The sequence below is a fragment of the Eleutherodactylus coqui genome, chromosome 5, assembly GCF_035609145.1.
Source record: "Eleutherodactylus coqui strain aEleCoq1 chromosome 5, aEleCoq1.hap1, whole genome shotgun sequence".
Classification (NCBI taxonomy): domain Eukaryota; kingdom Metazoa; phylum Chordata; class Amphibia; order Anura; family Eleutherodactylidae; genus Eleutherodactylus; species Eleutherodactylus coqui.
The window spans coordinates 242888522-243176879 of NC_089841.1; the positions used below are offsets into that span (position 1 = coordinate 242888522).

General features: G+C 47.0%; 1 protein-coding gene across 2 annotated transcripts; it reads left to right on the plus strand.

Moving 5' to 3' along the window:
• Positions 1-92329: 92329 nt before the first annotated feature.
• SHB (SH2 domain containing adaptor protein B) lies at positions 92330-211297 on the plus strand. Of its 2 annotated transcripts, none has more exons than XM_066604391.1 (6): positions 92330-93299; positions 129819-129939; positions 153166-153378; positions 164681-164852; positions 167636-167755; positions 209625-211297. In XM_066604391.1, exons 1-6 carry the CDS (start codon positions 92682-92684, stop codon positions 209806-209808), a joined length of 1428 nt encoding a protein of 475 aa, XP_066460488.1. In that variant the 5' UTR covers positions 92330-92681; the 3' UTR covers positions 209809-211297. The 2 variants fall into 2 exon arrangements, with proteins under 2 accessions (XP_066460488.1, XP_066460489.1); XM_066604392.1 differs by lacking the exon at positions 209625-211297 and adding an exon at positions 189958-191754.
• The last annotated feature ends 77061 nt before the right edge of the window (positions 211298-288358 follow it).

Consider the following 288358-nt stretch of genomic DNA (forward strand, 5'->3'; position numbering starts at 1 on the left):
GGCACATAGTACTGTACTTTTTGCGCATGCAACGCCAGTTCACATGCGCACATGACACACCCTTGCCGTGGATTTCCAGGCTATGTAAAGCGTGTTCTTTCCCCTGTGTTTTGCGCAGTGTCATAACTTTCCCCTTGTGTATTTTTGCACCTCTCATAGACTTATTCCATGGACTAGCCAGCAATACCTAACCGATGGACCGTTCCCTGGAGACCATCTGGGGCCACTGGGTGGGGCAAGTTTTTCAGGTGCCAACCAGCTGTTCTGACTATTAGCGCAATCTGCCCCACTATCCCTGACATCTCATATCAGTAATGAGCGCACACCGTGATGGCGCAGAGTTCTAAGGCAGCAGAATTGCAGTACTAAGCTCTCACTTATGACCTTAGAGTTGGTGAGTTCAATCCCACATGGTAGCCGAATCAAGGTTGATTCCATCCTTTAAGTTCGGTAAAATGAGTACCCAGCTTGGTGGGTAATAAATAAATTACCTGAAAGCGCTGCGGAATAAGTTGGCGCTACACAAATAAGATTTACAGTGGTGCCTTGGGTTAAGAGTTTAATTCGTTCTATGACGAAGCACTTAACCCAAAACACTCGTAAGTCAATCAATTTTCCCCATTGAAATGAATTGAAACAAGTTCCGGACCTCCCCAAAACCCTAACTACACTACATGTAAAAAAACAAACATCAATACTCACCTACCACTGACGTTCCAGTCCTCACATGGGTCTCCGTCGCTGCTGCAGCTTGCCGTGTCCTTCTTCACACCAACAGATCATTTCTTCCTGGAAGTGGGGCTTGAATTCCCAGCCTCCAGCAAGCTAATGCTCTGATTGGTTAATCCAGAGCCGCGTCAGCCAATGAAAGCCGGCACTGGGTTAACCAATTACAGCCATTCGATAACATCACTGAACGGCTGTGATTCGTTAATCCAGCGCCAACTTTCGTTGGCTGACATGGCTCTGGATTAACCAATCAGAGCATTAGCTTGCTGCAGGCTGGGTATTCAAGTATTCAAGCCTCGCTTCCAGGAAGAAATGCTCTGTTGGCGTGGAGGAGAACGGGGCAGCCTGCAGCAGCGCCAGAGGCCATCGCGAGGACCGGAGTGCCAGTGGTAGGTAAGTATTAGACACCCCCCCCCCCCCTTGAGCCAGCCCCCTATGTATAAGCTTGCAAGCTTCTTAACTTGTACGCAGGCTCGTAACCCAAGTTTTTGCTCTTAAATCAGAGCAAAAGTTCAGGAGAGAGCCTGCTCGCAAGTCAAGAAGCTTACAAGCTGAGTCACTCGCAAGACAAGGCACCGCTGTATTTATTTTATTTATTTCCTATCATTCTCTTTCTGGCCTGGTGCTGTTAGGTTGTGCTGGCTGGGATCTGTTGTTCTACTGGGTTCCAGGAGCACACCTGCACAGGTTGGGGTTAGTTGAGCTGGCTGGGTGTGGTATTCTCCAGCAGCCAATCTCCTTTAGTCTGCAGCACATAAAAACCTGCATCTCTCAGTAGTTGATGCTGGTCTTTGTACTGTTTGAATATATCTGTTTTGTGCCCACTAAGAGCTGTGTTTGTGTGCAGGTCTGTTGTGTCTCTCTGCTTCCCAAAGATGGTTTGAACACTTGTAGTCCTTGTCTGTATCATATGCAGACTTCCTCTTCCCTTCCCCTGACAGGTGCGGCCTCCAAAACGTCTTATGTCTCGTCTGTGTGTCAGATGGTGGCTCCCTGACACAGTTCACTATTTTGGCTCGGTGGCTGACTGTCTATTCCCTTGGTGTGAGGACACTGGTAGACTTGCTGTGGTGTTTCATATGTGTGCATGTGAGCTCTGGGTGGAGTCCGTGTTGTATGCTCTACCTGCTGTAGTCTGGTGTGGAAAGTCCTGTTCTGTGCTCATTCTGTCTCTGTTTGTGGTGTGAACAGGTTCTATGTGTGGTGGCTGCAAGTAAGGTTGCGTTGCAGCTTGCGGTGTGACTTGTGTGCTGTTGTCTGTCCTGTACAGCTTGCTGTGTGAACTGTATCTGATGCATCTGGACTCCTGATTAGTGTAGGGACTAGCGGTATAGCCAAAAGCCATGAAGTGGCCCGCTAACTTCAATGTTTTGATCAAAATGTCAACTAATACCTGGTTTTTATATTTAGATTATCACCTGTTACTAGTGGTTGCATTTTGGCTGTTGTATGCTGTGTTTTCTGGCTCTGTGTGTCCTGTTATTCTGTCCCTGTCATGTGGCATGTGTATGTGTCCTGTTCTGGTGGCGTGGTTCCTAGGAGCAGCTAGGGCCCAGTTCCGAAGACCGCTGGGCCGCCTTTTATCAGGGCGATGTCCCTGCTCAGGTAGGGCCTTGTCATCCTCCCTGTAGTTCAGGGCCAGTTGTCAGAAAACCCACATGCATTCCTTTGGTCACGATCATGTGGGCCCCGTGCTTTGTTGCCCACATCAATCAGGCCTTGAAACACAAGGATTGAATTCCGCAGCTGTTCCACAAGTGAAAATACAGCCAAATCTGCACTATTTTAGTACGGATTTGACCACCACGGAAATCTTGTGGAATTGCTGCGGGTAGTCCGTTGTGGAATGCTCACAGCAATGCCGCACATGAGAAGGCGGCCTTAGACTGCGCTTATGTGTTGCTTTTATTCCTTGTCTTTGCATAAAGAGACATTTCTATGGAAAGAACATTGAATGTAAAAAGAATGGTGCTTTGCCTTTAGAGGTAGTAGAATATTTTCACCAGGTTCAAGATTAAATTGTCCTTTGACTACAGAGAAGCAAATTTAGTGTTGACATATCTTGGATTTTTACCCTCACAAGTGTTCTATGGCAATCCGATAATTCATAATGTCTGATAATCTGGAACCTGTCTAGACATCAAGCCTAACTTGTAATTCTATTCTATTGCACGATGTTGTGAAAGCCGCAAGGAAGACAAGCCACTTCTTGTCTTCTATGATAAAGGATGCCTACGACCCAGTTCCAGATTTTGGTCCATAGTCCATTAAGTCGAAAAAAATCAAATGGCTCCAGGAATGATGTCCAGATGTTGAGGTTTTGGAGGCTCCAGTCATGTGTGATCTCCAGATGTGCTGATAATACTGCATGCCTGCTGATATAAATTGCCCCTTGGGGATGTCACTCAGACCATCACGGCCCACGCAAACGCTGATTAGCCCCACTTAGCCATCAATGATGTTGCTTTGTCCTGTTAGCTTTGTGTCATTTCACTGCAATATTTAACCCATTTGAGTCATTACACAATTACATCAGCTAAATGAGCAAAGGAAGAAGCACCGGAGACCTGATGGTAACAGGTAATTAGGATTTCTGCATTCATGTGAAAATGTATCTTGTTTTTAATTGTCCCCGAGTCTGAGAGAGGCCGTCAGGATAATAATTCTTTTATTTCACTTTTTTTAATGTAAATGAGGTTGGTGATGATGCGTCTGGTTCTACTTTGTAGTAAGTCACTGGTATGTTTGTGTGAGATGAATAGCTTTTCTTATCTCAATTACCAGTACTGCGCATTTCAGAAAAGAATCTTTTATATTCTATCAACCAGGACATTGAACATTGAAAGGCCGTTCCGACATGTTTAGATTTCACAGCTTTAACCCCTTAAGGGCACAGCCTGTTTCCTTGTTTTCGCTGATCCATAATGTTTTTTTACTTTTCCCCATCAATGCAGTTGTGTGAGGACTTGTATTGTGCAGAACACGTTGTATTTTTTAATAGTTCTATTGTAATTCCACAATGTTTTGGGTTTTTTTCGGGGTTTTTTTTGGGGGGGGGGTTATATTGTGAAGTGGTACAACTGAATGAATTGAATGCTACTGTTGCGGCGGTTCTGGGACTGCTTCCTTTCTAGATAGTCTGGTGCAGGTCTTGTGTGTGTTTCTCTATCTTCTGGCTCTGTTGGGAGTAGTATTATGTGAGACATGCTTGGCTTCACCTGTGGGTAATTTGTCAGGACTATTCAGCCTGGCCTGGTGCTTGGCTTGGGTGCAGTTTATTTTCAGTCTTCCACTCGCTGTGGAGAAAGTTAGAGCTTGGAGCTGGTTCCCCAAAGTACAGCGGTTTATATCTGTTACATCTTGTTTGCTGTGGTATCCTCCTAGGTACGTGGTCAGGTTCGCCCTTCTCAGGGCGAGTTACCTACATATAGGCAGGTCCCTTCACTGGGTAGGTTCTTTAAAGATAGCATTTCCCTCATTGTGGGTATCTTTTTTGTTTACCATTGTTGGGTGTGCATTTGCAGTAATATTTCAGGTTATGGATCCAGCGCGTCCGGATTATACGCGATAGCTAGATTTACTCCCTTGGGTCAATATGATTTCAGCAAGATGCGTCAATGTTTTCATTGCTACTATTCTGGGGTACATGCAACTTTTTGATCACCTTTTGTCTTTTTTGGAAAAAAGGACTAAAAAAAAATAGCAATTTTGCAATTGCTTCATTTTTTTTATTTCACGGCAATTACAGTGCAATAATTTTATAATTTATTACTTAGGTAGGTTTTCTGCTGCATTTTTATTTTATCTTCTTACACGATAAAGCAACCTGTAAAGGGAAAAAGACAAAAAAAAATTGGGGTGGTTAGTTTTTATAAATTTGTAACTTTTTATTCAACAATTAAGGATTTTATAAGGGAATATTGAATACTTGTATAAGTCTATTATACCAGTCAGTTTTGCACTGACAGGCAGCTTGTTATACCATGCCTTTGCAGGGCCTAGAAGGCTTCCATAGATGGCCCCTGGCTGCCATAACAATCCAAAGTCAAACTACAACCGCATAGTGGGAGAGCGCTGACAGAGGGAGCTCCTTCATTCTAAGGACTTATTCACATGAATGATATTCTCACACCAGATTTATGTGATGCGCACAAAATTCGCACGAATATGAAACTGTTCCTTTGAATGGATCCATTCACATGAGTGATTTTTTTTTTCTATCAACTCGGAATGCCTCACCCATTATTTTCAATGGGACCTTAAAAGACATCCCACAGACTCACATGCCGTGCAATGTGCATGTGAGTGCATTATGACGTTTTTAATTGAAGCCAATGGGAAACACTTGCGATCCTATTACATGCATAAGGATGCAATGAGATTTTTTTAAAATCAAAAACTCTTCACATTGACATGAAAATTGCACTTAGGCAAGTGCGATATGGGGCCGAGTTTCTTAACCAGATATCACTCTTGCCCATGTGAATGAAGCCTAACTGTGAGATGCCTAGATTTAAAATGCTGCAACTGGAGTTATCTTTTTATCAGAGTTGTGTTTTACCAGTCACTGAGAGTTGCAGGGGGTGGACAAAGATATGGAAACACCATACGAAATGCATGGGATTTTAACCATTAGCACTGAGCTACCCTTTTGACCCCTGCTTGACTGAGAGCTTTCCCAACAAATTTGTGTTTACTTCACCTCTTGCCCTGCTCCTGGTGGTTTTATGAGCCAGCTGGTAACAGAAGCTAAGTGGCTCATACCCCGGACCAATGGAACCTCATTGCTCGAGCAGATGTGAACATCTGCCCGGCAGCATCTGTGTCATATTACCTCCACTGAAGTTACATGGAATATTAAATCATATTTCAATAAGGGCTTATGCCCACGGCCGTGATGGACTCCGCCAGCGGAATATCGCAGATATAAATTTCAATAGAACCTAATAGCTGCGGTGTTAGGCCGAGGATTTCTGCCAAAATCCGGCTGTTGGCATTAGCCCTAAGACATGTAGAGACAGATTTTAAGGCATGCATTTCATGCGGTGTTTCCATATTTTTGTCCACCCCCTGTATCTACACTTTACCAAAATCAAGACCCTCTTTCATTTAATGTCTAACTGATTTACCATATCCAAGATGCACAGTGTTCAACACTGCTCTACTTTAGCCCTGTACCATCGGTTTTGAACCTGACCAAACTACAGACTGCATGGATTTTGTAGGTCCACTTAATGTTTTTATGGATTTTGTCTTGTTCTAACAATATACTTTGTGAAAAGTTACATTTATATGTTAAAACTCCTTAATGTGTTACAGCCCTGTGTTATGCCATTGCTATGCAGAGAAAAGCTGTAGAATAAAGTATAAGACTTGCATAATCAGCCCCCTGCTTACTTTTCTATGGAAACAAGTTAGTATTTCCATCAGATGAACATATTTGGTGAATAACATATTCAACTTTGCATTTTATTGCTATGAAAAAGGTTTCCCATGAGAAAAGAAGAAAGAAGAAACATCCCAAACGCATCTCGAAAGTATCTCTACATCTCTGGTCTCCACCAGCCTCTCCCCCAGAGTTTCAAAGCAATACCCCAGACAGGACGCATCTAGATTTCTGTTTGTCAGATTCTTCCACTACTCTTCCCTACGACAGCACTAGGTGACAGGATTTCTAAAGGGAGTTGGATCGCAATGTTGATGCGCTGTATCTCAGAAGAAAGCCGACACAATCTTAATCTTTTAAGATATTGCGCTTTGTTCTTTCATACACAAACCAGATCTTCCCCTGTCGATTCCATTCTGGTTCTATAATTAGTTGTTACATATAAGCTACATACAAGCCTCCAACAACTAAATTCACAGTTAGTTCTGCTATTGGGCCTGACATTCTGGAAGGGATGCGGGAATGTCTCGCGAGGCGGAGGTGATGCCAGACGTTGCTAAAATCAAACAGATTTTTTTCATTAAATGGGTTTTATTCAACATTTTACCAACACAAACAAGTAAGAGGAGGTGTATAGGGAGGTAGGATGGAGTGGGAGCGCTGTCAGGCAGCTCATGTAGCACTACGAATGGGATCTATTTAGAAATGGACCAAAGGATCAGAACATGCATAGAAAAACTAGGGTATGTGCTCCCCTATCAATGGTGAATAGTCCAATTATATATATGTCTTAGAATTAAGGAAGGAGTGTACACTCCAAAACACAGCTTCTGCGCCACTAGATGTAGTGTGGCGCACTGTGGTGATACAGGGCAATCCAGTGCTTTGCCAGTAGGGGCTGTAATCCTGAATGGTGTGTTGCACTTATCTACGGCTGTCATCCTTGGTATCAGTTCACACGTGCAGACTATGTTTGTTAGCAGTCACCTCTCCCCCAAACTGGGCTGGGTTGAGCTGGGTGGCTATATACTAGTCAGCAGGGGCATACCTAAAGGCTCAGGGGCCTGGGTGCAAAAGTTCAGCTCGGGCCCCCCCCCCCCCCCCAGGTCCTCTTTCCCCCTCGCCCCGTATCTATGCCTGAGGGCCAATGTCCACGTGCAGATTTTATTTATAAAATCCGCACGGGAGATCCGTGCATCTTACTGCCCATAGGGATGCATTGGCATCGGTAGGGCAGCTAAAAGCATGCAGATGGGATTCCTTCCCAGCGAGCAGGTCACACGCACAGGAAGAAATCACAGCATGCTCCATTTTCGTGCAGATCTGCCACACGGACGGCTCCCGCGGCTTCCATTGAGACCTATGGAAGACGTTCATATCCGTGGCACAGCCGCAGCTGTTTTTGTACTGTGCCACGGATACGCGGGAGAACAGGAAATTTTTTTAAATATTGCTGCGCATGCACGTGGCACGCTGCTGGCGTGCCAAGCACGTCCGCCGACCGGAAGAAGGAAGATCTGGCCTGCACAAAGGGGAGCCCCGCAGCATTCGGAGAGATGAGTATAATGTATTTTCTCTCTCCATGTCCACGGGCATGTACGGATTTCACTGCGGGATTCAGCAAGTGGGCATGAGGCCTAAGAGAGAGAGATAGATACATAGATGGATAGATACATAGATATGAGAGAGATTCAGAGATTCAGAGATAGATATGGAGATAGATTAGATAGATATGGAGATAGATATAAGACTAGGCAAGATAGTTAGACAGACACATAGAAAGACAGACAGATAGATAGATACATACCCTGGTGCCCAGACTACTACTCTGCTCAGGAGAGCAGGTGTATGCAGTGTCAGCAGGAAGGAAGCAGCAGGGAGATGACATCATCCCTGGGCCACTCGATGCCTTGCTGTGCTGTGCCGGTAAGTCCTCTCTGCTCCTTCCCCCACCCCCTCCTCTTTCCCTGTCCTCTCTCCAAGGCCCACCCCTTCCGGCTTGTGCTGTCGGCTGGACCGCACTAACTTAGCAAGCGGCCGCCGACAGTGCAAAGTGAAAGTAACCTGTATATGCTGGAGGGCGGCCTCTGGGCCCCCTAAAGCACAAGGGCCGGGTCGCCGTTGCGACCCCGGCACCCCCTACCGGTACGCCTATGCTAGTCAGCATAGGGGGTTGCTATTACTATTGGGACTACTATAGGGGTAACTATTACTACTAGGGCCAATATGGGGGTCACTATTACTACTAGGGCCAATATGGGGGTCACTATTACTAGTTGGGGCCAATATAGAGGACACTTTTTATTCTGGAGCCACTATGGGGTCACTATTACTACTGGGGCTACTATGGGGGTTACTTACCACTGGGGCCACTATGGGGGTCATTATTAGGGCTCGTTTACATAGGCATAAGCACAGTTCAGTCGTGAAAATACACCCGTGTTTTTCAGCCACTGGAATTTGTTGCATATTTGCACACGATCGTGTGAACGAGCCCTTATTATACAATTAGAATCGGCCCTTTGAAGGCTACAATAAGGCTGATGTGGCCCCCCGGTGAAAATGAGTTTGACGACCCTCTTCTAGATGTTTGCAATAAAAAGGAACACATTATGTTGATATGACTGGGAAGCTCATACCATAGAGGTTTCCATGCACAGTCTGGAGTTGTCAGCAATGGTTTCCTAGCTAGTGCATCAGACCCATGGACTTTGTGATTTAGGCCTTTGACTTCTTGTACCTCCACGATATGCTGAGCATTCACTTTGTGCGCATTTCTTTGCTTGCCAAGAAATACTATCCAAGGAAGCGATGTCTTTTTCCATCTTGAGCTCAAGGGGCTGAGAATCCAATTTGTTCTTCTTTATAAGCAGTGTCAGAAAGAAGCCTACTAAGTTAAAGACAGACCGGAGTTCAGTTAGGTTAAAGCTAGTGAGTAAATTGCATGGACATGGCAATCAGTCAGCTGTGGATGAAAGTTCTTGAAGTTTTGTGAAGAATCTATAAAATCTACTCTACATTTTATTGTTATAGAGACTTACAGTAAAGGAAGGAGGAATGAGGAGGGGATTTACAGAGCAAGACCACCCTGGATGATAGACTCTCCAAGTATCTGGTTACGGAACTGTTAAGGCGCAGAGGTCACATGGAATGTCTGTTCGCTATGGTTTATACAAGGTACCATGTAGCGGTATGAGACATTCATAAATTCCGGATTTGATACGGACAGGAAATATTTGGATTATGAGTTTCCAGGTTTGGAAAAAGTGCTTAACTCTTAAATTCTTTTTGTAGGCTTTGACCCAGTCAGTTCTTAATAGGAATGTTAATTTCTCCAGAAATAGACCAATGTGTCAGCCAGTCCAAGTTTAGCTATACTTGCAAGAACCTTTTACGTGCCGCTGCAGATATACCCCCCCAAAATTAGGTGTGTTTCCAATGGGGGAATATGGTTTTCAGTTGGTGGAAAATGCCCAAAGTTGACCCAACCAAGGTGTGGGAGATCTAGTCTGATTTGTGTGTCCAGAGACAAAGAGTAAAATCCTCTGTCTAAGAGTTCCTTCACAGGGGCATTGGTAGGGTTGCTGTAACACACTAGTAAGAGCCAGGGGCGAACAGAGGAAGCTCTATATTGTAGTGGGGGAATAAGTAGAGAGGCTGTTGAGCCCGGAGAGTTGCAGTGTTTAATCTATGGGTGGATGACGTGCTAACTATGTTACTACCTGCATCATGAAGCAGCTGTATATCCATCCTCCAGCACTCAATGGAGTGACAACGCTGCTCATAACTTCTAAGGGGTGAGCTCCTCCACCTCCTTAAAATAGGAATCTCCAAAACTTGGTTACAAATTGTATAGCCTTCTATGGCCATAGTAATCTGGGGATTTGATGAGCGAGGGAAGAAAGTCAGTATGCAGCGGTGGAGCCATATTGCACCAGGCCATCTTTTTGTGCCCTAAATCAGTGTTCCCCAACTCCAGTCCTCAGGGACCACAAACAGGTCATGTTTTCAGGATTTCCTCAGTATTGCACAGGTGATGTAATTAATGTTGGTGCCTCAGACATTGCCACAGGTGTTCTTGCTATAGGATATCCTGAAAACCTGACCTGTTGGTGGTCCCTGAGGACTAGAGTTGGGGACCCCTGCCCTAAATAACAGTTCGGGCTTATACGTTCCAACCAGCAGCCGGTGTTCTGGCCAGCGCATATGACAGTTGTGTGGTCATGCAGCAATATGTTCCTTTTAACATATTTGGCTCTGCAGTCTACGACTCCAATCTTGAAGGTGCCATTCAGACAGCGCCTGCCGGGATATACACGGTCGAAGCAGAAGTTCTGCTCCAATCTCTGTGTAGCGGCCAGCACTTGTAATTGCAAGTGCAGCTTCCACTGAAATCAATGGGAGCTGCGCTTGTGATTGCAGGCTGGAGTCCAATTGAGTACAATGAGACCTGCGCCAGCCACTACACAGGGGTCAGAGCAGTGCTTACGCTTCAATCTGGTATATCCCGGTGGGCGCTGCCTGGGTAACCCCTTTAATGCCTCTTTCACACTGGTGACAGCAATATTGCTGCAAGAAAATTGCAGCGATATAGCAGGTGTATTCTGTGCGATATCGCTGCGTTTTCTCTGGGCGATATCACGATTTTGTGTTGCTACAAAGTTGTGAAACTTTGTAGCTCTCTTTAGCTGGGATTTTCGGGGTGTGGGGGGGTTAAGAAATAAGCCCTACCTCAAAAATAAGCCCCAACTGCCTTAAAAAATAAACAAAAAACAATACGTCACCTAACAGACGCTGTCCGCAGCGGCTCACTTCTTCTCTGCGGCTCTGGCAGACTTGCTTGTAGTTTTCAGCCAACCAATTCACCAATTGATTGGTTTTCAAGTGCGGCGGCTCAGCCAATCAGAGCCAGAGCTTCCTGGAGGCGGGGTTTTTGAACCTCTGACCAGGAAGTGCTGGCTCAAAACTACAAGCAAGTGTGCGAAGGACATGCGGAAGAGAATTGCGGCAGAGCGGACAGCGCCTGTTAGGGGATGTATTGTTTTATTAAAGGCAGATAGGGGAAACAGTAGGACTTCCTAATGTAAAAGTTGCACCACATGAAAACCGTGTTTTCGTGCAATGTGAGGGAACACAAAGGAAGGCTCCATAGGGAAATGTGGACTACAAAACATTGCAAATCGTTGCGATATTCAGCATGCTGCGTTTTGTTTTTGCCAAAATATATATTTTTTTGATTTTCAAAACATACATAAATGTCGCACATTTGATATCCATCATTACAACTGCAGCGAAGCTATACAGCTCACACTGTTGTCTCACATATATAAATACATTACATCCATCGAGGTAAACATCTTACGAGAAACGTGTTTGAAATGCAACACCCCAGAGGGATGACCCTGGGCACCCGGCTAACGTGAAGAGCTGGGAGAGATAAGTGCTGATGTGTCATGGTGCCACTTACCAGGCTCTGGTCCCTGAGGGATGACACGCAGCCAAGGCCAGAGCAGGATCGCAGGCCAGCTTCCACACTCCTTTGGCAGGGAGTGCCAATAAAGGGGATGGGGGGGGGGGGGAGTAGTAGTATATATCACTCATGACGCCACTGTTCCCACACACAAATATTCCATGCGGCGGAGTAATAAACATGGAGACTTGTGTGTAGTACCTCAGGTCCCTAGGAATGGTTAGGGCCCGATATACAAGTTTATTACCAAGTAAAAGTTATAACAGATAATGCAGGTACAATTCACTTAAAGTATTTACAGGCTAAAGCGCAAAGGTAGGCAGATTACACAGGATAAGTATGGCCCTACAGTCCACGTTATCTGTATGTCACTGGTCCTGGATTGGGAGCACTCCAGAGGAGGAAGGAGGGTTAGGGGTCACTCCGCATACATGCTGGCTAACAATAATTCAGGAAGGCTTAGCCAATATACACCCCACACAGCAGATGCGTCGGTGTCTCTATAGAGTACCTCTGTGCGGTGATCCTAATGACGGACAGCCGCACAGGAAAAGCCTGTGGTGTGAACGGGTACTTGTTGTAGACAACTGGGGTAGTATGCTCTCTTTGTTGCAGGAACTCACTCCTCTCACATCCCCACTCCAAACGCTACGGGATGTCGCTCTTCTTCCTCCATCTTCACCTACATGGAAGCTGAAGTGCAGCTCTGTGTTAGCACCCTGTAGCAGGCAAGATGGAAGACCTCTTCCTGCTCTCAATCTCTCCCATTTATAACCTCACTTGTACCACAGGACAAGACAAACTGATACATTTACAGGCATGCAATGATTTTATTAATGTTAACCCTTCAGACGCTGCAGCTGAGCAACACATATACAGAAAATGACATGACAAGCTTTGCACAATGCATCCACATAGGACAAAACATGTATGACATTTATGGAGGGGACCAGGATGATGTTCTGGGCCACTACAGAAATATCTTGTATTCTTATGTTAGTTTATGTTGGATAATCTCTAGCTTATATTTGCAATTGCATATGTTATTAAACAAATTTATAACAAGATTTAACCCTGTCAAACTGATAGCATATACTGTCGCCAAGGTTTCCATGTGGAATTAAAGCAATTCAGGTTATTATTAGATTTAGCATAAATTTTCTCGTAGGCATGATGGTCTGCTGACGTATCCAATAACTCTTTAATATTTGGAGGAGAGCTTGTTCTCCACTTTCCAGCAATTATAAGTTTTGCTGTCAACAAAAAATGGCATATCCACCTCGGACATAGTCTAGGTATATGGTCACACGCTAGCAGCAACAGCAAAAGCAGCCGCTTTTCACATATGTGCCTGTTATTTATGGGATGAAACCAAACACCTCCCCTCAAAAAATCTGGACCACCGGACATTCCCAGAAAATGTGCAACAGTGTTCCCTCTTGACCACAGCCTCTCTAGCACTCTGTACTCTGAAGGGGGAAGCTTCTAGCTAGTTTGGCAGGGGTGTTAGTATCTTGTAGTGAGTCTGCAATAAGCTTGCCGAAAGGGTGGATTTATCGGCCCACTCAAAGGATTTCAACCATTGAGGTTGAGAAAACCCCTGCCTCAAATCTGTTTCACAGTTCACCAGATGAACTCTCTTCGAGACACCCATATTCCCTAAAAAAAAAAAACAATATAAAATGCCCTTGTTTTAAACCCTTGGGTAATGTTATGAAGCTGTGAGGACAGATCCCAAACCATCTGGAAGGCTGAGAGACCACATCTGATTCTTTTTTTAAAAAGATTGAATTTGATAGTATGAATAGTGGTCATCAGCACCCAGTTCAAACCTTTCTCGAAGCTTTTTTAAATATAAGTTGTTCCTCACCCTTCAGGATGTCCAAAATGAGTTTAATCCCCTGTCCCGTCCCCCCATCTACTAACGTTCAAATCTTGGATAAAACGAAAAAATGGTTTGGTACAGTGTTAGCCAGTAGAGCAAAGTGTGATTGTTCTCAGTGGGAACCTACCTGAGGAAGAACCCTGAGTAGGTTGGAAAGCTTGCTATAACATCATGTATTTTTGTTAGCCATTAAAAGGTATCATATCTACAAGATTACTTGGTTTTTCTTGCTGGGAACAATCAATCTTGGATAAAGTATGTAAGAATCTCTGGTGGGAGTTGAAGGGATTGTTTTCTCGCAGAATTTTTAAATGAGTATACATAAGTATTCCGTGCCTGTAGTGTTGCGAGCGTAGGTGGAGACATGTCTTGGACATTTAACAAAGGTGAAATCTCCAGATGTAGAGTTCCGATCATGCATGCCCCAAGGAGGGAGTGTAATGACCTATTTTTGTTCAACTGCTTTTCCATAAGACTGGATGTCAGAGCTAGGGTCGCCACCTTTGAAACAAAAGAATACCGGCCATGGTTTTAAAAGGGGCGTGGCTTATTACAGCATATTATTTGACCTCCGGGCACCCGGTGGCCTCTAGTGATCGCAGCCTTGACACAGTGGTGCCAGTTGAAATGGCAATCCCCATAGTGGCCCCAGTAGAAACAGCACCCCCCCCACAGTGGCCCCAATAGAAATAGCAACCCCCACAATAATATTAACCCCCCTCAGTAATATTATTAACCCCCCCAGCAATACTAGTAACCCCCCCAGCAATACTAGTAACCCCCCTCAGCAATAGTAGTAACCCCCTCAGTAGTAATAGTTCCTCCCAAAACATATACCGTCGTCATTGAATGGCTATGATTGTTTAACCCAGCGCCGGCTTCTAATTGGTTGACGCAGGCACTGGCTAGCCAATCAGAGCATTATATTCGCTGGAGGCGGGTAATTCAAGCCCCGCTTCCAGAAAGAAAATGCTCTGCCGGCACAAAGGACATTGCGGCAGCCTGCAGGAGCGACGGTGACCCGCAAGTGCACCAGAATGCCAGCTATAGGTGGATATTAGACTCCCCCAGTGTGATTACCAGCAGGGAACTGCGGCACCCTGGTTGAGAATCACTGAGAATACCAGCCTCGGTGTCAGATGGGCAGTCGGGGCTGGTATTCAAAAATAACGGCCTGTAATAGGGCCAGTAAAAAAAAAAATACCGGCACCGGCCTAGCGGGCAAAATACTGGCCAGGCCGGTGAATTACTGGCCGGGTGGCAACCCTAGTTGGAACCCCGTTTGATTCAAAATAGTCGCTTGATAATATGAATGTAAGTTTGGCACTCCCATCCCACCTACGGTGTTGGTATAGGATCTGAGCTGCCACTCAAGGCCTCCTATTATTCCAGATATATCTCATTAGTTATTTTTGGAACCCTGCTATAGCCACTTGTGGAATGCGTATTTTTTCACACAATGTAGCTGCCTACAAAAGATCGCTGATGTGAAGGAAACCATTGGAAAGCATGAACTTTACATACATGCGAATTGTAGCGCTGTCGCATCGCGAGAAAATCATGCGATTTTGATGCCCCTGTGAAACCGGCCTTAATCTGCTATGTGATTATATCCAGTAGTTGCAGTTTAGTAGAAGTTCTGAGCTCAAGAGTCATGCAGTGTTGCTAAATACACAATCTAGCCAGCCTATATAACTCAGCTTTCCCCGGATTCAGTTGCCATTTATTCTCTTTTCTTTGTGCAACTCTGGTGCAATTTATGCGGCTTGTTTTCTGGATAATTGACCTCATTTATCCTTGACCCTTCTTCAGGATTAACCCTCACTTAGTGTCTGACCCTAGACTGCCTGACCTTGCTAGATCCTGACCTGCTTAGACCTTTACTTACTGTCCAGTGCTCTGATTCAGCTCACTCCGGATGGGGCTTTAGTCTTCTGATTTGTTTGTATATATATTCTATATACCCCCAGCTTCCCACGGTTTACGCTTCCCCCATTTGCACAGTTGGTCGATGATCACTCATGGACATAACCAGGAAGCTCCTTCTAACCAACTGGATATATAGATGATACATGGCTAATGTAGATTACTGGCAATAATGGTTCTAGGAACAGTTCAAATAAGGGAGATGGAATAATACCTCCACAGTGCCACCTATTGGAAGGCACCTATTCTTTCACACAACCGTATGTGTTTTTAACCTTGATTGATTGTGTCGCAACTCCCTCCCCCGCCCTTTTATTAGCTCCCATAGAAGTCTATGGGAGCTTCCAGTGTATCTCAGTAAAAGGTAGGGCAAGACCAATTTTTTTTTACATGCCTAAAAATCGCTCATGTGAATTGGCATCCCATGCTTCAGATGGTGGTGATTTTGTGACGTGGCTACATGAGCTGCGGGTATACGGTCGTGTGAATAAGGCTCTTAGACTGTTAAGGGAAGATTGTTAATGTGTTAGTGTGAAGAAAAGTGCAAGTCTTGTAAGATGCTTTGACATCTCGCTGTACTGAAGGCTAAACAGACATGTTTTTGCTTTTATTCCCGGCCCTGATGATGGACAGAGTCGTGTCAGGCGCATTCTGGAAGCATCCGGAAAGCATTTTAAAAGAAACTGAACAGCAGGATTTTCAGCGAAAGAACCGTCAGCCTTTACACCAGAGACAAACCTGATCTGGGAATATTGTTACTGCGTCTCCATTACCGAGGCGAGTGGGACTGTGGAAGTTTGAGATAAAACTCTCCCGAAGATGTTGGCCATTAATGAAGATGCTGTATCACAGGACTCAACCTAAAACGTAACCTTTACTTGCGAATTTCTAAAAACGGAGAGAATATATATATATTACTGAAACCTGAACGAACTATAGTGAAGATAAGTATCTCTGCTTGCTGTAATACCCCAACCTAACTAAGCAGCATAAATGATAATATTCAGACCGCAGAGCTAAATTGGTTAGGTAATACTGGCTATACCCATACTGAGCCAACTACAGCAAAGGTTAGTATCTCTGCTTGCGGTAATACTCTGCACATTTCCACACCATAATGGTATATGTTTTTATTAGGAGCTTTTTAAATCAGCAGGAAACCTATTTCATTCTATAGGATAATCAGCAGCCATACAGCCCTGATGGTGGACTGACAGCAGAGTGAGTAAGACCGCCCCCAGTGCAGCTATATATGCTCCAAGCCCCGCCCCCGTTCACTGGGGGAGCGTCACTCTCCCCCAATCAAGAGTAACTCAGTAGATTGGTTGTTAACACCTCCTAACAGCATCATAGATCACATGATCAACCTCATGTCATGTGATCAACATGCATCACATGTCATACCAGCACCTGCCATCTTGGAAAATCCAGAAATCAGCATTTATGGTTTGCAGTGCACAGGAGGAGCTGATGGTACATGCCATAAATGTTAATATCATATAACCTATCAGCTCCTTCTGTGCATTGCAGAGCATAAGTGCTGATTTCTGGATTTTCCAAGATGGCGGGTGCTGGTATGACATGTGATGTATGTTGATCACATGACATGAGGTTGATCATGTGATCTAGACACTGTCAGGAGATGTGAGCAACCAATCTACTGAGTTACTCTTGATTGGAGGAGAGTGACACTCCCCCAGTGAACAGGGGCGGGGCTTGAGGTATATATAGCTGCACTGGGCCAGTCTCACTCACTCTGCTGTCAGTCCACCATCAGGGCTGTATGGCTGATGATCATCTGATAAGCCGATAAACCTATAAAATGAAATCTTTTTCCTGCTGATTTAAAAAGCTCCTGATGAAACATCTATCATTATGGTGTGGAAATGTGCAGAGCGTTACAGCCAGCAGAAATACTAACCTTTGCTGTAGCTGGCTCGGTATGGGATAACCAGTATTATCTAACCAATTTAGCAGTGCGGTGTGGTTATCATCATCTATGCCGCTTAGTTAGGTTGGGGTATTTACAGCAAGCAGAGATACTTACCTCCAGGGGAAGTAGTTTGTGATGGACGGCTTCCATTGACTACAATGAAAGCCAGCTGACCTTGAATTGACATTCCAGTTTACCCTAAAGATGTGTGATGGGGTTGAAGTCAGGAATTTTAGCAAAGGGCAGAATAATATCCCTTACAGTCCACCCGGCCAGATCTGGTGGCATTCTATGATAGAGCCGCATTTAAAGTCACGGAGCTTTTCAGTAGCCATACTACTACTACAGTTTGTCTACGGAGAGTCCATCGATGTTTTTTTATTTTCAGCACCTGTTTGCATTGGGTGTAGGTAAGATGTTAATAATTAAGAGGGGTATTCACATACTTCTGGTCATATAGAGTATTTAGTCTCTATTATGATCACAGGTAAAATCATTTTCTCTAGGTATCTCTTGAGATCAGTAGATGAGTGGTCAGACACCTAAGACCGCTGTCAGCAGAAGGGCCCGCTCCTTCACAAGCAGAGTCGTAAGTTGAAGCTCCTGGGCCCCAATGCAAAACCTGTAACAGGGCCCTTAACTATAATGCTTTACTCATAGTACTGCCCTCCCTGTATGGAGAAGAGAGGCCTTATGGGTCCCCTAAGGCTCCTGGACCCGGGTGCAACCGCATCCCCTGCATCCTCTACAGTTGCTCCCCTGCTCACAAGTGTTGGGTGCCAGGGGTGATGCCAACAAGCCATTTTGCATTGGTCAGCGCTTTCTCTTTGAGTTCTAAGAAATTACCAAATGAAAATTAAAGGGGTTGTCTCGCGGCAGCAAGTGGGGTTAAGCACTTCTGTATGGCCATATTAATGCACTTTGTAATATACATCGTGCATTAAATATGAGCCATACAGAAGTTATTCACTTACCTGCTCCGTTGCTGGCGTCCCCGTTGCCATGGTTCCGTCTAACTTCGGTGTCTTCTTGCTTTTTTAGACGCGCTTGCGCAGATGCATCTTCTTCCTTCGGCTGGTCTTGGAAGCATCGGCGTTTTGGCTCCGCCCCCTTGTACGCATCATCGCGTAGCTCCGCCCCGTGACGTGTGCCGGTTCCAGCCTCCTGATTGGCTGGAATCGGCACATGACGGGGGCGGAGCTACGCGATGATGCATACAAGGGGGCGGAGCCAAAACGCCGATGCTTCCAAGACCAGCCGAAGGAAGAAGATGCATCTGCGCAAGCGCGTCTAAAAAAGCAAGAAGACACCGAAGTTAGACGGAACCATGGCAACGGGGACGCCAGCAACGGAGCAGGTAAGTGAATAACTTCTGTATGGCTCATATTTAATGCACGATGTATATTACAAAGTGCATTAATATGGCCATACAGAAGTGTATAACCCCACTTGCTGCCGCGAGACAACCCCTTTAAGCACATTTTTCATAAAACGGACAAATGGAAACTTAACTGCTTAGTGACTGTCCTATTTTTTGCCTTAAGTACCAAGCAATTAGTATTGTCACATTGCAAGAGCCATAACTATTGACCCAGCTGTATGAGGGCTTGTTTTGGTCGGGTCAAGTTGTATTTTTTAATGGCAGCCCTCTGAGGTACATATAATGTGTTGTAGAAGGTTTATTACATTTTATTTTCATTGTGACATCACTAGCATCATGTGACAATGATGATAAAATGAAAAAAGTTTGGTAGCGTGTCAGACAGTGTGGGCGGGCGAGTGACGTCACTGCTAACTCGTTCGCTCTCATTAAGCCTGCGTAGACAGGCAGACGCATTGTTGGCTCATTCAAGCTAGAATCAGTCTGTCTTTCACATTTGCTGTATAAGGCCTCTTTCACACGAGCGTTTTACTGCGACTATTTTGCTGCGATACAACGCTGGCTGAAAATCGCAACCATCTGAAGCATTGGGATCCAATGCAGCCGTTCAGATGGGGGATTTTCCAGCACAGAAAGATGGCACATAGTAGAGCCTATGAGAGCCGTCAGAAAAGGGGAGGGGGAGGGAGGGCTTATAGCAGTGACTCGCGTTGCTAAAGTCTCTTGCCCTCCCCTAGCCTGCAGCTCCCATAGGCTAGGGAGAGAGGGGAGGGAAATTAGCATGGCAAGCGCTGCTAAAGTCCCTTCCTTTGCCGGCAGCTCCCATAGACTTCTATAGGAGCTTCTATCAGCCGGAAAAGAAAGTGGGAAGGAGGGGAAGTGAGTGGGAGAGACCTTAGCAGCGCTAAAGTCTCTCCCCTCAGCCAACAGAATTCCGGGCTGCGGCATATCTACGACGCAGCCCTGCCGTCTGAATGGGCAAGAAAATGGGGGATCTTTGTGGCTTTCTCTCGTTCACACAGCTGAAAATCGCAACGCCGTGTGAAAGAACCCTAAGTGAATGAGAGGGACTGAATGAACGCTGTTTAAACGGAAGGGTAAGTGAGCGAAAATGTTTATGCCTGCATAATATAAATGCCGACCGAAAAGTGAACCATTCTTGTTCGTCATTCGGGCGTTGGCTCGCGTTTCGGCTGAACGGCTACCGTTCACTTTCTCTTTTCGAACGATTTTCAGAACAATAATCGTTCCATCCAAAAGCCCCTTTTAGTCCATTAAAACCTGTTCTAAATAGAAAGGTTCATGAGGAGGTTAACCGATGTTACACATAGTATCACAATGACATACGGGCGCTCGCTGACATCACTTGTGAGTGTTAATCCAGACGCTGTCAGTCAACATGTCCGAGAGCGTTTCATTCCTCACCGCAAACACTCACCCCTTGTAGGAGAAGATCCCGTCTTACCTTCTATCTCGGTAACCACAAAGATTAATTGTCCTGTGAATTGGCTGAAAAGTGATTTTTAAGGTAATTCCAGCGTAATATTAGAGCGTTCTCATGTACTGGGGAAATAATTATGACATTAAGATGGAATGCGCTCCTTGCAGGATCATCGGGGAGATTTTATTGTCTTCTTCCTCACATTACTTTCAGATCCAGCGTCTCTTCATGTTTCAGATATGACTTTACTAACATATCCGCTATGCAAAGGAAACCCCGAGGGAGCGTGATGAAAAATTAAACAAATTCTAAGTAGCGCTGAGAACAGAGGGTGAACGGTAAAAGAGGAGAGAAGAAATAACTGTAAATCCTCCTATAATGCAGCATGTGCCGAGAGAAGCGGCGCTGCCAGGGGAGCAGCAGTCATCGCTGGATGATCAGCGCTACATTTACTGATTGTGATCTCAGTCTACCTTATTAGAAAATGCTATAATTAAATTGCTTTTCAATACCGTTGTCAGATCATTTCAAAGCGGCAAGAGCTAAATAAATGGAGACGTGTGCAGATCAGCAATACAGACCGTTCTCTATAGTATGCTACAGACAAAAGTTTTCTTAACCCGTTAAGGACCAAGCACCGTAAATTTACAGCACTTGGTCCTGGGCTTTAGTTCCAACTGATAGTAAAAAAAAAAAAAAAAATACGGCATGCAAATAAAGCTCCTGCAATATAACAGGAGTTGTCAAGTCCTCAGCTTTTAGTCACAGCCAACGATCCGGTGGAGAAAGCAGAAGCAGTTTTTAACCACTTCTGCCTTCTCTCTTGCAGGCTACAGAACGCTCTAAGATTGCTATGTAGTGAATGGAGAAAGGGAAAGGGTCACTTCTGCTATTCGACCCAGCAATCACATGACTGCCAGGTGCCCCCTGCCACAGCAATGCTGCAGGGTCTTAACAGACCCAGATCAGCGCTGTTAGTGACTAGTGTGCTTACAGGGGGATGTTTTCCTAAATAGGGAGGCTTCAGTTAGAGTGGAAAAATGTGAAATTAATAAGACAATGTGAATGAGCCCCAGAGGTTTTATATGACCTAATGGGGGATATAGACGTTTAAAAAAAATAATAAGGAACCCATTCCTGTACTTTATTTTAGAGTAAATGTACTCATTTCAAAAAGAAAAAAACTATAAATTATTAGCTTTTTATCCTTAATAAAATCCAACACTTTGGTCCTTAAGGGGTTAATCACCATTTTCACCTACTTCCCAATCTGAGTAGCCTGCATTGTATACAAATAGTTCCATGAGGCAACATTTATATTATACATGCATGCTCGTTTCTACCATTAGGCTGAGGAGGCAATTACCCGGGGTGCAAAGAAACAAAGAGTGTAACTCGGGGGCCGGACTGAAGAAATAGATTCCCAGTGGGCCGCGCCATCTGCTCCTAGAAGTTTTATAACTAAGCATACAGTACAGCTACAGTATAGCCAGCTCCGGGGCGGCCCACCTCACTTCGGACATATAGTTCTAATGTCTCATCAGGACCTTATGTGCAGCGGCCACAGTGCATGCCTAATGTCTGAGCAGCGATCAAGGCTTATGCTGCTTTACACTGGACGATTCTTGTTTGCATGAGCTGGTGATGTCATGGCTAGCTCATTCACGCTCGTGTGGCCTGTTTAGACATACAGATTGATCATTGACAAGAATCATTCAGTTCTCATTCAGTGTTTCACATTCCTATCTGTAACACTGAATAAGGGCTCTTTAAACGCAATGACAAGTGAATGAGTCAACGGTGGTTTTTATACCTGTAGAAACTGAATGATGAACTGAATGAAGAAGCGAATAATTCTCGTTTGTAGTTCAGTCGTTGGCTCGCATTTCATCTGATTTTTGAATAATTTTAGTTTTCCCTAAACATAACTTTACTTGGCATCTGGAACCCGGCTCTGCCTCCCCTTTTATTTGCGTCGCACTGGGTATCTCATACTTGCTGCTCTAGCAGCCGGCTCTCGTGGACTACTAGCCCGCAGCAATCTGGGAAGTCCAGCTAGTTGCTGTCAGTGTGAATTTACTCAATGTTTGCCCACTAGAGGGGAAGAGTTGTATGGGGCCCATACTGTGTACTATGGGGCTGACATAACTTGTATACAGGTGGAGCTGACATATGATAACCATATAGACCTCAGCCTTTTCAAAGGTCATATCATCCCCTACAAAGCTCGTATCTTCTGTATGTGCTCACGATAAACCGGTCATCTGCCCTATTGGCCAGATTCATAATTGCCCACCTGCTATATGGGGAGGGGGCTCAGCATGGGAGCAATATTCTTAATTGGCAGCTATTTTATCGAATAGATAATGGCCAATAATACTTAGACTGCCGTAAGCGTTAATGGCTACCACTGGCATTCGTGTTTTTACACAATTGTTTGGCTAAACCTGCAAGCGCAGATGCAGCCTATAAATTAGCGCTATTACATGAACGTTAAAGGTGCTTGTAGAATAGCACCACTAAGGTGGTGTCCCATAGAGAGTTTATTCTGCAGATGAGTGGCGGCTAAGATGATTAAGATGGTAATTCCATGTTCATTGTATAGCTACGTGGTTTGCCATGAACAGGGGTGCATTTTTGATGTTGTTTTCCCTATTGGCCAAAATTTCCAAGAAACTGCCTTGTATACACGCAGTGAAGGAATTGTTGGAATCGAGTGAAACATTAAATGTGTAAATGTAATGATGGTATATGGAAGTGATTACAATATTAGAGCAAAAGGATAAGTTTAATGGGGAAAACTGTACAATACAAGGGAGGCTCTAGTATCCTGTTGGGCCACCTCTAGCATCCTGTTGGGCCGCCTCTAGCCTGGATACATGATGTGATACAGTTGGGCTTGGGGGCATAAAGGCTCCGTATATTATGCTGTGGCACATTTGCCCACAGATGTTGCTACTTGGCCTCTAGATCCTACATATTCATAGGCTGCTGAAGCTGGCATCCCAGATGGTCCCATGACTGATCGAATGGTGATAAGTCTGCTGACTGGGCAGGCCAAGGAAGTGTGGCAACCTGGCAGAGGCATTCCTGGGAAACCCTAGCTGTCTGGGTGAGCATTATCCTGCTGCCTCTTGGAAGCCATGAGAGGAACACATCTGCAGGAAGTCCTGAACATATCGCTGAGCGCCATTGTCCCTCGTACCTCTACTAGGGGTGACCAACTGTCATATGTGATGCCCCCCTTTCCAGACCATCACACCAGCAAAGGTAGGATTGAAGCATTCACCATGAAGCCTCTAAAGAGTATTGGGTTGTTAGTGGCAGGACTCGTACAGGGCACTGTGACACAAAATTTCCTTTTTGCTAAGTACCTGGGAATGGTCCAGGCAGAGGCAGTGTTCTTTAACCCTTTCCTACCACCGGATGTAAGGTTACTTCATGGCAGGCTGGTACTTAAGGCAACATGACGTAATTTTACTTCATGTGGATCTCGTCGGATCTGAAGAGATTGCGCACCATCTGGCAGCAGAAGTCGGCTGTTACTGATAGCCAGCTTCCTGCTGCAACTACAGGGGTGCATCGGGACAGCAACCCCAGCTGTTAACCCCTTACACGCCACAATCTAGGTAGAACGCAGAATGTCAAAAGTTCACAGAGGGAGGGCGCTCCCTCTGTGACGTCATTGGACCCCCGTGATGGGTCGACGACTTGTCATGGTAACAAGATGCCAGATACAGGTGTCCTGCTTTGCCAGTGCCTATGATAGCTATACCAGCGATAAGGCATTACAGGACATAGGTCCTGCAATGCCTTACCATATTAATCATAGATGTTATACGAGGACATAAATTGCATTAAAAAAAACTAAAGAAATAGTGTAAAAAAATTTTGAAAAAAATCTTTTTTTGCATATTTTCCCCTATTAAAAAATTTAAGAAAAACCCCACATATGTGGTATCATTGCGCCTGTAACAACCTGTACTATAATTTGAGCACACTAGTTGTCGTGCGCAGCAAAGACCAAAATTGTAGAAATAAAAACTACAGATCGTGATGCCAAAAACGAGCCCTCACAAAGCGCCGTCCATGGAAAAATTAAAAAGTTATGTGACTTTAAATGCAGCGATGCAAAAATAATTATTTCCAAAAAAAATGGGTTTTTATTGTGCAAAAGTGGAAAGACCTAAAAAAATGATATTTTTGGTATATTTGTAACTGCACCGACCCGCAGAAAAAAATGTATTGTGTCATTTAGGCTGTTTGATTGGCTCTGTAAAAAATAAAAAACAATGGCTGAATTGATGTTTTCTCTTCCTGCTCTCAAAATAAAAAACAATAAAAGTTTTACAATACATTAAAAGTGGTACCAATAAAACTATACTTTGCCACGCAAAAAACAAGCCCTTAAAGGGGTTGTCCCGCGAAAGCAAGTGGGGTTATACACTTCTGTATGGCCATATTAATGCACTTTGTAATATACATCGTGCATTAAATATGAGCCAAACAGAAGTTATTCACTTACCTGCTCCGTTGCTAGCGTCCTCGTCTCCATGGTGCCGTCTAATTTCAGCGTCTAATCTCCCGATTAGACGCGCTTGCGCAGTCCGGTCTTCTCCCTTCTGAATGGGGCCGCTCGGGCCGGAGAGCTGCTCCTCGTAGCTCCGCCCCGTCACGTGTGCCGATTCCAGCCAATCAGGAGGCTGGAATCGGCAATGGAATGCACAGAGCCCACGGTGCACCATGGGAGAAGACCTGCGGTCCACCGTGGGTGAAGATTCCGGAGGCCATCTTAGCAAGGTAAGTAAGAAGTCGCCGCAGCGTGGGAATTCGGGTAAGTACTATCCGTTTTTTTTTTTTTACCCCTGCATCGGGTTTGTCTCACGCCGAATGGGGGGCCTATTGAAAAAAAAAAAACCGTTTCGGCGCGGGACAACCCCTTTAAATGGCCGTGTCGACGGAAAAATTAAAATGTTATGGATCTTGAAAAGTGGAAATGAAAATCCCCCCCAAAAATTGATGCGTCCTTAATAGAGATGAGCGAACACCAAAATGTTCGGGTGTTCGTTATTCGGAACGAACTTCCCGTGATGCTCGAGGGTTCGTTTCGAACAACGAACCCCATTGAAGTCAATGGGCGACCAGAACATTTTTGTATTTCGCCGATGCTCGCTAAGGTTTTCATGTGTGAAAATCTGGGCAATTCAAGAAAGTGATGGGAATGACACAGAAACGGATAGGGCAGGCGAGGGGCTACGTGTTGGGCTGCATCTCAAGTTCACAGGTCCCACTATTAAGCCACAATACCGGCAAGAGTGGCCCCCCCCCCCCCTCCCAACAACTTTTACTTCTGAAAAGCCCTCATTAGCATGGCATACCTTTGCTAAGCACCACACTACCTCCAACAAAGCACAATCACTGCCTGCATGACACTCCACTGACACTTCTCCTGGGTTACATGCTGCCCAACCGCCCCCCCTCCCCCCCCACAGCGCACACCAAAGTGTCCCTGGGCAGCCTTCAGCTGCCCTCATGCCACACCACCCTCATGTCTATTTAGAATTGCGTCTGCCATGACGAGGGACCGCAGGCACACACTGCAGAGGTTGGCATGGCTAGGCAGCGACCCTCTTTAAAAGTGGCGGAGCGATAGCCCACAATGCTGTACAGAAGCAATGAGAAATAGAATCCTGTGCCACCGCCATCAGGAGCTGCACACGTGGGCATAGCAATGGGGAACCTATGTGCCACACACTATTCATTCTGTCAAGGTGTCTGCATGCCCCAGTTAGACCGGGCTTTTTAATTCATAGACACAGGCAGGTACAACTCACTATTGTGAAGTCCCTGTCGACCCACAGCATGGGTGGCTCCCTGGAACCCACCGGCGGTACACAGAAATATCCCATTGCATTGCCCAACACAGCTGAGGTAGTAATGTCGTGCTTAATGCAGGTGGGCTTCGGCCCAAACTGCATGCCCCAGTCTGACTGGGGTTCTTTATAAGTGTACAGATGTAGTAAAAACTCCGTGTGCACCTACAGCATGGGTGGGTGCCAGGAAGCCACCGGCGGTACATAGAAATATCCCATTGCATTGCCCAACACAGCTGAGGTAGTAATGTTGTGCTTAACCCTTTCCAATCCAATTTGTATATGGTTTTCCTAGGGGGCTTACTCTTTTTCTGCTGTTATACAACGGCGCTATATGCTGGCTAAAGCCAGTACTGCATGAGCTGACACGTAGGATAGGCTCCGACAGCAGAGAGGCTGGCAATATACAGTAAGAGAACCCCGACGGACGTCTACCAACAACGGAGCTGTACAGCCTTAAACCCTAATGTCTTCACAGGTCACACAGTGGACTGGAAAGGGTTAATGCAGGTGGGTTTCGGCCCACACTGCATGCCCCAGTCAGACTGGGGTTCTTTACAAGTGGACACATGTAGGTTAAACTCCCTGTGGACCCACTGCCTGGGTGGGTGCCAGGAAGCCACCGGCGGTACATAGAAATATCCCATTGCATTGCCCAACACAGCTGAGGTAGTAATGTCGTGCGTAATACAGGTGGGCTTCGGCCCACACTGCATGCCCCAGTCAGACTGGGGTTCTTTAGAAGTGGACACATGTATTAAAAACTCCGTGTGCACCTACAGCATGGGTGGCTCCCTGGAACCCACCGGCGGTACACAAAAATATCCCATTGCATTGCCCAACACAGCTGAGGTAACGTCAGCTGGAATGCAGGTGGGCTAAAAATTAATTTGATTACACTGTAGGCGAGGGCCCACAAAAATTGCTGTATCAACAGTACTAATGTACATCCCAAAAATTGGCCATGGCCAGCCAAGAGGGCAGGTGAAACCCATTAATCGCTTTGGTTAATGTGGCTTAAGTGGTAACTAGGCCTGGAGGCAGCCCAGTGTAACGAAAAATTGGTTCAAGTTAAAGTTCCAATGCTTTTAAGCGCATTGAAACTTATAAAAATTGTTCTGAAAAATTATTTGAGTGAGCCTTGTGGCCCTAAGAAAAATTGCCCGTTCAGCGTGATTACGTGAGGTTTCAGGAGGAGGAGCAGGAGGAGGAGGAGGAGGAATATTAGACACAGATTGATGAAGCAGAAATGTCCCCGTTTTGGATGGTGAGAGAGAACGTAGCTTCCATCCGCGGGTGCAGCCTACGTATTGCTTACGTATCGCTGCTGTCCGCTGGTGGAGAACAGAAGTCTGGGGAAATCCAGCCTTTGTTCATCTTGATGAGTGTTAGCCTGTCGGCACTGTCGGTTGACAAGCGGCTACGCTTATCTGTGATGATTCCCCCAGCCGCACTAAATACCCTCTCCGACAAGACGCTAGCCGCAGGACAAGCAAGCACCTCCAGGGCATACAGCGCTAGTTCAGGCCACATGTCCAGCTTCGACACCCAGTAGTTGTAGGGGGCAGAGGCGTCACCAAGGATGGTCGTGCGATCCGCTACGTACTCCCTCACCATCCTTTTACAGTGCTCCCGCCGACTCAGCCGTGACTGGGGAGCGGTGACACAGTCTTGGTGGGGAGCCATAAAGCTGGCCAGGCCCTTAAAGACTGTTGCATTACCTGGGATGTACATGCTGCTCGATCTACGCACATCCCCTGCTACCTTGCCCTCGGTACTGCGCCTTCTGCCACTAGCGCTGTCGGCTGGGAATTTTACCATCAGCTTGTCCGCAAGGGTCCTGTGGTATAGCAACACACTCGAACCCCTTTCCTCTTCGGGAATCAGAGTGGGCAGGTTCTCCTTATACCGTGGATCGAGCAGTGTGTACACCCAGTAATCCGTCGTGGCCAGAATGCGTGCAACGCGAGGGTCACGAGAAAGGCATCCTAACATGAAGTCAGCCATGTGTGCCAGGGTACCAGTACGCAACACATGGCTGTCCTCACTAGGAAGATCACTTTCAGGATCCTCCTCCTCCTCCTCCTCAGGCCATACACGCTGAAAGGATGACAGGCAATCAGCCGGTGTACCGTCAGCAGCGGCCCAAGCTGTCTCTTCCCCCTCCTCCTCATCCTCCTCATGCTCCTCCTCCTCCTCCTGTGTGCGCTGAGAAATAGACAGGAGGGTGCCCTGACTATCCAGCGGCATACTGTCTTCCCCCGCCCCCGTTTCCGAGCGCAAAGCAGCTGCCTTTATGGTTTGCAGGGAATTTCTCAAGATGCATAGCAGAGGAATGGTGACGCTAATGATTGTAGCATCGCCGCTCACCACCTGGGTAGACTCCTCAAAATTACCAAGGACATGGCAGATGTCTGCCAACCAGGCCCACTCTTCTGAAAGGAATTGAGGAGGCTGACTCCCACTGCGCCGCCCATGTTGGAGTTGGTATTCGACTATAGCTCTACGTTGTTCATAGAGCCTGGCCAACATGTGGAGCGTAGAGTTCCACCGTGTGGGCACGTCGCACAGCAGTCGGTGCACTGGCAGCTTAAAGTGATGTTGCAGGGTGCGCAGGGTGGCAGCGTCCGTGTGGGACTTGCGGAAATGTGCGCAGAGCCGGCGCGCCTTTACGAGCAGGTCTGACAAGCGTGGGTAGCTTTTCAGAAAGCGCTGAACCACCAAATTAAAGACGTGGGCCAGGCATGGCACGTGCGTGAGGCTGCCAAGCTGCAGAGCCGCCACCAGGTTACGCCCGTTGTCACACACGACCATGCCCGGTTGGAGGCTCAGCGGCGCAAGCCAGCGGTCGGTCTGCTGTGTCAGACCCTGCAGCAGTTCGTGGGCCGTGTGCCTCTTATCGCCTAAGCTGAGTAGTTTCAGCACGGCCTGCTGACGCTTGCCCACCGCTGTGCTGCCACACCGCGCGACACCGACTGCTGGCGACATGCTGCTGCTAACACATCTTGATTGCGAGACAGAGGAGGAGGAGGAGGAGGAGGGTGCTTTAGTGGAGGAAGCATACACCTTCGCAGATACCAGCACCGAGCTGGGGCCCGCAATTCTGGGGGTGGGTAGGACGTGAGCGGTCCCAGGCTCTGACTCTGTCCCAGCCTCCACTAAATTCACCCAATGTGCCGTCAGGGAGATGTAGTGGCCCTGCCCGCCTGTGCTTGTCCACGTGTCCGTAGTTAAGTGGACCGTGGCAGTAACCGCGTTGGTGAGGGCACGCACAATGTTGCGGGAGACGTGGTCGTGCAGGGCTGGGACGGCACATCGGGAAAAGTAGTGGCGACTGGGAACTGAGTAGCGCGGGGCCGCCGCCTCCATGATACTTTTGAAGGACTCAGTTTCCACAACCCTATACGGCAGCATCTCAAGGCTGATGAATTTTGCTATGCGGACGGTTAACGTTTGAGCGTGCGGGTGCGTGGCGGCGTACTTGCGCTTGCGCTCGAACACTTGCGCAAGCGACGGCTGAACGGTGCGCTGAACTACACTGCTGGATGGGGCCGAGGACAGCGGAGATGAGGGTGTGGGTGCAGGCCATGAGGCGGTAGTGCCTGTGTCCTGAGAGCGGGGTTGCATCTCAGTGGCAGGTTGGGGCACAGGGGGAGAGGCAGGGGTGCAAACCGGAGGCGGTGAACGGCCTTCGTCCCACCTTGTGGGGTGCTTGGCCATCATATGTCTGCGCATGGTGGTGGTGGTGAGGCTGTTGGTGTTGGCTCCCCGGCTGAGCTTTGCGCAACAAAGGTTGCACACCACTGTTCGTCGGTCGTCAGGCGTCTCTGTGAAAAACTGCCAGACCTTAGAGCACCTCGGCCTCTGCAGGGTGGCATGGCGCGAGGGGGCGCTTTGGGAAACACTTGGTGGATTATTCGGTCTGGCCCTGCCTCTACCCCTGGCCCTGGCCACCGCACTGCCTCTTGCAACCTGCCCTGCTGATGCCCTTGACTCCCCCTCTGAAGACCTGTCCTCCTGAGTAAGCGTTGCACACCAGGTGGGGTCAGTCACCTCATCGTCCTGCTGCTCTTCCTCCGAATCCTCTGTGCGCTGCTCCCTTGGACTTACTGCCCTTACTACTACCTCACTGCAAGACAACTGTGTCTGATCGTCATCATCCTCCTCACCCACAGAAAGTTGTTGAGACAGTTGGCGGAAGTCCCCAGCCTCTTCCCTCGGACCCCGGGAACTTTCGAATGGTTGGGCATCAGTGACGATAAACTCCTCTGGTGGGAGAGGAACCGCTGCTGCCCAATCTAAGCAGGGGCCCGAGAACAGTTCCTGGGAGTGTTCCCGCTCCTGAGCAGGTGTCATTGTAGTGGAGTGAGGAGGCTGGGAGGAAGGAGGAGCAGCAGACAGAGGATTCGGATTTGCAGCAGTGGACGGCGCAGAACTGCGTGTTGACGATAGGTTGCTCGAAGCACTTTCTGCCATCCAGGACAGGACCTGCTCACACTGCTCATTTTCTAATAACCGTCTCCCGCGTGGACCCATTAATTGGGCGATGAATGTGGGGACGCCAGAAACGTGCCTCTCTCCTAATCGCGCAGCAGTCGGCTGCGACACACCGGGATCAGGAGCTCGGCCTGTGCCCACACCCTGACTTGGCCCTCCGCGTCCTCGGCCGCGTCCACGTCCTCTAGGCCTACCCCTACCCCTCAGCATGCTGTATTACCAGTGATTTGATTTCACAGGCAGGAAATAAATTGGCGCAAGACTGCAGGCCAAATATAATTTTTTCCCTTTTTGGAAAACGAAAGGCCCCACTGCCTCTAGTGAATGAATAATCTAAGTTTAATAACTGTGCTGTGTCCCTGCTTATGTGTCACAGAACGTGAGGGTAGCAGAGTTATTATAACTCTTGGAGAGCAGGTATTTTTTTCCCAATTAAGGAAAGCAAATGGCGAAGCCAGCAGTAAAGCGTAGCTGGGTGCGTCTGATTTAGCAATGTTGTTCAAGCAGCTCACACGTGTCCACCGCCCGTTAGGACGGACAGAGGCTGGACAAATAGATTTGTTTTCAGTTTTTTTCCACCAAAAGGCAGCACTGCGTATATTCAATGAACATGAGAAGTTTAATAACTGTGCTGTGTCCCTGCTTATGTGTCACAGAACGTGAGGGTAGCAGAGTTATTATAACTCTGGCAGAGCAGGTATTTTTTTCCCAATTAAGGAAAGCAAATGGCGAAGCCAGCAGTAAAGCGTAGCTGGGTGCGTCTGATTTAGCAATGTTGTTCAAGCAGCTCACACGTGTCCACAGCCCTTAGGACGGACAGAGGCTGGACAAATAGATTTGTTTTCAGTTTTTTTCCACCAAAAGGCAGCACTGCGTATATTCAATGAATAATAACTGTGTTGTGGCCCTGCCTATACAATTCTTTCCCTGCAGTATCAATGCAGGGTGCAATGGTCTGCAGAGGCGATTTTGAGAAGCAAAAAAAAATGCAGCACAGCTAACAGCAGCCTGGACAGTACTGCACACGGATAAATATGGCCCTAGAAAGGACCGTTGAGGTTCTTGAAGGCTACACTCACTCCTAACACTCTCCCTGCCTATGCAGCACTTCTGTCCCTAATGCCGGGTGCAACGCTCTGCAGAGCCGATTTTGAGAAAAAAAAATTTGCCACTGCTAACAGCAGCCAACACACAGCTATCAGTGGCCCTAATAAGGACCTTTGGGGGGTCTTGAAGCCTACACTAACTACCAATTCTTTCCCTACAGCAGCTCCGGTACAAACAGCACTGTCCCTCATCTAACTCACACCGCATCTGAGGCGAACCGCGGGAGGGGCCGACTTTTATGTTCGGGTGACACCTGATCTCCCCAGCCACTCACAGCAGGGGGGTGGTATAGGGCTTGAACGTCACAGGGGGAAGTTGTAATGCCTTCCCTGTCTTTCAATTGGCCAGAAAAGCGCGCTAACGTCTCAGGGAAGGAAGTGAAAGTAACCAGAACACCGCATGGTGTTCGTTACGAATAACGAACATCCCGAACACCCTAATATTCGCACGAATATCAAGCTCGGACGAACGCGTTCGCTCATCTCTAGTCCTTAACCCCAAAATAGACCATGTCCTTAAGGGGTTAATGAAGGCGCCAACACCATTGTTGAATCTGCTCATGTTTGTTGGTGGATCACACAATCCTCTATACTGGTGGTCTGCCATCAGCTAACCACTGGTTCCAACACCATCTAAGACATCATCTTCTCTTCTTTCTTTTTCTCACAATTGTTGGATAAATGTGCGTCGACGGTCACATGGCAATACCAAAACATTCCTTTCACTATTTGACTGGTTTGGGCAGTACATTTAGACTTGCTAACCCTCTAAATAAGGTTATCTATCCCATAGGAGCATCTCATGGACCTGCCATAGGGCCCTCAAGACAGGGTCCTATTTCAGTCCAGTCTAGTCCTCCATCTAAAAACGTTTATTGTTGCCCTCATCCACTCCCGGCTCGATTATTGCAACTCGTTGCTGATCGGCCTCCCCTGCTCCAGACTCTACCCTCTCCAATCCATCCTAAATGCGGCAGCCAGGCTCCTATTCCTGTCCAGCTTCTACTCGGACGCCTCTGCCCTGTGCCGGTCACTGCACTGGCTGCCCGTTAAATACAGAATTCAATTTAAACTCACTACCTTCATCCATAAAGCCCTCCATAGCACCACGCCGCCCTACATTGCTTCCATCATCTCGATCCATCACTCAGCCCGCACCCTCTGCTCCACTAACGAAATCAGACTGAGCGCCCCTTTAATTCGAACTTCTCATTCCCACATCCAAGGCTTCTCCAGAGCAGCACCAGTCCTCTGGAATGCGCCACCCAAAACTATCCAGGCAATTTATGACACACTTCAGGCGTGCTCTAAAAATGCACCTCTTCAGGGAGGCATACCATATACCTTAAACCAAATTCCTCTGTACTTCACCTGATAACATGCTCCCTGTCCTGCCGACTGCAATTCCTACTAGTCTACCTCGCCTCACCTTGCACATCTCGAGCCCCTTTACCTTCTGTATCACCCCATTATTTGTAGTATGTAAGGGTGTTGGAGCCCCTCCCCTTACTGTCTCTAGATGTAACTGTGGTTTTTGTATCTGTTTCTTGTATCTGCTCTCTCCAGTTTTGTAAGCGCTGCAGAATATGTTGGTGTAGTGGCCCAGTACAGCGGGGCCCCTCCTGAATGGTGTGCATGCTCAGTATTGTGTTGTCAGTGTCTTTCATGTTGCAAGAATGATATGTATTTCCCAACCTGCAGCACTAAATGAGTATTGTCTGGTATGTGAGATGACTGTCTGGGTTTTGTATCTTTTCGTCTGTCACGTGACCTTGTGAGATATATGTGTTTGCAAGGTGTGTACAAGGGTCTTCTGTTCTGGTCCAGAGAGAGGAGCATTGGGAGGTCTTCAGGAAGTCCACACAGGTACCTTCAACCTGTGTGGTACAGAATGGAGGAGGTCGAGAGGATGGCCTAGTGAATGTTGGGGACTACTACTCCAAGAAGTTCTGCAACAGGTTTCTGTCCTTAAATGTGAAGCGGTAGAGGCTGAGAGAGAGAAGAGAGTGTGTTACCGGGCCAGGACCTACAGATAACTGTCCCTGTGGTTCTTCCTGATGTCCCATGAGTCCTCCCTGTCATCACTTGTCAAGAAGCTGCTGAACTGTTCTGTGCTTGAAGTTTAATAAAACAACCAGTCGCCAATCCATTTCCAGAGGTTGTGTCTTAACCAGTAACCATGTGTGGGGGGATTTACTCCGTCACCCAGGGATTCCCCCACGGAAGCTGCACGGGAGAGGATTTACTCCGTCATCCCGGAATCCCCCGCTATGGAAGAAACGGTGGCGTCACGAGACAAAACAGGACTGAAGGTAATTTATTATTTGGGATCCCCTTTATTAACCTGTCCTTGGCCCTTGGGCGTGTCATCAGTTACCCTCCGGGTGGGAGACGGTGGAGCCATGTGACAAGGCCCAAACTCTACCCCGCTGTCTCCTAGGCCATGGCCCGCTCCTCGGTCACTGCATGGCGCTATATAAATAAAGATTATTATCTTAAAGGATGGTGAGAACACGCACTATGATGCGGTCGCCGCAGACACTTCAAAATGTACTAGAATCATGAAAGGTAGACGGGGCACCAGGTCAGGAGTATTGTGGTGTCAAGCAGCAATTGAAAGGGTCTTAATTTGTATCCCCCCCCCAGTGTCTATACATGCCATACAAAGAATAGTAACACCTGGTTAGAAGTATTCAAGCTCTGTAACAAAAATCTGGGGACAGAACAGTAGTACATGTGTCCTTCCTAATTATCAAATGCCTATTAAGTTTTTGTTCAAACCCTATATTAAAGCAATGGTCCAGTGAGCAAAGGCCCTCGTACAGGACGCGCCCGACAGGTCGTCCCAGCAATAGTCTCTGGTTTTACACAGGAATGATCATCGCTAGTGAAGGAAGGCAGAGCGGGCCGGGGAACATTCTGGCCCACCTGCCTACATTCACAGTGAGACCTGAAACAGACGAACGTGTTTGCGCACATTTTTGCACGCATGGAACTCGCGCCCATAAAACGTGATGAATAGAGCCCATTGAAATACTATTGAGCATGATTTAGGCACACAATTCGTGTGCGCAAGAAAAGATAGGAACTGCCCTACCTTTCTGCGATTTACTCAGAAAGCTGCCATAAAAGTCTATGGCAGGTAAAAAAAAAAACAAGCAGAAGGGTGTGACAACCAGCCCTTATCAGCCTTTACATAGCCATTCCATTCCATTGAATAGGGTATCACGCGTGTGTGAACTGGCATTGCAAGCACAAAAATGACAGTACTATGGACTGATGCGCGTATCAGCCTGAATATAGCCATCTCCAAACCTTGTTCATACGTAAATGCGCTCCATTGCGGCGAGCATATTTGCGCATACTCTCATCTGTTGAAGCTCTAGAAAGGCATTCATAGATGTACGGCTGCTTGTTGACATGGGCAGATCCGTCGGTCAGTGTTCCGCATGCGCAAACTGAACAATGAATAAGAAGCAAACACATTCTCTTTGGTCGTTCCGTTGGGGCGTGCATTTACACATTCACGCTGGATGCAGGAATTTGAGGGCTCTTTTAAACGGGCACTGCGATTTTCGGCCGCCCGAATCGTATGAACGAGAGGCAGCCACGACCAAGTCTCTGCTAAACTCCCTCGCACCCTCTGCCACTTCCCGGCAAGGGGAGAGGGCAGGACGGGGCAGTAGCTTAGCTAGTCGTGTTAAGCTCCATCCCTAGCCTCTGGGCAAGGGGAGAGAGAGGGACTTCAGCAACGTGAGCCACTGCTAAATTCCCTCCCATTCCCTTTCATGATGGCTCTCATAAGCTCCCATAGGAGTCTTTGGGAACGGCCACCGTATTCCAACAAAAGATAGGACAAGACCTATCTTTTCTGACCGGCCGATTTTTACGCGCTGGAGAATCGTCTATGTGAACAAATGCATTGGAATCCAATGCTTCAGATGGTCGAGATTTTCTTGTGAAACTAGCCTGAACCATTTAACGGCACGTGTAAAATGACCCTAATTGTGGGCCCCAATATACAATAATAAACTAATTGGTAAGTGTAAAAAATACTCACTTTCTCTGCATATCCCGGTCCTACTCATCCGACTTTTCATTGTAGATCGGATGGGTTCCTGGAGGTACAGTGATGCGTAAGCAGGTGTGAAAACTGCACAGAACGTGTGTAATAACATTTATGTAAAGTGACTGCTAAAAGAGTTATAAAACCTGTGAGTTTCAAAGATTCCTATAAATATCAATAACAGAACATCACTAAGGAAAAAGTCCTGATGTATTTGGGGTTATTGCATCCCACTTTCCATTCTGGTGTCGTATATACTTTAAGCCATTCCTGAAAAACTCATTACCGCGCTTTATAAGTCACTTACTCCCCATAATATCCATAGATCGCTGTTATGACTTAAAGTTTACTGTTTCTCCGGTCCTTGGTTCATACAATTGGCTGAGGATGAAGTTTTTCTTTTTGTGCTTCTATTCCTAAAACATCAGAATTAGTTCTACACCTTGTAAGCCCGTGGCGCAGCCAGGGGGGATCAGGACTTTATTTTTGGTGTGTAATACAGTTATTTATGCCGCTTTCTATTGTAGATTGACAATCTTTTATTACTCCCTTCACTGCAGGAAGTTAAAAATACTCATCTTATAGTCGGTAACGAAAGTGCAGAAGAAACAACAATTCAACCTTTCGTGAAGGAAAGACTTTGATGAATGGAGTACAAATCAATAGAAAAAGAAACCTGCGTAGCCAATTTCCAGCCGAGCAGTTAAGTGAGATATTTCACAGGAGAAAAGGAAAACATTTGCCAGGAAAACTATTATTTATTTAACAAATATCCCAAGATTTATTCCGCTTTATAAAATATATTCAATGAAAATTACTATTATTTTTAGCTGATGCTTTATACCAGTAATAGCCATTAAAATTTCGAGAGCAAATGTGGGAACTTTGCCCATCTTACGTAACCTCATATATTCTAATGTGTAAGGTTTCTCGTATCAGGAAATCAGTTTTGATTAGAGATGAGCGACCATACTCGCTAAGGACAATTACTCGATCGAGCATTGCCCTTAGCGAGTACCTGCCCGCTCGGAAGAAAAGGTTCGGCTGCCGGCGCGGGTCAGCGGTGAGTTGCGGCCATGAGCAGGGGGAAGCGGGGGGAGAGAGAGATCTCCCCTCCGTTCCTCCCAGTTCTCCCCCGCCGCTCCCCGCCCGCCGCCGGCAGCCAAATCTTTGCTCTCAAGCAGGCAGGTACTCGCTAAGGGCAATGCTCACTCGAGCAATTGCCCTTAGCGAGTATGCTCGCTCATCTATCCATTTTGATATATAGCGGGATTTTCCTAAATGGTATTTTATTTTAGCTGGATACTACAGTCATAGACGGAATCTAACTGTTGAATGTAGAATCAGCTTTGTTTGGCTAATATTCCAATTTATGCAGCTAAGACCACCTGGTGAATTTCTAGTTGAGCGCTAGACAGAATTAAACTGCTGAACTGAGCCTGAATCAGCTCTGTCAAGCTGGAATTCTGTTCCAGTAAACTATCATTGTAGTACCCCAGAGTTGGGGTCCCGCAGCATTACCATCTGCTACCTCATGTAAATGTATCTGTAAATATGGAAAATGTGTGTTATTATGTGTTTATGACTTTAAATGGACAAGAAAGTGTTAATCAGATGTGTTTATGCTACCTAACATAACTGTGCATAGTACCTGCTCTTACGCTTGTCAGTCACCCCTAGCTAGCCTGGGATTGGGTAGTCAGATTTTCCCTAGCTCAGGATTGGTTAGCAGGGAGATTATAACAGAGAGTGGGCGGGTTAGGCAGTCTAGTCCAGGCCTGGAGAGTGTCTAGTCCAGAGGAACCTGAGATTGAGACCACGGAGAACCAAGGAGACCATCTTTATTAATAGCCAGTGCGGTGGGAAGCCAGAATATCTAAGTGTGAGTACACAAACACTTAGAACTGTTTAGAGGAGAGAGAAGAGGAGAAAGAAGAGAAGAGTAAAGTAAGGAAAAGACAGTCATCAGTTAACGCTTATTCAGTACAAGTCAGCTAACGGAATCCATAGTGAATGATGCACGTGGACTTCATGATCCCAGTAATGTCTCTGTAATGTAAATTGTGTCACTGCTGTGGAGCTGTAGTACTTCTCTAATAAAGTGGCAATTGTTTTCCATCAAAAGTCTGCTTCCTGAAGTGCTTCCCATCACCTACAACAACTGCGCTGAGGTATCGTGCGCCACTATAGGAGGGCAAGAATTACTACCCCCATTATTGTTTGTTTCTCCAAATTTTTATAGTTAGACTCCACGGGTAGCAGGCCATAACAGCTGTCTATTTTTATTATTTTATTTATTATTTTTACCACTGGACCTTCACTGCCAGGAGGAGCAGCAGAGCCACCGTGACACCTATCTCATTTCCCCTCGCTGCTTAATATCTCCTATGTCTGGGTCGTTGCATCATCACCTGAAAAATGTATTTTGTTAGGGAAACTGCACCCTTTTCGGTATAGTCTAGATCAAATAATAGGTGGAAACTGACACATGCACTAAACCTGTTATCGTATCCAGTATAATTGTTCATTGATTTTGAGCCAAAAACGTTTCCCACGTTAGATGCTATAACTGTACACCTGAAACAATTGGTCTCTTTTTGAGGATGCATGTTGGAACTCCATGTGTGTAGCCACTTACATTGAGAGTGGCTGACTCATAAGAGGACGGAGAGATATAAGGCTTCCTAAAAAAAAAAAAAAGTGCTTCTGGACGTTACAATAACCCGCACGCCAGAAAATAGTCTACAAATATCCTACAATTGGTGTATATGGCTCATATGCATCTTTATGGAAACACCAAAAATAAACTTTCTATAGTCCTATGCCCTTCCACTTGCTTGCTCATTACTACTAATGGACATTTGTCAGTACGCCCCCGGAAATGCATTACATTTCCTGTATTGTATCTATTGTCCTATTGCTAATGCAATAAACCCTGTAAGAGTACCTACTCCCCAAAAAGAAACCTGGCTCAACATGTGATATTTTAGAGGCTAATCTAGATTCTTGAGGAGGTTCGCCAATGTTCGCAAACCCCTCATTCACATAAGTAAAACCTTTTACATAATCTCTATCGATCACCTACCCACACACTTTGGAGCGCGGGGTTTTTGTAACCTGTCTTCTTCCTGATTTGTGTCCGAGGTACCAGCCTACCCTGGACTTCATCAGATGATCTGCCGGTGTGTGCAGACTCTGCCGGGGATATAGAGGTGGGATGGAAAAGTGCTACACTATTAAGAAAGGCAAGCTAGGACCAGCGGTGTGGTGGCCTGTCTGTTGACGAGCTGCCCATACAAGGTGAGTCCTACTTCTTTACAGTTCTATTGTTTTTATTAACCTTCTTGGGCGCTGTCCTATACTAATATGAGAAATAAGAAGAAAGCATATGAAAAAGAGTATGTTAAAAAAGAAACTATTTTCTTACAGCACAAAGAGATGTAACCTAGTATGTAAGGCTGAAAAAACACATGTCCATCCAGTTCAGCCTTTTAACCCCCCAATGCTGAACCAGAGGAAGGCAGGAAAAAAACAATGAGATAGAAGCCAATTTTCCCCATTTAAGGAAAAAATTCCTTCCTGACTCCAATTTGGGAATAGGAAATCTGAGGTGGGGCATTCACAGACTTCTTTTTCCATCATTTCCCACAGATGCCAAGCATAGCCTTAAACTTTTTGGCATGTTCATTAACCCGTTTCTGAACAATTTTTTCAGTGTGACTGCATTATCCTGCTGAAAAAAAGCTACTGTTCTTTGCGATACCGTTGCCATAAAGGAACGTACTTGGTTCATGACAATACTTACGAAACTGGTACATGACAGAGAAACATCCATATGAATGGCAGGATTCAAGATTTCCAACAGAACATTGCCCAGAGCATCGCACCTTCTTCACAGTCCGGTGCCATCTCTTTTCCAGGTAAGGGACGCATACGCACCTAGCTGTCCACATGATGTTAAAGATGTGATCAGACCAGGTCATTTCTTCCATAACTCCACGGTCCAGTTATCAAGCTCATGTGCCATTGTAGGCACTTTCTGATGGATTGAACCATATGGGCTAGTCTTCGTTCCACATGCTTATCTATGAGCCTTCACCACCCATGACACTATTGCCAGCTCACCAGTTGTACTTCTTTAGACCACTTTGACAGGTACTAACCACTGCATACCAGTCTTCGTTCCGCATGCTCTTCTATGAGCCTTCACCACCCATGACACAAGACCTGCCATTTTAAGGAGCTGCTATACTTTACCCCCTGTCTCTCAGATCCTTGCATTTGCCTATTTTTTCTGTTTCCAAAACATCAACTTCAAGAACTATTAACTTGCTACATAATATATCCCAGCCCTTCACAAGATAGCTTGATGTTATAGCTGGTCAGTGAATGTTTTTGACATCCCATCAATATATGAAAATTTTGGTCCAATCCATAATTTTCTCTACGCTGTGCATTATTGCTACATCCAGAGCTGACGAAGCAAAACCGTTCATCTGAGCTTGTACGGAAGATGAGTGACCAGGCTTGACATGTGGCAGCTGCTCTCTGAGATGTAGATCTGCTCAGAACTCTTGTCACTTCCCAAACTCCTCTTGGCAGGTCATACAAAATGCATCACTCAAACCCGAGGAAGATCTTCTAGGCAACAAAGAAATCACATGACTACAGGGAAACAGAGATGGAAAAAATAATCAATTGAACTATTTGCTATTTTCACTAGATTGTAAAATATTGACATTAAACCCTGTTTTCTCATCAATGTTTTTCTGTATTTAAATAGATACAAAGTTCAGTAAATTAAATAAAAACAGAATTACAAAAAAATAAATAGATAATTCCAGCCTTTAAGAATGTATCGAAATAGGCTTTCGCCCTTTAGTTCCTCCATCTATACCTTAATGTGTGTCATTTTTCAAAAGATAGATCCACTAAAGGAATGGGGGAGGAAACCTGCTGAAACGTTCAGAGACTGGAGATTGGAGACAAACCTTTTATCTGACACATAAAGCACTTAAATATACTTTACATGTGGAGACATAACTGAAAATCACATTGAGTCGGGAGGGTATCGTTACTCCTTAAGGAGACGCCTAGAAGGTGAGCGAGGAGACTTAAGGCCATGCATGCTCCTCTGGGAAATATATGCAAATAAGGAAGATGGAACAACACCTCTGCAGCACCACCTGCTGGATGGCAGCATTCCTGTAAATCAATGTCTGTCCCTTTATACAGGGCTTTGGGACAATGATTGGGAATTGATTGTTCCAAACACCTGTATAAAGGGTTGGACATTGATTTGCAGCAATGCTGCCATCCAATAGGTGGCGCTGCAGAGGTATTGTTCCATCTTCCTTATGTGAAAGTCACAGTGTGATGTTATTATACGCCAGTCCAATTAGCTCAAACTGTACAGCCAACTGTTGGAGAAATTGTACCAATATGGGTTCATTCTTGCATGTCTTGTGGAGCTGACCTTTTCTCTAGAAAGAATGGGACTCTGTATTACAAATGTTCTCCTCTTTGGTGGGTTGCATAATAATTAAGGCCCCTTCTCTAGATTCGATTCACACACAATCCCACCAAAGTTATGGATACTACGATGCCAAGCACCAGCCTTATTCAACCTTATTATACTGAGATGCTAGAAAAGCATGGATGTCCCCAGTATAGGAGGAACTGCAGCCTCAATAGACCAAATGTGTGTGTGTGTGTGTGTGTGTGTGTGTGTGTGTGTGTATATATATATATATATATATATATATATATATCACACAAGAGAATGCTATCATGTAACACCCTTCTGCTTCCCAATTCACCACATATAGAGAGTATGGTCATCTAGCACTTACTGTGTAGCGGGTGGCCTCCGACCCCGTCCCCAGGATAAGCCTGCAAGCCATAAGTGCGAGATGACAAATGTGTGGAACGCTGATCACATCACCTGGTAATTAATCTTATATCTATATGCCTTTTTTACTGCTCTCTTCTTTTTAATTATATGTTTTTTATTGATTTCAGTGTATTCGTTGACTGCTGTGTGATGGATTCTGTATGCTGCATACATGCCGTGTATATAGATCCCTGTGCATGGAGGATGATGATCTCATTTCTTATACTCTATTTTACCATTTAAAAATCTAATTAAAATCATCAAAACAAAAAATGTGTTGAAATCATCTGAGCGCACAAAACATTGTAACTCATGCTCCATGCTGTAAAACTGTCTGTAAGTCTGCCATCACATCTGCCTCGGGGGTTCTGTTCTCTTGCTCCATTCGGGGAGCAGGAAAAGGGAATCCCCTGGCCGGCCAAATCGGTTGTATGTCAGAACCAAACAGCGTTGAATGAAACCCATTGACTATAGTGGGGTACGTTCGGTTTCCACTCAGCTGCCGGCAGCGCTTTTTCTTCCGGGATTCTGTGCCATATCTGGGGCGGAGCCTCCGAAAGCCGCCTAAGCATCCAGGATCAAGGCCTGCGCTCGCCCTCTTTACTATAAATTATAACTAAAAACATGCTGATATGAGAAGCATGAGGACAAGAATGAAGGAAAACTGTGATTGTGAATATTTAATTCGATCCTATTTTATCATTTTTTTAAATTCTAAACTAGCATCACATATAGCAGTGCATTTGTTTCAACATATTATGCATACACTAATTTGAAAGAACTACAGAGCTCAGCATATCTCTTGCATTGCACTGCGCGGGTGTCATCAATTCTTTTGTCTGGTACTGATGGGGCAGAATTATAATGCTGACCTAAATAACATAGTAACCTAGTATGTAAGGCCAAAAAAAGACGTATGTCCATCCAGTTCCGTCTATTACCCCCCACTGTTGATCCAGAGGAAGGCAAAACAAACTAGAATGAGGTAGAAACCAATATTCTTCATTTAAAGGGGTTGTCCCGCGAAACAAAGTTGGGGTATACACTTCTGTATGGCCATATTAATGCACTTTGTAATGTACATTGTGCATTAATTATGAGCCATACAGAAGTTATTCACTTACCTGTTCCATTGCTGGCGTCCCCGTCTCCATGGTGCCGTCTAATTTTCAGCGTCTAATCGCCCGATTAGACGCGCTTGCGCAGTCCGGTCTTCCCCGTGTTGAATGGGGCTGCTCGTGCTGGAGAGCTGCTCCTCGTAGCTCCGCCCCGTCACTTGTGCCGATTCCAGCCAATCAGGAGGCTGGAATCGGCAATGGACCGCACAGAAGACCTGCGGTCCACCGAGGGTGAAGATCCCGGCGGCCATCTTCGGAAGGTAAGTAAGAAGTCACCGGAGCGCGGGGATTCGGGTAAGTACTATCCGTTTTTTTTTTTCAACACATGCATCGGGTTTGTCTCGCGCCGAACGGGGGGTCTATTGAAAAAAAAAAAAAAACCGTTTCGGCGCGGGACAACCCCTTTAAGGAAAGAAATTCCTTCCCAACTCCAATCTAACAATCAGAATAGTCCCCGGATCCCGACCCTTCTGACTATAACATGTAATATTGACTATAACATGTAATATTGTATCACTCAAGAAAGGCGTCCAGCACCTCTTGTATGCTTATCAAATTTGCCATCAGCACGTTCTCAGACAGAGAGTTCCATAGTCTCACTGCTCTTACAGTAAAGAACCCCCTTCTATATCGGTGTAGAAACCTTCTTTCCTCTAGATGTAGAGGGTGCCCTCTCGTTACATGCACAGTCCTGGGTATAAACAGTAGATAGGACAGATCTCTGTATTGTCCCCTGATATATTTATACGTAGTTATTAGCGCGCCCCCTTATTACAGTCCTGATACATTCATACATACTGTGTTTCCCTGAAACTAAGACCTACCATGATAATAAGCCATACCCTGATTTTTAGGGGGGCTTGAAATATAAGCCCTCCCCCCAAAATAGACCCTAGCTACACTGTTTTACTTTACCCCACCATCCACCCCACGACTGGTATCTGGGGAGACCTTCATAGTGTTTTTTTTTTGCTGGTCTATATCACTTGTGATGGTGTATATTGGAGATGTAATCTCAGTATAAGTTTCTCTATATTCCTACATGTTTATATACTGGCATTTCTTGTAAGGTATCTTTTGCTTACTAAGGCTACTACACAGGGATGAGCACAATATTGGGCAAAGAAACTGTCAAGAATGCCTCCCATCACTTCGGTAAAGCAGCGATCCCAAGGTGCGGCTTAAAGCGGCACCAAAGGATCGGCAAGTGTTTCCTATTCTTTTCGGTGGACAATCTCGCATTGCACAGCGTGCGCTGAGCCTTACTGTCCTATTGAAAACAATGGCTGATGTGTTCTGAGGAACGCGGTAGGGTCGGACCAGCTGCGTTTCGCAACACAAATCTCGCGCAAGTTTCTTGGCTGTGTCAAAGCGCCCTAAGGCCTATAGAAGTAGCTAATGGAGCCGCATCTAAAATTCCCGCCCCTCTGAAGCATTGGACTCCCGTGTATTCATTCAGATGAGCGATTTTTAGGCACGTAAAAAAATCATGCCAGCAAAAATAGCCCATCGGTGCCCGAAAACAGCGACCGATTTGATACGACCCGTGAAAAGATAGGTCTTGCTCTATCTTTTGCCAAGACACGCTGGAGGCTCCTATAGGCTGCAATAGAAGGGAGTTTAGCTGCGTCCAACGCTGGGAAAACAAGACAGACGGCTCTATTTAAAGGGGTTGTCCCGCGCCGAAACGTTTTTTTTTTTATTCAATAGCCCCCCCGTTCGGCGCGAGACAAACCCAATGCATGTGTAAAAAAAAAAAACGTTTAGTACTTACCCGAATCCCCGCGCTGCGGCGACTTCTTCCTTACCTTAGCAAGATGGCCACCGGGATCTTCACCCACGATGCACCGCGGCTCTTCTCCCATGGTGCACCGTGGGCTCTGTGCGGTCCATTGCCGATTACAGCCTCCTGATTGGCTGGAATCGGCACGTGACAGGGCGGAGCAACGAGGACCAGCTCTCCGGCACGAGCGGCCCCATTCACCAGGGAGAAGACCGGACTGCGCAAGCGCGTCTAATCGGGCGATTAGACGCTAAAATTAGACGGAACCATGGAGACGGGGACGCTAGCAACGGAGCAGGTAAGTGAATAACTTCTGTATGGCTCATATTTAATGCACGATGTACATTACAAAGTGCATTAATATGGCCTTACAGAAGTGTATAACCCCACTGGCTGCCGCGGGACAACCCCTTTAAGTATTAACAGTCATTCCGAGGACTTCTGCCCAACCTGCAAGTCCTATCTTTTCTCGCAGCGCACAATTAACAGGCAAGAATCACGATAGTGGAAACAAAACCATTGAAATCCGTGGTTTTGTTTCATCCTGTTATGCGTCCATGATGATCACGGCCACATAATGGGGCTAGATCACGCCCATCTGAAAAAGCCCTAAGACTGTCTACTCTAAGTTTGCACTATTAGCGGCTTTACATGAGCATAAGTGTATTTAGGTGTACATTTGCGTTGCATATTTGCGCGATTGGTGCTGCGTTTTTGCGCGCACATCTGTGTATTTTAGGCTGGTCTCACACTGGCGTAAGCGCATTTGTGCATGCCTGAGTGCTGCATTTTTGAAGAATGAACTATGCTTTTTTGTGCATGCATCCGCCTACTTTACTGTACTATTTGCGTCCGTCAGAATTTTTGCACCAGAAACAAACCTAATTTGAAATAGCCATTGAGGTCCGGATGTGCTCTTTTTCCAGTGGAATTATGTAGCATATCACACATCCCCTTGCATGCGCATTTGCATTTGATTTCTATGGGTACCTTTGGTGCACAAATATGCAGAAAAATAGAACATGTTCTATTTAGCTGGGTTTTTTGCATGACCGAAGTGCGCATGCAAAATATGGAAATGGGGAAAAATCAATTCTCTGCGCTCAAATTCTGCACAGGCAAATACGCCCGTGTGAAGCCAGTCTTACATTATTTTGTCCATGCTCGAAAGAACACACACAAGCATGCACCCAGTGATTTCAGTGGTTAATTAAGTTGAATTAATTTAACCCCTTCCCGCTCCATGACGTATAGGTACGTCATGGAGCTGCGGGGTATGTATGCAGAGAGGTCATGGGACGACCTCTCTCCATACAGAGCGGGCGTCAGCTGTTTAATATAGCATTACGTCATACTGCAGGAGCAAACAAAGCATCGCTGGTTGTAATCCCCCAGAGGAACTTTAAAGTAAAGTAAAAAAAAAATCAATAATGTTTTTTAAATTGTAAAAAAAAAAAGTTATAAAAGTTTAAATCACCCCCCTTTTGCCATATCTATTATTAAAAAATCTAAATAATAAATTAAAAATATGTATTTGGTATCGCCGCGTCCATAAAAGTCCGATCTATCAAACTAGTGCATTATTTTTCCCGCATGGTGAATGTTGTCCGAAAAAAAAAAAAAGAACGCCAGAAATACACTTTTTTAGTTACCTTGTATCCCAGAAAAAACGCAATAAAAAGCAATCAAAAAGTCGAATGTATTCCAAATAGGTACTATCAGAAACTACAGGACATCCTGCAAAAAATGAGCCCTTGCTGAACTACGTCGACGGAAAAATAAAAAAGTTATTGCGCGCACAAAATGACCGCAGAAAATAATTGAAAAAAATTAAATATCTTTGAAAAAAAAGAGGAGTATAGTAAAAAAAAAAAAAAAAACTATACAAGTTTGGTATTGTAGTAATCGTACCGACCCATAGAATAAAGTTATCATGTCGCTTTTGTTGCCATTTGTGCGCCGTAGAAACAACAGGCACTAAAAATGGCGAAAAGTCACTTTTTTTTTCAATTTACTCCACTCAGAATTTTGTAAAGGTTTTTCAGTACATTATATGGTACATTAAATAGCACCATTGAAAAATACAACTCGTCCCGCAAAAAACAAGCCCTCATACAGCGACATCGATGAATAAATGAAGGAGTTATGATTTTTTTGAAGGGGGGAGGAAAAAACGAAAATGGAAAAATGAAAAAGGCCCCTGTCATGAAGGGGTTAATATGCGCTATTTTCATGCACAATATTGCTGCAGATTTTCTGCACTAACTAAATGCGTGCGCAAAAACTGCTGATGTGAACCAATGGGTTCTCTGCACTCTGTATTGTGCGTGCAAATGTTGGGTGCGCAGATGCATTTGTGTGAATAAGCCCTTGGACTGTACTAGTAAATCTGCCCCAATGCTTCTTTTAAGTGTAGTACTTCTACAAGAACAAAGGGAACGCTTGTCTACAAATTGCCTTCATTGCTAAACCACGTCCATCCGAGGACTTCCCTCGCTCGCCTCGATTCTCCGCATAATGGGAAATAAAAATTATTGAAACCAAAAGAACAATAAATAAAATAAGAGAATTCCGTCTTGCAGGAGCGAACGCATCAATCGTCTTGTGACCCGAGGGCTTGTGAAGGAGGGTTTAATACAGTAGATGACACTAAAGGATTCTCCAGCACTCAATAGGCTCTCTAGGTAACTCCTGGGGGGAATGGCTGGCGGGCTGCGCTGACTACTATGGACAGCTCCAGCAGGAGGTACCTGAAGGGAAGACGCCTGATTGAGTTCTCACCGCGAAAAAGATGCTCTGCGACATAATGGGTTTTATAGATCCTCCAGCCAATATAGCTGGGGGCATATTAGAGAGAAGAGGATACATGAGCCAATCTGCCTGGTTATTGTCTTCTCATACGCTGGAAATGGGGATCATCTAATAAACATGAAAAGAAGAAAGATTCCCTTAATTAGGAGTCAGAACGTCCCTCTAATTGTCCGCACACCTTTACATTGTTTCTGCTCTGAGAGGGATGGAAAGCCCGGACACATCTGTATAAAATTGTATCAATTCACAGCCTCTGGAAATCATCTTCTCTACCGTACAGAAGCAGTGGGATCTTCGTTTACATAGTAGTTTTGGGGTTTTTTTGCAACATTTATTGTTTTGTTTTTTTATAAAAGATGAATTTATAACCGCCGTATAATATATATTGCATAGTGTTCCTATTCTGCTACAATATAGCCCTTGTATAAGAAAATAATTCCCTTTTCATGTGAACTGACCAAAAACAAATGCCATACAAATAGCAAGATTAATTGTTCTCCCCATATTGCATTGGTGTTCCATTTTATTCTGAAATACCAAAAGCCTTGCTGATAGATTCAGGGCTTTTTTATGGCTGGCCAATATATGCTACCATCTGGTGCATTGGATTCCAATGCATCATATCACACAGGCGTATTTCCGCGGCATAAGAAAAAACAGGGAGGGCGCTTTTTCACCTGGCAGGAAGCTATCTTCCTGGCCGGACTGCTTCCATTGACTCCTATTAAAGCCAATGACAGCGCCTGGAGAAGGGAGGTGGGGGGGAGTTTAGCAGCGTGACTGCTAAACTCCCTCACCCTTCTCCTCTCCACCCCTTGCTGCTGTGTGCAATGGCGGGGAGCTAAGCTCCCATTACTGGCTGCAGACAAGAGGCGGGGAGGGGGTAGGAGGTTAGTTCCACCCCGCCCACTCTAATTGCAAAAGGCCAGGGAGGAGGAGAGAGGAGGTGAGCCGGCAAGGGGGAGGGAAGGGGAAATGTCTCCCCAGGCCCCATGGCATTGCGGCCTCAGCGGATATGCGCCGGACCCTTTGCTATTCAGGCCTTTTTACGGCACCAGCGGGCGCACATAAAACACCTACAGCTGTGTATATGGGCCTAACTATGTATAGAAAAAAATATATATATCACATCCCCCACACAATCCCCCATTCCGCCCCTCCCATTGCAAATAGCAGCAAGGGGCAGAGAGGAAGAGGGAAGGGGGAGGGAGTTTAGCAGTCATGCTGCTGAACTCCCTCTCACCTCCCTTCTCTGGAAGCTAGCATAGGCCCCATAGGAATCTATGCAGCTGCTGCTGCCAGCGTGACAGGAGCTTTTACGCTGCGGAAATACGCCCCTGTGCACTGATGCACTGTAAACCAATGCATCAGAGGGGCAGCGTATATTGGCCGGGCGGGAAAACCTGACCAATATACGCCCGTGTGAATAAGCCCTAGAGGGGTAAAGGTGATGTTTTGATGCATTCATTTTTATCTTTTTAGGGGTTTTTTTACACTTTTGTTACTATTTATTTTTGTCCCACTAAGGGACTTGATTATCAGCATATTTTATCACTCTTCTATATTTCAGTATAGTAGTGCATTAGAAAGTCTATGAGGTTAGCCAGAGGCCTTATAGGCCACCAAGCCTCCAGATGCCATAGCGACCCATCAGAATCTTACAATCAATCATGTGGGTCCGATAGGTGACAGAAGGAGCACCCTCCCTCTGCCACCCTTTTACATGCCATAGTCGCTCTGACTGCGGCATGTGAAGGGTTAAACACCAGGGATGTGAAGTTTCACCGGTCTCCGATGTTGGATGACAGCCAGGCACTTGCTCTGACAGCTGAGCACCAGCTGCCCCAGGCATGGGAGATCCACATCAGACTTCCAATGCAGGGCTGTCTTTTGACGGGGCTGCAGAGTAAAGCCCCTTAACAGCCACTGTCAAAAGACATATAGGCTGTCGTTAAGAGATTAAGTAGTGGGAAAACCATTTTAACCGATCCACAAACAGTAGTTGGGGGAGGGGGGTGTAGATGGACTACTATGCAACATAGGTTAGTGATGAAGAATTTGAGTAACTTTTCTATAAGTGATACGGCTTGAATACCAAAACTTGCATTCCGTAGAGCAGTGGTTCCCAACTCCAGTCCTCAGGGACCCCAAACAGGTCATGTTTTCAGGATATTCTATAGTAAGAACCCCTGTGGCAATGTCTGAGGCACTGACAATAATTACATCACCTGTGCAATACTGAGAAAATCCTGAAAATGTGACCTTTTGGGGGGGGGGGAGCGTGAGGACTGGAGCTGGGAAAAGCTGTTGGGCCAGCTTCACAGGGGCATATTTGCACACACAATACGAAGTGAATGGAACCCATTCACTACAATAGATTTGTTCACATGCACGTATTTACCAACACAGTACGGCCAGCCAAATGCTCTATTTTCCTGCGCATTTTTGCACCAAAAGTCACTATAGAGGTCAGTGGGGATGCACGCGTAATATGCTAGGAGATGCGTGATACGCTGCAAAGACATCTTGAACTAATTAGACTAACGAAACATTTCAATGTCGGGGAGCATCGGAGCATTTTTATTTTGCACGGTCAAATACCAGCAAAATATATGCCGAGGAATAATTATAGTTTAAGAAAATGTAAAGTTTGGATAACTGAAGAATATGATGGCAAATTTACAACAATTTTACAAAAACGGACGCATTCAAAACAAACAGTAGCCAAACTATTGTGGGAAGCGGTCGGATAAAGAAGAGAACAATAATAATCCACAGCTTATTGTTTGCCGCATATAGTTTATCTGGGACCTATGGAACATTGCCCCACTAAAACCCGAGAAGTCTAGCCGAGACTGGTAAACATTCCTACACATTTACTAGATTTTAGGTTCAGTTGTAAAGAATATATGTTTATAAAATCGAAAATGATTCAAAAGACTTCACACGGGCGCATAGTGTGCGCAATACACGGAGAATAGAACCCACTGATTTTAAATGGCTTCTTTCACATTTGGTGTTTTGAGCACGCATTTCGGTTGTGCAAGAAAAAATAAAACATGCTCTATTTTTCCGTGTTTTCTCACACCAAAGGTCCCCATAGAAGTCAATGGAGGTGCGCAAAAGCACTGCGATAAACAAGGAGATGCATGAAACACTGTGTAAGGGCTCTTTCACACAAGCGTAGGCGTTTTTATGTTTTCTTGTCCACGCCAGATGGCGCTGTCCTAAATGAGTCCTGCATCCATAGTCTACGGGATGGCGCTGTCCTAAATGAGTTCTGCATCCGTAGTCTACGGGATGGCGCTGTCCTAAATGAGTTCTGCATCTATAGTCTACGGGATGGCGCTGTCCTAAATGAGTTCTGCATCTATAGTCTACGGGATGGCGCTGTCCTAAATGAATTCTGTATCTATAGTCTACGGGATGGCGCTGTCCTAAATGAGTTCTGCACCCATAGTCTACGGGATGGCGCTGTCCTAAATGAGTTCTGCACCCATAGTCTACGGGATGGCGAGGTCCTAAATGAGTTCTGCACCCATAGTCTACGGGATGGCGCTGTCCTAAATGAGTTCTGCATCTATAGTCTACGGGATGGCGCTGTCCTAAATGAGTTCTGCACCCATAGTCTACGGGATGGTGCTGTCCTAAATGAGTTCTGCATCTATAGTCTACGGGATGGCGCTGTCCTAAATGAGTTCTGCATCTATAGTCTACGGGATGGCGCTGTCCTAAATGAGTTCTGCATCTATAGTCTACGGGATGGCGCTGTCCTAAATGAGTTCTGCATCCATAGTCTACGGGATGGCGCTGTCCTAAATGAGTTCTGCATCTATAGTCTACGGGATGGCGCTGTCCTAAATGAGTTCTGCACCCATAGTCTACGGGATGGCGCTGTCCTAAATGAGTTCTGCATCTATAGTCTACGGGATGGCGCTGTCCTAAATGAGTTCTGCATCCATAGTCTACGGGATGGCGCTGTCCTAAATCAGTTCTGCATCCGTAGTTTACGGTATGGCGAGGTGCCAAATGAGTTCTGCATCCATAGTCTACGGGATGGCGTTGTCCTAAATGAGTTCTGCATCTATAGTCTACGGGATGGCGCTGTCCTAAATGAGTTCTGCATCTATAGTCTACGGGATGGCGCTGTCCTAAATGAGTTCTGCATCTATAGTCTACGGGATGGCGCTGTCCTAAATGAGTTCTGCACCCATAGTCTACGGGATGGCGCTGTCCTAAATGAGTTCTGCATCTATAGTCTACGGGATGGCGCTGTCCTAAATGAGTTCTGCATCCATAGTCTACGGGATGGCGCTGTCCTAAATGAGTTCTGCATCTATAGTCTACGGGATGGCGCTGTCCTAAATGAGTTCTGCATCTATAGTCTACGGGATGGCGCTGTCCTAAATGAGTTCTGCATCCATAGTCTATGGGATGGCGCTGTCCTAAATGAGTTCTGCATCTATAGTCTACGGGATGGCGCTGCCCTAAATGAGTTCTGCATCTATAGTCTACGGGATGGCGCTGTCCTAAATGAGTTCTGCATCTATAGTCTACGGGATGGCGCTGTCCTAAATGAGTTCTGCATCCGTAGTCTACGGGATGGCGCTGCCCTAAATGAGTTATGCATCCGTAGTCTACGGGATGGCGCTGCCCTAAATGAGTTCTGCATCCGTAGTCTACGGGATGGCGCTGCCCTAAATGAGTTCTGCATCCGTAGTTTACGGGATGGCGCTGTCCTAAATGAGTTCTGCATCTATAGTCTACGGGATGGCGCTGCCCTAAATGAGTTCTGCATCTATAGTCTACGGGATGGCGCTGTCCTAAATGAGTTCTGCATCTATAGTCTACGGGATGGCGCTGTCCTAAATGAGTTCTGCATCTATAGTCTACGGGATGGCGCTGCCCTAAATGAGTTCTGCATCTATAGTCTACGGGATGGCGCTGTCCTAAATGAGTTCTGCATCCGTAGTCTACAGGATGGCGCTGTCCTAAATGAGTTTTGCATCTATAGTCTACGGGATGGCGCTGTCCTAAATGAGTTCTGCATCTATAGTCTACGGGATGGCGAGGTCCTAAAGGAGTTCTGCATCCGTAGCCTACGGGATGGCGCTGCCCTAAATGAGTTCTGTATCTATAGTCTACGGGATGGCGCTGTCCTAAATGAGTTCTGCATCCATAGTCTATGGGATGGCACTGTCCTAAATGAGTTCTGCATCTATAGTCTACTGGATGGCGCTGCCCTAAATGAGTTATGCATCCGTAGTCTACGTGATGGCGCTGCCCTAAATGAGTTCTGCATCCGTAGTCTACGGGATGGCGCTGCCCTAAATGAGTTCTGCATCCGTAGTTTACGGGATGGCGCTGTCCTAAATATGTTTATTAAACGCTTCTGGTTTTAAAATGACCTGATTATTTATTAATAATACTTCCACATGAAAATTACCATCAAGAAGAGGAAAAACTGCGATCCTCTTACAGCCTAGTAACACCGGGGATATTTGTCACATGCTCCTCCATAGCGTGATCTAGTGTCATATAGCATGAATTAATAATTACGCCAACTTCTATTTCCCAGACTGATATGGCAGTGTGACATATGGGTTATTAGGCGACCAGGGATCTGATGAGAAGCCGATCCTCGAATGATACGTTTGTTGTACCACAGGATCTACAGGATTATCAGGCCAGTTGTGCGTCCCGTCTTATTCATCAGACAGTTGTCTCTCGTATTGTGCTCCCAGTAACTTTACACTATTTCCTACTGCTCTGCAGATCATGGGAATGATTTTCACATTTCTGTTTTATCACAAAACCATCTGGTCAGTCGATGACAACATATCTATTACAACTCGTTTCCTTGGAAGGTTTGCTGAAGTTCATCCATCTTAGTCATTCCGCTAGTCTTACTCTGTGCATAGCCATAGCCATGGCCAGCAATGCCATGTGTAATCTGAACTAGTTAGCATGACTAATGCTCCTGTCACCAGATGCCTCATGTATCATTCCATTGTTGTAAAGGCATCCACTCAACAGTATGTAGACTCACAGCCTACATCAGGGTTTCTCAACCTCTCCAAGCAAATTATGCTCTACCAACATGAAGACCCAACCAAGTAACCCCAAGGAAGCGGGGTTCTAAATATACAATATAGTGGTAGAGCAGGAAGCCGGATCATATATTTCCCCATAAACAGTAAACACAGTGGTAGATGGACACGTTTGGGTGGTTTCCCTTCTGCGTTGGAACCTCCTGTCAGAGGCTCCATCACAGATCAGAGAGAGAATCCCAGGAAAAAGCATTGCTTGCATGCAGGACTCACTCTTCCATCTAAAAGCCGGGCAGCTGAGTCAATACTATTGGTTCCTGCTAGAAGCACGTTATGTGCGCTGCTAACAGCGCTAAAACAGCGCCCGTCTGAATGAGGCCTTTATTTGGGAAAATAGTTGTTTTTTTTTAAGTTTAATTTTTCTACTTTTTCAATCAATAAAAGTTTTTTTTAACCCTTTGTTACATTATTTTTTTTACTCCCCACAAGATACTTGAACTTGCGATTATTTGATAGCTCTTGCAGTATGATGTGATACCATAGTATATTGTTATACCGCAAACTGATAGGCAGTCTATTAAGCCCTGCCACAAGCAGGGCTTAATAGACAATCAGCAATGGCAGTGCTGCAGTTGCCACGGCAACTGAACGGCACCTCGCGATTGCAGGGAAAAAAGAGATAGATCGGAACAGCTGATCATAGATGTTGTTGGCAGGTGTCAGCTATAAGAAACAGACGGCACCCGCAACATATGGCGAGGGATCCGCTCCCGATCCCCCTCCATACAAAGCCTGAACGCACAGAACGTAACTGTTCATCCAGCGTAGTTTAGGATTTCCACCTTCACTTTCTTGAACTATGTGCAGAACTATTTAGTAACCAGAACTCCATACATGAAATGTGTTCAGACCGAAGACCCCACACACTGATGAGGCCCCCATAAATGTTTTTTAAGACCCCACACTAAAACCCCAAATACTGGAGAGACCCCCGCTCCTTGCACACAAGTAGTATTAAATGCAGGCTGCCAATCCTCCATACAGATGAATTATGAAACTGGGGCCCTCGACTCTTACACTTCCGTCACAGCAAGTTTTCCTTGTGAGGGTTACAGTATTAGGCCTTTAACAGACCGCCGTGTTTGCGGAGGACCTTGCGGGCGTGAAAATCGTGCCTGCAAAATGCGATAAAGAGAAGCCATTGATTAGAATGGCTTCGTTCTCACGGACATGTTTCTCACATACAATTCCTACGTGAGAGAAAGCACAGGCCTTGCCCTATCTCTCTACTTTTTTTTCAGCGCGCAGTAGCGCAGAGTTTGAACTGCAAGAAGAAAAAAAGACTTTTGACTTCTTCGTGTACAAATATGCTCTATAGCAGCCAGGGTATTTGCGCATGTGTCCATCTGTTTAAGCCCTTCATGTATATTACCGTACCAAATATGCTGGTCCGTAAGTGAGGTGGGTCCTCAGTAAAAACCCAATGTGTGCACATACTGTAGGTCAACACTTTTATGCAGGTCTGCCAGTTACAAAATGTGAGCTCAAGCAAATACTAAAACTACACCCCTGTTTACTTCGGGCAATAGTTTGTGGTGAAAGAGGTGGCAACCCTAATGATAACCCTTGCGGGCGCTTCCATGGAGGCCCTAATATTGTCATCAAGCTGCAAGAAAACAACTGAAGAAGGTGTTTAACAACTTTACAGAACTTATTGCTGGCATCGTCATTATGGTGATTTCTTTATTAGCATTTGTACTACTTGACATGTTCGTCAAGAAGGAACAACATTACCTGTAAGAAAGACTTCTCCGCACGTTGAATCACCTTACAGTTTGTAAAGCCAATAAAGGCTAACCTATAAAAGTGCTTCATCAATGTCTGCCATTGAAAATGATTAATGTGTTTAATAGCGGTATAATAACCCAGTTAAAAAAAGTGCTTTTGTCTGAAATAAGTAATTAAGTCGAATGTCCTTCTCTATTACATTTCTAATTAGATTTCAGTGTGGCTTTCATTTTCAAGTAACATTACAAATAAAAATCCATTTCCTTTGGGTTTTTCATCAAGTGGTTGATATCATGATTACCTCCTCACTGGTTATACGTACATGTAACAAATGGTGAGAAAATTATGTGACCGGTAATCAATAGGAAGAATGGTCTCTAAGTTAATTTTAAAGGGGTAGTACCAGAATTTGAAGTTATACCCTATCCACAAGATAGGGCATAACTTGCCTATCAGTGGGGGTCTCATTGCTGAGACCCATGCCAATCTCAAGACCATGGGTCCCATGTTCCCTGTTCTCCTAACTGCACCCACTTTCAATGGGACTGCCAAGATACCCAAGTGCAATCCGTATTTCAGTCAGCCACATTAAAATGAATGGAGCGCTGAACACGCATTTATGGTCAGCACTCCAGTCAGAGTGACAATCCGTTCTCCTCTCGCAGTGTCAGAAGAACGGTACACAGAAGTCCCATTCTTGTAACCCTCACCGATCAGCAAGTTATCCGCTATTTTGTGGATAGGGGATAACTTGAAATTTTGGTACAACCCATTTATATAACTGGTCATAGAATTAAAACACAACAACAGCAGCTAACTGTGGCTACAGTTACATTAATAAGTATAGGTTCACAATCAAGAATTAGTAAGATAAGCACAATATTTTTTTAGTAAGGCCTCCGGCACAGTAGAGTATCTGTGTCCATGTGCTGCCTGTGTTAAATCACGGACAGCACACTTACCCATTATTGCCTATGGGGCTACACACGCTGCCATTATTTACATTTACCAGGGATGAGAATTAGGACATGTTAATGCATGTCAACGTGCGGGCCTTCCACATATGTCCATGTGGTGTCCGATGCGAGTTGCACCCAAGTCTTTCGGACACAAGGCACGTATGTCGGAGGCCTAGGCCTTTGCACCCCCTTTAGTCTGCCCTAACCTTCACTACAATGTAAAAGCCTTAGAAAATAAAATCTTCTAAGTGTGAAAAACCATTTGCTTGTCTCTTTTGGATCAAATCCATGAACCCGTCAGTACATCTTTAGGAAGCGCCGACAGTTACCAAAGGGTTTGTATGCTCATTTGTGGCCAAAGTACAACTCTCAGCATATCCTGACTGCAGAAGAACGTTTTTTCTGCCATTTTAGCACAGATTTCTCTATAGGACAAAAAAGGTGCCGGAAAAAAAAGCACGATAGAAGTACACTGTGAAACACAATCCCTTGCCTAGAAGTTGTCAGAATCACATGAAACTTTATATGTATGATTGTAGCATTGATATAAGTAAATGATTACATTATTAGAGCAAAATCATCATTTATTCTGGAGAACTGACTCCTTGAATGAAGTCTCTAGTACCCTGTTGTACCACTCCTAGCTTGGATACAAGATGTGGTACGGAAAGGCATGGAGGCTCTAGTACCCTGTTGTACCACCTCTAGCTTGGATACAAGATGTGACATGGGCAAACATGGAGGCTCTAGTACCCTGTTGTACCACCTCTAGCTTGAATACAAGATGTGATACGGGCGGGCATGGAGGCTCTAGTACCTGTTAGATTGCCTGTAGCTTAGATATAAAATGTGATATGAGAGACATGGAAGTTCTACTACCCTGTTGTATCACCTCTAGCTTGGATACAAGATGTGATACAGGTGGGCATGGAGGCTCTAGTACCGTGTTGTACTGCCTCTAGTTTGGATATAAGATGTGATACGGGGGGCATGGAGGCTCTAGTACCCTGTTGTACCACCTCTAGCTTGGATATAGGTTGTGATACTGAGGGCATGGAGGCTCTAGTACCCTGTTGTCTCGCCTCTAGCTTGGATACAAGATGTGATACGGGCGGCATGGAGGCTCTAGTACCCTGTACCGCCTATAGTTTGGATACAAGATGTGATAGGGGTGAGCGTGGAGGCTGTAGCACCCAGTTGTACCGCTTCTTGCTTTGACACCAGATGTGATACAGGGGCCATGGATGCTCTAGTACTCTGTTGTACCACCTCTAGCTTGGATACGAGATGCAATACGGGTGGGCTTGGAGGCTGTAGCACCCTGTTGTACCGCTTCGAGCTTTGACACAAGATGTGATACAGGGGGCATTGATGCTCTAGTACCCTGTTGTACCGCTTCTAGCTTTGATACAAGGTGTGATACAGGCGTGCATTGAGGCTCTAGAACTCTGTTGTACCACCTCTAGCTTGTATACAAGATGCTGTACAGGCGGGCATCAAGGCTCTAGTACCCTGTTGTACCACCTGTAGCTTGGATATATGATCTGATACAGACAGGCATAGAGGCTCTATTACCCTGATGTACCACCTCTCGCTTGGATATAAGATGTGATACGGGTGGGCATGGAGGGTCTAGTACCCTGTCCGGCCGCCTTCTAGCTTGGATGCAAGATATGATAGGGTGAGCATGGAGGCTCTACTGTGTTTCCCCAAAAATAAGACACTGTTTTATATTAATTCTTGCCCCAAAAGAGGCACAGTGTCTTATTTTCAGGGGGTGGGGGCTTATACTTACCTGGTCTGTGGGGTCCACATGCCTCCCGATGGTCTTCGGCAGCTCTGTGCAAACTGCGTCCTCCCCGTCTGACATCTAAGCTTCTTCCTGCTAATGGGGCTTGGAATACCCCACCTCCAGCAAAGCGAGTGCTGTGATTGGCTAATCAAGCCCCTGCCAATCACAGCCCGCGCTCGATGAGTCAATCACAGCCACTCAGTGAAGGACGAAGTTTGCTGCAGCGCCGCCGGAGACAATCGGGATGCCGCGGGCCAGGTGAGTATAGATTTTTTTAATGCAGGTTAGCTAGGTCTTATTATTGGGGTAGGTCCTATTTTCGGGGGAACACAGTAGTACCCTGTTGTACTGCCTCTAGCTTGGATATAAGATGTGATATGAGGGGCATGGAGGCTCTAGTACCCTGTTGTACCGCCTGTAGCTTGGATACAAGATGTGATACAAGGGGCATGAAGGCTCTAGTACCCTGCTGTACTGCCTCTAGCTTGGATGCAAGATGTGATACGAGCGAGAATGGAGGCTCTAGCTCCCCGTTAGACCGCCTCTAGCTTGGATACAACATGTGATACAGGCGACCATGGTGGCTCAAGTTCCCTGTTTTACTGCCTCTAGTTCGGATATAACATTTGATACAGGCATGGAGGCTCTAGTACCCTGTTGGGCCACCTCTAGTTCGGATAAAAGATGTAATATAGGCAGGCATGGAGGCTCTAGTACCCTGTTGTACCGCCTCTAGCTTGAATACAAGATGTGATACAAACGGGCATGGAGGCTCTAGTTCCCTGTTGGGCTGTCTCTAGTACCCTGTTGGGCTGTCTCTAGCTTGGATGCAAGATGTGATATGGGCGGGCATGGAGGCTCTAGTTTTCTGTTAGACTCCCTCTAGCTTGGATACAAGATGTGACACAGGTGAGCATGGAGGCTCTAGTACCCTTTTGTACTACCTCTAGCTTGGATATAAGATTTGATACGGGTGTCATGGAGGCTCTAGCACACTGTTGGACCACCCCTAGCTTAGATACAAGATGTGATACAGACAAGCATGGAGGCTCTAGTACCCTATTGGGCCACCTCTAGCTTGGATACAAGATGTGATACGGGCGGGCATGGAGGCTCTAGTATCCTGTTGGGCCACCTCTAGCTCGAATGCAAGATGTGATACGGGTGAGCATGGTGGCATACAGGTTCCATATGGTATCCTGCGGCATATCAGTCCACATTTTCTGTAGCTGAGCCTCTAGATTGTGCAAACTTGTTGGTGACCAAAGTTGGTGTTCCAGTTGGTTCTGTACATATTGTATTGACAATAAATCTGGCGACTAGGCAGCCACGAAATTGTGACAATGTTGTGGAGACATTCCTGTGACCCCCTTGTGTGTGCGGCCGAGCATTATCCTGCTGCCTCTTAGAAGCCGCCATGAGAGGAACACATGTGGCTGCAGGATGTCCTGAACATATTGCTGAGCTGTCATTGTCTTTCGTACCACTAATAGGGGGGACTGACTGTTATATACAATAGCCCTCAGCCCATCACATCAGCAGTGAGGGCAGTGTGCTGCTCCACTGCAAAAGCAGAATTTAAGGCGCTCACCCCTAGGTCTCCAAGCATGGACCTAGTCATTGTCAGTGCCCAAACTAAACCTGAATTTGTCACTGAAGATAACCCAGTTCCACTCTGTAGCATCCAGTTTCATTGTTCATGACATCACTGCAAATGGAGGAGATAGTGGGTGTCTTAGGCAGAACATGTAATGGGTGCAGTAAGACCAAATATCCTTCAGCCAAGCACCTCCAAATGGTTCTGACAGACACAAGAGTGTGATGATGGCACCACCAGTCTCTGGATGCCGGTCAACGAAACAGAGCTGCTCCAGCTTGTAGGACGATCAGACAATCCTCTCTACTGGTGGTCTGTCGAGCGTCCTGAGCCCGTTGGCATAGCATGCATACTGTTACGCATCCACTGGTCCCACCTGGTACATCAACAGCTACTGAGCAGCGATCATGTGATCCCACTTTTGCATCACGGTGGTGCTCTGTAACAGTTGCCGGTGTGTGCTATGCTCTGGGTACAGCCACGTGCAGTATTGGGAGATCAGAGAAGCGCTGCGCAGACTGAAATCATCTGCAGATATGCAGCTGATTTGGAGTCAATATCCACACCAACGCTGTGGATTTTGCCGTAGAATTTTTTTTCACAGTGGAAAATCGGCACATTTCTCCATGCATTTCTTCTTATGTACTTTTATTCTTCATCCCACCCCCAGCAATAGGTCCACACAATAACTTACTTCTCTGATACATTCATTTGCAATTCACTTAACACTTTTGTTCAAAACCCAGTCCCTAGAAACCGCCGGTGGCGAAACTTTGTAGCGAAAAGCCATAAAAATGTGTTACCTACATCAAAGCCGTGCCCTATTTTTTTTTTATTAACCTGTGCCTACATTAAATGCGATTCTAGCACAAAACTAGCCTGCTTGCTTCAGTAATTTTGCTGCATTTCATAACAAGCCATCATTTTCCAATTGCACTTATAAAAATGGAAATGACATTCTAACAACATAATCCTCATATTTCTACATATGGAAATAAGTGCATGGCTGTACCCCGGCGCCGCAGCGGCCGCACACCGCCGTCACGTCATCACTAATCATTGTATTTCTGTGTACATTTCCTCATTTTTGTTACCTGCATGCTGGTTAATATGTTGTCTGAGTCTTCGGATAACATGGTGTTTTTATTTCCCTTGACACTGTATTGCACAAACAGCCCTAAATGAATGAACCGCCTGGAAAAGCACAGCCATAAATTATTTATAAAGATGTGATGTTCTACTTTATACTCACTAAGTTGTTTTTTTGTAACTTTTTTACATTTGCAGTAGACGGTGTTAGAAGACGTTTGGTTGAAAACTACAGTTAATCAAGAAGAAGTAAAACTGGCAATTACATATATATAAAATATGGAGTGAGAATTATATCTTATGTCAAGGGAAATGTTTCATTGACATCCGTAAATAATTTTCGTATATTTATCACATTTTGATGGCAGAACCGGACGATTATATGGAGATGATTGACTCTTCAAAGATGCTACATAGGATGATGACTAGAGATGAGCGAGTATACTTGCTAAGGCTAACTACTCGAGCGAGTAGTGCCTTAGCTGAGTATCTCCCTGCTCGTCTCTAAAAATTCGGGGGCCGGCGCCAGTGACAGGTGAGTTGTGGCGGGGAGCAGGGGAGAGAGAGATCTCCCCTCCGTTTCTCCCTGCTCTCCCCCGCCGGCCCCCGAATCTTTAGAGACGAGCGGGGAGATACTCGGCTAAGGCACTACTCGCTCGAGTAATGTGCCTTAGCGAGTATATAATGATGATGCATTATCCGGCACCGCAAATGACCAAGATGCTGCCCTTTCATAGTGACCAATGGCCCACCGTCAAGCAATACGTTTTAGTGCTTTTTGCATGAAAGCATATATGCTTGACAGATGGCTAAAACCTGATCTGAACAGCCAGAGTAACCTACATCTGATGCGTCTTTAGACACTTCCATCTAACTTTCTACCACCTGTTAAGTGGCTGCGTTTTCCCCAGGTTTTGCACCTATATTTTGGTGCAATTTTTGACACATGATGTTGCATTTAGGCCACACCCCCTTTCATGTGAGGCCACATCCCTTTACAAGAAGCCACACCCTTTTTTTTATTTTGAAAAAGGGTGTAAAACACATCATAAATATGGTGCAAAGCATGTAAAACAGGTTTCTGGTACTATTTAAGCACATTTTCAATAGTAATTCTGACTCCATATTTTTAATTTTAATCAATCCAGTACAGTAAAAGCTTGTGACCGCTATCCCATTATCCTAGAAGTACAGTATGCCAGGCTGAAAGCGGTACAGCAACTGTTCTACTTGAAAAACAAATATATAAAGCCCCAAATATTGTAATACTATCTGATGAGAACACGTATTTAAAACTGTATTTAGATCCAACCCTGGGCACCAGTGACCAGAAAGTGGGTCTGCATCGGTTGAGGGTCTACATTTTTTTCGGACCATGACCAAACCACCAGGCAATATGTATGAGACAATTAGGGACAGAGAGAGGCCACCAAACAATCACCAAGAGATTGGGAAGATTTGGGATGGAAAGAAGTATATGGGGAATCTAAGCTGATGCCACCCTTAGAATCAATGCGTTCTTGAGTCTGTTAGAAGACAAGTCCGGAGCCTCTCATACCGGAGAAGACCGATATTCTGTTGCACTGAATATTGTTGAATTTAAAAACTGTCTCTAAGTGACTGAATAAGGCGACCGACTCCTTCCAAGTGTTGACCGTTTTTTCTTAGCGAAAGTCTCTCCCATTTCGTGTGCCTCATTTTCTGTGACTCTCTGGTAGACCGCTGTTCCCCCCATTCACCTGAACTTCATACACCCATAAATTGCATACAGAAACTTTTCGGTTTTCCAGTTAAAGCTGAAAGGCAATTGTAGGCATTGTATAGATGGACAAGGGAGCTTTTTTCTCTGACAGGTATATCACTGCAGAAGGCCCCTGAGGTCTTGTCTGTCAATGGCTCCATGGATAATGTGCCTTGCTGCATATCTCTGCTACGACATCCTCTGGTTTAAGGACTGATTGTCTGACAAGAAGTTGTTTCCCTTAGCCAACCAATTAGCCATAATGGAAGTGTATTTATTCTGGGCCCGCCTCTACATGGGCGCTGGTTATTATCCCGTCCGAGGTGTTTGGTGAGGCAGCGGACCTTTGTCTTCTAGTATTCACCAAATACTTTGTTATATCCATAACTCTATCCTTCTACATTTAACATCTTCCCTATCCTCCATCTAGAGACAGACTATGCCCCCAAGGTTCCTAGCATAAGGCAACCCCTATTGGGGCAATTGCCCTGCTTTTGGGCAAGGTCAGCCCCACCAAAGTTAGTTAGGGATAGCGCTCTCATCCCCGTAACCCTACAACCATTTGTCCTACTTTGTATTCCTTCTGTTTTGGTGCTTTAATAGATATCTATATTGGTCCATTGTGGACATTAATTATGTCTTGATCTAACAAGTTGGTGACATCCTTGAGGGGCGCTATATTCGCGCCCTCCATGAAAGTAACAGCCAGCATCCTCAGATTGATGGTTTGTGTATGAAACAGTCGACTGGCTTAAATTAAGCAGCAAAAATAATCTTCAAAACAAGTCTCTTACAAATTCAGAGTCGTGAAGGTTTCTCCTTTATACCCTTTTCTCCCAATTATCGAAGTGTCCCAGAACGCTGGTAATAAAACGCCTCATTTCACACAAATTGTGAATCAAATTTCAACACATTGTTCATCTTTTTTGTCTAAATAAATTTACAAACTATTCATCACGCAGGTTAGAAAATATGATCTCATTAAGAGGAGGAATTCATCGGAATACATTTTAATGAAAATGTCTATATACTGGATCGTCTCCCATGAACAGGCGACCTTTCTGACAATTACCCAGGAGACATTAGAATACAAATTATAAGCAAGCAGATCTAATAAATAAGAAGCATGAAAATGAGGATGAAGCATCCTGCAAAACAAAGTAAAATGGTCAAGGCTTTAGATGCAGAACGTATCATGATGGGATTTAACTTCCTAGGGACACGGCCTATTTTTGCCATAAGGACGCAATAATTTTTGGGGATTTTCACCTCTACGGTGTTTTCACAGCCAGCCGATATATGCTTCCATCTGAACACCCCCCCCCCCTTCTCTCCCCGTCACCAGCTCTCTGCATCTCTCCTCCCCTCTGAGCAATTTGCAATCGGAGAGGATGGGACGGGTGCGGAGCTAAGCCCCTCCCCTTGTCCACAGCCAGCAATGAGAGTGGGCGGGACAGAGCGGAATTTCGCTCCGCCCCTCACGTTGCAAACGCCAGTGAGGGGGAGGGAAAGGGAGGACTGCTCAGATGGTAGAGTATATTGGCCGGCCGTGAAAACGCCGGCGTATATACGCTCATGTAAATAAGCCCTAAATAAAATGATACATTTTTGCTGCAGGATGGTATAATTACCCTGATACCAAAATTTTTATTTTTGGGGGGGGGGGGAAGGGGGAGGGCTTAAGTAGGTCAGTTTACCCCAGTTTTTGCACCTATACTTTGGTGCAATTTTTGGCACATGATGTTGCATTCAAAGTCCCATAACTTTTATTTTCCATGGACGGAGCTCTGTGACGGCTTGTTTTTTGCATGACGAGCTGCAGTTTTTATTGGTACCATATTGGTTTAAATACTGCTTTTTTGATGAGTTTTATTGCGTTTTTTGGGAGGCAAAATGAACAAAAAAGTGGGTGTTTTATGCTTTTTGCCGTGCAGGATAAATAGTGTGTGCAATTTATTATACAGGTCGTTATGGATACAATGATACCAAATATGTTGGTTTTTGATATAGATTTTTTTATAAACAATCACAGAAAATGGCCGTTACTTACTGACTGAGGAGTGCATATAGATGCATCCTCCTCTCACCATGCAGGTAGCTGTCTACCAAATGGAGGAGCCAATAACACCTGTGCAGGACACCGATAAAACACCCACTCACACTGCCTCCTGATAATGAGGGGGGTGGATGCTTGGTGTATACTCCCACACATAGTGGATACAGGGTGCCAGACCATTCTGATATATGTAGTTCACCATGCAGACCAGCAACCTATTAATGACGCCATGATAATTCGGCGGGTTGCCCTGCATTTCCATCAGTGAACCACATTGGTACTGCCACCCTGGGCTCCCCCTGGGGTCTTAATGCCACGCTGCATGTGAATGATAGATAATAAATGCAAGGCATTGGTTGGATGTTGGCCAAGATACATGAGCCCACTAACCACTTCACGGTTCCTTGCGTTATAGTGGGTCCCTACACTAATATAAATGCATCACAGAAGGGGAAATCAAGAATTAAAAACAATCACAGAAAATGGCCGTTACTTACTGACTGAGGAGTGCATATAGATGCATCCTCCTCTCACCATGCAGGTTTTTTTATAAATCCAGGAAACTGCGCAAAAAAGGAGTTTTTGGTTTTATTACACTATTTTATTTTTTTCAACGTTTTTGATGTCCCTTGTATGGAACTTGAATCATAAAAGCGTCTATACTTCAATGTATTATCGCCATCAGGCCCGGACATCACTGAGTTCTGATGACATCATAGAGGGAGTGTGCTCCCTCTGCAAGCCCTTTACATGCCGCGATATACATTGATCGCAGCATATAAGGGGTGAAGAGCAGGGATCGGTGGTCTCATCTATCCCTGCTGTTGCGTCCTTTTGTGTTAAGTAAACGTACATCCTGTGGCATTAAGGGGTTAATATTTGACTTTTTAAATTCATTTTTCTCAAGACATAGTAGATCAGCTGTTGATCATTACTTGTATCTAAAGAGTCTAAGCAATAAATCAAGTACCAATCCAGTATATAAGGGTTGTAGCGTTTTATGCGTTCATTGACCACATTCCTCTAATAGTCACTGCTATAAAATAAATATCAGACTTTGCATTCAGTAACTGGTAGCACTTCATTTAGCAATATTGACTAAACCAGAAGATTCTATTAAAGGAAGGCTCGTAGGTAGAGCTTTATCGGCTCCTATTTTTTTATAGAATGGCTTCTAATCAAAGTTACTTTCAAATACCTTGGGTGAGCTTTTTATTTCAGGTCAAGCTATAGCCTACCAGGTTAAGTCTAAACCTGAACCTGGCAATTTCAAAATGTAAAATCTCTTCTGCCTCAGTAAATCTGTTATAGATTTACTTCTTCGTCCAGAATTGCTTTCATGGTACATGAGCAACATTAAGTTATGCTTGGTCTTATGGATGGGTAGTCTGACATTTCCCTGTAGAGTTGGCTGGTGAAATACAACAGTAACTCTTTCTCAAACCACGTGAGACCTCAAAAAATATCGGGGACTTCGGATGCCTGGATTGGAATCTGTGACACTATCGTGGATCTGTGTATAAAGTGTTTCTAAAATAACACAGGTGTTTTCAGGTAGTTTCACACAGTTTTTTAAGGAAAAAAAACTAAAGTTTTTTAGCCAAAGATTCAAAAGAAATGGGACATATAGTGCAAGAACTTTAATTTTCCTTGCTGCTGGAACAACAGTTTAGTATTTATTCATGTATAAGCGTAGTTGATGATAAAGGTGCCCTGGTGCAAGCACCGAGTCATATTGACTCCTAGGGTGACAGACTTGGCAGACTGTGGGTGGTTTGCCATTGCCTTCCCCAGTCATCTTTTATCCCCCCAGCCACCTGGGTACTCATTTTACTGACCTTGAAAGGATGGAAGGCTGAGTCAACCTTGAACCGGATACCTGAACCACATAGGGATTTAACCCGCAACCTTCAGGTCGTGAGCGAGAGCTTGTGCATTTTTGCTGCCCTAGCACTCTGCGCCACACGAGGCTCATATGATAGCAGGGGTTTAAATATTATAACTATATGAAATGATAGGAACAATAAACATCTAGTAAATGACTAACAAATTGAGCCAGCAGAAGAGAGGGCCCTGCCACAATGGTTTACAGACTATGAGGGAGGGGGCAGGAGACAGTAAGTGAGGGTAGAAGGTGCTCATGTTGTGGCAGCAGGGCTACTGTAGATTGTCGGCTTTTCTGAATGGCTTGGTTTTCAGGTTCTTTTAAGCTTTCCAAGGTGGTGAACAGTCTGAGGTGTTAGGTAGTGAGTTCCAGCATATGGGGAATGCAGAGGAGAAATCTTGGAGATGGTTGTGTGAGGATCAGCCCGGAGGAGAGCAGAAAAGGAGGTCTTGTGAGGATTGGAGATTACATGTTGAGAAGTATAGGGCTGTTAGATCAGAGATGTATGCATCGGACAGGATGTGAACAACCTTGTATTTCATTGATAATATCTTGAATTTGCATGTATTTAGAGAACAGTGGGTGGTCTGTTCTCTAAATACATCACTATTGTTCTCCTGTGGGACAGCTGTTGAAAGAATGTTATCAGTGCTGCCAGCGCAGTGTGCACTGCATCTTATCAGTCCAGATGGAGTTTAAGCTAAGCTGAACTCAGCAATGGATGAAAAGTGCACGATGGGCACACATTTACACACAACGATTATTGCTCAAAGGATGGCTTTTGAGCGAACTTTGAGCGATCCTTGATGTGTGTACATGTAGTTAGTTATTACCTTCTGGTCACTTCTGGGTCAATTCTGGTATAATTCTAATGAGCACGTAAAGAACAGCATTTAATGGGGCTGCACATTCTACATTCATTGGTCATCTCACACACATACGGCAGAACAAATCACAAGGTCACTGGATTAAATTGGCCTACATGTGTATCCACCCCTAATGTGGCACAATTGAACTGTAGGTGAAAAAATGTATCACCTTTACTAATACTGTTACAATGACTACAGTCCAAACAAGAACAGCAACCCATGCTTATTTGAGGCTAGTACGGCTGCTTTCACACCTGCATTAGTACTCAGTTCAGGGTTTCTGTCTCTCTGCTCCATTTTTGTGGGAGAGAAACTGAAATAAAACTGAAAAAAATGGATCCGTTTTTTTCCCCATTGATTTCAATGGGGTTTCAAAAAACAGAAAGCAAATGGAAAGGCTTTTGTTTGCTACCATTCCATCAGGTTTCCATTTTTTTGGATGGGAAAATAGCGCAGTCTGCAGCATTATTTTTCCATTTACTATGGTCGGAATTAGAGGAACAGCTCTCCTAGAAATCAATGGGAGCTGCACCTGTAATTGCAGGCTGGGGTCCCATTGATTTCAATGATAGCTACACCTGAAATTACAAGCGCTGGCCACTACACAGTGGGAGTAGCGCCTTCTGCTCCAACCCCACTGTAGTCCGGCAATGTCACATTTTAAGCGCTAGCTCTCAGTATTTTGAACATCGCATGGCAAATCTCATGAGAGGTGGACTATGCCTTAAGGACCGGCATTTCAGTATTCACACCATTAAAAACTGTAAAACAGACATCTGAATTGGTCACTGGTTTCAGCACATGAAATACTTGTTAATTCTGCGTGAAGTGATGGAGATTCTCCAAGAGGTTTCTGCGGAGGTCATTGTACTCCCATGGAGCGGAACTGTATTTGTTATGTTCATTAGCTCTTTTCAGGTACCATTTAGCATCATGGCCTTAAGCTGTTACAGAAACCCAACAAAGCTTTTGGGCACACCGCATGTGACTTTACATGTGAATGCTGACATCTCCTGTATTTGTTCTACCCTCCAGGGATGAGAAACTGAATTTTCTTTAAATGTATCGACCAATTCCTTTACGAGGAATAGCTTGAAAAGTTTAGCGTGAAAATTTGCCAATTAAAGATTATGTCTGTATTAGGAATTAAAGGATATTTTACGTAGACGTCTGGCTTAATCATATGAAGTAACCGCATGCAAAATGTATATTGCATCAGGGGCAGATTGGGAACACATAGTGGCCCTGGAAAATTTACAAAGTGGCCCCATGATATAGATAAACCCCAAACCAGCAGCAAGTGGGGCAAACACAAGTAGGCGGAGGTCAGCAAATCGCTAGCCGCAGCCATGCAGGTGCTAGCGGGGGATAAGCCTATGAGCGTGTTTAGCTTGCTGTCGCAAATTGTCTATAAAGCGCAGAACATGAGTTCCCTGGCTGCTGCAATCAGCACTGTCGCCTCCCTTTTGACTTCTGCGTTGCAATCATGTGACACACTTGATGACTGCAGACATTCCCCAGTCCCACTAACATAAGACCAGGGATTCACATCATCGCAACCCATACGTTAGAGGGAGATGGTGGCACATACTGCAGCAGTTGGGTGGCATTAGTGCGGGTGAAGTGAGTATAGCTTGTTCTTTATTTTATTAAATACATTAAAAATAGGAAAATTAAACTGGGAGGGCTGCGAATGCTTTGCTGACCCAGCAGCCCGGGACCCTGCAACCAGCCAGAAGACCCCACCAGCTCCCCGGGTTTTTCCCAATAGAGTGAATAGCCAGTCCACTTCTGGATATTGCTAGAGGGCAAAATCACCCAACAGCGGCTCTCTTACTTTGGACATATCCAGTGAGCCAATACTCCGGAAACATCCTCGATGCTCGGCACAGTTAGTGGGTTGTGAAGAAGAGGACATCAAAAACCACGCCGGCTGGATGCAATCAAGGTGGATATAAACATTTACATGGAAGAACAGAAAGAAGCAGTCAAGGATAGGAAAGAATGGAGAATGATGAAATCGTAAAGTGACCAAGAGTTGGCGTCAACTCAACGGATAATCATCATCATTATCCTCAATCATAAGCTAAGCTGGTAGCGGGGAGATGTATACCCCATCCAGCAGGGAGATGTATACCCCATCCAGCAGGGAGATGTATACCCCATCCAGCAGGGAGATGTATACCCCATCCAGCAGGGAGATGTATACCCCATCTAGCAGGGAGATGTATACCCCATCTAGCAGGGAGATGTATACCCCATCTAGCAGGGAGATGTATACCCCATCCAGGAAGGTGCATGTAGAATGATCTCACTTAATACTTGTGTTACCAATACAGCAGTTTGCAGCTCTTATGATCGTTGCTCCTCAGCATTCCTCTTTGGTGGGCCAGCCGGTGACGAGGACATTGCTCCAGGGACTTCAAGTCTTGAATCTATAAAGTGATTTAGTCCTCCTTGAAAGCAACAGTTTCTTGTTCTAGCTTCCAGGCACATTTCAATCACTCAGATAAGTGGGCTGTAAGTGACTCTCGGAATTAACACTTATGTAATTGGCCTCTAATCTTGTACAAATACCTTGTGTTTACTTTCATTGTACGTGCATGCTATCTGCCAGGTTTACTTCCAACTCAACCAATTCAGTTGGCCACATATGAGTTAAGCCAGATGTTACTGAGATCAGTCCTGTTGAACAACGGTTAAGCTATTTTGCAACATTTAAGGACAACACAGCAGTAACGTTGTGGCATATGAGCAGTTTGTTGCCATTATTTTTTGCAACTTTTTGGCTATTGTGGTAAAACAGTACCAGATATCACCTCTAGGGGTCTCTATAATGTCCCCATTTAGACACAATCTGAACTTCACGCTTGGCGTTTGTCTGAGCGAATGAGCTGGTGACATCATCACCAGCTCATTCGCACTTGGTAATTCCTATGTCAAACACTGAATGATCAGTGTTTAAACTGCACAATAAGTAGATAAGTCGGAGATGATGTTTATGCCAGCTGAAACTGAACAATGATCAAGAAACTCACACTTCCTGTTCGTCGTTCTGTCGTTAGCTCACATTCAAACTGACCGATCCAGCGCCAAAATACTGGAAGAAATAGCGCTGCATGCAGTGATTATTCTTCCAGTGAAATGCCGAGTAGCTGAGCAAAACCGAAGAGCCCCCATTATATAATGGTCGCATGATGGGACAAAGCTGAGCCATTGATTGGAAAAATAGGGCAGGAACTCTCTTCCCACTGTTTTTTTAAAACTATGGCGCGGAGTTTGAACAGCATGAGAAGAAAACGAAACAAAACCCATTTGTGCCCAACTGCGCTCCGTAGCGGCGAGCGTAGTTGTACATACGGAACAGGAGATACAGAGCGAATGGAAATGTTCCGATGTTCGGCAAAACGTATTCTGGCTGCAATAAGAATATGGAGAAAAGCGTGTAGGGTGTTGGGGAAGTAACGAGGCGAACCATTGATTGCAATGGTTTTGTTTATACGGCCTATCTTTCTTGAATTTAGCTTTTCTACATATGAGAAAAAATAGGGCAGGATCTGTTTTTCTGCTTTTTTTTTTTTTTGCTTATGCGCATTGGCGAGAACTTTGAACTTAAAAAAAAAAGAATTCTGACAGGTTCATGCATTAATACACTCCGTAGCAGTGAGCGTATTTGCACATGCGCTCGTCTGAAGAAGCCCTTATAGACAAGAGAGAGCTATTACTTTTTCCTAAAGGCTTATTCAAACAGGTGTATTTGCGCTGTTTATTGCGCTTGCAAATTGCGCACGTAATACGCGAAGCATTCAGCCTATTGATTTCAATGAGTTGGTTCACATGAGCGTATATTGTGCATTCATTTTGTTTGCACAAAGAATACGCAGCACGTTCTATGTTTGCTCCCGAAATAGCACATATTAAACTAATTAAACTTATTTGCGCACATGTGCAGTACAGATAATGCCGCGCCGTCGGTAGGCGATGACGCGGATTCCACGACCTTTCCGCAATGTCATTGCGGAAGGGCTGTGGGTTGGACAGCTTCCATTGACTTCAATGGAAGCCTTCCACGTGTAATCCACCCAAAAATAGCGCATATTGCAATCTTTCCCCTGCAAGTGGAAAACCACAATTGTTTTCCACTTGTGGGCAGGAAAAAGCAGTTTTACACGTTATGCAGGTATTTGGAGGTGGACGCCCGCTTCGGATTCCACAATGCAAATCCGTCCATGTGCAGGCGGCCTTACTCTTGCTCCGTATTTTTACCATCAGCTGGGATAAAAGCCCAGGACCAAGAGCTGTATATTTACAGTGCGTGGTCCTTAAAGGGGTTGTCCCGCGCCGAAACGGGTTTTTTTTTTTTCAACCCCCCCCCCCCCCCCCGTTCGGCGCGAGACAACCCCGATGCAGGGACCTAAGGAAAGCTTACCGGAGCGCTTACCTTAATCCCCGCGCTCCGGTGACTTCTATACTTACCGGTGAAGATGGCCGCCGGGATCCTCTACCTCCGTGGACCGCAGCTCTTCTGTGCGGTCCATTGCCGATTCCAGCCTCCTGATTGGCTGGAATCGGCACGTGACGGGGCGGAGCTACACGGAGCCCCATAGAGAACAGGAGAAGACCTGGACTGCGCAAGCGCGGCTAATTTGGCCATCGGAGGCCGAAAATTAGTCGGCACCATGGAGATGAGGACGCCAGCAACGGAGCAGGTAAGTATAAAACTTTTTATAACTTCTGTATGGCTCATAATTAATGCACAATGTGCATTACAAAGTGCATTAATATGGCCATACAGAAGTGTATAACCCCACTTGCTGCCGCGGGACAACCCCTTTAAGGACACAGCCCCATTTATTAACCCATTAAGTATAAAACTAGCTCTGACAATAAAGGGTTAATACACTTATATGCATTGCTGGTGGAATTATTGGACATCGGACATTTTATCTCAGCATGTGAACATGGCCTAAATTTACTTGAGAGAAATATGTCCTGCTGGGAAATCATATCCAGCTCAGGAAATGGTTACTTTTAGTTTTGCAACAGTTTTTCTACATTCTTACAAGCCATGAAGAAAATTGGTTTCTTTCACAGGTTTAACGGCTTTTGCTATCTCCTTCCAGAACCGCAGATAACAGGCGATGTGGTCCGATGCCACTAAAGTGCTCCTCCAGCTTAATCTTGTTGTTTAACCTTTCCATAATAGTTACTATTTGACATGACTAACGGCTGCCAAGAGAATGATTTGACGCGCCGCATCGCCACTCCCTACCCCAAGAAGAAGTCCGGTTATTTATAAGCAGTAGCTCCTCGTGCTCCTTGGCTGCATCTGGTGGTGCTGAAATAGTCGGCATTATCACAGCTGAGCGCCGTATAACGGCTTGCACACAGTTGTCACTATGGATTAGCAGGAAGGCTTAGTTATTTTTCACCGGCTGTGATTGGATTGTGTTATTTATATACCGAATGCACAAAATCAGCTCCGCTCAATAATCACTTTGTATGTTTTCCAAAAAATTGTGAGAAATGGCTTTAGTCCATCAGTCATGGAATTAAGGCTTACCCCCTATGATTACAGGAATAAGAAAAAGAAAAACACTCCTTGTGCAGCTTTAGATGGAGTGCAGATAGAATTGTATGTAACCTGAATATTTGGGGAGATTTTCATCCTTTCTGTTGTTTTTCATAAATGCACATTTATCTCTCTCGATGCTTGCTAAGCAGGGAGTGCTACCGCGCCGCTAAACACAGGAGCACATTTTAAATGTCCTGCTCTTAGTCCCCACAGGGGTTAGGGGACTCTCCGGGGGTTCCCTTCATCAACCCTGGCCTTCCCCCCCTTCTCAGCGCAGAACTAACAGGAGTTTACAGTGGGACATTTTAAACCAACTGTTCAACTGTCCTTGAACTTTGAACAAGGAATTCCCCGTAGCAGGAAGAGAAGGAATTCCCCTGCAGGGGAGAAGGAAATTCCCAGAGCAGGTAAAGAGAGGGGACAGGGCTATCCCCATGAGCGGGGGGAGGCTAGAGGGAATCACTCTCTAAGCCTGCCCCTCTAGTCCCAGCCTTTCTCTTTTTGCTATGGGCGAATCCCTGGGAGAACCCCTCTAGCCCCACCCTCTCTCTCCTGTTGCTATAGGGGAATCCCTCTAGCCCCGCCCCCTATCTTGGCTACAGAATAATCACTATGAGTACCCCCTCTAGCCCCACCCCCTTTCAACTCTCTTGAGGAAGCCCTTGGAGAGCCTCCCTATAGCCCTGGCCCCTATCTCTCCAAATATGGGGAGATCTCTAGAAGATCCTCTGTAGCTCCGCCTCCCTCTCGCTGCCTCGCATCCAGGGCTTTTCAGAAGCATTGCGAGGGCAATATCGGGCCCTGTATCACGGCCCAATATCGCTCTCGCCAGTGTGCAGGAGCTCTAAGGTATATGGACATTAAAAACATTGGCCAAATGTGGACTAAAGGGAATAAGGAGCATTCCCACAGTCACCACTGTACTGATTGTTGGATTCTCCTTCGGCCTCTTTCACACAAGTGTTTTATCGTGGCTATTTTGCCTCGAAGCATTGGATTCCAACGCATCCGTTCAGATTGGCGATTTTCTGCTGCTTGGCCAGAAAAGATAGTTTTGTCTTATCTTTTGCCGGAACACTTAGCCTATTCCCATAGACTCGTATGGGAGCCTATGAGAGCTCTCAGAAAAGGGAGGGAGAGGGAGGGAGTTTAACAGCTGCTTGTATTGCTAAAGTCCCTCCCCCTCCTCTTGCTGGCAGCTCCCATAGGCTTCTACAGGAGCTTTGATTGCCGCGATCAGATGGCAAGAAGGGGGAGTGATGGGAAGAGACTTTAGTAGCGTGATGTGGGCATCTGAAAATCACAACGCCCGTGTGAAAGAGCCCTTGTGATATAAAAATCCAATGTGAAAGGGTTCTTAATGCCCCAGATGTACTAAGAATAAAAATAACACGAAGACTTGTTTTAATAAGAGCGAACCGCTGTATATTTTAATAAGCTTTTAAAGAAATCTATTGACAAATATTGCCACCTACTAGATTTCACCAAGTGCTTTTTCATACTAATTAGGAATGTGAACAGCTGCAGTCCTTGATCCTACCTACATAAGTTCTCCTAATTAATGCTACATATACAAATGACTTGCAAACTCATCATGATTGTCAAGCTGCTTATGATGAGAGATGGTGCCTCTCTGACTATTAGCACCTTGAATGCCATGGAATGGCGCTCCGTGCCCTCATTATCCCACTCACATATCCTATAGAAAGAAGAATAGATGTTTACCTGCTGCGAACAAGACATGCAACGAGTCATTGGACACTAGAAGCCATGACTTCCCAAATGCTCATCCAACTGTAGTGCGCCACAATCACATCGGGCAGCCGAATGGGGAGGTCCACTAATAGGTGGTCAGGAACGGAGGGCCAGATTTTCCCATCACGGCCATGAAGAGCTGAGACAGGAATACCCCATAGGGTATGTTTACACGTACTGGAAATTCCGCATCCAAAAGAGAGTCAAAATGCGGATTTTGACTTGAAATCAGCTGCATAGCCAAAGCTGATTTCAGAAGATATGGCGCTCCCCTCCTACATACAATGCGGGTGCCAGGAGCCTATGGGAGCCACAAGGGTATAGGCCGAAAGAGAGAGCAAGACCTAACGTTTCCGACCGCGTTTAAAATTGGATTCCAGTGCATCCGTTCAGATGGGCGATTTTACAGCACGTAAAGTCAGCCGGCTGAAAAAGAATGCACATAAGGACTTGTCCTACTTTTTTGACGGAATACATAGCCGCTTCTCATAGACTCCAATGGGACCCTATCAGAGCCATCAGAAAAGGGGAGGGTGAGGGAGGTGGGAAGGACTTTAGTAGCAGCTCGCGTTGCTAAAGTCCCTCCCCTTGCAAACAGCTCCCATAGGCTGGGGAGAGAGGGGAGGGGGAGGGATCGCTTATAGCAGTGACTTGCATTGCTAAAGTCTCTTGCCCTCCCCTTGCCAACAGCTCCCATAGGCTGGGGAGAGAGGGGAGGGGGAGGGATGGCTTATAGCAGTAACTTGCATTGCTAAAGTCTCTTGCCCTCCCCTAGCCTACAGCTCCCATAGGCTGGGGAGAGAGGGGAGGGAAATTAGCAAGGCAAGTGCTGCTAAAGTCCCTCCCCCTTCCATGTTGGCAGCTCCCATAGGCTTCTATGGGATCCTATGAGAGCCGTCAAAGAAGGGGAAAGAGAGGCAGGTGGGAGGGAGTTTAGTAGTAGCTCACGTTGCTTAAGTCCTTTCCCCTCCCCTTTCTGGCATTCCCATAGTCTGGGGAGAGAGGGGAGGGAAATTAGCATGGCAAGCGCTGCTAAAGCCCCTCTCCCTTCCTTGCCGGTAGCTCCCATAGGCTTCTATTGCCGCGATCAGCGCAAAAGTCTCTTCCCTGGCCGACGGAATTCCAGGCTGTGGCGTATATACGCTGCAACCCTGGCTGTCTGAATGGGCGAGAAAGCGGGAGATTTAAATGCAATTCTGTCCCTCATTCATGTGATTTTCGCCTGTGGTGTGGGCGGACGAAAATCGCAATGCCCGTGTAAAAGAGCCCTGAGTTTATTTCTGACTGAATGAGCTTCAGGGCTCTTTCACATAAGCACATAAACGTCAAGGTTTTTACACCCGGCCAATATACGTGACCATCTGAGGAATTGGTGTCCAATTTTGAGTGAATTGGTTCACATGGGAGAATATGGGAGAAAATGTGCGTAAAAACGCTGAACTGGGAAAAATGGAACATACGCGACCGAAATACCTGCCAACGCATATACATTGGGCAAAAAGATAGTTCTGCAACTATCTTTTGGCAAATATACATCGGTGGATGCTATAGACTTCTATGGCAGCAGGGAAAAAGGGAGGGGGAGGAATTTTAGTAGTGGCCAATGTTGCGAAAAAACGTACAGGCGCCTCTATGTAGGTATTAGAAGTCAATCAGAGGATTTAAGCCAAGAGAGGGTTTCCGGGGTGCGACGTATTTTTTCACTAAAAACGCCTACGCTCGTGTGAAAGAGCCCTCCAAATGAGATTCAGGTCTTAATCAACCTATATTTAATATATAAATAAATAAATGGGCTAATCCAATTAAGGGGGATGAGTCACAATGTAAGCGGACGGCGACGGAGGACAGCGCATGCAGAAATGATGAATCTCAATGTGTCTTCTCACTCCTGAATGTTTAATAGGCATTATGCTGCTCGGAGGGGTAATGGCATGCATTAGCTCCGCAAAGTGAAGTCAAATGACATTAATCGCTGCTTTATGCATCTTATTATTCTTGACGAGATTTTTCATATTTGAGGAATATATTTATTTGCATTATTTCAGTGTTGCCAAAAATATTAAATTACTGCTGTTCATTTAATTCAGGTAAACACGGTGGAAATAGTTCTGCTTTGGACAATTTGCATAATTACTTTTCTTAACACCTTAGCTGCCGGAATTTGCGGAAATCTGCCACCTAGCAGGTCATTCTGTAAATAGGGGGAATGTATTGTAATAATGGGAACAAGGCCCCATGAAAACCGACTGTATTGCAGGTTCGTAGACCCCGAGTTGTATAGAGCTGCAGTATGGCACCTATAGCAGTATACTGGGCCCCAGCAGACCTAGCTCCATTGGATTCGGTATTACTGCTCCCATAGGGGGCTGCAGGGACTCTGTAGCCCACCATACAGACTCTGGACACATCATTATGCCAAAGACCGGATTCACATGGGTGAGCGCGATATTTGGTGGAGAAACTGGGCCCAATATCGCGCTTGCCAATGTTTGTTTTACATTTAAAAATGCCTTGCATCACTTCGGCGAAATTGCGCGCCTCAGGTGCTTGCTTGACGCGCATCAGAGGATCGCAAGGGTTTCCCATTGATTTCCCATTGATTCTGCAAACCTGTAGACTGTGGAAGTTGGCATCCCAGATGGTCCCATATATGTTGTATTGGTGATATATCTGGTGACCGGGTGGCCATGTTAGGTTGACAATGTTGTGGGGGCTCCTGTGACCCCCTTGTGTGTGCGGCCGAGCATTATTCTGCTGGAAGCCGCCATGAGAGGAACACGTGTGGCTGCAGGATGTCCTGAACATATTGCTGGGCTGTCATTGTCCAACGTACCACTACTAGGGGGGACCGACTGTCGTATGCGATGACCTCCCCAGACCATCACACCAGCAGGGGGCAGTGTGCCACTCCACGGCAAAGGCAGGATTGAGGTGCTCACCCTAAGGTCTCCAAACACGGACATCGTCAGCAGCCAAACTAAACCTGTGTTCATTACTGTAGACAGTTCCCCTCCGTAGCGTCCAGTTTATTTGTTCATGACACCACTGCAACACCCCCTAACAGTCTGTTCAGAACGTACGGTGGGGGACAATTCATCGATACGACCATCCAGCTTCTCACATCCCAATAATGTTCCCCTCTCTGACTCTGGTAACGGGGTAAAATCTCTTCTCTGCGTCATAGAGGTGTCTAGTGGCCAACAAGCTCTACACAAGCGGAAGAAGAGGTCACTACACACAAGAAGCCTCCGAGAGCCTCTTTAGGCCAAGGGGGGAAACCACTTATAGGGCCTCAGGTGGACCATCCATCTAATCACCACAACTCAGATGTAACCGCAGGACGAGATTTGCAGCAAAATGATAATTTCTTCTAGGACTACATTATTTTTGACAAAAAGTGTAAATTAAACATAATACTAATAATCTTTATTTGTATAGCGCCAACATTTATTTGTACAGAGCATACAAGAACAGGGGCATACAGAAAGACAAAAGGACAAAAATACAAAAACCACAGAAACATAGTAATCAATTGATGGAAACAATAGGGGTGCGGGTCCTGCTCCAACGAGCTTACATACTACAAGTAATGGGGGGATACAGAAGGTAAAGGGGCTGGAGATGTGCACGGTATGGCGAGGTGGAGAGTGAGGGGTGATATACACACAGACAATGGTCAGACATTTACCCGTGTGGTGGCTGAATCGGTGTGACTATGAGGTGTAAAGCCTACAGAAGTAATTGAAGCTAAGACACATTTAGGACCATGAGAACACACACTTATCTGGTAGCTTTATGGTAATTGTGTGTAATGTTGAGGGCATACAAATCTTCCATGGGGTTCTATGAATAGTTCACAAACCTATGCATAGTAGGGAGAAGGAAGTAGAAGAAAGTGTGAAAGGGTTAATGTAATGTATATGTGTACAAAGAAAGGCATTCATGTTTATTACTACAACATCCTATTTGACTACAACATGCAAATACTTGCTGCACCAAAGGAGAAGAGTGGAGGGTGGAGCGCTGGACAGGAGAGACTCCCGCTAGACAAGGATCTGTGCACGTCACACAGGAGGTCGGTGCCCGGCTTTACCCGAATTACCTCTGGCTGGCACCACATTGTGAATAAGACCGAAGGTCTCCGTAACTATTATTGCTCTGTCCACCACTTGGGCTGTTGGTGCAACAAGGATCACCAGGACCAGATGGTATACATGAAGGTGCGCCCATTGCTGCTGTTACACGTAACATTCTGGTGGTAGGACAACTGCTATGGAGCATGGGTGGGTCTTTCATTCTTCACTGCTTAAGGCTGAGCTCGCACGGCCGTAAGCGGAGGCCTGCAGCGGATTACAGCTATGAGCCCGGCCGTCTCTCTGCGTACGGCAGTGTAATTGTATTGCGCATGACTGCGTACTCACGCAGGCAGCCGTGCGCAGTACACATTTGTTTTGCTCAGATTTCCTACGTCATCGCTTAGCAATGATGCAGATACCCAATGCCCATACACAATGTAATTGAGTATGGGCGGCAGGCATATTCGCGACCATATAGAACAATAGACTATTGAAGCATTGAACCGTGGGACATTGCTGTTGAGACCCCTACTGATCACTAGAATGAGGGGGCCGCAGCGCTCACCAGATCGTTGTGCACCCTTGGCAATATTCGCTCGTTTTCAGCTGTTTCCAGCAGCTGAAGATGGTCTTATAGAGGTGTGTAGAAGCTTCCTATACACCTGCACGAGGCTTCCTATACACCTCTATGAGGCTTCCTATACACCTGCACGAGGCTTCCTATACACCTCTACGAGGCTTCCTATACAGCTCTACGAGGCTTCCTACACAGCTCTACGAGGCTTCCTATACACCTCTACGAGGCTTCCTATACAGCTCTACGAGGCTTCCTATACACCTCTACGAGGCTTCCTATACACCTCTACGAGGCTTCCTATACAGCTCTACGAGGCTTCCTATACACCTCTACGAGGCTTCCTATACACCTCTACGAGGCTTCTTATACAGCTCTACGAGGCTTCCTATACAGCTCTACGAGGCTTCCTATACAGCTCTACGAGGCTTCCTACACAGCTCTACGAGGCTTCCTATACAGCTCTACGAGGCTTCCTATACACCTCTACGAGGCTTCCTATACAGCTCTACGAGGCTTCCTACACAGCTCTACGAGGCTTCCTATACAGCTCTACGAGGCTTCCTATACAGCTCTACGAGGCTTCTTATACAGCTCTACGAGGCTTCCTATACAGCTCTACGAGGCTTCCTATACAGGTCTACGAGGCTTCCTATACAGCTCTACGAGGCTTCCTATACACCTCTACGAGGCTTCCTATACAGCTCTACGAGGCTTCCTATACAGCTCTACGAGGCTTCCTATACAGCTCTACGAGGCTTCCTATACACCTGTACGAGGCTTCCTATACAACTCTACGAGGCTTTCTATACAGCTCTACGAGGCTTCCTATACACCTCAATGAGGCTTCCTATACACCTCAATGAGGCTTCCTATACACCTCAATGAGGCTTCCTATACACCTCTATGAGGCTGCCTATACACCTCAATGAGGCTTCCTATACAGCTCTACGAGGCTTCCTATACACCTCCACGAGGCTTCCTATACACCTCTACGAGGCTTCCTATACACCTCTACGAGGCGTCCTATACAACTCCATGAGGCTTCCTATACACCTCTACGAGGCTTCCTATACACCTCTACGAGGCGTCCTATACAACTCCATGAGGCCATATTCGGCTGTCAGAAGCAGCTGAAAATGAACGAACATAGCCATGGGTGCACAGTGATCTGGCGATCGCTGCAGCCCCCTCATTCTAGCAATCAGTAGGGGTCACAGTAGTGGGACCCCCACTGATCAATACTTTTGCCATATCTCTATGACATGTCAACAGGTTCCTGAAACTGCAGTCACTCTTTAACAGTACTTTTCTAACTACACTAATGTACAATGTAAGCAATTATCTCCTTTAAAGCGTACCTAACTATTCAGATGACTTCAAGAATAAGCTACCAACCATGTGTGTACATGAGTATAAACCTATATTTAGCCATTCTATGACTTGCATTCTGTATTCTTCCCATTTATCCCCACCGAAGCATGTATATCTGATTCTAAATCCTCTCAGATCTGGTGGGAGACGTCTGCTGTTGTGTTATTTGTGCTGTGTTCTATAGACTCTACACAGACAACTGCAAATCCTGCTCTATAAATACCTGTAACACACACAGACATAAAATCATGTTGTATTACAGTATGCAGCAAGCAGGAGCAGTGGAGCTGTGATTTATGCAGCTAAAATACAGTAAACAATGACTTTAGGCTTGTCTCAAACCAGCATATGGTCACTGCATATTATGTGCATAATACATAGTACTAATTTCCCATAGGCTTTAACTGTGCCTCTCAAAATATGCACACATACACGCCAAGATCGTGTATTGGGATTAGCAGCACGCAGTAAGTACGCATGTCTTTGCGTACTTGCTGTGTGCTCACGTGAGAAATACGCACGCGGCGTGCAGCTTATTACGTCTATCTAGTAGATGCCTCACTATTAACTTGCAAGCCATGTTTGTGTGAGCCTCTTTTTCCCTCCTCCCCCCTCCCCTCTGCTTTTTATACATTTCAATAAGCATGATAATGCATCCCCACCACCACCCTGTTATCCTCATGCCCTGTTAATCAGTGGACAGCAAGCTAATAGCTTTAGGGTGGCTTCACAGGAACAGATTTCAATTGTGGAATCCCTGAGTGTCACCCGAGCTGACAATATGCGGTAATCCGCACCTGTTGAAAAGATGGAATGTGTGCATGTTCACTCAGAAGAGCGGATAGTAATTGCGATTTCTCCAAGCAGTTTTAAAATCGCAGCGTGTTCTATCTTTGTATAGAATCCGCGCCGACGGCCTCTATTGAAGTCAATGAAGGAAGTCCGACCCGCAATTAACATTGCGGACCGCGATTCTGTACAGAAATGACAGGTACGCGGGATCGCCAGCCGGGGAATCCGACTAGACAGCACTTTAGGGTAATTTTTCAGCACAAAAACGTAACCTTAGGTAAATAAAGTAAATAGCCGTTTTGCTAGTTATCACGCTGGCTATCATATACATACAAGTTAGTGTCCATTTAATATTAAGCACGGGTTAGTTACACAACATAAACACAACCAGCAGAAAGAAATATTACTTAAAGACAAACCTGCCATCAAAGTGCGACACACTGTGACAGGGAATCGGAGAATAGAAGATCCTACGGAGAATGTAAATGGCAGCCTCCGGCAATGAAGATATTTGAAAGACATATTTCCTACAGCAAGACGGCATTTGCATAATAGAACACATCCTCGTGCGAAAACCAGTCCTGGAAAATGAGCGGTTGGAGTTCTACGCTGTGCATACTAAATAAGTACATTCTAGAAGAGTCAGAGCTGGCTCTCATAGCAGGTCTACCCTGGAGCCATGCAATTAACATACACCGGCTTCCTGCGTTCCCCTCCTATGAGTTCACCGGCGATTCGGCGCACTCCATGAGCGTTTGAACTTTTTTCATTAAATAATTGCGGTTCCTGTAAAGTGACGGTTAGCTTTCAGTTAATCTTCAACATTCTTCTTCACATTAATTACTCGATTCACTATATTTTGGAGCCAAAGGTGCGCCACAAATTATGATAGATACACTTAAAAGTGTATGTTCTACAGCCGGTATCTGGGAAGAATAAGAACTCATTACTACCTGGTTACAGTTTATAAGCCTGGTTGTGTTGGAGGGTGCCAACATTGGAGGTATGCTAGGTAATGCCGGGTTCACATCTGCTGGGCCGGCGGAATCTGAACGGATCCCCTTATAGTCAATGGGATCCATTCTGCGCTGTTCGTTGCGTCATAGGACGGATCTGGCCGGCCAGGGGAATGGAGCAGGAAAACGAAACCCCCACCGCGAATGTGAAAGCAGCCTTAATCCTTTTAATACCTTCCATTAGAACTGTACAAAATTGGTTAACCCTATGTTTGCTAACAGTAGACATAAGCTTTGATCCTCCCTACCTTAATGTTATCACCTTTTATTGGCTTGATTGAATTGGAAACAAGATTTTTCATGGGGAAACCCCAATAATAGTAGGAACTCTGCTGGTAAAATGATGGGAGGCCAAGACATTGCTCGGAGGTCTAGAGAGATGAAGAATTAGAATTTTGAGAATGGTATGAATAAAAAAAGCTAAAGGATAAAGAAAAATGAACCAACTGGAAAAAGGGAAGATGCCCAAAAGTTATTAGAAGTATTAGACCATTTATGCACGTATTTGCATCACAATTTGTAAGACGAAGCCGAGAATGGTTCCAAAATATGGAGGTGGTGCAAACCTTTCCATTATACTTTTTCCCTTTGTCTCTTCAAGCAATGGCTGCCGTCTATAAGGTTGCATAGAACTCGGTGGACCCCTTTGGACAGCAACTGTAGTGTGATAGTTAAAATACATCAATCAGGCTATAAAGGCTCAGTAGCCTTAGCTTCTGGACCTCAATGCAAAACCTGTAACGGGGCCCCCAACTATAATGCTTTATCGGCTCCCTATATGAAGAGGAGAGGCCTTATGAGCCCCCTAAGGATCCTGGGCCCGGGTGCAACCGCATCCCCTGTAGTTATGCTTAAAAGAGCCATGCTTCTGCAATAGCTGTGTTTACCCAACAGCTATTTTGATCTGCGCATATACATGCATGTTGGGTTCTTCCAAGCATGCATGTGTTCTCACCACGTAGAGGAGAGGAGCTGCTGCCTGACACTCCAGGAAGCTCCTTGTGTCACTTGAGATCAAAAGTAGCGGGTACATTAGATTCAACAATCCTTTGAACGGACATCTCTACATATTAGACAATGGTCATCCGTTCGCATAAAGTGTATAGCTACCTTATGTTAAAGGGCTTGTACCAAGTTTTAAAGTTTTCCAGGACAGGGGATAACTTTATGATTGGTAGGGGTCTCAGCATGGGTACAGTGATCCCTCGTCTATCGTGGGGGTTACGTTCCAGAGACCCCCGCGATACATGAAAATCCGCAAAGTAGCAGCGTTATATTTACACAAATCAATCTGTCGGGTGAACTGCAAACGATAGCAGTTTACACGCAACGAACAGTATGCTACGATCAGAACACGTTCCATCAGTCAATAGTGTGCCGTGTACAATCTCGCATTGGCAAGCACTAGTGGCGTACTGTATTTCCTGTATTACCGCAAAATTTCGCGAAATAGTGCAAAACTCAGCAAAAACAGAATTATATATGGTCTATCTAAAATGCGCAGTGCACTGAAGCCGCGATATAGCTATGGATCACTGTACTGGTGTATCTTGTCTCCACCAAAGTTATGGGTGAAGACATGGGCTGGCCTGGCGGAGTTAGAGGGAACGACCACAGCTCCGGATTGGCTGCCGTATACACACCTGCACCGAGCTGAGCTGCCTCCCGCTCTGCTAAACTGCGGCAACTATGCTCGCAGCTCTACCATCATCCTTTCCGGCTGTCACTGTCGCAGCCGCTGTCCCTTCTCCCCTCCCAGCTCCTGCGCTGACAGTCACCCCCACGGACTGCCATTGGCTCCATGCTGCAGCAGCAGGGACACCAGCGATCGCAGTGCCATTGAAGTTGTCGGCGGCTGCGCCAGCAGTCAAAAGTAGCGGACCACAGCCAGGACACTCACAGCGGAGACAGCTAATCTGGGGGACGGGAGTAGAGAGTGACATAGTTGGAAGGCCACAGGGAGGAGACTCACTATGGGGCCAGCTGATAGGGGGGATGGGAGCGGCGCAGAGCAAGGAGACAGACGCGGGTTGGCTGATCAGGCAGACATGAGCAAACATGGCAGTCCGGCCATGTGTGAGCTTGTCGGAGGGAGGGTGTAGGAGACTGTCAGCGGGTCGGGAGTGCACATGCTAGTGTTAGCTTGTCAGGGGGATGGGCGCTAATAAGTGTGCAGCAACCAATCCGCACATCTAGGGGCGTGACCTGTCACTAAGCCCTGCCAACCAATGACACCACCCATTCATCCGGTGTAGACAAGATACACCAGTACCCTCAGCATGAATGGAGTGGAGTGTGCACAAGGTTGCCATTCCTGCATTCACTCCATTTACATTGCTGGAGATTGCCGAGGCGTGGATTGGAGAAAACTTGGTCCCTTTAAGTAAAAACGTGCACATTTGGTTTTGAGACTACGCAGATAATATGACCGGTAGGGCCATATCCCCCCGCTACTGAATCCTATCACTAATAAAATAGCTGGTTCAGTAAGCTTTCATTTTGAACATCCTCTATCACCAAAATGTTCTTTTTTTATACAAATCATATAAAACTCTGCTTTCTGCACCAGGATGAGGTTAGTCTTTTCGTATAACCTGTGACCCCCCCGGAATTTCATCTGTGTAGCTTAAAAATGGCTGCTCACAGATATGTATTGAACAATTTCCTTTTTCACTGAAATCACAATTTCTCTCGCCCAAGTGCTACTAAAAATGTGCAGAATGCCACCCGAAGAAAGGGCATAAGGATGTCACCCATCACAAGCGCCTCCAAAGGGATATGGCCTCCCATAAACCTATTCTGCAACCTTCTAGACCAGAAGTCTGTGCAAGGGTCAGTAACTGATTGCCTGGTCTAAGAGCATCCACCAGGAGATGTAAGTCGTAGGTTTGGGTCCCCAGAATGGGCAACCAGTGATGCAGATGGACAAGGAAGCTGTAGGCTACCTCACGCCTCGGAGGAACAGCCATGAGGGCACCACTGATGGACACAAAAACATGGACACACCAGTGATCAACAACCTAAAATAAGGATGAGCACCATGCTTCTTCTACAAGGTCAGAGCCGATTGGCCTATCATGTGGGCAACAAAAACTAGGACTGCTGAAAAGTCCTAATTAATGGGGTTTTCTGGGAAAAATACTATGATGACCTATCAGCAGGATAGGTTATAGTTGATCCTCCGGGGTTGGCCAATCAGATAATTGTGCGCCCGCTGACAGCACCGCAAATGCAGGAGCAGCTGAAGATAGGTCATCAACAGCATTTTCCCTGAAAGAACCCTATAAAGCTCTAGCCTTGAGACTCGCTGAAGGACAAGCAACCTCTTCTGGCTCAATCACCGCTAAGTAAAATTTCCTGAAAACTGTCTTAAAAGGGTTTTCTCATCAGAGACGGCCCTTCTCACAATGCCAGTGCCATCAATCAGCTGATTTGGAATGAGGAGCCCTGGCCAGACATTTACCGAACAGAAGTCAAGACTGTCGTATTGCATGGCAGCCATTCAGATGAGCGGCTCATACGTTCTGACTCCTAGACGGGGGTCAGAGACAGGCAGTGCTGCCAACCTCAATTTTTCTTTTCTCGGACAGCCAACATTTTTTACGGATTTATTGGAAAATCATAATGAATTCTAAAGATGATGGATGTCTACACCCGGAGTAGTGATATGAACACATTACCAGCATTTACTGGGAGCCGGTAATTACCGTCATAATGAGCTGCTCAGCACCAGCAGGCTCAAAAAGATCATGGACGCATCTAGTTTTTTTTACGGACACTGGAAACAGTGCCTTATTTTTAGGGACTATTCAGGACTTTCTGGACAGTTGGCAACCCTGGAGACATTTGTCTGAGCGTTTGGACAGAAGTGGGAAAGGGATCTGTCACCTTGACCTGTTCAGCTGGGGCACAAGAGTGACACGGCCAGTGATCGCCCCCTCGCACTTCTTGTGGTTGCTAGAACACATGAGTTTCAATCTGTTTCTTCACATGAACCCTTTTTCTCTTGAGCCTACGGTCCCAGATAGAGGAATCACAGCATGTGATTATGGAGAACAAAGCAATGGCATCGCACTTTATGTTTATGCAGTTTTCATGCATTTTTTCTATTTTTATTGTGATTTCCATGTGCATGATAAATAGCGATGTGATGTTTTTATGAAAAGTATTGCAATTGCGTGGATTATTACCGGTTTACGATTGCGATATCTGTCCCGTTATCTCTGACCAATGTTGCAATTGCCTATGTGAATATAGCCTAAGGGCTTATTCACACATCCGTATATCGGCCGCTGTTGTCACAGCCGGCCGATATATGGTGTCCCTTTCTGCAGCGAGAGGAGACAGGCCGGGCTGGGAGCAGTTTGCAATGGGAGGGGTGGGACAGGGGCGGAGCTAAGTGAAAACCCGGCTGATATACGGACGTGTGAATAAGCCCTTAGGGTTTATTCACAGGAGCGTATATAGGCTGCCGTTTTCACGGCCGATTGATATACGCTACCATCTGAGCTGTCTTCCCACTTCCCTCTCCCTCCCTGGCTCTTTGCCATTCTCCTCCCCTCTGGCTGTTTGCAATGGGAGGGGGTGGAGATAAGCTCAGATGGTAGGGTATATCAGCCGGCCATGAAAACGGCGGCCGACATACGCTCCTGTAAATAAGCCCTTAAAGTGATTCTCTACTTTTGTGGACAAAATTCTGGACAGGAGGGATAAGTGGGTACATTACCTGCGGTTGCTTTTCTCTGTCACCCCTTCAATCCACCGGTTTTGGGCCCTGTTTTCAGACTTCAGCAATTTTCTAACTAGCTAAAACACATTGTGCATTGCTCTCTGATTGGCCGCTGCTGATCACATGAGCAGCTTTGGCAAATCAGAGAGTAGCTATAGTGCATCCGTAGTCTAACACTACCAAGGCATTATGGGAATTAGGTAGTCTGAGGATTGCATCAGTCATCTTGAATGGCCAAAAACAATACTCATAACCGGAGGCCCAGCAGAGAAGACCAACTGCGGATAACATACTCTCCTCCGGTCCCAAGACAGAATTTTGTCTCAATACCAGAGAGTAACTTCAATTAAACAACTTTAAGAACAATGTTGCATTAATTGTTTTAGAATTAGACATTTTTTGCTAATAAAACATCTTTCTCTCACTTTCCAGATCAGCCCGGTATATCTGAGTGGAGTTATAGGAATGACTGACGACGACCATGTGTACCATTCAAGAGGGGAGTTTGCTTGAGAGTCGCTCATTCTGCACGTATCGCTGAACAGTTGTTCTCTTTGCTATTTCAGTCCCTAATTGATAAAGTACTGCAGAACTCAAAGTAGCATCTGCCTCAGCGCCCGGCTGGAAGGGAAGACAAGTCCTGGCATTTGACAGCACACAGGCCCATTCGTGCCATCACCATGCCATAAATGTACTGCAATTTGCTCTCACCGGTGCCAGAAGTGTAGGTCACAGGGCAGGAAGAGGTTAAGTGTGTGTCATTTTTGGATATATGACTGGACAGCCCTCTTAATTACCTGAGGCGCTGCAGAGAGGTGAACCTGTGGTTGTTAAAGGGCCATTCCCCAGCTTAGGTATTTATGGCATATACTGACAAATGTTGGTACGGTATTAGCCGCTACAAGAAAACAGTTTGTGGCAGTGTTTACCAACATTTACTTTAGTCGGTCATTAGAAGGTGTCGCATCTACAGAATTGTTTAGATTCTCTTACTGAGAGCCACAATATTTTGGCATATACTGTGAATACTCTGTGGGGAAACCCCCAGCAGGTCCTGAAGGCAGGGGCGTAACTAAAGGCTCAGGGGCCCTGATGCAAAAGGTGAGCTGCCCCCCCCCCCCCTCTATCTGTACCCATACCCATACCTAAACCATGCTGCACAGAGACATAACTTGAAGCTTCTGAGCCCCGATGCAAAACCTGTAACAGGGCCCCCAACTATAATGCTATATTCATAGTACTGGGCTCCCTATATGGAGAAGAGAGGTCTTATGGGCCCCCTAAGGCTCCTGGGTCGGGTGCAACTGCATCCCCTGCACCCTCTATAGTTACGCCCCTGCCTGAAGGTCTGTGGGGGGGTGCTGATAAGTCTTTGGCCACAAAAAATGACATAGAACAGTGATTATTTGAGTTATTCTACATCGTCCCCCGGATATCAGTGCACTTATGACTGCGGTATTCTTCAACAATACAATTTTTTGGGTTTGGCAGCACACCAGGCGTCAGTCGCTGCAATTGCTTCAGAAACTGAGGCAAATTTTGCTCCCTTAAATGGGTTTTGTCATTAAAAAAAAAAAAAAATCAATGCTTACCTATTCCTTCCCAGGCAGCCTAATAGCGACCTTCTCCCTGCCGATCTTCTCCTGGCTCCTGCACTCCCCCCATGGTCACGTCCCTGCAGCCGGCCGGATCCTCTTCTTCCGGTGACGTTACGTACATTGCCGGTATTCTCCTTCCTCCAGGTCAGTGTAGGCTGTATCACTAGTGTTGTAGCGTTCACTGCCTAGCAGGGAGCGCCATTGCTATGCCGAGCTAATGCCGAGACTGCGCATGCGCGCTATCTCATTGTGAGAGTTCCTATACTAACGCCGCGAGACAGCGTGCATGCGCAGTCTCAGCATTAGCTCCTGCTGGGCAGTGAACGCTATGTCACTAGTGATGTAGCCTACACTGACCTGCAGGAAGGAGACTGCAGCTGCATAACAGAAGAAGAATCCAGTCGGCTTACAGTGATGTGACCTGGGGAACGGAGGAGCAAGAAGATCGGCGGGGAGAAGGTGAGGTAAGTAGACTGCCTGGGGAGGAATAGGTAAGTATAAAATTTTTTGTTTTTCAATGACAGAACCCCTTTAAGGGGCTTCTTCAAACTAGAAAACAGATGATAGTCCGAGGGTGAATAAGGAGGATGATCCAGCACCTCAAAGCCCAGGTTCGCCAGTTTGCTCTGGGTGATGGCCCCTATGTAGGACCAGGCATTGGCATGCAAGAACACGACATCTTGGGTCAACTTCATGCACTTTTTTAAAATTCCGATGCCTCCATCAATTTATCCAGAAGCGTTACACAATACACAGCTGTGATAGTAGACCCGTTCTAAAAGTAGTCCACAACCAATATACCATCTTTACCCCAAAAGACAGATGCCATCACCTTGGATGACAACTTCTGCACACTGAATTTCTCTTGATGCAGAGAACCACTATGTTTCCATTCTTTTGACCCAGGGTCATTCATAAAAATCTACATCTGATCCATCATCAAAGGGTGAGACAGGAAAGCATCAGCATGCCGAAGATGCTGTAGAGTTCCCCGGGAGGCTTGCACTCGGACACGCTCTTACTTTGCTGACAAACATTTCAGGACCCACTTGGCAAACAGCTTCCTCATATCCAGAAGTGGCTGAAATATGCTGCAGCCTCCACCACGGACTTCTCAGCTCTCCCTCATACAGCTGTCAGGGCATGCTGGGAGGTGTAGTTCCCCATGGAAGGGGTGTAATTGCACGTACTAGTCTACAACCTGATCTTGCAGGCTTATTTCTCCGTGAGCCATGCGGCTCGGGCTACACAGTAACTTTGGCTGCACCACAGCTCACATGGCCAAAGTCTCAATGTAGCCCTGCGGTTTGCAAAGTAATGGGAATTAATGTGGCCGCGCCGCAGCCACAACCCAACGCCCTCCAGAAAGCCAAACTCTTGGGACAATCGGACAAAGTAACATAGCCATGAGGATGATGTTTGACACGTGGATGCAAATCCTTAGCAGTCAATGACTGCAGGAAGTCTGGATCGCACAGACATCATTAAATGCTGAGCCCCCCCCCCCCAATTATGCTTTGCCGGGGCGTTACTGCAGGAGTCTTCAGTTTCTGCTTCTTTGTGGGTCTTTCTGCCTTCAGCTTTGTATTCAGTAGGTGAACAGATGCTCAATCGGGAGGTCCGCTGACTCGGTTGGCCATTTCTTTGCCCTAAGAAGTTCTTGGCTTGTTGCCGTCTGTTTTGGGTCATTATCTGTCCATGTGTGGTGGACCATCTCTTTTGACTAAATCGGAGCAGATGGTCCTGCTCTGTACCTATGACATCCACCCACAGTCACATCATCCATTGGCATCAAGCATGCCCGTATTATAACACTGCCTCCACCAAATATGACAGATGAGGATCTGCTTGAGATCCACAGCTCTTCCTTCCCTTCTCCACACCGTTCTCATCATTCTCATACAAGTTCATCTTGATTTCATCTGGCCGAAGATTCCGATTTTTTTTTTTTTCATATAGTTTTGGGCGCCCCATGCCTAAAGCTATATGGAATCTATAGCCTCACCTGGGTGTTGGACCGCCGTTTTGGTGATCCGGCGCCATGACATCTGACATCACCAGGCCAGAAGACCTGCTGATGGCCCATAAACCCATCACACTTCTAACAGAGAAAAAATATATATTACTGATGCTGCGCCAGCATTCTGGAAGAAGTCGCGCCACTTTTGATGCAAATCAATTTAGACAAATTTACTAGCGATTTGTGCTAAAAAAGAACAGATGTTACACCTCTGTGTAGATAAGGGGGCGGAGCTTGAGTGCAGTGAGGTTATTAGATTTAACAATTTGGCGCAGTCTCGCTCCAGTAGCTGGGTGGTGTACAAAGTGACGTCGCATTTATGCCGACCGACTTTGCGTTTAAAAAGAATTCACGGACCAAAATCGCCCATGAAAGTCTGTGGGAGCGTAAAAAGAAGACACGGCGAACACGGATGTTATATACATGTGCTGCGCTTTTTACACATTTGTTTTTGTGCGCATGAAAAATGGACGACCCACGGACGTAAGAAAACACACATGCAACAAAAACTCGTGCAACACGCAGTGAAGTCGGTCAGCTTTTCACGGACCACAATTTCTTACGCCCGTGTGAATAAGCCCCATAGGTGACAAAGTCCAGGGCGGAGGCGAAAGAATAATTGTGAATTGGAAAAAAAAAATTGTGTCTCCACCGCCATCCATTACATCATCAGAGGCGGAGCTACTTGGACTGCGTCCGGCGGCGGCGCTAGAACAATTCAGGCTGTAGCAGGTCGGGTAAGGGCCCGGTCACACGGGCGTACCACACTGCAGAGACTGGCATCGCATCGTAGCCCATACTCTGCTGGCATAGCTCACGTACGGGCTGCGATGGGCGCTGTGCATGCCGGGAATATGACGTCACGGACGTGCGCAGTGAGACGTGCAGAGTGGCGCTCCGTACGATATGCTGAGAAACAGAGCGAGCTGCGAGATATCTCTGCCGCGTTTTATACGGACGGCCCCTCGCAGTCCATAGACTTTCACTGCCCCAATTCACCGCGTCACACACGGGAAATACGCGCCAGTAGTGCGCGGTGACAATACGCCCGCCGGCCTCCTTCACACGCCCGTATGCGTATATACATTCGCCGTATAAGCGCAGGAATGAAGTCTTGACCCGATCTTTATTGGCGTATGTATAATCATTTCCCCGGGCGTATGGAAGAAACACGCGATGGACGCCGGCAATCGCTCGGAAGGACAAGCGGCGCTGAGGGCGGAGTTTATGGGCAGGTATTCTGGCGCATTAAAAAAACACACGTAAAACGCACCGTACGAAACACTGGATTTCAATGGCCTCATTCAGACGCTGCGAGAAAAAATAGCGCATACGCGACCGTTTTCGCTCATCTTTTTTATCCGGACCGTGAAAAGATGGGTTTGACCCTTTTTTGATGAGCTGCACATAGACTTCTATGGGAATACGCGGCTGTGACGGAGCCCTGAGCACCAGTGAGGTTACCGCAGGACACGGCGGGGGATATACACACCGCTGCGGCTGACGGCCGCTGATACACAGCCGCCGCGGTCACCGAACGGCCGCCGGGACTTCCGCACGACACGCCCGGGCTCGCAGAGGTGAGAGTACCCGAGCGAGCAGGGGGCGGGCGGCCGTGCGCCGGGGGGAGTGGCGTGACACGAGAAGGGCGGGGTTATCGCGCTGGCTCCGCCCCCTACCGAAGCAAGAGGTGAGCCGTAGTAGAGCGGCCGCACAAGCCGGAGGAGCTGTCAGCAGCGGAGCGCCCCGTCCTGCGCTGTCCGCCGGGTGTAACGCGCTGCTGCCGGCTGTGTCCCGCGGCTGTTCCGTGCCGACACCATTCAACAAGTGGCGGCGCCGGCCAGCCTCCTATGTCCCCGCGGTGTGACAGGTGCCGCTGCCCGGGACAGTGAATGGGAAGCGGCGGTGACCTGCGCAGGTGACGCCGTCCATGGCCGAGCCCCAGCCGCTGCTGTGATCCCCGCCAGCCCGCCCGGGAGAGTTGGCCAGAACTTGCATGCCCGGGGGAGTGTCCGCCGCCGGGAGCCCGCAGTGAGCCGCCGCCGACCATGGCCAAGTGGCTGAACAAGTACTTCAGCCTGGGCAACAACAACCCCAAGAGCAAGAGCCCCCCGCAGCCCCCCAGACCGGACTACAAGAGGAACGGGGCTCCCGAGCGCCCCCTGCAGGCCCAGTACCACCACCACACCTCCCCGCTGCCCGGCCGGGAGGAGAGCGACCTCATCCGAGCCTACCGGGCGCAGAAGGAGCGCGACTTCGAGGACCCGTACAACGGCCCCGGCTCGTCCCTCCGCAAGCTGCGGGCCATGTGCGGGGAGGAGCGGCTGGCGGACGGCAGGAGGGGCCGGGCGCCGGCGTGCAGCAGCAGCACCAGCCTCTTCCAGGAGCCGTACCCCGGCTCCAGCACCAACACCACGTCCTCGTCATCCTCGTCCTCCTCCTCCCCGCACCTGTACCGCAGCAACAGCGAGCGGCGGCCGCCCGGAGCCCGGCAGCAGCAGGCGGGGGGCGGCGAGCTCAAGTACATCATCTCCCCCAAGCACCGGCTCATCAAGATAGACAGCTGCGGCTGGGGAGAGCCCACCGGCGGCGGCGGCGGCATCTCGTGGAGCCCGGCCGTCACCGGGGGAGGAGGCAAGGAGGAGCAGCCGGCCAAGAAGGACAAGGTAAGAGGCGTGCTGGGGCCTGCCGGGGCCGGTACTACCGGGGGGATGCAGGGGCGCCATACCGGGGATGTAGCTGCTGCTCGCCGGGCACCTCCAGCTCACCAGCCAGTCACCTCACCGGCCGCCGGGCACCTCCAGCTCACCAGCCAGTCACCTCACCGGCCGCCGGGCACCTCCAGCTCACCAGCCAGTCACCTCACCGGCCGCCGGGCACACTGGTGTTACTGAGGGTATGTAATATGTACAATATCTAATGTACATATCAGCCTACAGGGTCCACTACATACATGTAACTAAGTCCATACAAGCTGTAACCTGTACCCAAAATATACAGTCATGTACATATTACTACACCGACCATACAGGGTCCACTGCATGTATATAACGGGGTATACACTAATGTACATATTACTACACTGACCATACAGGGTCCACTGCATGTATATAACGGGGTATACACTAATGTACATATTACTACACCGACCATACAGGGTCCACTGCATGTATATAACGGGGTATACACTAATGTACATATTACTACACCGACCATACAGGGTCCACTGCATGTATATAACGGGGTATACACCAATGTATATATTACTACACCGACCATACAGGGTCCACGGCATGTATATAACGGGGTATACACCAATGAACATATTGCTACACTGACCATACAGGGTCCACTGCATGTATATAACGGGGTATACACTAATGTACATATTACTACACCCACCATACAGAGTCCACTGCATGTATATAACGGGGTATACACTAATGTACATATTACTACACTGACCATACAGGGTCCACTGCATGTATATAACGGGGTATACACCAATGTATATATTACTACACTGACCATACAGGGTCCACTGCATGTATATAACGGGGTATACACCAATGAACATATTGCTACACTGACCATACAGGGTCCACTGCATGTATATAACGGGGTATACACTAATGTACATATTACTACACCGACCATACAGGGTCCACTGCATGTATATAATGGGGTATACACTAATGTATATATTACTACACCGACCATACAGGGTCCACTGCATGTATATAACGGGGTATACACTAATGTATATAGTACTACACCGACCATACAGGGTCCACTGCATGTATATAACGGGGTATACACTAATGTACATATTACTACACCGACCATACAGGGTCCACTGCATGTATATAACGGGGTATACACTAATGTACATATTACTACACCCGCCATACAGGGTCCACTGCATGTATATAACGGGGTATACACTAATGTACATATTACTACACCGACCATACAGGGTCCACTGCATGTATATAATGGGGTATACACTAATGTACATATTACTACACCCGCCATACAGGGTCCACTGCATGTATATAATGGGCTATACACTAATGTACATATTACTACACCCGCCATACAGGGTCCACTGCATGTATATAACGGGGTATACACTAATGTACATATTACTACACCCGCCATACAGGGTCCACTGCATGTATATAACGGGGTATACACTAATGTACATATTACTACACCCACCATACAGGGTCCACTGCATGTATATAACGGGGTATACACTAATGTACATATTACTACACCCACCATACAGGGTCCACTGCATGTATATAACGGGGTATACACTAATGTATATATTACTACACCCACCATACAGGGTCCACTGCATGTATATAATGGGCTATACACTAATGTATATATTACTACACCCACCATACAGGGTCCACTGCATGTATATAATGGGCTATACACTAATGTACATATTACTACACCCACCATACAGGGTCCACTGCATGTATATAAAGGGGGATACACTAATGTACATATTACTACACCGACCATACAGGGTCCACTGCATGTATATAACGGGGTATACACTAATGTACATATTACTACACCCACCATACAGGGTCCACTGTATGTATATAATGGGGGTATACACCAATGAACATATTGCTACACTGACCATACAGGGTCCACTGCATGTATATAACGGGGTATACACTAATGTACATATTACTACACCGACCATACAGGGTCCACTGCATGTATATAACGGGGTATACACTAATGTACATATTACTACACCGACCATACAGGGTCCACTGCATGTATATAACGGGGTATACACTAATGTACATATTACTACACTGACCATACAGGGTCCACTGCATGTATATAACGGGGTATACACCAATGTATATATTACTACACTGACCATACAGGGTCCACTGCATGTATATAACGGGGTATACACTAATGTACATATTACTACACCGACCATACAGGGTCCACTGCATGTATATAACGGGGTATACACTAATGTATATATTACTACACCGACCATACAGGGTCCACTGCATGTATATAACGGGGTATACACTAATGTACATATTACTACACCTACCATACAGGGTCCACTGTGTGTGTGTGTGTGTGTGTGTGTGTGTATATATATACATATCAATGTACAGTCCATACAAGCTGTAACCTGTACCCAAAATATGCACTAATGTACATATTACTACACCGACCATACAACGTCCACTCCATACAGTGTCCACTACATGTATACAATATAATAGGGTATACAATAATGTACATATTACTACACTGCCCATACAGGGTATACTGTGTGTATGTATATAATATATATTTTAATGCTATAGTATCTGCTATATGTAATATTGTGCAGACCATAGTGTCCACATGTAATATATAACCAAGGTAAACACAATAGTGTACAGTCCACACAATATGCACATGCATGTAATATGTAACCAGGATATACACTACTGTACATATCACTTTGTGTATACTACATGTGTGTAATATGTATCTGAAGCAGTTTGGTACGGTGTTGGCCAGTAGAGCTAACATCTCAGTGAGAGAAACTAAGTCATCTTGTAGATATGACACCTTCTAATGGCTAACGAACATACATGATGTTACAGCCAGCTTTCCAACCCCACAGGGTTCTTCCTCAGGTAACTTCCTGTGTAGGTCTAAAAGCTTGCTGTAACATCATGTATTATTATTGTTAGCCAATGAAGGTCTCATATCTACAAGATTACTGTGTTTCTCTTGCTGGGAACAATCACACTTTATTATGTATACTACTTTACTTCCTGATTATATCCATCACACTGCAGACCATATATGTATCCAGAATGTTACTGTACGTACAATGTGTCCACTACATGTAATATGTGCCAAGCATATACATATCACTGTGTGCGCTACATGTATGTAACCTGTACTCACTGGATTAGTATATATTCTGGATACAGGTGTATCTGCTCTCTGTGGTATATCACTACATGGATATATACTGCATATCACCATGTGCCATCCAGACTTTAAATGCAAGCTACATGTATGCAGGATACACACTAGACATATCACTGTATACAGTCCATACTACCAGCTACATGTTTATTACTGTGTGTAAGGTACAGTGACCACCACATGTGTGTAGAATATACAGCGATCTACAGATGTGTGTACTGGACATGTATGCAGGATATCCATCTCACTGGGAAGATATACCAGCAGTGCCCTCCACGCGTGTTATATGGAAGTATCTCTGGCTGTCGGTGTGGCATCCACCTCCTTGTCTTGGCTGTCCGCTACATGTATGGTCATTGTCACCGTCCTAGGGATCCGTGTGACACTAATGACATAAGGAGTAGCTGCGTGTTGCATACAGAGGTGCTGATTGGTTGGTTCGAGGACCCTGGAGGGGTGGTTGATATGTGTAGGCTTGCTCTGGATCCACACAGTTGTACATTTCAGTCAGTGACTATTATATTGTACTGCTTTTGACTTCTATATAAATTATTACATGAGTCCCGACCGTTGTCCCTGCGCCTCCGCCAGCAGCTGGATGGTATATAGCATCCGTACACTCGGTATGGCGGGTGGCTGACATCAGTGCCCAGCGATGGTATAGGAAGGGGAGGGCGCCCCCTGGCACATGCGGTGGGGCTGGGGTGACCTGGAGGAGCAGTTTAAATAGAAGTTGAGAACTTTTCATTGAAGTACGCTAAAAGAACAATTCCTGGAGCGTTGGTATGTAGGAGGCCGCCGCCACGTGACGCCAACCCCCCGCAACCTGAAAATCCAGATTCCTGTCTGTTGCATAAGAGTAAAACGTGGGTGGAATGCATCGCGTTCTACTACAACCCGGGCGCTGCGTGCGTGCCGTGGCTCTAGGCCTGCGGTATGACAGCTGCTGTGTCCTGTGGCAGTCAGTACTCTGCATGTCACCCCGTGACCGCCCCCTTACACACCCTGCCGCATGCTACTCCGTGGTTGCACACATGAGCCTGTCTAAACGCTCTGCACGAGCGTAAACCACCATAGCGGTGACGTCACCCGCCCCTTAAATGGCGCATTAGGCCCAATGTCCACGGCCGGATAGGATTTGCGGAATCTGCGCAGGAGATCCGTAAATCAAGCCGCTCATGGGGAAGCATAGGCGTCCCCAATTTAATTAAAGCATGCAGGTTTGTTTTGTGGACCTTTTTGTCCGGCTTCCGTTGAAGTCAGTGCGTTACGAACACGTGAGTGCCGTCCATATGACTATCACACAGAACACTGGCGACCATCGGTTTGCGCCTGACGGGCTCGAGCGCATCTGGAATCACACGGACCTCCCATCTGTCCGGGCGAGCTTTTGTGGATTTGACTTAAATATCCTACCCAGTGTGACCGTGGCACGTGGTTGGGCTTACTAGCAGATCCACGGTCGGGCCTCCTTGCTGTTGCGTGCGGCCGTGCGGGGATCGGTTGGTGTTGATGTGTTTTCGGCTGCTAAGGTTCATCACATCTGTACTTAGTAACCGCTTGGCTTTACTGTCTGACAATCGAATGGTTTCACAATCCAGTAACTGCAGCAGCCAAGGTATTCGGGATGAGTCATGCCCACCTATCTGCTGCTTCCCGGGTTAACCCTATACTCCCCCCTTGCACTTGTGGATCAGCTTACCAATGAAGAAGGGGTAGTCCATAGCAAACAAGACCACAAATACCAGAAGACGACTGTCAGACAGCTATCTAGCCCAACACCCACGTGTATTTTTGGCTGACGTCCCTCTTAACACCCCCCCCCCCCCCCCCCCCCAAATACCCAAGTGACCGAGTGTGTATGTATTCTGAGAGGGGAGAGCTGCCAGGGCGGTTAATCTCCCTGAAATCCAACCGCTGGATCCTTATCTCCTGCCCCTTCCCCCACATACCTGCTCTTTGGGAGTGTTGGGCCGTCATGCACATCACATGATTGGTGGGTAATGCCAGGATCGGCTGATCAAAATGTAATCTGTAAGGCCGGTCTAAGACTGGAGAAGCGCCTGCTATAATCCTGGAGCTTCAGTCGGAGCAGTCTGCTGGATCAGTTCCTCCACAGCGGTGCAGCTTGTATGGATTGGGGAACCATATGCTTGGTTAGAAAGTAAAGATTCAGTATACTTGTATTCTGTTCTGCACCCCTGCTCCAGGAGCGCTGAGGAGTCCAGTGGGCGGTCCTGTTGGTGGCTCGTCCTACAGGGAAGGCTGATAGGACCGCCCACTGGACTCCTGAGTAAGGATTTGTATGAGTACAGGCTATACGGAGTCTATTTTCCAACACTGGATATGGTTTCTCATCCTAAAACCTGCAAAAGACACTTAGAATTCCAAACTGGGAGCTTTATAGGCTGAAAAAAGCTGGACTGCAGTAAAAAAAAACTGCAAATACGGGTTTTCTCCCTTTTTTTTAATATATACTGTTGACAGTATAGACATTCAGTGCTATTAATTTTTCGCGCGACGTGTGAATTATCTCTCCCTCGGCCTGTTTCTGGTTAGGTTGACCATATAACGCATCTGATACGCGCCCCAGGATCTTAGCGCTGTCTTGACCAAGTAGATGCCCAGCAATGTGAAGCTCTGCATGGGCTCCGCTCTGGTACTGGCGTATCTTCTCTGCTCTCATGTTGTTGGGTCTTGGTCAGACCCCTCTCTAGTGTTTCAGCTCACCTTGGCAGACTTTTTATTTCTTGTGGCACACCTGCAAAACAAAAAAAAAACCCTCCTCCCCTCCAGCTAATCATGATGCTTCACGGTTGGGAATTGCTGACCTACTCAGGTGACCATTGAAGGTGACCCGTGCTGCCGTTGAGGGAGCCGACCTACAGCGTTGTATCATACACAGTGGCTGCATCAAGTCTCCCCTGTCAGTCCCCGGCGGCCTGGGTACATGGCTCCTCGTCCCTCCCCTACTGCGATTCAATATTCCATGGAAGTAGCTCTACAGAACTTCCAACGTTACTTGTACTGTTATCTCGGTCTTGGATGTTGCACAGGGTTAAACTACTTAACCCTTTCCAATCCACTGTCTGACGTCTAAAGACATTATGATTTAAGGCTGTACAGCTCCGATGTTGGAAGACGTCCGTCTGGGTTCTCTTACTGTATATTGCCAGCCTCTCTGCTGTCGGAGCCTATCCAACGTGTCATATTATGCAGTACTGGCTTTAGCCAGCAGATAGCGCCGTTGTATAACGGCAGAAAAAGAGTAAGCCCCCTAGGAAAACCAGGATACAAATTGGATTGGAAAGGGTTAAAGGGGTTTCCCACAACTTAAAAACTTTCTCCACAATCACTTTGTACTTCCTGTCTGCTGCTGACCAGGACATGTGACTGCTGCAGCCAATCATTGGCTATAAAATGTCACCAGTGATTGGCTGCAGCAGTCCCATGTCCTGGTCAGCAGAAGTACAAAGTGATTGTGGAGGAAGTTTTTTAAGTTGTGGGAAACCCCTTAAGTGTCTTAGATGTTGCACAGCATTGGAGTACAAGTAGTGTTGTGAAGTGGCCTGTGCCCCCCGGCTTCCCATTCACTTCTGTGGAAGAAGCAGCAGCTCCTGACCCCAGCTATCACATTTAGCCGGACCTAGATGGAGATCTTGGTCCCACCTTGTGGGTGGATATAACCTACCAATCTCAGATGGGGTACTCTGCATTCGGTGGCGTAGGGAGACTGTGTTGCTGTTAAAGCCCCGTACTGCGGCATCCAGTGGAGCATACTACGGTTTTTGTGGATTTGCGCAGAACAAGACTTCTAATGACTGTAAATGAATTTGGAGCCATAAAGCAGCGCGGGTCTGTTGGCTCCCGGTTACGGCTCCTATAGATATAGTTCCCGAGCCGCTTGTGTCGGGATCCCCTGCCGATCCTTGGTGTGCTACATCCGAAGCCATTCTGATGGATCTGACAATGTTCCTACTTGTACATTGCTGATATCTTCCTGCCGGATAACGGATTAGTCTACAGTCTTCACTGCCCTATGGGTGGGCTTGGTCATCCACAACGGGTCTTGTCGTCTTGCTAGTGGAAAGGCCATTCCATAGCTTGGACTCTGCAACGTGTTGGATGTTTGGTGACTTTCGGATGTAGTCGTTGGCAGCGCTTGGCGGTCAGGTAGGTGATTGGAGATGGAGACCCGGCTGCTGAAGTCAGACGGCTTCACTACTTGATTAGCAGGGACTTTCAGCAGGCAGAAGCTGCGGTTATTAGCGGTGGACCATCCAGCGTGGCCTGATCGGTGGGTTCACAGCGCAAAAATGGGACTCCATTCTCTTCTGGCTCCGTGTATTAGATGAGCGCAGCTCTGTGCACACTGTGACGGCACCGCTGCTGGGAGAAGGTTCTAGTTCCTCACCTGCTTGTCTGCTGCAAATATATCAGGGGCTTCCTGCTCCCCTCCCGCTCTGGGGATGTACTGGGCAGCGCACATGTTGATGCTTGTTGTTCTGTGTCCTAGAAAGGTGCTTTCCCACAGCATTTTTTTTTTTTTTTGCAAAAAAAAGGAAAACCAAAACTTTTTTTTTTTTTTTGAGCCAAAGCCAAAAAATGGGTCCAGCAAGAAAAATGGGTTCCCCCCCCCCCCCAAGACCGCATCTATAGTTCTATGGACTTTGGGCTTGAATGTAACAACTCTAAGCCCAGGAAGAAACCCATCCGGACCTGTCTATCAGAAATGGGAATCCAGGGCTTACGGGTGGCATCGGGTCAAGGGACAGATCCTAAAATTAACTTGGCAGCAATGAGGGTTCAGCATGGATGGAGCTGGAGGTCTTCACACTGGTGAGAAAATCTCCCGATGTAAGGGGGGTTGGCATCAGCATTGGAGCCTCTGGTCGGAGGTTCCGCAGCAGAACCGGCTCGAAATACCGGAAGAGAAGGCGCTGCATTCGTGCTCCGCTTTTCCTTCCGTCTAAAAGCCGTGCGGCTGAGGGGAGACCGAGCGGGCCCGTCGCCTCTGCGCTCCGCAAATCTATTCCTTTGGTTCGCCAACAAAGGCGTCGCCCCGGTCTCGTCTAAAAATGCCAATCTGATATTGTGTGATGCGGCGCCGCGCTGTTCTTGTACTGCAGGAGGGAAGCCCCTCCTCCGCCTCGGCGGTCGCTTTATTAGAACGCTTTATTTTTACTGTTTTTATTCAGACATATTGATCAGAAAGTTGATTTATTGGAAACAACTTTTCCCTCCGGCTGCCAGGAATTGATGCTCTTCTCTCGCTGCCCCTGGCAGACCGCAGCCCTTCGAGCCCACCATGTGATTTATCACTTGTGTCAACAGTTGCGTGACGTCGGCTCGTTGGGTTTTCTTTCCTGACGCAGCATGACTGTGATGGGAGCCAAAATAGACCTCGTGGCTTAATGACCGGCCATCGATTACATGTTGTAGCTTTCAGTTTCTGCTCCGACTCATTGGAGTCGCCATTCAGGGTCAGCCGGACGGCAGAAGTGACATCAGGTGACGGGGCTGTCGGCGGCATGTTGCCAGGAATGGGTTAGAAAGGAAGAAACCGGCCGAAGGTTCTAGGTAGCATCAAAGCGCGCTTCCTGTAAGCCTTGTCCCCTCCGACCTCCGCTGGCCTGCAGGCTATTATGAACGCAGCGATAACCACTGTGGGGGGTTTTAAACTTGAGACTGCTTGTGCAATACTCTGCAATACTTCAGTATCGCAGTATATTGTCCCTTTACATCTTGCTCTAATGCCATGTATTGGTTAATAGACTGCACTATCTGGTAGCCCTTTAATAGGTCCCAGGCTGGAAAGTGAACTTGCCAGCACCCCGCAATTGTCGTTGGCCACTTTGACAGCAGTATGTAAACAGTTAATGCGGTGATGAGAGTTGGCTCCGATCAGCCATGGCAGGCCAGGCGGGTATTGGCTGTCAGAAAAGGCTGACATCTGCCGGGTAGGAAGTGAGCTCGGCTCCTCAACCAGCTTCCATACACCGTCCGTGACAGCCTACTGTAGACTTAGGTCCTTAAGGGGTTAAATAAACATTTTTTTCCCCCTCCTCTGCTTACCATTCCAAGATCTCTGCTTTCGGTGTATGTGTGAACATTTGTTTTTTCCCAGCTCCTTAAAGGGACAATCTCATCTCGGTCGTCTACAGCATACCCACAGAGCGCCACCTCTGGGACGAGGTGGCTAGAGCGTACCCGGATTACCGAACCATCCGACTGGAACTTGCTGCGCTGTTTCCAAAATTGCTGTAGAAGTCAATGTGGGCGACACCAATAGTGTGGTAGAGCAAGCTACACTGTTTTGGTGACTGTTGGGCTGCGGGGTTCCATGAGATTTCTGAAGATGGTGTTAACTGAGCAGTAACCCTCCCGTCATGGCTGAGATAGGACGCCCCCCCCCCCCCTTTACGTTTAATATAGTAATTAAGATCTCTGATTTGTAGTTGTTGAATGGAAACCTTCAGTGCCGAGGACTCCAGCTTGTCACGCAGTGCGACCTTGTGATTGCAGAACAGACTGATCCCCCAAGTGTGCTGAAGGTTCCATTCAGAGACTGCAAGCGGAGATGTAGCTTAAAAACCACAGTGTAACAATGCGTCTTGTTTTGCTGTGCAGCAGTTTTCCATCTTGCAGGAAGCGTGCTTGATGCTACATAGAACCTTCGGCCGGGTTTCTTCCATTCTAAACTATGCCTGGCATCAACGTCTCGTCACCTGATGTCACTTCTGCTGTCCAGCTGACCCTGAATGACAACTCAAATGAGTCGCGGAGCAGAAATTGAAAGCTACAACACTTTAATTGGTTGCCGGTCATTAAGCCACGAGGTCTATTTTGGCTGAGACAAACTTGTGAAGGCAGCTTGACTCGAGTGCAGATTTATTTTCTCTTTGCCCTGGTTACCTGCTGCAGGGGGAATATCCGCACGGTGTGTTTGGTGCTGTGGGAGGAGGGTGTGATAGACGTCCTCACTCAAAACATCCGCTCCTGTGGAGTTTCTCCCTCCCTGCTGGTGACCCGAGTAGTTTCCTGCTGATACATTGGGTGGAATTGTATCTTGACGCCACCGGAAGTACTGGTGGAGCCAAGATACAAGGCGTTTGACGGGGTTGAAGCCCCCTGATTGGCTTCAGGCCATTGTCCCCTCGGGCTCACAGGTGCTGCTTTTTCCCTGCGGTGACTGTAGCCGGCGCCCCAGAAGCCCCGCTGTCACTGTCCCTGGCGCCCCTTTTTCGCCATTACAGCTTTCGCTGCTGACTCTGCTGTCACCTCTGCTGCCTTGGAGCGGACTGCTGTGACTCTCCCTGGCGACCCTTCCTCCACCCTTCCACGCTGTGAGTGTAGGGAAGCCGAGGGAGCACTGTCGCCCCCCCCCCCCCCCCCCATGCTGCAGCACTCACCGATCTGTGCGTCTGAAGTGACAACCGCTGCAACTTGCATATTAACCTTTTACTCCGTACTTAGGCCCTAACAACCAATGAGGTTGAATCAGCGAACCCAAACAACCAATCGGGTTGCTCGAATCGTAAATCAGAACCCCCGCTTAGCGCTGCGGGCCACAGCAGCGCCGTAAACTGCACAGCGACGCTCACTGCTCGCATATTAGCCTCTTACTCCCAACTTTTACACGAGCCAACCTAAAGAACCAATCATTGGGAATGAGTAAATCCAAACAACCAATCCGGTTGCGAATGGTGTGGATTTGGGGAGTAATATAGATATATGCTCACCGCTCCGGCCCACAGCACAGCTTTGTGAACTTCGCCGGTCACCGATCCCTCGCACAGCAGCGCTGCAGAGTGCACACCGGCCGCTCTGCCCTTCCTCCACGGCCTCGTCCGCTGACCAGCACCGTTCATCGCCGCCTCTCGCCTTCCTCCACGGCGGCCGGTGGTGGTTACAGGACCTGTGGGAACGGGGAGAATGCAGGACAGCCAATCAGTAACAGGGCATCAACCCCCTGTCAAACTCCTTGTATCTTGACTCCACCTGTACTTCTGGTGGCGTCAAGATACAATAATACCGATACATTGTATTCCCCCCCCTCCACACGCACTGTGATAGTATTTGGTTACTTCTATAGCACCTGTAACAATGACCCCCGGTGCGTCGGCTTATGGTCACAGTTCTTTCGCCGGATGAGAGGAAGAGGGGGAATGTTTTAGAACTTCGCCTTTCTTTTTTTGAACCATTCATGGTTTTGATCCGTGTGAAGTGTAAGCTGCCCGCGGTGGCGTAGATCTGCACTCCTCTGCATACACATGGCACGTAGTTTCCTCAGAGTTGTTGTATGTGGCTGCAGCCTGGCCTGCGGATGGCGCCGGAGCCCATTGTATCAAGGTATCGCTCAATTCTCCCTTCCAAATCCCCTGCGGCGCAGTCCTCGTGTAGAAAATCCGGATTCGCATCCCTAAAGGGGTCCCCAATAGCCACTGCTGACGGTCTGCAGATGGTATGATGGAGCGCAGTCATACGAGTCCAAGGTCGGGACTGGCAGAGGTCCTTAACGGGACAGCAGACGGCCAAGTCAGGCCATGTTTTGGATTGCCCCATGTTGGTCTATTACACCTTCAACATATCCTGCGGCAGAAATCCAACGCTTGATCCCATTGAAATCACTGAACCCGTTCTGCTTATTGTGCCTGTGCCGTGTGAGGGAGCCCCTAATATTAAACTTAATTATCTCCCCAATTGGCGCTATATAAAGAGTAAACTATTGGTGGGCATGTGTCTGCAGGGATGCCCGGCTGGGTAAGTGGACCACTTCCTACTGGACTGATGGAAGCTTTTAATTCATCAGCACAGTACCTACAATAACTGGAGCATGTAAGGATTATAGGAGGCCCTCTGATGACTTTTTGGAAAGCCGGGTGCCCATTGACTATCTGACACATGGGCCGCCTTCTGCATGTACCTCTGGATATACATCAGTTGGATGGTACCATTAGTCTAGTTTTGCCGCCTTGTACGGCTTTCTGTAACACGCCTGGCCTTGAGCTTTCCCTCCTGTCCTCCGGGAAGTGTTTTGCAACCCCTTCAGAACTACGGAGGAATGACGCGTCACGCTTTCTGCTTTTACGTGTTGAATCTTGACACGTCCATGAAGTTTCTGCAATGTGCGTTGGAATGTCTGTCTGCCCGGGGCGGCGGGCTGCAGGCGGTATCAGCACATAGAAACCCGCGCCGGCAGCGGATACAAGCAGATGTATCCGTAAACCCAGCTGTCAGCCCGTCAGATGAACGCCCTCGTCCCGCGCCACCGTGTCATAACCTCAGACCGAGTGTAATGGGAATAGTCAGTATAATATACGCTATATACTGCGCTCTGTAGAGGGCTGCTCTAATCCTTAATGCACCCTGCCGATGAGGTGAATGCCGCTATTGGCCGCTCTAACAGACGGGTTTTCACCTTTTTTTTATTTTTAACGCACCACATTGCAACAATGGGGTGCGTTGAAAATGCTGCATTTTTTACGGATGCCAGTGAGATGCGTCTAAGGCCAGATTCACGGGACTAGCGGGTTTTTTTGCATACATTGATTGAGTTCCAGATGTGCTTTCCAGTGGAGATGCGCAGCGTTTTACGCATTTCCCTGAATTATGAAACCAATGATTTTCAATGGTTTCTTTCACGTTTGTGATGTTTTCACTTATGCAGTGTTGCGTGAGAAAAAAAAGCGCCCTATCCTTCTGCATTTTTGTGCTTTTTTTTCGGAGCCTTTGTTTTATTGCATCGCTCGAACTTGGGGTTTTTGTGCGATGTGTTTAACGTTAGAAAGTCCTGTGGTTTTTCTCGCACATTGCCGCAAGCGGCCGCAATGGTTTTGCAAGAAAAAGCAGCGCTGACTCTGAAATCTCATGAGCAAAATTGCAATTTTTGCCATGTTTTTCCATCGGTGATATCTCAATCGCCCGCGTGTAACCGCCCTCAGTGTCATGTTCCTCCCCCCTTTTAATTCCCCTACAGAAACCCAATCTTTGCCATGTGGACCACAATGCAAACCCCACTGGGAATAACGGGCCGCAGGTTTCGGCAGACTCTGCTCCAGACCGCAGGCACTCGCGCAGATGGGGGGATTGTAATGGGTTAATAAACAGGGAAATCTGTAAAAGGCGCCATAAAGCTGCGAGACTCCAGGGCGCGCTGCGGACGGCATAAACCCCATTGATCTGCTCTGGGGTATTCGCAGTAGAACGCTTCAGAGCCGCTGATACAGGTTATTTAGCATTTTGAGACATCACTACTATGTGTGTGCTCCGTGTAACAGGAGGTGGCTGGAGGGTCCTAGACCGGTTGTACCTCTGCGTCAGACGGTCGGAAAATGCACCAGTTCAACAGCTGTGTGGGAACCAGGCGGACCCAGTTTATAGTCAGTGGGGTCCGTCCGGTGCTGGTCTATCCTGACGGAATAGTTCAGCCCTGGGGATTCCCCCGCTGACGTGACGGAGGTGGGTAAGGGGTGTGTACTACAAATCCTCTTGCCCACTGATGCCATCCGGCTGTGTCTGCTTTTGAAGTTGGGGGGGGGGGGGGGGGGGAATCGGCGGCATGCAGCACAATGCTTTGCGGTTCTTCGAATGGATGGAAACAGGAAAAATTTTCGTTGCACGCTTATCAGAAAAGACCTAAACCGAACATAATTGTCACCATTCCCCAAGTGGGTGGAGAACATTACTTAACTGTTTTAATAACCAGTATTCTCCAAGGGTATGTTCATCATTGCACTCGGAGCATGCTCTGAGCATGGAAAACACAAAAAGACTGTAGTACTGGATGGTGACTGTTGTCAGCGCTCTCCCTCCCACTCCTGGACGGCTGTACTCAGCCACTCCCCTGACATCACTCTCCCTGTCAGTGTGCTTATTTAACCCTTGAAAGGGCACACGTGCTGAGAGCATTTATACAGTTCCCAGAACTCCAAAGGTGTATGTGCCTTCAGAGGGTTAATCAACACAAGTCTAGTGAGCACACTTGTCAGGGGAAGGCGTATTGGCAGTGATGTCAGGGGTGCGGCTGAGTACAGCCGGCCAGGAGTAGGAGGGGTTGAGCTGGCAGCAGTCATTGCCTAGTCTTATAGTCCTGGTTGCTGTGTCTTCCACGCTTCAAGCATGCTTGGAGTACAGTGATGAACACACCCATGAGAAGAACCATCTGGAGGAGCCATTCTGTGTTGTGCCGTTCCTCCCGGACATGTAGGACCAAAACTGTTGGTGCGGTTCCTTGTCAGTAGGATGCATCCCTGATCTGTCACGAGCGGTGCAGATAGGGCAATGTTGGGCTGTTGGGACTTGGTTGTCAGTTTAGTCACACATTTGAGATGAGAAGACTCTGCAGCATCATGGGATCTGCATATTTACTGACCGTCCGTGTCGGGGGAGCGGACTGATCCCCTGAAGTAGGCACAGGCTGGGGACCCTCTTACACAGGATGCTCTTCAGCCCCCGAGGAGGGAGGATCACTCAGTGAATGGAGGCGGAGTGTGCAGGAGATGACTTCCTCCATTCACAGTAAACAGGCAGTCCTTCATAGATGAACATCTGCCTGTTCACACGGACCAATTGTCATTTGATTTTTATGCCTGCAGAAACTGAACAACAAACGAATGATCGTCTACCGTCTGAATGACTAGGATGTGTAACGGCGCCGCCGGGCGGCGTTCCTGCGTGCCATGCATCTCTGCCCGGCTCCCCCTTTTCTGTTTGGTTTTTTTCTTTCATTTTTCTATTCACACACAAAAAAAACTAACATTTCTGCTGTGGATCTCATTGATGTCGGTGGGATTTTTAATCTGTAATCCCTTCCATTGTTTGTTTATTTTTAACTAGAAAAATAGCAGCACGGCGGGCGCTTTATTTTTTTTCTGATTTAAAAAAAAAAAAAAAAGCCATTGAAGCGGAAAGTCTAAATCCCTTTTGAAATCAATGATCCGTCGCAGAAATGTCTTTTTTTTTCCCTTTTTTTTTTAATTTGCAGAACAAAAAAGTGGAAAATGGTCAGAGGTGTGAACGCAGCCTTAGGAGGGCGGGAAGGTTCTCTGTCAGAGCCTTAGTAGGTGTATATAGGAACCTGATGCAAAGGAGAAGCATTAACCCTTTCCAATCCAATTTGTATCCTGGTTATCCTAGGGGGCTTACTCTTTTTCTGCCGTTATACAACGGCGCTATCTGCTGGCTAAAGCCAGTACTGCATGAGGTGACGCATTGGATAGGCTCCGACAGCAGAGAGGTCGGCAATATACAGTAAGAGAACCCCGACGGACGTCTTCCAACATCAGAGCTGTACAGCCTTAAATCATAATGTCTTTACACGTCAGACAGTGGATTGAAAAGGGTTAAGGGCCCATTCACATTCAACATTTTTTTTTCTCCCCATTGACTTCAATGGGTTTTTTAAAAAAAATGTATGCACTTTGATTTACTTCTGTTCATTAGGTTTCCGTTTTTTTTTTTTTTTTTTTAATTTAGCGGAGCAAATAGCACAGTTAGCTCCATTAGGTTTTTTTCGTGTGTTTAACACAAAAAGCAAACTGGAAAGCATTCTTCTACTCCAAAAACAGAACAGAGAAACGCAGGTGTTAATGGGCCCTGACGACTAGGGCTGTAACCTGGAGTATTGGCATTAGTACACGCAGACGTGCCGTAGTCTGACTATGCATACAATTTCTAGAAGACTTTAAGGCTCAGGTGCCATCAGATCTCTGGTGAGTATTACATATACACACACTGTGTCAAAAACACTCCGGCCCGCAGGAGAAGCTTTTGCTGCAAAACCTGGCATGCAGTTCCAGCTCGGGCAGATCTGTAAATACTGAGAGTTGTGAAGAATAGATGGACGGTCTTGTCAGCGGAGGCCCTAGAAGTGCCCCACCACCACCCTCCTTGGTATACAGAATGGCTCTCGGAGCCCCTTGTGTGTAGTGACCTCTCCGTTGGGTTATGATGCTGGTTGTCCCACCAAAGCCACTTGGCAATGCTTCCCCAACGAGCTGCTCTTCAGGCCGTATTATTCTCCGTATGGCTTCTGGTGGAGAGAACGCCTCTTACAGCCACTAGCCTGGATTAAATACATATCAGCACCTCTGTGTCACTTCCCAGATGCCCCAACCCGAAGCCCTTTAATTACATGCCGGCTTGTGAATGGATCTAGGTTCCGAGAAGCTACCAATGTGGGATAACGCCGTCCTCTAGAAGTGCGTCCGCTCCAGAATGTTTAACCGGAGAAGAGGACTTGAGTTCTCCAGGTCACATTGGATAAGTGGTTTGTTGGGCGGTGATTGACTTACTGGCCAGAACTTCCCACCTCCCACTTGTATAAACTCTAGTTGCCGTGTTCCAGGATGGTGCAATCCCTCTTCTCCCGCTTCACCGCTTGTGCTGATGCTTATTGCCAGTTAGGTGAACTGTAGCGATGGGTAAGTGCTGCTTCCACATGTACGTACGGAGATCCATCCCATGACAGAGTGGCCTACATTTATTAATAGTTCTGCCAAGTACAGTACGTCTGCTGAAAATGAGGATTCAACAAGAACGGCGCAAAAATAATTGGTTGCCATGGGTAACAGTGCTTTTCAGTCTTCAGAAACAATCATAGTATAGCTTTCATTGTATGTGCTGCTCTTGAAAATGAAAGCTATGCTGTGATTGGTTGCTCTGGGCAACGGACCGTTTTTTTCTTAGACTGTTTTCATAAACCTACCCCAATGTCTTAAAGGCTTTTTTTTTTTTTTTTCTCTAAATGGTGGTCAACTCCCAGCATCTCTGCTGATCGGGAATGAGGACCATAGGTGAAGCAGATTGTGGTGGTCATAGTGCAGCGGCGAGGTGACATTCCACCTCTACGGGAATGCTAGTCACCATAACATCAGGAGCTCCTCCGTGTTTCCATCGTGATGTTCATCGGTGCCTGAATAGCGCCCTACTGGAATGTTGGCTCTTCCTTGCTGGAAATGATAAAACGCCACAAAAGCTGTGGGGTGTCATGAAGGATGCCTTGTATCTGGCCCAGTGCCTAGATGACCTAATACAACACATCTCCGCCGGAATGCAGCTGCGTAGAACTGGACTACCTACTTGACGAGCGCCGTGTCTCCAACGCTGTATATATCAAGCTTCTGTAAGGGGCATTAAGTTTGAGGAGTTCTATCTGTTGTTGTCCTTCCGGCTGCTCTGTCAGATCATATAGGAATAAATCTATATTTGCACCATTCTTCTTGAGTCCTCCTGTATTTCCCACCAGACGTGGCACATGCGGCTCCAAAGCGTTGGTATACCTCCATCTTCTGCCAACGTTACAGAAGCGATGGCATTGGATGACTAGTGCTTCACCAGCGATGCCTCCCAACTGGAGCCACAATGCTGGCAATTTGGCAACCTTAACTGACTGTAGCCTATGACCACATTGGAAGATCAAACCCCCACGTACGCCCGTGTGAGCGAGCCCTTAATCTGCAGAACATGTCCATGGGGGTAAATGAGGAGGACCGTCATTCAGCAAGATCAGGCATGCAATTTAATAGCCTAGTTTCACTCTAGTGGAAAATGACCCTTTTAACCCTATAAAACACGCCACTTAACCCCCCTGAGCAGCTGCTTCTGAAGGGTCTGGTGGGACCGCGGCAGGAATTCATCAGACTAACATGATATCCATGCTTGGGCTTTGCCAGTCTTATTCACATTGTGCTGTTTGCGTCTGTCTCTGGCATGCTGGGCGCAGGTCACTGCGGTTTGCTTTTAATGGCACAGATTATATTAATTTCCAGGCAATCTGTTTAAAGTGGTGAAAAACTGCAGGTTTTCCTGGTTTGAGACGTCACAATTTTGTTCTAAAACTGTATGTATGTGTCCATCTATCTCACACTAACTGGCAATGTCACTTTTGGTACAATTTGGCTACGTGTGCATACAGACTAAGGTATAGGTGCCAGGGGTCTATATAGGGGGGCAGAGGCACTGAAGTTTGGGAAAATTGAGGTGTAGTGCATTACATACAGCTATTGATATTTTATTTTTTTGGGGGGGCAGGGGGGGGGGGGGTCCTGTTGAGGTTTAAACGGCTGCCATTTTCATTAATATCCATTAAGGGAATTAGTTGACCGTACTTTCTAAACTCCGGGAAAGTAGAGCAATGAGATTTCCTAATGAGATATTCATGTGGTAAAGCTAACCCTCAGTTAGCCTGCCTTCCAGGTGACTTCTAGGAATCAGCCGTTGTGTGTACATGTGTAATATCGTTGTTTCTGGCCATTGGATGACTTGTACACTATATGGCATTTATCGACAGTTTTCCTTTCTGCAGGATCTATCTCCTATTTCTCAGTTGTCCTTGAGCTGATGGGTGTAGACTAGCTGCTAGGATGGCTCTGCAGTACTATACACAGAAGAGGTGAGATTCTAGACACAAACCAGTATGTAACCGCTTTGTATTAATGTTGAAGTGTGCCAGGAGCAGTAGTGCTGCCCCTGTACTCCATAGCGGTATTCATCTATACAGGTGAAGATCTATTCCTTAAGCAGGGCATATTGTCATTGTGCATCGCTCATGCAACTTTCCCGCACACAACGTGCTATTCCAATAGCCCAGATCTGTATTGGGCCCCTCACATGCAGCTTTTTTTCGTGCACTTACTACTCGCACAGAAAATTACGGCATGCGCTATCTTGCCGCGCATTATGCATGTATACACCCCAATATAGTGTATGGGGATTGTCATTGCATGCTTGCTGTGGGCTCGCTCACAAGACATGCGCACGCGGCACGTCAGCAGACGTTCTTGTGAGCCCCGTCTTTACCAGAGCTTCCTTTTTAAGAGCCTTTTCTATTAAACATCTGGGATCAGTTAACAGGCGATATTGTACCTTTATGTAATTATATACATGGGGGGGGGGGGGGGGGACAGCTACGCTCTGTGACTACCAGAAACTGAAATGACAAGTAGCTTTTGATAACTGCAGTATTTTTTTCCTCCTTGGTGCCGCTCTCCGGTTTACGCCATTCATGAGATCGGCCATAGCTAATGAAGGTCTGATCCGTTGTTGATTCCATTCATGAGATCGCCCATAGTTTCATTCTGATTCTAATCCCTCTGATTTCTGCTTCCCCAGAACAGACAAATGTGTCTTTTATACCGCTGTTACAAAACATTTGGCGTCTGATTAAAGATCTAGCTGGCTGTATTTGAGGGCTTAGCCGTGAATTAGCCGCACGTACAGAGCGCCCAGTGTCAGCCGGGGCTTTATTCTGCCTCGCACATGGCCGCCCTTCTTGGGGATTATAAACGGTCCAACAAAAAGCCTTTCAGTAGAGCCTCCTGGGTAATGTAGTCCCCAGCTACCTGCCGACTGACTAAATTATATATAACTCCAGGTATTTAGTATGTAGGGAGCCGCCCAAACTGGTGCATCGGATAAAGCATGGCAAGCGGGAAGTGGTTTATACTCATCAATGGTAATGCCGATGGATATGTTGTCTTTTGGGGTGTCCTGCTATTGGGGCGTTGGTTACACTTTAGATTTCCTAACTAAGCATAGTGCAGAACTTGTATAAACCGAGAGTGGGGAACTGCAAAATTGATGATGCGGCCCTTTTGCCAGCAATGGTTTCAGCCGTGTTGTTCGCTGCCGCAGGATTCTGGCCTTGGCGAGGTGTCACAGACTCTGGTATGCATGGATTATCAATGACATTAAATCGCTGATGGGCAAAGTAAATATTGCTGAATGACGATGGCACCAGTGGAGGATATGTTGGACAGCAAGTTACTACTTGAAGTAGATGTGTTAGATGCTGGAGAAATGGGCAAGGTCAAGGGTCTGAATGACAAGGGTCAAATTGTGACGTCCAGAAACCTGGTTCGGAGCATCTCCTAAACCGAAGGCCTTGTGGAGAGTTTTTCAGGAGGCTATGGTTTGGTGGCTACTAAAGTGGCCCAAGGAAGGACCACTGGGGAACTGATCAGGAGTGACCAAGGCCCACCGGTGTGCCTGGGACTGAAGCGTATCCTCCGATCCATAGAAGAACTATTGTAGCACAGGCTTCTGAACAAGGTAATGTCTGATAGATGATTTAGACCTTTGCCGATATCCAGAACTCCTAGACTGACCTGTTTGGCACTGACCAGTGACTTGTCACCGTGAGCAGAAGAGTATTTTCAATCAATGGGAGTGTGCTTGGAAAGGCCTGCTAGTCTTACAGAAGTCTCTGAATGAAGCTGGGCACATCCTTGGAATCCAAGTACAGACAACTTGGTGCCAGGACCCTGAAATAATATATTTGGCCCCTGGATTGGCTTTACAGGTTGTTCTGTGGCTGGCACACTGAGGTCCTGGCTCATAGTACAAAAATCTGTATGGTTTCTGTGGGTTTCCTTCCCGGTACGGTTGTATTGTATGCACTGACCTCAAATCTGTGGCAAACGCTACATTTTGATACACATTTGAACCCATTGCTATGCTGATCCACAATGCATCTGGCTGTGGGCTTTAATATCTGCACCATACCCTCTGATTCACCAACTGTAACCGGGTGCCAGGATAGATGGCAGCCATAGACATGGCGCTGTAAACTGCAGTACTCCCATGTCCAGCAGGGGGCTTATAGTGCTGTTTATTCTGGTATATACAATATGCATCTTCCCGGTGAATCAGGCACCTACTTCTATCTTGTGTGGTGACTTGTAGACTTCCAGTGTCTGATCACTTAGATACGAGATCCCAGACCTATTGATTAGTTGGCACGTGATTACCTCGGGAATTTTAGGAACTGCCTTGGTGTCGTTGGGTAGCGGAGGACAAAACCTTCCGTTCTAGTGGTCATGCGATCTAGAGTCTTGGCAGGATTGCGTTACGGTCTCCCTTCATGCCTCTAACATTGGTGCTGTAAGGGGAGCATTATCCCGAAATGTATTCCGACGGTAACATGGGATTCTGCAGCTTCACTTAGACAGGAAAAATGCAGGTAGAAATCGGCTGGCAGTTTGGGGATGTCTGAGCGTAATTATACTCATTTGTTCTCACGGTAATGTCTGGTTGTCGAGAAGAGGAGTGTATCTAATGAAGAGAGGCCTATTGTGTGTAGGGTTTTTTTCTTTAAACATTGTAGATGTTTAAGCTACTTCGTTTTTGTGCTTTTATAGTTTGATCACAATTTGATGTTTGCAGTTTTTTGGGTGTTTTTTTTTTTCTCTTTTTTTTTTTCTCCTGCCTTCAAAGAAACGCTTTCTGCCTTTATATAGAAGGACTTGCTTTGTCTATTGGCTAGCTGCCTCATTTTCTTTAACCCCTTAACGCTCCATGTCATACTTTTGTTATGGCCTTCGGAGGGTGGTATGGGGGGGGAGGAGATCGGGAACGGTTAATCTTTTAAATACCACAATCTGAGTTTGGGAAAGGAGAAAAAGGTCTGCGTTCTTAAGGTGTTAAAGGGGTTTCCCTTTAAAACTGCTCCACTACCCCACTCTACTTCCTGGTTGCTGCTGACCAGTTCCTGTGACTGCTGCAGCCAATCACTGGCCACAACAGTGCCCACCTAGAGCAGTGATTGGTTGCAGCATTTACTGCCTGTAGATGTTAGCAGGAAGTTTATATTGGTTGTGATGCAATTTTAAGTTGTGGGAAACTCCTTAATCTTTGTTACTTTTTTGGTTGACCTTCTTGCGAGTTCATACCCATCTACCAGATTCCCATAGTTATGGTTTCAACATAAAATATTTCCAACTTGCATTGGCCGTCCAGGAACCAGCTTAATATTGTATGTTGAGGGACCACAGTACAATTTTTGGACCTCATGCACACCGTTGTATTGCTGTTCTATACAATCTGGGGTTGTAGGGCTCTGTAATAAGCTGCTCATAGACTTGTTGCAGTTCTGCATACTGAAAAGTACGGCGCACATAGTATGAAATAAACACCAATTTGGTGCTTGCTTTCTATGGTTGTGCAACTGACTGACTCCTTCCTCCACGCGCCCGGCTGGCCGATGTCACCCAGTGCACATAGCAGTCTTTAAAGGGGCTTTTCCAAGAAGGAAAAAGCCCTTTAAGCTAGCTGGCAATGCAAAAGAACCAATTAAATGTATTCTAGCACCGTCCTGAACCCTGCAGCTGCAGCGCCACATCTGCTGTTCTCCCTGCCGGGTCAGTCAATATAATATATAGGATTGCAGATTTCCCTTCTGCTTACTCACAATGTAATCCTTTTCATCTGAAGTTCCCTGGGAGTCGGGGGGCTTATAGTAGGACAAGCAGGAGCCTGGGATGAGCAAGTGATTTCTTCTAATCTTCAGCATGGCCAGCTGATCTAGAGAGAAAATTCTTAAGAAAATCATTTTTAAACCCTGAGTACCTAGATGCGACTGTCTGGCTTTGCTTTAAATTCCCAGTCATTGTTACAAGGCTTGTATAAAGAGTAACTTTGGCTTGAAGGTATGCTGCCTTCCAATAGGTGGCGCTGGGGAGGTATTATCCCATCTCCCTTATTTGCATATTACCCAGAGGAGCATGAAGGGCCTTTTGAGCCTCCTCACTCACTGTCTCACTCACTGTCTAGGTGCTCTCCCTAAGGAGACCCCAGAACTTGCACCCTGTTATTTTAGATTAAAAAAAAAAAAAAAAAGTGTCACGAAATTCATGTAGTAAAGTACTAATATTACGCACTTTGATCAATAGTTTCATCCTCTGTTGCAATGACTTTCCCGCCATTTCTTGGTTACTCTGTTAGCTTTACGGCCCCCAGTACTGGCTACTTTGGTGTCTCCTCCTGGCTTCCCTACTTGTCTTGGCAGCTCCGGTCTCTGATGATCCAAATACTTTCCCTTTTTTGTGCGCTGAATCTTCTAGATTTTAAATATTGGCTCCTAACCTGATTTTTTATTTGCTTTTTCTCCGAACTTCCTGCTGTTGAACTTGAGTCTCCTATTTGAACGGTGCGCACACGAATATCATGTGCCAACCTTATGGCAGATACTCATATGTACACGGCAATATATACCTTTTTTTTTTTGTTGTTGTTTTTTCCCCCTCACCCAATGCCTTTTGTTTTTGTATGGATATGAATCTGTATTGATTGTGTCCTATGGCTGGATCTGATGAAGGGGACAACTTGTTGCTGAAACGTGTTGTCCGATGAGGTTTACCTTGGCCTCCATTCCTCTTTTTGTTCATGTGAATCCCATCCTATACAGGGGCGGGTGGAGGTTTAGTGTGAATCATTGTCAGTGATACATTCGGGGGCTGTTCTTCCTGTGTGGTCCTGCTCAGTATGGCGCCCACTACGGTGGCAGCGCGGTGTCCGTGGCTCTGTAGTGTAGAGCCGCGGGGACAATGTCTATGCGCACACGTTCTCCCTGCCGTTGGGCTCTTGTGTTTAACAACTTGCATTGTTGTAAAGTTTCCATAAAAGTTGTTTGTTGCAGATCTGCCTTCATAGCATAAATTCCCTGTTATATCCTAAATAATTGGTCTCTATAGGAAACCTCCAGTAATTGAAGTTTTGAACCAAGCCCTACGGAGACACGGCAGCTGCTGCGGCGCGGCACAAGTTATCTCAGTCGTCAGCTTATACTTTGTAAACACTTATTCTCCGCCTAAGTGCAGCACAATTATATATAGAATAAGGTCCAGCAAAAACACCAAAAGGCCGTCCAGTCCGAGCTGTTGTTGTAAATGTGCCAAATGAAGAGAAGCAATCGCTTTGTTATAGAATATCCTGAATGATCACAACTCTCTGCATAAAATGTTGTCTTTCTGTTGGGACTCCCATGATGATGATACAATATGCCCATCTGTCCTGTGGGAGCATGCGCTGGGCACCACCAATGTTGTGATAGGTGGGGGTTGTAGTAGATCTATATAGGACTGCCTTTAACACACCAGGAAATAGTTACTGGGGATGCAGGGTGTATAGAGGGGGATTGGAAGCTGTTCCCTCCCCATACAATGCGGGTGCCGGCTGTTTATCACAGCTGACACCCGCCGGCAACAACCGTGATCAGCGTGAGCGCTGATTGTAGCTGTTAACCCTTTAAATCTGGCCATCAATTCCAACAGTGGCAGTTAAATGCCCCGATCAGAGGTTTGGGAGGGGGAGGAAAGGTCCTGAATGTTGTGATCACAGGGTGCCATTTGGTTGCCATGGCAGCCTGGGGGCCTTCTGAGAGCTCCCGGGGCTGCCATTCAGGATTACCTATGAAGCTATGGCTTGATGTACTGCGATCTGACTGGCATAGTAAGGCCCGCCTCGCACAAACTGATTTGAGTTGATACGTGGTAATTCGTGGGCGTTTGAAGTGCGTGGGCCTTCGCCGGTTCGCTCACGGTTGCGGGTAGGATTTGCAGATTGTCGCTGTCCTTTACTATTCCAGGAATGGCACTGTCTTTTTGGGGAGAAGAGTCCAGGGTTTATAAGAAGCCGTCCCTGCGAGGAGGTGGGGGTATAGAACTCCCACATAGTGTGTGATGGGCAGGGACGGGCATGTGTTCGGGATGCTACTGAAATAACTGTCCTGGAAATAAAACTTGTGGTTTCCCACTTATCTAAAGACTGCTAAAAAAGTCAAATTCCAAAACCTCCCACATTAAAAATCCCTTCCAGGAGCTCCATCCTGCGTGCCCGTCTATTAATATGCTGGCTGGCAGCTGGACGCGGCAGTAACTGCGGGCAGCTGCTGGGGAGAAATAACCCAGCGGAGGTCCTTCCTATCGGGCGGGCAGCGGCCGTCACTAATGTCTCACTGATAACCTTAAGAAACCCTTCGGCCTGTCTTGGGGGGATCACTAATCCTCCGATGCCATCCAGGGATTTCACTGCAGCATATCAGCTCGCATGCGAATAACCATTAGTCACTAAGAGAGGGCATTCATGGAGGCGCAGCTAGAACGGAGCTGGCCAGACGCCTTGGCATTTGTTCTCCAAGATCAGCAGTTTATATGGAGAAGACAAACACATTGCAACGTGCTGATTGTGTGCATGACAGCCGGCCGCCAACCTTCAGCACGCCATGTAGTATGCCCAGCATTAACTCTTACATGGTAGCTGGCCGCCAACCTTCAGAAGGCCATGTAGTATGCCTGACATTAACGCTTACATGGTAGCCGGCCGCCAACCTTCAGAAGGCCATGTAGTATGCCTGACATTAACGCTTACATGGTAGCCGGCCGCCAACCTTCAGGAGGCCATGTAGTATGCCCAGCATTAACTCTTACATGGTAGCCAGCCACCAACCTTCAGAAGGCCATGTAGTATGCCCAGCATTAACTCTTACATGGTAGCTGGTCGCCAGCCTTTAGGAGGCCATGTAGTATGCCCGGCATTACCTGTTACATGACAGCCGGCCGCCAACCTTCAGAAGGCCATGTAGTATGCTTGGCATTACCTGCAACATGACAGCCGGTCACAAACCTTCAGGAGGCCGTGTAGTATGCCTGACATTAACGCTTACATGGTAGCCGGCCGCCAACCTTCAGGAGGCTATGTAGTATGCCCGGCATTACCTGTTACATGGCAGCCGGTCACCAACCTTCAGGAGGCCGTGTAGTGTGCCCAACATTAAGTGTTACATGGAAGCCAGTCGCCAAACTTCAACACGCCATGTAGTATGTCTGGCATTACCTGTTATATGGCAGCCGCCCGCCAAACTTCAGCACGCCATGTAGTATGCTCGGGATTACATGTTACATGGCAGCCGGTCGCCAACCTTCAGCACGCCATGTAGTATGCCCAGCATTAACTCTTACATGGTAGCTGGTCGCCAGCCTTTAGAAGGCCATGTAGTATGCCTGGCATAACCTGTTACATGGCAGCCGGTCACCAACCTTCAGGAGGCCATGTAGTATGCACGGCATTAACTCTTACATGGCAGCCGGTCGCCAAACTTCAGCATGCCATGTAGTATGCCCGGCATTACTGGTTACATGGCAGCCGGCTGCCAACCTTTAGAAGGCCATGTAGTGTGCCCGGCATTACCGGTTACATGGAAGCCGGTCGCCAAACTTCAGCACGCCATGTAGTATGCCTGGCATTAACTCTTACATGGCAGCCGGTCGCCAGCCTTCAGAAGGCCATGTAGTATGCCCGGCACAAACTGTTCCATGGCCGCCTGAATTACAGCAGACGTTCATTTGTTAGAAAGGTCTGGATGCCGCTACGCAAATCCTGGAAGTAGAAGAGATATGCAAAAGGAGCTAGTGGGCCCTTGTTGCGTGTAAACGCAAGTCATTTTTTGTTCACTATTCGTTTTGCGACCCACTAGCAATGACTTAACGCGCTCGTTCAAACGAGAATCCTCCCGTGTAAAAGGGACATGAGTCACGTGACCTTCTGTGCAGCTCCGTCATCTTCACATGAATGGGAGCGAGCCGCAGTACCGCGCAGCGGTGTTCTGGTAGCCAGTGAAGAGGTCGGACCCTCACGGATCTGATATTGATGATTTTATCCGAAGGGTGCCTTTTTACACGGGGTGATTTAGCCCCCCCATTCTCACTGCAGATTTGGGCGTCGGTCACCCCATTACATGCTGCCGCCAACAGGGCGCTGAGCAAGAAATCCTTCTGTCAGTCGTTGGCTATAAGCAAAAACCAAGTGAGGTATCAGTCCGTGTAAACAGGAGTTGCTCAATGTTATAGGGTCTCCTGTTTACGGAGAAGGGAGGTGGGTGGCAGATGGACCCCCGCCTCCGTTCACTTCAATGACTATCGCTCCTGCGCAAAGCACTTGGGTGTCAGTTGGGCGGTCGCCTGAGGGACAGCTGTTGGGCTCTTATGTGCTTGACAGTCGTTCCGTGTAAAGGAACCTTAAGGATAGATCATTGACTGGAGTCTTGGGAAGCCCATTTAACCCTTCACATCGGGTGCTGCTGCCAAGGCTTGCCTTGTGAATGCCATGTTGGCAGTCCCTGTGCTGTATGTCTGCCACGGTGCGTGAACCGGCTGGGGTCCACTAGCGGGACTCTGGAAGCCTCACCTGTTAAAGGCGTTCTCCAAAGATTTGCGGTAGCCGTTTTGTAGCTCCATGCCATTCCTGCCATGTAAAGCCCCCGCTATACATGTATGTAGGAGTGTAGATGTGCATTGCTGAATGGGGCTCCTATGGTCATGTCCGCTGTATGGCTAGTGAGAGGGACTCTGCTAATAATGCGGACCATCTGCATTCTATGGAGTAAGACACGCGGGGATCCTTGTGTCATACAGCCATATTTTTTTCTTTATGGACACTGTATTTTTATGTCAGTTACTGACTGACTTAACTTGCAACAAAACTTTGGCAACCAAGCCACGCCCCTTTCTGATAAGCCACACCCCTCGAGTAATTTATTCTTCTTGGCACTATCGCTATATAAAAGTATAAAACTTGCACCATATTTTGTCACACGCTTTATGTTGAGGCGCGAGCACCTTAGTAAATATGCCCCGTTATCTTTCATTGAGGTCTCGAACCGGCCGCGCTCTTGAAAGGCAAAAAGTAGGGCCTTGTGTGAAAAGTTTTCAAAAGTGTCAAGAAATGAGATCACTTAAATTTGCAGCCCTTCTTGGGGAATCGATGACAGCTGGCCGTTTATACCTTATCTCTTTGGGTACGTTTACGCTGCTTTTGCGTTATACATTTGGCACACGCGTCGGGAAAGCTGCCGGTGTATACAGCACCTATCCATGGGAGGCCATCATATAGTTCCTCTAAACACTTGAAGCCCGGGGTGATTGCCCACTGCTTTCCTTTAGAATGTGTTTATCCCTGTTTGCGTACAAGTGTTTCAGGTTTACATCCTGGATCTTTCATTCCTCTAGGAATCGGAGTGGATTTGGTTAAACCGCTCTGGTCTTGGATGAGTCTAAAGCCTTGCGTAACGTCCGTAAATACAGCCGAGATCAGCCTAGATGCCCCGAGGACAGGAGCGGCAGCGCTGCGTCTAGACGTGATCCAGGAGATGTGCTGACAACGGTGGTCCTTTGTAACACACCTGAGAAACCCAGACCTCTCGGCATGTCTCCAGCTGCGCGCAACAGCCTCAAGGAGTCAACGGCGGCGGATGTAGATCTCCACTTACATTTCTATTGTCGGGTTTTTTGTTTTCATTTTGTATTTTAATCTTTTTTTAAAAATTGCCCCCAGATACCCCGGGCCATTAATAAATATAATAAAAAAAAAATTGTTTTTATTTAACTTGTGCCTTTTTGTTCCACTATGGGGAGCACATTTGACCTGCTTGTTAGTATAAAATGATTTGGTCCTTGGCAGTTGGTGACAAATGTGGAGTAGTCTTACAAGCAGCTGCAGAATCGGTGATTGGGCAATGATGACACGAGTTCTCGAGAGGGACTGTCCAACCCCCATAATGTCTAGTGCAGGGATACATGCTGATATAATACTATGTTACTATGTCCATCCAGTTCAGTCTGTTACCCCCACACCCTACCCTAATGTTGATCCAGAAAAAGACTGTGACGTAAAAGCCAATTTTCTACATTTCAAAGAAAAAAAAATCCTTCCGGGGTCCAATCTGGCAATCGTAATAATCACCAACCCTTCTGAAGTGGCTGCAACATGTAATATTGTAAGGCGCCCAGGCCCCTCTAAAATATATATTACAGCAGTATATAAGGTCAGGTCTCCAGGACAAGATTGACATCTGATAGTACTGAATTGGTCTTGTCTTGTCTGTAAAGAATATGTCCTCTGTGGCACACGCAGCCAAAGAACCGTGTTTGGTCTTGGTGGTTTATAACTTCCTGTTGTGTTTTTTATAATTTTTTTTTTTAAAGGGAATGTTTTAGCAGAAAAACCTATACTAGAAATCAATGATGAGCCTATTTAAAAAGAGAAAAAAAAAGTTTTTGGTCTCCTCTATATATAATTTTTAACTGTTAAAATCCTGCAATTTTTTTACACTGAACACCAAGCCTAATAGTCTGACACTTCCTGTTCTGAAGAGAGAACTTTTCAGCAGTCCCCTCATCACAGGAAGGATTACAATGAAAGCTAACGCCTCTGATCACTATTAGGAACGGCTGGCAGGTGACTGGTTCAGTCATGCAGTACCAGGTGATGGCCCCGCCACGGTCTGCACTCAATGTGGTGGCTCTTCTGCTAAGCAGAAGGCAACATTTGGCAGTCATGGGTAAACTTGGTGATGGTGCCCAGAGGGGTGGTGCCAGTATTTCTGAAACAGTTGTACCTTGCCTCAGCTGGGGTTCAATAAGCCCCTGATGACCCTGCACTATTGCCAGCCCCTGCATGGATACACTCCCCACTGGGTGGCACAATCCATGGCAGTAGTAACAAAACTCCACAGAAGTGACTGAGTCTTGTTTCTGTTGCCAGCAGCACCTCGAATGGTGAACGCTGCAGGGACCTGTTACTTGCCAATCTGCAGCCATATTTTCAGGGAATCCTCCCCGACTGCAGTAACGTCTGCCAACAGGACAGTGCTCTGCCATCAGCTCTGATCAGTAGGGAGTGGATGGAGAGACAATGAATTCTCTACACTGCCTGGACTGGTAACCCCCGTCAACATGTTCGGGATATGCTGGGAAGGGCTGTGAGACCCGCTCTCACTTACCCACAGAACTGTGCACCAATTGACCGAGCTGCCACAGTGGGCATGAGTGATTTGAGTGTGGCCTCTGGTCTCCCGCCCCCGGGTGGTCTCTCCCATTATTGAGTAGGTGTTCATAATGCAATGATTTTGTTCAGTGTGTAGAGAGACTAGGATTCACCATTTACTATAAGTGAGCGTCACAGATCACCTCCTCCCCCTCTCTGCACAGGTCACAAGACATACCTAGAATGGTCTCCCATAGAAGTCAACGGGTTGGCTTCTGTCCATTGTACGAATGGCCCATGACACTATTGTAAATCAGTTCTAAGCTGAAGTTAAACAGATCTGATTAGGAAAATGGAGTATTTTTACTATTTGATTTTTAGTGAGTTAAAACAAAATATACATGTTAACTCTTAAAATACCAAAGGTTCCAAACCCCAGTTGCAGTAGGTGCCGCACTGTCAGTTCTGAAATGCTACGTATTGTCTCTTCACTTGGCGCGAGCGTCTTGTTTGTGTGCTGGGAAATGGACCATCGCCACAAATCCTGTATTGAGGATATGTAACGCGGTGTGAAGCCCTCTGTGGCCACCTGGTTACTGATGATGTCTACTAGCCGTAGTATCCCGGTCACTGAAGGACGGAGGCTGCCTGCCAGAATAGGCATGAAGGCTCTACTGCCGGCTTCTTGCTTGTCAGTCCTTAGTCTGATTTCTTGATACTGGACCCAGTATGGCGGGTAATTGTTTGCTAGTGTATGTCCTCCCCAGGTAGGCCCTGGCGTCACGGCCACGGTGTCCCCTTATTGAGGCCATTCACCTCAATGTACTTCTGGGCATTTTTTTTTCTGTCTCTTCTCGCCCACTCCCAAAAAAAAAGAAAATACATAAAACCACATGTGTACCCCGGAGTGCTGCCATTAAAAATACAACTTGTCCTGAAAAATAAAAAAAAAAACAAGTCTTGCTCCGACAGTCACAAGAGTTATGGCTCTTGTAATGCCATGCTCAGAATCGCTGGGTCCTTAGGGCGGATTTTATTGAATCCGCACCGGTGATCCGCAGCTCTAGGGGCCCATAGAGTCCGAACCTTATTTCAGTCCTGTGGATTTGATTTTAAGTGATTTGTGGATGCCGCGTGCAGATAATCGCAGCATGCTCTATTTTACTGCAGATATGGCTCCATTCATCTGTATGGAAGCTTAGGATCTGCAGTGCATCCGCAAATACATCTAAATGCTTCTGTGGATCCGCTGTGGATTTGAAGGTTAAAAGCAATTTGGGAGGTTGGGTTGTGTGTGTTTTTTTTTGTTTTTTTTAACGCGCGGATGAACCGCAGTGCATCCGGACTGAAAAAAATCGCAATCCACGATCTCCTGCAAGGGGGGGGGGGGTGGATTTTAAGATGACCTGCAGTGCATTCGCTTAAAGTATCCTCGCATGCCATGGACATAGGGCCTGAGGCATAAAATAGTTGCGCTTCTCTTCCCCCCCCCCCCCCCCCTCCCCCATAAATTTCCAGCATGCGGCTTGTTTTGCCCGTGCGCTGCGACCCTTGGAGAGGTGACTGCGGAATGTTCATGGTTAATACCTATCCTGCACGAACGCTTGTTGAGCTTTTAACCTCCTTTTTGTGTTGGCAAATATTTTCCCTCTGGTTTATAGGAGCGGTCCCTTTATTTTAACCCATTATCTCCCTGCTTACAAGCGTGGCTAATTGGGAATGGGGTGCTTGTATGCAAGTGGAGTGTTCAGAGTCAGCAGGGTCTCGGAGACGCCATCCATCTGCTCCTGACAAGCCGGCATCACGAGAGAAGGGATGGAGGCTGAGCTCAGGGGGATCACTGGTGCCGGCGCCTCACATTACACATCTACTGTCACCGCACGGCTCCGTCATCTACTAATGCTACGTTCCACTGGGATCTCTTTTTGGTGTGTTTCTCCCCCCCATGGTTTCTACTATAAGATCTGTACATTTTAGCCATTTTTACTAAATATATCTCTAAATTAGAAATGACTTTGTGCATGTAGCTGGTGTGCCGTAAGATACTCATTAAACACAAAACAATCCCTCCCCTAGAAGTTTGGATGGAATGATTGTAATGATGGTAACAATATCCGAGCAAAAGGAGAATGTATTGTAGAGAACTGACCCCTTGTAGGAAGGCTCTAGTACCCTGTTGTACCGCCTCTAGCTTAGATACAAGATGTGATACGGCAGGCATGGAGGCTCTAGTACCCTGTTGTACCGCCTCTAGCTTGGATACAAGATGTAATACAGGTGGGCATCGATGCTCTAGTACCCTGTTGTACCACCTATAGCTTGGATACAAGATGTAATACAGGTGGGCATCGATGCTCTAGTACCTTGTTGTACTGCCTCTAGCTTGGAAACAAGATGTGATACAGGTGGCATTGAGGCTCTAGTGCCCTGTTGTACTGCCTCTAGCTTGGATACAAGATGTGATACAGACAGCCATGGAGGCTCTAGTACCCTGTTGTACCGCCTCTAGCTTGGATACAAGATGTGATACAGGTGGCATTGAGGCTCTAGTACCCTGTTGTACTGCCTCTAGTTTGGATACAAGATGTGATACAGGCAGGCATGGAGGCTCTAGTACCCTGTTGTGCTGCCTCTAGCTTGGATACAAGATGTGATACGGGTGGGCATTGAGGCTCTAGTACCCTGTTGTACCACCTCTAGCTTGGATACAAGATGTGATACGGGCGGGCATGGAGGCTCTAGTACCCTGTTGTACTGCCTCTAGCTTGGATACAAGATGTGATACATGTGAGCATGGAGGCTCTAGTACCCTGTTGGGCCGCCTCTAGCTTGGATACAAGATGTGATACAGGCGGGCATGGAGGCTCTAGTACCCTGTTGGGCCGCCTCTAGCTTGGATACAAGATGTGATACAGGCGGGCATGGAGGCTCTAGTACCCTGTTGGGCCGCCTCTAGCTTGGATACAAGATGTGATGCGGGGCATGGAGGCTCTAGTACCCTGTTGTACTGCCTCTAGCTTGGATACAAGATGTGATGCGGGTGGGCATGGTTCCTTATGATATCCTGCGGCATATCACGCTACGTTTACACGATCTAGAGGCTCAGTTACAGCTAACTCATAGACTGTGGAAGTTGGCATCACATCATCCTGTACGTGTTCTATTGGCAATAAATCTGGCGACCGGGCGGCCATGTTAGGTTGGCAATGTGGGGGCTTCCTGAGACCCCCTTGTGTGTGCAGCTGAGTATTATCCTGCTGCCTCTTGGAAGCCGCCATGAGAGGAACACATGGCTGCAGGATGTCCTAAACATATTGCTGAGCTGTCATTGTCCCTCATACCACAACTAGGGGGGACCGACTGTTGTATGCGATGCCCGCCCCCCCCCCCCCCCCCCTATCCACTCCATAGTGTCTAGTTTCGTTATTCATGACAAGAATGCAAAGTGACAGTGGGTGTCAAATGCCGTAGAAGTAATGGGCACCTTGTGACCAAATGTCCTTCAGCCAAGTGCCTGGAAATGGTTGACAGACAGCTGGGTGTAACGATGGCGTCACAGGTCTCTGGATGGCGGATAACAATACCGTTAGAGCTTCTGGTGCTTGTCGGACAATCAGATGCTCCTCTCTACTGGTGGTCTGTCGGGGCGTCCTGAGCCCGGTCACCTTGTGTGCCCTCACACATCCCCTGGTCCCAACACCTAACAGTCTGGTCAGATGCTCCTCTCTACTGGTGGTCTGTCGGGAATCCTGAGCCTGGTCACCTTGTGTGCCCTCACACATCCACTGGTGCCAACACCTCCTAACAGTCTGGTCAGACGCTCCTCTCTACTGGTGGTCAGAATGGCCGCTGGGGGACAATTCATGGATACGACCATCCAGCTTCTCGCATCCCAATAATGCGCCCCCCCTCTGGTAACGGGGTGAAATCTCTTCTCTGTGTCTTAGAGGTGTCTAGTGGCCAACAAGCTCTACACAAGCGGAAGAAGAGGTCCCTACAAACAAGGAGGCTCCGAGCCTTTTATAGGCCAAGGGGGAACCACTTTTAGGGCCTCAGGTGACAAGACCGTCCATCTAATCACCACAACTCCCATCTATTTGTATATCTGCCTGAGATGGAACCGTAGGACAAGTTTTACAGCAAAACTATAATCTTATATTGTCAACAAAAAAAGTTAACTAAGTAGTTCCACTCTAAGTTCTGTTTAAGATCAAACCAGCTGTTGACAGGACATCCTATACGAATAGCCTATAATAACTCCATGATCTCATCGCACAAACATTTTTGGGGTTTGTTTTAACCTGAAGCTCCTGACATTGTAGCAGGACATATGGACACAAGATATACCCTTTAGAAGAAATTAGGAAGTATTGTGACAATTTGGCAGAAAAATACTCCAAATGGCAATGAAGGAAAGTTTGCAGCAGAGCAGATATAAAATGATTGCTACAGAAAACGCTGACTTTTGCTTCATTGCCATTTGGAGTATTTTCTGTCATTGTCACAATACTTCCTAATTTCTTCTAAAGGGTATATCTTGTGTCCATATGTCCTGCTACAATGTCAGGAGCTTCAGGTTAAAACAAACCCCAAAAATGTTTGTGCGATGAGATCATGGAGTTATTATAGGCTATTCGTATAGGATGTCCTGTCAACATATATTACTGCTCCACTCATCCCAATGATGGCACCCAACATTGCAGAGCATAAGTGTTGGCAGTATTTCCATTGGAATTAATCTGGACCCTTTTCTCAATCGGTGGAGATCCTGGTAGTCAGAATCCCAGCAATTAGTTATAGGGGATAACTTAAGGGTCTGTGCCAAGATATGAAGTCTTATGAGGAGTCAGGCAGTCTTTTACCTTACAGAAAAGGTCCAATCTCCATGGTAAAATGCTGCCAGATAGTGGTAGAAGTGGTCATGGTGACAAGCAGAAGAGCTCTTCTCAAAGGCTGATTGTAGCTCTACACCTCCACTTTCTAAATGGTTCTTATTAAAAATGGCTGCTGTAGTCTGTCAGACACGGTACTTGGCTAGTTATCCTGCTTACAGGTACAGGGAGGCAGTAACAGGAATATCTGGATGAAATTGCATTTTTATGCAGTTGGGGTAAAAAGTTGTACAACATTCTTGGCGCCTGTTTTCATCAAAACATGAGGGCCCATCCGCCACATCCAGGTGAACCTTGCTAGGAATACATCCAGATTCTTAAGACCCCTCTCTGGGCAGTAGAACTCCTACCTTATAACGCTGAGGAAAATACAGCGGGACAGGCAACTCCTTCCAGATAGCCTGTGCAGAAGGGAGTGGACCATCTAGCAAGTATGACTTGTGTGTAGGTAAAGAAATTCTCCTTGCGTAACGATGCTGGTGGCAAATGGCGACAAGACTGAAGTTTTGTCGCCATTTGCAATATTTTCGGTGCATTGGCAATCATTTTGTCCTGTGAATGTAGTTTGCAATGCGACAAACCTTGATAGATTTTGGTTACTGTTTTTTCTTTTTCGGTTGAATGCTTCCTGGGCCAACAAGGAGTGAATGGCAGCGGGCACATGGAGTAGAGTGTTGGGCTGCTGAATGCCTTGCAAGGTGCTCCATAATGAGTTTGAGCCTTTTAGAAAACATTTATTTAAGTGAGTAAGGAACATTCGGTCCCATTCTGGCTTTTACATTTTTTTTATATTTTTCTTTATTTTGTTTATATGGGTTTTAACGTGTTCAAATGCTTGTCAATGGCTTCTGTGAATTCTTTGTGTAGGTGTGTATTGTTTGCTGAGCATCACATGAAGCCTTTTGTCAGTCGTCATCCCTCCATTGCTCTAAGACGCAGCTACTTGTGTGTTGGCAAGTCTTCACACTGGGCAGGCTTGGTAAAACAAGGGAGAATGGAAAACGGTGTGACAGTTGCCCCAAGTGTATTTCTTCCCATTAACAGATAATAATCCAAACAGAATGTTTAGATATATTTTCATTAAAAAATGCTGCCCCTACAATAACCCTTCAAGGTGAATGTTAGAAAAATCCCTTTAAGACACCAGAAATGAGGCCCATTTAGACAACTATTATCTCTCAGAAGCCATCTTTTGCATCTAACCGCGTGGCCATCGTGCACTGTTTGTGCCCTATTCGTTCATCACTCACTTCTAATTTTCTAGAAATGAGCGATGACTTTTCAGCGGCACAGGCTGAAATCTCAGCCGGCAGTGCTGATAAGATTCTCTCAGCTGGTATCCCACTGGCAGTTCTTGGCAGGACACCAGTTGAAAGCGCGGAGAAGAAAGGAGTGGTATACAGAAGACAGCGCTTCAGCTGTCTTCTGCATACCTCGCTTGGAGCAGCAGTATACAGAAGACAGCGGGAGCCACGGATGTGCCACTACACATGGGACGGTTGCAGAAGACTGGTGGGTTTGCCACGAATGTGCCACCACACATGGGACGGTTCTCGGTTCTGTATCTGAGCAGAACTCATGCGGTTCATGGCTGAATCCTTTGCCTTGCCGTGTAGAGGACTTGGTTTGGTCGCTAGTATATTCGGCTGTCGTCCAGTTGGCGCTGTGCAATATCAGGTTTTTGGTTTAGCCCCGTTATCATGTAGAGACAATGCCTCCAATAATAATTACTTTGTCAGCGTATAACAGGTGATCTTTCTCTCCTCCCAGGTTGTAATGGCTGACGACTACTCTGACCCCTTCGATGCCAAGAATGAACAGAAGAACAAAGGAGTGATAACGGAGAACAATGGCTACATGGAACCCTATGAAGCTCAGAGACTGATGACTGGTAATGACTCTAGGTGTCCTATGTGGTCGCTGACTGTTGCAGTGATGTCATTTTCTGGGTTATTTTGTGTACCATTCATAGTTGCAGGTTGAATTTTACTCGCTTTAATCTCACACTTGTTGCATATTTAAACCTTTTCAATCCACTGTCTGACGTTTTCCTACATTCTGATTTGCAGCTTGTACAGCTCCAATGTCAGAAGACGTCCGACAAGGTGGTATTACCGTCTATTGCCAGCCACTCTGCTGTCGGTGCCTCTGGCGCGCACACACTGGCTTCAGCCAGCAGATGGCACCGTTGTATAACAGCAAAAGGAAAGAGCCTTTTAGGAAACCCTAAATCCAAAACTGGATTGGAAAGGGTTAAACCTAAAAATGAATGAAAAATGTTTCTTGTATTGGGATCCTTTCTGGGTTTTGCTTGGGAAAACATGGAAGGTCCAGAGGTCCTTGGAGGTCCTAGAGCCTTTATTTGCAAGGGTTGGGGCCGGCGGGCTCCTTGCAGCGGTGTAACCAGGGATCACAATGGTGAGAAGGAACCGATTAACCGGCTGCAGGGTGCAGACGTATCTCCAATGGTTTGTACTTGCTTGCAGGTTGGTCAGATTCGTGGCTGGACCAGTGCAGGAGCTTCATCTAGTCATGTATTGTTGAGCCTCATACAGGCGGGTTTATTATACTGGCGGTCCAGCAGCTTAATTGGTTTAAACTACCTTTAGCGGTGACATCGGCGCTCGCGCAGTCATTTAGCTGACCGCCATCCGGTGTGAAAGGGCCATCAGATGCTGCAGCATCCAAGTCGTCTCCAACCATGGCCATTGTAAATAGCACCTACGTATAGGTAACGCCATCGACAACATGGTTACAGCTCGCTTCCCTTCCCTACACAATGATTTCTGTAGCTGCGATGGGGCAGGCCTCCCGCGTTGCTGCGTCATGTTGTATAAACTCTGTTCCGGTCATCGCAGGGGGCTGGCGGTTCTGCTTATTTCCGTAACTAAGCCAGGCCCCTTCTGTCACAGATTGATAAATGGGGTGGCTTCAAGGGCCACTCTAGTGAAAACCCATTTTTCCCATCCCTGCCCCCCTCACCTGATTGTCTGTCACACTCTGGAGGTCTTCGTGTATTGCAGCTACTTCCATGCAGTGCCGCACCCTGTCTGATGCTTATCAGGCACAATCTTGATGGAGAGATTTGGTTTTTTGTTTTACTTTCACAATAATCCCATGATGCATTAGCTAAAGGCTATACCATTTCTTCCTGCTCAGGGGACAGTTTACTTCTGATCTGTAACTTCAAGAATATAGAAGGTAATAAACAGGAGAATGAACAGTGATCTCCTCTATTATAGCTGTGTGACCATAATTGGAAACACTGTGACGGGAATGGCAGTGTCCCCTTCTAGTGAGGGTAAAAGTAAAATGATTTCTCTATGCTCATACGGGACTGATAACCTTCAGATGTCACTTACATTAAAAATGAAAGGAAATGGGTGTTTACAACTCCCTTTTGAGGAATCCCCTTCTTAAAACCAGAGGATCCATTTAGAATCCAGTTGGAGATCACACTTTTATTGAGACAATGGAGAGGTATGCCGGACGGTGATGTGACAGGCAGAGAGAAACATGTCTGTCACATGTCACCAAAACGCCGAGCGTTGTCATGGTGGCGATCGGCGACCGTAGCACCGCTCGCATACGGTTGTCCTGGTGAGCTTACGGATTTCCTTGGAAGCAGGCTGGAAATGGAGGTTCTGACACCGCAGGTCCGGGTTAGCATTTCGCCTCCCTGGACAATACCTTTTAAGTAACAAACCGCTTCAGCAAGATGGCCGCTCCAATAATCCTGTAAAAAAGGGAATAAAAAGAAATCTACAGTCAGAAAACCTTTTATAAGAACACGACTGCTTCAGTATCTGGTTTTAATACGTACAAAAAGGTATCGGTGACCTCAGTCGGTGTCCGTAGAGTTTTGCCCATGGCTTTTTAAAACTGGTGGTAATGTGAGACTTGGGCCTCTTTCACACAGGCGACAGCGATATAGTCGCTATAAAATTTCAGCCTTGTTCCTGTGATTTTTTTTTTTTGTAGCACCAGCGATGGATTTTCTCATGGAGAATCGCGCATCGCTGCTGCCTGCCATAAACTTGCGAGAAGGTTAAGCCCTAGCTGCACTCCAAAAAAAAGTAAGTAAAAAGGATGGCATCAGAGAAAACTGCGCTAACGTGAAGGAACCCATTGGGTTTCACATAGTGCAAGAAAACGCATGTATCACATCATGGCAAAATCGCACAATTTTGTCGCCTGTGTGAAAGCGGCCCTAAAGGGCTTCTGTCATTAAAAAAAAATAATAATTCTATACCTGCCTATTCTTTCCCCGTCAGTCTGCTTACCAGATCTTCACCTCACCTGTCTTCTCCTGGCTCCTGCATTCTGTGGGGGTCACCTCACCTCCAGCTGGCTGATTCCTCTCCTTCCTGTGAGGTTACATTGCCGGAAGTAGTCTTCCTGCCAGCCAATGTACGTTACTTCACAGGCCAGCAGGGGGAGTGCCGATCTACTGCAGAGGCTGCTCATGTGAGCCATCTCTGCAATAGATCAGTACAGGGATGGGACCTTCACTGACCCGTCCGGAAGAGAATGTGAGGAACGCAGCCTTCATAACAAGCCGCCGGCGTACAGTGAGGTGACCCTGGGGCACTAGAGAAGCTTGTGAACTACATGTGATGGCCAAAGAAGGTCCAAAAATACAAGAACCCCAACCAGACCAAAAATGGAACTTCATGATCACTACCTTTAGTACTTAGCAGGAGGTGATGGAGGCCGTATGGGAGAACAGCCAATGCTCCCCATGTCACACTAAACCTTGGGGCTTCCAGGCACTACAGAGCTTCTACTACACAATGGCCTTCATGGTTTATTCTAATGTAAATCCGCCGACTGCTGATGGAATTGCAATAAAAAAAATCCTCCAATTTTGTATTTTCAAAAAGTCTAGAGCTTCTGAAAAGCGGAGATCAATGCAGAGAGCTGGAGGGCTTCGCACGCTCCTGTCCTCACTAGTTCACACAGGGGGAAGCATTGCATAATTAGACTTGGAACAGTTGTAGGAGAAAATGAGATGTCACTTTCCAAGGCCATCTTGTGGATTTAAGCTAGTGACAAGGCCGTCCATCCCGGCGTAAGCAGCCGGCTCTGTCACTGCGGAGCGCCATAAATTACCGCGCTCTCCAGATTGTGTTTGTCCTTGGCCCAAAGATACTGCCAGACAGATCCTCCGGCTGCACAAAGACCAACCTGCCAGCTTGTTTCTCCTTGGAAATACAAGTCTACATATGGGGGCGAGTGAAGACTTATTAATACCCGCTTCTACGTGCGTTACCTCTCGTTACCCGCGCAAATGTAACGTCGGGGAAACCCCTTCATATCTCCTACCTTCTTAATGCACAGAACAGCATCAGAACAGACATGTCTTCCAGGACATTCCATTAATCTTGTCTGACCCCTTCTGGTCTGTTTCTCATTAAAGTCTCTAGTTCCAGCCAGGGTTTTACCTTAATGCAGTTTTTGGCCGTACAGACGGAAGCCGCCGGCGGACGCAGTGTACCGAGAACTGCTGTGACGAGCCCACCTTGCTGTATAATGTGTATAGCAGAGTTAATTGGTTTTTAACATTCATTTAGCTAAAGGGTTAAAGCAATTCTCCAGTCCTGGACTCGCGGATGGTCAAACCACTTCTCTGATAGACTACCAATGCACAGTGTTCATCGGGCAGGGAGAGAAGCTGCTCAACCGTCTTTGTTGGTCCAGGACCAGAGGGGCCCTTTAACTAGTTTTTAGTACTCCAATAAGAACATTGCTCACATTTCTTAAAAATGATATATTTGGCCATGCCCAGAGCCTTACCAAATGAGTGAGTGGCTGTATAATGGCTTATTGGATGATGGACCATTATGTAGCGCCATCTGTGGGTTGGTTTGCTTCACACAAGGGCAGATTCCAGTATGGAATAGTGTTGAAGTCTACTCTCGACCTCTGGGGTTGATGGAAATCAACACCCCTTCCCTGCCCAAATTGACTTGCCACATAGCATGGATACTAAGGCCGAGACAAATCCCGCATGCAGGATTCCACTGTGGAGACGGGCTGTGAGCCTGGCCGGCGACCACCCGTTCCTGCAAAATCGGTAATGCTGATAGGATCTTCCTGCACCCGTCGCTAGACAATGGCGCTGGTACCTATGGCTGATATGCAATGTCATTAGGTCTTGAGTTGTAACTTCTTCCATTCTCATGGAGACTATTTGGTCTCTTGATGCAGACAAGTGGGTGAGAATAGGCGATCTGTGGGACACCCACTGGATATGGGGGGTCTGGGTCATTTTGGATTCTGCTAGTAGATGGAAGATCAATTTTTGAAACCTAGTGGGCTTTAATAATGACCCAGCATAGCTGATGGGCCTGCCCTCCTCGCACTGCTGGTCACGGAGCTCAGTGCCGGAGATGTGACCGCTGATAACCTGCTTCCTCTTATTCAGCTGAACGCTATTTGTTTTGGATCTTCTGGATGGGAACCTGCTGTGAAGAGGCAATAAAAAACTATATAGAAAGGTCAGGAATTTCCTGTGATTGCAGCACTGCTGGCTCAACCAGTCGGTCCGCCCCGGCCAAGTATGAGGCATGACTCCAGCCTGATGCCGTATGACCATGCCGAAGCTGCCAGTAACCCCGAAGACTGTGGGAATATTACAGGTGTGACTCAGCACCGCCATGTACGATTGTGGGAATTGTGTTATTACAACTCCAGAACACTTGGGGCGCTGTGTAAAAAAGAATGCAATGATCTGGTGATCTCCCAGAGACATTTTATTTACAATAGAACTTTATTAATAAAAAATAGAAAAATATCTCCCCTTCTGATGTCTTCTGACTGGAGTAAAGAAGGGGGCTACACAACAGTAGGCACGGTCCTGGCCCAACTTTTTTGAAATGTTGCTGCCATCAATTTCTAAATTTTTTTTCCAGTTCTATGTTTTGCCGTGAATAAAGTATGGCTAGATGAGATTTCAAAGTCCGGTTGTTATTATTTTTTTATTTAGATTTACATTTTACCCAACTTTTTTGAAATTGGGGTTGCATTACTTTTGATGGTTTTTAGCTTCCGATACAGTACACAGCATGCTTATGGCACACAGAGGTCTGATGATTAGTCCAGTCACCCAGAAGCCACTGGTTACCACCGGTACGGCATAGCCTGTATTCTGATGTCAGTTGGATCTGGTGCAAATATAGTCAGAATAAGGATGCAAGGGACACATGTTGGGGTCCGCTTTACTCGCCAGCCCTGGGCACTCCATGGGTCAATTGAACCGACCTTGTATCATCATTAAAGGGGAATTCCGACAAGTGAATTATTATACGCTTCATAATGCGATAACCTGAATTTTACAATATGTTTTGACTCCAGAGATATTGCTTACCTCCGCCTTGCTGTTATGCTGGTCGCACATGCTCAGTGCCTTATGTATTGGTGATTGTACAGTTGAGTGCACTCGTCAGTCACTGGCAGTGGGGCATTCTGGGAGATGTAGTTTTTGCATTTCCAGCACCCATTTTAAATGGGAAGCGGTGGCGCGGGTCGGTAAGAAGGTACTGATGGAGGTTTCTAATAATGGCAATATGTGGAAATGTTGGAAACGTTGAAAATTTTGCCCATTCTGTGGAATAACCCTTTATACTCCAGGGTGATCCAAATTCAGTTCAGTTGCACCACGAGGGTCGAGGTCTTGTGTCGCATGGATGCTAAAATGCGGCCTTGTTCTGACTTCTTGAGTAAGACCTTAAGTTGCAGCCAGAAGTTGTACAACCAAACGGCGTGGGCTAATCGCCACAAATTGTTTTATGTGGGATTTTTTTGTAGCTCCTTTTTATTTACAAACCTCACCGGCCTGCAGAGTCGTTAAAAACTTCCATACCTGAGATTTAAAGCCAAATATCATCTTGGTTTGGTTCTACGGCGGTTTGAGCCGCCGGCCCAGGGGCGGTGTGTTCCTGTGCCCTCGCGTGGTTGTGACTACGGAGTGTTGTGCGCTGTAATCTATCCGAGCGAGAAGGGCTACAAGCCTCTGAGTTGACGGCACGGCCTTCAATAATTCACGCAGATTGTGTCCCTTCGAGGATGTAACGTATTGTCTTACTGCTGACTCGGATATCATTTACGGGCGGCGCGGTATTCATGGAATTCAATAGCAAAACAGGAAGTTATTAACACAATTGAAAGCATTTAGGAAATGATCGGCGTGAGACGAATGGCACGCAGGATGACTTGTACATATCACGGCCGTGTGATGGGAGCCGAGGAATTAATGGGCGCTTATCTACTGATTACTATGTGGGAACCTGACTCTATGCAAGAAGATCCATAAACTCCATTCCACATGTTGTAGTCATCAGTAGATGGACTAATTAGTAAATCCGCCCTATAATTAGATGTGGACGGCTGCTTTCACTTCAGATCGACCGTTAATACACTTATGTCCTAAAACTTATGACAATGGTGCTTTGCAGCAACATGCTGGGTTAAAAGATCTCCTAAACTGAACCCTCCAATGCGGGGAAAGATTGGGCATACTAGATATTAATATGCCCGATCCTTTGTTCCTGTTGGATATGATAGTCTGGCAGCATCTTATTCACGGGGAGCAGGAAAGTCTGCACATCCATGTGCGTAGTTATGTCCAATGTAGCTTTAGCACTAGGAGGAAGTGGCAATGGTTTGCCGGCCTTTGTTGGCGTTTACGCCCCCTGTCATGCTGCTAGCTTCCAATTGGCTGCTGGTGTCTGCGGTCCAATCCCCACAGCTTCAGACTATATGGATTATTGCTTCTGCAAGACGCCACTGGCGCCTGACATCGGGCACACAGCAGCGCTGGCGGCAGCAGAAGATAGCGGGAGAGACTCGCCCCCTACACCCGTTGGCGGAAAGTAAGTGGACAGCTTCAAGGTCACCCCCTGCCGTGATCAATCATCACAAGTGAGGGCAGAGAGCAACCACACCGGCCAGCCAAAGATGGAGCATGCCCTATCCATCAGGGACGAGGGCAGAGAGCAGCCACACCAGCCAAGGATAGCACATGCCCCATCCATCAGAGGTGAAGGCAGAGAGCAGCATGAGCAGCCGCGCAGGAGTTTCATGGAGGGCAGAGAGGAGCAGCAGCAGTCCAATGTTGACATGTGTGAGCGTGGCAGCTGCGGGAATTCCGGCAGGGAGACATATGTCTGCGCTTGTCAGGAGGATCACTGGCGTACCCAGTGGCAGGGGTGGACGGCTCCGAAGCACAGCCACAATACTGACAGCGGGACCGACTGATCAGTGCTGACAGGAGGCGACATGACCGTGCAAAGTGACAGCGGGAGCCGGGAGTGGAGCTGCAATGCGAGGCACTGGAGACAGTTCCAGCGGGGTGGAAAGGTGAGCAACACAATCTCAACCTGCCAAACCCATATCTCCACCCAAACTTCCAGTGGAGACTTAATACAACAGTACCCAATGGCTCTTACAGGGGCTGACAGGAAGGGGTCATCTATTAATACTGTGTGCGCCAAAGTCTCACCTCCCATTATCGTGGTGCAACAGAGACCTGGATCATTAAATGGTAAAGTTGGAAGGGACCTCTGGGTCCAACTGCTCAGTGCAGTATTCACTAAATCATCCCAGAGAGATATTTGTCCAGCCTGTGTTTGAAGACTTCCATTAAAGGAGAACTCGCCACCTCCCGTGGTAACCCGTTCCACTCATTGATCCCCCTCACTGTCTAATATCTAATCTATTCCCTTTCAGTTTCATCCCATTGCTTCTAGTCTTTGTGCAGGTGAGAATAGGGCTGATCCCTCTGCTTTGTGACAGCCCTTCAGATATTTGTAGACGGCTATTAAGTCTCCTCTCAGCCTTCCTTCTGGAAGCTAAACATTCCCAGATCCTTTAACCGTTCCTCATAGGACATGATTTGCAGACCGCTCACCATCTTGGTAACTCTTCTCTGAATTTGCTCCAGTTTGTCTATATCTTTTTATAAAGTGGGGTGCCCAGAACTGGCCACAGTATTCCAGATGAGGTCTGACTAAGGAAGAGTAGAGGGGGATAATGACCTCACGTGATCTAGACTCTATGCTTCTCAATACGTCCCAGAATTGTGTTTTCCTTTTTGGCTGCTGCATCACATTGTTGACTCATGTTCAGTCTATCATCGATTAGTATACCCAAGTCTTTTTTTCACATGTGCTGCTGCTTAGCCCAATTCCTCCCATTCTGTTTGCTTTTTTTTTTTTTTTCATTTTTCTTGACTGGCGATGTGTGTTTACTGCTCAGTGATACATTTTGTGCTCTCTCGCCTGCAAGTGTCTCTAATAAAGTGGCCGTTGAGAGTAATATGTAGTTTAGACTAAGCGCAGTAGCTTGTATTGCCTGCAATCGTATAGAGCGGAATATGAGGTTTGTATTACGTGACCTTTGAAGACTCAATAGGTTCATTCTTCGTCTGCTTGCTCCGCGGTGATGAAGTGTTGTGCCTTAATGACTTGCGCTATAACCCGCGCCGCCGTATCAAGGAGGTTTTACTTGTGACCTTCCCTTGGTTCATCTTGCTGTGGTTGACAATGAGGCTTTTCTTCTCTGGCGCGGAGACAACGTGTTCGCCTGCAGAGCTCACCTGTGATGACTCCGGGGCAGCGGTGCAGACAGACGTGCTAGCGGTCCTAGACCGTAATATTACTCATGTACAGCAGGTTACTGCCGGAATTCAATACTCGTATCGTAAACATACCAACATACTCCCCTCCCCCACATAGTTTCTACTGGTACCATATTGGAATACATGCAGCTTTTTGATCGCCTTTTATTACATTTTTTTATCCTTTGGAGACTGGGAGACCAAAAAAAAGTGCAATTCTGTTAGCTTTTTTTTCTTTTCCAGTCAACGTTTACTGCGTGGGGCAAATAAACCGTTACTTTGATAGATGAGACTGTTGGACGCAGCAATACTATATATATGTGTGTATATAAAATATTTACCTTTTTTTTTTCTCTAAGGGCTCATGCCCATGGCCATGACGGGCTCAGCAAGTGAAATACTGCAGTAGGGTTAGTCACACGCGCGCCCCCCCTTCCCCCACACACACAAAGACCCCATACTCTCCTCTGGATATGCCTTGCAGCTTCCGCATGGCGCGCCGGCAGTGTCATGTGACACAGTGGGCGGGGCGTGTATTCACGCTATACTTCCGCTGTGATACAGTGGAAGTATAGCTTGACAGGCGGCTTCCATTGACTACAATGGAAGCTGCCCGCGTGTATTCCCGCGGCAAAGAGAACATGCCGCGGTTTATTTCACGCTGCGGAATTCCAAGATTGAATTCCACAGTGTGAACATTGAGCTATTAGGTTCAATAGAACCTAATTTTCAATAGAACCTAATAGCTGCAGTAAAGCTGCGGACCGAATCCGGTCGTGGGCATTAGCCCTAAATTATGGCAAAAAAGTGTTTTTTGTTTTTCTTTTTCTTTGTTTTCTCTTTTTTAAGTACCCATAGGGGACATGAACATGCAATGCTTTGATCGCTCCAGCAGTATGTGATACCATAGTATTACATTATACTGTGATCTCACAGGCATGGCTTGATAGGGAATCTGCAATGGCAGTTTTGTGGGCTTTCAGAAGGCCCCCAGCTGCCATGGGAACCTCCAAACTCTGATCGGGGGAACTTAAATGCCGCTGTCAGGGTATGCCATAGAGGACTTGGATAGCAATGCCCCTTTAATAGATGCCTTAGACATAAATAGAAATAGCTCAATACATTTGGTGTTGACAGATTTCTAATCATTGGTAGCCAATTAACCCAGCAGTTTAGTAATGGCGCCTTACTTGTGCCGGGGAGAGCACTAATGGCCTCTAAATGTGCAGTATTGTACCCACCCGTGGCCTAAGAGGAGGAGGTTGGGAGTAACAGGTTGTATAGAGCGCCCCTCCATATATACAGCCTTGTTATACCCGCAGTCTTACGGAGAGTTTTTCTGTTAAATGCTGGATATTTGGATAGTTTTCTATAAGTTTGTGCCCCTCACTCATCAGTAATATTGACTCCCTACTCTTATTACACGCATCATCTTGTGACGGTCAGGCGTCAGAATTCCCGAGTCCCAGGTTGCGCCTCCGTTTATGTGACGGTGGAGACAATTTGATCGGATTCTATTTGTAGATTGTGTCTTGCGTTAAATATCAGAAGCGACGCGGTGGATGCAGATTGATTTGACAAGCTCATTGCCCGCTCACCCGTGTGACCAGCGCTCCATTTACAGGGAAGGCTCTCCTTGCCGGTGTAACCCGTTAGTAACCTTGTCTGGGAAGACTATTCTGTTACTTCTGAAGGAACTTCCACAGATCACCTGAGGAGTCCCTTAATATCTCAGGGGTGATTTGGGGTCCGATCTAGCAGCCGAGATGTGGGTGTGATATGTCCAACGAACCAAGGACTTACAGGTCCGCTTCAGTTGTCACATTGACCGTGATGAATTCATTGTTTCAGAGCGGCCCTGTAGTTGGGTGGGCACCACACGGTTGGCATCGATTTCTGTAATCTCAACCATTACATTTTAAGTAGTATTTTTGAAACCCCCCTCAGATGTAAATCTGCTCACGGTTGCTGTGTGGGACCTACCCTTTTAGTTAGGGTCATTGAATTACGAGGCAAGTCCCGTAATTTTCTATATATGAAATTCTCAAGGCATGGCTTGCTGGGGTTTCTTGAGTAGTGAGACGGGGATAGAAGACCCAACAGAATGTCTATTTACCAGTATTTTTGCTGCTCTTCTCCTTTATTGCTATACTTACTTGTGGCCCCTATTCCGCCATTAAAATGTAAATATTCATAAAGATTTTGGTAATCTGTCCTTGAAGCAAAAGTCCAGCCTCGTCGCCCCTTACTGAACCCAATAAGAGATCTACAGCCGTGATGGCGAAGCTTTTTAGAGAACAAGTGCCCGAACTGCAACCCAAAACCAAAAGTGCCAACACTTCAGGGGGCGGGGCTTATCAGGATGTTTTGGGGGTTTTTCCCCCTCCTGCCATCATTATTAAAAGGACACGGCTGTTTCAAAATGGTCAGGGTGCAGATCGACTGCCGAATTTCTGCCACAAGTAAACATACCACAGTAATAGTGACCCCCATAGTGGTCTCAATAGTAAGTGACCCCATCAGCAGTAAAAGATCTCCACAGTAGCCCCAGTAGTAATAGTGACCCCCCACAGTGGTTTCAGTAGAAAGTGTCCCCCTCAGCAGTAAGGGCGCCCACCCACTGGTGATTTGCGTTTCTCTGCGTTTTGCGTTTTTTCTCAAGAGCAATTAGAATTGAATGTACTCCTGTCCACTGGCATTTTGCGTTGCGTGGCGTTTTTTAACATAGGAACTGTCAGTTGCATATGTGTCCTTATTTTTCTCCTAATGCACCCATGAAAGTCAATGGAAATTAATGGAAACGCTGCGAAAAACGCCGCGAAAACGCGGCGTTTTTCACACACGGAAATCGCAAACGCCAGGGGGTGGGCGCCCTAATAATGATCCTCCCCCCCTTCTTCCACAGCAGCCTCAGTAGTAATAGTTACCCCCACAGTGATCTCAGTAAGTGACCCCCTTCCCCCTCAGCGGCTCCAGTAGTAATGGTGACCGCCCCACAGCAGCCCCAGTAGTAATGCCATTACTACTGGGGCCAATATAGGGAACACTATTAATAGCAGTATCCCCTATATCAGCCTCAGTAGTAATAGCACACCCCTGAGACCCATATACTTACCCCCTCTTCCTCCTCGAAGTGCAACTGCTCCTCTGCTCGGCGCTGCTGCTGGCGCTGATCCCAGGTGCACACTGTAACGTCAGTGTGTCCGTCTGAACGCTTTCTCCCCTCTGTTCTCGCAGAACCAAGGAGAAAGTGTCAGGGGAGGAGGATCCTGGGTGCACACGGACGTCAGTGTGCACCTGGGATCAGCGCCGCTGAGTGAATACTATCAGAGGAGCCACGGCACCCTGGCCGGTATTCACTACCATGGTGAGCTGATGCCTATTACACCTCTGTGTCTAGGCTTGGTATTACAGGCAAAGTTACCCTTGAAATAAATTAGATCTATGCCCTGTAATACCAAGCTTGGCCACTGCAGTGGGAACGGAGCTATCTGCTATCTGCAAAAATTAGCTTAGTGAATGAGTACACCAGCCCAACGAACAGCTGCTTGGAAGGGGTTCTGGGTAGCGGACCCCTCCTAATCTAAGGATGGACAATCAGTAGTTTACAACTGGAAACTCCTTTTTAAGCCCAGATAAAAGATCCAATCAGGGACAAGTGAGCTGGAGCTGACGGCTAGACATGTTGCCTTTGTAAGAGGGTCTTTAGTGACGGCTTCATTCTGCCCACTTACTGCAATGGATGACGACCGAACTGAAGCGCTAAGCGGCCGCCTCTGTAAAAAGAATACATTTGGTTTTGCGTCTCGCCAAGTTTTCTCCCCGGACTTGTTTTATTCCTCTGACCTCCGCCTCAACTTGTGAAAACTTTGTAAGCGGAGATCCTTGTAGCTGTCTGCTTAACAATCCGCCTCCACTTTGTATCAGCCGGGGTCCGGCAAACCGAAGACGTCTGGTAATCTGTAGTCAGAGGAAGGCAGCGGGAGGCGAGCACTGCTTACGGGGCTGCAAAGTCAAGACGAGTCCAGAGCCGATGCGGAAGTGTTGTACTTACCGCAGGCTGGGTAGGTTTTATCTGCAGCCGCCCGCCCTCCAGCAGCGTCGTCTTGACGTCCTCTGTGATCCGACAACCGCCGCGTCTCCGTTTACCAGCGAGTTGTCCTGAAGATATTCTTCTCATCCAGCCCTCCTATCCCACTATTGTGATCCGCGCCATACTTATAAAATATGAACGATGATGACGGCTGTGAAAGTGATGCGCGCTCCGCTGGAGGCGCTCCAACCGCCCTTGTTCAGCTCCATTGTTCTCCTCATGCATACATTAATGTCGTGTCTACCACAACTCGTTCTACTCCTCCGTGTCTGAGCGTCTCCTGGACGTGGGAAATGGCGCGCTGTGTTTTTGCGGAATGAACAATGCTTATTTGCGCGCACCGGCGACTTTTACTGTACTTTTTGTGCCTGCTAGGCATGACAGACAAACGCGGCGATTGAAATGACTAATTCCAGATGTGATCTTTTTCCGGAGCGATTACGCAGTGTTCTGTGAGTCTCTTTATTATTTGCATATACCCCCCCTCCCATACCCCTGATTTTCACGAGCTGCAGATGGCCCCCGCTCACTCCGTCGTCCACTGATTGACAGCCTGGTCGTCTGTGCTCAGTGATGGGCAGGCAGCTGTCAATCAGTGACTACAGAGTGGTGTGGGTGAGGCTAGCTGCAGCTCATGTATACAGAGGACTACTTCTTGTAGTCCTCTAACTTATGGTTACTAGTAAGATGTAGGCTCCCCCAATGTACAGCACAAATACATACAGCAGACATATCCCTGCAATCGGAGAGCTTGTCACTACTTGTTACTGCTCTCAGGGAGGTGCAGACAAGTGGTGACAAAAGGGTGCCTTTACACCTAACTACTTACTGTTGGCACGAGCGAACGATGTCCGAACTCACTTGTGCAGTCTGTTTATTCAGGCTAAATCGTTCGGTCACTCGTATCGACTGTACCAGTGACTGAGCGGTAAGTGGTTCTACCGAACGGTTGGTGAACGGGTCAACGGTGCCATCCATGATTGCATGACATGAAGGGTAGGGGAACAATGTAGTGGCTGGCTGCTGCGGCCTGGGGCTTCCGCCGCGGCTGGCTGCTGCGGCCTGTACACCTTATGTCAGAGGGGAGATCCGGCGCTGGGCACAGCAGGGAGTCGGGAAGGGGGGGTATAGGGTTTATTTTTCACCATGTTTAGCTACAACCCCCTTCACTACTATTCAAGTAGGGCCGAACATACATGTTATATGTTGCTGAGGTTAAAAGAATGAAGGAAACTTGAACACAGCAATAAATCTTTTCAAATTCACACTGTGGTTCTCCTTTCATGCTGAGGGCGCTCATAGATGGAACTACTGTCCATACCAGCCAAGGTGATTGCTCGTTTGTCGTTGGCTCGTGTTTTAGATAATCGTGCAGTTTTTCACTCGTTCATTTTATGCCAGGTTAGAAACCATTGTTGGCTCGTTCGCTTATCGTTCGGGTTAAATAGCGCTCGTCCGCACCCGCTCATCACTTGTACAGCCACTGTGAACGAGGTACCTGCGGTATAAACTATATAAATGATGACTGAATTCACTCGTTCAACTGATAAATCATCTCGTCTTAAGGCCGCTCGTCTTCCAGCAGGGCAGAGTGCATCACCTGCTGTGTATCTGCGCCGGGCACCTTGTGCCAATGGCTGTTGAGGTCCGTGTTGTACGGCTGCTGCTGCATTGATGGATGCCTCCTCTGATCTCCCCGCACCCACATGGTCCCCACTACTCATCTGCGCCGTTCCACATATAGGTTTCAGCTCTTTCTTTGCTGGCTCTTCTGAGAGCGGAGGCAGATGGTTGGATGATGCCAGTTGGGATGGCTGCCTCCTGCACCCGCAGCATGTCTTACACGTACAGCCTGGTTTTGGCTACTGTTGCTTCCATCTGTGTGGATTGTGTCCCCCGTGAGCCGCAGTTTCTGTCCTTGGGCAGATGCATCGGGAACCAATAAAAGTCTAATGAGCTGCCGGCTTCAGTCTGCAAGTGCTTACAGCAAAACACGGCTTGTTGGCCGGCGCTGCAGCAAACACTGTAAGCCGCCACTCGTCTGTCTGCTGTCGGCGTTCAAGTAGGACAGCAGCAGAACACAACCTAGAGTTTTATCGAATCCAGATGTCAGAGTATGCCAAGCCAACGAATCCTGCCCACAGGTATGTGCCAGCGTCAAGTCCTAGTGCCAGCGGGGAAATGTTAGTGCGGATCACTCGTCATGAGCTGAAGTGTGGAGATGGGATGTTATATGCTTCCTGCTCCCGGCTTCCTATATACACCGCTGTGACGCTGACTAGTTGGCCAGTAGATAGAAGAGCAGCGATGGGTGGCGGTCCTACAATCTCCGGGTTTATGTTCTGGACATTGCTCCTTCTGCCCCTGCAGATAATCCGAAGATACCGCTGAGATGGAAGGGACATAGACTTAGAAATAATGGTGCTGCGGGCACAGTCACATTTGTAAATTAAAGGTGAAGGTGAGCTTTAAGTAGACCTGAGCCTTGGCCGTGCCCAGTATGAAATTAGCCTGGTGATCAACTGGTTCCCTCCTTCACTTTAACCCCTTGGTGACCGGCCTATTTTGTGTCTTAAGGACCAAGCGATTTTTATCATTGCATTGTAAGGGCTCGTTCACACGGGCGCATGCGTACAACGCCGCAAGTCACCTGCAGCTATTTACACATTACAGTCCATACGATTGGCGCTGCCCCTGCCTGGATCTGACATCACGGACATGAGTGGTTTTCTGGATTTATCAGTTAGGCCAGGCTCACATGGCTATATGCGGGATTGCTGACCCTGCATACGGCCGCGTAATGTACTGCGTATGGCCGTATGTGTATGGGCTGTAGTTATATCCGCGACCATAGAGCACAATGGGCGCTATGATCACGTATTCCGTGGTAAAATAGAATATGCGTTCTATCTTCCGCAAGCGGAATGTGCAATTCTGACCCACAAATGTGATCAACTGCATAATCTAATGCACGCTGCATTTGATTGATCCGCGGATGAATCGCTCGCAGAACCCGCTGTTACTATCCGGCCGTGTGAGGCCGGCCTAACAAAGAAAAGTATATAAAAAGTTGCATGTATGTTAAGGAAACGCAGGAAAGGGGCACAATCCTGTTGATAAACTGGACACCTTTCCGCATGGGTTCTCTTTAGTTTACAGTCATGTGCTGGAAACCTTCTGTATCAACGCATGGAGATTAAAAGGTTAATTTTGTATTTAGTTTGTAAAATAACACTAAGCAGATCAGTAATCTTTTATAATGAGATTTCCATGCCACGTTGGCAAATAAAGCTCCCGAAGTCTCTGCACCGCCATCATGATTGACAAGCTGCTGGAACGCCCAACATCCCATACAATAGGCCTGGAATCATGTATGCCCCTCACACGTGTTGCCTGGCCCATAATTCATGCATGTGTGAAGTTGCGTGTTTTACAGATTGCCGTACCGAATCACTAATTTGCGTTTCTACTAAACCTACAGCACAAGCGTGCTCTGTATATGGAGTAATAACCATGATGTATTGCCAAATGTTAGTCTGCCCAAACTGCAGGCATGTTATAGAGCAGGAGGAGCCGAGCAGATGGATATATAGCTTTATGGGGGAAGATTTAGTAAAACCTGTATTTTATTAATTTATATCTCTGCACATTCTGAGCTGTAGTCCTGTGGGCGGAGCCATCTGTGATTGACAGGTAGTCATACACAGCTCACTGATAGGACCGCCCATTGGACTGTTCATCTGTAAATGTGCAGAGATATAACTGAATAAAGTACAAGTTCTACGGACTCTTTCTGCATTAAACTATATATCCATCTGCTCGGCTCGTTCTGCTCTATAATATGATGCCTGCAGTTTGGGCAGCATCATCCAGCTGACAGACTCCCTTCTAAAGATAGGTAGGTATTCAACTTGATGATCAGAAGATCTCTGTGGTTGTAAACAAACTATGGAACAGCAAGGAAGGAGGATCAGTGGATCCACAGGTTGGAGGACCAGTGGATCCACAGGTTGGAGGACCAGTGGATCCACAGGTTGGAGGATCAGTGGTCTCTTTGGCTGTAGCTCATTCAGGAATTGTAGATGAGGAAACTGGGCAGTAGCTGCCGTAGAGGAACCTGTGGATTGATGATGAAGCAAAGATACATACTTGCAGAATTGACCCCAGGCTTGTGCTTGCTGTCTCCAGAGACTTGTACAATTTGGTATTGACTCTTACAGGATCACACCAAACACAGTAGATTCACTATGATTTAACTTATTTCTTAAAGACCCCTCACGAAGCCCAAGAATGTGTGGGAGGGGAGGCGCTCCCCATCTCCTCACTTCTTCCACCCGCACTGATGACTCATTGATTGGGAACAATGGCTGCACGTCCTCAGCCACCACTCCGTTCACTTCAATGGGGCAGATAAGAATACAAGTGCTCAACTTATTTCATCTTCAGCAGTCGCATTAAACATGTATGGAGTGGTGCCGTGCGTGCCTGACCACTGCTTAATTCAATGTCCTCATTCACTTCGGGGGTCCAGCGAGCCTGCAGGGTGGAGGATGGGGGAAAAGGGACCCCTTTTTCGGGCTTGGTAGGGGTCTCTGCAGTGAAACCCCCACCAATTCAACTTACCAACTATCTTTATGGAGGTGATACAAGTTAGTTCTCTTACAACCCCTTTAGTCTGTCTAGCGAGGGTATATTATGGAGATGCAATGTGAAAAACGATGGCCTCTCCTTGAGGCAGCGTACCATGTAAGGGAGGAGACCTGAAATCTCCAAACCTGCATAAAGGCCCATTTACACACTATTATCGCTCAGTTAGTTCAAACGATGGCTTTTGAGCAATAATTGTGTGTAAATGCTACCATCATTGGCTTTTCGGCCGAACAAGGATTTTTAGTTCAGCATAAAAACCATTATTCGGCTGGTCAGCTGATAGCAGGGACTGCATGCTGTGATTCTCCACGGGTGCGCTGATGACATTGTTTTCAGCTGCTGTCCCACTGGAGAACAATAAAGCTGTATGCAGATTACAGACCACACCCTGTTATGTGCATGCAGCAAAGGGAGGCTCATTTGCATGCAAATGAAGCTAATAAGCTACTAATGGGTAATTGGTGCCCATTAGTAGTTTATGCAAAATGATTGCTCAAAACTGTCATTCAAACTGTCTTTTGAACAAATTTCGAGCGATCAGCTTTGCGTGTAAATGGGGCTTTAGAGGGGAAACTAGATAAGATAATGTGAATATTTTCTTAAGAAAACCCTACCATAGTCAGCAACAACTTGGGGTATGCTATGACATGTTGAGATGCAAACCTCCGAAAGCCCCAAGTGTTATGGGGGGAGGGCTCTCTGCACTTTACCTACAGCTATTCCGCTAAGCTGGCGGCTCCAGGAAGTCTGCATCCTTTCTCCTTGTGGATTCAGAGTAAAGACTCCAGCGTTCCCCTTTGATGCCATCTGCTAGATTTTGTCTTTTATGTGTCAGGAGATGCAAGTGATGCCAATTGCACCGTACGTGTAAAATGTGGGGGGTTGTTTTGTTTTTAGACAAATGATCCTCCTTTCCCCGGAGGTGTTTCACTGGGAGCCCCCTTGGCTTTCAGCACAATGTAGAATTGTCTATTGTCACTTACCGCAGTCACTGTAGTCCTCGGAGGCAGTTGGGTTTCTGAAAGAAAAAATTAAATAGTTGAATATGATACAATTAAAAAATTCACATTTTTGGTTCCTTTTTGTTTATTTAGTAACTGTTCAGTTTCTTGGCAGAAAAAGTGCTGCCATCCATTTTGGGGTCTTCAAATAGTAAATTATCTTCAGTAAACTGGAGGTCCGAGTGTAGATGAAGCAGCGGGATCAGGCCAGAGGAAGGAACTTTATCATGTTTCTTTTACTTTGTGATTTGTTTACTTTTTTCCCTCCTGGATATAGATGCGGCCCTTATACGTAGGTGTCCTGTTACTCCCAATTGCACAAATTTTACAATATATTGCAAAAAATTCTGTAAAGTTATGTTCCAATTTACAATTTAAGGGGCTGTACCATAATCTACTTATCTCAGCTATCCGTATCTCACCTCACCTATCAGGGCTCAGGATGCCCCCTACAGACCACCAGTACAGAGGAACGTCTGACCAGACTATTAGGAGGTGTTGAGACCAGTGGATGAGGGCACACAAGGTGACCGGGCTCAGGACGCCCCCTACAGACCACCAGTAGAGAGGAGCGTCTGACCAGACTGTTAGGAGGTGTTGGGACCAGTGGATGTGTGAGGGCACACAAGGTGACCGGGCTCAGGATGCCCCCTACAGACCACCAGTAGAGAGGAGCGTCTGATCAGACTGTTAGGAGGTGTTGAGACCAGTGGATGTGTGAGGGCACACAAGGTGACCGGGCTCAGGACGCTCCTACAGACCACCAGTAGAGAGGAGCGTCTGACCAGACTGTTAGGTGGTGTTGGGACCAGTGGATGTGTAAGGGGACACAAGGTGACCGGGCTCAGGACGCCCCCTACAGACCACCAGTAGAAAGGAGCGTCTGACCAGACTGTTAGGAGGTGTTGGGACCAGTGGATGTGTGAGGGCACACAAGGTGACTGGGCTCAGGACGCTCCTACAGACCACCAGTAGAGAGGAGCTTCTGACCAGACTGTTAGGAGGTGTTGGGACCAGTGGATGTGTGAGGGCACACAAGGTGACTGGGCTCAGGACGCTCCTACAGACCACCAGTAGAGAGGAGCGTCTGACCAGACTGTTAGGAGGTGTTGGGACCAGTGGATGTGTAAGGGGACACAAGGTGACCGGGCTCAGGACGCCCCCTACAGACCACCAGTAGAGAGGGAGCGTCTGATCGTCCGACAAGCACGAGCAGCTCCAACTGTCTTGTTGTTCGCCATCCAGAGACAGGTAGTGCCATTACACCACGCTGTCTGTTGGGATAATTTCCAGGCGCTTGGGACACAGCGAGGGTCGCGTGTGTTATTTGTGGTATAGAAGTACTATTTTTGGGAGCCCGTCATGGCGGCTGATCTGCACAGAGACTGCGCCCTAATAGTAGGTAATAAGATGGGCTCCATGAATATTGGTAGTACTAATATACTTTCTGTCCTCCAGTTACCTGGCTGTCTGGGTATATACATGAGGGGGGGACTCTTATGTCCAGGGCCATTCTGCCGCACAACTGGAGTCATAATCACTAGAAAATGTTTTTTTGTTTGTTTTTTTCTTTGTCACTGATGACCCCCAAAAAAACGGAGCAGACTGACTCCCACCAGAAGAAACCCTTCTACTGTCAATCTATACAGTCCATGTGTCCACTTTTAAATGCCCCCTAAATCTTTTATTGAGCGCACAGATCATGCTGTTATGCCATTTACCAACCCTTAAAGAGGTGGTCCAGGGTTAGAAAAACATAGCTACTTTCTTCGAAACACAGCACCACCCCTTGCCCATGGGCTGTCTGGGTATTCCAGTTCAGCCCTATTTTATCTCAGTGTAGCTAACCTGCAATACCAGACACAACCCTAAGGACAAGGGTGGCACTGTGGCTGGGGGAAAAAAACATTTCAATCCTTTGCTCGGGCAAACCAAGAATCTTGAGCTTCTCATTCAGTCTTCAAGTGGACGAGTCCAACCCGGATTACTTCTCATTAGATGCCCTTCATAGCTCTCTTCTGGTCCACGTTGTGACCCGGACACTTGTAGACAAGACCTCTTCAGTTGAGGTTGGGCTTGTCTTAGTTTTTGGCTTTTCTCTCCATAGTATACGTTGTTTTTGCTTCTCGCATTCTGTCATTCGTTGACAATGTGGCTCTTAGTACTTAATTCACGAATGTGAGCGGGCGTGTTAATGTGGCGGCCCGGTGTCAGGATCTCTGACCAGGAATCGGTGAAAGTAAGCCGGAATTAGAGCGGACGCTTATTTAATTGTTCTTATCTGGATAGCCTTGGCCGAGAGCCAGGAATTTGTATAAGCTTTATCGAGCTCCCCGTCTGTCAGTAAAGACAATCCTTTAAGAAAATAATGCCGCTGCGGGGGGGGGGGGGTTTGGGGGGGGGGCGGTGAAAATGGTGCCTTTACAAATGGCTACAGCACACGGCCTAGCCGATTTGAATGCCTATTACATGAGATAAATGCCAGGGTCCCGGAAGATTAAAACCTAATGTGCGCCCCATAGCTGTTCTCTACACCCATTCCGAGCACGCAAGGTGTTAATTTAAGATGTTGGAGTTAATGGCTGCCAAAATCCATTAAAGAGCACAGCGGGGACACTTTCAGGCCCATCTTGACTCTGTAAGCTGCAGGCGATCAGCAATCTTTCATTGACCCTCTAAATGCTCACAGAAAACCTTGAATTGTCTCATGTGGAGCATGGTGGTGAGCAAGGTTTTTGGGTATTTTGTCGCCCCCCCCCCTCCCCTCCTTGCCTTGAAAGAAGCCGAGACTTATAATCCTTATAGACAGCCTTCAGCATCGAGTGATTTAAGCTCTTTAGAACAGCTTTTTGGACAAAACAATGAGGGCTTTAAAGAGCAGTAGCCATTTAAGATGTAGAAGAGCCACTACAAAGGCCCCCCGCCTGCCAGGTTCACTAGCCGAGGGCTGCTACTAGTCAATTGCTCTACTAGACACATACGGTATATGCGGTCTTACAATTGACTCCCTTCCGCCATTGTGCACATGGGCTCATTTGCTACCCAATTACCATTTCCGTGTAGAGTAAACATAATCTACACCAATCGGCCATAACATTAAAGACCAATTTGCCCCATAAGTGTGCTCTCTAATGAAGAGGACCCTCTTACAGGGGCAGGTAATTCTCACGTTTGAAGATTGTATCACGTAATTCCAAGTTTGGCCAAGCTGTTGATCATTATGGCCAGTCGTTCACCCCCATACTGTTTACTTGAGGAGATGTGCTGCCAATAAGTTGTTTTATGCTGTTGGCAATAAGTGTTTGTTATAATCCCCAGCAATGGGCCTACAGAGGGCAATGATCTAGAAGGACCGTTTGGGCGATCAACAGCCGTGTTAGAGGACATTTATGGGGTTTTATAGTACTTAACGGGGTCGTCCTACTGCTAGTTCTTTTGCTGCAGGAAGTGGGCAGCTCCATACATAGTGCAGTGGCCCAGGTTGGTACTGCAGGCTGGCTCCCATACACCTCATTGACTTAGCCTGCAGTACCAATCCAGGCCACTATTCAATACTTAGACATTTTGTTGCAAGAAGCAGACCGCTAACAATTGATGACTTGTTGGTGGGGAATCCGCCACTTGGGAACCATGACTATCAGCTGTTATCGGGCTCTATGTTGGTGCTGACAGAGCCTGAAGATGATGGCTCCATCCACCTTGCAACGGCCCCGGTTGGTAATGCAGGCGCTAACTCAGGCAGCTACAGTGATGTCAGAGCGGTCGACTTTCAGATTGGTCCGCACTGACTGCAGGGGTGAAAGCTGACCACAGATCAACTGTTAATGACCTATCCAGAAGACAAGTACCAGAAAACGCATTTAAGTTTGCAACTTTGTAATGCTGGATTTGCCAGACGTGTTCATTAAGGACTGTGTGGGTCAAAGCGTACACAAAGCTTTAAGTATCACATTTTTCTTTTCACCCCTACCTAATTGAAACACTTTTTAAAGATTTTTTTTTTTTGTGGTACCAATGGAAAATATAACTGGTCCCGTAAAAAAAAGGCCCTCGTATAGCGGTGTCAAAATGAAAATATGATTGAAAGTGGGGTTGGATAAAAAAAAGTGCTATCGAGGGGTTAAAAGGTTAGTAGTTGGTGAAATACGTCCTCCCTGCTTTGTATACATTCAAGTGGATGGATTTTGTCTCAATGCTCTGAAAATCTTGTTGCATAGCCGATCATTCCCGGTATAGAGCCGGCACTGTTGTAGGGTTCAGCGCCGTTACCCATTCTTACTGAAAAGCTCTACATTTAACCAAACTTTCAGAAATTGCTGTGTCTACCGCTGGTTTATACCAGGGGGGGGTTCCTGGGTGTGATGAGGGGGCCGGGAGCTGAATTAGTTGATGCGGCGTTATATAACATGCAGCTATTCTGCTATGAACTTCTATGCTGCTGTTACTTCTAGTTTTTCTTCACTTTTTGGAAAGCTTTTTGCCAACTACTACATACATTACAGCTCCCGTACGGATTGTCCTCCAGCCTTCTAGAAGACCTGAAGGGGAGATCTGTCTCTTTCTGTAATAAGAGGGCGACTTTTAGCAGTGCTACCGATTTTTTTATTTTTATTTTTTTTGCGGAGGATGACTTGAATTCCCATATGTTTGGGTTTTTTTTCCCTTAATGTTACAACTATTAGTTCTAACGTGTTGAATGCACAAGACGTATCTTACTGCACTGCTAACCAAATGTATTCTCTCCTCATTGCATAGATATTCAAAAACAGGAGAGCCAAAAGCCGACCCAGAAAAACATCCAGTTGTACGACACGCCGTATGAGCCAGAATGTAACGGAGTGGAGTTGGATTCCGAAAGCCTTGTTGGCCTGCGAATGCGAGAAAGCAAGTTGCCTCAAGATGACGACCGGCCCGCGGACGAGTATGACCAGCCGTGGGAATGGAACAAGGCCTTACCGGCTCTGGCAGGTATCTGACCTTCTGTATCTCTGGGCCGTCGGCCGTCTGTGATCCTACATTGTGCTGTTGGGGGAAGTTCAAAGTAAATGGTTAACTTCCCGAGTTGCTGAACATATAAGCGTCCCCTCGGTGTCTGTCACCCGGCCCGGTGCTGAATGTCACACAAGAATATTGTATGTTTAATTGGTCTAGCAGACCACCCAGGATCCCGTCCACTGGGACCCTCGCACTTCAGCATCTGGTTCTCTAATCAGGGCTGCTCCCGGAGGAAGAAGTGACACTTGTCACCCGTCATCCGCATGATTAGGTGATTCCTGGAGGAGGGGGGGAGGCCTCTTCTTGGCTACAAGCACACAGTTAATTGATTATTGCCTCGTTTGCTCACTGGCGTCTATGCAAACAGCACAAATGTTTTATGTACTACTTCTTACACGGGTACAAGTAGGATTAACAAAAGGGGAAAAGACTGGAAAGCCATTATTTGTTTGGTTTTTGTCAGAGTTTGCAAAAACCAATTGGCCCTCTGGCCGACCGTGGCTGAAATATATCATGCATCCACGTGTGCGGGATTCAATATATGTATATTTTTCTTAGTTGAAAATGCATAGCACAAAACTGCCCTTCCCACATAATGTGGAGAGCACTTGGGCGGTTTGCTCTTGCTAGGTTTTCTTCAAACTGCAGTATTTCTAATCCCAACCGCTCTTGTGCGCATTTCCTGGAAACCGCTCTTCACAAAGTGATCAGCAGTGTTCGTCCGGCTTCACACGGGCGTATTTGCGTGCACAAAATCTGCGCATGCAATACAGAAAATAGGACCGTTGCTGCATACGCAATGGAGCCGTAACTTTGTGCCCCGTGCAAAGAATTATCCATAAATGGCGCCTCTGCAGAGCAATGCAATAGTCACATGCAAACTTGCATGTACATTTGTACTGCTCTTTTGCGCATTGGGTGTTGCATATTTGCACACGCAACTGTGTTTTTCACTTTCAGTCCCGTATGTTGAAATTCATGTGTTCTATATGCTTGTGCAAATGCACAGAAAAATAGAACATGGTGTGTATTTTTGGGTGACGGAATTTGCGCACATAAAATACGTGATTGTGAAGGAACCAATTGAAATGAATAGGTTCTATTTACTGCGTATTGCGTGCACAAATGTTGTGTGCCCAAATACGGTCACATGAATCTGGCCCTAACCAGAACAAGCAGCAGGTCCAGCGGCTTCACATTCAGCATTGCAGCCTGCCACATCATGGTTTCATATTCTAGCCCAGCGTTTCCCAACTCCAGTCCTCAGAGCCCCCAACCGGTCAGGTCGTCAGGATTTCCCCAGTGTTACACAGGTGATGTAATTATAGTCAGCGCCACAGGGGTACTTACTATAGGATATCCTGAAAACATGACCTGTTGGGGGGCGCTGAGGACTGGAGTTGAGAGAAGTTTGGGAAAGCCTTTAAATACTCTCTCCTTCCATGAATCCACTGTAACATGGCGTAGTTAGTGGATAGGGTACAAGTGTGTTCTAATATACGGCGTTAATTGGTTTATTTCACTGCAGCAGTTTAAATTATTTGTGCCGCCCCGGTCATATTAATTTTTATAACCAGCAAGTCTAAATAAAATCCCCTTTCAGTGGAGTTGGTGATTGACAGCTTGGAAGCGCGTTGGGGATGCTAATCGCATATGGAGTAGCTGGCAGTCACTCGGGCAGCATTGTTGTGCAGGTACCATTTCTAATTATGTGCTTAGTAAATATATTAGCTGTTGGAACTCATTTGCTGCCCAGTAATAACATATCAGATTGTACAGATACTTATTGGCACGCACGTTGACATTTGTGTGTATTTGTCTCGCGGTGTCTGCTGCCGCGCCGCAGCGACGGGCCCCTTCCTCGCCCACGGCTGCGGGATGCCAAGTTACATCCAAAAGCTTTTATACCATTATGTAATAAAACGCCCGGGGCTGATTCCCCAACTCGCTGCTATTTGTATGTAAAACACCTGCCATCTCAGGGCTGCAGACGGGAAGGGCTGATCCTCGCAGGTTTTCTACAGCTGCTTTGTCACTTCGCTGTACAGACTGGTGCTTCTAATGAGAGCTGAGATCTCTGCAGCGGGCACTTTGTTTACAAGCCTGCCGGCTGGCATCGTGCGTCGTTCTAGAGCTTCATAAATATGGAAGCTGGTGGTTGAGGCGGGTTTGCTGCCAGACAGCCCTCCTTATACCGGGTCCACATTAGAGGACGTCTGATTTGGCAATGCTTTGGAGATATCCTCGGCTGTCCAAAACGGAGCAAGATGGCTAAGACATAATGTCGTCAGTTTCCAGTATTTATAGATTTTCCTTCATACTTTTTTACCTTTCATGTTCTATCAATTTTGTTTACTGCCGGTTTCACATCTGCATCGGAGTTTCCGGTCGGTGGTTCCGTCGCAGATCTGGCTGCAAGTACCAAAAGAAAACTCTGCATGCAGCACTTTTTGACCCAAAACCGGGCAGCTGGGCAAAAAGCGGGTGTACCTCCATTAGTCAGTGGGTACCGCCTGGCGCGGTTTTGGTTCTGTCTGTGGGGATTCCCCTTTCCTGCTTCCTGAATGAAGCAGAAAAGTAGAATCCCCAGCGCAGAATACCACCACTTTTATAATTGAAATCTCAATTGAATTCTGTGAGCTGTAGTTGTGCTAATTACTATACAACTAATCACATCACTGTGAGATGTGCCGTTCAGCTATGGAATGCACATGCAGCAGCCTGTTTAAGTGATAGAGGGTGCTTCCACCTACCGTTAGGCCATTTAAATACCACAGTCTGATTTTTACTGTGGCAGCTAAATGGTTAATGGCTTCCAATTTGCGGCTGTTGTGGGCAGGTGTCGGCTGTCTGACCGGTGACATCCACCATGTATGGGGTTGGTTCAGCTCTCGGGTCCACTCCATAGAAACTCTGCTGCAGGAGGTACATGTACACCCTTTAGCATTAAGGGGTTGTCCCATGAAATTAATTTATTCACTACCCCCAGGATGGAGAACAGCTTAGTGATTGTTGTAAGTCTGATCACTGGGGCCCTTACTAAACATGAGTCCCGAGCGACCCCCAACTGGATGGAGTAATGGTGGTACATGTGCTCTACTGCTCTCAATTATTTCAGTGGGATCCTAGAAGATGGTAGATCTCAAATGCTGGGTGACCTCTGGGATAGGGGATAACCTAATTACTTGGGGCATCACTTTTTAAACAAACACCTATTGAAATGCTACAATGTCCATCGGCGCTGGTTTCGGCAGGTCTACCCTTCTAGATGGGTCCTTGAGGGCTGCTTCACGCCGCTGTAGTTTCAGGCTGTGTAGCGTTCCTGTATTCCACGGACGGCCCAATTATGAAACCAGTCACATGCACAACTTTTCAGATGGACTATTTTTCCCGCATGAATATGCTGCATGTTCTACTCTCACCGATTTCTGTTGGACAAGAGTAGGACATGCAAAATTTGCCCAATCCACGTAGATCGGACATGCCGGTGTCCATGAGTTGTGCCCTTGTTCCTCGGGCTCACGTACATATAGCTGTGAACGCCCATCTTGATCTCAAAGACTGGGTTTGGTCCGTGAGTGGACCCCATAGTCTCCATCAGCATCGGAGGTGGTGGCCCCCGCTGCTTTTGCATGTCGGTGATGGATGTTTGTACGCCACTTGACACAGATTTAAATCAATTAATGATATTTTGAATCTTTCTCTATTTGCGCCTCTATCCGTGCTGAAAATACCTTTTATTAAATGAAGCGTTGGTCTCGGGTGTCTTGCATCCTTGTTAGTATGACAATGGGTGAGGTCCGCCCGCACCGCCTGCTTATATGAACCTGCTGTGTTATCTCTTTCCTCCTAAGTTGCTCAGAAAATTGCTCTCTACTTCGCCTCCTCCTGGTTTTCTCTCTTGAGGTTAAGTTATCATGAAGAATTAAAATGCAGTTAATTTCTGTATTAAATAGTGCAAGCAGGACGTCGGAATGGTCCCCGCTTGCTTCACTGCATTCAAAGGAGGTAATTGGCTTTTAATAACCTTTCCATGCAGTTGGAAACAGATATAATTAAATCTAATCCTCTCCTACAAACTTTCCACCGACTCCTCAATCCTTCTCTCAAGGAGCGCTGGGTGTTGGGCGCTAAACATCTCCGTTGCCTTTGTAAAGCCTCGAATTGCCGAGTCTCTTATGACCACATTAAATCAAAGTGTTCGCAATCGTTTCACAATCGGCCACTTAACTCCTGACACTACTTTGTGTGCTAACCATATAGGAAGTGCTTCCGGAGTTTTCTCCTGGAACGCCAAGAGAAAAAAAAAGGCTTTCGACTTTCCTGACTACTGCCATTCTGGAGATATCATGGTGCCCTCATCTGCTGGGGCGTGGGGCAGTACAATATTTGGCAGCGATTTGTGCCAATGCATTAAGCATCTATAGTGCATCTATGTCCTTCAAACGACCTTCACAAACCAACCATGAGCAAGAAGTCCTTTAGAAACCCTACTCTATGGCAAGGCTAAGGCTGCAGCTTCCATCAGTACATCACCATGGCTAACGCACAGTCCACACTTCTCCACTGACGACCTAAAAGACATTCTGCCATTCACAGATCTAGTTTTGACGTACAATAGGTCTATAGTTCGTGAACCGCACTTGGGCCGGTGAGCGTTACAAAAACCTAAATCCTAAAATCAAAATTTCTAGACCGATTATACGACGGCAGTGTTTAATATCTCATTGTAAAGTATCGAGGGTCTGACTTCAGTATGCCGCCGTCTGAGCCACCCAAAAGGGCCGCCATCTTGGGGTACTAAAATCACCGAGCCGTGCAGCTACATAAATTAGTGTAGTTCTGGACACCGTTGTGTTGTCGCATCGTGTGAGCTGTCATTTCATTTGTCTCCAGGTTCTACAAGTGTGCAGTAAAAAAGCAGATCATGAACATTTCAGAAGATTGTGGTGTGATGGGTGTAACATTTCTTTCACAACATGCCTCGAAATACGGCTAATACGTTTTTGAAGCCATTTATCGAAAACCCATTAGGAAGAATAGAGCGGCTCGTGAGAATTACCAAAAGTCTAACATCACCAATACTGAACGTCAAAAGGCTTATCGGAAGCGTCTCAAAATTAAGGCGGCCGAGCGTCACATCTCTGATTTGGAAATGCCTTTCGGGGGGTGATGGCTTACTCTGAGACTACATGATGGTCGACACACAAGTGTCCATCATACTAGTTGGAGATTTCAATAACAACGCCAAATTATAATTTACATGCTTTAAACTTTATGAAAACACATTTTAATCTGGATGATCGGCCCGTGGAATCTCCCACGACTCGGGGTGGTACAATATATAGATGTCACCTTCGCCTGTAACATTGACGTTTATCTCTTCCCTCATGTATGACCTCTCATATCAGACGTGTTGTACAGACTCTGAAATTTTTTTTTATTAAATTTGATTTATTTATTCTATCTTCCAAACCCCTTCTGACTAGATATTTTAATCACGTAGTTCGTATTCTACGCCCCTAAAGAATTGCAGCCATGACTTGCACAGACGATTATTTTTTTCCCTCATTCTCAGGACGCTTTCACACAGGTGACAAAACTGCTTTCCCATGGGTTCCTTCACATTAGCAATGTTTTGTCTGATGCGATGTTGCGAGAGAGAAAAAAATTGTGGCATTCTCTATACTGCCGCAACTTGCGATGTTGTGTAGCCCATATGGAGCCTCCTTGTTAATCGCATCTCACAAACTAGCGATTTTTGTGCGATATGATGCGTTTCCCTACCCCTAAAATAAGACTTGGTAGCATTCGGCTCGGTCCAGGTCCTCCTACTGCTGTCTGGAGCTCCGCGAGCGTCCTGAACCCCTCGTTTGCCCACGGAAGATCACTTCCTGGTTAGGGGATTCAAAAATTCCACCTCCTGGAAGCGATGGCTCTGATTGGCTGAATAGCTCTGGATAAACCAATGAATGCAACACTCAAATAAACCAATGCGAGGGCTCCGATTGGTTCTTTAAACACTGCTCAGCCAATCAATGCAGAGCTGAATGAACCAATCACGTTGTGGAGGCGAGATTTATGAATTGGCTGAGCCGTGGCATTGATTGGCCAATTTATAAATCCTGCCTCCACAAAATGATTGGTTCTTCAAACTCTGCTCATCCAATCACAGCCCTCACAATGGTGCATTGATTGGTTCATCCAGCTCTACTAAGCCAATCGGAGCAATCGCTTTCTAGAGGTGAGATTTTTGAATCCCGCAAACGAGGTGATTTTCTGTGAGTGAACAGACTGCAGGGTGCCTGGCAAAGCAGCAGAAGGACTCGGACCGAGCCTTTTAGGTAAGTATTCCCTTTTTTTTTTCAGGGAATTCGGCTAGGGCTTATTTTAGGGGGAGGGTTTAGACTTCTCCTGACAAAATCGCACAAGTTTATCGCCAGCCACAGCGAAGCTAGTGCGCAATTTATTTTAATTTTTTTTGTAAGAAAAACACATCACTGACTACAAAATCGCAGAAACACAGCTGCGATATCGTCACGATTTTGTAGCTTTCAGACAGAATTGGCTGACTGTGAACCACACAAATGTCCATTTAATAGAATGAATCGCTTGACAAGCGACTGTTAAAATGCCTGTTTCACAGAGGCAATCACTTGATCAAGAAACTGGGCTCAAATAACAATTTGAGGAGGTAATCAAATATGGATGATGGTTGCCATCCATTAAAGAGTAGATGCATTAGAAACCATTATGTTGGAGTCTTATACTACCATTCCACCGCTTTGTTGGATGGCAGCTTTAGAGGATGCCGCCGGTGGCACATGTACGGTTATGGCAGGCTGCAGATTGCTCATCATTGTGGTCAATTTAGTCCTGCGCCCCCTGGTGTCATGTAAATTGAAGTTGGATATGGATGGGCCAGATGTGTACTGATGGACAGGACACCGGCAGAAGGAGCAACACAGCGCGGTTAACTTCAGGAGAAATAAACATTAGTATTATACCGCTGCATGAATGAATGGTAACGGCCGACGGTGCACCAACTACTTCTTCCCGAAGATCGATAATGGCCACGGTTATCCACTGCATGCTGGTGCATGTAGCACTTGCCATATTACCCTACCTTATTATGTTCTCCCACGGTTCCATGATTGCCGTCCTACATCCCAAAGCCTACAGACGGCCCAATTAACCGAAGCATGTGTGATACAGAGAAATTAGAATGTGGTATCCACTGGGAGCCGGAGCGAATGAGGGACCGGATTACCTGCATTCCTATGGAGAGTAGACTTAAGTGACTGGTTAGACATTGGCTAGTGATTAACATGCCTGAACAGAGTTGATATCTGTCCGGCACTGGAGATACGGGGCCATAGTCCCCTGAGACATGTAGATGATAATGCCTCTAACCGTGGAGCGCTAACCTCGCACACACAGCACTTCCAATAAATTATTCATCGGCTTATCTAATAATAATATAAAAAAAGTAAATAAAAATTTGAAAGCTCCAGTTTTTGACTTTAATGCATTTAGTTTCTCAAAGAAACGGTATATAAAATGTTCCCGTAGGGGCTTATTTTTAGGTTGCAAGCCTTTTAGATACCGACATGAAATCATTAAGAGTAAATGTATTCATTCTTAATATCCCAGTATTCTTAATAATTGTGTAATTACCGTACAGCGCCGGCATTGAGTAATGCGCCTGCGCCTCTCCCGGGGGGCCATCGCTCATTACATAGTCTACATGTGTAATGATATACATACTTTTACAGGAAGAAGCCAGTTTGCCAGATATATTAAATCGAGAGATTAGTAAACACAGACCTCATAAAGTGAATTAGGAGATACAGCGAGCCTAATGAAAGGAGCGGATGTCTTAAGTCCGGTTTATGAGCGGAGATCATCTTGCATCTTATTAGAGTATAGGCCGTGATGCGGTATCCTATGTTGAGGTCTGGCGGCACCTTTTACTTAAACGTAAAACAATGGTGCGTATAGAAGATTGCAATGCCCAGTTTTGCCATCCAGGACAGAAATACTTGGTATTTGCTTTCCTTCTTGCTCTTTCTGGGACATTTGGCCAATTCTACAGCTGCTTGTCTGATGTCGTGGTTCCCTCATGCAGGGTTGTCTTGCACAGGTTCTTGCTACTCCGCCAACCTGAGGACGGCCTGGATAGCCCCCTCTCCAAGGACAGCACGGTCTGCCCCTCCGCTACATATAGCATTGTCTCCAGGTATCAGTGTAGTAAAGGCCATAACAAAGCCAAATTAACATTTCACAGTTGTATTAATGTTTCCCCTCCCTGAATATAAAGACCTAAATGTAATCTTATGGCTAAATCGAATGGCGACGACTGATTCTTCTGGATCTCTGCAGCGTTTGATACCACCGATTTATCTACTCCTCCTCCTTAAGAAGACTACTCTATGTAAAGTGCTGCAGAGTATGTTGGCGCTACAGAAAATGTAATTCTATAAGGCTGCTGTTCTCTTAGAGTTGATAAAGTGAGAACTAGAGATGAGCGAGCACGCTCGTTTATGGCTGATGCCCGAGAGAACCATATTTACTACTGTGTAGCATTCCTTTCTTTTTACAACAGTCAGTAAATGTCTGTGAAGGGAGGAGACCAATTGCTGGAGTGTTCGTTCCTGTCTGGAGGATTCCCACTGCTCAGCAGTCCTCGGTCGTCTTTGCCAGATGTTTTTGTTTCCTATTGGTGGACGGCCGGTTCACCCCCGGACTCTTCTTCTGTGAAGCTCCACTGTTGTGATGGATGCAGTATGGAGTTTAGCATTGTTTTGCTGAAATATGCGAGGGCTTCCCTGAAAGATGTCTGGATGAGAGTACCGTAGCATTTCAAAAGCTGCTCAGCATTGATAGTATCTTTTCAGGATGTGTAAGCTGCCCATGCCCTAGGCACTAATGTAACCCTATACCATCTGAGATGGAGGATTTTGAATGGTGTGCTGATAAGCTAGAATGCTCTCTCTCCTCTTGAGTCTGCAGGACACAGTCTGTGGCTTCCAAAAGTTTTTAAATTTTGATTCATCTGAGCACAGAACAGTTTTCCCTCTTTCCTCAGTCCATTTTCAATGATCTTTGGCCCAGAGAAGACGCCGGCGTTTCTGGATTGTTGCTATATGGCTTCTTTACATGATACAGCCTTATTTTGCGTTTGTTGATTACACGGCGAACTGTGTTCACAGACAATGATTTCTAGAAGTATTCCTGAGCCCATGCAGTGATTTGCATCACAGAACCATACCGGTTGTTATTGACCTTCCAGCTATTTTTTTTTTTATTAGTAATACTTTTCCAGCCTTTTGCTAACCCTGCCTAACTTTTTTGAGATGTGTTGCTGCCATCTATTTGTAAATGATTTAACTTTTTTGTTTTAAATTAGAAAATATCCAACTTTCATCTTCTGATATGTTCCATTATGAATAAAACATGGGCTTATATGAGATTTCCAAATCATGGTTTTCTTTTTCTCTTTACATTTACCTATATTTTACAGTGTCCCAATATTTTTTTGGAATGAGGGGGGAGGGGTGTATAGTTATAGAATAATCTGTTGGAACACGGTACAAAAATAAAAACCTCCCCTTAAGAATGGAAGCACAACAATGCAAACATGAAGAACACACAGTATCAGTAGTTGTATTAAAGTCCAGGAAAGGATCGGTCTTATAACTACACTGCTGGACCAGAGGAGCTGGCTTGTGGACCAAGAGGAAACCAATGCAGAATGGGCTGTTGATGCTCTAATACTCCCTGGAGAAGGTTTATACCTTCTGGAGGGATGCAGGTTGTGTAAAGGTCGTACCAGTCTTAGGATCGGGCCTGTGGGGCTCTAAGCAACGGTATGGCGTGATAAAGCGTCCGCGTGTCCTGATGTGTCGCATGTGAACTAATTGGATGTATAGGCAGTGATATGGAATGGTGTCTTGCACCCCTTGCCTGGGCAGGATTTATTACCAGTTCTATAGCTCCTGGCATGCCCAACTAATATACTTATTAAGAATGAATTAAACTCTCCTCCTCCCATTGGCTGCAGCAGCGTTACTCCTGCGCTATATGAAGCCAGCTTGTTCTTCCTCCAACTGGTGCTTTCTCACGGGTTTCTTGTATCTAAACCGGTGCGCCCGTACCAATGGGCCACACCAGCGTGTTGGAAGCCAACGCTCTCTGAGCCCGCGCCAACGGCTTTACAGAACTGGGCTCTTCAGATCTTATGAAATATTACTCCTTTTCACATTTTTGTACCTTGTAATGCAGAAACTGTTAATCCTCGTATTCCAGAGTCTGTGTAACTGACGTAACTATTTTATTAACTACACATTTCAGAGCATGAGGGTCCTTTCGCACGAGCAGGAATTTGGCCGCAGCGGAATCGGTCACGGAGATCTGCACCAAAACCCGCGTGTCTAAATACAGGTTTTGTTGCAGAATTTCCCGTCTGTTCCAGCCAACTAATTCCGAGGGGCTGAAGTGACACTTTCTGCTCAGCGTTCCATTACCACAGTGGTTTCATGGGTGACTCTTCCTACGTGGGACCGGGTGAGGCAGACATGCCTAATCTGTGCCACACTGCCCTTGTAGGACAAGTCTTGTTGCTCTGTGTGATGGCGGCCGATGGCCATGTAGGAGGTGGAAGCCTAGAGCCAATGATTGTGCACATGTTGGTCATTTGTATAGTGGAAGGTTGGTTTGTTGGGATCCACTGATTTATCACTCCACTGACAATGTATTTAGTTGTGATTTGATTTATATAGTCATTTAATCACCAAGTTTATGTGAACACTTCTTTGCACTTTTTCTAATGACTTGTGTTTTTCTGAATAGTATATTGGCAATGCTGAGGCCCTATTTAGATTATAAAAATTGCGTACAATGCACGCTGCTAAAATACTTGTCACATCGGGGGGACTTGTCACAACTTATTGGCTAAAGTTCTTTCCGTAAAAGTTCAGACTAATAATTAGCCAAGAGCTTTTGTTTTCTGTGAACCTTCGAGCCGTGGCGCTCGGCCAGTTTCCAGACTCTAGACCTTGGGAGGCTGTTGGGCACTGATATAATGCTGAATGGGAAAGACTTCCTTCTCTACCATCGCATTGTAATCTATGGGGCAGGAAACGAGCTCCCCCTGATCATTAGTGCCGTACGCGGGTACCTATAGGCGGTGGCGCTCTAGAGGATCTGTGCTGGGGCTTTGTAGACGTCTACATTAGTGAGTGGTTATATTCACCCTTTTTTTAATCTTTTACAGCCCAGTTTAATGGAGGTGAGAAAAGACAGTCCTCGCCATCGCCATCCAGTGACAGGCGCAGACAGCTTCGAGCCCCTGGAGGCGGCTTTAAACCTATAAAACATGGCAGTCCCGAACTCTGCGGTATCCTGGGAGAACGAGTGGACCCAAATGTAGCACTGGAGAAACAAATGTGAGCGCTTCAGAGAAATGTCAGCAGTAAAGTAGTCATTGGTGCATAAATTGTTCAGTTGGTCAAAAATGTACTTCATGTAAATTTTTTTTTTTTTTGTTTTGTAGAGTCCTTATGTCTTGGCACGTCTTACTATTTCATTTTTTTTTTCCCCCTTCAAAATCATTTACTAAAGAGAAGCAGCCTGGGCTTGGCAGCATATTGGCACTGGTAACGGTGTTATGTGTAATCACACGTAGCGTGCTACGGAGCCCAGCCAGTGTTCTAGTTCTGTAATGCAGCACTTCTAAAACGTGTATTTTGCAATTTGCGCAGCTCGCCGGTAGTTATATCTATGGCTACATAAGTTAATCATTTGGCACACTAATACAGTGGTTGCTACATCTGTAAAATGTCAACTAGCATTTTAACTCATTCCTTAAAGAGCCACCCCAATTAAATTCCTTTTGTTCATTATGTAGCTAGTCCCCAGTATATATATCAGCTAGTATGACCTTGAACTCCTGGCCTCTTACTCCTGAAATGTCATGTGATTTTCAGTTCCGACTAGTTTTTCCATACAGCATAACTCCTGTGGTGGACCCTGCTATTGGTGTAATATGTCTCCACCAGAGGAATGGGTGGAGATGTGGGTTGGCTGGCCTCAGTTAAAGGGAATGTTCACAGCTGCGGATTGGCTGCCTGAGACCTATAGAATGCCCCAGCTACGATTGGCTGCCCGCGAGACATATATCACTTGCCACTAACCCTCGTTAGCTGCTGAGCTCCAGGTCCTGCCGCTACGTCCAACGTACACCACTGGGTCGCCGCCGGCTCTGCACAAGCTGCAGCCTGGCGCCCCTAGGCAGCTAGCTGGCCACCTCCTCAATCACCTTGCGTCGCTGCCGGGCACAAACACATACCACTGGATGCGGCTCCATCAGTCCCGCCGCGGCCACTCCTGCTGCGGCTTATGGCCACCCAGCTCCCTCCAGCAATCCTGCTGCTAGCCGCCCAGCTTCTGTAAGTGCTTCTGGCAGTCCCAATGCGGCTGCTCCTAGCCGGCCAATTCCTGGAAGCACCTCCAGCGCTGCGGCTGCTCCTACTCGCACAGCTCCTCCAGCCACGCTGCACTTGCCGACTAACACGTACCGCTCGAAAGCTCCTGCTCCTCTCTGCACTCACTGCTGACAGATGGGGAACGGAGACAATCCAAAGCTTTTGGGCATTACCAGGGCGATGACTGTAACTCAGTATGGCTCCACCCATACTGACGGTGGAGACATATTGCACTAATACCGTGGACTCTACCACATAAGCTCTTTAGAGGAAGACTACCATTCTATGATCGGAATGTCTGAGTTGGAAGGGTCATCGGGTTCAACCCCCTGCTCAGTGCAGGATCACTAAATCATTCCAGGCAGATATTTGTCTAGCCTTTCTTTGAACATTTCCATTGAAGGACTCGCCACCTCCCGTGGTAAACTGTTCCACTCATTGATCACCCTCCCTGTCTAACATCAAATCTGTGTCTCCTCCCTTTCAATTTCATCCCATTGCTTCTAGTTTTCCCTTGTGCAGATGAGAATAGGGCTGATCCCTCTGCACTGTGACAGCCCTTCAGATATTTGTAGACCACTGTTAAGTCTCCTCTCAGCCTTCTTTTTTGCAACGTAAACCTTCCCAGATCCTTTAACCATTCCTCATAGGACATGATTTGCAGACCGCTCACCATCTTGGTAACTCTTCTCTGAACTTGCTCTAGTTTGTCTATATCTTTTTATAAAGTGGTGTGCCCAGAACTGAACACAGTATTCCAGATGAGGTCTGACTAAGGAAGAGTAGAGGGGGATAATGACCTCTCGTGATCTAGACTCTATGCTTCTCGTAATACATCACAGAATTGTGTTTTCCTTTTTGGCTGCTGCATCACATTGTTGACTCATGTTCAGTCTATGATCTATTAGTATACCCAAGTCTTTTTCACATGTGTTGCTACTTTTCCAATTCCTCCCATTCTGTATGTGATTTTCCCCCCCCCCCCCCCCCCCATTTTTCTTGCCCAGATGTAGGACTTTGCATTTCTCCTTATTAAATACCCTTCTGTTGGTCGCCGCCCACTGTGTAAGCTTTTCCTAGAGTTAGCTATCCCTTTTAGCTTTGTGTCATCAGCAAATTTGATCAGTTTCCCCTCAGTTCCCTCCTCCAGATCGGTTCTAAAAATGTCACTGGGCCTAGGACAGAGCCTTGGGGTACTCCACCTGACACATTCCTCCACTTGGATGTGCAGCCATTTATGACCCCTCTGAGTACGATCACTCAGCCAGCTGTGAATCCACCTAACAGTTACCTTGTCAATCCCATATTTGGTCATTTTTTCAATAAGTATGGTAGGAGATACTTTGTCAGATGCTTTACGAAGGTCAGGATATACTACATCTACCACATCTCCCTGATCAATCCAGTAGGTGATTCTGTCATAGAAGGAAATTAGATTCATCTGGCATGACTTGTTTGTTACAAACCCATGCTGGCTCTGGTTAATTACAGACAAGAGGCAGTGGAAGTGCCCAATATACACCGGAGACATTCCGAGTGTGACAGGCAGTCAGCTGCTGGGCAGCAGGGATGGAAAAATGTGTTGTCGCTGGAGTTGTCCTTTTTTACTGCATTCATATGACCAGTAGTAAACGACAGTTCTCACACGGTTTTACCTCTGTGAGAATGTAGTAATAGGCTTTTTGGAAAATATGATTATTTTTTTTTGTATTGTTACTTATAACAATTTTTTTGTGTGTTTTTAGTTGGTACCATGGAGCCATCAGCCGGACAGATGCGGAGAACTTGCTTAGGTTGTGCAAAGAGTGCAGCTATCTTGTAAGGAACAGTCAGACCAGCAAGCACGACTACTCCCTGTCCCTGAAGTAAGTCACTGCTATTCTGTGTACTGCAAGTTAACAGCTGTCTGCAAAAAGTCATGCAGAACTGCACTGGTTTGTGGGAAATCGGTGAGGGTTTGGGCCGTGGCCACTGCTCTTGGCCTCACCAGGAGGATCGCATGTGTCGGCACTTGTCCACATGGCTTTATTACGGAGTTGTGTGGCACTTTAGAAACGGAATTTGTATGAACAGTAAAAGTCTGTAGACTTCTGCAAAGTATGTAATAAAGACTGGGACGTGTCGGGGGGGGGGGGGGGGTCACATCTGGTAGAAAGCGCGCAGCGGTTTTTGTCCTGCTAAAAGCCGCGCAGCTGAGCGTAAAGCAAACTGACTCCATTATAGTCAATGGGGTCCATTCAACGCTGTTCGGTTCCGCCATAAGGAAGATTCCCCCTTCCTGCTCTCTGAATGTAGCAGGAAATCAGAACTCTCAAGCGCAGTTGTGAAACCGCCCTTACATGGCATCCTTTATTACAGTTGTATTCCTTATGGAAGTGCCTATAGCGCCATCATATGGAACCACAGACACTGTCTGCCGCTCTACTGCTTGATAATTTGAATGCATCTTAATAAGGCAGAGAAGCAGAAATGGTCTTTCCCGTTCTATGACAGTGAGTGGTCATTGTGTTTTCGCAGGATACATTTTTCCTTTTCATTTGGCTGAAGAGGTTAAAGCCGAGCAGGCGCTGTATACTGCCATACAGAGCAGTGTGCTCCGACCTCGTGTATTGATTTCTAGAAGAGGAGCCCATTATTACTGGTGAGCACTTGCACCACTGAGCTGCTCAGTTGCCCCCCGCTGTGTCTGCCGCGCACCGGCACGCTATCAGCTGTGCCCATGTGTGCTCACTGGCACGCACCAGCGGGTGAAGTAATGCCGGCTCGGCTGGGGTCTTGCCCATGCACAGTAGGGAAGGCATTTGGCTTATTTGTGGCTCAGTGACGGTCTAATGTCCGGAGAGCAGAGACATTGTGATTTAGTGGTATAATAAGGCTGCGTTCCATTACCAGAGGTGACATCACGGACTGTCTGGGACAACTTGTGGCAGACTTTATAGGTCACCTTTTTAAATGTTTTAATTAGTAAAGTCAGCTAGAAGTGCAGGTCCTCCGGCTGTTCTAGTAACTCATCGGAAGTGATACGGATACCTGGAGTACAGCCGGGCCGGGTTAATTGCATCGCTCCCTCATGTGTTGTAGTTCACCTCTGCTGCCAGCCTCTTAATTCAAGGGATTGTTACAGATAAATTATCACTCGCTCAGTAGATAGAGCAGCGTTACAGCGAGATCCCCCCACGGACGTCTTGGAGACATTACATTTCGATTTCAAGTCTCCTAAAATTGCAATGTAGATCACAGGAACATGACCTCGTAAACTCATTCCAAGCTGAGAAAGTGTTAGGCCAACCAGTCTGACGGTCACAGGTGCCTAATTGTCTAGAGGTTAATTTAGATGTAAATTACTTTAATTTCAGTATAAAACACATTTTCAAGAAATCTGCACATGTTGCATTAAAACATGTTGTCCAGTGATGGAGGGTCATGTGACCAGACTCGTTAATCAGCAGCCACCATTTAATTAAACAGCACTGCACATGTGCTAGTATGCTGCGCCATGTTCACCTGATGCCTCGGACGGGTTGGGTCATGTGCCCCTCTCTCAGCGACAATGTTTAGGAACGCAACGCTGAGGCAAGGTGGAGCGTGGCTTCTTGCACGCATTGGCGCTGTTCTGACTACATGAAATTTAATAATTACCTCGTTATAGAACTTCTAGCCAGTTTTTAAAGACGTATAGGTGTCCAGCCCCTAAAGTTTATCAACTCTGTGTAAACTCGGAACACAACAAATGTACAATAGCTTAAAGGGAATGTATACCGTAGAATGTGCCCGAGGTGTCTGGCAGAGAGTTAAACCCGTGGCGGCAGAAGATAATGGCTTTTCTTCACACTTATTAAAAGCCTGCTGGCCAGATTTTTCCTTGCATAAACACTCGCCCACCTGAGCAAGCAACATATACAATATTTACTTTAGCTAATGAGGGATATGGAGAGGGTTTCAAACTATTATCTATGTTTTTAAATATTCTACAGTTTACCCACAAAAAGTTGTTAATTCATTCAGTCGTTAGGTTGTTCAATCAGTAATTGCTGCGTGTAAAAGGGCCTTTACTCTCCCTATTGTGAACACATGCGGACAGCCAAGCTAGGCAGGTCTATGGGGTGTTGGGAGGGATGGCTGTTGGCCAAATGCTCATTTGGTCAACAGATCTTGGTTTATGGTCAACTTCTAGGCTCTTTACTTTAGACAATTCGCCCCCATTAGCAGAAGTAGATTATGTACCTGCACACGCACATTCAGTCCAAAGTCTCTAAATCCCTGAGCTTTACCTACAATCCAGGAAACAGTAGCACAGAAGAAAACACAATTCCCCAGCGATGCATCATTTGCTGCTCTTTACCATCTCTGATATTATGTAAGAATCAGTTTCTAGTGGTTTGCCGTGTTTGTCACCGGCTGCTATGGCTATGTAATAACACAAACCACACGAGAAAACTGTGCTGGGTGAATGCCTATTCCTCAGTTGGTCCTTTGATCAGGTCTGTATAAGGCCCAATGTATTTGCATTGTGGAATCTGGAAGCGGGTGTTTGCCTCTAGATCCCACAGCAAATACTGCCCATAGGCATGCTATGGAAAACTGCTTTTCAATGTCCGCAAGCGGAAATCAATTGTGTTTTTTTTTGTGTGTTTCCCCCCCCCCCCCCCCCCCCCCTCGCTCACGGAGGGAAAATCGCAGCATGACCTATTCTAGCGCGAATGGCTACCATTGAAGTCGATGGAAGCCGTCCTAACCATGGCAGTTCTGCAATGACCGCCGCAGCATTTTGTGTATTGCGCATCCGCAGTACAGATTATGAAGACCTCGGACAGGTACGCAGGGCTCACCGGCTGGGCACAGGGTCTGATTCCGCTGTAGGATCTGGCATGCAGAATCCGACCCGCCTGTGTGCATTCGGCCTAAGGTGTTCTTACCTGGCAAACATACTCTGATTAGTAGACGTTCTTGCTGAAATGTTGCCAGTGTATGAAGAACGCCTCAAATGGGTTGTCCAGCATTGGGAGAGAGATTCTATTTACCCACCATAAATGGGGCCGCTGGTCTGTGGGCTGTCGGATCTTCTAATTCTGAACTAGTTTGGGTGAGTGGGAGTACCAACACAGGCAGAATCTGGGGCAGATTTTCATACCTGGTAACTACTATTAATCATTTTTTGGACATCCTGCATCTTAAGTCGCTGGAGGGCTGACCTTGGTTTATAACCAAAAGTATGTTAGCATATTGGCTTGGTGTTATACACTTTGTAAAAAGGGGGAAAAAAATAAAGCACCTGAAAGAATGTCGTTTTAACTGCAGAACCCGGCATGCAGGTCCATCTCAGGCAGATCTGTAAATGATGAGAGTTGTGGTGTGATTAGATGCACAGTCTTGTCACCGGAGGCCCTATAAGTGGTTCCCCCCTTGGCCTATAAGAGGCTCTCGGAGGCTCCTTGTGTGTAGTCACCTCTTCTTCTTCCGCTTGTGTAGAGCTTGTTGGCCACTAGACGCCTCTAGAGATTTCACCCCGTTACCAGAGGGGGCGCATTATTGGGATGTGAAAAGCTGGATGGTCGTATCGATGACTTGTCCCCCACCGGCCGTTCTGACCAGACTGTTAGGAGGTGTTGGCACCAGTGGATGCATAAGAGCTAGAGGCGGTACAAGATGTGATACAGGACGGCGTGAAGGCTTAAGTACCATGTTGTACCGCCTCTAGCTTGGATACAAGATGTGATAAAGATGGGCATGGGGGCTCTAGTACCCTGTTGTACCATCTCTAGCTTGGATACAAGATGTGATACAGGCAGGCAAGAAGGCTCTAGTACCCTGTTGTACTGCCTCTAGCTTGGATACAAGATGTGATACAGGCGGGCATGGAGGCTCTAGTACCCTGATGTACCGCCTCTAGCTTGGACACAAGATGTGATACAAGTGGGCATGGAGGCTCTAGTACCCTGTTGTACCGCCTCTAGCTTGGAGACAAGATGTGATATGAGGGGCATGGAGGTTCTAGTACCCTGTTGTACTGCCTCTAGCTTGGATACAAGATGTGATACAGGCAGGCATGGAGGCTTTAGTACCCTGTTGTACCTCCTCTAGCTTGGATACAAGATGTAATACAGATGGGCATGGAGGCTCTAGTGCCCTGTTGTATCGCCTCTAGCTTGGATACAAGATGTGATACGGGGGGCATGGAGGCTTTAGAACCCTGTTGTACCGCCTCTAGCTTGGATACAAGATGTGATACAAGCAGGAATGGAGGCTCTAATACCCTGTTGTACCTCCTCTAGCTTGGATACAAAATGTAATACAAGCAGGAATGGAGGCTCTAGTACCCTGTTGTACCACCTGTAGCTTGGATACAAGATGTGATACAAGCAGGCATGGAGGCTCTAGTACCCTGTTGTACCACCTCTAGCTTGGATACAAGATGTGATACAGGCAGGCATGGAGGCTCTAGTACCCTGTTGTACAGCCTCTAGCTTGGATACAAGATGTGATACAGGAGAGCATGGAGGCTCTAGTACCCTGTTGTACCGCCTCTAGCTTGGATACAAGATGTGATACGGGTGGCATGGGGGCTCTAGTACCCTGCTGTACCGCCTCTAGCTTGGATATTACAGGGTACTAGAGCCTCCATGCCCGCATGTATCACATCTTGTATCTAAACTGAATTCCTTGCCTTGTGGTTTCCGGTTCTTTGCGGTTCCTTCCCTTTATTTAATTAACCCTGCTACAAGTAAGCGCTGGTGGTAAATAATTGTTTGCGGTGGATTTCCAGCCACATATTGAGTTTGCTGTTTCCAGAAGCCATAAGAGTAAATCATCCGGCTCATAATTAGTGCGGATTGAACTGAAAATGTGACTAGCGGAGTGCAATAAAACAAGCAAATTCAGGTCATAATGAGGACATCTGGAGCTTTGGTGGCGCACAGAAATTATCAAAGAGAATGGATTAACCCTTCAGAGGCAGGACGGGTCTGAGGGGCTCAGTGAGAACGTGTAACAAAATATCGTCGTCTGAAGGAAAAATAACTACATGGTCTTTATTTTGCAGTTGACTTATGTATTGCTCTGTCGTGATACGGCATGACTGCGGTGATATCACAGCGGTTAGGTCTCTAAAGGCCCGGCTACGCTAAACAATCGCTGGTTGGTAAAATCCTTCCAAGGAGTTGATGGACTCTTCCTTCTGCATATCTACCGAAGGCCGAGGAGTCCTGTTGGAGCTCATTTGTTGGTCCTTCACATTCATTGTAAAGTGAATGCTTAAGAATGAACGATCGTGGTTTACACGCAACTGCGTGTAAACGAGTAAACTGTTTTTCTACCTGCATAAAATGGACAAACAAGAAGCAAGCTCATTCGCCGTTTAGTCTTTGGACAATCGTTCACAGTAAATACAGACAAATTCGCACGATTCCATGTAAAAAGCGTCCTTAGCAAATGGTGCTGCAGGGAGGTGACGGGTTCCCTTTAAATCTGCAGACGCCACAGGAGGAGGCTGTTGGAGTTTGGTTTGGCACTTGAAATGTTACCTTTGTTAACAATAATTCATGATTATCACATTATGTTGCTGAAATGTTGGCTTGTACTGCAGGGAAGGACGAGCGGTATATACCGATACCGGATATGTGCCTCTTAAGAGGAGCGGGGCTGCCAGTCAGCACATTACTTGAGCTGAATTATTTAAGGAATGCGATGTTACAGGCAAGACATTCTGCAGAAATTGCTCTGACCCTAAAGATCTGGGTGGATTTAAAGGGCCTAGAAGACCCCGAGCACATGGTGGTACCAACCAGGTATTGGCTTACCTGTTCCACTGCTCTCGTAGACCCGGCCCACACATTGCTCTTTCACGGCTGCTTTCCAAAAAAGACAGAAGAGATTCCAGCAAATCCAGAAGTCTTAGGAAAACGGCTACTAAAGCGGATTGAGGAAAAAAAACCTGGAATCTGGAAATCCACAATGGCAGGTGGCGCTCCATCGCCCCCCGACACCCTATAATTCACTATATCAGCCCTGGAAGGTTGAAGGGATATCAAGTTGTAATTCTTAGTGTCTCCTTCCGCAGAGTGCAGGCTGTCTACAGCAGCATGTATTACTCCTCCTTAGAGCCTGGCATCATGACCAGCAGATAAAGGGGATTTTCTTCTTTTGATGACTTGACCGGGGCCCTCTGCTCAGATCTCCACTGATCGGCTGGTTCCTGGGGCCACTGTCACTGCGGTGAGCGTTGGAAGCAGAAAGCACTGACCGTAGCACAGTGGCCCACGTTGGTGGCGCAGCTCCTGTTGAATTAGTTGGAAACTACACTGCAGTACCAACCCGGGCCATTGCGCTACATTATGCACTCCACCTACATTTTTTATTTTATGGCATGAATTGTCCCCACTTTCATTGTATGTAGCTCGCCTATTTGAAGCAATGTTAATCAGCGTCCTGAAACCAGCAAGTCCGCCTGCGCCACCGCGTGCCTCATGGAACATTCTCCTTGGAAGCTCTAATGAGCGCAGAGATTACATCAGGGCACAATAATAAATCTGTATGTATCGCGGGCCTGCGGGGTTACTTGTTTTTCACCATACATTACGAGGTCGGGATCTTACGAGAAGCCTCGCCCGCAGCAGGTTATTGCTTTAATAGGTTTAGTTTTATAAGCCTTTTGGGAATTCACATTAATACGCCGGGCTGGTGGCACTTTATAGACTTGTAAGGAGATGCGTGGCCTCTTAGAACGGCTTCCAATCCTTACCGGCAATGGCCGGCCCTCCGTCAGCTGGCAAGACTTCTACCTGCGGTGGTTGGGTCGGTTCAGACAATCCCCAGATGCTTGTGTAGAGGCTCACCGGGACGAGATCTCTACTGAAATGCGCAGATATTTTGCTATACTGGGAATGAAGGGTTAAGGAGTAGAGATGAGCGAACCTACTCAGCCACGCCCCTTTTTCGCCCGAGTACCGCGATTTTCGAGTACTTCCGTACTCAGGCGAAAAGATTCGGGGGGTGCCGTGGGTGAGTGGGGGGTTGGAGTGGGGGGTAGAGGGAGCGAGAGGGGGCTCCCCCCTGTTCCCCGCTGCTACCCCCCGCTCTGCCGCGCCCCCCGAATCTTTTCCCCCGAGTACAGAAGTACTCGAAAATCGCGGTACTCGATCGAGTAATTACTCGAAACGAGTATATTCGCTCATCTCTATTAAGGAGCTATTTGTGCAGTTTCTACTACCGGACTCACCGTCTGCTGATCTGCCTCTGGCCAATATGGTGCTGATGGGAACGGATCAATTACACCTTGGGACTGGTTGGGTCACATCCTGGACCTTAGGGTGATGGGTGTACAACCATGTAGGAATATACAGCTGCCCGTAGTAGTGCCAGGGAGATTACCCCCACAAGCTGCTACCATGTAGACCTCATCCATACAGGGGCACGAAGATGAAGAACATATAGCTAATTTTTTAATTTTTCTGCAAGCCTAAACAAATGTCCAGTATCCGTTCCTTAAAAGGCATCTGCACATCTAATCTATGGTAGATTAGGCCTCTGCAGAATTTATATAGTCTTTACAATAAACAAAATGAGCAGCACTATAGATATAAAGTACCTATGGCTTCTACCCATCAGTGTACGAAGAGGAGCCGTATGTTAGAGCGTGGTTAAAAAGGAAAATCTATTTTGCTGTCCTACCAACAAGAAGTTTAGAGCATTGGCACCGTAGGTGTGTGGGTGGCCGTAGGGGGGGGGGGGGGGGGTGTAGGGGTGTATGGGAGTGGTGCAGGGATGCACTATCATCAAGACTCAATCCATAGTCTTTAGACTCATATACAGAAGGGGGTAAATTAAAATATCTTCTAATATACCCATGGGGCGTTTTGGCTCCCGCTGAGATTTTCTCGAGCAACATTGTCTGAGAAGCTTGGTGTGAGCTGGACCGTCACACCGGTGGATTCAAGGACTGCAGCCTTCACTTGCCGGGTAAGCCCTCCTTCACACAAGCGTATACGTATTTGTGCGAGCCTTTTTTATGCACTGACCAATGCTTTTTTTGTGTGCGCATTGGCATGTTTTACTGTACTTATTGAGCCCGCACTGATTTACATGGCTAATTCATCTGAGCTCCAGACTTGTTCTTTTTCCAGCAGACTTCTGCATCTCCCGACCGCCCATTGGCTTCTATCGGGACCTTTTGGTAGGCAAATGTGCAGGAAAGTAGAGCATGGTGGGTTTTTTTCATGACTAAAACGCACGTGCAAAATACGGTTATAAGGCCATTGAAATCAATGGGTTCTATTATCTGTGTATTGTGCGTGTGCACAAATACGTTGTGGGTCCAGCCTAACTGCTCGTGGAGTTGGTTTTCTGTCCATGCTTGTGTGGGAAGAAGCCAAACTATCTATTTAATTGTTTTATGAAATGTTGTGCGCAAGTAAGTCTTCCCATGTGATGGACATTAGTTTGAAAGTCCCTCTGGGAGGCAGAGACAGCAGTGAGTGATTATATGCTGATGCCATATAAATGTCAGACATTAATTACCTGCCTGGGCTAAGCATCTCGGGTCTCTTGACTTCGCTGTGCCCGGGGCAGAGGCTCCACCTGCGTCGCCGCTACTACCCCCATAGATTGGGCATGGTTGTGCCCCCACCCTAGCTGGTGTGTTGTGCTACATTATATGGCAAGTCCATTAGTATAACCTTTAGAGGAGTTCTAAAATAAAAGCATCACATTTACTGAAGTCTTCTCAGACTCAAGGATGGAAACATGTAGCGGTGGGGCGACACACATTAAGGAAAGCCTGTGTGGAGGAGTTGGCTCCTCTGTGGGATGCGTGACACGGGGATTCGGCGTTCCTAAACATTTTTCTAGACGCAGTGGGAACGCTCAAGATTATCCGTCTCCAGCTGATGCCAAGTGGAGCGCTTCATTTCTTCCAAATGTATTTACTCTCGTGCTGTTCTGTTAAATAGCGATGTAGGTTATTAATGGGGGGGATGGAGGGATTTGCTTTATTACCCAAATATGTGAGGAGCTGCTTGTGTTTAATTATCACCAGTTTATCTTTAAATCTCTCTACATTTTTTGTGGTTACTATGGTGGGAATGTACGTTTGGTGTTTGTATACAGGTTTTATGATGCGGATCTTGTAAATACTTATGACTTGCAGTTTGTGGGACCGGACCAATGTCTCATTTATTTGTCCTTTTAGAATAACTCATCGGTCAGATTATAGTGATGTTAACCTCTTTCTTGCTAAAAGAGAAGGATCATTATAGATGCATATGCCAACTTCCCCTGCAGGGGGCGTTCACACGTAGCGGATTTGATTTGCTCTTTCTGCAACGGAAAATCTGCTCCAAAACCCACATAATTGGTGCAGATTCAAGCAATGATGCATTTACCGGTCAAAACGGGCTGTTTGAGAGCAAACTAGTTAGCGGTGATGTCACTCACTCGTTCAATTAAGGATCTGCTCATCTAGAAGGACCCTTAGTCATGAATCACAGTGAGAATATTTAATGATGCTAATTTAGAGGTGGTGAGAGGTCTGTTTTAAAAAAAAATAAATAAAAATGTAAATCTGTGCTGTGTTCTTGAAACGACGTCGGTCTTGACGATGAGCTGCTTTTGCACCTCAGGTAAAATTGATTGTCGTGTTTGCACTAAGCAAGTAAAAATAAAAACCCACGCCCGTCCCCTGCTGCTGCGCCATTTTCTTTGTTCCCCATTACAATTTTCAAAAATAAGCTTTAAAAAAATTCACTACTCCGATAGCCCAAGACTCGTTGTCTGAGGGTCCACCTGCTTCCCGGTCTAGAGCCAACAGTCCAAGGTATGCAGTGAGGACCACACACAGAAGTAAGGATCTAAAATTTGGTAGACCCCCATTCCATTTCCTCTCACGCATGGGGAAAGGTTGCCTGAAGCCATTGTTCTGTGGATTAGGCCGTGTTCACACAAGCGTATCAAAATTATCAGCATTTTTACTGCATATGCGGTCATTTTTGTGCGTGTGCACTGCGTATTTTACACCTGCAAAGATGAATGCAAGCAGGGGGTATGATCTCAGAAGTTGCCCAACTTCATGGAAATGCCCTTCCAGCGCTCACATGACCACACAGGCGATGTATTCTTGTGCCTTCCTGTGTTGGTGAGAGTTGTTGGCGCTCTAAGAGCCACGTCTTCACTAGAGGATGGCACTCTCTCGGATTGGCTGGGGTTTTCCACTTCTGTGCTGCCAGGTCCAATGCTGTGGGCAGCGAGGGTCCCGGCCCCTCACCATGTGTCCTTACAGTAAGCAGTCTAGGAAGGAGTTCTTGGACTGAACATTTGCAGTGAGATCATCTTTTTTTACAGAAAGCTCATAATGTACCTTTTGCGGCTTTATCCGGTGTGATTTATTACCTCGCACCCTTCTATTATATTATAGGCCCGTCTGATATTACACTTGTGATCTAGATGTTCCATCTGCAGAAGGATAAATGAAGAATGAACATTAGTTTACATTTATGGAATACGATAACCTATGGAACTCCAGTGAGGTAGAAGATCTGTTATAGTCAGACCGGTCCATAGTGCTAAAGGGTCCTTGGGTGGTCCAGGCAACCGGAGAGGCCCAACGAATGCACAGGAAACAACCCCTTTCTCCACCCTCTAGGGTCTTTCTAATGGATCAGTGGGCCTTGTGTTTGCAATAACAGCCAAGTTTATGATACTATTAAGTGGCGCAGCTCAGGCTCTCTGTAGATGGAGGGTGGGCACTAGTAAAGCCCTTGATGTGGGCGAGCAGAGCTCATACCTGTTCTTGCCCATGGCCCTCACAAAGTTTATAGAACTTTGATTAAACTGTTTTTTGGAGCCTTTCTATCCACCGAACACAATACCAAACAGAGCCATATGTTCCACATGTGACCCTGGCAGTGTGGCCTGCCATACGCTGTGTATATAGAGATGCCATGTGATGTATATCCCTGCTGGGCCTTATTGCTGTTGGCTGTGTATTCCTAAAGCTGAACAGCTGAGAATCGCATTAGGATTTTGAGATGTGACAGTACAGTTTTCACACTCGGGGAAGCATTTTCCTATCCTGCTTCCATGGACTTGAGTTTGAGTCCTGCCTGCGGCACGAGATGTGCGGCCGTTGCATCGCCATGGCCGTGTTTGGGTGCGGGTAGACGTAGCTGCAGCTTCTAGCAATCTCCTCTTTCCTCCGCAGCGATCATGATTACACGTTTGGGAAAAGCCTCCCGGTAAAGCCTTCTGGGTCTGTGACCCCACCAGAGTATGTGGTGTACGGAGGATACGGGATACTACATTCTGCAGGGTCAATTGAGGAAAGATCAATTCCTGTACCACGGTGATATCAATACCAAATGGCGCGCAGCCAGGATCTTGTTAACCGTTCATTGGAACGCACTGATAGTCGTACAGCAAAGGATGAGTGAATGTGGCCATTAGTCTGAGCAATCTGTCACCAAATGTAACCAATCCCATGTCTGTAATTGTATTGGCTGCTATGAATTGGGTGCAAGCGCTGCACTGAGCCCCATTTTCTGCATTTCTGCACAGAAACTCTTTTTGCCGTTTCCCTCTAACGTCTCATTTTAAAGGCCAAATTTTAAGCGGATTTTAGTTCCATTATTCGTAAGGTTATTCAGGCAGCCCCGCCAGGATACAACGGGGTCTGTGGTGCTCCAGCCGCTGTGTAGTGGCTGACACTTGTAATTGCAGGCGTAGCTCTAGTGGAATTGTAAGCTGGAGTCCCATTGAGTTCAATGAGCGCTGCACCTGCAATTACAAGCATCGGCCACTATACAGGTCGGAGCAGTAGCTTCCGCTCCGAACACTGTATAGTGGGTGGCATTTGGAATTGTAAGCTGGCGTTTCACCGATATCAAGAGTGCCAGCCACTACACAGCAGTAGGAGCTAAAGCCCTGTGTAGTACTTGCAGACCCCAGCTTTAGAATTCTAAGTGCCGACCACTACATAGGGGTCAGAGAAGTACTTCTGCTCTAACCCTGGTGTATCCCAATAGGCACTGCATGGATAACCTCCTAAGAGTTAAAAAAAAAAAAAAAGTTAACTATTCGGCAAAATCCACCCTTGACCATTATTGGGATCTGGATTGGGAGGGGTATCATCCCTCAAAGAGAGCACGTAAAAGGTATGTGTAGACACCTAGGAGGTGAGTGAGGAGACTTGTAAGGCCATGCATGCTCCTCTGGGAAATATATGCAAGTAAGGAAGATGTAAACCATACTTCTGCAGCGCCACCTATTGGATGGCAGCATTTGAAGAAAGGATACCAACCATTAGGTGGTGCTGTAGAGGTGGCATTCCATCTTCTCTATTTGCATGTAGGATCTGGATCTCATGCCCATTCTTCACTGGTCAGATGCCAGGAACCAACGCTAGAAGTCCAAGGCACTAATGCGCCATTCCATGCTTGTATACGTCAATCACTTAAAAATGTGAGTTTAGTGTAAAGTCTAAAAACCTAGAGTTGTGGGCGATTGTTGTCATGGCATAATTTGTAGAGGCAAATCTGCACCAATATGTTGTGGACTTGGCTGCCGTCGTCTTCTCTGTGGCGATCGTTGGACTTGAAACCTATACGCACATGCCCTTACAGATTTTGGCCCCCGGAGGCTGACGTTGGCGTCTGGTTGAATACCGATGAAGAGCCTGGTCCTTGTACGGTTATTCCTCTCCGCTCTTCCACTCGATGTATTGCCAGGAGTCCGGGGCTGATGACATATGGTGAGTAATGCGGACCAGCCGATCGTGCTTTGGAAGTTTGACGTCTCCTGTCTTGTGCTTCCTGGAAGCCTCCATTAGTAAGAGTCCACGGAGGCCGCAGACTCTTGCGATGCGTGTGATTCCGTGACATGTCACATCTGGTCAAGGAGCAGCCTTCACTGCTGCCTGCGGTCGCTCACTTTCTCGCGTACATTAGGGACAGATTTGAGCGCTTGCTGGGGGACTCTGTGCTCTTCTTGCCTTTCTCAACAAACTGACATACAGAATCCCGATCAGCTGTCCATGGATGCAAAAACTACAGTTATTGGCTAATAAGACATAAAAGGGCTTCCTGCATTGTTGTGTTTTTGGCTCGGCTGCTCTTGTAGACAGCTTTGTGCAATCTATTATTTCTGGATGGCGATGGTGTAGATATCTGCCGGCTTCCAGTACCGCCAGCAGCTGAGCTCTGGATTGGGGGACTGCTGACCACGGTGTATGGCTTGACTCACTGCCAAGGTGAAGCGGCTGCGGCGCATTGAATCCATAATGCTCGTTAAGCCTTTCTGGCGTTGTAGGGGTTAAGCCTGACACAATGGATGGAGCAGAGCTTTGTTGCAGGAACTTTGATGTCCAGTAAGCTTTTTAGTTGGGCAATCTCCAACACAAGCAGTACTTGTTATTGTTTGTTCTCCGCACATCCATTGTCGGGGAGATCTCGCTGGAACAGTTAAGTCCGGGCGCAGTTTATTCAGAGCGAAATCCTGTCCGCCGCATCAAAATGTGCCTGAAATGTGATCTTGTAGAGCGAAGGTCTGACCGGTGTCACGTGAACGAAGATGATTGACGGTCCAAAGTTTAACGAGGGACAAAGAAAACCCTTTGGAGGAGCAAGGGGTCCATTCATTAACAAAGATACTCATTGGCGTCAATGGGCAGCATGTGATGTGAGGCTTATCTCACCTGTATTGTAGTAGGACTTATTCGGGGTGGTGGGACTTCCCCTCTACTAACAGCTGACTAGCTATATCCGGAGGACCGGCGAAGTGAGCAGTATATTCACTACCATGCCTGCTGTCAGGAAGGGTATCGTTTCTCCTTAAGGAGAGCACCTAGGAGACTTAAGGCCATGCATGCTCCTCTGGGAAATATGCAAATGAAAGGTTGAACAATACCTCTGCAGCGCCACCTATTGGAAGGCTGCATTCCTGCAAGTCAGTATCAGATTTTACACAAGCCTTATTACAGGGACTGGGAACTATAAGCTAAAACCAGAGTATCCATACACGGACAGCTGTTTCGGGGTGATGGAGATGGGCATAGTTCAGCCAATATGAATACAACTACTGTGAGATTTGATGTAATCTGTAAAAGCGGTTAACTGGATCGAAGGCTTTTTTTTTTTTTTTTTTTCCTCCTGTGGATGGTCTGTATTGGAGTGTGCAGCTATCCTCTCTGGGATTCATATGCTGCTGACTTACTCTTAACCCTTTCCAATCCACTGTGACGTCTGAAGACATTCTGATTGAAGGCTGTATAGCTCCAATGTCGGAAGATGTCAAACAGGGTGGTATTACTGCATATTACTGGCTGCTCTGTTGTTGGGGGCCTCTCCAGCATATCCCATACCGCAGTACTGACTCTAGCCAACAGATGGCGCCATTGTATAATGGCAGAAAGAGAAAACCCTCTAGTAAACCCTGAATCCAAAATTGGATTGCAAAGGGTTAATGGTGCGCCATATTTCTCATGGTTTATGCGTTGTGTCCAAGTTTCATGCGCTAAGGCCAGGCTCATACGAACCGGTTGGATTTGGGCTGTGAGCCCGGCAGGCCACCCTGCGTTTCTGATTTCTATGTATTGCAGATGACCTCGCCGTTAGTCATGCACGGAAGGTTTTTTGTTTTTTTTCTCCCCAATGTTTGTATATCCTGCGTTGTTAAGCGATGACACGGGTACCCGCCTACTATACACAATGTCAATTGCAAATGGGCTGCGATGGTCGGACTATTCCATTGACTTCAAAATAGGACAAGCTGTGATTTGTTTTGTTCTTTAATCATGCAATTCATATCTGCAAGTGTGAAGGAAATATCGAAAGTTCATTCCTTTTTAATGCCTTCGTCTTGCCGTGGATCCTCTACGTGGATGACTATTGCGGAATCCACAATTAGAATCCATCCGTGTTAGACCCCTGAAATGTGGACGTACGGATGCATTTGAATGACCTGACCCGGGTAACTTATGAGCAGTGACATCTTCTCCCCAAAGACCTAATTATAAGGAGCCGGCTGCCCCGTCCGGCGTGTGCCCACTCTTCTCTACGTGGCACGTCTGTTGCCAGCAGCCGTATTGACATCAAGAGAGAATCCGATGTCTGTGATCCGAGGTCCAGATTGGAGTTCAGTGACGGCAGCCATCTGAGCTGATGCCACAGATAATGAAGGAGGTTGAGGCTCCATAGAGACCGGACGGCTCGGACTACAGATCTGCAGACATCACTGTGCCGTCCACAGAGAAGAAAGCTTTGAGAACGTTCGAGCTCCTGGTTTTGGCACATTGCTGATCGTGTGGGGCGTATATATTTTTTAATGAAACGCTCTGATGGTTTCCTGGCTGTAGGAGTCCTATAAAACCTCAGCAGAAGGAAGTTGTGACCCGGGGCACCTGAACGCCAAACATTTTTTCTTAGTTTTTCTTGTGTAATGACTTACATTTGGCACTGTTAGGCCATTATCACACAGCATTACTTTGTATCTGTATCTGTTAGTCAAAACCAAGAGTAGAACAGAAGTAGGAAAGGTGGAAATCTTTCCATTCTACTCTTGGTATTGACTTGCACGCTTATGTATTCTGCATTGCTATTGTAAGGTGCCTTACGTTGTTTTGGTTGGACAGCTCGCTTATCACCTTTTCAAAGTAGCAGCCGCTCTGACAGTGCAACTTGTCCAGAAATAATCCAAAATCACATGAGCAATCCAGGTATGTGATCCAGGAATAGGCAGCGGGTGGACAAAAATATGGAAACGCCATACGAAATGCATGCCCTAAACTTCATGTGACTATAAATCATGTTTCATAATAGTACCAGTAAACTTTATCAATTACACATGTAGAGACCAATTTTAAGAGGAGGTAATATCACACAGATACATCCAGGCAGAAGTGAACATTTGCCCTAAGCAACAAGGTTCAATTGGTCAGGGGTTTAAGCCACCCGGCCGCCATTCCAAAACCACTTCTCAGTGATCAAAGTGCTACTCACAGAAGACGGGTGTAAATGTCATAAAACCTGGACTATGGAGCAATGGAAGGTCATTTGGTCGGATGAAAAGACCTTTACATGGTTTCCAGCTTATGGTCGAATGTATGTCTAGAGAATGCCATCCCAAGCTTATGACCCAGATTGTTTGCTGCCAAGAGTGAAGCACGGTGGGGGTTCAGGCATGGTATTTGCAGCCAGACCCATCATTACCCTGCACGTGGCGTTTCATCGTTGCCCTACGACGGTCGTGGTATTCAGCCGGACCCTTCATTACCCTACCACGGTCGTGGTATTCGGCCGGACCCATCATTCCCCTACAACGGTCGTGGTATTCGGCCGGACCCGTCATTCCCCTACCACGGTCGTGGCATTCGGCCGGACCCGTCATTGCCCTACCACGGTCGTGGCATTCGGCCGGACCCGTCATTGCCCTACCACGGGCGTGGCATTCGGCCGGACCCGTCATTGCCCTACCACGGGCGTGGCATTCGGCCGGACCCGTCATTGCCCTACCACGGGCGTGGCATTCGGCCGGACCCGTCATTGCCCTACCACGGGCGTGGCATTCGGCCGGACCCGTCATTGCCCTACCACGGGCGTGGCATTCGGCCGGACCCGTCATTGCCCTACCACGGGCGTGGCATTCGGCCGGACCCGTCATTGCCCTACCACGGGCGTGGCATTCGGCCGGACCCGTCATTGCCCTACCACGGGCGTGGCATTCGGCCGGACCCGTCATTGCCCTACCACGGGCGTGGCATTCGGCCGGACCCGTCATTGCCCTACCACGGGCGTGGCATTCGGCCGGACCCGTCATTGCCCTACCACGGGCGTGGCATTCGGCCGGACCCGTCATTGCCCTACCACGGGCGTGGCATTCGGCCGGACCCGTCATTGCCCTACCACGGTCACGTCACTGCCAACAATTGTGACCATTTCGAGCAACTAGAGCCATCTATAATGCAAAGTTGGTTCCCCCGATGGTGATGCCGTTTAGCAAGACTATAAAGCCCCTGTTGACACAGCTCACATCGTCCAGAACTGGTACCAAATTACGAAGATGAAGCATCACATTTGCCATGGCCTCCACAATTGCCCGACATTAATATCATTTGAGCCGCTGTGGTCAGTGTTGAAAAAATGTTCAAGCGTGCTGGAGCATGCCAAGGTTTTGTCGGAAGAATGGTACAAGATCCCCTGGCAAACCATACAGGACCTCTGTAGACTGCAAGCAGTTCTGACAGCCAAAGGTTTTCCAACGGTGTATTACTCAATGCTTTCTGTGTTTTGTTTTTTTTTGTTGTTTTTTTTGGTGGTTCCATATTTTTGTCCAACCTCTGAATTTTTCTATACCTCGTATATTTACAACTGTGTATATTGCTATGCCAGGCGCGGGGAACGAGCGGGTGTTGCCCATTTTGTTGGAGCTGTAAAGGTTCGTTCGAGTCGATCAGATCTAATATTTTACATCCAAGTTTACTGAAAACCTTGCGCAGTTTTTATTGAACTGATACTTTTCTCCGTGCTGAACAAACACTTGAGCCTGCGTGAACGAGGCCCGTTTGCGTAGTGTGTGGAAGCGTGGGGTCATGTGACTACCAATTAGTTACGTTGGAGTAAATTACTGTTTCTCTATCAGTCTTTTTATTGAAACTTTAATTGGCCAAAGTTGACAGTAGCCAAAATCATAATGAAAATGTGAGCTAAAGCCAATGATTGGGAGGAGTCTGATGTAAGGAGGTGCGACCCATAACAGACTTAGTAACATGAGCGAGTTCAGGGAGGGGTGAGAGAAACTGGAGACCGAGCGCAGAAGGTTACATGGCGGCCGACGTGCCGGACTTCAGTATGTGTTAGTAAATTTGGGACGGTCGGACAACCTGTTTGATGCAAATTGTGGTGTAAGTCACTACATGCCATCCAGCGGGACTTTCAGAGACCTGCAGTATTGTAGTACACATGTATGACCTTGTCGTCGGTATGAATGATATTACGGCCCTTTTACGGGATAATTGTTCAAAATCCATAGTCCTCCCATGTAAACGCACGTTGGGACTGAACCAGAACTGTTCCATTTTTTTACATGCAGAAGCTGAACGACGCGCCATTCAGTATAAACCATAGTCGGTCACCTTTGAGCCACAGTCTGCTTATGGTGAATGGAGGCGGGTGGAGAACGCCTCCATGCCAGCAGGGCTCTCAGCGATGCCAGTGATACTCGCTCTTCTGAACGAGCTGCCAGATGTTTGCCCAGCAGTTCGTCCCAAGTCACATTGCCTCCTGCGGTCCCAAATATCTTGTAGGGGCCGCAGGATTTTGCTCCCTCCTGACACAAAAGTGAAATCAGAGGTGAGAAAAAATGTACAAAGACCTAACTCACAGAAAAGGGAGCCAAGAACGCACCATCTGATAGACTGCAGGGCGGTTCAATCACCATAGACCCTGGTAGAACGCAGAGGGCCAGATTATAAGTAGAGCGGGTTAAATGTTCAGTGCCGTGGCCTGTCAGCAGACTAACACCCGCATTTATCAGTGTGCTATAGAAGCTGGGCGAGCCCAGGGTGCCATGCCAGTGTGGCGCACTGCGGTGATACAGGGCAATCCCCTGCTTTGCCAGTAGGGGCTGTAATCCTTTATGGTGTGGCGCACTTATCTATGGCTGACATCCTTGGTATCAGTTCACATGTGCAGACTGTTAGCAGTCACCCCTCCCCCACTCTGGGCTGGGTTGAGCTGGGTGGCTGTATACTAGTTGGCATTGATTGTTTTAGCTCGCTCATATTGCAATCTGTCCCTCTGCATGCTACCAGGGTCTAATGGTGATAGACTGCAGGGCGGCTCAATCAGATGGTACGTTCTTGGCTCCCTTTTCTGTGACGGAGGTGAGAGGCGCGATGAGTGCTTAAAGAACATCTCCGCTCTTTCTGCCTGGATAGGCTAGTAAAGCCAAGCTGTGATTAAAGGGATTGTCCAGTTACCGGCCAACACTTCTGGGTTTTTGTAACTCCGTTAAAACAAGAAAAGCGGTACTCGCTCCTCCTGTGCCGCCGCAGTCCAGCGCTGCAGCTCTGCTGCGGTCCAGGCGTTTGTGGCAGATATCTGCACCGGATGTCAGGTGACCACCACAACCAATCAGAGTCCGCTGCATCAGCGCTCACATCCTGGGTGCCATGATACCCGGAGCTCAGACTGGCTGCAGCGATCACCTGATTTCTGGTGACCTCTGCCCCAGCACACACCATGCAGTAACTTACCTCCCCAATTTGCTTTAAAAGGGGTTCTCCGACAGTCACATAAATTTACTACCATTATTGCTGGCAACAAAGGTCTGAAGTCCAGCCCGTCCGCTGCCATGTAACCTTACGCGCTCTTGCTCCAGTCCCCCACCCCCTCCCTGAACTTTCTTTGGTTACCAAGTCTCTGTTATGGGTCGCACCTCGTTACATCAGACTCTTCCCAATCATTGGCTTTATCTCACATTGTCATTACGTGTTTGGCTACTGTAAACTTAAGCCAATTAAAGTTTCAATAAGGACCGATAAACAGTAATTTACTCCAAAGTAGCAACTAAAATTGTAGAAAATGCTCCTGTGTCTAGATTTTGCTGTAAGCTACCAGCTACAGCGCCTCCTGCAGGGCTCCCGGTACCCCTCAGAACATTCACCCAATACGCTGAATGGTAGGGAGTAAAGTCTCTGCCAGCCCAGCAGTTCTTGTCTGGTCTGCACACTGGCGGGAGGGACTGGGCGACTAAAGCGCATGAAAACTGGCATACGGCGCTAAAGGTGGACATTCTAAGAGAATCAAAGTACATAAAAAGTCTGTTTTTTAAATGATTTCAAGTAAAAATGTACGTTTTGCAACATCTGCTCATTTGCGTCATCAGGTTGGGAAATGTCTCATGTGATCAAGTTCCCGTTATTACACTGGTCGTGTAATACGTGGGGGGGGGGGGGGCTCGTAGCTATCCAGTGAATGTCACCCCTTTAAGGCCAACTGTTGTGCACCCGGTGACTGGAAGGAACACCTGTGGATTAGTGGGGTGAGTGGCTTCTGCATATATAGATACTGCCTGTAAGGCCCGGGTGTATACAGCGGTCAGAACGGCGCTCTGCGACAACATAACCAGTGACTACTCGTGTGCTTTATTAGGCATTTATCTGGGATGTTCAGCTCTGAAGGCCTCATCGGGCTCCACGGCTACTAACAGCTGCAGTAAAGGACATTTGCATTCACTTGTCGTCACATATATGGAGCCGGCGCAGACTAATGTACGAAGCGGTCCGTGCCGAGCGCCACAAACATGATCACATTGCTTGCAGCATTAATGAGAGGGTATGATTAAAGCGTTGGCCTGTGAAATTAAAATCCTCGATGCAAGGCGAAGGCCAACTAATTGCAACCCTGACCAAGTGCTGTCAGCGCAAACGCTCAACAAACGTGACTCGTGAAGACCGCGATCTAGTGGCTACATGCCGGTTGGGCTCTACCAAGCCGTGCACTTAGGATACTGTAAGCGGTGCCGGCCTTGGAGAGGCTTTTACTGCATCCTACGTGCCCCATGTGATAACAGCCTTAGGACGGCTTCACCCGTGTGCACACGCAATATGCAGGGAATAGAACCCATTGATTTCATGGAGTGCATCAGGTCTATTTTCCTGCACCCGGAGTGCGCAGATGTGTACGTGAAATGCTACATGCGTGAAATGCTGTGTGATTGTGCCAGGAAAAACACTTCTTGAACTCGGACTAATTCGCCGTTTCACTGGCTGGGAGAAAGTACAGTAAAATATCCCCATGCGCATGCAAAAATGCATTGCTCATGCGTGCACTAATACGCATATGCTTGTGTGAAGCAGCATTCGTCAGCAGATAACGCTAAACAGCGAGTTTGGCTGCAACCAAAGATCTGTGTGTAGTCCTGCGACCTTGTACTCGCATTAACATGGCATGAAAGGCCGAAAACAGACATCTCTTCCAGAGGAAGGCAAAAGAAAACCCCAATGAGGCAGAAGCCCGTCTTCCCCGTTGACATGAGCGGGGTGTCTGTGCGGCGCTCGTCACAGATCACAATAAAAATAGTGCTTTTTTCCTCTTGCGAGCTGCGGAGTTTTTTATCGTGCATCTCTTGTCACGGTCAGAATTAGCCCCAACCTAAAACTGCTGCTTGTAGCCTTATCTTTCACATTTGCGTACGACTAATCTCACTATATTAATAATGTCCCGACCTTCTATTGCTTGCAGAACACCACAGGGGTCATTGCGGAAACCATTGTCAGTGGGAAATGTTTCCTTACTACTTTTATCTTAGTTTCTGCCAATAGGGAAAGAATCCATGAGGGTGGCACAGAGTCGTAAGTCCCTCAGAACCCATGCATTGATGTTAGTCCTGTAATAAAGCAGGCATGTTGATTGGCATGATATTCCAAATCTGTGACTCCTAGTAGGTTACCTATAGAAATCCGCGAGGCCTTTGAGGTCCTTTTTAGACAAGCAAGTGACATTATTTCTAGCTCACCTGTTTATACGGGTAGATGCATCGTTGGCTCGTTGAGTCTTTAACATTCGCTGTATAAGCGCTGATGAGAACGACTGAACGAGCACCGTCTAAAGCGAACAAGCCAACAATTGTTTTTAGGTCTGCATAAAGTGACCGATTACTGTTCGCCGCGCAGTCGCTGGCTCGTGTTTGGACCGCACTGTTATCACTCACTTTCACGCGCTTGACCTGCACCTTTTTCAGACTTCATGCAGAAGCGTTCTCTATGTAGTTACAATTAGCCGATGACTTGAGTACACCGCTACGTAATACCGCTCCTATTTATGTGTTAATGTGTCTACGGACGGTTGTACAATCTCCCGCCTCTTGGGTTTATTGCCTTGTAACCGTAAAACCCAACTAATGTTGACTCCATTATCCGGCGCTCGGTCCTGGCGTAGCGTGGCGGTGAATTACGGTGTGATTGGGAGTGTGTTTCCAGGTGCCGGCGTCCACGCCTGCTATGTTAGATTGCCGTTTCATAGTGGCAGCTAATTTGACATAAACGTTCCCATGTCTAGCTCATGAATTATTCACTGTGCAATTACAGGGAGAAGTCGGAGGTAGCGGGATCCATGCGGCTCTGGGCTGTCTGCCCGAACATCTGCAGAAATCCGGGATGTGTTATTACTCCAATGATTAGCTAAGTACAGCGTCTTGGGATCCGTCTCTATCAAACCGACGCAGTTGGAGATCCTCACTCAAGAAATGACCTTTTTGTTAACATAATGAGCTCTTTCTGATGGGCACGGCGCACGACTACTTCTATGGTCTCCTACTGAGAACGGGGCGCTCTCGCAGGCCATTGTTTGGATAGGGCTACGTGCCTGCTCGTCTTTAATATATAACCAGTAATGAGTCACGTGCCTGGTGATGGAAGACGGCACTTCTCACTTAGTAGCTAGAGTCTTTACACGCTAAACACAGAATAAGACCCATTGATTTTAATTGGTTTGTCTTTTGAGCACCCTTTTGCGTGTGGAAAAAAGTAGGACCTGCTCTATTTTCCTGCGTTTTGGCAGTCTATGGGAGGGGCACGAATACGGAAAATGCAAGGGAAAAAAAACACATCTGACTTCATTGGGCTAATTAGCTTTTAAATGTACGGAAGGGGGGTGTTGCGGGTGCGTGTGAACTGGTCTGCGTGTGCAAAAAGTACAGTAATGCACACAAAGCAACTTTATTAAACCTCGTTCATGTGCAAATGCGTTGCGGAATGCGTTTTTGTTTTTTTTGTTTTTTTGCATGTACGCTCATGTGAGGCTACCCCAAGGCCGCTATCACATCTGCGTTGGAACATCCAGTTGGAGGTTCTGTCGCGCAGGTGAGCGGAAATGTAACAAACCCTATTATAGTCAACAAGGTCTGTCCGGTGCTGTTGGGTTCCATCCTGAGACGCACCCGTTTGGCCTGAACGGAGCAGGAAAGCGGATCCCCCACCGCAGGCGTGAAACCACTCTAATTCTGCCATTTTAGGTATATACAGCAAAAGTGGAAAAATGTTGCACCGAAAGAGCGAAAATGTACTTTGTAGAAAAACGTTACCAATTACAATAAATGGTTAATTGGCTGTAATTAGAATGTCCCTGCTGAACCCCTGCGGCTGAATGTTATGCCCACACAGGGTATGATACTTCATTCCACAACAAAGCCGCGGTCTCGGCGCCGGCATTCTATTGTTACAAAACAGAGCGCTGTCGCCTTCAGCCAGCCGTGCGTTTAACTGCTCGCTCACGTTGGGTCTAGTAGTTGGAACCGTCCTCGCTTTGGTAGGGGGTTCTCGTTTCCATGGTAATTCAATCAACATCCTTTCTGCGAGCGAGAATGAGTGCGAGTCCTCCACGCTTCCAGGCGCCTTTATGTGCGCCGCGTCACCTCTGGAGAAATAAATTAGAACTGTAGCGTTCATTGTAACCAGACGACCATAGGGCGATGACAGCCCAGAGTTACGCTCCTGCTGGAAGACCGAAAACATTATTTCCCAGGGTTTTGTCACTATTTGCCAGCAAAAAGGGTTCTCGTTAATTTCACTGGGGACGGGTCGAGGCTTGACGAGGTTTAATATTCAGCGCAATCTCTTCCCACGGAGGCTGTAATGTCGGGGAATCTAGGATGCAGGCGGTGTGACTGTATTAATTGCCTCCTCCTTGGCTCTATTGATTCTTGGTCTCTGCTAATGCCCGGCCTCATATATAAATGAAAGTCTCTAGCGTGCAAACTAGATTGAATTGTCCCGTGATTAGGCCGTACAATCAGACTCCTGAAATTCAAAAGTACAATTAATTCCAGTTTTGGTGCAGCTGTATTGTTCAACACTATCGTGATGGGTTAAAGGGGTTGTCTCACGAAAGCAAGTGGGGGTATACACTTCTGTATGGCCATATTAATGCACTTTGTAATATACATCGTGCATTAAATATGAGCCATACAGAAGTTATTCACTTACCTGCTCCGTTGCTAGCGTCCACGTCTCCATGGCTCCGTCTAATTTCGTGGTACTCTTGCTTATTTAGACGCGCTTGCGCAGAACGGTCTTCTACCTTCTGGACGGTCCAGGCACGAGTGGCGTTCTGGCTCCGCCCCCTTCTACGCGGCATCGCGTAGCTCCGCCCCGTCACGTGTGCAGATTCCAGCCGATCAGGAGGCTGGAATCGGCAATGGAACGCACAGAGCTCATGGTGCACCATGGGAGAAGACCCGCGGTGCACCATGGGAGAAAACCGCAGTGCATCCCTGGGAAAGGACCAGCGGCCATCTTGGGAGAAGAATTTTATAAGTTCATCTTTCATCACATCGGTGAGGAGCAAGCGGTTTAAAAACCGCTTTAAAATGCTATTTTATGCCAGGGGGGTGACAGGGGGAATGGGCTAATGTAAAATTTTGATGTTTGCCGCGAGACAACCCCTTTAATGGAAGAACTCTTCCCCCCCCTCCCCCCACCATACTCACACCCCCACACACCCATGACCTCCCTCTTGGTTCCTCAACTGAACTGTTAGCTTCTGTAGTCACGTAGTTTTGGTCAGTAGAAGCAATAGTGTGACATGGTGTGCATTATATACTCGTTTTTTGGTTAGATTACTTTTTTAATGGCACCTCTGGTTTCTAGAAATTGTGAACAATACTGAAAGTTAAACCATAAGTTCTATGGTTAAGGCCTATACTACAGTGAAGCTGCTGTTAATTGGACACTGTTGCAGGGAAATCGCCCCGGGGTGTACCAGAATTTTGGCAGCAGTAGTAACACATGTCCTCCACTGCACCATCCACTTCTATGGGACCAGCAGTGTTTGGCAGTTCCAAGAGAATGGTGTGGTGGTGGGCATGTGCAACCACTGCTGTCAAAACTTCAGGACAAACCAGGAGTGATTTCTATAGATTGGTCGGGGTCCCAGGGGGCCATCGTCTGTGCCTAAACTAAACTTGGATTTGTTGCTGAACACAACAGGGCTCCACGCAGCAGTCCAGTGGTTCATGACTCCACTGAAAATGGAGACTGTGGATTTCAAAGACAGTACATGTAATTGGCGCCGTAAGGCCAAATGTCCTTCAGCCAAGCACCTGAAAATGGTTCCAACAGACACTGGTGTAACTTTGGTGCCCCCTGTCTCTGGATGGCAGATAACAATACGGTTGGAGCTGCTGGTGCTTATCGGTTGATCAGACACTCCTCTCTACTGGTGGTCAGTCAGGGGGTCCTGAGTCCGGTCACCTTGTGTGCCCTCACACATCCACTGGTCCCAACACCTCCTAACAGTCTGGTCAGACGCTCCTCTCTACTGGTGGTCTGTAGGGGGGTTCTGAGTCCGGTCACCTTGTGTGCCCTCACCATCCACTGGTCCCAACACCCCATAACAGTCTGGTCAGACACTCCTCTCTACTGGTAGTCTGTAGGGGGCGTCCTGAGCCCGGTCACCTTGTGTGCCCTTACACATCCACTGGTCCCAACACCCCCTAACAGTCTGGTCAGACGCTTCTCTCTACTGGTGGTCTGTAGGGGGCGTCCTGAGCCCAGTCACCTTGTGCCCTCACATATCCAATGTACTATAGGGTTTCTGTACTGACTGGGGGCTGCTGGGATATACTTAAGGGAGCTGTGCAGTACATGGGCTGTTGACTAGGGTAGTAGGAACCCATGTCTCACATGTATATCATTCTGATGTGCCACACTCCATTCACTTACATAAGGGAAAGGTACAGTAGGCACAGAAATTCCTTAAAGGGGTTGTGCTACAATTATAAGTTATCCCCCTCTTCACAGGATAGAGGATAACTTATTTATCAGTGGGGTTTTTAGCATTGAGCCCCTCACTGATCTCAAGAACGGGACTCCTGTGTCCCTTGCTATCTGTCATGGCCGTGTTATTTCTGAACATCACTGAACAGAGCGCTGGCTAAGCAGGGGCGGTCAGCATTTGTTTCAATGGGACTGATGGAAATGCTGAAACGTTTGCCGTTCAGTTATCCCACAGTGCCATTAATACAGTAGTGAATGGCGCACTAGTGCGCTTGCACAACCAGCGCTCCATTCAGTCGTCTCCTCACTGGGTTGCATTAACCCAAAAATGAGGGTAAGGGACACTGGATCCCCATTTTTGATCATTGGATAGCCTGCCACCTATCAGCAAGTTATTCGCTATCCTGTGGATAGGGGATAACTTGTAATTGTGATTAATAAGGTACTGATTCAGAATTGTCCCATGTTATTCTAATAGTCCATGTACAGAAATTGCACTGCATGCATCTGCTTTATATTAAAAAAAAAAAATCCTGGTGAACTTCTGGGCTCTGTTCACATCATTTGTATTGTTCAACTCAATCGTAGGAGCCAATCAATAAAAATAACTGAAGGGGTGGTTCTAGAATAGTGAGCACCTGACAGACCCCTTTTACCATCATGGGGTTAGCTTTAATATGAATTGCTGTACATGTGCAGTATTAGATGAAGCAAGCACGCTTCTGGAGGCTACTAGATTATCAACATTGTATAGCAGATCGTATATATTCCTTATAGTTGGATGGTATCCAGGCCCTGCTGCAGCAAAGCAGCCACAAATCATGATGATCCATCCATTATGCTTCACGGTTGGGGTAAGGTTTTGGTGTTGGTCCGCAATGTCCTTTTCCTCCAAACATGGTGTGGTGCACTCGTTCTTTAAAAAAAAAAGTCCACTTTCGCCTTCTGTTCCTGTGCTGCTTGTTCAAAAAATATAATTATGAACGTGAATGGATGTATTTGCAGCTTGGCCTTTTCCTGTAGGTCTTTTGCTTTCCTTTTGGGTTCCCAATCAACTCTTTCAGGATTACTCGTCGTGCTTTAGGAGTGATCTGAATAGAACGCCCCACTCCTAGGAAAACTCAACAGCTCTGAATTTTCACTATTTGTCTAGCCATCGATTGTTGTACATCCAAGTCTGTAGAAATGCGTTTGTAGCCTTTTCCAGCTTATTGCATCTCTAGAACATCTTCTGAGATGTTCTGAAAGTTGCCTGCATCAACAAGGCATTGGTTCAAACTAAACAACCTTTCTTGGGGAAAAAAAAAACTGATTTTACAGTAACCAGGCTTTGTGTGCCTTTTATTTATTTAAACCCGACATTTCCAATCTAGTCTTCATTAAAACCCCTTTTTGCCAATTAACTCTTGGAACATTCATAACCCAGTTCATTGTCCCTGCATCTAAGCCCATTGTACTATATAATGTTCTAGTCCTCTCCAAAGAGTAGGAAATGTTTTTTTACGTTTTTGAAATACTTGAAATCTAAGCATTTTTGAAGAAATTTCATAAGATTTGTGGATTCTGTACCCAAGTCACAAGCAATGTGTCATGCTGACAACTTCAGTGAAGTGTCCATATGTAAAGACAGATTAATGCCTTAAACCTCTTAGAACTCGGATCTTTAAAAAAAAAAATCATATTTGTCTTAATTATCTGTCATATCCTGCTAAGAAAACTATATTGGTGTCGGGATCCTCCGTCAGCGCCGGCACTGTTTAATGAACAGTCATTCTAGCCGTATTTATTTCATCATAATTATGTGTGTGAAGATGTCACCTTCACCGGCTGTGCAATCATGCCTAGCAGAATGGAATAATTCCTCTTAAGAAATGAAATTTACATTATCCCGGAGATCTGTAATTATAGCGCCTGGTTAGAGTCCCCGAGAAAAGGGACAAATAAATGTCAATTTATCAAATCGGTCTACATTTCCCTCAGTATATCAAGAAATGTATGAACGTTGGCAGAAAAGTCCACCAGGCTTCTTTCCACCATAACTAGTCCACATTGGCCACGGTGACACACGTTACTATTGTTCAAGAAGCAACCCCAATCAATTTCTTGGAGCTCTTTAAAACCAGCGTTGTACCAGTTTCTGCAATACAGCCAATTTACTAAACGTGGACTGTATGCCCATAGCCTTTCTTATTAGTAGTACCCTATATAAAGGACTAGAGTTGTTCTTGTCTTTAGGTCCTACTAATTTTAGTAGAATCTTACGACCATCTAATACCCATAGACCTGACAGATGGAGGAAAGGAGCACAAATGAGATGATGCACATCAATGAAGAATCCACCAGCCATCACCTGGCTTCCACTTTCATGCATGGCCAAGTTAGGCTGCCTCGATGGCTCATCTGTTCCGCTCAAAGCTGGATTATCCCAGTGCTGGCAGTGAAGAAGGGAAATGCCAGCTTAGTAGCAGTTTATGGCAGTCCCCCATCTCGCTCTGATAATCGATTCTTCTAAAAAGTACATGTAGAATCTCTTTAGTAGTAAAGCTATTACAATCTGCAGGAATTCTGCATCGTTATCTTCCTTCTGAGGCTGGTGACACGTGAGTGGATACCGGACAGATATTATGCATCCAATGCAGGCGAGTGGTCTGGTCGCAGGTCTCCTCACTGGAACTTTCATCATAAAAGGAATCTAGGATGCTTGAAGTTCAGGTCAAGAAACCTGCAGTCAAGTCGAAACTCGTCTACATTAAGGATGTGTCACCGGCCTTAGTTGTTGGGGTAGTTTCTATGAAACCGTTCCCACAGCTGACCTGATAGAGGGGATCAGATGACCATAATGCGCAGCCTACTTCAGAGAGAGGAGTTTGATTGGTTAGTCTAAGTATTGATGGTTCCAGTAATGAGGTTTGATGGCCACAATGGGTGTTCTCTCCAGTATTCCTTGCTCTAGTTCTAAATATCTTCCGGTATAGTCTGTTCGGTCAGTGTGTATAGTGTTCCGTAGTTATTCCTAGTCTTAGTCTCGTTTGTTGTGCCGTTATTTGGTTCAGTCTTTGTCCACCTTCAGCATTGCTTCTTTTCAGGGCTCTACTGCCTTCTTGTTCTTGGGGATAGTGTTTCAGATAGGGCTGCCAGTGTTTCAATTTGTCTCTGAGAATGCACCGCCCGAATTAGTTGCAGGAGGAGAAGGAACTGCCAATAAGACCAACTGTTATATCAAAGCGCCGTGGAGTGCAGCCCCAGCATGTTGGTGTGGTGATCCGCTAGGACTGTATGGGAAGTAGGTTAGTTTCCGCTCTAGCCGGTGACAGTGATACAGGCTCTACCTCCTATTCAGCTTTGTGAAACAAAATGCTCCTCATTGGTTTAGCAGGTGGCATCTAGTATTTGAGCTGTGTGGGAGGAGGCTACAGAGTGAACAGGTAGACATGCAGCACAGGGGATTATGGGAGATGTAGAAGAGGACGACTGAACAGGAAGTACTGATGGAAACAACAAAGCGCAGCAGATGATGCAGAATGAAGGGGAGAGCAGAAAAAGCAGAGGAAAGGTAATGGATGGTTTTACTAGAGCACTGAGATTTATGGCTATTCTGGAATTTTGACTTTGGTCTTGAATACTTTCCCTTTAAGAACTCCAGAAAGGTGACTATTAAACATGAAGTTGAGTTCTGCCTTTAACATCCAGCTTTACAAGAGCCAAGTATTTTGGAGATTGTCTTTTCGAGAAAGTCGTATTTATTAGAGATGAGCGAACGTACTCGGTAAGGCCGATTTTTTTGCATTTGAGCACCGCGATTTTCGAGTACTTCACTACTCGGGCGAAAAGATTCGGGGGGCGTGGCGTGGTGGAGCGGGGGGGTAGCAGCACGGAACAGGGGGGAGCTCTCTCTCCCGCTCCCCTCTGCAACCCCCCGCTCACCCACGGCGCCCTCCGAATCGTTTCACCAGAGTAGTGAAGTACTCGAAAATCGCTGTGCTCGATTGCGAAATCGGCCTTACCGAGTACGTTCGCTCATCTCGTAAAACGTGGACTATAGCTGTGTGGCGACCGCCGACTGTTGGTTCTTTCAAGAATCTTCACTCCACTAAGACTTTTGTCCATATAAAGGAAAGCAACATGGCTGTACTAAGATCCATCCTACATGATATGATGTAGCCCCTTCTGCAGGTCTAGACTCTCCATGGAACACTCACATGCCACCCTTGTTGTACAGATGGAGGCGGCAGAAGGTGAAGCCTCCTTAATACTGTAGTCAACTTAAGTGATCTCGTCTATCTAAGCACTGTTAATTGCGACCTCACTGTGTACAGCCGTGGGCTATTAAGATGCCATCACTTGTGCCTTTACATGAACTTGTCTCCCTTGTTAATGGCTCCACCGGGTAAAGCTAGATTTGATGGCTCCCTAAATAGCCAATAATTGTACATGTCAGAGTCCAAGTGGTTTCCATTAATACCTCCATGTGGATGAAGACGTCTGGAGCTTCCGGGGTGAAGGACTTCTCTGGCAAGCTGCACCCAGTTGAAAGAGCGGCATAAAGGCTTACAATGTAACACGGAGCGGCTACGCGGCCGCGTGTGTCCTAGCACATGTGATTTATACATCAGACATCTCTATTTTCCCGTTCTTTTATGTGTTTTTTAGTAATCTGCTGGCGTTTTATCTTGTTTACACTCAATGACAACGATGCACATTTCCATAATAACTAGCTGTTGATCAAACAATTATTGCTGCCAGCAGAACATTTTCCGCAAATTAGTTCTATTCCGCCAGTTGGATGCAGTGACGAATATTTCTGTCGAGCCCTGACATATGATGCATCAAGCTGGAAAGGGATTTTTTTTCTTCTCCATATTTAATTCCTTTGTACTTACATTTTAGTCTGTGGTTGAGAACCATGTTAAACTGACAGCTCTTTGTTCGGAGACCAAGTAAAAATACTAATATCTATATTTAAGATCTACCATGTATTTCGGCAGACGGTGTAGTACAATTCCAGGAGAGCGTCAAAGCTAAAAAGCAGTTGGGTTTTGCTGACTTTTTTTTTTTTTTTCCGGCTACTAATATTGGACATCCTGGGGTTACAACCCAGTCTCCCCCCATCATTTCTGCCATTGACGTGTTCATCTGAAATGACCTTTTCTCCTTTGAATCTGAAGGGTTCATCTGTGACTCTCTGCACCCAGCAGCCATATGATATATGAATGAATGCAACATGATTCACTGGACAGGGAAGGAGCCGTGCCGATAACCTTTGTAACAGGGTGACCCGCTTTAGTTGCCAGCAGTAGCCGCCATCATGTTGGGGCTGAAGTGGCCCTGATATCTTTTCTCCATGGTGACAATATCCTGGTGGGATCTCTCCCCATGTTCATCACTCGCGTCACCCAAAAAATCCAGATGAGATGTAGGAATGAATTTTGAGTGACATTTCGGCAGCGAGTTGCTGATCCGCTGCTCACCTACATGTGGCTTACAAGATTAGCGTGGTTGTCGGCCTGATGGTTGCCAAGATAGTTTTGCACAACTAGCACAAATGCATCCCAAGCGGCGATTTCAGGAGCGCTCAGTTTGGATCTGATTGTGTCATCACACATTAATCTGCGGATTTCAGGACCAACAAAAATTCTTGCTTAGTTTTGGCTTCCGTTTTGGTTTTTTCCGAACTTGCCCTTCAGATACTGGAAACCATTTCCATTATGGTCCGTAGCCGCAACAAAGTTTTCCTTTTAGGCCCAGCTTAACCCTTTGCAATCCAATTTTGGGTTCAGGGTTTCCGAGGGGGTTTTCTCTTTTTGCCATTATACAATGGCACTGTCTGCTGGCTAGAGTCAGTACTGCGGTATGGGACATGCTGGAGAGGCCCCCAACAACAGAGCAGCCATTAATATACAATAAGAATACCCTGCCGGACATCTTCAGACATCGGAGCTGTACAGCCCTCAATCAAAATGTCTTTAGACGTCAGACAGTGGATTGGAAAGGGTTAATGCGAAGCGCTGGAAGCTGCACAATCATTGGATCAACCAGGCATGCGTGTAGCACATTGTATCTGCCCACAGTGCGCTCAACTCTGGACGGCCGCTGCGCCACTTTGTAATGATTGCTGTCGTCAGGACTGTTCCATAAGCACAGAAAGCACATGTTTTGTGTACCCCAACTGTAGACCCAACAGGAGCGCCACAGCCGTCCAGTCACTGCAAATGTTCCAGTTATGACTTGAATAGCTGATCAGCTTCAAAGGGAGTTCCATTGACTCACATGACTCATTTCCACTGCATGAGCAATGGGAACAGAAGGCGTCTCGTTTCCGGTATGCAGCAATACAGTTTTCAGGCTAGCTTTGCCAGAGTCTATAAATCTGCACTGCTCAGGTACATAGTTGCAATCTAGCGCCAGCATGAGGCCATCCATGTCAGTACAGAAACAAATGGCATTTTCCAGCTTGTAATATAATGCTAACTTTGCATGATGATCACAAAAGTGTGAAGTTGTGTTTTTGTAGTAAATTCTATTCCTGTAATCCGGAGGATAACCATTCGGACTTCTCGTTTTGATAAAGACCGGTCTCTCAATAGATCTAAATCAGATTGGCTCAACAGGTGGGGTTTACCCTGTTCATATTCTGTTTCACAACCTGCTTCAGCAGCAACCTCCTCCTCATGATCCCCATCAGGACTGTCTCTTCCAGAAGCACAAGATGCAGGGCAGAGTTGGCGCTGTGCTCTCGGCGGCACGTGGCGCTGGCTTCACAGGAGACTCACACAATCAGGATAAACCATTTTTGACTTGTTCTTGTTTGAAAATCCAGCACTGTTGGTCATGCAGAAATAGCCGTCCGAGTGATCTTTCGGTTTGCGCCAAATTATAGGCACAGCAAACAGCGTTGCCTTCCTCTTGCCATAGAGCCACAGTGTGATCCCAGAGTAGCACACGGTGCAGCAGATGTCCATCTTTTGTCTTGATCTGCAACTTTACACCCAAAATAATACTTATAAGCAATCTTTTCTTTGTCAGGTTTTTGCGCCAAACGCATGTGGCGTATTTACCACAAATGATGCAAATTGTCTGGATGGTTAACGGCTCCACCTGCTCATCTGTAGACATACTAGCTATATAAGAAAACAGTATTGCCAACTAGAAGCCTGCTTGGCCCAACTCGCAATATGAGACCTGGTAACTGCTGCAATCGGCTGACCAACATGGTCAGACGCGTCCGGATGCTGCAGGAACCCGCGGCTGCCGGGAGGCAGGATGCCGGTAAAGGGGCAGCAATTACCATATTTTTCACTCTGTAAGAGGAGGAAAATGGAAAAAATATTTTGAACTCACCCAGGGGCAGTGCGGGGGATAGTGCCGGGCAACGGGGCGGCAGAGCTCTGAAACACCGGAGCTCCAGAACAGCGGTAATCGTGTACGGGGCGAGGAAGGGAAGGAGCCGATTCGAGATTGAGGAGCAGCAGTAGTTTCACCGGCGCTCACCACCAATCAGCAGTATGTAAGGGCCGGCAATGCAGAGGAGAGCGAACTGGTAAATGATCGTGTGTTCACATGATCGGGGCGGTGAGCTTGAATTTTAACACATTTGCTCCTCCAGACACACTGACCAAAGTGGGGATGGGGGAGGGGGGGGCACAAAGGTGCGTCTTATAGAGCAAAAAATACGTCCATGCATCAGTATGTGGGCCAATCTACCGCGCTGTCGTCAGACTGTAGTTGGCCTATAACTGAAGATCTAGACGTCCGAGGCGAGTTGTGACTTCGGATTCGGCGCACTCTATTTCATGCAGCAAAAGCTTTGTCTATCAGTGAATCATTAGAAGGGTGGCGGCGTGGGCTGCGGGTAATTGGCAGGCAGGGTGTCCTGCCAGTTACACACCAGGGTAGCCTACCTGCATGGAGCATTAATATTGCCCTCCGCCTGCAGACACAAAGAAACCGCACAATGTTCCTCTTATGCTGTCAAAAATAACCTGACGGCACCGAAGCGGCAACAATTGTTGTGCAAATGGCGTTCAGAGCTGTTAGAATAGCGGATCCTTCCAGAGAAGGGGGGCAGCATTTCTTTAGTGATTGCGCCCCCTGCAGTCAGGGAAGGATCCCACCTGAGGCCTCATGAATTCTCTACCCAGTATATGATTTACAGTCATTTTGGGGTTGAATTAATTGGATGCCTCCAGCTCAGCCCCACAATATCACCTCCAGGACTGCGTGCGGATCTCTCAGCAGATTATGGTGGTTACGTTAATATCAACTGGCTTCTGTGTTTTAATTATGTCCCGGCCGCTGGCTCGTACTGTGCGCAGCCAATATTGTTTTTATGGGTTTTTGTGTTTCTTGGCGGTATAAAATTCACGGCCTAGATTTCATCCTATGGTTTTTGTTTTCTGATGATGGGCACATTTACGTTGTGGTAATTGAGGTGTTCGGAGTCCTTGTGGGACGCCTTCTGCACTCGCGCCTGTGTAGTTTAGATAACGTCTGTGTGCGCCGGAGCTTTGTCTCCTCATGAGCTGTAATTCCAGCCATTGTTTCCCGGCTCCCATACAATAGTCATGCATATTTCTGAGGATAATAGGAACTTGAATAACTGCACAACAAATCTCCGCGACGGGAGTGACACTCCGCATGTAACCGCGTCTCCTGAGTTACGGTCCACGCCGCCGCCATCCTGGACGGCATCGGTTCAGCAGCGATCCTCTTTAGTAGACTAATAAATCGTCCGCCTCAGACTGATCGGTTTCGTGGTGTTGAGTAAACCAGTGATTTTATGAGCCTTTTTTTATGCTTTAGTGTTCATTCCAATTGCCCATAAATAGTGTGGCCATGGGTGACACCGAGCCGGCCATTTATCCAGCAATGGTAGATTACTAATGTGCGCCCGCTGTCTGCAGGGAACCGTTGAGACTGATTTTTTCACACTTGCATATAAATATGAATACCATTTTGTTGCTCCCAGTAAAGTCGGCTTTCTTTACCCCTTTTTCTACAATTTTGAAGTTTTCATATAATAATTTTTAAAAAAAACCTTACCGAAGAGATCACAAGATGTTCCAGTTGTGGGGCAGAATTGAAGTGTGGCAAAAGTAGATATCTAACATGCCGCAGTTGCATCAAATTAACTGCATACTATTTTGGTACAATCTGCTTTTTTTGTGTTTTTTTTTTTTTTTAATGAGTTGGGAGCGACCAGGGGGGTGGGCTAATGAGTTGGGAGCGACCAGGGGGGTGGGCTAATGAGTTGGGAGCGACCAGGGGGGTGGGCTAATGAGTTGGGAGCGACCAGGGAGGTGGGCTAATGAGTTGGGAGCGACCAGGGGGGTGGGCTAATGAGTTGGGAGCGACCAGGGAGGTGGGCTAATGAGTTGGGAGCGACCAGGGGGGTGGGCTAATGAGTTGGGAGCGACCAGGGGGGTGGGCTAATGAGTTGGGAGCGACCAGGGGGGGTGGGCTAATGAGTTGGGAGCGACCAGGGAGGTGGGCTAATGAGTTGGGAGCGACCAGGGGGGTGGGCTAATGAGTTGGGAGCGACCAGGGGGGTGGGCTAATGAGTTGGGAGCGACCAGGGGGGTGGGCTAATGAGTTGGGAGCGACCAGGGGGGTGGGCTAATGAGTTGGGAGCGACCAGGGAGGTGGGCTAATGAGTTGGGAGCGACCAGGGGGGTGGGCTAATGAGTTGGGAGCGACCAGGGGGTTGGCTAATGAGTTGGGAGCGACCAGGGGGGTGGGCTAATGAGTTGGGAGCGGCCAGGGGGGGGGGGCTAATGAGTTAGGAGCGACCGGTGGGGGGTGGGATAATGAGTTGGGAGCGACCGGTGGGGGGGTGGGATAATGAGTTGGGAGCGACCGGTGGGGGGGTGGGATAATGAGTTGGGAGCGACCGGTGGGGGGGTGGGATAATGAGTTGGGAGCGACCGGGGGGGTGGGCTAATGAGTTGGGAGCGACCGGTGGGGGGGGTGGGATAATGAGTTGGGAGCGACCGGTGGGGGGTAGGATAATGAGTTGGGAGCGACCGGTGGGGGGTGGGATAATGAGTTGGGAGCGACCGGGGGGGTGGGCTAATGAGTTGGGAGCGACCGGGGGGTGGGCTAATGAGTTGGGAGCGACCGGTGGGGGGTGGGATAATGAGTTGGGAGCGACCGGTGGGGGGGTGGGATAATGAGTTGGGAGCGACCGGTGGGGGGTGGGATAATGAGTTGGGAGCGACCGGTGGGGGGTGGGATAATGAGTTGGGAGCGACCGGGGGGGTGGGCTAATGAGTTGGGAGCGACCGGGGGGGGGGGGGCTGATGAGTTGGGAGCGACCGGGGGGGGGGGGGGTGGGCTGATGAGTTGGGAGCGACCGGGGGGGGGGTGGGCTGATGAGTTGGGAGCGACCGGGGGGGGGTGGGCTGATGAGTTGGGAGCGACCGGGGGGGGGGGGGGGGCTGATGAGTTGGGAGCGACCGGGGGGGGGCTGATGAGTTGGGAGCGACCGGTGGGGGGTGGGATAATGAGTTGGGAGCGACCGGTGGGGGGGGGGGGGGGCTGATGAGTTGGGAGCGACCGGGGGGGGGGGTGGGCTGATGAGTTGGGAGCGACCGGGGGGGGGTGGGCTGATGAGTTGGGAGCGACCGGGGGGGGGTGGGCTGATGAGTTGGGAGCGACCGGGGGGGGGGGGGGGCTGATGAGTTGGGAGCGACCGGGGGGGGGCTGATGAGTTGGGAGCGACCGGTGGGGGGTGGGATAATGAGTTGGGAGCGACCGGTGGGGGGGGTGGGATAATGAGTTGGGAGCGACCGGTGGGGGGTGGGATAATGAGTTGGGAGCGACCGGTGGGGGGTGGGATAATGAGTTGGGAGCGACCGGTGGGGGGTGGGATAATGAGTTGGGAGCGACCGGTGGGGGGTGGGATAATGAGTTGGGAGCGACCGGGGGGGGTGGGCTAATGAGTTGGGAGCGACCGGGGGTGGGCTAATGAGTTGGGAGCGACCGGTGGGGGGTGGGCTAATGAGTTGGGAGCGACCGGTGGGGGGGTGGGCTAATGAGTTGGGAGCGACCGGTGGGGGGGTGGGATAATGAGTTGGGAGCGACCGGTGGGGGGGTGGGATAATGAGTTGGGAGCGACCGGTGGGGGGTGGGATAATGAGTTGGGAGCGACCGGTGGGGGGTGGGATAATGAGTTGGGAGCGACCGGGGGGGTGGGCTAATGAGTTGGGAGCGACCGGGGGGGGGGGTGGTCTGATGAGTTGGGAGCGACCGGGGGGGGGGTGGGCTGATGAGTTGGGAGCGACCGGGGGGGGGTGGGCTGATGAGTTGGGAGCGACCGGGGGGGGGGGGGTGGGCTGATGAGTTGGGAGCGACCGGGGGGGGGGGGGGGGCTGATGAGTTGGGAGCGACCGGGGGGGGTGGGCTGATGAGTTGGGAGCGACCGGGGGGGGGCTGATGAGTTGGGAGCGACCGGGGGGGGGGGCTGATGAGTTGGGAGCGACCGGGGGGGGGGGCTGATGAGTTGGGAGCGACCGGGGGGGGGGGGCTAACGAGTTGGGAGCGACCGGGGGGGTGGGCTAACGAGTTGGGAGCGACCGGGGGGGGGGGGCTAACGAGTTGGGAGCGACCGGGGGGGTGGGCTGATGAGTTGGGAGCGACCGGGGGGGGGGGGCTGATGAGTTGGGAGCGACCGGGGGGGGGGGGGCTGATGAGTTGGGAGCGACCGGGGGGGGGCTAATCTATTGGGAGCGACCGGGGGGGGGCTAATGAGTTGGGAGCGACCGGGGGGGGGGGGGGGCTAATGAGTTGGGAGCGACCGGTGGGGGGTGGGATAATGAGTTGGGAGCGACCGGTGGGGGGGGTGGGATAATGAGTTGGGAGCGACCGGTGGGGGGTAGGATAATGAGTTGGGAGCGACCGGTGGGGGGTGGGATAATGGGATAATGAGTTGGGAGCGACCGGGGGGGTGGGCTAATGAGTTGGGAGCGACCGGGGGGTGGGCTAATGAGTTGGGAGCGACCGGTGGGGGGTGGGATAATGAGTTGGGAGCGACCGGTGGGGGGGTGGGATAATGAGTTGGGAGCGACCGGTGGGGGGTGGGATAATGAGTTGGGAGCGACCGGGGGGGGTGGGCTAATGAGTTGGGAGCGACCGGGGGTGGGCTAATGAGTTGGGAGCGACCGGTGGGGGGTGGGCTAATGAGTTGGGAGCGACCGGTGGGGGGTGGGCTAATGAGTTGGGAGCGACCGGTGGGGGGGTGGGATAATGAGTTGGGAGCGACCGGTGGGGGGGTGGGATAATGAGTTGGGAGCGACCGGTGGGGGGGTGGGATAATGAGTTGGGAGCGACCGGTGGGGGGGTGGGATAATGAGTTGGGAGCGACCGGTGGGGGGTGGGATAATGAGTTGGGAGCGACCGGTGGGGGGTGGGATAATGAGTTGGGAGCGACCGGGGGGGTGGGCTAATGAGTTGGGAGCGACCGGGGGGGGGGGTGGTCTGATGAGTTGGGAGCGACCGGGGGGGGGGGTGGGCTGATGAGTTGGGAGCGACCGGGGGGGGGTGGGCTGATGAGTTGGGAGCGACCGGGGGGGGGGGGGGGTGATGAGTTGGGAGCGACCGGGGGGGGGGGGGTGGGCTGATGAGTTGGGAGCGACCGGGGGGGGGGTGGGCTGATGAGTTGGGAGCGACCGGGGGGGGGGGGCTAACGAGTTGGGAGCGACCGGGGGGGTGGGCTAACGAGTTGGGAGCGACCGGGGGGGGGGGGCTAACGAGTTGGGAGCGACCGGGGGGGTGGGCTGATGAGTTGGGAGCGACCGGGGGGGGGGGGCTGATGAGTTGGGAGCGACCGGGGGGGGGGGGCTGATGAGTTGGGAGCGACCGGGGGGGGGCTAATCTATTGGGAGCGACCGGGGGGGGGCTAATGAGTTGGGAGCGACCGGGGGGGGGGGGGGGCTAATGAGTTGGGAGCGACCGGTGGGGGGTGGGATAATGAGTTGGGAGCGACCGGTGGGGGGGGTGGGATAATGAGTTGGGAGCGACCGGTGGGGGGTAGGATAATGAGTTGGGAGCGACCGGTGGGGGGTGGGATAATGGGATAATGAGTTGGGAGCGACCGGGGGGGTGGGCTAATGAGTTGGGAGCGACCGGGGGGTGGGCTAATGAGTTGGGAGCGACCGGTGGGGGGTGGGATAATGAGTTGGGAGCGACCGGTGGGGGGGTGGGATAATGAGTTGGGAGCGACCGGTGGGGGGTGGGATAATGAGTTGGGAGCGACCGGGGGGGGTGGGCTAATGAGTTGGGAGCGACCGGGGGTGGGCTAATGAGTTGGGAGCGACCGGTGGGGGGTGGGCTAATGAGTTGGGAGCGACCGGTGGGGGGTGGGCTAATGAGTTGGGAGCGACCGGTGGGGGGGTGGGATAATGAGTTGGGAGCGACCGGTGGGGGGGTGGGATAATGAGTTGGGAGCGACCGGTGGGGGGGTGGGATAATGAGTTGGGAGCGACCGGTGGGGGGGTGGGATAATGAGTTGGGAGCGACCGGTGGGGGGTGGGATAATGAGTTGGGAGCGACCGGTGGGGGGTGGGATAATGAGTTGGGAGCGACCGGGGGGGTGGGCTAATGAGTTGGGAGCGACCGGGGGGGGGGGTGGTCTGATGAGTTGGGAGCGACCGGGGGGGGGGGTGGGCTGATGAGTTGGGAGCGACCGGGGGGGGGTGGGCTGATGAGTTGGGAGCGACCGGGGGGGGGGGGGGGTGGGCTGATGAGTTGGGAGCGACCGGGGGGGGGGGGCTGATGAGTTGGGAGCGACCGGGGGGGGGCTGATGAGTTGGGAGCGACCGGGGGGGGGGCTGATGAGTTGGGAGCGACCGGGGGGGGGGGGGGCTGATGAGTTGGGAGCGACCGGGGGGGGGGGGGGGCTAACGAGTTGGGAGCGACCGGGGGGGGGGGCTAACGAGTTGGGAGCGACCGGGGGGGGTGGGCTGATGAGTTGGGAGCGACCGGGGGGGGGGCTGATGAGTTGGGAGCGACCGGGGGGGGGTGGGATAATGAGTTGGGAGCGACCGGGGGGGGTGGGCTCATGAGTTGGGAGCGACCGGGGGTGGGCTAATGAGTTGGGAGCGACCGGTGGGGGGTGGGCTAATGAGTTGGGAGCGACCGGTGGGGGGTGGGCTAATGAGTTGGGAGCGACCGGTGGGGGGGTGGGATAATGAGTTGGGAGCGACCGGTGGGGGGGTGGGATAATGAGTTGGGAGCGACCGGTGGGGGGGTGGGATAATGAGTTGGGAGCGACCGGTGGGGGGGTGGGATAATGAGTTGGGAGCGACCGGTGGGGGGTGGGATAATGAGTTGGGAGCGACCGGTGGGGGGTGGGATAATGAGTTGGGAGCGACCGGGGGGGTGGGCTAATGAGTTGGGAGCGACCGGGGGGGGGGGTGGTCTGATGAGTTGGGAGCGACCGGGGGGGGGGTGGGCTGATGAGTTGGGAGCGACCGGGGGGGGGTGGGCTGATGAGTTGGGAGCGACCGGGGGGGGGGGGTGGGCTGATGAGTTGGGAGCGACCGGGGGGGGGGGGCTGATGAGTTGGGAGCGACCGGGGGGGGGCTGATGAGTTGGGAGCGACCGGGGGGGGGGCTGATGAGTTGGGAGCGACCGGGGGGGGGGGGGCTGATGAGTTGGGAGCGACCGGGGGGGGGGGGGCTAACGAGTTGGGAGCGACCGGGGGGGGGGGCTAACGAGTTGGGAGCGACCGGGGGGGGTGGGCTGATGAGTTGGGAGCGACCGGGGGGGGGGCTGATGAGTTGGGAGCGACCGGGGGGGGGGGGCTGATGAGTTGGGAGCGACCGGGGAGGGGCTAATCTATTGGGAGCGACCGGGGGGGGGCTAATGAGTTGGGAGCGACCGGGGGGGGGGGGGGGCTAATGAGTTGGGAGCGACCGGGGGGGGGGGCTAATGAGTTGGGAGCGACCGGGGGGGGGGGCTAATGAGTTGGGAGCGACCGGGGGGGGGTGCGCTAATGAGTTGGGGCCGGGGGGGGGGGCTAATGAGTTGGGAGCGACCGGGGGGGGGGGCTAATGAGTTGGGGCCGGCTGGTGGGTTGGGGTGGGCTGGGCTAATGAGTTGGGACCTGCCGGTGGCTTGGGGTGGGCTGGGCTAATGAGTTGGGACCGGCCGGCCGGTGGGTTGGGGTGGGCTGCGCTAATGAGTTGGGGCCGGCCGGGGCGGGGTGCGCTAAATGACCTGGAAGCATTGGGGGGAGGGGGGGTGATAATGAGCTGGGACCGGCGTGGGGGGAGGGGTGAGGTGCGCTAATGAGTTGGGAGCGGCCAGGGGGGTGAGGTGCGCTAATGAGGTGGAAGCAGCCGGGAAGGGGGGGGGACGACAACTTGCGCTAATGAGTTGGGAGCGGCCGGGGGGTGCGCTAATGAGTGGGGAGCAGCCAAGGGGGGGTGGGGGGCGCTAATAAATTGGGAGCAGCCAGGGGGGGCGCTAATGAGTGGGGAGCAGCTGGGGGGGGGAGGCGCTAGAGAGTGGGGAGCGGCCGGGGGGGAGGCGCTAGAGAGTGGGGAGCGGCTGGGGGGAGGCGCTAGAGAGTGGGGAGCGGCCTGGGGGGCTGGAGAGTGGGGAGCGGCTTGGGGGGGGCTGGAAAGTTGGGAGCGGACTGGGGGGGGGGGAGCCGCGCCTAAGAGTTGGGGGTGGCCTGGGTGGGGGTTGCAAGTTTAAAAAAAAAAATCCTATAACTAGAACGCCTGAGCTTTTCTGCAATTTTCCTACTAATGTTCCATCTCTGCGAAGATGTTCCCGTATTGTAGTTTGTACTCTTAGACTTTCCCATACACGTTTAGAGGAACAGCATCCGCAGTGTACTACAGGGGTTTCCAACAAAGGTTCGGTCTACTTTGTTTTCGGATATCCGCTGTGTGACTTGAACCAAACAGATGTTGAGTGCTTAAATGGATGTTACTGTTGGGTTTTGGATTAATTGTTTGTTCTGTTGTGTTTTCCAGGAGCAGCCAAGGATTTATGCACATGAAACTGTCAAAAGCCAAAGAAAAATATATATTGGGTCAGAACAGTCCTCCTTTTGACAGCGTCCCCGAAGTCATCCATTTCTACACCACCAGAAAACTTCCAATAAAAGGAGCTGAACACTTATCTCTCCTCTACCCTGTAGCAGTGCGGACCCTTTAGAGGACCGATGGACTGATGCACCCCCTTCCTGTGGACAGGGGACTGTGAAGAAGCATTTTTGCAAGTACAGCACATCTGCACTACGAATCAGCAGGGTACTGCCGGGGGGACGGTGTAGGCACTGACGTCGTGAATCGTCAACTACGAGCACTCACAATATGTACGATGTTGCACTATGGCTTTCATAAAGGACACTGCTTCTGTTTTGAGAAGGGCCTTGGGGAAACGGCAAGATGTTTTTGTAGGTTTATAAGGGTGAAACAAATGAGCATGTTTTGATGCTAAATGTTTGATGCGATGCTTATCTAGGAGTAGAAGTGTAAGTGGGGAGAAAAACCATATACTGCAATATAAACTAGCAAATATGATCGGAAGAGTCCATTTCTTACCTCCAAATCAGAATATGGTTTGGTTCTTTTTGGGCAATAGAATTCAGAATTGGGAAAAATGTCCTTAATTTAATTTACCTTGCGTTCTTTATGCCACATGGCAGTGATGCTGTGGGATGAAATGTCAGCCGTGGTCAACTAGCCATAGTAAACTACCAAAGGTCAACATTTTGTTTCCAACCATATCAGCCAATTCTCAGCAAGATTAAAAATTGCTGTGAAATAAAGGCAATCTAACCACTGGATGCATCACTCTGAAGAAAAGTGTAGATGGTACAAAGTTCTTGAAGGCATCACATCCAAACTTCAAGCCTCGCAACTAATCGGAGGCCTCCAATTCCTTATTATTGGAGACGACTTCTTCAAATAGGCATTGTAGATATGAAAGGGCGCCCTGTGAAGGTGTCCAGCCTGGTGGAGTTCACTCGCTCAGTTGGGGGGGTGTGCAGCGTTAATGGTTTTTATGCCGCCACCTTTCGACACCAAGCTTCAGAAGACAACTTGTGTGGTACCAAGAGCCTGCATGGAAGCCCCTGGCCTGCTCTGACAATATATCTTGAGTAATACTACTTTCTGTTGGAGCAATAATCTTGTTTCTCATTTGCTTCATCCGTTCTTACGACCCATCATCGAGCTAAGTCAAGTCTTTTTTTTTGGTTAATTATTTATGAATAGGGTATGTAAATAAAGAAATAGCAGTTTAATATATAATTATATTTTTGACCCCATTTTTTGGTACAGAGTCGTTGTGCACCTTTTTACAGTCAGAGGCCTTAAAAGGCAGCGTTGACTACGTTTCGTGTTTGTACAGTGTGACTGTCCTTTTAGCGAGGAAGAGTTTACTCGAATGTTCTAGATTTTAAGACAAAATCAGGGTATTGTTATTTTTGACTGTTAGCTTGTGAAGCCTGTTTTTTGTTTTTTTTGTTTTTTTTCCTTTCCTCCTTTCTGAATAGTTAAAAACTACAGTATTAGGGTTCCAACCTTCTCTTTAATAAATTGATCTTCAGCATGTGGAAGTGAAATTTTTGTCCGCTCAACTGTTGTCATCCGTTTGTTGGATATACTTTGTGCAATACAGTATATGCTTTCTAAGTTTACGGGTTTTTTGTGTGTCTGACTTTTACTAGTGATTTGTGGAGAATGATAAAACGACTGAGATCATTACCGGGAGATGGCTCTTAATTGATATCTGAAGTGCAATGTTTTATTCATGTTCTAATGCAAAAAGCTATTCACTTACGTCTCTGGATTTGCACCTCATTACCCCCGAATTCTAATGCAAATTGGGTTCCGATTTGCAAAGAACTTTGTCTAAGAGGTCAGGCCTGAAAAAATATACAGGTGTCCTGATGTGAATGAGAGAAAATGCGAAATCCTTTTCTATGCGAAGAAGGGAGCCCTGCCTGACATCTGACATTTAATTACTAGCCTCTCCAGAAAGACACCCAAATTATACCACTTCAGTGATTTCTATAGACATAACTGACAGGGACCATACAGCGTTGCTGACTTAAGCCATCAAGCAAGGCAATCTCAGATCTCGAACAAAAGCTACATTTATTTATAAAGCGTATGTAGAATGCTTGATTCATTATCTTGGAACTATGACACTCGTGGAGAAAAAAAAAACTTGGATCTGAAGGGGCGTTTAGAGAGTCAAGAAAGGAAACCGCACTCAGACACCCAAAGAGTAAAATAAGCTGGAAACCTTTTCTTACCTTCTGCAACACTAACCTCCATATCTACATTTTTTTCATAGCAGATGACAATATGAGAAATTACCAACCATCTATTATAAAATATGACCACGCTCCGTTAGCACAAATCCCTTATCTGTTTGCAGAAGCGGGCTTTCAGAGCAAATTACATTTATGTAGAAGAATTGCAAATGTTTTAAGGAATGTTTTCGTGCTACAGCTTGATTTACTACAATAGCTGTACACAATGGTTGTCATATGCGGAGCTCGGAGCCTGTAATCTGAATTCATATGTCGAGTCCTAGGAGTTGATTAGCCTTGAAGTCGGCCCTCCTGAAATAAATAGCAAATGGTATAGGCAAATGTTTAAGGCTTTGTGTGTGAAATAAGTTTACAAAACAATGGGGACACATGAAAAGTATTTTAGGAAGGACGTCGGTACAACTCGTCAACTACAAATATATTGTCTTAGTATTGTGTCAAATGAAACTATCAAAATGTGATGCCCCCCCAAAAGAACAAAACTGGCAACATTTATAGTAAAGGGAGTCTGTCCACGCAATTTTCACATAAATCAAGTCCAATAATAGGTGGGCAGTAAAGGAAGTAAATGTGGGGCTCTATTCCTGCTCAAACTTGCACCATTCCCCCAAAATCAGTGTTTTCCCATTACTTGTAAATCAGCGGCAAGTTATCCAATGGACAGCCTGCTCCCTCGTACTGGCCCAGGCAGGCATTCCGCCTTTCTGTGTGCTAAGCTCCACTCCCTGCATGATGATTGACTTCTTCAGGTCGAAAAAGCGGATTTCAGAGGGAAAGCAGCAGTTCGAGCTGAAATTGCAACAGTAGGGGAGCAATCCCATTCACATTGAAATTGTGAGATGTAGGTTGTCAATCTACCTTCTGTTAACTGTGCGGAGGGGATCTATTATTGATGGCTCCAGCATATCCCCTCAGTGCTGTTAACAAAGTAGAATGATCTTGTGTTGCAAGTTGATAAGCTTGTTGCTGGAGCCGCTCTGATGTTGGCCATGTCAGATTCGTGCCCCTTTGACACTGTGCAGTACGGACCTGAGTTGTCAATTTAGTCATTTTAAAGAGGGGTTTTCTCTTAACTATTGATGACTTATCCTCAGGATTGCTCATCCACAGCTGATCGTTGGGGGTCTAACACTTGAAACCCTGCAAGTCAGCTCTTAGTCAGGCTGCCGACCAGTGTACGGTTTTCTTTTTGGCTTCAGTCCTGAGTGACGGACCCCAACTCATAACTTTTGATGACCCATCCTAAAGATGGGGAGAAGGAAGGCAGTGTGTAGATTTGCTAAAAATGCATTTAAAAATTGTAAAAAGAAAGCATCATATGCAAAAAATATTTTTTCACATCATAAAACAAAAAAATGCTTAAATGGCACCCTACAATAATAATAAAACTCGAGACTCCCCCGTAAGGGAGATCGAAAAACACGTTTTAAGCCCTATAATTTGCTATTTTCAAGAAATTACTTTTAATATCGGAAGCAGAACAGCGCAAGAATTCTCCCTACTTCAACTTCCCCCACCCAACACTTTGCCTCCTGCGTCCCCTTCACCTCGCTCCTTTTATATATCGGACTGTTATCGAAGTAGTCTATGGAAGACTGGAAGGAAAAACCGTTAACGACTTTGAAAGACTAATTTTCAATAACGAATTCCTGTGCCTATACCTGTGCGTTGCACGCTGCTATATCACCTAGTCATGAATAAATACTGACTGATGCTCCTTCCTCGGGGATCTGTGGTTTGTAACGTCAGTGAGTATTTTTGAGGGGGGGTTTTGTATTTATTTTTGAAGGAGTTGTCCTTTATCATTTTGGCAACTCTTACTTGTGCCATTTGGAAATTTTTTTTAAAGGGGTTTTGCCACTACATAAAATTGCTTCACAATCACTTTTTACTTCCTGGTTGCTGCTGGCCAGGATATGTGACTGCTGCAGCCAATCACTGGTCACATGCTCTGGTCAGCAGCAAACAGGAAGTATAGTATGGTTGTGAAGCTTCTAGGTAGGCGTGAAGCATATATCTATATTACTCTCAAGCTCGGCAGTATGGAGCAATTCCAGCAACCTCATTGGTTCTGATTCAATATTCCAGCAACCTGATTGGTTGTTTGGGTTCCCTGATTCAACCTGAGTGGTTGTTAGTGCCTAACTTGAGAGTAATGAAAACAAAGATCTGGTACTGTGTTAGCCAGTAGAGCAAAATGTGATTGTTCTCAGCAAGAGAAACGACGTAATCTTGTAGATATGATACCTTTTAATGGCTAGCAAAAATACATGATGTAATAATAGCGAGCTTCCGAACCAACGCAGGGGTTCTTCTTCAGGCTTATGGATTGGATCTGAAGAGGCATGCATATTTATACATACTTATGACATACATACTTATGACATACATACTTATGACATACATACTTATGACAAGGTACAGATATGGATGTGATTGGTTCGCACTTAAAAGGAATTCTGCAACAGCAAACAAACTTTTTTGTCTAGGCACTGATAGCGGAGTGAAAGTTTTATGGTCCCTAAATTACTGTTTGTTGGTTTTCTTGCTTAATTTGCTAGAACTATCTTTAAAATTTATTCGGAACTCTAGAACTCTTTGGGGTGCATCCAGAACTTATGAAAAAATTAACTTTTTTTTGAAAGATTGGGTGCTGACTTCACAGACGTAGTGTACACAAGTTGCGGAAACACTGACCTGCAGGTTAGTTGGGCCGCTCTCACCCTTTTATATTCATCTAAGTAAGCTACATATCATAAGTATACAGTCAGTAGGATAAGCAGTGATCTCCCTCATTATAACGGTGGCCCTCTCTAAAGAGCTTGTGTGGTAGGGTCTTCCACAGGTTATGCTGCCCTAAAAACTAATTGGAGAGCACAAAAGCCCAAATATGTCTGAGCTTGTTGGACCTGACATCAGTTGACCACCTAAGGAGGAGCCCATCTGTCGGCACACATTTCACACCTGTTGGAGGATCAGCAAGTGTTTCCTAGGGATTTCTGTGTGTAGGTGTTCAAAAGAATGGAGTTAATATTTGCACAAGTTTTGTGTGACACGCAAGGCAGCGTGGGTCACGCTTGTGTGCGTTTAGCCTTCGGAGAATAAAAGCTAGGAACAGGAGAAAATGAATGTGGTTAAATAAAGATGTAAAAGGGGCAATAAACAGTCAAAAAGAAAAAATAAAGCATTTAAACTGCTGAAGTGACAAGCCGGTGAAAAAGTATTAAAGATTGATTAGGAGATAAACCTGTACAAAGCAAATAAAAGCAGCACAGGTGCAGATGAAACCAAGTAAAACTAACTCTACACTGTAATTGAATTATAGAAATAGGAAATGGTTAATATGGAAAGTGTTGGCACTTTAAAAAGTAATGAGGTGCGAATTGTCGAAGAGAAAGGGGAAAATTAAATAGATCTGCTGTAAATACAGAGTAGAAAACAGACATAAACTGCAAAATGCTAGAGTAAATTCTCTATTAAAATGTTGTCATTATGTAGAAAAAGTCCAGAGCTGTCTCAAAAGATGAAAATACACAAATCGCTGCGTTCAGATGGGATACAAACCTCTGTTCAGATGCAGTTAAGTAATGTGATAGACCATATTTCTAGTGATGTGGTCTGTTCTATGGGATTTGAATATAGCAAATGTGGTACCAATATACAAATGGTGAACCTGGAAACTATAGGCCAGTAAGTCTGACTTCTAAAGTAGGTGAAATGTTTCAAGGGTTTCTAAGAGATGCTATCCTGAAAGACCTCAAGAAAAATAGCTGTATAACTTCGTATCAGCATGCGTTTCTGAGCGACCGCTTCTGCAAACCAATCTGATCAGCTTCTAGGAGGAGGCAAGTTCCAGACTGGACCTAGGAGAGTCAATAGAGCTCATACATCTTGACTTTTCCAAAGTGTTTGATACACTGCAGCATCGAAGGTTGGCATATAAAATACACACAGTTACCCCCAAACAAAGCATTTGCAAGTGGGTGAGTAAGTGGCCAGTGATAGAAAGCAGATGTTGGTTATTAATGGTACATACTCTGATTGAACCACCGGTACTAGTGGGATGTCACAGTGGTCAGTACTGGAGGGGTCACCATTATTAGTGGGTACTACAGGTGTCCTTATAAGGCACAATTTATATAATTTCTGTGTGTAAAGTAGATAACAGAGTATGGGACAGTATGCTGTTCTAAATGGATCTGGATAAGTTGAGAGCAGATGAGTTGAATTCAATGTGATGGCTCTGATTGGCTGAGCCGTGGCACTCAAGAACCAATCAGCCAGTGCTTCCCGGAGGCAGGGTTTTTGAAACCCCCTGACCAGGAAGTGCTGGCTGAAGACTAGAAACAAGTGTGCTGGAGCTCTGAAGGAGAAGTGCAACAGAGTGGACAGTGCCTGTTAGGTGATACATTGTTTTGTTTTTCAACACAGCCAGAGGTTATTTTAGGGCTCAAACAGTAGGATTTCCTACTTTAAAGTTGCATCACACCGTATTAAAACCGCATTTTCCCCCAGTCGTCTCCACGACAGCACCAATTGAGATTGCCTCCTCCTGATAGGACAGGAACACACTGAGAGGTTAAAAGCTCCCCCCCTTCCCCACTTTCCTCAGTGTCTTCCTGTCCTGCCAGGAGGCAGGAGCTCGGAGAGGGGCTGATGGAGAAGCCAGCCGGAAGCCTACTCACGGGCGGATCGGAGGGCAGTGGGTCAGCCTGTCCTCCCTTCCCAGCCAGACGACTCCCGGGACGCCACATGGGGTGGTAACCCCCAGGCCAGGCTCCTCCCGCGGCGGCCCATGGGGGGTACAAAGCGTGAGCCTCAGTCCCCCTCGTCCTCCCTGCAGAAGTTAGAGCGCGGTGCTCCAGGAAGCCCTTCGACGGCGGGGGGCGGGGCGCCGCGTCACGTGTCCAGCGCGATGACGTCATCGCGTCTGCATCAGGAGCGGAGGGGGCGGGGCTTAGGGCAGGAGCGCGAAAATTTAAAAAAAATAGGAACCTGAGAGAAGCCAGAACAAACCACTACAGGTCGCAGGGTATCTGCAGCACCGGTATAGTAATGAGTGCCCCAGAGACAGCTGAAACCTCAGCCTCAGCGGCCGTAAGTAGCCAGTGCGGCAAAAAATACAAAATGCAAAATCCAATGTATTGTATATGGAAAAATTGCGTATTTACCCGCAAAAAATACAATGCAAACATCCAGTGTATTGTGTATGGAAAAATTGCATATTTACACGCAAAAATGCTTTATTTGTCAGGGGGTTAAAAAAAGACATCCCCCCCCCCAGAACAAAACTCAGAAAATGCGTGGAAGGCGGGATAAAACTGCCAGCTACGTACCAGAGGCCTCTATGCAAGGCATGCGTAGCTAGGCTAGTTAAAGAGGAATCGGGAGGACGTTAGGAAGCTGGTGAAAGAAGAGGTAGATCAGCCCTAACGTCACAGCTGGCGCCGCCAGCGAAACGCCAGAAAAGGGCATATGTTCCTGACGAGCCTTCCGACTCCGAGAGTTCTATCGGGTCGGAGCAAGAGGAACAGGCGGCCGAGGAGTCCTCAGATTAGGAGGACTACAAAAAATACTTATTCCATCAGGACGATTTAATGGAATTGATTAAGTCAGTCAGGGCTACACTAAAAATGGAAGAGCCCAGAGAACCACGTACCCTACAAGATGAGATATTTGGGGGACTAGGGGAGAGGTGCAAGCATACCTTCCCTGTCCACAAGAATATCACCAAAATAATCCAGAAAGAGTGGAGGAAACCAAACGCAAGCTCCTTCTCCACTAGAGGGGTAAAAAGAAGGTACCCATTCGAGGAGGAAGTTTGCGCAAGCTGGGAGGAGGTACCTAAGGTAGACGTCCCAGTGGTCAAGGTAGCCAGGAAAACGACCCTGCCCTTTGAGGACGCCGCACAGTTAAAAGATCCCATGGATCGCAAAGCTGAGGGCCTTCTTAAGAAATCAGGGGAGGCAGCGGCAAACATACTTAGGCCAGGGATCGCAGCCACTTGTGTGGCGAGAACCCTGGGGGTATGGCTAGAACAGCTACAGCTACACCTAACCAATAAGATGCCGAGGGAACAGATCCTAAATTCCCTTCCGATCCTGCGTATGTCAACAAATTTCCTAGCGGACGCCGCGGCCGAAACTGTCAAACTCTCAGCGACAGCTACAGCCCGGTCTAACTCAGCCGGAAGAGAGTTATGGCTGAAATCGTGGTCAGGCGACCTAGCCTCAAAAAATAAGCTATGCGCCCTCCCGTTCTACGGCCAGTTTTTGTTCGGACCAGACCTTGACAAGATTCTAGAGAAGGCGGCCGACAGCAGAGACCCTGACGCCATCCCCATAGGGGCAAGGCTGGGGGGCTTTGTGGATCAAGGGGCCACGATTTCCGAAGGCCCATGGGTCCCAAAGATCTTACAGCAGGGATACCGGATAGAACTGGTGTCCCTCCCCAGAAGAAAATTCATTATCACGGGAGGCTCCAAACAACAGTTACACCTACTAAGGCAAAGCGTTGGGGACCTGCAACAACTAAATGCAATATCCCCCGTACCGCAAAACGAGGAAACCCAGGGCCATTATTCCAGGCTCTTCCTAGTAAGGAAACCCTGCGGGAAACAGCGGACGATAGTGAACCTGAAACCTCTGAACACCCGCATCAGATACAGGAAATTCAAGATGGAGTCCATCTCCTCAACGATAAAGTTGATTCCCAAAGGAGCCCACATGGCATCCATCGATTTAAAGGATGCTTATTTCCACGTACCGATCCACGAGGGGTCCCGGAAATACCTAAGGCTCGCAGTGGATATGGGCAAAGGAATAGAGCACCATCAATTCAGATGCCTGCCCTTCGGGATCTCCTCAGCACCCAGAATCTTCACCAAAATTATGGCAGAGGTAGCCGCCTACCTGAGGAAGAAGTCGGTCCTAATAATACCCTACCTGGACGATATTTTAATAATAGCAGAGTCCAGAGAACTCCTAACGGAACACCTGGGGATAGTGCTAGAACTTCTCCAATCCTTAGGATGGATCATAAACTGGGAAAAATCCAGCCTAGATCCCGACAAACAGAAAACGTTTCTGGGTATAACGCTCGACTCAGAATCCCAATGCTCCTGCCTACCCGAGGAGAAAATACAAAAAATCAGACGGCTAGTCAAAACCTTTTTACGGAGACGATTATGCAGTTTGGGAAGCCATGTCTCTCCTGGGAAGCTTGACGTCATGCATTCCAGGAGTGGCATGGGCCCAGGCTCACACCAGAGCCCTGCAAGCCTCAGTCCTATCCACGTGGGACAAAAGGCAGTCCTCTCTAGGGACAAGAATGTACATCCCAAGCATGGTGAAAACATCCCTGCGTTGGTGGACATCCCCAGAGAATCTGCGGACAGGGGTTCATTGGCTACAAAACCCAGCCACTCACATCACAACGGATGCAAGCGCCTGGGGATGGGGAGCGCATGTGGGGAACCAGTTCTTTCAGGGCCCATGGCCTCAAAGGACAAAAGAACAGTCCTCAAATTACAGGGAACTACAGGCCGTATGGCAGGTCCTACAGCAGTTAGGGAACTCGCTACGGGACCAGCATATAAAGATACTGTCAGACAATATCACCGCAGTCGCCAATATACGACACCAAGGGGGTCACAAGATCTCCCGCTCTGCAAAACATCGCACAGAAAATTTTTCACTGGGCAGAGGGCCGGATCCTCTCGATCACGGCAACCCATTTGAAGGGGACGCTAAACCAAAAAGCGGGCTTTCTCAGCAGGAGGCAAATAGACCCAGGAGAATGGTCTCTCTCCCTGAAGGCATTCAGAATCCTGATCAACCAGTGGGGGACCCCACAATTGCACCTGTTCGCAACCAGGGAAAATGCCAAAGTAAGCAATTTCTTCTCCCTCCGGCCAGGAGATCGTCCGACAGCAGTAGACGCCCTAGGCCAAGACTGGGGAGAGGGGCTGGTGTACGCCTTTCCTCCTATACCATTGATCCCCAGAGTCTTACAACATTTCAGAACTCAGGTATGCACACTAATCCTGGTGACCCCCTTCTGGCCCAAAAGAAGCTGGTTCGGTCCCGTAGCAACATTGAGCGTCCAGGACCCAGTCATCTTCCCTACCTGGACAGATCTTCTATCGCAGTGGCCACTGAGCCATCCGAGCCGAGACAAGCTCCACTTAACAGCATGGCTCTTGAGGAATCCTCACTAAAAGAGAAGGGATTCTCAGAGAGAGTAGTAGAAACGTTAATGTCCAGCAGAAAAAAGACTACCCACCTTATCTACCAGAAAGTTTGGAGAAAGGTTTTCCTCATGGAGACAGGGAGGGGATCGCGGGGATTCTATCCCGGACATCCCTCTAATCTTAGAGTTCTTGCAGGAGGGCCTAGAGATGGGCCTCTCTCAAAGCACCCTGAAGGTCCAGGTTGCAGCCCTTAGCGCCATATGTGACACAAAGTTCGCAGACAACAGATGGGTCAACAGGTTCCTAGCAGCAGCAACTAGATTACGGCCTAGACCCATAAATCTTTTTCCAGACTGGAACCTTAATTGGGCCCTAAGGGCCCTGATAGCGGTACCATTCGAGCCGATCGAAGCACTACCCATAAAAATGCTTACTATCAAGACCATTTTCTTAGTAGCCATCACCTCCGCAAGACGGGTTAGCGAGCTGCAGGCCTTGTCCATTCGCCACCCGTTCCTGAAAACCTCGGACACCAAATTAGTATTTAAAACGGACCCTGCCTTCATGCCAAAAGTAGTATCACATTTTCATAGGTCCCAAGACATAATAATCCCCTCATTTTTTTTAGTAAACCTAAAAACGAGGAAGAAAAAACCCTAAGCTGCCTGGACGTTAGGAGAGCAGTCCTAGGCTACATAGAGGTGACAAGCCACTGGAGGCGGGACGACAACTTGTTCATCCAGTTCAGTGGCCCAAATAAAGGGAGCAAAGCAGCAAAAAGCTCCATAGCCAGGTGGATCCGCCTAGCCATCATAGAGTCCTATAAGGCCCTCGGGAAGAAAATCCCCTTAGCTCTTAAAGCCCATTCTGCAAGGGCAGTAGCATCCTCATGGGCCGAACATAGCTCAGCTTCAGTCGAGCAGATATGCAAAGCCGCAGTCTGGAAGAAACCCCACACGTTTGTTAAACACTATAGGGTAAAAGTGCAGCAAGGCGAGGACATGGCCTTCGGCCGCAAAGTCCTCTCGGCAGCAATCCCACCCTAGGGAAACTTTAGTTGGTACGTCTCAATTGGTGCTGTCGTGGAGACGACTGGGGGAAAAAATGGATTATACCTACCTGATAATCAAGTTTCCAGTAGTCTCCACGACAGCACCCGTACCTTCCCCCCCTAAATTGATAGAAAAGAAACTATGTAATATAATATAAAAAAACATATATATAATATAATTTTATTTAAAAAAAAAAAAAAAAAAAAAACCCCGGTTAAGGGAAAAAATTTAAGTTGAGCTCCTACCCCCGGCAATTCGTTAGAATCCACTGAGGAAAGTGGGGAAGGGGGGGGGGAGCTTTTAACCTCTCAGTGTGTTCCTGTCCTATCAGGAGGAGGCAATCTCAATTGGTGCTGTCGTGGAGACGACTGAAAACCTGATTATCAGGTAGGTATAATCCATTTTTTTCGTGTGATGCGATGCAACACAAAGGGAGGCTCCATAAGGAAACATGGGCTACAAAACATCATGGATGTATAAAGAAGGCCACGATTTTTTTTTCTCTCGCAATGTAGCAGCCTACAAACCATCGCTAATGTGAATGAACCCATTGGAAAGCATGGGCTTCACATACATGCAATAAAATTGCACGATTTTGTCACCCGTGTGAAAGCAGCCTGAAAGTTGAGTCTTTGAATGCAGCAATCCCATTATAAAAATATTTTCAAAAACACAAAAAAAAGGATCTTATTGTGCAAAATCCTAAAGAAAAATATATAATTCTGGTATAATTGTAATTCTCTCGACCCACAATAAAAAAAAAGTTATGTGAAGCCGCAGCGTGAACGCTGTAAAGAGACAAAATAATGGCAGAATCTATGTGCTCTTTTACCTCCCCCCCCCCCCCCTCAAAAAAAAAAAAGTTATGTAATACATATATACTCCAAAATGGTACTAATGAAAACTACAGAAAAATGAAAAGTCTGCATCCTTAAAGGGTTAAGCAGAAGGCAGCTTCCATTGGGATAGAGAATCAGTGCATCGTCATGATGGAGAAATGTGCTTTACACCGAAGTCTCTTGATGCCCCGGTGCCACCTGTGTCATCATGCCTGACTGCTTCTCGATTCCTCCTATTGTACGGCGTTGGTATGAAGCCGCATGAAATCCTGATGAAAAGTAATTCTAGCATGAACGACCTCTAAATTGCAGTTTTTTATTGGACTTTCAAGCACGCAAGCAAACACCTGCCTGCACAATTCTGCCTGGACGCAGGTGTCTGTCGCCATCAAGTTAGCATAGCTGATTATTGTGGCACCTGTAGAAGGGAACAGATCCCTCGACTGTCCCCTGTCTGCCCACGGACGAATAATGGAGCTATAGTACATCGCTGGTTCTCCTCGCCTGTTCATCTGCTTACCCCACTATAGTACATAGCACTGCTTATCACAAAAAGGAAGTGTTAATCAGGCCTCTCTAGAAAGTTAAAAAGATTTCATTTTTTGGCCAATTATTATTGTAAGCCTCGCCCTGCTCTTCCTCTGATTGTGGATGTTTCCTTCTTGTCAAAAACTGCTCTAGTTTCCCTGAACCGTTAACAATTGGAGACTTCTTGCCCTCTGAGATAGCAGCAGCTCCTACTTGCCAAAGTATTTGGATTGTTCAAGATTCTATTAACTATGTCAGTGGAGTAACGGCAGCCCAATGGTATGGCGGCACCGCTGGAGCTATATGCTGCTTGCCACAAAGCTGTCCAATGGCTGATTGATCATGACAATTACCATGCAGGATTTCACAAAACACCATTGATATGGGATCTGGACAAGCTCAAGAAAATGTACAAATGGACACATTCATAACTTTATGTATGGTATATAGTGTCTCGTGAAGCGGTGCAGCCAGCGCTCACAGTAATGCATGTACAGGCGCCATTGAAACCCCTGTGCACCCCCTGCTATAACGACTGAGAGACAGATTACCATATTGAACCACTTCCAAGGGCCACAAGGGTATTCCCATCTGAGACATTTATGGTACATCCTAGGTATATGCCATTATAAGTTAAAGTAAGTTCTACTTCTACGACTTCACCCTACTGGGAGAATGGAGGTCATCTTCCCCCCAAACAGAAGTCCGGAGAGCAGGAGACAATGCACACGGCTCTCTCCATTGTAGATGATGCATAATGAGGTAACGGACAGCATTATGTAAGTCCTGTAAACTACAATGAAGAAAGCTGCCTGCATGTACGATGTTTTTAACTCGTATTCTCATTTCTGTAGGGCCAAACGGGTTAAGAGACTTTATTCCCCCAATACATAGGGGACCCAGACATGGCTACACAGGGCACCCTTAGTACTTGTCCTAATATATAGGAGACCCAGACATGACTACACAGGGCACCCTTGGTACTTGTCCTAATATATAGGGGACCCAGACATGGCTACACAGGGCACCCTTAGTACTTGTCCTAATATATAGAGACCCAGACATGACTACACAGGGCACCCTTAGTACTTGTCCTAATATATAGGAGACCCAGACATGGCTACACAGTGCACCCTTAGTACTTGTCCTAACATATGCGGGGCCCAGACATGGCTACACAGTGCACCCTTAGTACTTGTCCTAATATATAGGAGACCCAGACATGACTACACAGTGCACCCTTAGTACTTGTCCTAATATATAGGAGACCCAGACATGGCTACACAGTGCACCCTTAGTACTTGTCCTAATATATAGGGGACCCAGACATGACTACACAGTGCACCCTTAGTACTTGTCCTAATATATAGGAGACCCAGACATGGCTACACAGTGCACCCTTAGTACTTGTCCTAATATATAGGGCACCTAGACATGGCTACACAGTGCACCCTTAGTACTTGTCCTAATATATAGAGACCCAGACATGACTACACAGGGCACCCTTAGTACTTGTCCTAATATATAGGAGACCCAGACATGGCTACACAGGGCACCCTTAGTACTTGTCCTAATATATAGAAACCCAGACATGACTACACAGGGCACCCTTAGTACTTGTCCTAATATATAGGAGACCCAGACATGGCTACACAGTGCACCCTTAGTACTTGTCCTAATATATAGGGGACCCGGACATGGCTACAAAGGGCACCCTTAGTACTTTTCCTAATATATAGGAGACCCAGACATGGCTACACAGTGCACCCTTAGTACTTGTCCTAATATAAAGGAGACCCAGACATGGCTACACAGTGCACCCTTAGTACTTGTCCTAATATAAAGGAGACCCAGACATGGCTACACAGTGTACCCTTAGTACTTGTCCTAATATATAGGAGACAAGACATGACTACACAGTGCACCCTTAGTACTTGTTCTAATATGTAGGAGACCCAGACATGGCTACACAGTGCACCCTTAGTACTTGTCCTAATATATAGAGACCCAGACATGGCTACACAGTGCACCCTTAGTACTTGTCCTAATATATAGGAGACCCAGACATGGCTGCACAGTGCACCCTTAGTACTTGTCCTAATATATAGGAGACCCAGACATGGCTGCACAGTGCATCCTTAGTACTTGTCCTAATATATAGGAGACCCAGACATGACTACACAGTGCACCCTTAGTACTTGTCCTAATATATAGGGGACCCAGACATGGCTACACAGTACACCCTTAGTACTTGTCCTAATATATAGTGGACCCAGACATGGCTGCACAGTGCACCCTTAGTACTTGTCCTAATACATAGGGGACCCAGACATGACTACACAGGGCACCCTTAGTACTTGTCCTAATATATAGGGGACCCAGACATGACTACACAGGGCACCCTTAGTACTTGTCCTAATATATAGAGACCCAGACATGGCTACACAGTGCACCCTTAGTACTTGTCCTAATATATAGGAGACCCAGACATGGCTACACAGTGCACCCTTAGTACTTGTCCTAATATATAGGAGACCCAGACATGGCTGCACAGTGCATCCTTAGTACTTGTCCTAATATATAGGGGACCCAGACATGACTACACAGTGCACCCTTAGTACTTGTCCTAATATGTAGGGGACCCAGACATGACTACACAGTGCACCCTTAGTACTTGTCCTAATATATAGGGGCCCCAGACATTGCTGCACAGTGCACCCTTAGTACTTGTCCTAATATATAGGGACCCAGACATGGCTACACAGTGCACCCTTAGTACTTGTCCTGATATATAGGGGACCCAGACATGACTACACAGTGCACCATTAGTAGTTGTCCTAATATGTAGGGGACCCAGACATAACTACACAGTGCACCCTTAGTACTTGTCCTAATATATAGGGGCCCCAGACATTGCTGCACAGTGCACCCTTAGTACTTGTCCTAATATATAGGGACCCAGACATGGCTACACAGTGCACCCTTAGTACTTGTCCTAATATATAGGGGACCCAGACATGACTACACAGTGCACCTTTAGTACTTGTCCTAATATGTAGGGGACCCAGACATGACTACACAGTGCACCCTTAGTACTTGTCCTAATATATAGGGGCCCCAGACATTGCTGCACAGTGCACCCTTAGTACTTGTCCTAATATATAGGGACCCAGACATGGCTACACAGTGCACCCTTAGTACTTGTCCTAATATATAGGGGACCCAGACATGACTACACAATGCACCATTAGTAGTTGTCCTAATATATAGCGGACCCAGACATGGCTGCACAGTGCACCCTTAGTACTTGTCCTAATATATAGGAGACCCAGACATGGCTGCACAGGGCACCCTTAGTACTTGTCCTAATATATAGGGTACCCAGACATGACTACACAGGGCACCCTTAGTACTTGTCCTAGTATATAGGAGACCAGACATGACTACAAAGTGCACCCTTAGTACTTTTCCTAATATATGCGGAGCCCAGACATGGCTACACAGTGCACCCTTAGTACTTGTCTTAATATATAGGGGACCCAGACATGGCTACACAGTGCACCCTTAGTACTTGTTTTAATATATAGGGGACCCAGACATAGCTACACAGTGCACCCTTAGTACTTGTCCTTATATATAGGGGGCCCAGACATAATTATACAATGCACCCTTAGTACTTGTCCTAATATATAGGGGGCCCAGTCATGGCTACACAGGGCACCCTTAGTACTTGTCCTAATATATAGGGGACCCAGACATGACTACACAGGGCACCCTTAGTCCTTGTCCTAATTTATAGGGGACCCAGACATGACTACACAGGGCACCCTTAGTCCTTGTCCTAATTTATAGGAGACCAGACATGGCTACACAGTGCACCCTTAATACTTATCCTAATATACCGGGGACCCAGACATGACTACACAGTCCATCGTTAGTACTTGTTCTAATATATAGGGGACCCAAACATGACTACACAGTGCTGCCTTAATACTTGTCCTAATATATAGGGAACCCAGACGTGGCTACACAGTGCATTCTTAATAATTGTCTTAATATATAAGGGACCCAGATGTGGCTACAGAGTGCACCCTCCTAATACTTGTCTTAATATATAAGGGACACAGACATGGCTACACAGTTCACCCTTAGTACTTGTCCTAATGTATAGGGGACCCAGACGTGGCTACACAGTGCGCCCTTAATACTTGTCCTAATATATAGGGGACCCAGACATGGCTACACAGTGCACCCTTAATACTTGACCTAATATATAGGGGACACAGACGTGGCTACACAGTGCACCCTTAATACGTGTCCTAATATATAGGGGACCCAGATGTGGCTACACAGTTCACCTTTAGTACTTGTCCTAATGTATAGGGGACCCAGACGTGGCTACACATTGCACCCTTAATACTTGTCCTAATATATAGGAGACCGAGACATGGCTGCACAGTGCACCCTTAGTACTTGTCCTAATATATAGGGGACCCAGACATGGCTACACAGTGCACCCTTAGTACTTGTCCTTATATATAGGGGGCCCATACATAATTATACAATGCACCCTTAGTACTTGTCCTAATATATAGGGGACCCAGACATGACTACACAGGGCACCCTTAGTCCTTGTCCTAATTTATAAGGGACCCAGACATAACTACACAGGGCACCCTTAGTCCTTGTCCTAATTTATAGGAGACCAGACATGGCTACACAGTGCACCCTTAGTACTTGTCCTAATATATAGGGGACCCAGACATGACTACACAGTGCACCCTTAGTACTTGTCCTAATATATAGGGGACCCAGACATGGCTGCACAGTGCACCCTTAGTACTTGTCCTAATATATAGAAGACCCAGACATGACTACACAGTGCACCCTTAGTACTTGTCCTAGTATATAGGGGACCTAGACATGAATACACAGTGCACCCTTAGTACTTGTCCTAATATATAGTGGACCCAGACATGGCTACACAGTGCAGCCTTATTACTTGTCCTAATATATAGGGGACCCAGACATGGCTACACCGTGCACCCTTAGTACTTGTCCTAATATATAGGAGACCCAGACATGGCTGCACAGTGCACCCTTAGTACTTGTGCTAATATATAGGAAACCCAGACATGGCTGCACAGTGCACCCTTAGTACTAGTCCTAATATATAGGAGACCCAGACATGGCTGCACAGTGCACCCTTAGTACTAGTCCTAATATATAGTTGACCCAGACATGGCTGCACAGTGCACCCTTAGTACTTGTCCTAATATATAGGAGACCCAGACATGGGTGCACAGTGCACCCTTAGTACTTGTCCTAATATATAGGAGACCCAGACATGGCTGCACAGTGCACCCTTAGTACTTGTCCTAATATATGGGGGACCCAGACATGACTACACAGTGCACCCTTAGTACTTGTCCTAATATATGGGGGACCCAGACATGACTACACAGGGCACCCTTAGTACTTGTCCTAATATATAGAGACCCAGACATGGCTACACTGTGCACTCTTAGTACTTGTCCTAATATATAGGGGGCCCAGACATGGCTACACAGTGCACCCTTAGTACTTGTCCTAATATATGCGGGGCCCAGACATAACTATACAATGCATCCTTAGTACTTGTCCTAATATATAGGGGGCCCAGACATAATTATACAATGCACCCTTAGTACTTGTCCTAATATATAGGGGGCCCAGACATGACTACACAGGGCACCCTTAGTCCTTGTCCTAATTTATAGGAGACCAGATGTGGCTACACAGTCCATCGTTAGTACTTGTTCTAATATATAGAGGACCCAGACATGACTACACAGTGCTGCCTTAATACTTGTCCTAATATATAGGGAACCCAGACGTGGCTACACAGTGCACTCTTAATAATTGTCCTAATATATAAGGGATCCAGATGTGGCTACAGAGTGCACCCGCCTAATACTTGTCTTAATATATAAGGGACACACACATGACTACACAGTGCTCCCTTAATACTTGTCCTAATATATAGGGGACCCAGACATGGCTACACAGTGCACCCTTAGTACTTGTCCTAATGTATAGGGGACCCAGACGTGGCTACACAGGGCACCCTTAATACTTGTCCTAATGTATAGGGGACCCAGACGTGGCTACACAGTGCACCCTTAACACTTGTCCTAATATATAAGTGGCCCAGACATGGCTACACAGTGCACCTTTAATACTTGTCCTAATATATAGGGGACCCAGACATGGCTACACAGTGCACCCTTAATACTTGTCCCAATATATAGGGGACCCAGATGTGGCTACACAGTGCACCCTTAGTACTTGGCCATTCCTGTTGGCGGCGCTATCTCCCTCCATACACGTTCCGCAATGGCAGAACGTAAAAACACTATTGGGCCGTCACTAAGGGGTTAAAGTGGTTTTTTCACATCAGACTTTTATGGAAAAGTATATACCATAAAAGTCTGATAGATCTGGGTCCTACCTCTGGGACTCGCATTTATCTCCAGAACTGCCCCACCCTGGCCTGACTCGGTTCGGCTGTATGTGGTAGTTACAGAATCAGCGTATCACAGCGAGCTATGCTGTTTCCACAAGTCCCATTCACTTCTATGTGAGTTATTAAAACAGCACAAACTATGTGATTTTACCCCTCTTTTTGCGATGTCACAGCGAATGGTATAAAATAGGTTTACAAGTCCCTAAATTCTCTATCTGTGAAGGAAGCATTGTTAGATGTTCTAGGAATTTGTCCTTGCATAAATAGTATGCCTATGTATTGTGACGGCAAATTGTGTACTCCCCCTTGGCTAAAATGTCTCAAAAATGCTGGGAGGTATATTTGTACTCTTCTGGCAAATATGCAGTGCGACCTCTGAGTGTGAACCTTTATTGGATACTGAATAGTAAAACAGCCTTGAGATACTTTGGTTTTTTTTTAAGAACAAATCAAAAAAGAGTTAAAATCCTCAAAAATCAGAACTCTCGATAAAGTGCCACCCAAAGCCAAATGTGTTGTGTTTGAGGACCTCCAGTATGAACATGCCCTCATATGCATGTTTTTTTCAGGGTCTTTATGCATTTGTTCTCTTCTAATATTATGTTCACAGCGGTATTTCCAATGCTTTTTTGTTGCTTTTTTTCAGAAGGACTGAAATGTTCCTGTCATTTTATGAAAACATTCGGACCAAGATTGCACTTGCTGGTAGTATTGGGACAAAAGAACTGTTAAAATATGAAGTTTGTGAAACTATTTTTGCTGAAGTAATGGTGACTAGAATGTCACGTTGTGCTCCCGGGACATGTGGTTTTGTAGGGCTTCCAGGAGCACAATGCTGCAGGTGTGGTTGATTTGGCTTGCTGATGGTGTGGTGCTCTCCAACTAGCTAACCACCACTGATCTACTGCATATAGATACCAGCCCCTCCTACTAGAGGGTCCCGGTCCTTTATTCATCCTATCTCATTCCCACTCAGAGCTTGGTGTTATGCGTGTTAGTCTGAAGTGTTTTTCCCACCTTCCCTGAGGATGGTCTGGACACCTGTATTCCCCACCTGCATGTAATGCGGGACCCTCTCCATTCCCCTTTGACAGTGTAGCCTCCAGACATCCGATGTCACGTGTTCAGGTGGGTGATGCCCAAATGTCAGTTCGGTGTCTAACTGTCTTTCCGCTCGGTGTGAGGACACATGCACTAGCTATGAGTGGGGTTTCTGTCTATTTGTTTGTGTGAACAGTGATGTGTTCAATTGGTATGTTGTTTTTTTTTCCTTCTCTGCTTCTTGGTGTGAACTGTTTCCTGTTTAGCTTGCATGCCTTTTACCATCTGTGGCAAGCCATGCTCCAAGGTTCCAGCGTAAGGCCATCCCTATTGGGACGATCCCCCCCACTTGCAGGCTGGACTCCTGGGATTAAGTTGCCTTGTTAGAGTAAGAGCTCATGAGACAATGAGGACCCTTGACACGGGCTTGTGAGTTTTTGTACTTTGGCCCAAATATTTTTTAGCTATTCCACCTGCTGATTTGAGTTGGTATTTTGGCATCCTCTTTACTATTAAGTTTGTTATGATGTGCAGCATGTATGCACGCTCTGGTTTATGTTGTTGGAGGCATACCATATCCCCTAAACCAAACCCCTCTGATAACATGCTCCCTGACCTACTGACTGCAATCCCTGCTAGCCACCACCAACTGCCCCTGCAATCATACCGATTCTGCTGTCACATGTCTTAATGTCTGACCATTGTCTATGTGTATAACATCCCTCACTCTCCACCTCCCCATACCATGCACATCTCCACCTCGCCATACAGTGCACATCTCCAGCGCCTTTACCTTCTGTATCACCCCATTGCTTGTAGTATGTAAGCTCTGTGGAGCAGGACCCGCACCCCTATTGTTTCCATCAACTGATTACTATGTAACCGTGGTTCTGTAATTCTTGTACTTTTGTCTTCCTGTATTTCTCCTGTCTTTGGAAGCGCTGCAGAATATATTGGCGCTATACAAATAAAGATTATTATTGTTGGTGTCCAGTGTGAATGCACATTCCCCTATCCCAATCCTTTCCCTCCAGCCCTTATTTAGGTTTCGTTCGTGTAGGTTATTATTTTTAAAAATTGCTTCACACTACCTGAAGTTTATTTAAAGGCGTTTTCCAGGGATGTCACCTGTCATATGCCGTGGGGCCAGAGCATCGGCACCATGGTGAGCATACTACTCCAAATTTAGGTCAGACAACCCTTTTAATGGTTAGATAAATGGCAAAAGGCTAGTACAATCTCTAGACAGTAGAGTCTGAATGCACTGCTACTATCCTGCTTTCCTGTGCTTCAGCAGTACAACAGATCCAACAATGCAATGACTCTGCTGAGCTCATTCCGATTTATACAATAATACTGATTAGACCCGTCACCCCAATGTGTTTGCTACGGTAGTGTGAAAACTCAAATATTTCAGGATATTTTTATATATGGATAGTCATATAAAAATAAATAAAATATCAAAAATGGAAAAATGTTTGTGTGGCCCATCTGGTGGCCGAGGACTTATTTCCAAACGTATGCCCTGGCTGGGCTCTCGGCTCAGTTCACTCTCCTGTGGCTTAATAGGATGTCTCCAGGTAAGCACAATCGCTTCAAGCTCTTTTACTCCATGGAAACCCGGGAGAAACTTAATTCTCTCTCCGCTGTTGACTTTTTGTATGCTGCACCTTGCCTGCCATGTAAATAGCTTCAGTCTATTATTCCCTATGAACGACAGCGCTTACAGTGTGCCGTTAAGTGCTGAGTGGCCGACTGCCTGTAGATACTTGGATAGACGGTGAAACTTGGGGACTTTTTTCCAGCATCCGTGGGAAAAAAATAATGCGTTCCTTATTGTCTTTTTGTTTTTTAGACTGGTGGTATGGGAACAGGTCATCTAATTGTAACTTATTTCACAGCTCACAGTAAATGCTGGTAATGCGTCCAGATCAATGTATCACTTACAAGCTTCATGATTCATTATGGTTTTCCAATTTGTCAGTGATTTTTGGATAGGTTGTCAAAGAAAGAGGAAAATTTCACATCTGCGTTGGAACCCCTAGCTGGAGTTTCCATCGCAGATCCGGGACAACATACCGAAAGAAAGAACACAGCATGCAGAGCTAAAAGCTGGGAATCTGTGCAGAAAGTAAATGGACCCCATTATAATCAGAATCACTTGGATATGCAAAACCTTTACGGAGTTATTGTATGTTAAAGTGACACATGTCAGATTTCCAAACTTTGGCCTGGTCATTAAGGGGTTAAAAGCCACTGTCAATCACTGAAAGTGACATCTAAATGTCTGGGATCGTAGTTATCTACCATCCTGGCGGCTGGGGCTGAGCGTCAGCTGTGCTTTTACAGTCGGCACCCTCCACATATGGAGCTGGCTCAATCCATACAACGGCCCTGATATCTGCCATACATGTACAGTGGATGTTGGAAAGGGTTATATAATACTGGGCCTCGTGGTTATTTCTGTCCTTTCCCATTTTTCTGACAAATTTGGATGCATCTTTAAATGAGGGGCCGGACTTTCATAAATATGAAGTTCAGCATCAATGCCACATTTTTCTGTGTATTTACATAATACGCAAATCTGTCCTCATATGTGCATACACGAACTGGAGGTCCCAGCGCAGATGTGAACCCAGCCTAAAGGATGCTTGTCATCAGGTTTAGCTTGATACATGTAAAAGGACCTCCAGACTATGATCCCCTTCACAAGGGCGTATTTGCACGCACAATATGCAGAGAATAGGACCCATTGATTTCAATGAGTTTGTTCACATGCGCGTATTTTCCTGCGTGTTTTTGGTCATGCAAAGAGAGAAAAACGCATCATCCTCTATTTCCCTGCACGTCTGTGCAGCCAAAGTCTCCATAGAAGTCAATGGGGATGCGCATGCAGTATGCTGGGAGATGCATGAATCACTGTAATTGCGCAGGAAAAAGAACACATCTGGAACTCATTAGAATAATAAGCCATTTCAATTGGTGCGTATTTTTTTGGCGCACTGAAATGAATGTGTCTTGCAAGCGCAAAAAGTACACTAAAATACGCGGATGAAAGCGCAGAAATGCATCGTTCATTACGCAGCAGTCAGGAGTGCGCAAATACGCATACGCTAATGCGAAGGGGGCCTAAAGGTACTACTATACTACATGGTCCTGACCGTTGTTACATGCCTTCTGTTGAGTCATGAGCCATCCCATGCTCAGTCTAAATTAGAGATGGGTGAGCATACTCGCTAAGGCAAACTACTGGAGCGAGTAGTGCCTTATGCAAGTACCTGCCCGCTCTTCTCTAAAGATTTGGGTGCCGGCGGGGGAGAGCGGTGGGTTGCGGGAGTGAGAAGGGGGGAGCAGGGGGGAGAGAGTGAGAGAGAGAGATCTCCCCTCCGTTCCTCCCCGCTCTCCTCCGCCGCTCCCCGACCCCGCCGGCACCCGAATCTTTAGAGACGAGCGGGCAGGTACTCGCATAAGGCACTACTCGCTCGAGTAGTTTGCCTTAGCAAGTACGCTCGCTCATCTCTAGGTGTGATCCATCTTAGGTGAGACGCTTGTGTACAACTTTCAGAAGAAACCCATCAAGACAAATCAATATTACAGTCACGAATCGCGATCATGTTTAGTGAAAACTTCTGACTAGGTCAGAGATGCTGCTGATTGCCACGCTCGATACTCTGTATTGAGATATTACTTCCATACCCCCCTGCCGTTTGTGAAATTGTCTTTTTCAGAAAGCCATGTGCACTGAGATGACAGGCGGCGTCTGAAGCGGCTCTGATGGATGCGGAGTGCATTAGAGGATCCCAGAAATATATCAGCAATCATCCGCCTTTTACCTTCTCTTTGTTTGAATGTCTTCCAGTGTATTAGACAGCCACATTAAGCACATTTCCTACCAGAGGTGACTTTTAAGAGATAGTGTCTTGTAGGCTTCGCTCTTCAGGCCCTGTGCTGGAGATCAAGTATACAGATCAAGTATATATCATGCTTTCATGGGGACAGCTGCTTGTGAAAGGGACATTATTACTAAAGAATACTAAATATTTGAAATCAGTACAGATTAATGAAAATGCATATTACTTATATAACTCATTGTGTAAAAAAAAAAAAACAATCCCTCCACTAGAGGTTGTCGGAATGGAATGAAGCTTACTATGTGATTGTAACGTTGAAGTAAGTAATTACAATATCAGAGCAAAAGGAGAATTTATTGTAGAGAACTGACCCCTTAAAGGGAGGCTCTAGTACCCTGTTGTACCGCCTCTAGCTTGGATACAAGATGTGATACGGACAGGCATGGAAGCTCTAGTATCCTGTTGTACCACATGTAGCTTGGATATAAGATGTGATACGGACAGGCATGGAAGCTCTAGTATCCTGTTGTACCACATGTAGCTTGGATACAAGATGTGATACGGACAGGCATGGAAGCTCTAGTACCCTGTTGTACCGCAAGTAGCTTGGATACAAGATGTGATACGGACAGGCATGGAAGCTCTAGTACCCTGTTGTACCGCCTCTAGCTTGGATACAAGATGTGATACGGACAGGCATGGAAGCTCTAGTATCCTGTTGTACCACATGTAGCTTGGATACAAGATGTGATACGGACAGGCATGGAAGCTCTAGTACCCTGTTGTACCGCAAGTAGCTTGGATACAAGATGTGATACGGACAGGCATGGAAGCTCTAGTACCCTGTTGTACCACATGTAGCTTGGATATAAGATGTGATACGGACAGGCATGGAAGCTCTAGTATCCTGTTGTACCACATGTAGCTTGGATACAAGATGTGATACGGACAGGCATGGAAGCTCTAGTACCCTGTTGTACCGCAAGTAGCTTGGATACAAGATGTGATACGGACAGGCATGGAAGCTCTAGTACCCTGTTGTACCGCCTCTAGCTTGGATACAAGATGTGATACGGACAGGCATGGAAGCTCTAGTATCCTGTTGTACCACATGTAGCTTGGATACAAGATGTGATACGGACAGGCATGGAAGCTCTAGTACCCTGTTGTACCGCAAGTAGCTTGGATACAAGATGTGATACGGACAGGCATGGAAGCTCTAGTACCCTGTTGTACCGCCTCTAGCTTGGATACAAGATGGGATATGGGTGGGCATTGAGGCTCTAGTACCCTGTTGTACCACCTCTAGCTTGGATACAAGATGTGATACGGTTGGGCATGGAGGCTCGAGTACCCTGTTGTACCGCCTCTAGCTTGGATACAAGATGTGATATGGGGGGGTATGGAGGCTCTAGTATCCTGTTATACCGCCTCTAGCTTGGATACAAGATGTGATATTGGGGGGGGGGGGCATGGAGGCTCTAGTATCCTGTTGTACCGCCTCTAGCTTGGATCTAGTATCCTGTTGGGCTGCCTCTAGCTTGGATACAAGGTGTGATACGGGGGCATGGAGGCTCTAGTACCCTGTTGTATGACCCCTAGTTTGGACACAAGATGTGATACGGGCCAGGATGGAGGCTCTATTACCCTGTTGGGCCACCTCTAGCTTGGATACAAGATGTGATACAGTGGGCATTGAGGCTCTAGTACCCTGTTGTACAGCCTATAGCTTTGAATCAAGATGTGATACGGGTGGGAATGGTGGCACTAGTACCCTGTTGTACGACATCTAGCTGGGATACAACTTGCATATAGTATCCTGTGGCATATTGGTCTATATGTTGCGGAGACATTCCTGTGACCCCCTTGTGTGTGCGGCTGAGAATTATCCTGCTGGAAGTCAATGCTGTCCATCACATGATGAACCCATCCCCAGCTGGCATTCCATTTTTCTATTCCTATGATGGAACTTGAAAATGGATTGCCCTCATGCACATGTGAATAAAGTAACTCAGCTTTTCCCAATGTACATTGAAACTGCGCTGATGCAACTGTAGTGGCCTTGAAGTCTATATATCTGGCTCCTCCATAACTGTCATACATGTCATGTCTTTAATGTGAAAGCACTGTGCAAACTGTCTTGTCTTTAGTTATGTGTATTGCACATTTGCAACATGTAAGTGGTTAAGGTCTGTGAATGTCTGGGATATGTCTGGAAAATGTAACAATTTGTGTTGCCATGTGAGTAGGCAAGGTGTATATGTGAGTGCAAAAGGGGAGTAAGGGGTTCCATTGCTTCAACTGTTGAGTGTGGAGGGAGAGTGCCGGCCACATGGGGGTACCTTCAACTCTCATGTGGTGAAGAATGGAAGAGGAAGTGAGGTATCCTGATGACCTAGTTCCAGGACCCCTGTCCTAGGAGAAAGAGAGAGAAAGAGACCGCCATGCAGTGTTCAGAAACCCGTCCAAAGTTGAGTGTCAGTGGAGTGATTCATCCTCCTCTGGTGTGTGTGTCCAGGAGCGGAGTCATACAGATAACTTAGACTGTAGGCCCGGTGTGATCCTGTGTTGTTCCTCCCTGACCTCCGTAATTTGTCCTTCCTGCAATGGTGTGAAAAGTTGTTTATTCTACAAGTAAAGTCCAGTCACTGACCATTCCCAGTGACTGAAGTTGTCAAGTTACTTGTGTGTGGACTCTCTTACTTCTCCTGTTGGACATCCTACAGAATAAGGAACGGTGGCGTCACCCATGACAGTTCTTCAAGTCCACTACACCACCTATTCAGGTAACCGCTGCCTCAGCATTGCCTTGAAGAGGCCTGGCGGCTCCTTGGCCAAGGGTGCACACGTCCCTCAGGGGAGAAATTGGTAGTGCCACCGTGACATCCCTAACAACTACCTCCGCCATCTCCTCAGTTGTGTGTTTTGGTCAGTGAACAAGCAGTGAAAAAGCCATAAAACTGATAATCTGATGTGTAAAAGGCAGTAAATGAGCATCTATCTGTGTGCTTTGTAGCTCATCACTCGTTGTAGCGGCCAATTCTCAGCCCACATAATTAGACCCTTACAAGCATAAAGATGCTGGTGGGATGCGGGAGGCAGATGGAAAAGAGAACAGTCAACGCAGTCATTACCTGAGTGACCACATGATTGTGGGCACCTTGGAGGGATTAGCTGGGCAGACCAGGCACCACTGCAATGGCTCTACAGAGGCGGAGGTTCAGTGTGTGGTACTGCTGCAACGGTTCTACAGAGGCGGAGGTTCAGTGGCGCAGAGGGAATTGCCTGGATGCCAGTATGGCCAGGATATGGCTGAAGAGGTAAGTAGACATAATCCTGACTGGTGTAGTAAGGGCTTATGGGCCCTTGTACAAAGGTTCAGCATAGCGCCACCCGCACCCCACGCAACTTCTGTTCAAGTCTTCAGCCCCATTGCTACATCTTTTAAGTAGACTCTGTCACTTTTTTAGTCCTATGAGCTAAGCTTAAAAGTACATGACCCGCTGTAGTGCGTTGAGGGGTGCTGCTAAGTAGTCCGCTCATTAAAAAAATAGAATGGGGGAATGATGGGGAGGGCAAGTATAACACTTACACCCCCAGACTCAGCAGGTCACATACTTTTAGCCCATAGGCTTAGCTCATGGGACTAAAAGTAGTTGACAGATTTCCTTTGAGTAACCCTTAGATGCAGCATTAGCAGACAAGGGGGTTGATGCAGTCTGAAAATCTGCAGAATTGCTGCAGATTCTCTATGTGTGACCCTAGTCTTAATATTGAGTTTGTGGCAAGGCTAATCCATCGGCCTGACAGTAGTGCAATTACTTTACTTGCAGATTGACTTATTCCTGAAATACCAGCTCTGCTCCCCCATTGGTCGCATGTGACCCTCGCTCTGACTAGTTGAATCCTATGGCGTCTGCTGTATAGACCAGAAGTCATTTTCTCTGCTCATTCCTGTGATAATCACTGGTAACTCTTACAGGTATGAATAGAGAAATTACTTCATTCTTTCATCCAACCTCTAGAGTTGGAGGAGAGCCGGGATAACCCAATACATTTTAGATCAGTGATTCCAGTAAGGATATACCAGGCTTGAAGCAGAAGCGCTGCTCTGATCATTGTGTAGTGGCCGGCGCTTGTAATTGCAGACGCAGCTCTCACTGGGACCCCGGCCTACAATTACGAGCACCAGCAACTACAGGGGTTCCAATGATTTCAATGAGAGCTGTGCCTGCAATTAGGAGCACTGGCCGCTACACACGGGTTCCGCAGCACTTTTGTTCCACCCCCAGCCTATCCCAGCTATGTGCTTTGTAGCTCATCACTCGTAGCGGGCCAATTTTCAGCCCACGTAATTAGGCCCTTATAAGCATGAAGATGCTGGTGGGATGTGGAAAGCAGATGGAAAAGAGAACAGTCAACGCAGTCGTTACCTGAGTGACCACATGATTCTGGGCAGCTTGGAGTGATCAGCTGGGCAGGCCAGGCACCGATGCAATGGCTCTACAAAGGCGGAGGTTCAGTGGCACAGAGGGAATTGCCTGGATGCCAGTATGGCCATGGTATGGCTGGAGAGGTAAGTAGACATTATCCTGACTTGTGTAGTAAGGGCTTATGGGCCCTTGTGCAAAGGTTCAGCATAGCGCCACCCGCATGCCATGCAACTTCTGTTCATGACCGCAGTTGGCGCTACGTGGAAAACCCCTTTAGGCAGGGTCCACACAAGGTGGAAATTCTGCGTAATTTACAGCAGCAGCAAAGTGACTAAGATTTTCAAAATGTGATCCACAAGCTGCGGAGAAAATCCGCACTAAACACGTCCGTAAATTGACTTATGGTGCGGAATTCACCTCTTCTCATTGAGTGGCTGAATTCCGCATAAAAATATGCGATATAACCTGTGCCAAAACAGGCGCCAAATGGTGCGGGTTTTGAGGCAGACTTTCCGCTGTTGGACATTTTGCAGTAAATCAGCCCCCAGTGGACTCAACCTCAGGTTATGTTTCCACGTAGCGAAAATACTATGAATTTTCCACAGAAGAGAATTCCATGACAAACTCCACAGTCCACAAAAGACACAGAGTCAAAATATGCACCATCAAAATCAGCTGCGCTTCTGCCACAAGGCGGAAAACGTTGGAACACCCTATGTTAGATACAGGGGATGGACAAAAAAAAATGGAAATGCCATACAAAATGCATGGGATTTTAATCATTAGCACTGAGCTGCCCTTTTGACTCCTGCTTGGCTGAGAGTTTTCCTACCAAATTTATGTTTACCCCACCACTTGCCTTGCTGTGGGTAGTTTTGGGAGTCAGCTGGTAGCAGCAGCTGAGTGGCTAAAACCCCTGACCAATGGAACCTAGTTGCTCAGGCAGATGGTCACTTCTCCCCGGCATCATCTGTATTATATTACCCCTTAAAATCAGTCTCTACATGTCTTATTGAAATAGGATTTATAATCCCATGTAAATTAAGGCATGCATTTCGCAGAGTGTTTCCATATTTTTGTCCACTCCCTGTAGTCGGCCAATCTGACTGCATATAATGTGTATAGTCACGTTTGGGGCTAATTCCCACAGGCGGATTTCCGCCGCTGCGGTATTCCGCTTCAGAGCCCGTCACGGCCATGGGCACTAGGCCTTAGTTTGGTCTCTTTCTAGTTTTAGTAAATGTTGGATGACAACCACAGTGCTGATACGGATTGTAAACCAGCTTTCCGCAGTCCCTGAATGGCATATAATTCTGTATTGTTCTTCCCAGTCACATGTCCTTTATCCATCCGACTTCTCTGGCCATGTACGTTCCCCATCCTACAGGTATCTAGTAGGCTCCATTCACATAAGAGAATGTTTGAAGCTGTTCTTTACTTCATAGGATTACGGGGGGGCAGGTTATAATACGGAATGGCGAGGAGCGTACTTCTTGCCCCTGTCTAGTAAAGCGTACATCCATGGCTACATCTGCTGGGTCTCTTGCACAGACTATCTCACTGCTCTGAACATGAGAAGATCTATTTATTTCTCCATACGGTAAATATAATATGTGGGATGAATAACGAGCGCATTATCATTTATATGAGACGGTTCACTAGGGAAGAGCGTTTGCATGTAGATGATGGAGCCCTCGAATGCCATGCCTCCCAGTGCTGGAATCCTCCGCAGGTCATACTTCCCAATCAGTTCTCTGCTGAGAGATAACACTTCTGAAGAACACTTTATTGAAGTCAATAGACTTTCATCTTGAGAATGCTGATTGATAAATGGCCTTCTCCATTTTTAAAGGTGAAGGACTTTCCCTGCTGATGCATTATTCAGTCCTCTGCATTGGACGTATCGCTACATTTGGTCGCAACGTAAAATTAACTTTGAATTTTAAGCAGCAGCGAAGAGTGTTCGGCCAGCGTCACGCCAGCGTAGAGCGGTGCTGCATCCATAATCCAGCCTTGTGTTCCAGCCCGACCGCCGGGTTTACCGACCTGAACTGTCGGCATCGTAGGAAGTGAGGAGGGGGCTTTCACACAATGCAGGACTATTCTGCAAGACACAACTTAATCTGCCGCTGTTGATTTCTGCTCCAGAGCCCACATGTCTACACGCAGATTTTGGTGCAGATTTCTCTGCGGCTTTAGGTGCGTCTTGAGGAATAATTCTGCTTTGTGTGAAAGCATCCTGATGGTGACAGTTCAGGTCTGCAAATCCCACAATCAGGTGGGACACATGTCCATGTTATGGACGCAGAAAGGCATCTGTAAAACACTTGAGTGAAACCGACATAAAGTCTCAATGTATTCGGTGACGGCTTTTGGCACTCACACCGGGGGAACGACGGGGGGGGGGGGGGGGGGGTAACTTGCACACCCGGACTCAGCAGGTCACCTACTTTTAGACCATTAGCTCAGCTCATAGGACTTAGAGTAGGTGGCAGATTCCCTTTAATATAAGAGAACAATGGCTTTTCAATGAGTTAAGATGTGATACCTTTCTGCGTCTTGCTATCCTAATCAAGCTAAGATTTGCTGCATCTGTACTTACTTCTTGTGGAGGTAGTTGCATTGGGAGGCAGTGGAAGAGGAGATCAGACATTCGGAGTAAGCAGCAGCAGGAAGAGAACATGCACCGGCCTGGGTGCCTCCGGTAAGCTTCAGAACTGCGCCCTGCCATAGGCTTCTGGCACACTGGCCGTGGGTGCGAGCTGTGCCCAAGAGGTTCAGAGGCAACTCGCATCAGAAAGCACATAGACACCACTCTGTGCGCTGTCCGGTATACACAGACAGAGGGCATTGACATATGGAGAGAACAGAGGCACAGGTATAGGGGGGTCAGACTCATAGGGGGGTCATTATGAGATCACGTGACCCAACGGAAGAGAAGAATGCAGAGAATTTGCAAATAAAAAAGAATAACTACATAAAGTAATATTAGTGAATTATATACTGTATATTGGGTAAATGTTGCACTGGTGCGCTTCTTCAATCTAATCACAACAGACATAGAGACAATGAACTAGTAGGATCAATTGTAGAAGACGGCAGGAAAAGGATCCGACACCCTTAAAAGCACGGCTCTATTAAGGCATATTAAAATCCCCACAGGAAGGACATATAATGGCGCAACAATCTTACGTGTTTCAAGCTGTCACAGCTGCTCCTATAGCAAAAAGTATGTGAATTTTTTGGGGGCATGTCTAACCCTACATTAGAAACATAAGAAACATGAGCTGTGGATACGCTTTATCCAGGCCAGATGAAAGCAACACAAGAGTGGTTAAGTTCTAGTGTGGATCTCAATCTAATTGAGAATCTGTCCCATTACTTTTAAATTGTAGTCTACAAGTCAGCAGAATTAAAGCATACCTGAGATTTCAGAAGATGTTCAGAAGCAGCCTAGGTCCACATTGACTGCTGTTTGCATCCAGTTTGAACTCAATGAATTCAGTTTTCCATGTAGATTTTTCTTTTTTTTCTGCTGCCCTGCTGTTTGTAATCCACTTACAGCCATTCTGCCACTACCGCAGTGGCCGGGACTTGCTCTCTATGCTTCTCATGCTGCCTTGTTCCAATAGGCAACCCAACGTCTAAATGTCTGTTCTATCTGTCAACAGATCTATGATGATCCGGCAGCAAACAGAGCCCTGCTTACTCCGAGTGCACGGAGCCAGCCTGTGAAGATAGTCCTGCCCCCACTTCTAGCACGATGTCTCTTCATCTCTGCTACTAGAGAAGCAGAATGCCTAACAACAGGCAGTGGATTGCAAAACTGGTGGATAAGAGACCCCTAGTGGCAGGGACTTGATTTTCAGCAGTAAAACAAAAAAAAACAGGATTGATGATACTTACGTAGGCTGTTAGTTGTGTGAAATGTTAGTGTCCACTTAAAGTCTTCTATTGCAAAAGGGATTTTTACCAAGAACTAGTCAGAAGGGTTGAATACTTAATGCAAACGGTATTCTTTGGTTGTAATCTAGACAAATCTGTTGACTTTTGGGGGGTTGATTACTATTGAAAAACACACCCACATTATGATAAGCTCCATCCTTCATAAATTCGTACTAATTTGAATAAAACGATAATGATCACTTGGTAAGAAATGGGTAAGGCTGCTTTCATATCTGCACTTGGAGGTTCCATTAGGGGAGCAGGAAAGGGGAATCCCCTGGTCGAACGGATCCCTCTTATGACGGAAACAAATAGCGCTGAATGGACCCCATTGACTATACTGGGGCCCGTTTGGATCTGCTCAGCTGCCCGGCATTTTACCGGAAGAAAAAGCGCTGCATGCAGTGTTATTTCTTCCGGTATTTTGTGCCGGATCTGCAATGGAAGGATGTTCCAACACAGCTGTGACCCTGTCAAAGACACGTCCAGTCACTGGACCCACCAAGTTTTGGTCGCTCTGTTTTTCCTTTACTTTATACTATTTGGTTCAGATTAAAGCTTTACATGCTCTTACACTTTAATCCTTTGCATGCTGAGGCACGTTGAAGACACCTCCCGCTAGTTATTGGATCCGTGTGGAGTTTCCTTGACCACTCCGTAGGCGCTGACATATAAATCTTCCTTAAATGGGAAGCAGCTCTTAGACACAAGTCCGGGCCGTCATCTTACTTAGGATGAAAAATGTTCTACATACTGAAGTTGGGAAGAACTGTTATTTATGGTGCCTTCCCTTCCACTGTAATGATTGAATGCATCAACAGTGTTTTCTGTCCATGGAGGCTTCCCAACTAGTCATCCATCGCCTGATCTGATGACCTTAGACATTTGTTCTGTTTGCCAAACAGCATTGTCATGTGTAAAAGATTCCAGGTCTAGAAATTCCGGGATCAGTTTGTCACTTCCCGCAACGCACTGATGTCCATGTAATAGGATGGAAAACAGGAAGGACTGCTATAAACACAGCGCTCGCTTTTACTTTCTTTAGTTTCACTGGAACAGTAAAGTTTCTAATATGTGCAGGCGAGTGTGGCAGATGGGATATACTGAGCGAACTACTTAAGTCAAACCCAACCGTAAACCGTGAGCTGAGGAGCTTGGACCTTAATAAGCAGAACAGTCGGTAATACACGGATCAATCAAATGCATTGGATTACACAATTCCACTCACACTAGCGGGTCGGAATTGCTTAAACCACTCGTGGAAAAAAAAACACAGTCATGACCACTACTCCTGCTGTTCCCCAGATAAGCCCACAGCCCCTTCTGGTAACACCAGCGCTTTGGGGTATATCCTCCAGCCCAAAGAGTTATGTCTTAAGGCCCATTTACACTGAAAGATGATCGCTCAAAAATTGCTTAAACAGTTTAAGGGACAGTTTTGAGAGATCATCTTTGCATAAACTTTGAAGTAGCTAATTAGCTACTTAAGAGTTAAATGCAGGCTGAGAGGGACACCGCGGACAGCTCCGAAAACAGCAGCTGCTTTGTATATGCAAACAGCTGCTTTGTTCTCGGAGCTATCGCTGAGAGATCTGTGAGGGATACCAGCTGAAAGAATGCTATCAGCTGGTATCCTGCTGCGAACTCAGCGTGCAGCGCTGATAAGAGTCATCATTGATGACTTGCTGACTTGATGACTAGCTTGCTAAAAGTCAACGATGAATGAACAGTGTACGATGGTTGCCTGTTTAGACACAACGATTATCGCTTAAAAGATGGCTTTGGAGCGAATTTTGAGCAATAATCATTGTGCTTAGATGGGCCTTTACCCAGCCTGACTGATGAAGGGGCCTACCCCGAAACGCATATCTGCTGGTTTTAATTGATACAATAAAAAGAGACGTTGGATAAATCCTATCCCACTGTCTGTCGGAATTTATTGGAGAACCACACCAGAGTACCGGTATTGTTTCTCCACTTGTGAAACGGGCACCACATGACCGCTGCAGGGCCACCTATCCAAACTCCTGACATCCCATGGCGACTCGGATTTGAGTGCTGATGCCAGAAGAATGGGCAATGATGCTGCAGCCTCTTATTGGCTGCAAAAGTCACATGGTGCGCGTTTCAGAACAAAGACTGGAAGAACCATGGGGCTGCAGCACGGGGTGACCTGCCAATTTTAAATGGTAGGTGGGGAAATGGACCCACGACTTTACCCTCTCACAATCCATTAACAACTTGGCTCTAACAACTAACTTACTATTAAGACAAACCAGATTTATGGACCCATTGACAACCACTCCTGCTCCGAGTCCTGTGTAACGGCCGTCATTCGTAATTACATGTGCAGCTCCCATTGACTCAATGGGAGTTACGCTTGTAATTGAAGGCTGTGGTCCCATTGATTTCAATGAGAGCTGCGCCAGCAATTACGAGCGCCAGTCGCTACCCAGCAGCGGATTTCTCTTCAACCCCGGTGTACATCGCACTGTGAAAATGGTTCACAGAAGGAGTGCAGTCCCTTTGTGATGTCATCGGCCCTCTGCAACTGTCACAGCCTGTGATTGCTATTGTGTTGATAAGGCATTGCACCACAGAAGTATCATTATCATTGCAATCATAGCTTTTATGTTTCAAGTCCCCTACAGGAGTATAAAAAAAGTTTAAAAAATTAAAATAGGGTAAAAAAAAATAACCAAAAAACCCCCCAAAATAGTACCAGTAAAAATGATAACTTGTTACGCAAAAAACAATCCCTCACAAAGCTCTGTTCAGGGAAAAATCAACAAGTTATGGGACTTTGAATCCAATAATGTAAAAAACAAAATTTACATTTCCAAAAGTGGAAAGACTTCAGGTAATAATAATAGTTTTGATATCGTCATAATCGTACCGACCCGCAGAAAAAAAGTATCATGTCATTCATTCTGCATGATTAACTCCTACAAGGCCTCTACCTTGAATTCTTCACCAAACACTGAAGCTTATATGCAAAATGACTGCAAGCAGTAATTTAATGGCCCGGGAGCGGCTCCTGCGGACATCGTCCTTCTCATCCGCTTTCTTGTCATTCCTAACAAATTCCTTTGACAAATGAAGACTGAAAGGAGACAATTCACAGGACATCGCTTCCTTAAAGCATCTCATTGAGGCCTGTGTCACATGAACACATGCTGATTTGTGCAACGTTTTTGCACGTCAGACATTGCATACTCAACTAGTAGCAATAAAAACCAGCAATAGAAGATTCAATTTCTCACCCCCTCACCAGTTATATTACATACTAGCAAGGATCATCAATGGTTCCTATAAATATCCCTCTCAACTCGTTTCATCATCCAGATATACAGCTAAATCATACAGTCCCTAGTCTAAGATATCATTAGCCCTCCTAATGATTTAGCTGTATACGAAACGTGTTGAGAGGGATAGTTATAGGAACCCTCTATGATCCTTGCTAGTATGCAATATAGCTGGTGAGGGAGTGAGAAATATAATCCTGTATATCCAGCATTTTAGTGCTAGTAGCAGAAAGAAAAATTTATAGGAACCATTTATGATCCTTGCTGGTATGCAATATAACTGGTGAGGGGTGAGCGAGTGAAGCCTCTATTCCCGGTTTTATCGTAGATGAGTATCAAGAATAATTCATAGATGACCTTTTGCTCGGGAGCAGTTTTATATTGTGTCCCTAAAACCCATGGAATGTGATTTGCGAGGCAGTACACTCCTATCTATGTAGATCTGGAGGAGTCTGGTACCTCAAGCAACTAGATCCCTTGTGTTTACCAATTACCATTCAATTGCCACATTGTTGCACATCGGGTGTTGCATATTTGCACGTGCAACAGTGTTTTTTTATTGCACTTTTTGCACACGCAATGGTGCACGCTAAAAAAAAAAACGACTGATGCTCTCAGCCGTTGAAATGGCCAATTAATTTAATGAGTTCAAGACGCGTTCCACCTGTATTCCCCTGGGGCTTTCTCGTTATTTGTGTGTTTTGTCAATTCATAATAATCTATCGTTTTTCAGCCATATCTGGAATAAATGTTCAGTTTTAGAGGTTCCCCAGTGAGATTCTTCTATATTGATCCCCGTAACTGCTGTCAGGACAGTGTCCGGGATATGGGGGTCCCTGAGATATCCCGCAACCCCTGTCCCTGCCTACTTGCCCCCCTGGGCTAACCCCCAGGGCGACAACTGGGCGGCGGTCCCTACCCTCACTAGGGAAGCGGGACACGGGAAGACAAACAGACACTGAAGACAAACAACGGTAGAATGGTCAGACAATCCGGGTCGGCAACAGGAGGGTACGCAGTACAGGGGGGTCAGGCAAAAACGTAGTCAAGGTCCAAAAGCAGAGGTCAGGAAAGCCGGGGTCACAAACAGGAGTCAAAAGAATACGCGGGTGCAGCTGGAAGACCAAACTAACACTGGCAAGGCCTGAGAGGAAAACACACCTATTTAAATGCTGTCAGCGCTCCCGCCCCAGAAGCTGATTGGGGCGGGGAGCCTGACAGCAGCAGGGCTAATCAGGGCGGTGCTGGGGGCACGCCCCCAGTCTCACTGCACAGACAGTTACCAGGGAAGCCAGCCTGGTAGTCAAGCGACTAGAAGCACCAGCTGCCTCCCTAGCAACCCGGCGGCGACCAGTCTTACAGCGGCCCGGGGAGATCACAAGAACCGGGGTACCTCTGCGCCGTGCTCCTGTACCCCGGGTGGCCGGACCGGTGGTGCGGGCACGGCGGCCCCGAGAGTTGCCGGTTCTGACAGTACCCCCCCTTCTACGGGGGGACACCGGACCCCCATGGCCAGGTGCGGGCTTAAGCGGGAAAGCCCTGTGGAATGCCTGGACTAGGCGTGGCGCATGAACGTCCCTGGCAGGGACCCACGTCCTATCCTCAGGGCCAAATCCTCTCCAGTGGACCAGGTACTGCAGCATACCTCTAACCCGTCGGGCATCCACCAGCCTTTCTACTTCATACTCCAGTTCCCCCTGTACCAGAGAAGGAGGAGGCGGGTTCTGGGTGGGTAGAACTGGAGTCACATACTTCTTAAGTAAGCTTTTGTGAAAAACCTTGTGGACCTTCCAGGGGTCAGGAAGTGCCAACTTATATGACACCGGGTTGATGACCTGAGAAACAGTAAATGGGCCAATGAACCGAGGAGCAAGTTTCAGGGAGGGAACCTTGAGTCTCAGATTCTTGGAAGACAACAAAACTTGCTCCCCGACTACAAAAGGTGCAGAGATGGTACATCTTTTATTTGCGTATTTACGCAGTTTCTCTTGGGAACCCTGAAGGTTCTTACGAACCTGGGCCCATACTGTGCACAGTTCCTCAGAGGATATGTCGGCGGCCGGATTGTTCGAGACCACAGGAGTGGAAAGCGAGAACCGGGGATGAAACCCATAGTTACAAAAAAAAGGTGACAATTGGGTCGACGAGTTAACATGGTTGTTGATAGCAAATTCGGCGAGAGGTAAGTAGTTGGCCCACTGATACTGGTTATCAGAGACAAACAGTCGCAGATACTGGATAAGTTCTTGGTTCATTCGTTCCGTTTGTCCGTTACTCTCGGGATGGAAAGCGGAGGAGAAGGACAAATTTACGTTTAGATTTTTACAGAAGGCTCGCCAGAAGCGAGCGACGAACTGAACCCCTCTATCTGACACAATGTCCTCGGGGATCCCATGTAACCGAACAATCTCCTTGATGAACATTTCAGACAGAAGTTTGGCGTTAGGCAACTTGCAAAGCGGAACAAAATGTGACATTTTAGAGAAACGGTCTACTATTACCCAGATGACCGTATTCCCCAGTGAGGATGGCAGATCAGTAATAAAATCCATGGACAAATGGGACCATGGCCTGGACGGAATGGGCAAGGGAAGAAGAGGACCCTCAGGACGTCTCCTGAGATTCTTCCCCCTTGCGCAAACCGGGCACGCGGACACAAATACCCGTACCTCCTTGGCCATGTGTGGCCACCAATAGAGTCTGGATACTAACTCCAGCGTACCCCTGATGCCGGGGTGTCCAGCTAGGACAGAAGCGTGTGTCTCCTCTAACACTTTCAATCTCAGTGACAATGGGACAAATAATTTGCCTTCCGGAAGGGCTTCAGGAGCAGATTGTTGAGCGGCGTGAATGAGAGGTGAAAGGTCGGAGGAGACAGCAGCGAGGACCACCCCAGGGGAGAGAATGCTCTCAGGCTCCGGCTCGGCAGGTTCCGGAGAACCAAAGCTCCTAGACAGGGCATCAGCCTTGACATTCTTAGAACCGGGTCTATAGGTAACAACAAAATTGAACCGAGAGAAGAACAAGGCCCAGCGGGCTTGCCGAGCATTTAACCTCTTAGCGGAATCTAGATAGGTGAGGTTTTTATGGTCTGTGAGTACCGTGATCTGGTGATGGGCACCTTCCAAAAAATGTCTCCACTCTTCGAAAGCCCACTTAATCGCCAGCAATTCCCGGTTGCCTATATCATAGTTCCGTTCGGTGGAAGAAAACTTCCTAGAAAAATAGGCACATGGTCTGAGGTTGGTGAGAGTGGAGGGACCTTGGGACAGTACCGCTCCCACACCAAACTCAGAGGCATCTACTTCCACCAAAAAAGGGCTGGACAGATCTGGTTGTACTAGGACAGGTGCAGAAGAGAACGCCGCCTTTAGGGTATCGAAGGCCCTCAGAGCCTCAGAAGACCAGGTCCTCACATCAGCCCCCTTTCTGGTGAGGTCCGTTAGAGGTTTAGCCACCACGGAGAAGTCTTTGATGAATTTGCGATAGTAGTTGGCGAAGCCGAGGAAGCGTTGAAGGGCTTTCAACGACCCTGGCTGGGCCCACTCCGTGATGGCTTTCACCTTTTCAGGATCCATCTGGAAGTCGCATGGCGTGATGATATACCCCAAAAATGATATCTTTTGTACCCCGAACACACATTTCTCGAGTTTAGCAAACAGCTTGTTATGTCTGAGTCGAGCTAGTACAGTCTGAACGTGAGTATGGTGACTTGGCAAGTCGGAGGAAAAAATCAAAATGTCGTCTAGATATACAACCACGAACACCCCCATGATATCCTGAAACACTGAGTTCATGTACCCCTGAAAAATGGCGGGGGCGTTACACAATCCAAAAGGCATAACTAGGTATTCAAAATGCCCGAGGGGCGTATTGAAGGCGGTTTTCCACTCATCCCCCTCCCGAATGCGGATGAGGTTGTATGCTCCCCTGAGATCAAGTTTAGAAAACCATCGGGCACCAGCGACCTGGTTGAGGAGGTCAGGAATGAGTGGAAGGGCATACTGGTTTCGTACTGTGATTTTGTTTAGCTCTCTATAGTCAATACAGGGCCGGAGGCCCCCATCCTTCTTCTCAACGAAGAAAAACCCGGCACCCACCGGGGATTCTGAGGGCCGGATGTGCCCCTTGGCCAGGCTGTCCTGGATATAGTCCCTCATGGATTCTCTCTCAGGAACCGTAACGTTATAAATGCGGCCCTTAGGAAGTTTGGCCCCAGGAATCAAGTCTATTTTACAGTCCCATTCCCTATGAGGGGGCAGAGCTTCAGATAATTGTTTGGAGAACACGTCAGAAAACTCGGAGAGGTAATCTGGTAGGGGGGTCCCCTCGCAGGTGGAGATTCCCACCTTCACCGCACAAAGGTGGTTGGCACAGCGGGGACCCCACTTTACCAGTTCCAACGTGTCCCAATTTACTACCGGGTTGTGCTCCCGGAGCCAGGGGAGGCCTAGGACGACGTCCACAGACAAATCTCTCATCACTAGAAAGGTGCAGGTTTCCACGTGTAAGGCTCCTATCGTAAACCTTACTTCAGGGGTAACCAGATGAACCACCCCTGCTTGCAAGGGGGTGGAGTCCACTCCTGAAACCAGAATCGGGGTCTCTAAACGTAAAAAAACCCCGGACAGTTGAGCAACGAAATTAAAGTTAACGAAATTCGCCGCAGCCCCAGAATCAACAAAGGCTTGCCCAGTACGGTGGAAAGCATGAAATTCTAGGGTGCAAGGCAATAACATTTTGGATAACACAGGGAGTACCTTGGCTCCTAGACAGTCCTCCGGACAACTGCCTAGGAGCGGACGTTCTCCCTGCCATGGCTTCTTGGCGCAGGTTGCAATGCGGTGACCCGGCTCCCCACAGTAGAAGCAGAGGTTCTTCTTCAGGCGATTTTCCCGTCGTTGCTTGGGGTTCATGGCTCCCAGCTCCATGGCCTCGGTGGTGGGAGGTGGAAAAGTCGGGTCAGTAGAAGAAGTGGGCGTGGGGAGTGGAGTGGTCCGAGCGGCGTGTCTGGCCCTCAAACGTCGGTCAGCCCGAATAGCCAGCGACATGGCTTGCTCCAGGGTTCTTGGCTCCGGGTGGGCCACGAGTAGGTCCTTAAGACCCTCAGACAGACCGGTCAAAAATAGGTCTTTTAGGGCGGCATCATTCCACCCGGATTCTGTACAGTGCTGGCGGAATTGGGAACAGTAGTCCTCCGCCATCTTGCAACCCTGGCGCAGGGCCAGAAGCTTGGAGACTGCGTAGCCGGCACGGTCGGGTTCGTCATAAATTTGACCCAAGGCGGAAAAAAAGGCGTCAAGGGATAGTCGGGCGGGAGAGCCAGCAGGTAATGAGAAAGCCCAATTTTGGGGCTCTCCCCTCAGGCGGGTAATTACAATTCCCACTTTCTGGTATTCAGTACCAGAGGAGTGGGGGCGGAGATCAAAGTAGAGCTTGCAGCTCTCTCTAAATGCGAAAAACTGACTTCTCTCTCCGGAGAAACAATCCGGAAGCGTGGCTCGAGGTTCTGTCATTGTTCCTGGAGCGGAAGGGGGCTGCATGGGACCTGCAGCTGCCGCTTGTTCCTGTCGCTGCAAGCGGGCTGTTAGGTCCTGGGCAAGGTTCGTAAGGAACTGGACCTGGTTCGCTAAAGCTGCCATGGCCTCCATCGAGGGGTTCAGAGTTGCCGGGCGGATGCAAGGGTCTGACCTTCGTTCGGCCAGTGTTACTGTCAGGACAGTGTCCGGGATATGGGGGTCCCTGAGATATCCCGCAACCCCTGTCCCTGCCTACTTGCCCCCCTGGGCTAACCCCCAGGGCGACAACTGGGCGGCGGTCCCTACCCTCACTAGGGAAGCGGGACACGGGAAGACAAACAGACACTGAAGACAAACAACGGTAGAATGGTCAGACAATCCGGGTCGGCAACAGGAGGGTACGCAGTACAGGGGGGTCAGGCAAAAACGTAGTCAAGGTCCAAAAGCAGAGGTCAGGAAAGCCGGGGTCACAAACAGGAGTCAAAAGAATACGCGGGTGCAGCTGGAAGACCAAACTAACACTGGCAAGGCCTGAGAGGAAAACACACCTATTTAAATGCTGTCAGCGCTCCCGCCCCAGAAGCTGATTGGGGCGGGGAGCCTGACAGCAGCAGGGCTAATCAGGGCGGTGCTGGGGGCACGCCCCCAGTCTCACTGCACAGACAGTTACCAGGGAAGCCAGCCTGGTAGTCAAGCGACTAGAAGCACCAGCTGCCTCCCTAGCAACCCGGCGGCGACCAGTCTTACAGCGGCCCGGGGAGATCACAAGAACCGGGGTACCTCTGCGCCGTGCTCCTGTACCCCGGGTGGCCGGACCGGTGGTGCGGGCACGGCGGCCCCGAGAGTTGCCGGTTCTGACAACTGCTCTGCGGATCATAACTCAAATGACGTTTCACAGACCTCTCCAGGGTCGAGCACCAGACGCCTATAAGACGGCACTAGAGAGAAAGTTACCCTCCTAGTATAGAAGAGCTGCGGTATTCTCTATGCACTCCGTGGCGAGTCTATACAGGATATGGCTTACACTGTATGATGAATGGCTGTTTTGGATATTCACATCCCCATGGCTGGATGTCACAAGAGAAATATAGTAAGCATCTGCTGAAGGAATTACTCAACAGCTGGGCATTCAAGTGGAGAGGAAAAACCTGCACGTGTGTGCAACAATGTATCTCGCACCTGATATCCATAGCGCCTTACGATGATAAATGACAAACTATCCTGGACAACTCTATCGTGCCTAATGAGAGGCACAAACACAATCTCCACCACTGCGAAAATCAATCTTATTGTTAAGGCAGCGGTTGCAAGGGCAAAATGCGTTGAGCTTATTAATCAGCATTGATTGTTCACGGGGTAGACTCCAATGTAATTAACACTTCTGCTAGAAGAAATCACTTCCACAGCATGGTTATGTCACTCAGAAGCCGCTGGTGAGGCATTAGCGATACAATCCCCGCTCTGCTCCATGTAATTAGGCTGATCTGCACAAACAAGGCCTTCGCCCAATCTTTGACATCCGCAGGGAATAACCACGGCTCATGGTTGCAGAGCAGGCAAGAACAATGACTGAGAGACGCGCTTGGTACATAGGCGGACGTGGCAGCGAGGCTGTTGTCCCTCCATCGTCAACTGGCCAGGATTTACTAACTTAGCAATATCCTCATAGTAGGTTTGTTCTGCTGTACATCAATATTATACACTTATATGGAGATTTGGCCATGATGCTTCACCGGAGAAGATATACTGCTTGCAAATTTATTTGCCAATATTCTGCAAACGTTGTCAATGCAGGCTACAGGGTGGATGTATTTTGCCTTTTACCAGTGGCATTCATACACCGAAGATCACAGCAATAGGAACATCTGGCGAACGACGTCCACGTGATGGACACGTCATGATCTGCTCTCAGATACTGTGCTGGTCTCTCCTCTGTTCAGTGGAAGGCAACATAAATATAATAAATCTTGGTATTTGTATAGCCAACTTATTCCGCAGTGCTTTCAAGTAATTTATTTATCACGCCCCAGCAAGCTGGGTACTCATTTTACCGACCTCGGAAGGAAGGACGGCTGAGTCAACCTTGAGCCAGCTACCTGAACCATGTGCGGATTGAACCTGCAACCTTCAGGTCACGAGCGAGAGTTTAGGATTGCATTTCTGTTGCCTTAGAACTCTGAACTACACGAGGCTCTAACATATAACATTTGGCGGTTATGGGTAATTGTGATGCTTGAATGACTTTTACCACAAGCAGGTTATTGGTGCCCCAAAGTGGGATGCCAGTATTTAAGAAGCAGTTGCACTTGTTGGTTGTTCCCAAACTATGGTATCAAAAATGTACTAAAACTGGTTGAATTATGGTTACACATTTAACAGATGATAACATAATAGCAGGCCATGTGTGGTTGATCTTAGAGGCAAAGGTTGGGTGGCACGTCTGTTATCTCAGCAACCATGTGGCACATTCGACCAACTGATTCTGTAATACAACAGTGGGGAGGGTAGAGAAGTTCCCACAATGACTATGTGACTTTGCATCGACTGGGGTTCAACAGCTGAAGACTGACAAGGGTGCCCCTGATGACTCCACGTCATAGCCAACAATGCGTCGCATGGGCCATGGAAAGAAGTCAATGGACCTTTGATACATTGCAGAGTCTCATTTCCTTCTGATTCATATGAATGGTTGGGTCCACATCTGGTGTAAACGGCATGAAGCCGTATCTCATAGATGTACCAAGAGGACCAGGGTGGTGGTGCCATTGTCTATGGAGCATCTTCCTGTCATTGTCTAGGACCGTTAATCATCATGCCACAATCTTTGAGTAGTGAATGCTACAGGCACTTGTAAACTGACCCTCTGCACGCATATCTTCAAGAAGTCTTCCCACAGTGCCATCTTTCCACAGGACAGTACTCTACTCCATCAAGCTAGGATCACTAGGGAGGGGTTGGAAGTACACAACACTTCATTTTCCACACTGGCTTGGCCCCCAAACTTACCGGATTGTAACCCCCATTGAACATATTGGGGACAGACTGGAAATGGCTGAGAGATCTGCTCCCACTGAGCCTCAAAATGTGCACCAATTGACGGAGCTGCTGCAGCGGGCATGGGGCAAATTGAGTGTGGAGGATGTTTACCACCTTGTAGAATTTGTTCCCTGACAACTGAAAGCCATGACCAACAAAAAGATGGACCAACCCTTGTTGAGTATGCGTCCCTTAGGCCGCTTCCACACGTCCAAGAAAATCGTGTGAGATGTGTGTTGCGAGACGCACAAATCCCGCATGGATATGAACCCCATTCAAAAAGAATATACATGAGTGATGTTTTCCTGCATTGTGGTGTGGGAATAAATCACGGCATGTCCTATCTTTGGGCATTCCTTCAGAACACCTTGCCCATTGTTTACAATGGAGCCGTAAAACACATCATACGGCATGCGATGTACACGCAAGTGAGATTCGAGGGTTCCCATTGAAAACAACTGTATTGAAGTGATGGTAGGCGTTTTTGATACATCCATTGGTACATTGCACCTTTCTAAGCACAAGTTTCATGGTCCGATATCATACTCCACCATGCAATGACCATTCAGGGTAATTTCACATAGTTGAGCGCAGGGAAGTAGCGATCCTCCGCTGCTGCTGAAAGCCGTGCCAGAGGATCGGTGTTTCCCATTCACTTTAATGGGAAACCTCGCATCGCATTCACATGCAACTCTCACACTGTGCGATGCATTGCCTGCCCCATTGCACACAATAGGCGAGGTGTTCTGAGGCATTCCAAGGGAACGCCCAAAGATAGAACATACCACTCATGTGGATGACGCCATTCAAAAGAATGGGGTTCATATTTGTGTGTCTCACAACACACAAATCTTGATTTTGGGGGGATTTTCAAAGCCATAACTTTTTTATTTTTTCCGTTGACATGCCCAATAAGGGCTTGTTTGTCACATGGCAAACTGTAGTTTTTATTGGTACCATTTTTGGGTACATATAATTTATTTTAAGACTTTTTTCTGGAGGGCGGGAAGAGAAAACACATCAATTCTACCATTGCTTTTTTTTCATAGCGTTAATAATACAGCATAAATGACATGATAATTTTGTGGGCTGGTACGATTACGACAGTATCAAAAAAATGTTTTTTAAGGTTTTCCACTTTTGCACAATAATGTGCAAAAGTGCCTTTTTCAATTTTCTTTTACATTGTTGCATTCAAAGACCCATAACTTTTTTTATCCTTCCATGAGCAAATGAAGATTTGTGAGGACTTCTTTTTTTAACATTATGGGTTTTTAAATATTTTCTAAACCACAAGGAAACGAGTCTGAGACGTCTTACTTTGGTTGCTCGTTATCCTGCACAACATCAATAAATGCTGTATATCTGGTTAACTAATACAATATCTGGTACAGGTAGGGCCCATTGCATCTCTTTATCTGTGCGCCTCTGTGGACTCCTTGATCAGTCCTTACCTATTGTGTTCAGGACATCATAGGGTACAGTAGGCCAAGGTTCTGGTACAGGGTGGCCTTTATCAGGGCAGGTGCCCTGTTTTGCGTAGGGGACTAGACCTAGGCCGTTGCTTGATAGTTTTCCTTTGTGGTGTTTTCTCATCCTCCCTCCATCTATGTGGATTCCCCATCTTTTTATGTCTTTTGATATTATTAGGGCTCACTTACACGGCGTATTTAGTTTCAGTTGCTTAGATACGCAGCGTTTTAAATATGCAATGAATGAGCTTGTATCAAGTTTATTCACTGCGTATTTTTAACGATCCCATAGACTTGCATGGGCGATTTTAGTCTGTAATGTAATACGCACGTGAAAACTGCATGTTTGCATACCCCAATGCAAGTCTATGGGGTTTATGCTGGAAGCATTATGTATGTATACATATGTGTGTAATATGGATGGCAAATACACCCGTGTGAGTGTTAAGCTTTAATGGCAGCTTTTTCTTTTAGTTTTCAACCACCGTTAAGTAGGTATCGGTGTTTTGTCTAGTCAGACCTGTGATTTCTTATATTCCGCAGCTAGTCGGGAATGCAACAAAAACTAGTCCTGATTAAACTTTCCATCTGACATTGTTCCATGGTCTTTGACTCTTGTAGATCTGAGAGGAGCTGTGGAGCTATGAAGAACAACTTTTGTTGGGACCAGATGAAAATTAAGGGGGATGGGGGACTAAACTGTAACCAGACACATTTTTATGCACAGATGTGATGCTCGGGAAAAAAAACTAGTCTCTATTTTCTAAGCGTCGACAACATCTTTTTCTGAAACTTAGTAGTTTTATTGCGTTTTCAAAAGTTTTCCAGCTGTACAACATTCCCCACTTAGGATACATATATATACATGGTATGTAAGCAGCAAATAGGTAGCAAAATCATCACTGTTTCTTAGGCGGGTCTCACACAAGCGTATGCTACTGTGTGCTGTGTGCACAGTTTTTGCGCGCGTAATACACAGTACAGTACCAATCTCCCAAAGATTTTCAATTGTGCCGGACACAGAATGCATGCAAACAAAATTGGGGTATGCTCTGTTTTGGGCATATTATGTGTGCATACACACCAAGATAGTGTATGGGGATTGGCAAGTATGTATGGCATTGCGTACTTGCTGGGTGCTTGCGCAAAAGATGCATGCATGGCCCGCTGGCAAACAAGATCATGTGAGCCTGGCCTCATAAGCATGCAGCTAAAAATCTGGCTTGCAGAAGGCTTAACAGCAATTACGCATAAGTGCGCAAAATCAGAAAATGGTCACGTGGCGAGCTGCCCGCATACAAGTAAAGTTCTTCACTTGTAGGAAGCTCCCACAGGAGAATAACTGCTCAACTCAACGGGCTAAAAAACAGAACACAATTAACCAAGGAGAAATAAGGGAAAGAACAAGACAAGGAGTCCCAATCAGACGGTATCGGTGGACAAAGGACATCTTCAAAGAGCAAGTCATTGTAAGACACTAACCAGCATCCAGGTGGCTTGAAAACACCACCTGTGCTCCCGTCCCATAGAAAGGAGGAAAAAGAAAGGTAAGACAAAGAAGAGAACTGAAAGAAAAGACTAGAGAGATACAGGCCATAGGGAAAGGCAAAGAGCTGAAGAAGCAACCCATCAGGCTCGTACTACCGGTAGGTGGAATGGGATCAAACAGGGGACTGAGCCACCAGTTGAGAGGACTAGCCTCAGCAACACCTTTATCCCTTAGCTTGTAGGGCATAGCTGATCATGTACCTTCTGCTATAATGCTGAATACATTGTATGACATCCAGCTCATACCGGTGTCAGTGGTAAATATGGAGATAAAGGAGAAGTTAAACTTCTGCCACATGACATTAAGGTAGTCATTCATCTTACTCAACGGTTTCCCATGAAGCAGATGCCACCACCATCCTTTGAAAAGACTTGCATGTATCTTGACAGTGTGCTGAAAGATAAAACATCTGTACTTCTTGACCAAAGACTCCTGAAAATCAATTGTGACATTTCACATTGAATACGATTGGAATAGCTTTCCCCGGAACGGAGATGTATTGGATTTTAAGTACATAAAAAGAAGATCCTGAAACATGATAAGTCTGCCGGGTTCTTCACGTTGTGAAATCTGATTATTTATTTTTGCAGCCATCTGTTATCCTTCTGTTAGACTTGAACTTCCTGGTGATATCTTTACAGATTGTAATTCATTTCCCTTTCTGACAGCCCAGAATTGTAAATACAGGCCTGGAAATATCAAGTCAGAAGAAAGAAACAGAAGAGTGCTGCAGCATAAAGACAAACTAGGAAATTACCTGCTGATGGCCACTTTCACATCTACGTTATGAACCTCCGTTTTGAGCTTCCATCGCAGATCCGGCACGAAGTGCCAGAAGAGAAAGTCCTACCTGAAGGACTTTTTTGTCCGGTACAATGCTGGAGAGCTGAGCGGAGACCAAACGGACATCATGAAAGTCAATGGGGTCCGTTTGGCATCAATCGATTCCGTCATAAGACAGATCCGTTCCGCCAAGGGGGTTGCCTGCTTGCATGCTGGAGCAGGAAAGTGGAACCCCGAACGCAGATCTGAAAGCAGACTAATATCAATATGCAGTCACTCTGATCTGGAATGGAAAAGGATAAAGTAGGCTAGGGCTGCATGGCGACTTGGACCGGGACAAGCAGCCAAAGATTAGTCCGGTGATCTCACAATCTAATAGACCTCAATGAGGTCACCTCGCAATTGTTGATGACATGAATTTCGAAATATGAAATGTGGGGGAAAAATAATTGCTATATCAATCCTGATGCATCGTGCAGCCACATGCGGATTTGTCCAATTGATGATGATGATTATCCTTTCAGTCGCATCCGACCCTCGGTCACTCTATGGATCAATGTTCTCCACGCATTTCTGTCTTTCACAGCTTCTTTCAGTTCAGCAATTGACATGTTGGTGGTGGCCTTGATTGTATCTCACCATCTTGTTCTTTGTCGTCCTGATCTTCTCTTCCCACTAACTTTGCCAAGCATCAGTACTGTTCCCAGTGACTTTGCGCGCATCACGTGGCCGAAAAAAAGAAAGCCGCTCTTTGATGATTTTGCCCTCTAGTGATAATAACTTTGTCCCATTACCTGGGGCTACATCCACAGCAGATCTTTGAGGCTCAGCCAAGTTGGCAAATCCAAGTTGGAAAAATCCAACAAGGATCCGTCACATTAAGGCCAAAGGTTTTCTCGTTCATTTACAGGTTTATTGCAATTTTTACTTGTATCCTGCACCTTTTTTTTTTGCACCTTTCTATCATCTTCAACCAAAATATATGCATGAAGATTTAGGAAAATAAATAATCATCATAACTAGAAAGAGCAGTGAAAAAAGGGAGGAAGAACTGAACTTATAGGAACATCTTTGGATCCTAGCAAAACATGTTGGTTTCAACTTAAAGGGGGCTTTCCATTACTTAAAACTGCTTTACAACCGCTCTGTACTTTTTGGTTGCTGCTGAGCAGGTCATGTGACTGCTGGAACCAATCACTGGCCACAGCAGTGACTTTCTATGCACAGTGATTGGCTGCAGCAGTCACATGTCCCAGTCAGCAGCAACCAGGAAGGACAAAGTGGTTGTGGAGTAATTTTAAGTTGTGGGAAAGCCTTTTTTAATAAAAAATATCTACCTTCACAGAACTAATATCCCTGTGTTGCCAGCATGGAAGCCGCTATAGGGGGTGCAGAGACAGCCGTCTCATGTGGGCATTGGTGCCTGAGTATGTAGGAGAAGCATTTAGAATATGTCCGCTGATGCTCCTCCTTACATAATATAATAATGTACGGCTTTCATCCAGCCGGAGCCATGATGACCTTTGTCTAGACCAGCGTCCTGTCCTGCAATCCAGCAATAACTTCAGCCTGTTGACATAACTACGAACCAATGGACTTACACAAACTGCTAGATATTGCAGCTAGAAGAGACAGATTTTTTTTGTTTGTTTTTTTGCTACTTTTGCACAATAAAAATATGTTTTGCAAGTGAAACAATTAAATCTGCATCACCGCATTCTAAGACCGGAACAATGTTATTTTTACGGAGGCAATGCTATGTGAGGGCTTGTTTTTTTTTGCGAAAAGCATTATAGCTTACGGCTGGATTCAGAAGAACGTATATCGGCTCGGTTTTCACGCCCAGCCGATATACATCGTCTCTCTCTGCAGGGGGGGAGGCTGGAAGAGCCAGGAGCAGTGCTCTGAGCTCCCGCCCCCTCTCTGCCTCCTCTCCGCTCCTCTGAACTATTTGCAATGAGGAGGTACAGGGGCGGGGGTAATTCTCGTAATTTAGCCCTGCCCCGTCCCACCTCCTTTCATTGCAAATCGTGCAGAGGGGTGGAGAGGGGGCGGGAGCTCAGTTCCTGCTCCTGGCTCTTCCATCCTCCCCCTCCCCTTCTTTTGTGCATAGAATTGAATAATTGAGTTGGGACCCATTAACCTTTTCTATTTATGACATAATCAATGCTCATGCCAAATTTCATGTTTCTACGACATCGGGAAGTGAGAGAATTAGATTTTGTACGTAAAATTTGGGTGCTAGTTCTTTTGCGCTAGATTTGAATAATCGAGTTGGGACCCATTTACTTTTCCTATTTATGACATAATTTATGCTCGCGCCAAATTTCATGTTTCTACGACATCGGGAAGTTGGAGGATTAGTGGCGAGTCAGTCAGTGAATCAGTGAGGGCTTTCGTCTTTATATATATATAGAATGCAATAAAAAAAATCTGCAATCAGAAAATATAATCAGATTTGAAAAATATGATATCATTATCTGATTTACTGAATATGACATAAATGTGGCTGGTGCATTCCCTTTAAATGTCTCTTCTACAGGGTAGAGTCATGGGGCTCTATTAAGGATGGCCTAAAGTTCTTGGTCTACCATAAATTATTATCCAGCTCAACTTCGTTTTAAGAAAGTTAAGTTAAATAGATATTTTTGAATTTTTTGCTTGTATAGGAAAAATAATTGGACGCTTTCAATGGATGAAACTATAAAAATATTTCCCATGTTTCCTGCGATCTGTCTGATGGGGGGCCATTGATGCATGTACATTAGAAATGTCTATCTGCCTAATTATATTTTTATTAATAATCAATGCAGAAATCCGGGTAATTTCAAAGAGGTCACTTACAACTGTATTCAAGAAGCTTAGATGACCTGGGAAACCATTGTCCAACTATGTCCACTACATGTCAGACGTATGTCATAAAGTGGTAGGAAGCTACAGTACTCTCCAGAAATGTGAAACCCCCCCCATACTAGACTTCAAGTCAGTAGTCAGAAACATCTCTGAGAGGTTCCCCACCAAGAATGGAAATGTATTCAGACAGAACAACGTAGGTTGATCCAGCACCCGCTGAGAGTACACAAGGCTGTCATATCGGCACAGGGTGGGCTCTTTGAGGAAGCCAACATTTGAAGTTTTTTTCAAATCCCTAGAGTCATCCGAGAGACTGAGCCGTCTTTTGTTTAGCTTTTTTTCCGTCAGTAAACATACACATCCTGAAGAATCGAGACTTCTGACAGTTTCTTCCCAATTTTTGCATTTTAAGGGGTGTTTCCAAAATTCTGCAGAGTGCGATTAGATAGATGATAGATAGATAGATAGATAGATAGCTATAGATACTGTAGATGGATGAATAGATAGATAGATAAATAAATAGGTACGATAGATAGATAGATAGATAGATAGATAGATAATCAGATAGATAGATATGAGAGATAGCTAAATAGATACAAGAGAGAGAGAGAGAGAGATATGAGATAGATGACAGAGAGAGATAGAGAGATAGATAGATATTAGATAGATAGATAGATAGATAGATAGATAGATAGATAATCAGATAGATGGATAAATAGATACAAGAGAGAGATATGAGATAGATGACAGAGAGAGAGAGAGAGAAATAGACAGATAGATAGATATGAGAGATAGGCTGCCTGTCCACGGGCGCTTTTGCATTGCGTTCCCCGCAGCTATAATCCGGCCGCAGGGAACGCAATACATGCTTTCTATAGCATTGCTATGGAAAGCGCAGCCCCCCTGTCCACGAGCAAAGAATCATAGCGATTTTCCGCTCACGGGTGGCAAATCGCAGCATGCTGCGAATTGCCACGATTCTCAGCGGTCAGCCTATCTGTCAGATAGTCTGACTGCAGAGATCCGTCTGTAGGCTCCTGCTCACGGTCAGCGGATCTCCGCCACAGGATATCGCAACGCCCGTGGACAGGCAGCAATAGATAGATAGATATGGGAGAGATAGATATGAGAGAGAGAGATATGAGATAGATATGAAATAGATAGATAGATAGATAAATAGATAGATAGATAGATAGATAGATATGAGATAGATAGATAGATATAGATGGATAGATAGATATGAGATAGATAGAGAGATAGATGGACAGAGATAGATAGATGGATAGATAGATATGAGAGAGATAGATATGAAATAGATAGGTACATATGATAAATAGATAGATACATATGATAGATAGATAGATAGATAGATAGATAGATAGATAGATAGATAGATAGATAGATAGATAGATAGATAGATAGATATGAGATAGATAGATAGAGAGATAGATATGAAATAGATAGATACATATGATAAATAGATAGATACATATGATAAATAGACAGATATGAGATAGATCGATAGATAGACAGATATGAGATAGATCGATAGATAGATAGATATGAGATAGATCGATAGATAGATAGATAGATACATATGATAAATAAATAGATAGATAGATATGAGATAGATAGATAGATAGATAGATAGATAGATAGATAGATAGATAGATATGAGAGATAGATAGATAGATAGGAGATAGATAGATAGATAGATAGATCGATAGATAGATAGATAGATAGGAGATAGATAGGAGATTGATAGATAGATATGAAATAAATAGAAAATTATGATAAATAGATAGATAAAAGATAGATAGATATAAAATATATAGATAGATATAAAATAGATATATACTAGAGAAAGATAGAGAGAGGGATGAGATGAGATAGATATGAAATAGATAGATATGAGAGAGACAGATAGATAGATAGATAGATAGATAGATAGATAGATAGATAGATAGATAGATAGAAAGATAAATAGATAGATCCTAGAGTCATTCGAGAGACTGAGCCGTCTTTTGTTTAGCTTTTTTTCCGTCAGTAAACATACACATCCTGAAGAATCGAGACTTCTGACAGTTTCTTCCCAATTTTTGCATTTTAAGGGGTGTTTCCAAAATTCTGCAGAGTGCGATTAGATAGATGATAGATAGATAGATAGATAGCTATAGATACTGTAGATGGATGAATAGATAGATAGATAGATAAATAAATAGGTACGATAGATAGATAGATAGATAGATAGATAGATAATCAGATAGATAGATATGAGAGATAGCTAAATAGATACAAGAGAGAGAGAGAGAGAGATATGAGATAGATGACAGAGAGAGATAGAGAGATAGATAGATATTAGATAGATAGATAGATAGATAATCAGATAGATGGATAAATAGATACAAGAGAGAGATATGAGATAGATGACAGAGAGAGAGAGAGAGAAATAGACAGATAGATAGATATGAGAGATAGGCTGCCTGTCCACGGGCGCTTTTGCATTGCGTTCCCCGCAGCTATAATCCGGCCGCAGGGAACGCAATACATGCTTTCTATAGCATTGCTATGGAAAGCGCAGCCCCCCTGTCCACGAGCAAAGAATCATAGCGATTTTCCGCTCACGGGTGGCAAATCGCAGCATGCTGCGAATTGCCACGATTCTCAGCGGTCAGCCTATCTGTCAGATAGTCTGACTGCAGAGATCCGTCTGTAGGCTCCTGCTCACGGTCAGCGGATCTCCGCCACAGGATATCGCAACGCCCGTGGACAGGCAGCAATAGATAGATAGATATGGGAGAGATAGATATGAGAGAGAGAGATATGAGATAGATATGAAATAGATAGATAGATAGATAAATAGATAGATAGATAGATAGATATGAGATAGATAGATAGATATAGATGGATAGATAGATATGAGATAGATAGAGAGATAGATGGACAGAGATAGATAGATGGATAGATAGATATGAGAGAGATAGATATGAAATAGATAGGTACATATGATAAATAGATAGATACATATGATAGATAGATAGATAGATAGATAGATAGATAGATAGATAGATAGATAGATATGAGATAGATAGATAGAGAGATAGATATGAAATAGATAGATACATATGATAAATAGATAGATACATATGATAAATAGACAGATATGAGATAGATCGATAGATAGACAGATATGAGATAGATCGATAGATAGATAGATATGAGATAGATCGATAGATAGATAGATAGATACATATGATAAATAAATAGATAGATAGATATGAGATAGATAGATAGATAGATAGATAGATAGATAGATAGATAGGAGATAGATAGATAGATAGATAGATCGATAGATAGATAGATAGATAGATAGATAGGAGATAGATAGGAGATAGATAGATAGATATGAAATAAATAGAAAATTATGATAAATAGATAGATAAAAGATAGATAGATATAAAATATATAGATAGATATAAAATAGATATATACTAGAGAAAGATAGAGAGAGGGATGAGATGAGATAGATATGAAATAGATAGATATGAGAGAGACAGATAGATAGATAGATAGATAGATAAATAGATAGATCCTAGAGTCATTCGAGAGACTGAGCCGTCTTTTGTTTAGCTTTTTTTCCATCAGTAAACATACACATCCTGAAGAATCGAGACTTTTGATAGTTTCTTCTCAATTTTACATTTTAGCCGTGTATCCGAAATTCTGCAGGGTGCGATTAGATTGATAGATAGATAACTATAGATACTGTAGATGGATGGATAGATAGATAGGTATGAGAGAGGGATAGATAGATATCAGATAGATAGATAGATATGGAATAAATAGATAGATATGATAGATAGATACATAGATAGATAGATATCAGATAGATAGATATGGGATAAATAGATAGATATGATAGATAGATACATAGATAGATAGCTATAGATGCTGTAGATGGATATAAATACAATAGACAGATAGATATACAGATAGATAGAAATATTGTAGATATATAGATTCTATAGATAACTATAAATACTGTAAATAAATAGAGTGATAGATAGATATACATACTATAGATAGAAAGACAGGTAGATGGATATATACTGCAGATAGATATAGATATAAATACAGTAAATAAATGGATATACAGATAGACATAAGACAGATAGAAGTATTGTAGATAGATGAGTTAGATGGATAGAGTGAGTGCTATGAAAAAAAGTCTGCGGTATCTTTGCATATTGCATTAAATCAAGATTTCCAACCTATTTTTTCTGGTAAATGATTGGATTTCTCATTGCGGTGTATTCATGGTGACCTCCTCACACTGTCCTCCATGTATGTGACACTAGTAATTAGAAGGATGCGATGAAGATTCACTGTTTGCGCTATGTTTAGCCATAGATAGAAATTCCATAAACCATGTAAGAGTATCCAATTTATACGTTAATTTCTTCTGACATGAGTAATTTAGTGAAAGGAAAGGATTTGACATGGTATTTGAAATTGGAGTTGCTGGGGGCGATTGCTGCAGTATGTTTACACCCATATTCCAAGGGAAATGCCAATTACAGTATAGATGCTATTACTAAATTAATGGGTAAATATATACGCCATGTGAGTGGCTGCTGCTGATGAGATGGCTCACAGCAATACGCCGTATACTCTGTAACTAATAAAGCTCAGACCGCAGCACTAATAGCATTTACCTTGAAGAATCGGAAGACCCATAAATCACTGCAGGCTGTTGTGTCTACAAACTTCATGGGGTTCTGTCCACTGAGCAATGGCTATGTCTGCTAAGGCCTTATGTAAGCGGATTGGTATAGAAGGAAGGAATGTGCTTGTCCAATAATTATGTAAATTATTAATGTACATGATTGATTACACACATTGCTGTTTCTGCTATGATAATTCCATTTCTGCTGCCACTAGAGTTCAGGGCTATAATCCCACTATGACATCTGTATAAAATAGATTATGTATTCATATACCTAAATAGTAACGATTTAGGGCCCAGTTTTTGCCCATTTAAGTTAGCTGAAGCAATCATTAGACTACCTGAGAGTTAGACTACCGATGCACTATACCTGCTCTCTGATTGGCCAATGCAGCTCATGTGATCAGAGTTGGCCAATCACAGAGCAGTGTACAGTGTGTATTAGGAAGCAACCATCTGAAAGCGGGACGGCAATCAGAGGGACGGCAGAGAAGATAAGGATAAAAGATCAAGTGCCCTGCTCCCCTTTGATACCAGAACAGAATTTTGGAACAAAATTAGGCATGAGCTCTACCAGGCAACCAGAATTCAGAGGCCACAGAGGGGGTCTTATTACTAACTGAGGTGGTATAGAGGGATCCTTTTACTTAGTGGGACCACAGCAGGAGCAATATTACTTAATGGGACCACAGTAGGGGTACTATTAATTAGTGGGACCACAGCAGGAGCAATATTACTTAATAGGACCACAGCGTGGGTACTATTAATTAGTGGGACTACAGCAGGAGCAATATTACTTCATAGGACCACAGCATCGGTACTATTAATTAGTGGGACCACAGCAGGAGCAATATTACTTAATAGGACCACAGCACTGGTACTATTAATTAGTGGGACCACAGCAGGAGCAATATTACTTAATAGGACCACAGCAGGGGTACTATTAATTAGCGGGACCACAGCAGGGGCAATATTACTTAATAGGACCACAGCATTGGTACTATTAATTAGTGGGACCACAGCAGGAGCAATATTACTGAGTAAGACCACAGCAGGGGGAACTATTAGTGGGACCACAGCGAACATGCTATTACTGCAGGGAGGAACTGAGAAGATCATCAGGCGTTGAGGTAGCACGATGGGGGGAGAGTGCAAAGTTGAAGAACTCTCAATGGCAGTGTTGGCCCAGAGAGCAGAAAAATGAATACGGACAACTGGAAACAGAAATAACCTCGCCTGTGATCCCTAGACGTAACTGCACTGTAATTGCTATCACTCTGTAGAGCCAGTATTTGATTACATTTTATTATAGCTCTATTACCTAGAGGTATACTAGAGCAGAGTCACTGTATCTAAGCTTGCCACATTGTAAAATTTTTAGAATATATATATTTATTCGATTATTTTCAGGGGGCCAAATTCTGAGTTTGCTTTTGGGCCCCAAGAGTTATTTGTGTGCCTCAGCTCACTTCATTAATCTCTGTTATGCTGTGAGTTTGGGTCAGCAGACCCGCGGTTGGGCTGCGACACTCTTCTGTAATGTCTGTAATATGCTTGCCTGATACCTGCCATATAGAGAAGGAATATAGTTCATGAACCTGATGCTTCTATTTATGTCATCAGTTTGGTTCTGGTTCCGATACTATATTGATGACTGAGCTTGATTCTGATACTGCATTCATATTATGAGCTTGGTTATGGGGCTGTATTGATATGTGCTTGGTTTTGGTGCTGTATTTATATAATGAGTTTGGTTCTCGTGCTATAGTTATATTATGAGGTCTGTCCTGGTGCTGTATTTATGCCAGTGGTTCCCAAACTTTTTCAGCCATGGAGCCCTTTTTGAAGGAAAGGTTTCTTGTGGAGCCCCAAAGTGGGGCAGAGTGTATGGTCGGGTGAGAGGGGGTGAAGGGGTGTGGCTAATCGCAACTCATTATTTTTACCTCCATTGTTAGAAAAAGGACAGGGCCGTTTAAAAAGGCAGCGCTGGATGGGCTATTGATATACATTATATTTAAAATCAACATGCTGAGGAATTAACCCCTTGAGTGGCACGCCCGGAAAAGTTCCGTGACGAGCTCCACTGCTCATAGCAACATAGCCCGGAAGATTTCCGGGCTATGTATCACTGTGGGAGCTGCAGAGCACAATGCCACAAGCTGTGACAGTGTGCTCTGCCTGCACAGACCCACACAGAGCAGTGCAAGGGCTTTGAAAAACCAGCAGAAGATATTGCCGACATGTCGGCAATGTCCTGCTTTGTTTACAGGTTGCCATAGAGACCATCGGCTTGTCAGAAGCAAGCCGATGGTCTCTGTGGCAGGGAGAGCTGGTTGTTAGCTGTCAGAGGACAGCTAGGTACCTGCTCTTACAGCAGAGATCAGAGAAAACCTCCGATCTCTGCTGTGTTAACCCTTTACATGCTGCAGTCTATGTGACTGCAGCATGTAAAGGGCTGTCACTGCAGCATGTAAAGGGCTGTCACCATCGGACCCCTGGAATGTGATCAGGGGTCCTGATGGGTCCCTGTGGAAGTCCCCTAAAGGGACAAAAAAAAATAAAAAATTTTAAAAAAATTAAAAAAAAAAAAAGTTAAAAAATTATTAAAAAAATAAAAAAAACACTTGTCTCCCTTTACTTTGTAAAAAATCAAAAATACAATCACACATGTGGTATCCATGTGCGTCGTAATGACCCAGAGAAGGAAGTTAATACATTATTTAACCCCTTAATGACATGGCTCCTTTTTTCTTTTTTCCCCATTTCTTTTTTTCCTCCCCCCTGTTTAAAAAATCACAACTTGTCCCGCAAAAAACAAGCCCTTATATGGCCATGTCAATGGAAAAATGAAAAAGTTATGGCTCTTGAGACGCAACTGCAAAACTAGTTGAAATTCAATGATTAGACCATTTTAAAAAACCTGCCCTGGTGGGCACGACAGGGTGGTAGGAAACCTGCCACTCAAGGGGTTAAATCCCGCACCACATGTTAATATTCTCATGGGTTTTGTGCAGATTTTCTCCACAGTGTGTGGATGGGATTTTCAAAATCTCATCCAGTTTGCTGCTACAGCTACTGTAAATTCCACAGCAAATCCACCCCGTGTAGTAATAGTGACCCCCTATATTGGTGTCCCCAGTAGTAATAGTGACCCCCTATATTGGCCCCAGTAGTAATAGTGACCCCCTTATATTGGTGGCCTCAGTAGTAATAGTGACCCCACTATATTGGCCCCAGTAGTAATAGTGACCCCTATATTGATGGCCTCAGTAGTAATAGTGACCCCACTATATTGGCCCCAGTAGTAATAGTGACCCCTATATTGATGGCCTCAGTAGTAATAGTGACCCCACTATATTGGCCCCAGTAGTAATAGTGACCCCTATATTGATGGCCTCAGTAGTAATAGTGACCCCACTATATTGGTCGCAGTAGTAATAGTGACTCCCTATATTGGTGCCCTCAGTAGTAGAAGTGACCCCCTATATTGGCCCCAGTAGTAATAGCATCCCTTATACTGGCCCCAGTAGTAATAGCGGCATTTATATTGGCCCCAGTAGTAATAGCGTCCCCCACAGTGGCCTCAGTACCAATGGTGACCCCAATAGTAACGCCAGTAGTAATAGCGTCCCCTTTATTAGCCCCAGTAGTAATAGCATTCCCTATATTGGCCCCAGTAGTAATAGCACCTCGCACAGTGGCCCCAGTAGCAATGGTGACCCCAATAGTAGCTCCAGTAGTAATAGCGTCCCCTATATTAGCCCCAGTAGTAATAGTGACCCCTCTCACAGTGGTCCCAGTAGTAATAGTGACCCCCCCCCCCCACAGTGGCCTCAGTAGTAATAGTGCTCCCCACAGTAGTCTCAGTAGTAATAGCATCCCCCACAGTGGCCCCAGTAGTAATAGCATGCCCCACAGTGGCCCCAGTAGTAATAGCGACCCCACAGTTGCCCCAATAGTAATAGTGACCCCCACATAGGCCCTAGGAGTAATAGTGTCCCCCACAATAATCTTAATATTAAACAGTAATATTAACCCCACAGTAATATTAGCCCCCCTCAGCAATAATATTAACCCCCTCTGCAGTAATATTAACCCCCACAATAATATTAACCCCACAGTAATATTATTAACCCTCTCAGTAATAGTATTAAACCCCACAGTAATATTAACCCCCCTTCAGTAATATTAACACCACAGTAGGTAGCCCCAGTAATAATAGCCCCCAACCCATATACTTACCTACTCCTTGCAGTCAGTGCCGCTCTTCCTCTGCTCGGCGCAGATCCCCAGTGCACACTGATGTCAGTGTGTGAGCCAGAACGTTTCATCCCTTGTCCTCTCCTGTGGAACCAAGGAGGATAGGATTCAGGGGGTGAGGATCCCGGGTGCTCACGGATGTCAGAGTGTGCACCAGGATAAGCCTTGCTGCATGACTACTGGCGGGGAGCTGCGTAACCCCGCTGGTAATCACTACAGTGGTGAGCAGCCGTTGTCAGATGTGCCAAAGGTATGCCACCAGAGACCCTCAGTCAGAGCCCCTGACTGTTGCTCGCAGAGCTCCGCGGAGCACAGTTTGGGAACCACTGATATACGCTATGGGCTGGGTTCTGGTGCTCAATTTATGTTAGGAATTCATTTCTGGTACTGTATTTATGTTAAGAACTTAGTTTCGGTGGCATAGTTATGGGATAAGTTTGGTCCTCATGTTGTATTTATTGCAAAATAATTACAGAAAGAGGACATAGCAATTCAAAAAGCATCACTGCCAGAGGCCATACTGAGTGACTTATATACTGATGATATACTGATAAAAAATACAAGGGCAGATATAGAACCGCATCCCTCAGCATGCAGATAGACAGATTGGAGGAGCATTGCACATGTGCAAAATACAGATGGACAAACACTCACATACCTACCACATACTAAGGATATTGGCTGCTTAGTATTATACTTGCACATAGATAAGGCATACAAAGATTAGTCGACCAACTGATACATGTAGTGCACCATGCAGGCTTACAGCCTTTTAATGATGCCCCATATGATTCAGCTCAGCCGGTTGTCCTGCACCTCAAAAGTGAGCCACACTGGCACTGCCACCTCAGGCTTCCTTAGCAAATAAAACCAGACTACATGCAAAAATAAAGATAAATACCAATAAACACGAGGTATTGGTTAATATTTTGGCCAAAATATGGAAGCCTGCAAGCCCATGTAAAGGGTCCTCACTAGAGATGAGCGAGCACCAAAATGCTCGGGTGCTCGTTACTCGGGACGAAATTTTCGCGATGCTCGAGGGTTCGTTTCGAGTAACGAACCCCATTGAAGTCAATGGGTGACCCGAGCATTTTTGTATATCGCCGATGCTCGCTAAGGTTTCCATTTGTGAAAATCTGGGCAATTCAAGAAAGTGATGGGAACGACACAGCAACGGATAGGGCAGGCGAGGGGCTACATGTTGGGCTGCATCTCAAGTTCCCAGGTCCCACTATTAAGCCACAATAGCGGCAAGAGTGGGCCCCCCCCCTCCCAACAATTTTTACTTCTGAAAAGCCCTCATTAGCAATGAATAGCTTAGCTAAGTACCACACTACCTCCAACAAAGCACAATCACTGCCTGCATGACACTCCGCTGCCACTTCTCCTGGGTTACATGCTGCCCAACCCCCCCACCCCCCCGCACAACCCAGTGTCGACAGCGCACACCAAAGTGTCCCTGCGCAGCCTTCAGCTGCCCTCATGCCACACCACCCTCATGTCTATTCATAAGTGCGTCTGCCATGAGGAGGAACCGCAGGCACACACTGCAGAGGGTTGGCACGGCTAGGCAGCGACCCTCTTTAAAAGGGGCGGGGCGATAGCCCACAATGCTGTACAGAAGCAATGAGAAATATAATCCTGTGCCACTGCCATCAGGAGCTGCACACGTGGGCATAGCAATGGGGAACCTATGTGCCACACACTATTCATTCTGTCAAGGTGTCTGCATGCCCCAGTCAGACCGCGTTTTTTTATAAATAGTCACAGGCAGGTACAACTCCGCAATGGGAATTCCGTGTGCACCCACAGCATGGGTGGCTCCCTGGAACCCACCGACTGTACATAAATGTATCCCATTGCAGTGCCCTGGACAGTAGAGCTAACGTCAGATTAAATGCAGGTGGGCTTCGGCCCACACTGCATGCCCCAACCTGACCGGGGTTTTTAATTCATAGACACAGGCAGGTACAACTCCCTATTGTGAAGTCCCTGTGGACCGATAGCATGGGTGGGTGCCAGGAAGCCACCAGCGGTACATAAATATATCCCATTGCATACTTGAAAAAGACGCAAGTCGAAACGTTGTATCACCATCTGTGAAGGAAATAAAAGGAAAAACCATTTTGAAATCACCGTGTATGCTGCCATCGCTTTACATTTCACCCTATATCCCATTGCATTGCCCATCACAGCTGAGGTAATGTCATGTTTAATGCAGGTGGGCTTCGGCCCACACTGCATGCCCCAGTCAGACTGGGGTTCTTTAGAAGTGGACACATGCAGTTACAACTCCGTGTGGACCGACAGCATGGGTGGCTCCCTGGAACCCACCGGCGGCACATAAATATATCCCATTGCATTGCCCATCACAGCTGAGGTAATGTCATGTTTAATGCAGGTGGGCTTCGGCCCACACTGCATGCCCCAGTCAGACTGGGGTTCTTTAGAAGTGGACACATGCAGTTACAACTCCGTGTGGACCGACAGCATGGGTGGCTCCCTGGAACCCACCGACGGTACATAAATATATCCCATTGCAGTGCCCAGCACAGCTGAGGTAATGTCAGCTTTAATGCAGGTGGGCAAAAAATGTATTGGATTACACTGTAGGCGAGGGCCCCAAAAAATTGGTGTACCAACAGTACTAATGTATGTCAGAAAAATTGCCCATGCCCAACCAAGAGGGTAGGTGAAACCCATTAATCGCTTTGGTTAATGTGGCTTAATTGGTAACTAGGCCTGGAGGCAGCCCAGTTAAAATAAAAATTGGTTCAGGTGCAAGTTTCAACGCTTTAATGAGCATTGAAACGTATAAAAATTGTTTACAAAAATTATATGACTGAGACTTGTGGGCCTAAGAAAAATTGCCCATTCAGCGTGATTACGTGAGGTTTCAGGAGGAGGAGCAGGAGGAGGAGGATGAATATTATACACAGATTGATGAAGCTTAAAGGTCCACATTTGATGGTGATAGAGAACAATGCTTCCATCCGCGGGTGCAGCCTACGTATTGTTTAGGTATCGCTGCTGTCCTCTGGTGGAGAAGAGAAGTCTGGGGAAATCCAGGCTTTGTTCATCTTGGTGAGTGTAAGCCTGTCGGCACTGTCGGTTGACAGGCGGGTACGCTTATCTGTGATGATTCCCCCAGCCGCACTAAACACCCTCTCTGACAAGACGCTAGCCGCAGGACAAGCAAGCACCTCCAGGGCATACAGCGCGAGTTCAGGCCACGTGTCCAGCTTCGACACCCAGTAGTTGTAGGGGGCAGAGGCGTCACGGAGGACGGTCGTGCGATCGGCTACGTACTCCCTCACCATCCTTTTACAGTGCTCCCGCCGACTCAGCCTTGACTGGGGAGCGGTGACACAGTCTTGCTGGGGAGCCAGAAAGCTGTCAAAGGCCTTAGAGAGTGTTCCCCTGCCTGTGCTGTACATGCTGCCTGATCTCCGCGCCTCCCCTGCTACCTGGCTCTCGGAACTGCGCCTTCGGCCACTAGCGCTGTCGGATGGGACTTTTACCATCAGTTTGTCCGCCAGGGTCCTGTGGTATAGCATCACTCTCGAACCCCTTTCCTCTTCGGGTATGAGAGTGGAAAGGTTCTCCTCATACCGTTGGTCTAGCAGTGTGTACACCCAGTAATCCGTAGTGGCCAGAATGCGTGTAACGCGAGGGTCACGAGAAAGGCATCCTATTATGAAGTCAGCCATGTGTGCCAGGGTACCTGTACACAACACATGGCTGTCCTCACTAGGAAGATCACTTTCAGGATCCTCCTCCTCCTCCTCCTCCTCAGGCCATACACGCTGAAAGGATGACAGGCAAGCAGCATGGGTACCCTCAGCAGTGGGCCAAGCTGTCTCTTCCCCCTCCTCCTCATCCTCCTCATGCTCCTCCTCCTCAACGCGCTGAGATATAGACAGGAGGGTGCTCTGACTATCCAGCGACATACTGTCTTCCCCCGCCTCTGTTTCCGAGCGCAAAGCGTCTGCCTTTATGCTTTGCAGGGAACTTCTCAAGAGGCATAGCAGAGGAATGGTGACGCTAATGATTGCAGCATCGCTGCTCACCATCTGGGTAGACTCCTCAAAGTTTCCAAGGACCTGGCAGATGTCTGCCAACCAGGCCCACTCTTCTGTAAAGAATTGAGGAGGCTGACTCCCACTGCACCGCCCATGTTGGAGTTGGTATTCCACTATAGCTCTACGCTGCTCATAGAGCCTGGCCAACATGTGGAGCGTAAAGTTCCACCGTGTGGGCACGTCGCACAGCAGTCGGTGCACTGGCAGATGAAACCGTTGTTGCAGGGTGCGCAGGGTGGCAGCGTCCGTGTGGGACTTGCGGAAATGTGCGCAGAGCCGGCACACCTTTCCGAGCAGGTCTAACAAGCGTGGGTAACTTTTCAGAAAGCGCTGAACCACCAAATTAAAGACGTGGGCCAGGCATGGCACGTGCGTGAGGCTGCCGAGCTGCAGAGCCGCCACCAGGTTACGGCCGTTGTCACACACGACCATGCCCGGTTGGAGGCTCAGCGGCGCAGGCCAGTGCTCGGTCTGCTCTGTCAGACCCTGCAGCAGTTCGTGGGCCGTGTGCCTCTTCTCTCCTAAGCTGAGTAGTTACAGCACGGCCTGCTGACACTTGCCCACCGCTGTGCTGCCGTGCCGCGCGACACCGACTGCTGGCGACGTGCTGCTGCTGACACATCTTGATTGCGAGACAGAGGTTGCGTAGGAGGAGGAGGGTGGTTTAGTGGAGGAAGCATACACCGCCGCAGATACCACCACCGAGCTGGGGCCTGCAATTCTGGGGGTGGGTAGGACGTGAGCGGTCCCAGGCTCTGACTCTGTGCCAGCCTCCACTAAATTCACCCAATGCGCCGTCAGGGAGATATAGTGGCCCTGCCCGCCTGTGCTTGTCCACGTGTCCGTTGTTAAGTGGACCTTGGCAGTAACCGCATTTGTGAGGGCGCGTACAATGTTGCGGGAGACGTGGTCGTGCAGGGCTGGGACGGCACATCAGTGGTATAGGTGGTATAGGGCTTGAACGTCGCAGGGGGAAGTTGTAATGCCTTCTCTGTCTTTCTATTGGCCAGAAAAGCGCACTAACGTCTCAGAGATGAAAGTGAAAGTAACTCGAACATCGCGTGGTGCTCGCCTCTAGTAACGAGCATCTTGAACATGCTAATACTCGAACGAGTATCAAGCTCGGACGAGATCAGGTGTCACCCGAGTATATAAATCGGCCCCTCCCGCGGCTCGCCACAGATGCATTCTGACAGAGATCAGGGAAAGTGCTGCTGATGCTGGAGCTGCTATAGGGAGAGTGTTAGGATTGATTTTAGGCTTCAAGAACCCCAACGGTCCTTCTTAGGGCCACAAATGACCGTGTGCAGTACTGTTGAGGCTGCTTTTTGCAGTGCTGCACATTTTTTTTTTCTTTGTATATCGGCCGTGCAGAGCATTGCGTCCAGAGCATTGCGTCCTGCAGTAATTTTACATAGTCCAGGGCCAGTAGTGGTGGTGAGGCAGGGACAGTGAAAGACATATACAGTCTATATAGGCAGTGGGCTTTTCCCAAAAAATTTGGGAAAAAAAATCTATTTGGGCTGCCTGTGACCGTCCTGACTGTACTGCGTCTCTGCTGGGGGTAGTTGTCCTAATTCATACGCAGCCAGCTAAGTGTTACAGCAGGCTTGCGCAAAATTCTTTCCTGCCTCTGCTGTGCGTTCCGTAAGCGAAGTCAGCCTCCAACCACAGGCCAATAAGCGGCACATTTAATTACAGCGTTCTTTTTCTGCACTACTTGTAATACAGCATGCTGAGGGGTAGGGGTAGGCCTAGAGGAAGGACGTGGACGCGGGCGAGGACGCGGAGGCCCAAGTCAGGGTGTGGGCACAGGCCGAGCTCCTGATCCAGGTGTATCGCAGCCGACTGCTGCGGGATTAGGAGAGAGGCCCGTTTCTGGTGTCCCCACATTCATCTCACAATTAATGGGTCCACGCGGTAGACCTTTATTAGAAAATGAGCAGTGTGAGCAGGTCCTGTCGTGGATGGCAGAAAGTGCATCCAGCAATCTATCGACCGCCCAGAATTCTGCGCCGTCCACTGCTGCAACTCTGAATCCTCTGGCTGCTGCTCCTCCTTCCTCCCAGCCTCCTCACTCCATTACAATGACACATTCTGAGGAGCAGGCAGACTCCCAGGAACTGTTCTCGGGCCCCTGCCCAGAATGGGCAGCAATGGTTCCGAATCCTCTCCCACTGGAGGAGTTTGTCGTGACCGATGCCCAACCTTTGGAAAGTTCCCGGGGTCCGGGGGATGAGGCTGGGGACTTCCGGCAACTGTCTCAAGAGCTTTCAGTGGGTGAGGAGGACGATGACGATGAGACACAGTTGTCTATCACTCAGGTAGTAGTAATTGGAGTAAGTCCGAGGGAGGAGCGCACAGAGGATTCGGAGGAAGAGCAGCAGGACGATGAGGTGACTGACCCCACCTGGTTTGCTACGCCTACTGAGGACAGGTCTTCAGAGGGGGAGGCAAGTGCAGCAGCAGGGCAGGTTGGAAGAGGCAGTGCGGTGGCCAGGGGTAGAGGCAGGGCCAGACCGAATAATCCACCAACTGTTTCCCAAAGCGCCCCCTCGCTCCATGCCACCCTGCAGAGGCCGAGGTGCTCAAAGGTCTGGCAGTTTTTCACTGAGAGTGCAGACGACCGACGAACAGTGGTGTGCAACCTTTGTCGCGCCAAGATCAGCCGGGGAGCCACCACCACCAGCCTCACCACCACCAGCATGCGCAGACATATGATGGCCAAGCACCCCACAAGGTGGGACGAAGGCAGTTCACCGCCTCCGGTTTGCACCGCTGCCTCTCCCCCTGTGCCCCAACCTGCCACTGAGATCCAACCCCCCTCAGGACACAGGCACTACCGTCTCCTGGCCTGCACCCACACCCTCACCTCCGCTGTCCTCGGCCCCATCCACCAATGTCTCTCAGCGCACCGTCCAGCCGTCGCTAGCGCAAGTGTTGGAGCACAAGCGCAAGTACGCCGCCACGCGCCCGCACGCTCAAGCGTTAAACGTGCACATAGCCAAATTTATCAGCCTGGAGATGCTGCCGTATAGGGTTGTGGAAACGGAGGCTTTCAAAGGTATGATGGCGGCGGTGGCCCCGCGCTACTCAGTTCCCAGTCGCCACTACTTTTCCCGATGTGCCGTCCCAGCCCTGCACGACCACGTCTCCCGCAACATTGTACGCACCCTCACCAACGCGGTTACTGCCAAGGTCCACTTAACAACGGACAAGCACAGGTGGGCAGGGCCACTATATCTCCCTGACGACACATTGGGTGAATTCAGTGGAGGCTGGGACAGAGTCAGAGCCTGGGACCGCTCACGTCCTACCCACCCCCAGAATTGCGGGCCCCAGCTCGGTGGTGGTATCTGCGGCGGTGTATGCTTCCTCCACTAAACCACCCTGCTCCTCCTACGCAACCTCTGTCTCGCAATCAAGATGTGTCAGCAGCACGTCGCCAGCAGTCGGTGTCGCGCGGCACGGCAGCACAGAGGTGGGCAAGCGTCAGCAGGCCGTGCTGAAACTACTCAGCTTAGGAAAGAAGAGGCACACGGCCCACGAACTGCTGCAGGGTCTGACAGAGCAGACCGACCACTGGCTTGCGCCGCTGAGCCTCCAACCGAGCATGGTCGTGTGTGACAACGGCCGTAACCTGGTGGGGGCTCTGCAGCTCGGCAGCCTCACGCACGTGCCATGCCTGGCCCACGTCTTTAATTTGGTGGTTCAGCACTTTCTGAAAAGCTACCCACGCTTGTCAGACCTGCTTGGAAATGTGCGCCGGCTCTGCGCACATTTCCGCAAGTCCCACACGGACGCTGCCACCCTGCGCACCCTACAACATCGGTTTCATCTGCCAGTGCACTGACTGCTGTGCGACGTGCCCACACGGTGGAACTCTACGCTCCACATGTTGGCCAGGCTCTATGAGCAGCGTAGAGCTATAGTGGAATACCAACTCCAACATGGGCGGCGCAGTGGGAGTCAGCCTCCTCAATTCTTTACAGAAGAGTGGGCCTGGTTGGCAGACATATGCCAGGTCCTTGGAAACTTTGAGGAGTCTACCCAGATGGCGAGCAGCGATGCTGCAATCATTAGCGTCACCATTCCTCTGCTATGCCTCTTGAGAAGTTCCCTGCAAAGCATAAAGGCAGACGCTTTGCGCTCGGAAACAGAGGCGGGGGAAGACAGTATGTCGCTGGATAGTCAGAGCACCCTCCTGTCTATATCTCAGCGCGTTGAGGAGGAGGAGGAGGAGCATGAGGAGGATGAGATGGAGGGGGAAGAGACAGCTTGGCCCACTGCTGAGGGTACCAATGCTGCTTGCCTGTCATCCTTTCAGCGTGTATGGCCTGAGGAGGAGGAGGAGGATCCTGAAAGTGATCTTCCTAGTGAGGACAACCATGTGTTGCGTACAGGTACCCTGGCACACATGGCTGACTTCATGTTAGGATGCCTTTCTCGTGACCCTCACGTTACACGCATTCTGGCCACTACGGATTACTGGGTGTACACACTGCTCGACCCACGGTATGAGGAGAACCTTTCCACTCTCATACCCGAAGAGGAAAGGGGTTCGAGAGTGATGCTATACCACAGGACCCTGGCGGACAAACTGATGGTAAAATTCCCATCCGACAGCGCTAGTGGCCGAAGGCGCAGTTCCGAGGGCCAGGTAGCAGGGGAGGCACGGAGATCAGGCAGCATGTACAGCACAGGCAGGGGAACACTCTCTAAGGCCTTTGACAGCTTTCTGGCTCCCCAGCAAGACTGTGTCACCGCTCCCCAGTCAAGGCTGAGTCGGCGGGGGCACTGTAAAAGGATGGTGAGGGAGTACGTAGCCGATCGCACGACCGTCCTCCGTGACGCCTCTGCCCCCTACAACTACTGGGTGTCGAAGCTGGACACGTGGCCTGAACTCGCGCTGTATGCCCTGGAGGTGCTTGCTTGTCCCGCGGCTAGCGTCTTGTCAGAGAGGGTGTTTAGTGCGGCTGGGGGAATCATCACGGATAAGCGTACCCGCCTGTCAACCGACAGTGCCAACAGGCTTACACTCATCAAGATGAACAAAGCCTGGATTTCCCCAGACTTCTCTTCTCCACCAGCGGACAGCAGTGATACCTAAAGAATACGTAGGCTGCACCCGCGGATGGAAGCATTGTTCTCAATCACCATCAAAAATGTGGACCGTTTAGCTTCATCAATCTGTGTATAATATTCATCCTCCTCCTCCTGCTCCTCCTCCTGAAACCTCATGTAATCACGCCGAACGGGTAATTTTTCTTAGGCCCACAAGGCTCAGTCATATAATTTTTGTAAACAATTTTTATACGTTTCAATGCTTATTAAAGCGTTGAAACTTGCACCTGAACCAATTTTTATTTTAACTGGGCTGCTTCCAGGCCTAGTTACAAATTAAGCCACATTAACCAAAGCGATTAATGGGTTTCACCTGCCCTCTTGGTTGGGCATGGGCAATTTTTCTGAGGTACATTAGTACTGTTGGTACACCAATTTTTTGTGGCCCTCGCCTACAGTGTAATCCAATTAATTTTTTGCCCACCTGCATTAAAGCTGACGTTACATCAGCTGTGCTGGGCACTGCAATGGGATATATTTATGTACCGTCGGTGGGTTCCAGGGAGCCACCCATGCTGTCGGTCCACACGGAGTTTTAACTGCATGTGTAGACTTCTAAAGAACCCCAGTCTGACTGGGGCATGCAGTGTGGGCCGAAGCCCACCTGCATTAAACATGACATTACCTCAGCTGTGATGGGCAATGCAATGGGATATATTTATGTGCCGCCGGTGGGTTCCAGGGAGCCACCCATGCTGTCGGTCCACACGGAGTTGTAACTGCATGTGTCCACTTCTAAAGAACCCCAGTCTGACTGGGGCATGCAGTGTGGGCCGAAGCCCACCTGCATTAAACATGACATTACCTCAGCTGTGCTGGGCAATGCAATGGGATTTATTTATGTACCGCCTGTGGCTTCCTGGGACCCTCCCATGGTGTCGGTCCACACGGACTTCACAATAGGGAGTTGTACCTGCCTGTGTCTACTTATAAAGAACCCCAGTCTGACTGGGGCATGCAGTGTGGGCCGAAGCCCACCTGCATTAAACATGACATTACCTCAGCTGTGCTGGGCAATGCAATGGGATTTATTTATGTACTGCCGGTGGCTTCCTGGGACCCTCCCATGCTGTCGGTCCACACGGACTTCACAATAGGGAGTTGTACCTGCCTGTGTCTACTTATAAAGAACCCCAGTCTGACTGGGGCATGCAGTGTGGGCCGAAGCCCACCTGCATTTAATCTGACGTTAGCTCTACTGTCCAGGGCACTGCAATGGGATACATTTATGTACAGTCGGTGGGTTCCAGGGAGCCACCCATGCTGTGGGTGCACACGGAATTCCCATTGCGGAGTTGTACCTGCCTGTGACTATTTATAAAAAAACGCGGTCTGACTGGGGCATGCAGACACCTTGACAGAATGAATAGTGTGTGGCACATAGGTTCCCCATTGCTATGCCCACGTGTGCAGCTCCTGATGGCGGTGGCACAGGATTATATTTCTCATTGCTTCTGTACAGCATTGTGGGCTATCGCCCCGCCCCTTTTAAAGAGGGTCGCTGCCTAGCCGTGCCAACCCTCTGCAGTGTGTGCCTGCGGTTCCTCCTCATGGCAGACGCACTTATAAATAGACATGAGGGTGGTGTGGCATGAGGGCAGCTGAAGGCTGCGCAGGGACACTTTGGTGTGCGCTGTGGACACTGGGTCATGCGGGGGGGGGGGGGGTTGGGCAGCATGTAACCCAGGAGAAGTGGCAGCGGAGTGTCATGCAGGCAGTGATTGTGCTTTGTTGGAGGTAGTGTGGTACTTAGCTAAGGTATGCATTGCTAATGAGGGCTTTTCAGAAGTAAAAATTGTTGGGAGGGGGGGGGCCCACTCTAGCCGCTATTGTGGCTTAATAGTGGGACCTGGGAACTTGAGATGCAGCCCAACATGTAGCCCCTCGCCTACGCTATTTGTTGCTGTGTCGTTCCCATCACTTTCTTGAATTGCCCAGATTTTCACAAATGGAAACCTAAGCGAGCATCGATGATATACAAAAATGCTCAGGTCGCCCATTGACTTCAATGGGGTTCGTTACTCGAAACGAACCCTCGAGCATCGCGAAAATTTCGTCCCGAGTAACGAGCACCCGAGCATTTTGGTGCTCGCTCATCTCTACTCATTATAATTCACTAGGGTCTATCACTTGCCTTATCTGCTATACGGCAAATCCAGCATAGCGTCATGGGTCCTGTTAAAACAGGAGCCGTAATGCAGGTGTGAATTAGACTAGTGGCACTTACAAGCATATTATTAGTATTATTTTTCACCTTTTTTGTATTGAGTTTTTAATACATATGTAAATTCCAGACAATTCTAATGGCTCCTTTCACTTGGGCATTGTAGCCAATCAGCAGCGCTATTCTTGTCGTCAAATATACCAACATAAACCTTATGGATCCTATTTTAGGTCAATGTGGTCCATCAGAATTCATCAATCTCTGTTTGCGGGCAGATCTGGCAGAGCTGTCACGTCTCCATTATAATAGAAGCCATGACGACCTTGTGAACAGAAGAGACAGCAGAGATAATACAATGGGGAGCCAGATTAACAAGTCGGTACATGAAGACATAGTCTCATTATTTCACACTGGGATTGACCTGTAAAGCATTATTTAGTATGGCTGAGATCCCGCAGCTTTTGATAAGGTTCACTGGTAAGTACCATATCACTCGGATCTTGAATATGGTATACTTCAGTGTAGTCATGAATGCCAATGTAAATAGTCTTATGGTGGGTAGTGCCTTGTGCAGTACTTTCTGTTGGAACACCTTTCCCTATGTGGAATACTATCATACAGCGTACAGAAACTGTATCAAGTAGTGCCTAATTATCCTTGACAACCAAAGTGCCATACAGTATGGTAGCTGAATACCAGTACCATTCATTGGCCAAATAACACTTCTATGGCGTTGCCTGAAGAGCAAGGCTATACAGTTTTTCCACCCTGTAAAAAGAATATAATGGACAGTGGGGGTGCCACACACTTGGCACCGCCCAGGTGGGCCATTCCCCATTTAGTCGATCCCAAAGTAATGAAGACATGAAATAACTCATCAATAGGTGAATGTTCATTAATACTTCCTCTTTATAACAATCAAACATTTCTAGTGTTTCTTTTACACAGCAGCAAAATTTTGGATAAAACAGAATCCGTCATTAAAGGGGTTTCGTCATTAAAAAAAAAATCTATACTCACGTATTCCTCCCCAGGCAGACTCCTTACGGCATCTTCGCTGATCTTCTCCGGTTCCCCCAGGTCAGCTTACTGCAAGCCAGTTGAATCCTCTTCTTCTGTTATGAAGCTGGCATTCCTCACATTCTTCTTCCTGCAAGCCAGTGAAGGTCAGGTCCCTGTGATGTAGCGTTCACTGGCTAGGAAGGAATGCTGATCTATTGCAAAGACAGTGGGCATGCGTAGTCTCTGGAATAGCTCAGCACTCCCTGCTAGGCTGTGAACTAGTGACGTAGCGTACATTGTCGGGCAGGAAGAAGACTGCCTGTGCATGGAGGCTACTTCACAGGAAGCAGAGGAATCAGTCAGCTGGAGGTGAGTTGACACTGCCCGGGTTTGTAGTACCAATTGTGAGGATTTTCAGGAAGGGGCTTGAAATATAAGCCCTACCCCGGAAATAAGCCCCAGCTGCAGAAAAAAAAGATTACATCACCTTAAAAGTGCTGTCCGGATGCGCTGCATCTTCTTCCCATTCCCCGACACTGTTCTCTAGCATCTCTTCTGGCAGAGGATTGGAAAATCCCCACCTCCTAGAAGTGCTGCCTCTGATTTGCTGATCGTTGTGAAGCTTAGCCAATCAGAGCCAGCACTCCGTGAACCAATCACAGCCGTTCATCGAGCACTGGCTCTGATTGCCTAAACGTCACAGTGCTGAGCCAATCAGAGACAGCGCTTTCAGGAGGCAGGAATTTTTCAATCCCCGGCCAGAAGAGATGATGAAGACCAGTGCCAAGGAGAAGATGCAGCAGAGCCGGACAGCACTTGTAAGCTGATGAATTCGTTTTTTTTTCCTGCAGCTAGGGCTTAGTTTAGGGCTTTTACAGTAGGATTTCCTACTGTCAAAATTGCATCGCACCACACGAAAATCACATATTCGTGTGATATGTTGCAACAGAAAGGAAGGCTCCATAGGAAAACATGGGCTACGAAATATTGCAAACTGTGACTGTATAGAGCATGCCGCGATTTTGTATTTCCACAATATCGCATGCTACAAAACATCGCTTGTGTGGAAGAACCCATAGGAAAGCATGGGCTCTCTAAACATGCAATTTGTAGCACTGTCGCATAGCGAGAAAATAGCGTGATAAAGTCACCCATGTCGATGCCAATGGTTTCCAATGGGATCTTTCACATGAGAGATGTTTTGTAGCCTAAATGAACCCACTGGAAACCATCAGCTTCACATACATGCGTGTTGTAGCGATGATTTTGTAGCCCATGTAAAAGAGGCCTTAAGCCTGCATATACATCTTTTTAAGGCGGTAGCTTAACTGACTACAGACAGCCAGGCTCCTGCTCTGACAGCCAGATGTGGAGAAACCTCAGATTCCGTCAGATTGACCCTTACATGTCAAAATCATTAGTAACTGCAGCATGTAAGCAGATGACAAGGGGAGGGGGCTGCGGACATAATTTGCCGTAGACCCCTGTGCCTTGTCCCCTCTGGTTACGTGCACGTTAGGTGTTACGTTTGTTCACCCCTTCATAGGTGTTTTTGTGTTTGCACTAGGCCGTATGGATACGTCCTGTGCTATACCTATCTTGGTTGAGACGTATTTACGGTGTATCAGGCCCGTAGTGATAAGTCCTGTACTGCGTAGTGTCTTTTGGTGGAGTTGCCTTACTCTCTCCCATTTTGCCATCTTTGCCTTGGTGTCAGGTCCTTTATAGATAAATCCTGTAGACGTGCGTGGTTTGGAGGAGTTGGATAATGTTTGTTGTTATGCTAAGGGTCCAGAGGCCCCTTTTTTTAAAGGGGAGGTACTGTCAGAGTGTGCTGCTGGGATCTGTAGTACTAAGGTTCCTAGCAGCACAGCTCCACAGGTGAGGGCTAATTGAGTTGCTGGGTGTCGTATTCTCCAGCAGCCAATCCCCTTTAGCCTGCAGCACATATAAACCCAGCTCCTGTCAGTAGTTGTTGCTGGTCTTGTACTGTTTGGATGTATCTGTTTTGTTCCCACTCTGTGCTTGTATGCAGGTCTGTTGTGTCTTTCTGCTTTCCCAAAGATGGTTTGGACACCTGTAGCCCATGTCTGTATCATATTCAGACCACCTCTTCCCTTCACCTGATAGGTGCCACCTCCAAACATCTTATGTCTCCTCTGTGTGTCAGTTGGTGGATCCCTGACACAGTTCCCTATGTCAGCACGGTGGCTGACTGTCTATTCCCCCTGTATGAGGACACGTAGACTTGCTGTGGAGTTTCATCTGTGTGCATATGATCTCTGGGTGGAGTCCATGTGGTTTGTACTATATGCTGTAGTCTGCTTTAAGCCAGTGCTTGTTGAGTCAGTGCCTGTAGAATCAGTATCCTCTTGTCTGTCCTGTACAGCTTGCTGTGTTAACATTGTTCTGTTCTGTCCTGTTACAGCTTGCGGTGTGAACTGTGTCCGGTGCCATTGGACTCCTGGTTAGTGTAGGGACTAGCGGTATAGCCTGGAGCCATGAGGTGGCCCGCTAGCTTCCATGTTTTGATCAAAATGTCAACTAATACCTGGTTTTTATATATAGATTATCACCTGTTACTAGTGGTTGCATTTTGGCTGGTGTATGCTGAGTTTTCTGGCTGTGTGCCCTGTTGGTCTGTCCCTGTCATGTGGCATGTGTATGTGTCCTGTTCTGGTGGCGTGGTTCCAAGGAGCAGCTAGGGCCCAGATCTGAAGAGCGCGGGCCTGCCCTTTATTGGGGCGATGTCCCCGCTCAGGTAGGGCCATGTCATCCACCCTGTAGTTCAGGAACAGTTGTCTGTAACTCATGTGTATCCTTTGGTCATGATTGTGTGGGCCCCATTCTTAGTTGCTCGCACAATTGTAACACTGTTATGTTTGTCATTCAAAAATCTGCTGAAGTTATCATTGTTTGAAAATTGCCAAGTGTCAACTGTTAATTCTGTAAGTACCAAGTAAACCATGTGCCTCCGGTTTTACGGAAGTTCTTTGGATCTGCACTCTTTATTTCATCGTTGCATTATACTCCAAGGCACTGGCATCACGTAGAGCTTTTACAACTGTGGTCACGAGCCCTATTTGTGTAATCTATCTACTGAACAGGTCTTCGTTCTATGCAGAGTAGCCACCTGAGTTAGGATAAACCACTTGAGTTATGTCTTCTAACTTCAGCTTGCTTTAATAGTGTACCATATAATATTCTGTTAGTGTCAACACTTGTGCATGAGGCCTAAACCAAATAGCAATGCACACCCCTTTACTTTATTATGATCTTCTACACTAACTTAGGCAGTTTTCCTATTTGCGTTTGAGGGTTCCATTTTCCTGTTCTGTTCGGGAAGATAGAAAGGGGAATCCCTCGGCCAAGCGGGTGCATCTTATGAAGGAACCGAACAGCACTGAACGGAACGCATTGACTACAATGAGGTCCGGTTGTTCTCCGCTCAGCTGCCGGCATAATATTGGATTAAAAAGCGCTACATGCAACACTATTTCTTCCGGTGTATCGTACCGGATCTGCAATGGAGGAGCCAGCGCAGGCGTGAAGGCCGCCCTTCTCCTAAATCATATTAGCCTAGTCGGAACACTTAAAAAACAGTCTTATATATAAACAGGTGGTACAAATGTAGCCAGACATTTTACATAGAAGATCTTTACAGTTTGGGTCTACCAACTGCGGTTCTACTGTCATGTTAAGGGTCTACTTCCTTCAGATCCTTTGGCCACATGTTGTTTAGCGGTAGTTTTTGTCTTTTCACTTGTTACATTTCGCCTGGTGTCTTTACTAAAATGCTTACAGCACGTTATATCCTCAAAATTAGATCAGAATATTTAAGGTTTAATGAATCATTTCTGCTGGATCTGCAAATATGCAAATCTAATGGAGTTTGTACAATGCGAACACCTCTCTTCTCGCCACGCTTCACTTACGTTGTATTTATCCGCTGCTGCCTGGATCTATGGCGCTCAGTAGGCCACAACAGAGCTGCAGAAAACAAAGGAGATACGTTTGATCCGGACAGGGACCTTTCCTATGTTAGGTGCGCGTTTGTTCCCACACTAAAGTAACCAAAAGGAATCATTTAGACCAGCGTCACACAGACGTATTTGCACACGAAAATTTTGCGCGCACAATATAAAGAAAATAGAAACCATGAATTGCACGCATGAAAAAAAAATACGCACAGATGCTCGAATGCACATGCAAATACACATACGGTCATGTGACATAGATGAAGTTGGCTACATTCACACGCGCAAGCGCCATATTAGGCCGAAAACACCATCCTCATCGCCTTGTCAACATACATTTTACCCCCGGGAGCGAGGTGTTTTCATGCAAAAACGCTTTGCATCACTTTCCTGAAGTTCCGATCTTCCTGCGCTTGTTTCACGCAAGTTGGAAGATCGGCAATTGTTTCCATTGATTTTAGTGGGAACTCACGTGCTCATCGTACGGCATGACTGTTTTATTTTAGTTTTTCTCATCCAAAAATGGCACAGAGAGACGGGAACCCTGAACTGAGCCCTACCGCAGGTGTCATAGTAGGTAACTTTGGCAGGAACCGTGAGGAGGTAATATACAGATTGCATACGGCCGCTCATCAATCCTTCCTGACGATGTAGCAGTAAGATAAAGAAAGGTCTGCTGATGGTCATGCAATGATCCTACCCAGCTGCAAAGAGGTGGAGAGGTAGCCAAGCTCCACCTTCTGGGTAGTATAGTACTGGAACAGACTTTGAGGCACGGTACTGGCCAGCACCGGTCACACGCCTCAGCATGTACACATACCCACACTACCTGAAAAGAAGGAGGAGCTGCCCGGAACTGCTTGTGGAGCAAAACAGGTAGGTACATAAGTTTTTTTCTGCCAGCAGAAAAGGAGTATTATTAATTATGGGGTGGAAAAGGCAGCATTACTACTGATGAGCCATTCTTACTTGTGAGCCATTACTGTGTGGCAGTAAAAGCAGCACTTATAGTGCCTAATTATTAACTATCTTGGGCACTATAGATAGAGAGATTGTGTTGAGGTGTGAAAAACATAGGGAGGATGCTGGAAAATCTAGGAGCTGAAGATGTGTATGCATCAAATACTGCAGTGATAAGTTGCGACCAGGAGAAGTCATCATGGCGGTCTGGGTCTAGATAGAGAAGAAAATTGAAAGAGAGTGACAATATGCAGCAAGCTAGACTATAAACCAGAGGAGCTAAACTGTCCACTGCAGACCTATATGCTGCCACCCAATCAACACAGCCCAGATGGGGGAGGAGCGACTGCATGCAACTAAATCTGCAATGTGAACGATACCAAAGAAGTCAGCCAATAGATGGGTACGTCCCACAATACAGGATAACAACTCACACTGTCATGGCAGTGGGTTGCCCCGTATCTCAACAGTGGGCCGCACTGGCTGACATCTTGGGCTCCGCCAGAGGTCTATAGCAAACTGGATGGGTGGAAGCATATAGGTCTGCAGTGCACAGTTTAGCTCCTCAGGTTTATAGTCTGGCTTGCTGCATATTGTTAGGTTTTACGGCCATTGTGCCGACCCTATGGCCATTGTGCTGGTCTTATGGCGATTGTGCCTGCTTAATGGCGATCAAGCCTGCTTTGCACCTTATCAGGTATTGTATTTTTGGCTCTTTTCCAGTAAAACACATTTTGTATCCAAGCTAGAGGTTATACAACAGAGTACTAGAGCCTCCATGCCCACCCATATCACATCTTGTATCCAAGCTAGAGGCGGTACAACAGGGTACTACAGCCTCCATGCCCACCTGTATCACATCTTGTATCCAAAGTAGAGGCGGTACAACAGGGTACTAAAGCCTCCTTGCTTGCCCATATCACATCTTGCATCCAAGCTAGAGGCGGTACAACAGGGTACTACAGCCTCCATGCCCACCCGTATCACATCTTGTATCCAAGATAGAGGAGGTACAACAGGGTACTAGAGCCTCCATGCCCATCAGTATTACATCTTGTATCCAAGCTAGAGGCGGTACAACAGGGTACTACAGCCTCCATGCCCGCCTGTATCACATCTTGTATCCAAACTAGAGGCGGTACAACAGGGTACTAGAGCCTCCGTGCCCACCCGTATCACATCTTGTATCCAAGCTAGAGGCGGTACAACAGGGTACTAG

What these genes read in the sequence shown, in the direction of transcription:
- SHB (XM_066604391.1), top strand. Translation starts at nt 92,682, where the DNA reads ATGGCCAAGTGGCTGAACAAGTACTTCAGCCTGGGCAACAACAACCCC. An exon ending in AGCTCAGAGACTGATGACTG is followed by an intron (nt 129,940 to 153,165) that starts GTAATGACTCTA and finishes CTCATTGCATAG; the next exon opens with ATATTCAAAAACAGGAGAGC. An exon ending in GTAGCACTGGAGAAACAAAT is followed by an intron (nt 164,853 to 167,635) that starts GTGAGCGCTTCA and finishes GTGTGTTTTTAG; the next exon opens with TTGGTACCATGGAGCCATCA.